The sequence below is a fragment of the Callorhinchus milii genome, unplaced genomic scaffold (genome assembly GCF_018977255.1).
Source record: "Callorhinchus milii isolate IMCB2004 unplaced genomic scaffold, IMCB_Cmil_1.0 Scaffold2, whole genome shotgun sequence".
Taxonomy (NCBI): Eukaryota; Metazoa; Chordata; class Chondrichthyes; order Chimaeriformes; family Callorhinchidae; genus Callorhinchus; species Callorhinchus milii.
In genome coordinates this window covers 6,452,257-6,705,951 of record NW_024704743.1, presented here as the reverse complement: position 1 = coordinate 6,705,951, position 253,695 = coordinate 6,452,257, and the positions used below count along the sequence as shown (strand labels likewise).

Genomic DNA, 253,695 nt, shown 5'->3' with positions numbered 1-253,695 from the left:
GTGACCCTTTCATGCCTACCCTTGCCCAATTCCACTGGCTCCCCATCCCTCAGAGGATAGAGTTCAAAATCCTCATCCTCACCTTCAAGGCCCTCCATGGCCTTGATTCTTCCTACCACTGCTAACCCTATATCAAGCTGTCCATTCACCAGGCTCCAGCCTGCTCCATGTCCCCCACCAAGACTACCCCAATATCGGCGGTCGGGGTTTCAGCTTCTCTGCCCCCACCCTTCAGAATTCCATCCCCCAGTCCCTTCATCTTGCTCCCTCCCTTGCCTTCTTCAAAGTATGTCTGAAGACCCTGCTCTTCGACTGCGCATTCGGCCACCCTCCTATCCCTACTTTCCCTGCCCTCCACTCCCGCTGGCCCCAAACCCCTGCTCGGGTCCATTCCCTGACTGTCCAGCACCTGGGGATACATTAGAATACATTAGACTATACAGCACAGAAACAGGCCATTCGGCCCAACTAGTCTAGCCGGTGTTTATGCTCCACATGAGCCTCTCCTGCCCTTCCTCAACTAAGCCTTCAAGCATAACCTTCTAATGTCCTCCCAAACTGAAAGGCGCTTTACAAATTTAATTTGTTGTTATTGTTCTGTTTATGTGTTCGCTATTCTTTGCAACAATTTCTATGTTCAGTCTCTCCCCATTTCTTTGCTGGCCTGCTGTGCCTGAATACTTCATTGCCATCTCAAAGGAAAATGTATTTGATAGATCTTCTTCACAACAGATTCACGATAGTGAAATGGTCAAGATTCACACTCAAATCCTTCACCCATTCTACCTTTGGAAATGGACATCCATTCTTTATCTAGGCAAGTTTCCTTATATACATGTTTACTTACACAATATATATTATGATAAATGCTTGTAATCAAACAATTTTTGATTTTTGATCCAGCCCCTTCACCGTCTTGTGCGGCTTTCCTGAGGGCTCTGTTCTTGGTCCCCTCCTCTTCAATATCTACATGCTCCCTCATGGTGAAATAATCCGCAGACATAGGGTCAACATCCACATCCACATGTGTGCGGATGACACCCAACTCTATCTCTCTACCTTCACCCTCGACTCCAGGGACCCTACTATTCTGACTGAATGTCTGTCAGGCATCAAATCCTGGATAAGAGCTAACTTTCTCCAGTTGAATATCAATAAGATGGAGGTTCTCCTGATTGGCTCCTGTCAGCACCTCCACACCTCAGGCACTGGCAGCATCTCCATCCATTTATGCACACTCCACCTCACCGAGCCAGTCCAGAACCTTGGCATCTTGTTTGATCCTCAACTGTCCTTTCTGTCCCAAATCTATGCCATGACCCCCTCTGCTTCCCCCCCCCTCCGCAACACTCTCTGGCTTCGCCACTGGCTCTCACCTCTGGCCGCTGAAACCCTCATTCAAGCTTTTATTACACCTAGGCTTGCCTATGCCAACGCCCTGCTTGTCGATCTTCCAAACTCTTCCCACCACAAGAACTCTGCAGCTTGTGTCCTCTCCCGAACCAGTCTTTGTGACCCTTTCATGCCTACCCTTGCCCAATTCCACTGGCTCCCCATCCCCCAGAGGATAGAGTTCAAAATCCTCATCCTCACCTTCAAGGCCCTCCATGGCCTTGATTCTTCCTACCACTGCTAACCCTATATCAAGCTGTCCATTCACCAGGCTCCAGCCTGCTCCATGTCCCCCACCAAGACTACCCCAATATCGGCGGTCGGGGTTTCAGCTTCTCTGCCCCCACCCTTCAGAATTCCATCCCCCAGTCCCTTCATCTTGCTCCCTCCCTTGCCTTCTTCAAAGTATGTCTGAAGACCCTGCTCTTCGACTGCGCATTCGGCCACCCTCCTATCCCTACTTTCCCTGCCCTCCACTCCCGCTGGCCCCAAACCCCTGCTCGGGTCCATTCCCTGACTGTCCAGCACCTGGGGATACATTAGAATACATTAGACTATACAGCACAGAAACAGGCCATTCGGCCCAACTAGTCTAGCCGGTGTTTATGCTCCACATGAGCCTCTCCTGCCCTTCCTCAACTAAGCCTTCAAGCATAACCTTCTAATGTCCTCCCAAACTGAAAGGCGCTTTACAAATTTAATTTGTTGTTATTGTTCTGTTTATGTGTTCGCTATTCTTTGCAACAATTTCTATGTTCAGTCTCTCCCCATTTCTTTGCTGGCCTGCTGTGCCTGAATACTTCATTGCCATCTCAAAGGAAAATGTATTTGATAGATCTTCTTCACAACAGATTCACGATAGTGAAATGGTCAAGATTCACACTCAAATCCTTCACCCATTCTACCTTTGGAAATGGACATCCATTCTTTATCTAGGCAAGTTTCCTTATATACATGTTTACTTACACAATATATATTATGATAAATGCTTGTAATCAAACAATGAGCCCATGAAGGAAAACAAAATTACTAAGTGATGGTGAACTGCAAAACCCATATTGACCACAGACATTTGGAAGTTTATTAGGGGCAGAGGGCACAGATTCTTCAATTAAGACTTTTCAGGGATGCTAAGTAACTAGAGAAAGCAGGAATAGCCATCCCAACAGCTTTGCTGAAAGTGTATACCTTTTCTGCCAGTGTAATTTTACACTCTAGTGAATCTACCACATTACAAGTTTACACTGGCAGCAGAGATTCTGAACTTCCAGTGATATTTTTAAAGTAGATTTTCCTAGCAATTCATATACTGCAAATGTTTGCAATACGTTTTTAAAAATTAAATTTTCAATCGTCTTTTTAGAGCCATTCACCTACAAAATACATAGTCACTACAGTTTACAGTAAAATCATGTGATGACCTTTGAGAAGTTCTCCCAATGTGAAAAGCATTATACCAAGTGCAGTGATTATTATTTTTATTATTATCTTGGCCAAATTCTGAATTCTGAAAGAATTTAATGGAGATGTAAATGGTTATGTAATAATTTTTAGAAACAGTTTAATTATGTTGTGTGCCTCCTTTCTTTAAAACTGGTTTGGATTTGAAAATGAAGACAATTCTCTTCCTTTTCTTATATTTAAAACAAATATTAAGAATATTAGATCACCAATTTGCTGTAACACAAAGTACTATGATATGGGTTTCATGCTCACATTTTCTACTGAGTTAGTTGTGAATTCACTCTTGCTGCCAGTGTTAGAATTGCCATGGTGACCAATACCTTTGTCAAAAGAGAAATGGAAAATTGGAGAGCAACTACTGCCTCCTAGTGGGCAGCTGAAGATAAACATTCCAGAAGTCTTGATGTATATATGGATTTTCAAAAGGCGTTTGATAAAGTGCCACATAATACACTTGTTAGCAAAATTGAAGCCCAGGGTATTAAAGGGACAGTGGCAGCATGGCTACATAATTGGCTGGGAGACAGACAGCAGAGAGTAGTGGTGAACAGTTGATTTTCTGACTGGAGGGAAGTATACAGTGGTATCCCCCAGGGGATTTTGGACCAATTTATTTAGGACCAATCCTCTTTTAATCCATATAAATAACCTGGACCTGGGTATAGGGAGCACAATTTCCAAGTTTGCAGATGATACAAAGCTAGAAAATGTAGGAAACGGTGAGGAGGATTGTAGCAGAATGCAGGAAGACTTGGACAGACTGGTTAAATGGGCAGACACGCGGCAGATGAAATTTAATACGGAGAAATGTAAAGTGATGCATTTTGGGAGGAAGAATGAGGAGAGGCAATATAAGCTGATGGTAGAATCTTAAAGGGGGCGAAGGAACAGAGAGACCTGTGGGTTCATATAAGCAAATCTTTGAAGGTGGCAGGACAGGCAGATAAAGCTGTTTTTAAAAAAAAGCATATGGGATCCTTGGCTTTATAAATAGGGACATAGAATACAAAAGTAAAGAAGTTATGGTGAACCTTTATAAAACACTGGATAGGCCTCAGCGAGAGACTGTGTTCAGTTCTGGGCACTACACTTTAGGAAGGATATCAAGACCTTGGAGAGGGTGCAAAGGAGATTTACCAGAATGGTACCAGGAATGAGGGACTTGAGTTATGGGAAGAGACGAGAGAAGCTAGAATTGTTCTCCTTGGAGCAGAGAATGTTAAGGGGAGATTTAATAAAGGTGTTAAAAATTATGATGGGATTTGATAAGAGTGAACAGGGAGAAACTGTTTCCACTGGTAGGTGGGTCAGTAACCTGAGGGTACAGATTTAAGATAGTTGTCAAAAGAACCAGATCGGAGATGGAGACATTTTTTTATACAGTGAGTTATTCGGATCTGGAATGCACTGCCTAAAAGGGTGGTTGAAGCAGATTCGATAACAACTTTCAAGAGAGAAGTGGATAGATATTTGGGGAGGACAAATTTTCAAGGCTATGGGGAGAGAACGGGGGAGTAGGACCTATTTGGACAGCTCTTTCAAAGAGTCAACATGGGCACGATGGGCAGAATATTTGAACTGCGGTTCCATTCGGTACTGTCAATACTTGACTGGAAAAGTAAATCCAGCACAATACTTCAGAATGCACCAAAATTGAAGACAAGAAAACATAGGCTTAGAGTTTTGAAGGCATTTTCAGGACAGATACCAGGAATTCTTTCCTTATCCAGAGGGTAATTAATGACTGGAACAGGGTGCCATGAAATGTGGTCGAGTTCAGGACAATGAATTTATTTTTAAAAAAGTTTGATGCTGTGATAGAAGGACAGAGGAATGGGTATTCTGGAAGGATGAGATTAGATGAGCCTCTTCTGAACAAATTTTGGGATCTTGTGGATTAGAATAATGTATGTCTCTTACATAATAAATAGACTCTTCCCTGTTATCTGTTAAGTAAATGTAATATGCAGGGCAGCATTGCTTAATATATTAATTAATCCACATTGAATCCAAATGACTTTGCCCATCCATTTATTTGGGTCCCTTTGAATGCTGTCAATCTCCACATTGCTTGGTGTCATCAGCAACTTTAATATTTTTGCTGGAAGAAAGAAATTAATTTCTATAGCAGCTTATCATATTAACAAATAGATTCAGCTTTTTTGGCATGGGTATTAACTGTTTTTGTAAGCCTACTTGCACAGCAAGGTCCCATAAACAGCCATAAAGTGAATGATCAATCTATCTAGAAGTGGAATTGACAGGACACAGGGTGAAACTCAGTTCTCTTTTTGAACAGTGCAATGGGATTTTTAATGTCCATCTGAACAAGCAATTGTGACCTCAGGGCCAAATTCAGAACTCACCCCAGAACTGCCTCTTCTATCTTGTTTAGGAGTAGTGCAAACAAACAACAGCTGAAATTGCTCAGAGTGAGGTAAGAGCCTTGCTTGACATTGATGTATTTTATGGAATCATAACCAATTTAAGTACCTTTGTCCCATGTCTATGTTGACCTTGCTCCACTATTTTAACAAGTGAGTTATAGTTTTTGGTAGCAGTAAATTTTTAATTTACCACATCATATATATTTTTTGGATCTGTTAAAATGTGATTGCACAAATAAATTAAATCTTCAATAGACATGACTTTGGTATTTATCTGGTTCATCATATGATATGTGTTATAATTTGTATTTAACAATACTGAAACTATCCAACTTAGCTTCCTTTATTGCCTCCTCTGCACTGGTACTGACAGATCAACCTCCCCAGTTTCTCTCTTCAATTCATGGTGCCTTGCAGAACCATAACATTCTCAACCTCAATTCTGCTTTAAACCTTCAACTGGGCTCTGACTATTTGCTTTCCTGCATCTTCCCAATATTGGCACTCATGAACCTAACCACCAAAACCAAGTCATGAGACTGTTACATGTTTAGTTTATGGTCATGCAGCCTGCACTACAGCTGGAATCTCACTGTCATAATGACAGAGAATATGAAGCGATTTAGAATTAAAGTGGCACGCAGTACTTACTGTTACACTGAGCTCTAAAATCATGGCATATTGAGGATAATTTATGCTTTGTTTCTATTTTAAGACTAGATAAGGAATTCCGTATAATAAGAACGATCAGGAAGTCATTTAGTGCAATGGAATTCTTTAATCAAAATGGTTTAGATTGTTGCGTGTTTACCAGGAGCTGGCAATAGTATTTTTAAATGATCAAAGTAAGTCAATTCCTAAGTGATGATACAATGACTCGAATGTGCACTAGGATGATTTCTATACCAAGAAACAGGGCACTGATGATCCAGATGGAATTTTTGGATGTACAACTTGCAGTTTATGATCAGCATCTGTGAAGTGCTTTGAGACGTCTCAACGATGTGATAGGAGCTATATTAAATGCAAGGATTATTATTATTATTCATTATTATTTAAAGGAGCTCAATTCTTATGTAATATAGATGTACAAAGAAAAGTAGTACTAGATATAAACATTTTCCAGTACAGAAACATTGTTCTGATTAGTCAAAGTAGGAGAAAGTGCTGGAATAATATAATAATCCTTGGATTTGATATAGCGCCTTATCACTTCTTCGAGACGTCTCAAAGCGCTTCACAGAATATATTGTAAAATTAATTGACTATATTTTGTGGGCGAAATACGGCAGCCAATTGGGCACAACAGTGTCCCACAGTCCTGTAGCATATCCATTAGTCCAGTATATATTTTAATTATATTATTATTACTATAATTAAATAAACAAATTATTATTTTTTAAATTTTTTTTTGAAGGGATTATTCCCCCCGAAAAGCAATCCACCAATCGACTAGCAATCTATTTCCTAATTACTGCTAGGTGTGGATTAAGGAAGCTTGCCTTAGGTTTCGCCCCGCCCGAGAATCAAACCCAGGTCTTCTCATTTGCGAGGCGAGTGCTCTAACCAATATGCTACAGGGTTCCACAGTCCTGTAGTATATCCATTAGTCCAGTATATATTTTAATTATATTATTACTATAATTAAAAATATAATTAAAAGTCTAATGTGTGGTACAGTGATATCTTTTTGACTTTGCTTAGGCTGACATCTGTCTTCTCTAAGCAGAATTTTACTAATGGATAATTTTTTAATTAAATTAATTCCAATATGGTAGCCCTTCTCTATTTATATAACTTAAATCGCTGCGTTACCTCTTTTCGATCCAAATGCCAAGTAAATGAGGCAGACCCAAATTTCCTGCAAGACATTACTCAGTTGTCAAGCAGGAAGAATATTTGCTGTGGGTCACTGTCAGTTTCCCATTGGTAAGAATGGGTAATTGAAACCTGATGGTGAAAGCTAATTTGAATATCACTCAATAGTAACTAGTCATGACGATGATTGGAGAACAGGTTAATTTTCTTCAATCCTTAAATACACATTGCTCCCAGAGTGTGTACTATCACAGCAACAAATTGAATACATAAATATACAGCAATTTGCATTTATATAGTGTTCTTCACATAGGATAGTGTCTCAGAACACTTCACTGTGTGGGTTGATACTAATCAAGGGAGAAGAGGGAGGGGAGATGATTATAGATGTGATTGAAGAGGCAGGCTTTAAGAGGGGTTTAAAGACAGCAAGAAAGGGGGCAAAATGGAGGGATAGAGGCAAGGAGTTTCAGAGGTGAGAAACATAATAATAATAATCCTTGCATTTGATATAGCGCTTTTCACGTCTGCTAGATGTCCCAAAGCGCTTCACAGAATATACTGTAAAGTGAATTGACTATATTTGTGGGCGAACACGGCAGCCAATTGCGCACAGCAATAATAATAATAATAATAATCCTTGCATTTGATATAGCGCTTTTCACGTCGGAAGGATGTCCCAAAGCGCTTCACAGAACACACTGTAAAGTGAATTGACTGTATATTTGTGGGCGAACGCGGCAGCCAATTGCGCACAGCAATGTCCCACAAACAGTCGTAGATTGAAAATGACCAATTTATTTTTGTTTTCTTGTTTTGGAGGGATTATTATGAGCCTTCATAGTGACTGAAGGCTCAACCATTAATGGTGGAGCGGAGGGGAAAGGACATGGGCAGCAGACCTCTGTTAGCTAAGTAGAGGGAGCAAGCAGAGGAGTGGAGTACGCATTTTGGATTAACCTTACCTTGTGGATGGTGGAACTATACTCTTCCTCAGGTACCATGCAGTCAAATGAACAATAATTCACAAAACATCTCTCTCTCTATATATATATATATATTTGAAAAAAACTTTAGAAATAGCTGACGTTCTCCCAAAATGAAATGTAATTTATTGTGGTTGTTGTATGCCATATTTAAAACTATAGAAATGTACTGTACTTAGAGCTGCCAAGCTTAAATTTTCTATGTTTATGAAGTAGATTATTGCTTGAATGTTTGGTCCATTAAAACAATTCTCATTCAGTTAGTTCCTCCCTCTTCCAAGTCTTGTGCTGTCTGAAATATTAGCCAAATACAGTAGTCTGCTCCAAGGCCTTTTCTGCTCTGTAACCAGTTTTTAATACGTGTTCAAGAAAAGTTGGCTCAGGGCATTCACTTTCCAATTTGTCTTCACTTGCCTGTGGGATAGTGCCTAGCCTCCATTTGGCACCTTATTCTAATGAGAATGTAAGAAATTTTGAGAGCAGGAAAAGACCATTAGTTTCAACCTGCCTGTCTTCTTCTGCCTGATGGCTCAGCTAGTAAAGCCACTGCCTGAAATACAATTGAGCCTTACAGACCTTAAGGTCCGAGATTCAATTTTCAGTTTATGCTAAGACAGATGATATTAGACAGGCAACATCAGTAATACCGTTAATCAATAGTTGACATCATTAACTATTGGCTAAGCCTCTTTGTGTTTGTGCATGGGCTGCTGTTCTGGATCTAAGCTCCCCATCTCTCTGCCTTTAATTTTTGTTGACATTTTTACTTTCTTCCCCTCTTTCTTTGTCTTATTTTCCACTCTCCTTAATTTTGGAAATTTCCATTTATTTTCCAGTAGAAATCTAACGTGTTCCACAACCCGCGTCCTCTGCTTGACTGGCACCAGCCTTCTGCATGCCACTCATGCCCTCCGTTCCATGATTGGTGGCTGTACTTTCAGGCACTACTCCCCAAAACTCTGGAATATTTTTCCTCTATCCCTCTATCTTGCCACTTTCTTCCCCACCTTCAGGTTGCACCTGAAGACATTCCTATTTGATCCTGCCTACAGTCACCTCCCCTCCCACCGGCATTGTGCTCCACCACTGTCAAGTGTTCTGGGACACTACCCTGCATGAGGGGTGCTATATAAATGCAAGTTGTTGTTGTTCTGACCATCATTCATCCCTAATTAAATTAATTTCCTCCGACCTCTGTTGTTTTGGGATGTTGATGGTAAAAACGGCATGCCACATTTGACAAAAGGATTTGGAGAAATCAACATTTACATTCACCATGTATATTTTGAAGCAAGCATAGAAAAACAGCTTGCTTCAAAAAGTTGATTAGCTGGAAGACTTTCTGTCTGCAATTAGGATGTTTTGGTATGTAAATGTTGGGGTCCACAGCCCAATTGGACTATAAATGAACCTATGTTATAGTGAAACGGGTTATAATTGAATACTGCTATATTTTGTACTTGTCTCTCAGGGGAAAATATTCCTCTTCTTAGTAAATTTTCTGGCTTTGGCAAGCTAGTGGATTTTATTCTCTGCTGGAATAATAGGAATAACGAATGAAATGATGGAAAAATTATGACAGTGTCCTGTAGCTCAGTGGTTAGAGTACTTGCCTCGCAAGTGACAGATCTGGGTTCAATTCATGGCAGGGCAAAATTATGGGCAAGTTTCCTTAGTCCACATGCCTAATAATAATCCCTCAAGAAAAAAACCAATAATAAATTGGTCACTTCAATCCACGACTGTTTGTGGAACACTGCTGTGCGCAAACGGCTGCCACTTTTCACCCACAAATAAACGGTCAATTCACTTTACAGTATAATCTGTGAAGTGCTTTGAGATATCTAGAAGATGTGATAAGGCGCTATCTCAAATGCAAGGATTATTATTATTATAAAGGCACTAAAGGAGAGCAAGGCACTCGGACTGGATCAAGTGCTTATATGAAATTAACTATTTTTGGTAGGTATGTTTGGGGATTCATTGGAAACAGGAGTAGTGCCTGAAGATTGGAGAAAGAACATAATGGCAATGTATAATGAAGGACAAAGAGATAACCTAAGAAACTACAAGCCAATGAACACATTTATTGTAGAGAAACCAGTGAGGGCAACCTGAACCAAGGAAATTTGAGTTTTAAACTTATCCTTTCCAGTTAATATCACTCAAGCTCCACTCACTCACATCACTTACCTCCAACTGGTAGAACCATCACTCAATGGATAGAAATGCATGTCCGAATTGCAGGCAGGAGATGTTGACACTGCTCTCACATATTTGATGCTGTGAGCTGTTCTAGTCACTGGAAAGATTGCATGAATTCCCTGGTGCTTGCCCCTGCCATCCACCTCGTGAAGGCTCAAATTTTCACATGTCAGTGGTCAAATAACGAACTAGTGATTATCCTCCTTCAAAAGAAAGTGAGAGGGTCTCCTTAGAGTTGAGCTGCCTCCAAGGTAATGTGCTTGGCAACAGAATATTGGAATCGAATCAATCCTCTGGCAGGCTCAGTTGTCCAATTAATGAGACATGTGGGTCTGTAGTACTCCAGGGCGCTGTTGAGGAAAGGCCAGCCAACCTGTTTCAGCAGCAGATCTTGGAGTGGCAGACCAGACTTTGGGAGCAGGGATTATTTCCACTTAGCTACTATTAATGTGCAAGCCAAAGCCCTACCAGGTAGGGTAGTCCTAGGTCGCCAAGCAGCGGAAAGCTTGCCAGACAGTGCTCTCGATGGTAAGCTCTGCGATTTTAGATGGCTGAACTCCAGAAGTACCCGAATGCACAGTCTGGGTGCCCCAAACCTTGGTTTTCACCAATCTCTGTCTAATAAGTTTCTAGAATTAGATATGCATCCCTCCAGGTTGACCAACAATTACAACAGCTACTTGAATTTTGCCCTTCACTCACGGTCGCGTCTCAGAGCGCTGAAACTGAACAATCATCTGTTTTATGACCTGCCGTAGCAATACAACCATCTCCTTCTGATTGTTTGTGGCCATATTCCTATCCCGACCTTTTCCCTTACTGTATTTTACTTCCTATCAAAGAGATTCAGTGCTGATTCAACATTATTTTCCTCAGTTACACTTAATCCCTCCCTAATGAACAATGCCACTCAACCCCTGCCTTTCTTTTTCTGGCCTTTTTGAAACATTCAAATCCCTGTAGGTTACTTCCCTAAGCTGTATCAGTTAGTTAAAATACATGGAATATACGTTTGGTCTCAAAGTGAGCAACACAGAGAAGTATTTTGGAATGGAGGGTGACATTTATAATAATTATGGATTACCATACAGTATTTTATTTAACTCTACCAAAAGAAAACAAGTGAAGCATAACAGTTTGCACTAGCAATTAAAAATCCTTCTAGTTCAAGTTCAATACCTCTGTCATTTTGACATTAGTTTGGGAAAAAGCAAAATATTAGCTTGAAGAATTTTTGGGCGTTATAAATTTCCGGTGAACAGTGGGGTGACTGGAATTGTCAACAGACCACATTGAAAAGGATTATGTAACATAACTGAAAAGACCTTGGAAACATATTCTTGGTGCCAAGATGAAAATTATACTTTTCTAAATATAAGTCCAACATAAAAAGACTTGCAGCTCAATTAAAAAAAAGTTGTCTTGAGGTGGTGTCAGTCTATTTACCATTGAGTGTGAGAAATTGTAAAACTGTGGAGGATAACTTTAACTCTTCCTCACCAGATTTTTTCATATTTCTTTTTCACCCTCATCGGTGCCATGTAATAAAGGATGATTATTTTTACCCAATTCTCTGCCTGAATTGCTCGATACAGAAGTTACCTGGTGGTGCACCAGGTGATCGAGGAGAACCGTCTCTCAATTTCTCCCCACCCTTTCCAGTGAAGATGAGCCTCTCATTTCCTTGGTGTCTCCCCAGGCAACGTAGCCGAGTCCACGTTCTTTCAAGGTGATATGTACAGTAAAAAAAAATGAATGGGTAGACTTCGAGTATAAATTTGACGATCCAAAAATAATGCAGTTTAGTTCAAAGAAATTCGAAACATATCCTCTACAGCAATCTCAGTCGAGCAGTTAATGATCTAGGCAGATCTACAGTACTCCAAAGGCATTGTTGATGACAAATGTGGCTAGACAGCCGCGCTTGGAGGAGCAAAACAGTCATGGATGGCAGGAGCCAAAGCCCCAGTGAGTGGTCCTAGCTGGGCAAGTGGCAGGAAGCTTGTCAGACAGTGCTCACAATGGACAGTGCTATGAAGTTTTTTGCTGGTTAAATTCCAGCAGTATCCTTTATGCATACTCTGGGGTCCTTAGCTCTTACCAACGCATACATGAGGGAGAAGGGAAATAGAGAGGTATAGGAGCGCAGAGTAGAAGGCTTCTGTTGAGTGTTCAAGCCTGAATTGCGCTATATAAATTCAAGTTGTGGGTACGTTCGTTTTGGCCCAGAAAATACAGGGTCAATCCGCTTTCCGGTGAATCCTGTGAAGCACTTTGAGACGTTCTCAACCACGTGATAAGGCAGCTAAATCAAATGCAAGGATGTGTAGAGTGTAGAGTGTCAACAACAACAACTTGGATTTATATAGCGCCCTCCACGCTGAATGGTGTCTCAGAGCGCTTCACAGTAACGGATCCCCGGGCCGAGCCGGAGGGGGGGGGGTAAGGTGACCAAAGGCGCTGTCGAAATGAAAGGTCTTCAGCAGAGACCTGAAAATGGGAAGGGAGGGGGCGAGGCGAAGGGGGTGAGGAAGGGCGTTCCGGAGACTCGGGAGGTAGTGGCTGAAGGCACGGCCTCCGAAGGTGGAGCGGAGGACTCGGGGGACGAGGAGGAGGCCAGACCCGGAGGAACGAAGGCGACCGGGCACTGCTTTGAAGAGAGAGGAGGTCAGAGAGGTTGAGGGGTGGTGGGGGGGGGGGGGGGTGCAGAGGAGTGGAGGGACTTGAGTACAAGGGTGAGGATCTTTCGAATCGATCCTCTCTCTGGGGACGGGCAGCCGGCGCAGTCTGGCGAGGACCGGGGCGATCGGGGTGCGCGCGGGGTGGGTGGGCGGGGGGGGGGGGGAAGTGGGTGTGCGAATGGCCGGTCCGTTTTTCCCCGTACCACCCGTAAACCCGCACCCCGACGCTTTTTCAACGGGCGGCGGGAGAGCGCGGGCGGGCGGGCGGGCGGCCGGGACACTGTGGGTGGCAGACGGCAAAAACAAGATGCGCAGCCGGGTTTGGAGACTCCTCAGCCTTGGTGAAGGGTGGGGGGGGGGTGGGGTGGGGGTTGGGGGGGGTGGGGGGTTTGGGGTGGGGGGGGGGTTGGGGGGTGTAGGGTGGGGTTCAGACACGTGTCAGTCACCAAAAAAAAAAACCCAACCCAACCACCCAACAGCGAGCTGGAGTCCGCTCAGGGAAAGAGCGGCGAGGGAACTCGCTGGGGCTCCTTCTGCCCCGGACCGGTCACTTGTGCCGGTCGCCTCCCCTCACCGCTGGGGGACCGCGCCGGCCCAGGGCCGAGGCGCGAGGCGTTTGAAACGGTAACCTAAGCAACCGAGGGGGCTGGCCGTTGGGGCGCAGGCGCAGGCGCGCGTCTCCCTGGGCAACCGGTCACAACCCGCCGTGGAGTCTGGGCCGCCCGTCGCCTCGGAGCTCGGAGAGAGTAACGGTAAAAGGGCTTGTGATGAATGCACCGAGTAACACAGCCGGTGGGGGTGGGGAGGGGGGAGGGGGTGGGGGCTCCTGCGCCCCGCGCCGGGCGCCACCTCACAACGACGCGTCTCTTGTCAGAGGGGGTTTGATGGGGGGGGTGGGGGGGTGGAGAGGGGGGGGGGAGCTGGCAGCTTACCCAGCCGCGGCCTCGCCTCACTCGTTGGCACTCGCCGCCACTGCCACCCGCGCTCCCTGCCACCCGCTCTCTGTCACCCGCTCTCTGTCACCCGCTCCCTGCCACCCGTTCTCTGTCACCCGCTCTCTGTCACCCGCTCCCTGCCACCCGCTCCCTCCCTGCCACCCGCTCCCTCCCTGCCACCCGCTCCCTGCCACCCGCTCCCTCCCTGCCACCCGCTCCCTGCCACCCGCGCTCCCTGCCACCCGCTCCCTGCCACCCGCTCCCTGCCACCCGCTCTCTGCCACCCGCTCCCTGCCACCCGCTCCCTGCCACCCGCTCCCTCCCTGCCACCCGCTCCCTGCCACCCGCTCCCTGCCACCCGCTCCCTACCACCCGCTCCCTCCCTGCCACCCGCTCCCTGCCACCCGCTCCCTGCCACCGCTCCCTCCCTGCCACCCGCTCCCTGCCACCCGCTCTCTGTCACCCGCTCTCTGTCACCCGCTCCCTGCCACCCGCTCCCTGCCACCCGCTCCCTCCCTGCCACACGCTCCCTGCCACCCGCTCCCTGCCACCCGCTCCCTGCCACCCGCTCTCTGCCACCCGCTCTCTGCCACCCGCTCCCTGCCACCCGCTCTCTGCCACCCGCTCCCTGCCACCCGCTCCCTGCCACCCGCTCTCTGCTACCCGCGCCCTGCCGCCCACTCCTTGCCACCCATTCCCTGCCACTGCTACCCGCTCCCTGCCACCCATTCCTTGCCACCCATCCCCTGCCACTGCTACTCGCTCCCTGCCACCCGCTTTCTGTCACCCGATCCCTGCCACCCACTCCTTGCCACCCATCCCCTGCCACTGCTACCTGCTCCCTGCCACCCATTCCCTGCCAACCACTCCCTGCCACTGCCACCCATTCCCTGCCACCCACTCCCTGCCACTGCCACCCATTCCCTGCCACCCACTCCCTGCCACCCGCTCGCTGCCACCCGCTCCTGGAACCACCGAGATCTGTTTCACTGGTATCCAGTCCCTGTGCCACTGGTGCCGCGGTCTATGTTCCTGATCTTTGCTGTCTGTGCCAACCCGTGTACACCAGTAGCAGCAGCTTCCTGTGCACCACTGGCACCCCAGTCACTACCACCAGCTCCTTTCACCATTGGGAGGCCCTTTGCCACTGGGAGGAGCTCTGCTGCAGCACTGGCACTGCTCCCTAGGCATCACTGGCCCTCTGCTCCTAGTACTAGGGGCCGTGCTCCCTGTGCCACTAGCATCCGCTTCCTAAGCTACGAGAACCCACTCCGCTGCGCTCTGGCATTTGCTTCCTACCCCACTGGTACCCACTCTCTTTACAGCTTTACCATCCTTCCTGCGTCTGTGGATTCCACTCCCTGTACCATTGGCACTGTACCTGTTCCTTGTGTCACTAGCACTCACTGCCTATACTCTAGTACTTGCTGCACTGTGCAACTGGCACAATCCAACACAAAAAGCATCTGTGCCAGGGGGCCTTTCCTCCTAATGCCACAGACCCCTTCTCCGTGCGCCACAGGCTGCTTATCCCCATGCCCCCAGCCTCTTCTCCTTGTGCCATCAGCCACTGCTTCCTGCATCGCTGTTTCCTGAAACCCTGATCCCTGCTGTCTGTGCCACTGGCCCCAATGTCACTAGCCCCTGCTCCCTTCAACACTGGCACCTGCTCCCTGCAACACTATTCCCTGTGGCTGTGCCACTGACCATCCTTTCGACACCAGTGGCACCCGCTTCCAGCGCTACTTGTGTCCATTCCCTGCACCACTGGTTCCTTGTGTCACCAGCACCCACTCCCTATGCCCTTGGACTTGCTCCACCGCACCTTCTCCCTACATCTCTGGCCCTTGCTCCCTGCACATCCTGCACAACCAGCATCTGTGTCAGAGGCCTCTCTTTCCAGCGCCACTAATTCCTGCCCCCTGCACCATTGGCCCCTGCCATCTATGCCCCTATCTGCTGCTCCAAGCACCACTTGCCCCTCTCCCACTGGCCCAGCTCCCTGCACGACTGGTACCCAGTCCATATAACAATGGTCCCTGTATCCCTACACCACTGGCACCTGCTCCCTGCACCTCTGGCCTTTGCTCCCTACACAATCCTGCACAATTATAACCTGTGCCAGAAGCTTCTCCTCTCATTGGCACCAGACCCTGCTCTCTGTACTACTGGCCTATCCCCCTTGCCCTACTGGGCCCTGTTCCGTTACTACTGTCCCTTGCTCCCTGCGCCACTTGCCCTTGTTCCTCTGGCCCCTGCTCCTCTGGCCCCCATGTCCTGCACCAATGGCTCTTGTCCACTGCACTATTGGTCCCTGCGCCACTGGGCCCTGATGGCTGCACCACTGACCTCTGCTCACTGTGCCACACCGTTGTTCCCTGCACCACTGGTCCTTCCTCCATGCACCACGAGTACTTAACTTCCTGCGAGATTAAGTTCAAAACGCCTCTTTATTGAGAACATTTTTTTCCTTCTCTGCACATATTAGGGGTTTTAAACAGGTTAAGGTTCTCAGATTTATTATTTATTTATTATTTTGATGGTTTATGGGAAGGGATGTGAGATTATGCCATGCCTCTCTTCAAAGGAGAATTGAAATGTCAGAGTGTTAATTAAAGGAAAATAATTAAGTTGGAGATTTTGAGCTCTCATTTAATAGCTGAAACATTTTCACTGGAAAATAGAAGAGGTTAAGCTGCATAATATGATGAAAGATGTAGATTTAAACTCACACTCATACTTTCTACTGCGAAGAGTTGAGTAATGCATGAACGTTTCCTTAGGGCAGTCAAGTATCTCTACGCATATAGAAACCTACCACAATGCTTTAGAGTCTCCAAATAAAACTATTGAGAGTTCAACATGTGTATGGTATGGAGTGGGTACTCTCTTCTCAGAGGAATAAATCTGGGAAATTTAGGTGTAGAACGACAAGAGCCAAGGGTTTGGGATCCAAAATATGGATCAGGTATACTCTTGGCGTTTAATCATGCAGCCTAATAATGCAGAAAACCCGTAAACTCTGCTTGCCCAGTTAAGACCACCATATTCTTTAGGAATATTTGGCTTGTAGGGTTATTGGGAGCCAAGTGAAAGATTCAAAACTCCCAATGACTGGTCTTTTCCGAATCCTACTGATGAGCTAAGCTGACTGATCTGCCATCAACACTGTTCCCTTGAGTCCTGTAGAAGATGAACTTGATTTCAATCTTCCATTTGCAGGTGTGCATTTTGGAGCTAACTCAGCTCCAAAGAGACTCTGCCAAGGATGAGAATCATTGCCAGAAGAAAAAAGAGGGAGGTAGATAATTTATTTTACACACAGAAGGATGATAGTCTGGATTGCTATATTACAGTGTCTGCTGAAATTGAGTTAATTGTAGTGTCTTTCAGGGAATTGGATAAATACTTGCTGAAAATGAATGTTAAGAGTTTTGGAGAAGGAGGATTTTTACAGTATATACTTTTCATATTACTCTTAGAGAGGGGAATGGGTAAGATTTGTTTTATTATTCAACGTAGTTATCTATGATGTGTCAGTCTTGCTCAGTTGGTAGAATTATTGTCTCTGAGTCAGAAGGTTGTGGGTTCAAGCCCCACATCGAGACTTGGAACTCATATAATCTAAACTGATACTCAAATGTAGCATTGTTGAGGTGCCAGCCTTCGGATGAGATGTTAAACCAAGACCTTGGATGTTTGTTCAAGTGGATGTTAAATTTGCTCACAAAACACAGTCACTCCACTGCACTGTATATCCTGTGATGAACTTTGGGACGTCCTCCTGACATGAAAGGCACTATACCAAATGCAAGGATTATTTCTATTATATATTGTATGGCATTGAGGAGGATGCACTGATTGTATGTGTCAGGTATTGCTGGCAGAATTGTTGTACTTCTGTTTGCAGACAATATTATGCTGCTGACAGGCACAATTTGTGCGCTGCACTCACCATCTTGAACTCGGTTACTCTCTGGCGCATGATGGTGAATGCCCTCAAACGTAGAATCAAGGTTCGAGAGGAGATTTGAAGGGTATTGATTTGAAGATATAAGGTGCATCAGTCCCAAATGTCGATTCTGTTTGTATCTCGGGGTTGTGATGAACACCCAATTTTTTCTTGGATACTGTCCTTCAGCACTGTGCTACAAAGGGCGAAGGGCACTCTGGTCTTTCTTGGCTCTCTGAAGGACAGCAAGGTTCCATTGCAGGTTAATCAGGATGGAATTATAGAGAGTGGGGGCGGAAAGGCCGAACCTGCTTTACCTGCCAGTGGTGGAGCAAGTAAAGTAGATGACATAAAGCAGGGGCTGGTGCTCGCTAAGTGAAAGGAGCAGCCAAATTAGTAGGGTTTGAGGAGATCTGACAGGTTAGCAGCTGCTGCTGCTGCTCAAGTTTTGCAGAAGCGGAAACATTGCATAATGGGTAAGAATGTGTGTCCAAACTATGGGCTGGAAGATGGTGGCAATGCTCTCGTGCATTTCACTTTGAGCAACGCTGCTCACCAGGAAGTTCCCCTGACCAAAACAAAATGCTTCAGTTGTTTCATTTTAGGAGATTACTAGGACTTAAAATTTGTAAACCAAAAAGCAATAAGTATCTGATTTATGTGGGGCTGCACAGCAGGTGGGAAGGTAGTCAGAACCTCCTGACAACCCCCCCCCCCCACCCACACATACACATCTTTGCAATCTATTTTGAGGGACTCCCATGATGACACACTACTCCTTTCACTGGAACAGAGAAGGATACCAACTGAATTGATTCTTCTGCTCCACCCAAATTTCCAAATTAATGTCATTATGTTGGATTTCTGAAATGGGGCCACATAAATGGAAGGTAAGACAGGATCGATGGGTTCACTAAGTTTGGTGTCAATTATCAAATGGTAAGAATTTATCAATGTCTCTCAACAAAGTAATACCAATTTAACTCCTGTGTATTTTAGAAAAGGAGGGCAAACCATAACAATTATTAGAGCATTAGGAAGGTAGTAAGTTGGGTTGAGGGACAGGTCTAAATAACTCAACTTAATCTTGAATCTATCGCAAAGCTTAAAAATCGTAAATTTTGAATTAAAGGAAAAAAATTGTCAGCAACTTGTTATGTTTTCCTATAATCACAGTAATATCTTTCACACATAGGTACTGCGGCTCTGTTTGGTCACTTACGAACATGGGAACAGCTTTAACACGAGCGGCTCGATGGACATCTGCTGGCTCGGGACTTGGCAAATTAGAATTTACTCCTTTGAATGAATCTCTGCTGAACAACATTATTGAATTTGTAGAGAATTTGAACTCCAGACATCCACAGGAAGCGTCCTACATATTTAAACAACCTCTTCAATGGAAAACAACATTGAAAAGGAACAATTTTGGATCAGATTATACTTTTGAGTAAGTTATAGAACGGCTTGTTTTGTGCTTAGTATTTAATATGTATCACAAAAAGATTAATGTTGGAATTATACTGTTGGGAGCAAGCTGCTTCAGTTATTTTTTAACATAGAGCAGGAAGCCAAATTCATATTTGTCACTCTGCAACTAAGGGGTGACATTTGTCGCATTTCGTAATGGCTGGCTGCTATCTTGATTTGTTTTCTGTGAAGCTGTGCTCCAATCTGCCACAATCAAGATAAATTTCAATCAAAAAAATGGAGGAATCAACTTGAATTTCTTGATCTGTAGTATTCAAAAGACATTATTTGACCTGAAAATGAGTTTCAGAGTAGGTTTCCCTTGTATCTTACTCTTTTTACCATTCGACCATGGGTTTGAGAAGAAAATTCTGTTTTTAGTAATGCATGATAACATGTTAGGAAATGCCTCAAATTTCCTCCCAATACTTCCTGTTCTATAACACATTCAATTGGAGCCCGAAAAAATACAAACACTCAATTTTGATGTTCTGCACACACATGCTTCGGAATATGTGCAAAACACTAAAATCAGATGTTTATTTTTAGCATTAGTTTAATAATATTAAACTTTAACATTATTTTAAGAAAGCAAGCCCAATGAGATTCATACTTTACACATTTATATATACTGCATGGTTGGAAATCGTATTGTTCCTGAAACCCGGCTCCTGTAAGATATGTGTTATCTATTTATTATTAGTGGTGAATCACTGCCAAGAGTATAGAAATAGTGGATTAAATTTGGGGGCTGATTTATAGAAACGTACATGCAAAGAATATATTATGTGAACATTTTTTTAGCAGAGAAAATAAATGAAGTGCAAATAAAGAGTTAATATAAGTAGAATAGGAGTAATAACCTAATGAAAATTACAAGAATATATATGAATATTACAAATTCATATTGAACCTGCTTCTTTGGAATTTGAACCTCTTAAGTACTAGAATCCTGCTTGTAGCTCTTTGCTGAGCTCTTTCCAATACTATTCTTCAATGTCCTCTCAATATTGGGATGCCCCAAACTGCACAACATATTTCTAATGTAGCTTAATTAATTTTCTAAACATATTAGAATAACTTATTCCACTTCTGGAGAATGGTTTCTCGCTCAGATTGATTAAAAACTGATTTACTTCCTTTTTGTAACTTAATGTCATTTTTTATTTTTGAATTCTAACTGCCAGAATAATGGAGAATAGTTTTTTAACATTTTATTTTTAAAATTATATTTAGGCCATCATTATCTGGGAAAGAAGTGTGAATTCTATGTTCCCCAGCCCCGTTCAAGATTTTTCCTAATTAGCACAGTGTGGCTATATATTTTAATCAGAATAACTTGTGGCATTTTATATTTTAATTCATGCTAGAAGCGAGAGATGTAAGGAGCTGCAAAGAAGATTGCTGAGGCTGAGACATTATAATAATAATACTGATCGTTGCATTTGGTATAGCGCCTTATCACGTCTTTGAGATGTCCTGAGCTGCAAGTGATTAAATATGTCCCCCCCAAAAAATAGCTACTTATACTCGACCATTTATTGCAAACAAAACTTATGATATTTATAACGAACGTGAACATTTAATGATTTGTTTTGCCAATAGCCACATTTTGTAAATTGTTTTGTTCACGATAAATAATATGACATTCAGGAGTAAAGTAAATCAAGAAATACCTCACAAATATTCAAAATAATTCATCATCAGAGAGCAATCTTCAGCGCTGATAAAAAATTCAGCAACTATAATAATAATAATTACAAGATCCTCTAAATCTGTCAATAAATAATATGAATAGCAGGTACCCTAGAATAGGCCTTTATAGAGCTCTTAGTCACTTTCACCAAGGAAGCTTTAAATTTGTATACAATCTTGTAAAAGCCCATAATAAATTAATGTTTAAAATTGTTTTATTAATTTTTTGTTTTAATTTACAGTGGAGCTACAGTGAAATCAAAAGAAATTAAGAATCGAGTTGCATTGTTGTCATTTTCTATCTCCACTGAAATCATTAAAGTGCACACATTTGCTCAGCTGAACAAACTGCTGGCTCTAGCTGGGAATGGTAAACTAAAAGAAACACGGGCTTGTCTTGAAGGTCAGTTTCATTCAATAGCTTTGCTTTAGTAAAAGATATTCAGTTGCCAAGTTTTTTATGTTTTCATGATTTAGCTGGATGATCATTATATATTTTTAACGTAATTAAAGCTACGGACTCCCAGTTTAGGAACACTTCATTAAAATGAGTTTCTGAGAAGGCTTAATGCTAAATCTAGTGCAAATTTAAAATTTTGAGAATGATTATCTTACTTCTATTAAGACCAATAGGACAGTAGGATTTAAAAAGTGCTCTACCTTGTATCACTGTTGTGTAGTCCCCAGCTTTGAGACTAAGACTGCTTGAAGATTTTAGCGTTACTGATGTTTCATATCGTGGAGAATTGTGTTTTGTCTGCTTCCTAGGTACGAGTGAAACAGATTGATTTACTCCTATTTGCAATTTTAAAAAATGTTTTTTTTCACTTCAGGAAATAGAGATCCAATAGTAAATATACTTGGCCCAGGCTTTGCTACAGTGGAAGAAGAAGACACAGCCATGCTGCGTTTGCTGGAAAAGGTCAAGACAAACACTGATGACATTAATACAGAGATTGCAATGAAGTTACTTATTCTCCTTAATCAACTGGACTTGCAACTTCTGAATAATTCTTTAAAAGTAATGTCAAAGTAAGTTTTCAGTATTATTCTTACTTTTGAAATGGTGGTAATTGTAACCATTTTGTGTATTTTCAAATGAAATTTCATCATAGGGAAACTGTTTTAGGTGATGTATTAATTATAATTGACTAACTAAGCCAGAATCTAGTAAAGCAAGGGTGAACTGATCCTACAGATAGGAATAAAGGCACTGTGTTCGTCATTCAAAAGAGAGTAAAATAATTTCCCTAAACATGGGGATGAAGTGGGAGGGATTGTAACTTTAGGACACTTTTACCATTTTTCTTTGCCTAGATAAATTTTTATCATTTCACATAAACATTCCTTGCATGTGTTTTCTACCAACAAAATAATTTGCAAGTCATGAATTTGGAGGAAAAATGTAAGATATATTTTGTTAAAACACATACTAAATTCCATTGATTTTTTATTGTGGTGCAAACTTAATGAATTAATCAAGATAAGAATCCTGAATCACTTTATTTTAATTTTTGTTGTAAGTATCTGTGGTTTAATTGGTGTCTTGCTTTTCGATCGTGCTTACGGTCATCTCCTCCCTCCAGCTCGGTGTCAGGCTCCACCACTGTTAAGTGCTCCGAGACGCGCTATATAAATGCAAGTTGTTGTTACTGCTGCTAATTGATTGTTCTACAATGTAATGCATGCTATCTATGTCTTGGCTGTGAAATCCAATCATATTGTGTATATCCCTCTATTTTGTCATGACAAAAACAAATTGTCATGCTCACATGATTGTTGTCAGCCTTGTTCACTTGGTTGCACTTACCCCTCTCTCTGAGTCAGAAGGTTGTAGATTCAAGACCCATACTAATCAACGTCTTCTCTCCTGTGGGTCTGAACTCCTCAACCTCCCCGGGCTCTCCCTCAGACTCTCCGAACCCATGCGCAACTTAGGAATCGGGTTCGATCCCCAGCTTTCCTTCCTACCCCACATCCATTTCCTGGCTAGGACCGCTTTGTCCACCTCCGTCACATTGCCTGACTCGGTCCAAACCTCACAACCAACACAGCTGAAACCTTCATCCACGCCTTCGTCACTTCCCGGCTGGACTATTCCAATGCCCTCCTCGTTGATCTCTCCAACTCCATCATACACAAAATCCAATTGATTAAACACTCTGCCGCCTGAACACTCACCCGCACGACTGGCTCCCAATCACCGAACGAATCGATTTCAAGCTCCTCTCACTCGATTTCAGATCCTTTCATGCCCTCACAACTCCCTACCTATCCGACCTTCTTACCCCCCCATTCTCCGCTCAGCTGGCTCTGGCCTCCTGATTGTCCCTTGTGCCCTTCGTTTTACCATTGGTGGCCGTGCCTTCAGCCACTGCTCCCGAAACCCTGGAATTCTCTCCCTCAATCCCTCTGCCTTGCCCTCTCCCTCCCCACCTTCAAATCTTGCCTAAAGACCATCCTTTTTGATTGTGCTTACGGTTATCTCCCACCTCGTTCTCCCCATGGCTCGGTGACTTCACTATGAAGCGCTCCGGGACGCTGCCCTGCTTGAAGGGCGCTATATAAATGCAAGTTGTTGTTGTGTAACCTACTGGGAAGTTCAAATTGGACTGAAAGGATTGCTCTGAAAAGAGTCAGCAGAGACACCATAAGCCTATCCTTTAAATCTCTCCATGGTTTTGTCCCATCCTACCTCTGCAACTTCCTCAACTCTACCAACCTGGCTGCTTCCTCCACTCAGTGGGCCTGGCCTGCTTCACATCACTCACCTTGCCATCTACTTATCTACCCCTACTCTCACCCTGTTTCTCGCCTCCTTCAAGGTCTGTCTCAAGCCTTCCTTTTTGAGTGCGCATTTGACCACTGTCCCTCGACCCCACCCCCAGTTCTGGTGCAAACCTACACTGTCCAGTGCCTTGGGATCCTGACTTGAAATGTAAGTTGTATTGTTCTGTGTCCCTTGGAATGTCCTGACATGAAAGGCGCTGTACGAATGTAATTTGTTGTTGTCCCCTATGAGTTTCTCCCATTATTGTTCTACTTTCTTGTATATTTGTTTGTCTCTAGTCTCCAGTATATACGTGAATAGACCTGCATCTTCTGTGTGTGTGTGTCTGATTATCTGTTTGTGGCTCCCTATCCCCAATCTGATTGAAGTCAAAAGTCTTGTTAAATACATGGCCTCACTCCACCCTTCCTCTGTGACCTTGTGCAACCCTACTTCCTCCCCTCAGCAAGACTTTTGTCATGTAACCCGCTTGCATCATTGGGAAGGCCTTCAAACCTTCTCACCTCACTCTCCGGAAACCATCTTTCTCCTCCCTCCCTTCCCATTCTCAGCTTTTTTCCCCTCGCATAGAAATTTACAACTCAGAGGGGGCTATTCAGCCCATCGAATCTCCACTGACTCTCAGAGCTGGCATTCATTTCAATCCCACTGGCCTGCTTTGTCCTCCCCCTCAAGCCTCTATCTTTCATATATCTGTCTGCTTCCCTCTTAACACCCACAAGGGACTCTGTCTTTACCACCTACTTAGCAGGGCTTTCCACATCCCAACAACTCTCTGAGTGAAAACAAATATTCCTAAACTCTACTTTCACTCTTCGTGATTATCTTATAACTATGTCCCTTGATGATAGAACCCCTACCAGTGGAAATAGTTCCTCCCAATTTACCTTGCAAAAGTCCTCATAAATTTGTACACCTCAATTAGGTCCCCTCTCAACAAATGTAAATTCTTTGTTGGTGTTCACCATTTCTCCCAGTGTCCTTTTGTCAATACCACCTCTTTCTGATCAATCTAGTTATTGAGCCCAATCCACTCTTTTGTTCACTGCCAGTCTAACTCCTTTTCTGTGGAAAGAATGTGTATGCAGGTCAAAATTGCAGCATGTGATATAACCCAACAACAACAACAAATAATAATAATAATAATAATAATAATAATAATAATCCTTGCATTTGATATAGCGCTTTTCACATCTTCTAGACGTCTCAAAGCACTTCACAGAACATGCTGTAAAGAGAATTGACCGTATATTTATTGGCGAAACGCGGCAGCCAATTGCGCACAGCAGCGTCCCACAGACAGTCGTGAATTGAAAATGACCAATTTATTATTGTTTTGTTTTTTGAAGGGATTATTATTGGGCGTGTGGAGTAAGGAAACCTGACCAAGGTTTTGCCCTGCCTGGAATTGAACCCAGGTTGTCTCACTTGCAAGACGAGTGCTCTAACCACTGAGCTACAGGAACAAATGACATTTGTTTAGCGCCTTTCACGCCAGGAGGATGTCTTGAGGTGCTGGATGATGAGGGATCTGCACCTGAGCTGCTGGTTGGGATTAGGAGGGGTTGAGGGCGGGGAGGTTAGGGGTAGGAAGGTGATCAAAGGCATGGTCGAAGAGGAGGGTCTTGAGATGGGTCTTATAGGAGGCAAGGAAGGGGCAAGGTGGAGGGACTGTGGGATGGAGTTCCAGAGGGTGGGGGCAAAGAGGCTGAAGGCACAACTACTAGTGGTGAAGTGGGGAAGGTGGGGGACGTGAAGCACGCCGGAGCCCACTGAGTGGAGGGAGCAGATAGGTTGGTAGGGGGTTAGAAGGTCACAGAGGTAGGGAGGAGCGATCATGGAGTGCTTTTAGGGTGAGGACCAGGATCTCGAATTTGAGTGATGGGGAGCCACTGGAGTCAGGTGAGGATGGAAGTGATAGGGTCGCGGAGCCTGGTGTGGCAGAGGACACAGGCTGCAGAGTTCTGAATGATCTGCAGTCGGTGGAGGGAGGAGTTGGGGAGGCCGACAAGCAGGGAGTTTGCATAGTTGAGCCTGGATGTGATGAACACGTGGATGGAGGGTCTCGGCGGCCTGGAGTAAGAGACATTGACGGAGCTGGGCAATGTTGCGGAGGTGGGGAAAAATGAAGCTGGTCATGAGACGGATATGGGCTATGAAGGACAGTTGAGGGTCGAACAGGACACCGAGGTTCCATATTGGCTCTGTGAGGTGTAGAGTGCATCCATGAAGGGTGACTGTCAGCGCCAGAAGTATAGAGGTGCTGATGGGAGCCAAGCAGGAGGGCCTTGGTCTTGTCTTCAACCATTTACAATTATTACATGAATGAAAAATGTGGGAAAAACAGTCAATAATTATCATGAGGGAGTGGTTATTATAATAATAATCCTTGCCTTTGATATAAACCCTTATCATTTTGCTGAGACATCTCAAAGTGCTACTGTAAAGTGGTTTAAGTGTATATTTTGGGGACAAAACATGGCAGCATTGCAATGTCCCATAAAAAGCCATGGAGTGAGTGACCAATTTTATTTTGGAGGGATTGGCCAAGACACTGGAACTCCCTTCTCATTTCGAATAGGGATCTTTAACACCCACCTGAACAGGCAGATGGGACTTCAGTTTAGCGTCTCATCTGAAAGACGTGTATCAGTCTGATACCAATGATATTGAAAACTTTTGACTGCATTTTTGATAGTTAACATTAATTCAGTATCACTGATGATTTTGCCTCATTTCTGTATGAAGCTTGGTTCAATTCGTCTCGCTCTTGCCTCTGAGTCAGATGATAATGGGTTCAAGACATAAGTTCATCATTTAGGTTGTTCCTCCAATGTATTGCTGGGAAATACTGCAATATTGAAGATGTTGTTCTTTGGATGAGATGTTAGACAGAGGACCCATTTGTCTGTTCAGGTTGATGTTAAAAAGATCCCTTGACACTTTTGTTTGAAAAGTTAGGTTGTTTTTTCCCAGTGTCTTGGACAACGATCTGTGCTTGCCCATTAAAAGTAGTCACTGCACTTGACAGTAATTACTTGTGACTTATCAACATGCTTTTTTATTACTGTACTGTTCATTTGAATGTGTGCCTCTAACAACCTGATAAAACAAATTGTAAAATAATATATTGGTTTTGTAAACCACCACAGGCATCACTTGGGAAAATAGGATTTTAATTCTAGTTTAGCAAGTTGTTTTTGCTTTGTACTTGTGCACAAGCTGGAGGTAGGTGCATTTTGATCTTTAAGGAAGGGTGACAGTATTTATCTTTATTTTCATAGTGCTTACTAACAGGACAGGGAATATGACTGAACTGTCTCCCCTTGATGGAGAGAGAATCTATTGAACTGTCACAAGAAATATAAAATCTGAAACTATTTTAAAAATCTCTTTACAACAACAACAACAACAATTTGCACTTATATAGCCCCCTTTACATGGGGTAGCATCCCGGAGCGCTTGACAGTGGCGGAGTCTGACAGTGAGCCAGAGCGAGAGGGAGGGGCGAGGTGACTATAAGCATGATCAAAAAGGAAGGTCTTTAGGCAGGCTTTGAAGGTGGGGAGGAAGGGGGTAAGGCAAAAGGATTGAAGGATAGAGTTCCAGAGTTTCGGGCCGTAATGACTGAAGGCATGGCTACTGATGGTGGATCAGAGGGGATGAGGGACAAATAGGAGGCTGGAGCCAGCCGAGCGGTGACAGTGGGTGGGAGAGTTGGGGGTAAGCAGGTCGGATAGGTAGAGAGGTGCGAGGGCATGAAAGGATTTGAAAACGGGGAATTGGATCTTGAAATTGATGCATTTGGTAATTGGGAGCCAGTGGAGCCTGGCAAGGACTGGTGTGATGGGGTACGGAGTTTTGTGTGGTTGTGTATCTGGGTGGCGGAGTTTTGAACTAATTAGATTTTGTCTATGGTGGAGCTGGGGAGGCCAGCAAGGAGGGCATTGGCATAGTCCAGCCAGGAAGTGACGAAGGTGTGGACGAGGGTTTCAGCTGCATTGCTTGTGAGATACAGATAGAGACGGGTAATGTGGCAGAGGTGGAAAAAGCGGTCCTGGTCAGGGAACAGATGTGGGATAGAAAGAAAGAAAAGCTGGGGGGCGAATCTGACCCGGGTTTGGTCAGTCTAAGAGAAAGCCTGGGGAGGTTGAGGAGTTAAGACCTGCAGGGGAGAAGATGGGAGCCAAAGATTATGGCTTCTGTCTTGCCGACATTTAGCTGCAGGAAGAGAAGCGTGTCATCCGTATACATGTGGAAGTTGACCCCATGTCTGCGGATGACATCACCGAGAGGGAGCATGTAGATGAGAAAAAGTACCTTAGGGGGCCAAGGATGGAGCTTTGCGATACACCACAGGTGACTGGGCGGGGGAGGGAGGAAAAACCATTTGCCGAGATGTATTGTTGGCAGTTTGTTAAGTAGGACTCAAGCCATGCAAGTGCGGTCCCACTAAGGCGGATGAGGGAGGAGAGGTGGTGGAGGAGGATGGCATGATCGACTGTGTCGAATGCGGCAGACTGATCAAGGAGAATGAGGAGGCAGAGTGAGAGTATGTAATTTGTTACTTTTGACGAGTGCTATCTCTGTGCTGTGGGAAGGGCGAAAACTGGACAAGAGGGTTTTGAGTAGGAAGTGGAGGGAGAGGTGTGAGTGAAGTTGATTTGCAACGACAAGTTCCATAACTTTGGCCAGGAAGGGCAGGTTTGAAATGGGTCTGAAGTTTGTGAGGTTGGAAGGTTCGAGGGTGGGTTTTTTAACAAAGAGGACTGATGATGGTGTTTTTGAGGGGGAGTGGGACAGTGCCTGAGGAGAGGGTCTGGTTGATTGTGTCAGACAGCAGTGGGCAGAGGAGGGGGTGTTGAGTGTCCAGAAGCGGGGTGGGAAGGGGGTCGAGGCAGCAGATGATGGACTTCATCAGGGTGATGTTGGACGAAAGCAAGGAGGGAGAGATGGGTGCAAAGGAGTGTAGGGTAGCGGCTGTGGTAGGTGGAGAGGGTGATGAAGGAGATATAGCAAGGAGGTGGTAGGCGACATTGGGGCGGAGGAGGATGAGGCAGCCAGACGGATGTTATCTATCTTAGAGATAAAAAAAGTCCTGGACCTCTTCGCACTTGACATCAAAAGTGAGGATCAAAGGTGCTTGAGAGGGGGCTTGCACAAGATGATGGGTAGTGGAATGTTTCTTTAAATATAGAAACAGAAATTTTCAGCACAGAACAAGGCAATTCAGCTCTTCTTGTTCTTTACGTGATTGACGTGCTTTTTAAAAAAATAAATTTGAAATATATTACTGTAAATATCATGCAATGTGTAGTAAATATCATGGAGTGGAATCCTGTACCTTAGTGGTTAGATCACTTACTTTGCAAGCAAAAGGAAATGGGTTTGATTCCTGGCAAGGTGAAACGCTGGGCAAGTTTCCTTACTCCATACTCCTCTGTATACCTAGCAGTAAGTAGTCGATTGGCGGATCGCTTTTCCGGGGTAATAATTCCTACAAAATAAATAATTTGATCACTCAATCCACAATTGTTTGTGGGACACTTCTGTGCACAATTGACTGCCGCTTTTTGCCTACAAAATATAGTCAATTCATTTTACAGTATAATAATAATAATAATCCTTGCATTTGATATAGCACTTTTCACGTCGGGAGGACGTCCCAAAGCGCTTCACAGAACACACTGTAAAGTGAATTGACTGTATTTTTTGTGGGCGAACGCGGCAGCCAATTGCGCACAGCAATGTCCCACAAGCAGTCGCAGATTGAAAATGACCAATTTATTATTGTTTTTGGTTTTGGAGGGATTATTATTAGGCGTGTATATTCTGTGAAGCGCTTTGAGGATTATTATATTTAACTTCAGGAGACTATGTGAACAGTCTGCATATTTAGGTTCTGGCACAGCTTGCGAAGCTGTGGCAGAATCATATTTTACAGACCTTACTAATATCTGGCTTCTTCAACTAGCTGATATACTTGCTTTTCCAGATGATGTTGAGGGAATATAATTTTTTAAGGAGATTGCTTATTGGTTATGATTCCATGCATGGAAAACAAGAACTGGAATGAATAAAAGAATGTTAAAATTAAAGAGAAGCAATTTGAATAATTTTAGAGGTCTTTTTAACTTCCTTTTAGAGAAGTACGTCTAAGCCCTTCAGCTGTAAAGCGTGATGTGGAACTGCTTAAATCTTTCTCTGGTGAAGACAAGAAGACTGTTTTAATATCTATCAACTACACATCAGGTATTAACATTGAGAATCATCATGCAATGGATGCGTTGTGCACTCAGTAATAAAATTAATTACCAAGGAGCATCACCTAACTTATGATTGTGACAGTTATATCTGAATTTGATTTTCCTACAGATTATGAATTTTCCAATGGCTGTAGAGCTCCACCTTGGAGACAGGTTCATGGGGATATCTGCTACTTGATAATTGTCCCTCATGACACTGAACCCCTGTTCGTCACCTGTAGCACAGCTGGAATTTTCTTAAATGGGGTAAGGAACAATTGAAGTAAGGTTGATTTTTTGATTTTTTTCATAATTCACCCATTTTATTTATTAATTACTGTTTGTATTTTACATTTAAAAAATCAGTTCATTATAATATGAATTTTGNTTTTTTTAGGGTATAATTAAGAAAACTAAAGAAATAGACTATGAAAGAAAAAGTGAGATTTTCAAGGATCTAGTTTCATTTTTAACAGGAAAATCTGCCAAATTTGTGGAAAATCTTGCTCAAGCTCATCAGGTAAAACTTGTTAAATAGTTTTGATTACACTTAAAAAGACCATTTCTGATTTGTATTATGGTACCACAGTTTAATTTAATTCAGAGTTCTCAAGATTTGCAGAATTACAGTATTAATGGGGCAAAAGCGAGTATTTGGAGTTGAGGTGCAGATCAGCCATGATCTGATGGAATGGCGGAACAGGCTTGAGGGGCTGATTGACCTACTCCAGTTCCTATGTTAATCCAGAAGCAAATTGCTGTGGCAGTTTTTCTTTTGTTTTGAAGAAATAAATAATCCTCAAGAAACTACAAATCGTGAAAAGGGTATAAACGCTATATTTATCATGTGGGGTAATAGATATTTTTATTCCCAATCCGTATTAAGTGGTCATTGTTCGAGTGAGAGAAAAAGAATCAGCCAGGGTTACTGCTCCTGATCACTATGCAGTACCTCCTGCTATAAAGTGATTGTGTGCGGATGTTGGTTAAAGACAGGATTGAACGCAGATGTGTTGCTTCCTGCAGTCAATTAGCTCTCTGATATCAGTGGGGGCTTGCATATAGGAAAATACTCATTGGTATCATGCCCCAGCATGATTTAGTTCCTTCAGGAGAGGAGGGAAGAAAATTAGAGGGTGCGAAGTCTAAACATAATCGTCAAATAAAATAAGCAATTTCAATTACATTACTCCATATAATAAACTATTGATATCCCTGTTCACTTTTTTTTACTGATGCAGAATAATTGGACACACATGGTTCTGTTAATTGGTCACATTCGCTTGCTGTAATTTATTTTAAGAGGTTACTTTTAGCAACGTGATTTGTCCAATAATTTGTTACGTATTATCAGAATTTATGTATGGCCATTGTGAATGGCACACTGAGTTAGACATTGTTCTTTATCCTCTTGACCTTGGTTTGAGTACACTTCAGAGTGATGGGATGAAAATCTCTTCTATCTGTTGACTAGTTTAAAGGTCTGTATAAGATATATTTGGATAGAAAGTATTTTCTATTTTGTTGTCTATAAATATCTAAAGTAAAATGAGTTCGGCCAGTGACAGTCCAATTCCTGGTGGCTGTAGCGGTGCAGCTGGTGTGGGAAGTGATAAATGTCATATTGGTGCCACAGGAGGTATTCTGAGTTTGAAGCTAAAACATATGGGGTAGAATGGAGCACACGTCACTCTGTATTCAACTATACCCAACACTTGAATGCTTGTTGCCAACTTTTGATGCCTGTAATGAGAAAATACTCAATTTTCTAACATTCCTTACTTTAAAGGGCACAGATTTATAAAAATGGAAAAGAAAATAACTAATTGAGAGTTTCAAATCAAGCTGAATTATAAAAGGCTAAGTTGTATTACTTTGCAAAGTAATACATTTTATATTGGCTAATAGATTTGTTTGTTTTTCCACAGAAATCTTACACTTGAAAACTTGGTGATTTTGCAATGTTGAGAGAGGATGGAACTGTGATTAAAGCATATATGATCTTACCAGTTTTGTCTCCCTATTGCTTCAAATAAGCATAGATAAAATGTGAGATATAAGTGACTAACAAATTCATATCATAATCTGGTTGAGGGATAGCTAAACTTTGAGGGTAAATTAAAAATTGACTGGTATAATCTGTTGCTAATGTTAAATATTTTTGTCCTTTTAAATCCACCCCCACCCCAGAATTTCTCCACTCGCCCTTCCTTTTCTGGAGTCACAGATTATGGAGGAATATGCTCCTTTTATTTTGATGCCATTCATAACGTTGCCCACCTTGCTATTCTTCATGTCTGAGCCTGAATAATGGTTGTTCGTTGGGTGTTTACTGTTGAAGGGATTCAAATTGAACTCAACTTTTTACTTTTATAGTTCCATCAGAGGTCACTGAATAGCTATCAAAAGTGGGACTAGCCAGAGGATGCTAAACCAATGATAGCAATCTTACTGTTGCCTGGCTCTATTGACTAATTACAGATCATGAATCGAGCTAAGGATCATCCTAATCTCTATGTTTTAGTACCTCACTATGTGGTGCATTTACCTTCTCAGCCATCAAAGAAATATACAGGGCTAGATTTACTTATTGCAGTTGATCTGATTAATACCTTATTCTGGTATTTGATTAGAACTACTATGACTTACTTCAATCCTCTTTTGCTCAGTAATCTGTTATTAGGCTAGAATATTTTCCTTTACTCAATTTGTTTAATTAAAATGTTTATCTATCTGTCCAAGGACACTATCGCTGTCTGAACAATATAAATACACTTTACCAGACATTCATAAATGTTTCTCCTTATCAGACAAATGGGGATCCAACTGTTTGTTAATGTTAGCAAAAATGTAGAGATGTGCCAACAGACGCTGAATGTTGAGAGATGATGCCAACAAGTGGTGAATTTTCCATACGGTATAGTTTTACACAAGGTATATTTACTCCAAGAAACTGAACAGTTACCAAAAAGGAGAGAATAACGGGTAATTTAGATCGGTAGGATATTGTGAAAGATCATTAAGGAGGAACTCAGGCATCAAAGAAAGCAAATTAAAAATGATTTAATTCCAGGTAAGATTTAGTGTTAGTGAACAAAACAAAGGGGAATATTTCAAAGTATCACCACAGAATAAGTAAGTGAGTTAGTGTAGAAGAATTTTCTCTTAAAGAGAATGAGTTTAGCAGCCATTGATGAATGAGAGACTGAATTTGGGACACAGAACACAAAGACAATGAATTAATTACTATAGTGTCTATAGCAGTTACTACTCGAGGCAGCAGGACTATTGTACAACAGAGGAGCAGTATGATGAGGGTGAGACTCACCAGGAAAGCTGTGACTAACAGGTGCGACCTGGTCCACAACGACTGGCATGGAGCGTTTACCACTAGAACTGTATTATCTCTGGCAGAGAAGGTCCCCAATGATCATCGGAGCAGATAGTACGTTTTCAGTTCCAATACATATAAATTAATGTGGGTACTGCATTGTGCTGTTGTTTTATTCTCACATATCTGCAGTATTGTCATTACAATGCACAATGAATCATAGAAACATAGAAATTTACAGCGCTGAAGGAGGGGAACTGTAACTGAAGGTGCGGACAAAGAAGAAGGTCTTGGAATTGGCTTTGAAAGAGTTGTGGGAGGGAGCTAGTCAATGGAATGCAGTTTGAGAGTGGGGGCAGATAGGCTCCAAACTTGACCTCTGATGGTGAGGTGGGGGATATGAAGCAGACTTCACTGAGCAAAGAGAGCAACGGGTTGGTAGGATTTATATTTTTTATATCTATACTGGTTATAATTGGCCTATTAAAACTGGTTAGGCCTCAGCTAAAGTACTGTGTTCTGGGCACCACATTTTAGGAAGGATGTCAAGGCCTTGGAAAGGGTGCAAAGGAGATTTACCAGCATAATACCGGGAATGAGGCACTTGAGTTATGTGGAGAGATGAGAGAAGATTGTTCTCCTAGGAGCATAGAAGGTTAAGGGGGGGATTTAATAGAGGTGTTCAAAATTATGATGGGATTTGATAAGAGTGAATATGGAGAAACTGTTTCCACTGGCAGGTTGGTCAGTAGGCCAATTCCAAGACCTTCTTTGACCGCACCTTCAGTTACTGTTCCCCTTCCCAGAGGACACAGATTTAAGATAGTTGTTCGAAGAACCAGAGTGGCGATGAGGAGTAATTTTTTCACATAGCGAATTGTTGGATCCTGAATGCACTTCCTGAAAGAGGGGTGAGAATCAATAACAACTTTCAAGAGAGAAGTTGATAGATATTTGGGGAGGACAAACTTTTAAAGCTATAGGGAGAGAGCGGGGGAGTAAGATTAATTTGGATAGCTCTCTCAAAGAGCCGGCACGGGCACGTTGGGCCGAATGGCCTTCTTCTGTACTTTATAATTTTATAATTCTATTTTCTTTTGTATAATAGAATTGACCCATATGCATCTGTGTGAACATATTTGTTCTTGGAGCATATATTTCAGTTGATATGAAGCTGGTACATACCATTAATGTTTTCCTTTAAATCCACGGTTCACATTCCCCAATATTTTCCAAGGCTTCCCTCCAGAACAAATCCACTATTGTTTCAGATTTGGGAATCTATCTCTTTTGCTCTTTGAAACATTCTGTTATCAACCAATTTTTCGTTGAACAAAGTAGCAATAGTAATTGAGACGCTGTGATTTTGCAAATGAATTCTTTTGGTCAGCCGGATATCTGACACATCCAGAAACCCATCACTGTGCTTAGGAGTATTCAAACCAAACTGAGAATTCCATGCATCCCACCTAAACATGGAAATTTCAGAGATCTTTATTGGAATGGAATGCGCACTACTTCCCTGGTTACCTAATTCTGTAAAATATTTGCTCACATTGACAAGAGCCAGGTCTTGGAGACCACGGATTGTGTGTTGAGATACTGTTATAGTCCAACCAGCTAAAACCACATAGATTGCCATTGAGAGCATTGTCTGTCAAGGTTTTGCTGCTGCTTATCCAGCTAGGACCACACTACCCGTTAGGACTTTGGCTTCCAGGGTTAATGAGATCTGAGTGGGAAGAGTCCTTGCCCCCAGTGACTGGTCTGCCCTTCCAAGTCCTACCAATGAACCAGGCTGGACTGTCAACAGCAGTGCCCTGGAATATTGTGGATCCGCCTGGCTCAAGAACCTGATCACTGAGACTGCCAAAGAGGTTGGACTTGATTGTGATATTCTGTTGCCAAATATGTCACCTTGGAGCCAGTTCTGCTCCACGAAAACACCACTTACCTTGCCCCTCTCCCCATGGAGGATCATCACGAGTTGGTGATTTGACGTCTGACCAGCGTGGGTTTGAGTTTGCTAGGTGGATGGCAGGTAATAGGAAGTCCTTGTGAGCTCAGCTCAGCATGAAATGTGTGAGAGCATTGCCACAATCTTGCTGACCAGAGCTCAAACACACATCCCTTCCCATTGAGTGATGCTTCCACCAGTTAGAGTGGAGCTTGAGCAGCCGCTGCTTACCTCTGCAACCAGTGAAGGTGGATTCCAAGCTGTGGATGTTCGAACATGTGTTAACTAACTCAGGCTCCAGGTAGTGCCTTCCAGCAATTGTGGCCCCAAGCCCCAGAGTTTCATCAGCTATCAGACGGACATCTGCCTTCAGTGTGGTGGAAGGAACTTTACAGGACAGCAGGCACTTAATGTTCTCTAGCACCAGCTGTCTAATCCAGATCCTCGTGAAAAATATTTCATGTTGTCCATTACCTCTTCAGTCATAGCTTGTTTCATTTATATTACTGGAATTTCAGTACAGGTTTACAAACCACTTAAATTTTTTAGCTTTCCATAATTTTCAGGCAAATTCAATTTTTTTTTATCATGCAGTTTCTACCGGACCTTCTTTAACTGGCACTTCCTGACAGGTGTCCAATCACATTTGTGGGGGTAGGGGGAGTGGGGCAGTTTTTTCCATCCAAATTATGCTTTCATCCCTTCATCATTATGCTCACAAGTATTTATGAATCTCGTTTACAGATCAGCTTTCTGAATTTGCCATTTGTCCATTTTCTCTATTCCATTTACACTTGATGGCCTTAAATTTGCTTAAAAATCAGTCCACATGTTCTGTAACCACAAAAAATAGTTCCAACTAACAGCTCGTAACCAACTCATAACTAGATTTTCACCAAACTTGATTTCCTCTCAATATCTCTGTGTTCCATAAAAGATGGGCATTATGGATTGTGTGTATTTATAGGCAACCTTGTATGTTAGCGATGTGTTAGTACTTTTAGTACAGTTTGACAACGTGTTAGTCTAATGGAATTTTCTCATTAATGGGCTCAGTTTAGCAGACCATTCAACATTTAGCATGTTGAATGGTCCCAGATGTGTAAGTTATGGTTACTCATTCAATACCTTTCGATTAAGAAGCCAAAGCAAAACCTACAACATTGTATCATAGAATATTACAGCACAGAAAGAGGCCATTCGGCCCATCGTATCTGTCAGCTCTTTGAAAGAGCTACCCAATCAGTCCCACTCCCCTGCTCTTTTCCCATACCTCGGCAAAACTTTTCTTTTTCAAGTACCTATCTAATTCCCTTTGGAAAGTTGTGATTGAATCTGTTACCACTACCCTTTCAGGCAGTGCATTCCACACTGTTAACAACACTGTGTAAAAAAAATTACACAGTTACATACAACTCTGGTTCTTTTGCCAATTATCTTGAATCTATGTGGCCTGGTTACTGACCCACCGGCCAGTGGAAACAGTTTCCCCCCATCTACTCTATCAAAACCCCTCATAATTTTGAACGTCGCTATTAAATCTCCCCTTAACCTTCTCTGCTCTAAGGGGAACAATCCCAGCTTCTCCAGTATCTCCACTTAACTAAAGTCCCTCATCACTGGTACCATTCTGGTAAATCTCCTCTGCACCCTCTCCAAGGCCTTGATATCTTTCCTAAAATGCTGTGCCCAGAATTGGACACAATACTCCAGCTGAGGCCTAATCAATGATTTATAAAGGTTCAGCTGAACTTTCTTGCTTTTGTACTCTATGGAGTACGTGGAGTCCTGTAGCTCAGTGGGTAGAGCACTCGCTTTGCAAGCGATAGACCTGAGTTCAATTCCAGGCAGGTCAGGGCGAAACCTTGGGCAAGTTTCCTTACTCCACACGCCTAATAATAATCTCTCCAAAACAAAACAATAATAAATTGGTCATTTTCAATCTACGACTGTTTGTGGGACATTGCTGTGCGCAATTGGCTGCCGCGTTCGCCCACAAATATACAGTCAATTCACTTTACAGTGTGGTCTGTGAAGCGCTTTGGGATGTCCTCCCGACGTGAAAAGCGCTATATCAAATGCAAGGATTAAATTATTATGCCTCTATTTATAAAGCCAAGGATCCCATATGCTTTTTTAAAAGCTCTATCTGTCCTACCACCTACAAAGACCTGTGTATGTTAACCCCCAGGTCTCTTTGCTCTTGTATCCCCTTTTAAACGGTACCATTTATTGTATATTACCTCTCTTCATTCTTCCTCCCAAAATACATCACCTCACACTTCTCTGCAATAAACTTCATCTGCATGTGTCTGCCCATATCACTATTCTGTCCATATTCTCCTGCCATCCACGGTTTACCACGTTCTCAAGTTTTGTGTCATCTTTAAAATTTTGCTCTTTATATCCAAGTCATTCACATATATCAAAAAGTGTAGTGGACCTAATACCGACCCCTGGGGGGACACCATTGTATACTATCCTCCAGTCTGAAAAACAACCATTCACCACTACTCTCTGCTTTCTGTCTCCCAGCTAATTTTGTATCCATGTAATCAGGATTCACGTTTAGTGGAGTCCTGTAGTGTATTGGTTAGAGTACTCGCCTCACAAGCAAGAGGTTTGATTCCCAGGCAGGGCGAAACGTCGGGCAAGTTTCCTTACTCCACACACGTCTGTATAACTAGCAGTAAGTAGGAGTCGGTTATTAGTCGATTGGTGGATCGCTTTTGAATCCCTTCAAAAGAAAAGCCTTTCTGCCTCCACCCTTTAGAACTCCATTCCACAGTCCTTTCATCTTGCTCCCTCCCTTGCCTCCTTCAAGGCCCATCTCAAGCCCCTCTTTGACCTCACCTTCAGTCATCCTCCTACCTCCACCCTCCCTACCCTCCTACCCCCAACCTCCCTCCACCCCTCTTGGTCCCAACTCCTAGCTCGGATGCAAACCCTTGACTGTCCAGCACCTTGGGATGTCCCGATGTGAAATGTAATTTATTTTTATTGTTGAATCCAGCATCCTGGCCTTAGCCACCTTTTATGACAACCTATTGTCAATTGCTCTCTGGATAAAGAAATGCTTATTGGTGTCCATCATGAAGTCCTTGTGGAGTCTTGTAGCTCAGTGGTTAGAGCACTTGCAAGCAAGCAAGCGAGAGACCTGGGTTCGCCAAGGCGAAACCTTGGGCAAGTTTCCTTACTCCACCGCCTGATAATAATCCTTCAAAAAAAAATAATAAAATTGGTCACTTCAATCCACAACTGTTTGTGGGACACTGCTGTGCGCAATTGGCTGTCCCGTTTTGCCCACAAATATACAGTCAATTCACTTTATAGTCTATTCTGTGAAGCGCTTTGAGACATCTAGAAGACGTGAAAAAGCACTATATCAAATGTAAGGATTATTATTATTATTAGTATGAAATTGCCCTTTGCAACTGTAAACCTCTGTCCCTTTTTTTACTAGCTGGGACATCTTACCAGTTAGTGCTTTGGATTTCCTTTTTACCAGGAATTCAGTGAGAAGAAACCCAGCCCTGATTGATTGGTTTTCTCTTCCAAGTCCTCCAACAAGTCAGCAGCAGCAGTGCCATGTTGTGCTGTGAAAGTGCCTGGCTCAGGAATTGGACAGCCGGTAATACTACAGAGAATCGACTCAATTCCAATTTTCCATTGTCATGCATATCACCTTGAAAGTAATGGCCCTGAAGCCAGCTTACCTCCTTGCTAGCAACCCCAGTTCTATCCAAAAATCATTTCATATCCTTACCAGGAATAAGCATTGCTTGCCTTCACCACTATTCCTCATTCTTTCCTACAAATTCCCACTACTGGGACCTTTTCCAGCTTCACTCCCTTGCTTACTCTCTTCGTTCAACTTAACTCAGGTTTGCAGCATGTTCCTCTCAGGGGACTGGGCCAAAGTGGCCTTTATATAAGGGTGGCCTCTGAGTAAGGGTTCATTGGTATATAAACGCACACCGGAGGGGCTGTTCCAGGGTAGTTGTCGACAGAGGGCGGTTGCTGAATGGAGATGGTAATTTGAACGGCAATTGTTTTCATTCCTGAGTAAACAAAGATATTCAGATGTTTATGATATTCTTTGTTAGTATTTTATACTATAAGATTTGTAAAAAGGAATTTCTGTTTGAACATGGAGTCTTGAACAATGAGATTCTGTTCAAAGTATATTTCCTATTTGCATCACTGAATAACATGTCCGTAACTAAGACTAAAAGATGTTATCAATAATGATAGGTTGCAGATGGACTAGCTCCCAGCCCAATAGGATAAGAGTTTATAAATTTTAAATTATTTCCAAGTTAAACAGTTATTCTGTCTTCAGTTCGCATGATGTAGCTCAAGGCAATTGAAATTATGGATTTCTTTGTACAAGAAACATATCTGTATAAGTCAAGATCTCACAGCATGGTCTGAATTTACTGAATATTTTCAGTAAATAGACCTGAGGGATATGCTTGAGTTTGTTTCTCAGAATTTAGAACAAGATGAATTTGTGTTAATCTTTAAACATTGATGTGGGAAATTACTTGCAAATGTATGGTTTTGATAATTTGAGGTTTTAGGCAAAGTTTCTAAAAAGAAATATCAGCTACTTTTAGTGTGTATATATTAATGTAATCCCATAGCACTTCATACAAATTATTTAGCATTGATTTCAGTTTAAACATGGGATTGATTACATCAATTGGGTAAATTTAGCACACTGACAATCTGCATGGATAATGGTATTTCCCATTATAAGTGCAGAAGCATAACGCCATGGAGTGCTTTGAAAGAGAGGATTTTGAACTCTCTCCTCTGGAGAATAGGGAGCCAGTGGAGGCGGGTGAGATTGAGGGTGATAGGTTCACCAAACTTGGTGCAGGAGATGACATGACCTGCAGAGTTCTGAATAATCTGCAACTTGTGGAGGGAAGAGTTGGAAAGCCCAGCGAGCAGGCAGTTGGCGTAGTCAAGCCAGGACGTGATGAAAGCGTGGTTCAGGGTCTCGGTGTCCTGCGGTGATAAGCAGTGGCGGAGGCGGGCAATGTTGTGAAGATGGGGAAAGGCGAATGGGTCACTGCATGAATGTGGGGTTTGAAGGATAGCTGAGGATCGAAAGGACCCTGAGATTTTGCATTGGCTCAGTGAGATGAAAAGTGCAGTCATGAATAGTGATAACGTCAGTGGCTGCGATGAGGAGGTGCGGCCCGGAGCCAAGCAAGCAGGATGGCCTCTGTCTTGCCAACATTGAGCTGGATAAAGTTGGCTCTCATCCAGGATTTGATGTCTGACAGACAATTAGCCAGGGCACCAAGCTAAGTGAACCTGGAGTGGAGGGTGGAGGGGGTGGCGAGTTAGAGTTGGGTGACATCCGCATACAAGTGGAAATTGACCCCTTGGCTGCGGATGAGATCACTGAGCGGGAGCATGTGTAGATTGAGGAGAAGGGGACCGAGGAGCCCTGAGGGACTCTACACATGACAGTGCGGGAACTAGAGTAGAACCCATTGGACACAAAGAGCAGACAGTGGGAAAGGTAGGATTGGAACCAGGTAAGGACAGAACCATTGAGGTGGAAGTGAGCTCCATCAGTGGACGAACTTTCAGACGTTTTTTCCCCTCTCTCTGAATCTCCATTCCTCTCTTGCCACCTTCCTCCCTACCTTCAATAATACCCTTCAATAATTGTGGAGTCTTGTAGTGTATTGGTTAGAGCACTCGCCTCGCAAGTAAGAGGACCCGGGTTCAATTCCAGGGCAGAGTGAAACTTTGGGTAAGTTGGAACCCGGTTGTTATTCAATTGGCAGATAGCTTTCCAGGAGTAATAACTCCTAAAAAAATAAGATTGTGGGACACTGCTGTGCTCAATTGGCTGCTGTATTTTGCCCACAAAATATACGGTCAATTCACTTTACAGTATATTCTCTGAAGCACTTTGAGACATCTTGACGAAGTGATAAGGTGCAATATCAAATGCCAAGGATTATCATTATTATTATTATTATTATTATTACCCACCTTAAGACTTATCTCTGACCATGCCATCCAAAACCTGGGGCCCTCGACCAGATGGCTTCTTGAAATAGTTTTGTGGTCAGCTAGGTGTCTGACACGTGCCCATTGGTATAGTTAAAAGTATCTGAACCAGACTGAGAATTCTATTACACATGGAAATTTCCCTGTGTCTGGAATGGATTTGATACTCTCTTCTGGGAGGGACACCCTCTGTTTACCTAATTCTAGAGTGCAGGTTGAGGAGAGGCCAGGTTTGGGAGTTCCAGAATATTCATTGGACCACCGATAGTGTTCAACTAGCAAAAACTACATAGCTTGCAATTGAGACAACTGTTTCCCGCTACTTGTTCAGCTAGGACCATCCTACCCGCTAGGGCTTTGGCTTGTAGGATTAACTGAAGCCAAATGGGTTAGAATCCCTGCTCCTCATGACTGCTGTGTTCCTCCAAGTCCCACCGATGGGCCACCTGGCTGGTCTGTCATCAACAGTATTTTTGAGTACAGTGGACTCACTTGACTCAGGAACTGGACTACTGAGAATGTCACAAAGGGTTGACTTGATTCCGACATTCTGTTGCCATGCATGTCATTTTGGAGCAAACAAAGCTCCAAGGAAACCTTGCTTACCTTCCTCTCAAACCAGTTGGCAACAAGTTGGTCACTTTATATCCCAAAAGCACAGATTTTTGCGCTCACTAAATGGATACCAGGTAACCTGCAAACTTCCTGGCAAGCAACGCAGCTCAGCATGAAAAATGCCTAGTCGCATTGCCACCATCCTCCTGCCCACAGCTCACATACACATCCTATTCCATTGAGCAATGATTCCACCAGTTGGGGGTGCGGAGCTTGAGCAGTATCTGCTTATCTTTGCATACCAATCAAGGTGGATTCATTTCCATTAAAACTATAGCCCTTAATTATTTTAACAAGCCTCTTATACATCCACCATCTTATCAAAAGATTTCTGAAAATCTATACATACTACATCACAAGCATTATTTTTATCGATCCGCATGCCAAATAAAAATTATAAAGTGTTTATTTTACCTCAGCCAAAACAACCATGGGGGGAGGAGCGCGAGGCAGATGGGTAGAGGGATGGAATTACAGGATTAGAAGCATAGTAGTTTATAAAGTAACAACATAGTAGTTTATAAAGTACATCTCTAAAATTTCTAGAAGAGCATTGCAAGAAGCTAAAGGAGGACATAATCAGATTAGTAGATTGGACAGATAGATGGCAGATGATTTTGATTTAGAAAAATGTGAGATTATATATTTTGGGAGGAATAGGTATAGCTCATATATGCTAAATGTTATCATTTTAAATAGCAGAAGTAAGACAACAGAGATCTAGGGGTTAAACGTATCTTTGAAGGTAGGATAGGGCTGATGGAATCATAGGTTTTATAAATAGCAGCGTGGAAAATAAAACCAAAGAGGTTTTGAATTGTTATTTGGACCACAATTGAATATGATGTTAGGTTTGGTTGCCCCACTTTAGAAAGGATGTCTTAGAGAAGTTAGAGAGAACAGAGAGGGTTAATAAGAGACCAGATATAGGTCTTCAATATAATGAGGGATTTAGATAGAGTGGAGAGGGAAAAATTATTTTCGCTCATGACTGGAGGGCATCAATTTGAGATGGTTTGCAGGGGAGGAAATGGGGAGCTTCGGGGGATTTGTTTTGCTAGAGTTGTTAGGAGTGTTGGTTGGTGAGTCATTGACTGGAGGGCATCAATTTAAGATAGCTTGAAAACAGCAAATAAGGAGGCCAGGAGAATTTGTTTCATTCACAAAGTGGTTAGGGTATGGAATGCACTGCTGGGAGCAGCAGTTGAAGCAGAATCCATATTAGCTATCACAATGGAATTGAATAGATTTTGCAAAAAGGAGTAAATGACAGGGTTTGGGAAAAGTGCAGGAAAATGGGATTGAAAGGATTCCTCTTTAAAAGAGCCAGCACAGACATGATGGGCTGAATGGCTTTATGTGCTTTAAATTTCTATGGTTTTAGGATGTGGAATGCCCTGCCAGATTGCTCTTTCATTTCTGTCCTGGCTCTTTCAACAACAATAACAACAACAAGATTACATTTGTGTAGCGCCTTTCACGTCGGGAGGACATCCCAAGGCGCTGGACAGTGTACAGCATTTCAGACCCGAGCTGGGGTCGGGGGGGAGAAGGGAGAGGAAGGGGGGTGACCAATGGCATGGTAGAAGAGGAGGGTCTTGAGGCGGGACTTGAAGAAGGCTAAGGAAGGGGTGAAGTGGAGTGATTGAGGTTGGGGGCAGAGTGGCTGAAGGCTCTCCCGCCAGTGGTGGGGCGGGTGGGTCGGGGGATGTGTAGCAGGCCGGAGCCGGCTGAGCGGAGGGAGCGGGCGGGTTGGTAGGGGGTTAGGAGGTCGCAGAAGTAGGGTGGGGCGAGGCCATGGAGGGCTTTGTATGTGAGGATCAGGCTCTTGAACTGGATCCTCTGAAGGATAGGCAGCCAATGGAGTCGGGCGAGAATGGGGGAGGTGGAGTCACGGAGTTTGGTACGGGAGAGGACACATTTCAGTCCCATTTATTAGCCTTTTCCCCGTAGCCCTTCCTAGATATCTATCTAGTTCCCTATTGATAGCTAATTAGATCCTTCCTTGACCATCACATCTGGCAGAGCATTTCACATCCTAACGACTCTGGTAAACGTTTACATTTCTACTGACATCTCTTTTGAGTAAATAGAAAGGAAACTGTCTTTTAACAATTCCAAATTTAAGTTTCTTTTGTGGATATTCTGTAAAACGTCCGAGAGCTGGTTTTAACCAAAGCTATTTAATTGGTGCCTTGCTATAATGCACTTTGACTGGTCCAAATAACCAACCTGGCCCATGCCAACCCCTGGCATTAACATTTGCATTGGGCACAAATCCTTAATTATTCAATGCATGAAGAGTGACTACAAAAACTAAAGGGCCTTTAATAATATGATGGAGAACGCAGGTTTGTGGCTGGCTTTTTGTTCTTAGGCTATTTTGTGACCAAGACCCCAAATCTCTGACAAAAGATCAGAAAGTAAATCACCAACTGCAAAACAAGATAATAATAATGATCCTTGCATTTGATATAGCGCCTTATCATATCTTTGAGATATCTCAAAGTGCTTCACAGAATATACTGTAAAGTGTAGTGACTGTATATTTTGCCGTCGAAATGTGGTAGCCAATTGCGCACAGCAGTCCCACAAACAGTCGTGGATTGGAAATCTTCTGAATTGTTTTGCTGATTTTGTATTGAGTGTCATTGAGATTTTGTAATTTCATTAACAGAACAGAAGTTGCTATTAATGCAGCAACTTGCTGTTTGTGAATATTGCATAACGCCGCTGTGATATAATTGTTCTGGTTATTCCGTATTTCCATTCCTCAAAGACCAGTAGAGGGCTATCTTGTCTATTTCTTCCATCTTTGTTAAAAATTTACAAATGATCTATGGGTGCTACAGTACCCCACATCCGGTCCCTGACCAGGAACACCTTCCTCCACCTCCGCCACATTGCCTCCAATCCCCTCCAAAACAGCCCTGGTCAAAGTCACTAATGACCGTACCTTACCCCAGACACAGCCAAAACACTCATCCACGGGTTCGTCACCTCTCGCCTTGATTATTCAGGTGCCCTCCTCCCCAGTCTCCCCAGCTCCACCACGCCACAAAATCCAGCTGATCCAAAACTCCACTGCCCACATACTTACCCATACTAAACTTCTTTCTCTCTTGCCATTCCCTCTTTGAACCCCTCCAATCCCCTCCAAAACAGCCCTGGTCAAAGTCACTAATGATATTCTTAACATCTGTGATCAGGGCTCCCTCTGCCTCCTTGTCCTTCTCGACCTCTCTGCTGCCTTCGACACTGTCGACCACTCCATCCTCATACACCGCCTCTCCGCTTTACTCAATCTTCACGGATCTGCCCTTGCCTGATTTGATTCCTGTCTCTCTCAATGTCTCCACTTCCTTGCCTCTAACGGTTTCTCCTCCAGCCCCTGCACTGTCACATCTGGCGTCCCCCAGGGCTCTGTCCTTGGTCCTCTCCTCTTTAATATCTACATGCTCCCCCTTGGTGACATCATCCGCAGACATGGGGGTCAACTTCCACATGTATGCGGATGACACCCAACTCTATCTTTCTGCCTCCACCCTCAACTCCAGGTCCAGTGCTGTCCTGACAGACTGCCTGTCGGACATCAAGTCCTGGATGTGGGCAAATTTCCTACAGTTGAATGTGAATAAGACTGAGGCCCTCCTGATTGGCTCGAGCCAGTGCCTCAGCACCTCAAGCTCTGGTAACATCAACCTCCATGGTTGCACACTACAACTCACCAGCCAGTCAGGAACCGAGGTGTCTTGTTCGACCCTCAACTGTCTTTTCTCCCCCACATTCAAGTCATGACCCGCTCTGCCTTCCCTCACCTCCGTAACATCGCACAACCCTGCCACTACCTCACCCCTCAGGCCGCTGAAACTCTTGTTTATGCTTCATCACCTCCAGGCTCGACTATGCAAACTCCCTGCTTGTCAGCCTTCCCAACTCCTCCCTCCACAGGCTGCAGATAATCCAGAACTCTGCAGCCTGTGTCCTCTCCTGCACCAAACTCCGTGACCCCATCTCTCCACTCTCGCCCGACTCTATTAGCTCCCTATCCTTCAGAGATCCAGTTCAAGATCCTGGTCCTCACATACAAAGTCCTCCGTGGCCTCGCCCCACCCTACCTCTGTGACCTCGTAACCCCCAACCAACCCGCCCATCCCCTCCACTCAGCCGGTTCCACGTCCCCCGACCCACCCGCCCCACCATTGGCGGGAGAGCCTTCAGCCACTGCCCCCAATTCCATTCCCCAGTCACTCCGCCTCGCCCCCTCCTTAACCTCCTTCAAGTCCCACCTCAAGACCCTTCTCTTCGACCATGCCATCGGCCACCCCCCTTCCCCTCCCCTCCACTCCCTTACCCGCCCAACCCCAACTCGGGTCTGAAATGCTGTACTATGTCCAGCGCCTTGGGACGTTCTCCCGCCATGAAAGTCACTTTACAAATGTAATCTTGTTGTTGCTGTTGTTGTTGACCGTACCTTACCCCAGACACAGCCAAAACACTTATCCATGCATTCGTCACCTCGGCTTGACTATTCAGGTGCCCTCCTCCCCGGTCTCCCCAGCTCCACCACGCCACAAAATCCAGCTGATCCAAAACTCCACTGCCCACATACTTACCCGTATTAAACTTCATACTGCCATCACACCAGTTCCAGCTTGGCTCCCTATCGCTGAATGGATTGATTTCAAGATCCTCACACTCGTCTTCAAATCCCTTCATGCCCTGGCACCTCCCTACCTCTCCGACCTGTTTACTTCCCAACCCACTGTGCGCCACTGGCTCCAGTCTTCTGCATGTCCCTTGTGCCCTCCGTTCCACCATCGGACGCACCTGAGGATCTTTCTCTTCCACGGTACCTAACCCTAACCTCCCCCCGGCTCCAACAGTTTGAAGTGCTCTGGGATGCTACCCAGTGTGAACAATGCAAATTATTATTGTGGAGCACTTCTCGTAAGGACTACATCCTATAATTCAAATTTATTCCCTAAATTTTCCCCCAAATTGACAGATGTAGCATATTCATTAAAATCAAGAATATAATCAATGTATTCCCAGTACGGATAATGGTAGCCATACACGCTATTTGTAAGAAGTAATAATTATCATTGTATAATAATAATAATGATCCTTGCATTTGATATAGCGCTTTTCACGTCGGGAGGACGTCCCAAAGCGCTTCACAGAACTCACTGTAAAGTGAATTGACTGTATATTTGTGGGCGAACGCAGCAGCCAATTGCGCACAGCAATGTCCCACAAACAGTCGTAGATTGAAAATGACCAATTTATTATTGANTTTTTTTTGGAGGGATTATTATTAGGCTCTGTGTGGAGTAAGGAAACTTGCCCAAGGTTTCGCCCTCTGCCTGGAATTGAACTCAGGTCTCTCGCTTGCAAAGCGAGTGCTCTAACCACTGAGCTACAGGACTCCACGGTATGTAGGTATCTAGGATTGCTTTACCTGTTAGACCATTGGTTTGCTGGAGTGAAAACAAGTCTGCATCTCTACATTTCACTGAAAAATAAGGCAGGCTTGTTAACCATCAACAAATGGCAATGGGTTAGCTTGAGTTTTATCAGGAGATACTTTTGTTGATATTAGCAGAAACCTTGTCCCTATGCAGACAGTGTATACACCGTTGTGGAAGTTTATTTCTTGAGGTGTAGCCAACTACCTGACCGCATAGCAACACTATTATGCGATTGATGTATTTCCCAGAGTATTGGCTTGGTGAACTATGTTCACATGCAAGTAAGAGCAGTCAGTATAACAGTCATTGGGGATTCTATTCCCTTAAAAAGGTGTTGTTGGGATGTGGAATACCCTGCCAAATAAGGTAGTAAAGCCGAGCCAATTGTGGGTTTCAAGAGGGAAGTAGACATGTAGATGGAGGTTAGAGACTTGAAGGGTATGGCGATGGGGCAGGGCAAATGGGATTGAAAGAAAGGCTTGCTCTGACAGCTAATGCAGACTTTCTGATAAAGAAAGAAACCACCTAAACACATGGATATCTGTGCATATTTCAGTGGGCTGACTGCAGGTGCTGTATATCAAAAAAAGGCAGTAAAACCACATGAATTTTGCATATAAAATTAACCCATTGTTTTGGTTAACTTTCCAAATTAGGACATCTTAATCATATCATTGCTCACCTCTGCAAAACATAAGAACATAAGAATTGGTTAGACAAAAGTAGACCAAAGTCCATCAAGTTCGTCTTCCACCACCCTGGCAGTCATATGCACATGTCATGTCCCAAACTATATATCTCAAGATATTATTGCTTAAAAGAAATCTTATCTAATTTGCTTTTGAAAGAATCAATACTTTCTGCTTCCACCGTCTACCTAGGAAGCCTGTTCCATATATTTCTTTCTCGCTCACTGAAATAGTGTTTCCGCAGAATTCGTTTTGAATTTACGTCCCTTCAATCGCAGACCATATCATGGCCTTACATTATCCAGTCCCAGTCCAATCCTAAAAAACCCTATCATCTCAACCTTCCCTTTCCCAGCGTGAATAACCCCAGTTTACTTAATCGCTCCTCGTAATCCAATCCCACCATCCTCTCAATAATTCTGGTTGCCCTCTTCTGTATTCTCTCCATCACTGCAATATCCTTTCTGTACATCAGCGACCAGAACTGCACACAGTATTTCAAGTACGGTCTCTCCAATGATTTACAAAGTGACATGATTACCCCCCTATTTCAGCTCAACATTGTTTTTTTAATTACAACCCAGCATCTAGTTTGCCTTACAAAAAGCTGTTCAGATATTACTTAAATGGAGTTGATGGACTGCATCTTAAACTGTGGCTCAGTTAGTAAAACAGAAAGAAATTCAAAAATGTGTCCTCTTTGTGCAAGCAATTTTTTACAAATTGCCTTGCAACAGGACCCAATAATTTTCATATGGCTCTTACCTGTCTGTGTCTCATTGTGTCACACACCTTTGCAGACTATGGCATGGCGCATTTGTGCTAAATTAAAAAAAAAGTTTTAAGAATGTCGTTGCAGTCTGAAATTCCATAATGTATAGAGAGTGTAAGTGGAAAAATGCTGATTTTTTGGGCGGATACTGTCAGATGCAAGCATTATTCCTAAAAGGATATCTAAAGATGATAATAAACACTATAAAGAAGCCAATCATAATGACGAATGGGGCAGCAGGAGTATTAGCATTAAGCAGTGTTCAAGGGGTTGCTTCGGTTAGTTAAGCACAGCAACAGAATCAAGGGGCAGGAGAGAAGATTGGTATTCTCATTACTTTAGAGAATGTCCCTCAATGGCAAGTAATACACAATCACAAAAGAATAATAAGGTGTAAAATATCCAGTCACACCACTTTACAGTATATCCTGTGAAGCACATTGGGACGTCTCGACAACGTGTTCCATATCAGATTCAAGGATTATAATTATTATTAGGATTTGCGGACCTAATCATAATAATCCTTATATTTGACATAGTGCCTTATCACATCTTTGAGGCATCTGAAAGCGCTTCACAAAATATACTGTAAAATGAATTGACTGTATATTATTGTGCGCTGATGCATAATGTATGTGTCATTGTCTTGTACGTTTATATACACGTATCTCAATTGATTATTACATCATAATGAAGAGCAACAGTTTTGTTCACAGATAGTAAGACCAGAGTAGTCTATTGTTTCAGCCGGGTTTAAGTTGCATATTGCATTGACACTTGTGGAGGGCACAATATTGCCCCAGGGCAGCATAATAATGTAAGTACGATCCTTCAGCTCGTGCTTATTTGAAGGGTTTTGCAGAAGCTAACATATATGTTGACTGTATTCCTTAAATTCCTGTGCAATATCACTGGGTTGAATTTTATAGAGAATTACATTTTGTAAAAGTGCTCATTTCCAATTTGTTTATTGGTTTGGGCTCAAGATGTGAACTTGAGATGTGAAAGACGAGAAATATTCTCATTTGCTCTTCAAAACTCTCAATCTTGTCCTTGTTATGTGGATGGAGAAAGACCACTTCACTTCAGCCTCTCTGTTGGTTGAGAGAATCCCTGTGCTTAAAAATGCCATTTGAGTTCAGCAGAAGAGGAAAACAACTGAATTGTCAGTTTCCTCTTCTGCTGGACTCAAATTCTGTCTTGCGGATAACAAATGGGTCAAGACCTCACTGTATGAAAATCCAAGATGGTTCCACAATACTGAGAAGATAAAGAGATGGACATTTGAAGGAAGGGGAGTGAAGTATCATGAGAAATGTATTATGAAATCCATCAAATTTGACCTGACTATGCACAGCATTTGCTATCACCCATGCTAGGAAATGTTTTGATATATAATTATATATCCCTTGTGTCAGCCTGGTGCAGTGTCAGCTGGGTGCAGTGGTAGCACTCTCGCCTCTGAGTCAGAAGATTGTGGGTTCAAGCTCCACGTCAAGACTTAGAATCACATAGTCTAAGATGACACACCAATACAGTGCTGGGGGAATGTTGCATTGTTGGAGGTGCCATCCTTGGGATGAGATGTTAAACCGGAGTACCATCTGCCTGTTTAGATAAAGATCTGTTAAAGATTTGATGGCTATATTTAAAAAGAGAAGGGAGTTTCTCCCAGTGTCCTGGCCAACAAATCCCCCCAAATAAAAAATTGGTCACTCACCTCATGCCTCCATGCAAACTGCTGTGCACAAACTGGCTGCCTCACTTTGCCCACGAATTAGTCAATCCATTTACACTATATCCTATGAAGCACTTTGAGATGGTTTGATGATGAGATGTGGTGCTTTATCAATGATTATTATTTTTATTATGTGATCCTTCCAAGCATTAACCTCAATTTTGATTGTTCATTTTATTGGTAGTAATTTTGTTGTGTTATCTTATTGTAGGACAAAAATAATTGCCATTTTTTGTAATATAAAAAGAAATGTCAACAATGTTTGTCTGAATTACACAAGTTTAACTTGTAAATTTTTTATTTGAGTTTTCAGCAACCATCTTGAGATGCATCTAACTTCAAATTGCTTGGTTAAATCCCTTACAAGTTTAAAATGTGCTTCAAGCGCCATGTATTCTATCCTTTATCCCATATCCTTTCCAGTGACCAGGCCTACTGTTTTATGACGTATCAGAGTGGGAATCTTATTACCAATTCAGCATAAGTTTTCAATGTAAGCAATTTGTTCAGATCAAATAATCTCATTGCAGTTGTTCTGATCATCAGCAAGACATTCAGTGACTACCTCCACCTGGTGGGGTTTCAGTTGATAGGGGTTCAAGCAGAATTATAATAATAATAATAATCCTTGCATTTGATATAGTGTCTTATCCCGTCTTTGAGATGTCTCAAAGTGCTTCACAGGATATACTGTTAAGTGAATTGACTGTTTATTTTGTGGGCAAAGCTCATCAGCTAATTGCGCACAGCAGTGTCTCACAAATAGTTGTGATTTGAGTAACTAAATTATTATTTATTTATTTACTTTTTGAAGGGATTATTACCCCCAGAAAAGTGATCTGCCAATCGACTAATCACAGATTGATAATCAAAACCAGTGGTTATATGACTGTGCTCTCCCTCTGCCCCTTTGTCACACGCAAAGTAGAAAAGCAGTCTTTATATAAGAAAAACACACATGCCAGCCAATACTGGAATCATATTCTAGCAATGGGAAGGGAGAGTCTAGATTAGAAATTCCATCCTAGGTAAACCTCTCCTTAACATTCATTAAAATGGAGTTTAAAACTAAATGCTCTCTTTAAAAAAGGCTTTCTGTGATCATTGTCCTTTTAATTGCTAAATATTATTGGAACATAGGAGCAATCTAGTCTGCATTGTGCCTACTCCAATATTTTATTAGTCTTTTTGCAAAGTGCTACAAACAGCTGATTGTCAAATGTTATGCTGACAGGACAATTTTGAGTGTCTTTCACCAAATGCACTTGACCATTTCATAGCTGACCCAAAGTAAACATTTTTTCGTAAGCTCACAGAGAACTTCTGAAGCTAACAGGTCAATACTAATTTCAGACTTTTACATTGTGCAAGAAGAAAATACAAAAGACGTACTTCAAGAATGTGCTACATGAACATGAGAAAGAAGTAATGGTTATTGATGACCCCCCCAAATCAGGAAGAAGATGAGCCCGGTCATGAATTTTTCATAAAATGCTCTCTCTAATTGAATCATAGAATCTTACAGAGCAGAAGGTGGCCAATCGGCCCATTGTGCTTGTGCTGGTTCTTTGACAGAGTTGTCCAACTAGTCCCATTTGCCCACTCTTACCCATAGCCTTGTGTTGAACTTTTGAAGCACAAAATTAAGTGAAAAATGTATTGATGGTGTAAGAATTTACTTGATTTTGTAAAGAAAATGTGCTAGTTTCAATAGATTCTGATTTAATTTTAATGGAATATTTATTTTAAATTTCTCTTTTAGAATTTTCCATTTCAGAAGGAAACTCCAATTAATCACAAGAGCTCACAAATTATCAATTTGAATGGTGACTACCCTGAAAGATTAATTGATCAGCAGGNAAAAAAAGCTTACACTTCAAGAGAATCAATCCCCCAAATAGGACAGCTAGCTCAGAGCAAGAAATCAGATGCCTTTCAACATCCGTAAGTGACCTATATTGGAATGTTAATATTGGAATATTGCAACAATTCAATAATATTTACTATCTTATGAACTGTTTTCTTTTTCAAATAAATGCAATTTGGAGAAAACGTAACAAATCTGACTTGCTGGTAAGCTAAATAAAATGGAAAATTAATAGACAGGTAATGAAAACCAAGAGCCTAACACTCACACTAATTGGGACTGGCTCCATTGTGTACAAGGAAAAAGTGTGGATAATTGGTCACGACGCGAAATACAAATTGATTACGGTTTTAACCAATACAATCTTCCATCAGGTGTATTACGTTCACTGTACTACCAAATTCTGAAGCCCTTCTCTCTGTCTCTCTCTCTCTCTGCTATTCCCTCTGTCTTTGACTCCAGAATCATAGAATTATACAGCACAGAAGGAGGCCACTCAGCCCATCGTGTCTGTGCCGGCTGTTTGAAAAGAGCTATCGAATTCAACCCCACTCCCCCGCTCTGTCCCCATAGCCCTGCAAACGTGTCCTCCCCAAATAATTATCTACTTAACTTGTTGTTCTTAACTTCATTTCCTGGGCAGGAAGTAACGTCAAGGCAGGCATCTTGACCATGTGCCTCCTTACATAATAATTCCTCCAAAACAGCAATAAATTGGTAATTTTCAATTCACGACTGTTTGTGGCACACTACTGTGCGTAATTTGCTGCCGCGTTTCGCCCACAAATATACAACAACAACAAGATTACATTTGTATAGCACCTTTCATGTCGGGAGGACGTCCCAAGGCGCTGGACAGAGTACAGCATTTCAGACCTGAGCTGGGGTTGGGGGGGGTAAGGGAGGGGAGTGGAAGGGGGGTGGCTGATGGCATGGTCGAAGAGGACGGTCTTGAAGCGGGATTTGAAGGAGGCTAAGGAGGGAGCGAGGTGGAGTGACTCGGGGATGGAATTCCAGAGGTTGAGGGACGGTCAATTCACTTTACAACATATTCTGTGAAGTGCTTTGAGATGTCTAGAAGACATGAAAAGCGCTATATCAAATGCAACGTTTATTATTATTATTACTTCTCTCTTAAAAGCTGTTATTGAATCGGCTTCCATCACCCTTTCAGGCAATGCATTCCAGATCCGAACAACTTGCTGTGTGAACAAAAATTCTCCTCACCTCCCCTCTGTTTCTTTTAACAACTATTTTAAATCGGTGCCCTTGGGTTACCGACCCGCCCGCCAGTGGAAATGGTTTCTCTTTGTTCACCCTGTCGAATCCCCTCAAAATGACTTATAAATATTTAGCAGAACTTCCTTGCTTTTGTACTCTATGCCTCTATTTATAAAGCCAAGGATCCCATATGCTTTACAGATCTATTAACCTGTCCTGCCGCCATCATATACCTGTGCATGTGAACCCCCAGGTCTCTCTGCACTTGAACTCCCTTTAAAACTGTACCATTTATAGTCCTCCATAGGCTGTAGATCATCCAGAATTCTGCAGCCTGTGTCCTCTCCCACACCAGGCTCCGTCACCCTATTGCCCCCATCCACACCCAACTGGTTTCCCATCACACAGAGGATACGGTTCAAGATCCTGGTCATCACCTTCAAAGCCCTCCATGGGCTTGCTCCCCCCTACCTCTGCAACCTCCTAACCCCCTATCGTCCTGCTCGCTCCTTCCGCTCAACAGGCTCTGGCCTGCTTCACGTCCTCCGCGTTGCCCCTCCCACCCACCATCGGTGGGCGGCCTTCTGCCACTCTGCTCCTACCCTCTGAAACTCCATCCCGCAATCCCTCTGCCTCGCCCTCTCCCTTGCCTTCTTCAAGACCCATCTCAAGACCCTCCTCTTTGTCCATGCTTTCGATCACCCTGCTTCCCCCCTACCCTCCACCCTCCCCAATTCCGACGCCCAGCTTGGGTCCGAAACTTTGACTATCCAGTGCCTTGGGACGTCCTCCCATCGTAAAAGGTGCTATACAAATGTAATTTTGTTGTTGTTGTTGTATATTGCCTCTCCTTATTCTTCCTCCCAAAATGCATCACCTCATTGTGTCATTGCAAACTTGAAAATTTCCTCTTTATACCAAGATGAGGGTAGTGAAGTTGATGTAGTGTATATGAACTTTCAGAACGTGTTTGATAAGGTGCCACATAATAGACTAGTTAGCAAAATTGAAGCCCATGGGATAAAAGGGACAGTGGCAGCATGGATACAAAATTAGTTGGGAGACAGAAAACAGAGGGTAGTGGTGAATAGTTGTTTTTCAGACTGGAGGACCTAATGCTGACCCTTGGGAGACACTACTGTATACTTCCCTCCAGTATGAAAAACAAATATTCACCACCACCCTCTGTTTTCTGTCTCCCAGCCAATTTCATATACACGCTGCCACTGTGTCTTCATCAATGTACAAGCTACCTTCCATTCACTTCTTTACCTTGTCCACTTTGTTGGCCTCCAATCACGTAATCAACTAATTTATAAGAGGAGAATTATCTCATCTGCCTCAGAGAGCTTCTGCTTTTTGCAATTGCTGCCACCAGTCTTCATTCTCCTTGCTGCATTGTTATTAATCTTTCACTGAAGAAGAGATAATCACTCGTCCTCTATTCCAATGCTCCTTACTGCATTAATGATATCTTGGAAGCCTTTGCCCCTCGTGGAAACGTCTTATAATGAAACAAACAAATACCAAGACCCTTTAATGATGCAGCCAAATTTACTACCAACTTTACTTCCAATACATGTGAAATGCACATTATCTTTGTATTCCTCTTGTGTTTTTTTTTAACATTTTCTTTGCTCCAAAAACATCCTCTGGGTGGCACTGATTGCATTCTGCATTGGTGAGTTTGCTGTGTTGCCAAGCTACCGTCAGGTTTTGGGCCTAACATTGTAACCAAGACCACCAGAGTTCTTCAGTTCCGTTACATTCTCCTCCAACACTACATGGGATTCGTGGCTGAAATTTGCCTTTCTTTAGGAAGTCCTTTTTTCATCTCCTTGTCCAGACATGATTGCAATAACGATTCTCTTTCAAATTAGCGTCAATATGTTCCAGATACACACAGGGCCCAATAGTCACCATATTGTGTTTGGTGAAACTCTTGTTTCAATTCTGAGACCTGCTTCCCATTGGCTATACTGGGAACATATAACTTTGAACCTGGCAGAAACTTTACAGTCATGTTAAGGAATTTTATACCTTGGCTTACTTGAATAGTGGTGAAGCGGCTGAAGAATCAGTGTGGATAATTGTATATAAGATGATCAAAAGCAACTAAATTTACAATTACTGTGGCCATACCCCTTTACTCCATCAGCCCTACTTTATGGCTAATACAATTGTCCTCCTCGTACATTTAACTCACTCTTTGGATCTTTCTGCTAAAGGGAGTTTTTTGTTCAGTGCATCAAGTTTGAATATAAAGTCTTATGTCCTGAAAGGTTTGGTATTTACATATAAGGTAATACTGAATCACAATCTTAAGATATATAAAGAATGCTAAAAAGAAAATGATGTTAGATTGCTTGAGGTACCTGAAGGAGACAGTTTAGCTTCTTGAAAATAGCTGAGGTTTAGGAGTAGAATGCAGAATCCTTATACAATATGTCTGCTATTAATATGGAGTGTGCCAGCTCAGGAAATGATGAAGGAAATTCAATCACAAGAATACTAACTGGGAATATCATGGGGAAATATTGATAACAGCTCTTAAGTGGGCAAGACGTCAAAATAATATGAGCAATTACATTGCATACAGGAAGCAATGACAGAGAGAGAAATTCTAATTGTGTCAGGAATAGTGGTGAAGTGACTGAAGAATCAGTGTGGATAATTGTATCTAAGATGATCATTTTTTTCTGGATAGTTGATTATATTCCTTTTAAAAAGTAGTAGTTTTCCAAAATTAAACATCTTAAAAAGAAGCACCAGGGCCTAATTTGTTGTATTCACAAAATGGATGGGAAATTGTGCTTTGATCCTCAACCTGAGAGGTCAGATAAGTGTAGGTGATATCTCAAAGCTGCCAATGTAAGAAAATATCACAGAACAAAATAACATCTTTCTACACCTTTCCGTTTTGTTCAGAAGCCTACTTTTTCAGACTTTAGCACAAATCACCAACTCTAATCTAATCTCTCTGGCTGCTACAGGAGGCTCAAATAACCACTTCCTGCCTCTTTTGTGTATAACACAAATTACACCTCATTGTGTAAGTTGAAAAAAGTTATAGTATAACAACCAATAGTCTGGGGCAAATTTTACTTAACAAATTACAATTGTAGCCTGAGTGAGTTTTGAGTGAAAACCCAAAAATGCTAGGTCTCAAGTGAAATGTGTCAAGAAATCAAAGTGTTCCTGTTCAGAATGCCAAAAATTGATCTAAGCATCACCTTAGTGAACAGTGAAACCTGTAACTGCTTTGATTATTTGTTCTGTAATTTGTTAGAGTTAATGTTACATATTTATACGTATATTCAAATCTAATGATTTTTTTTTTGAAAAGACCAAATCTACAAATGAAGGGTCAGAGCAATACCAAGATGAAGCAGGATAAAGGAAGTGAGGGGACCAAGACAATTGAACATTTGAGAAAAAGGTCAAGTTTACATGGATCACTATTTATTAGAAAGTATTCAGCAAACAAATCGTGAGTATTAACTTTTAAATCAATAGTTCTAACTTTCAGCTTCTAAATCTTAATTGTGTTTCTGTTTAATCGGCAGTAGAGGCTGAAAATAGATTGATGCAAGTACCTCAAATCTGTGCAATACCGTTTATTGTAATGTATCAATATGGCATATCTATTTTAACATTAAATAATAATCTACAGATACGATTAGTATACTGATAGTGACCAATTTACATGTTTATTTGTTTTTGGACCAATATATTGTTGTAGCACTTCTATTGGATGGTCCGAAGAGTTAAGTGAAACTTCTTCAGAGAGTGATGAAGAGGAAGAACAAATTGATAGATCTCATGAATCCAACACTGATTTGCCTTCTGAGTACTGGCAGATGCAGAAGTTGGTTAAATACCTCAAGGTAAGGACATGTCCAGAGTTTCTTCATTGTTAAACCCATTTCTCAGATCTTCAGTTTCTTTTTTGTGTTAAGTACTGATATTTCCATCAAAACCTGATAATTACAAGTTTATCGGACAACGCTCCCATATTAGGTGTCAGCCTGGCTTAGCTGACAGCTCGCACTGACGACTCTGAGTCACAAGATTGTGGATTCAAGCCCCACATTCAGACTTTGACATCACAGCTTCATTCTGCAGGTGAACTCACAGTTCAGTCTTCCAACACAAGGCTGGCACTCTAACGCAGTGCTGGGGTTGTACTGCATTGTTGCAAGTGCTGTTCTTTAGATAAGTTTAAATTGAAGTACCCTGTCTGCCTGTTCAGATGCAACACAATTTTACAATGCAATTTACACGTATACACTTATCAGTAACTTCTGATGGAACTATAAAAGTCAAGTTAAATTTTGAATCCCTTCAACAGTAAACAGTCTACAAATAACCATTATTCAGGTACACACGTGAAGAATAGCAACTTGGACAAAGTAATGAACAACATCACAATAAAATAATAATATTCCTCCATAAATTTGTGACTCCAAGTGAGTCTTTTATGTCAGGAAGGCATCTCAAACTACTTGACAATGCCAGCACGGCACCCAAGCTTTGGGTGGAAGCCAAAGGGGTGGGCAGGGGAAAGATGACTGAAAGCGCGATCTAGAATAACCTCTCTAGATCAAATAATAATTTGATATAGCACCAGTAGCTGAGTGTTCTGGAAGAAAGAGATCAAATAGACAAAAAGGGCCTGAAGCTCAATTATCTGAAGCTCACTTATGACCTTGTGAAGTGGAAGTGATACAAAATATATGCAACAATGCATGTGCAGTTGATAGCTGACCACCAGAAATGATTAAGAATTGATCAACAACTCGTATTTGTTTATTCTTGATGCGCTTAATATCCACATAGCCTATAATGTATTACAGTTAAGAATATACCATTATGGAAATGAATCTGACAAGTATCAATAAATGTCCAATTCAAATCAAGACAAAATTTAAATCAAGACATATGAATTAAAACTTATTTTCCCGTAATTATTAACTGAAATTATTTAGCGTTCAGTACAACAATACACCATCGCAGGAAAATAATCTGGTATTTGAATTACACAATATACTCATATAACAACATATGTTTTAGTAACAGAAATTGAGTTCAGTTTTAAGAATGTGAGCATGAAGCACTTTGTTTCTTTAAGTTAACAAAAGTTTAAAGCTATGCCTTTGTGCTCTAGGAATATGTATCATGCAGTATGTCACCACTAAAGTCATTTCTGCTGCATATGTTGCACACCTGCATAATAATCGTTTAATGTAAAATATTTAGGGTTGTAGTTTCTTGGTGCCTGAATAGAGTCAAGATCTGGTTAACCACAAGACGTTTGTTTTACAAGCAAAATGCCAATTGCCTAATTCGGCAATATCACTTGTAATTGGCAAGAAAATTAATAGTTTTCAAAGAAATTCAGAGATTATGTGTTGATTAGGTAAAACTATTTTAATGCAGATTCAGTGAACTAATGAGCATGCTATATTTACTGAATAACAAGACAGGCAGTCAGAACTCCTGGAGCTGAACAGCTGGGGAGCACAGCAGCTAAATAAAATATTACAAAAAACAGGTTTGCAGCAATGATGTGGTCTGCAGATGTTTGCAAAGACTTTCTGGAAGGATACCAAAAGCCTGGTCTCTGGTTTGTTTTAGAATTCAACAGGGAATAATTATAGTCTTTATCAGATTGAAAAATCTGACCATAATATGAAAACAAAGATTTTCTTTTAATTTGAGACCGAATATATTCAGGCTTTGAAATGTACTTGTGTGCTCTTCTTTTGATGTGGGTCAAAGATTTCTACATGCAGTGTCCAGAACCAATACTATAGTTATTTACTAATGTTTATTTAGTTATATTTATTTATTAATTACTGTTATGGCGAATGGATAATAATAATAATCCTTGCATTTGATTTAGTGCCTTATCAAGTCTTCGAGACATCTCAAAGCACTTCACAGAATATACTGTCAAATGAATTGTCTACATATTTTGTGGGTGAACCACGGCAGCCAATTAAATGCTTTTGGTATACGTACACAGCCCTCCATTCATCACATGTTTCTAATGTTTTATTTGATTTGCAGTATCCCAACAAATTACAAATACATTGCAGTTAAACATGTACAAAGAGTATACCATTTACTCCCTTGTCTCATTTCTGGTTCCTGTCTGATGATGTATATTGTGTTGTGCAGAGCATGGGAACCTGTCCTTTAAAACTGTGTTGTGAAAATGACAACATTCTCATAATTATCACTGGTGATTGTCATCACATTTTTATCACATTGTTGTGCTTAACTGGTTGATAACCAATTAACCTCAATTTTGTGAAAACAGTTTGACACACAGCCATTTGTGGCAGCCATTGAACTGGCCTGAACATTTCATTCAGTTGTGTAATTTACGTATAAATGTCAATTTCACTGTACAATGGTAAGTTTTTATTTCAACATAGTTCGGATACAAGAAGGAGAACATTTTTTAGAGTAACATATTTGGAACAATTAAGAAAAGTTCAAAACAGCAAAGACTGTAGGAGTATCGGTAAAATAGGATGACAAGAAAGGTTGAAATGGAGAGAAGATGAAGGCTACAGTTGAGGCTCGGATCACCTATCAAATGACAAGCAATTTTTTGTATTGACACAATAATTTGTTATAGCACCCGTAAAATTGATATGTCTCGAAGCACTTCACAAAATTCCTGGCTAGTATACTTGTAGATTTTGTTCAGGAATGTTACAAAAGCTCCCCAAGCTATAGGATTAGTATTTAATTCTAAGTCAATACAATACAATACAAATTTACAATTATAAAGCGCCTTTCACATTGGGAAGATGTCCCAAGGCATCGCACAGTTTAAGGTTTGCATCGGAGCTGGGTGTGGAGGGAGAGGAAGGTGGCCAAAAGAGTAGTCAAAGAGAAAGATCTTGAGGTGGACCTTGAAGGAGATGAGGGGAGGGGAAAGTCAAAAGAACTCTGGGATGGAGTTCCAGAGAGTGCGGGCAGATATGCTGAAAGCCTGATCGCTGATGGTAGGGCGGTGAGCATGAAGAAGGCTGCTGAGCGGAGGGAGCAACTGGGTTGGTAGGGTTTGAGGAGGTCATGGAGGCACGGTGGAGCAAGACCATTGAGGGATTTAAAGGTTTGAAGGAATGGCTTTGTATTTTTAATATTTTCTTCAATAATAATAATGAGAAGAATCCTTGCGTTTGATATAGAGGTAGAGGTGATTCAAATTTAAAAAAGGGATAAAACATTTGCATAAATAGGTCTGTTTGTTATATAAATGCAATTTGTTGTTGTTGTTTTCACTGGTTAGGGCTGATTTTCATAGGTCCCTCTTCCCTTACCTCCATCATCTCAAAAATAAAGCCCACCACCTGCTCCCTCAACCCCATCCCCACCCCTCTCCTTAGCTCGCATCTCTACCTCCTGGCCCTTCTTTTAACCGACATCATCAACTTCTCCTTATCCACTGGCACTGTTCCCACCCCCCTAAAAACAACTGTCATTACCTCCATTCTCAAAAAAATTTCCCTAAACCCATCACTACTCTCCAGCTATTGCCCCATCTCACACCTCCCTTTCTTCTCCAAGGCACTGGAACGAGTCGTCGCATCCCAGCTTCACTCTTTCCTCTCCTGTCATTCCTTCTACGAACCTCTTTAATTTGGTTTCCGTGCTGCCCACAGTTTGTCAGCCTCCCCAACTCCTCCCTCCACAGGCTGCAGATCATCTAGAACTCTGCAGGCCATGTCCTCTCCCGCACCAGGCTCTGTGACCCTATCACACCACATCCTTGCCCGCATCTCAATGTAACGTGTTGTTGTTGGTTGGGGAGTCCGTAATCAGGGGACACATGTATAACAGTGGAGTCCTGTAGCTTAGTGGTTAGGGCCCTCCCTCGCAAGCAAGAGGACCTGGATTCTATTCCCAGCAGGCGAAACGTTGGGCAAATTTCCTTACTCCACCCGCCTCTGTTCACCTAGCAGTAAGTAGGAACCCGGTTGTTATCGTCAATTGGCAGATCACTTTTCCAGGGGTAATAATCCCCTCAAAAAAATATGTAAAATAATAATTTGGTCACTCAATCCATGACTGTTTGTGGGACACTGCTGTGCGCAATTGGTTGCCGCATTTTGCCCACAAAATATACAGTCAATTCACTTTACAGTATATTCTGTCAAACACTTTGAGACGCGATAAGGCACTGTATCAAATGCGAGGATTATTATTTTTATAACATGGTGAATACGGAATCTAAAAGAGAATTTAGCAAGAACTACTTTATACAGAGGTTAGTGAGATTGTGGAACATGCTGCCTGAAGCGATGATTGAATCAGATAGTGTAGATGCATTCAAGAGGAAGCTAGAACTTCACATGTGGAAGAGGGGATTGGAAGGGTAGGGGAGGGAGTACGGCATGGGGTCTTAAATATACACCTGAACAGGTAGACAGGACCTCAACCAAAGGACATTGTCTCAAATAATGCAGCACACCCCAGTACTGCACCTGTGTGTCCACCTGAATCAGCCTGACATAGAAATTATTTAACATCTGAATGCCTATATCAGTGGTGGCCAACCCATAGCCCGCGGGCCGGAAGTGGCCATCAAGAAGTTGCTCCCCGAAAATTCAAACTAGTCTAGGTAATATGTGTGGTGGTGTGTTTCCAGGTTTTTCTGGATTGAATATTTGTGATTTATAGCCTGTAATTTATTATGCAATAGTACAGGGAGATTATTCAATAGCTACTCAATAACATCTTTATTTTGTTGATACAAGACAATATTAGTCACAGTGGTTTTATAACTACAAAATGTATCAGCAATTTTTTTTTAACATGTACTACTGGTTTGTGGAAAGAACAGCAGATATGTGAACATTTAAATGGTGATGTAATGTTCCCTTGTTTTCATAATTTGGTGTTGAGAAATCAAGATTGACATTTTTAGCATATTTATTGTTGACTAAAACTTTCTCAGTATATACTAACAGGTGAAAACAAATTTGACTCTTGTCAATTTAAGTCACACCATTTGCCAAATGGATATCTTTCATGCTTCTACGCAGTTAAATCCAAAGAGGATATTTATCTTAGCAGTTCTTGGGCTGTATGCCTTTGGCCAGGTTTCTCAACACCTTTTTCATTTATTTACCTTTGTATGTCTTTGCCCAGTTATGACATTGAATATATATGTGTAAAAATTTGCACAAGCATCATATTAATGCAAATTCCAATTTCTTGTTCTTAAAAGAATGCATAGTTTGACCATTTTCATTTTGTATGTACTTGCTTATGGATGAAAGTATCATATCTTCACACTGATGTATGATTTTTCATATGTGAATATTGTGCAGTAGACAAAAGTTCAGGCTGAGTCTTCAGAGGAAGTATTCTAGACTGTGTTACCTAGTCATCCAGGAATTTTGGATGAAAGGATTCAAACATCTGTAGTAATACAAAACCTACATTAGTGTGTGGAAAAACCTGTTTGATAGTATAGCATTTGGTCAGTCATTTATTTGATAAATAAATTACAGATTTCATTAACGGATCGAACTTTTGAAATTTGTAGTCTGACATGAGGTGAATATGAATGTTGAGATGTTTAAGATTCTTAAAATCCCTCCAGCAAGTGAAATGGAGCCTGGTTGGAAATATTTTCCCAGAATTAGTCATGGTGTAATTTAGAGACCAATAGGCTTATTTTAGTACAGTTAAGCCTACTTGTATGCATCTCACATGTATGCAAATTCCAGATTTATGAGTTTTTTTTCCATGTCACAAATCCTTTATATGAATGTTAGTGTGAAGTAGATTAGGAGCACAGGAAAATTCACAGCAAAATTTGGCTCAAAATGTCCATCGCTTTTTTTTAATTATCTCAACTTCATCTGAATACCAATCTCTCATTTTTTTCTTTCTCCAAACTTCTTATGAAAATATTTATACCAATTGTTTCAATAGCTTTCTCTATTTTATTTCATAACTTTATTATCATATATGTTCATGGCAAAATAATTAGAATAAATTGGTTTTCTATAGATCAAAAATTTAGGCTGTTTAAGTGTGAGATTACAAGGCTTAAAAGCAAAAAGCAACATCTTCCCTTGCTTGTTAATTTGGAGCAGAATCCCGAGTATCATTGATTTNAAAAAAAATTTCAACATTATTTAATTTGATCTAGGTTGTGACAATTTAAATACATGAATTGGGTTCTGTAGCCCTCCATGATACCCCAGAAATATCTATGGTTATACTAGGGAGTAAATGTGTAGATGTATTGGGAAGAGTAGGGGAGGGAGTCTTAATGGTGAAACAGGAGAAAATGAAGATAAAGTATAACAAATTACAATAGATGAAATGCTGTACATTGTTTTAAGTTGGATCAGACTAAACATTCCCCTACAAAATACAGTCAATGCACTTTACAGTAAATCCTGTGAAATGCTTTGAAATGTACTCTTATCGCAAAAGACATGATATTAAATGTAAGGTTTACTATTATTATTGTTATTGGTTTAATCCTTGACTAATCAGAATACGAATCTATATACAACACAATGGGATGGGGTGGATTGTTAACGTCCAGAGGCAAAGTAAATAATATTAACAAAGATATTAAAAACAAAGACAGAAGTCGGTGGGAACACTCAGCATGTCAGGCAGCATCTATGGAGAAAGGAAAGTGAGTGAACGTTTTGGGTCCATGACCTTTCGTCAGAACCCTTCGAGGACCCAAAATGTTGACTCACTTTCCTTCCTCCATAGATGCTGCCTGACCGGCTGAGCGTTCCCAGCTACTTCTGTTTTTGTTTCATATTTCCAGCATTTGCAGTATTTTGCGTTTTGTTAACAAAGATATTAGTTTTTCAAAGAATTCTCTGTTGTAGGAAGGCTATCATAAAGTATCAAATAAGCTGAACACAGTGCATAGGAATGTAGGAAAACAGAAACCGGAGGAGGCCATTTCAGTTCATCAAACCTATTCGATCAGTTTATCAAATGCAAGGATCATTATTATTAGATGTTTTAATCCCAGTGTCGTGCCATTTGATCAGCAGTGCTCTGAAATATTGAGGACCACAAAGGCCTAGCTCCAGAATTCCTCTACCAATGGATTTGTCCACTTTACAGAAATATAACCCCAGACTACCCAGGCTCTTATTATGGTTAAGGCCCTTTAGCCTAAGTGTTAATCCAGTGAACCATAACTGGACACCTTCCAGGTCTATTACAGTATGTGGAGTCCTGTAGCTCAGTGGTTAGAGCACTCGCCTTGCAAGCGAGAGACCTGGGTTCAATTCCTGGCAGGGCAAAACTTTGGCAAGTTTCCCTACTCCACACGCCTGATAATAATCCCTCAAGAAAAAAAACAATAATAAATTGGTCTCTTCAATCCATGATTGTTTGTGGGACTCTGCTGTGCGCAATTGACTGCCATGTTTCACCCACAAATATATAGTCAATTCACTTTACAGATTATTCTGTGAAGCGCTTTGAGACGTCTAGAAGTCGTGAAAAGCGCGACAGCAAATGCAAGAATTATTATTTATTATATATCCTTCTTAACATTGGATGTTCAAAACTGAACACAATATGCCAATTGAGGTCTGAACTGGAGCAGCACATCCGTTTATATTCCACTCTTCCTATAATAAATCCCAGCATCTCATTGACAATTTTCTGCATGGATCTACGGACTTAACCCACCCTTGAACTATTTGCTCATCTACCCTGCTAGGGCTTCCTAATTTAGGTTGGATCATAATTAACTCATTATAATATTGACTACTATGATTTAGGTATGAAGGTGCTCATTTGATTTATTATTACTTTGAACAAGTGCCAATTTTTAGCAGCAAGAATGTCATTCCAATGTTTCTTACAAAAACACAATTCAAGTGGGCCGAGACATTTTGTGTTCTTAAAGGTAGTCACAGCCACAGTTTTATGATGATTGTGTTGTAAGATATAGGCTCCTTCAATTTGTTAAAGCACACTTAATACATCTTGCAGTTTATGAAATTCCACAAACTATGGGTGTTCAATATCAGCAATGTAACTGCTGGAGCACAATTTGTGCTCGTTACTGCATTTATTAAAACTGAATGCAGAGAGTGAAGTTAAAAATATATATCAAATGAATATTACGCATAAAGATTGAAAGCTGTCTATGGAACACCAGTAGCTGTAGAAGTGATCAGAACTGGATCCATTTATGTTGTGTGTTCAAGAATCAGTCCTTCATCATATTGATTTCAGGCAGGGCTGCATGCTATCTGATATGAACACAAAGAACACTTTTGGGGCATTTGGAACACATCCATAGGAGACAAACCTTTCCAATTGGCTTTATGAGAATTCACTCATTTATTAAGGACCTGGGAAATTCATCAATTAATCAGACAATCTGGTGAATAGAAGGACAAGAGACGACGATCAAGACTCACCTGTAACTGCAGAGGTTCTTGTCTGACTGCCTGACTTTGCTATTCAGTGAACATCTGCAAGATGGTTTGCAGTAGTGATATGCAAAGCTCTAGACCAATTACAATAATAAAGGATCATAATGAACTCATTATAATATTGACTACTATGATTTAGGTATGAAGGTGCTCATTTGATTTATTATTACTTTGAACAAGTGCCAATTTTTAGCAGCAAGAATGTCATTCCAATGTTTCTTACAAAAACACAATTCAAGTGGGCCGAGACATTTTGTGTTCTTAAAGGTAGTCACAGCCACAGTTTTATGATGATTGTGTTGTAAGATATAGGCTCCTTCAATTTGTTAAAGCACACTTAATACATCTTGCAGTTTATGAAATTTCACAAACCATGGGTGTTCAATATCAGCAATGTAACTGCTGGAGCACAATTTGTGCTCGTTACTGCATTTATTAAAACTAAATGCAGAGAGTGAAATTAAAACTATATATCAAAAGAATATTGCGCATAAAGATTGAAAGCTGTCTATGGAACACCAGTAGCTGTAGAAGTGATCAGAACTGTAGAAGTGATCAGAAAAAATATAGCTTTTTATTCGACACTATTTCAGTATGTCACAGATGTACCATAGATCTACAAAAGGAAACCGGGATAAAAGAAAGAAGGAACGAAAGAAACAGAGAGAGAGAGAAATAAAGGAAGATTCCTACTTGATATACAACAACAAATTTACATTTATATAGGGCCTTTCAGGCCGGGAAGATGTCCCAAGGCACTGGAAAGTCCAGGGCTTGTACTACCCAAGCTAGGGGTGGGAGCCGAGGAGGGTGGAGGGGGTGAAAGGTCATCAACAACAACAACAACAACAAGATTCCATTTATAAAGCGCCTTTCACGTCAGGAGGACGTCCCAAGGCGCTGCACAGTTGGGTCATGACCCGAGCAGGGGGGAAATGGTCAGGGTGAGGGGAGGGAAGGGAGGGAGAGAGGAGGGGGGAAATGGTCAGGGTGAGGGGAGGGAAGGGAGGGAGCGAGGAGGGGGAAGAGAGTCGAGAGGGGAGCTGAAGGCACGGTCAAAGAGAAAGGTTTTGAGACCGGCCTTGAAGGAGGAAAGGGAGGAAGCGGCGAAGGCACTGGGGGATGGAGTTCCAGAGCCTGGGGGCTGAGAGGCTGAAGGCCCGACCACCGATGGTAGGGCGGTCATGGTCAAAGAGAAAGATCTTGAGGTGGACGTTGAAGGAGGCAAGGAAAGGGGTGAGTCATAGGGACTGCTGGATAGAGTTCCAGAAAGTGGGGGCAGATAAACTGAAAGCCTGACCAATGGTGGGGCAAGTAGGGCGGGGGACATGAAGCAGGCTCACCGAGCGGAAGAGGTGGAGTTAGTATGTAGGTAAGGTTACAGAGTAGGGTGGGGTTTCATAGTGAAGCTGTTTGAGGGATTGGTGGGTGGTAATATGTACATTTCAAAAGCAGCTGCGTTCGATGCCAATGAAAAATCATTTTAATATACCGAACCGTTGAAATGTCTCCTAGCTGCTTCATATTAATTACTATCAAGTAATGTAGTGACTGTTTTTGTAGGCAAACTGGGCAGCTGTTTTGCACACAGTAATGTCTCACAATCAGCCACACGGTGTGTGACCAATTAATCAGGATTATTGGCTAGGACACTGGGAGAAATTTTCTTCTCTTTTTGAATAGTATCCTGGGACCTCTCTTTTTGAATAGTATCCTGGGACCTTTAATATCCACCTGAAGAATAGGCAGATGGAACTTTGATTTAACATCTCATCTGAAAGATTGCACCTTAGACAATACAGCATTCCTCCAATGCTGCACTGGACTTCAACTTAGGCTTTGAGCTCATAAATGAGGATGTATAATAATAATACGGTAAGATATATGTATATTGTTAAAATATGATATGAATTTACTTTAGAACAGCAACAGTTGCATAGATGAGCGTTTCTTGTTCCAGAGTCAAGCAGAATAAATGGCAGTTCACGTGCCTATGCGCTCTTTTGGGCTTCATTCTTCCTGTGCTTAGCATATGTCTGTTGGCTTCATTCAGCTCTTCAGCTTTCAATCATGTGCACAGAATATTCAAAATGAAAGCAGTACTTACTTGTACTCTATAGTGTAGTCAAAACAAAATACTATAAGAAAATGGAAAAGCTGCACTGATTTACCTGCACTGAGAATCATTGATTCAGACCATAACTATTTTAGAGGTTGGAGTGGTAGCAACCCTGAGCCAACTCACTCACTGCCAAGTTACACGGAGTCCTGTAGCTTAGAGCACTCGCCTTGCAATCGAGAGGACCTGGGTTCGATTCCTGGCAAGGCGAAATGTTGGGCAAGTTTTCTTACTCCACATGCCAAAAATAATTTGGTCACTCAATCCACGACTGTTCGTGGGACACTGCTGTGTGCAATTGGTTGGTACGTTTCGCCCACAAAATATACAGTCAATTCATTTTGAGACATCTCAAAGACATGATAAGATGTGATACGCAAGGATTATTATATTATTTATCATTATATCAACCTTTGTGTTAGCCTTTGCTTATGTGGCTCCACCAACATTTTTAAATCATTCACCTATCAAACTAAACTATAGGTCATAAATGTGTGAATAGGGCACAAAAGCATTAATGTGGTTAGAGCTCTCGCCTCGCAAGCGAGAGGACCTGGATTCGATCCCCAGGCAGGGCGAAACGTTGGTCAAGTTTCTTTACTCCACACGCTTTTGTTTACCTTGCAGTAAGAAGGACCCTGGTTGTCCGTTGATTGCCGATCGCTTTTCTGGGAGTAATAATCCTTTAAAGAAAATATGTATAAATAAATAAAATAATAATAATTCGGTCACTTAAACCCGACTGTTTGTGGGACACTCCTGTGCGCAATTGTCTGCCATGTTTCACCCACAAAATATACAGTCAATTCACTTTACAGTATAATCTGTGAAGCGTTTTGAGACATCTAGAAGACGTGATATATCAAATGCAAGGATGATTATTATGAAATCTAGTGAAGCACACATCTAGCTTGAAGGTATTTGTTTGCATAGGTATAAACCAACATTAAATTATAATAATAATAAATATAATATGATTGTAATAATCAGATTATGTGTATCATAATATGGTTTTCTTGTCAAAACGATTGTGGCTAGTTAAATGAGGACAATTAGATTAATATGAGAAAGAGAGTTTTTTGTTAAATTGTTCCTGAGGGAAAAATCCATTATTAGATAATGATATTTATCTGTATTAGTTATTATGTTTCCTTAATTACATAAACATTAGGAATTGATATAACATAATTAATCAATTTGAGGGGAGTTTGGCTCAGTCAACATCTAGATATCCGTATTGAAGTTAAATAATAGGGATTGTGAACTTTAGGAAGTAAAAGTATGCAGTTACTCAGATTTTGAATTGTAGAAAGGTACTATTTATGATTAAGAGCTAACCAAAAATCACTACACACTGAATAATAATAATAATCCTTGCATTTGATATTAGCGCCTTATCACGTCTTTGAGATATTAATTTATAGTGACAAGCTAGTAGCTGCAGCTTCTGATTTTTAGTCTCCATTTGAATCAACAACTTACATTCATATAGCGCCTTTCATGCTGGGGAGGGAGCATCTCAGAGCACTAAAACACGAAATTTCCTAAAACAGTGATGAATTTCCAAGATATTAATTCACATTTATGCCTACAGTTGAGGCATATATCACATATTCTTGTTCATCTGTATGTTCGTATGTATGTAAAATTGTTGCTACTCTGACTCTCTAATTCCCTTTAAAGAATTTATACTCTGCTTCAACCCGTTTGTGACAGATAGTTCCAACCATCTCTACAAAAAAAACTTTCTGATATCTTTTTTCTCTTTAATTCTTTTGTTACTCTTTACCATTATTAACATTTAAGACCTGTATCAGGTCCCACCTTAACCTTCTCAGCTCTAGTGAAAAAACAAATTCCTCAAGTGTCTTAACTGAAACTCTTCATCCTGGATATCATCTCCATGATTGCTTTGAAAACTTTGCATTCTTATGTGAAATTCTAACTGTGATAACTTCAGGGTAAGATCTGGAATATTTATATGTGTATCAATACTAATATTATTTCTATTCTTATTCATTTTGGATTTCTGCAAGTAATTTTATGTGCTATATCCATTGCTTTCTTAAAAATTAAATTTTCTGGTTAACAAGAATTCAGATGGGCAGAACCCTTGTTTTTGTTTCACAAATCATGTTTTAATGTTCTCATAGCTATAAATTAGTCATATATTTGAAAGTGAGACTGACATTTTCAATGGAATAAACAGAAAAGGTTAGAGGTTAGTGTCCATGTCTGGTAAGTCCTTCAACCTGCTTCAGTTCAAACATTTTACCATAAAGACAGGCAGATATCATTCAAGAACCATATGTAGCCTAATTTTGAGAATTTATCTTAAAGAAAATATAATGTAGAATTTGACTCGGAAGATTCATGATTTCCTCATACTTTTCTGCATTTGTAATGTAAAACAAAATAAAATTTATGAGCACATTCAGTAATCTGCATTTAGAATATTGCCAAATCCAGCTGGTAGTAAATGTCTTGAACACGAATGCTTTAGTTTTATTAATACAAAAATTCTGATGGGAAACGTATGCCACTTTTATATTTTGGAAGTGGTGTAATACCATTTCCAACAGCACAGTGAATGGGAGGGAAAGCCTGATTCATATTTTCCACTCTTGTTTACTCTTGCTAGGGTTTGAGAAGAGCTCCACACTTCCTCAACTGAGCTCTGCGAACTTTGTTTGGCTGCAAACAAGACACATTTAATCTGAGCCGCAGAGTGTGACAAACATTGCTAATTGAATACCCAAGAGCTTTTAACAGAACGGCTGTCATTGGAGACATAATTTGTCCAAACTACAAATATTAATAGGAGAGGATTGAAATTGATTTATTTCTGATTTTTCTATTTTTATGGTTTTGGAGACTTTAGGGGTTATTGTTCCCCCATTCAGATAGAATGGCAGGTGTCAGTCTAACTCAAGTGGGTGATTCTCTTGCCTCCAAGCTCCAAAATTGTGGGTTTCAGCTCCTCGTTGGGACTTTGTACTCACATTCCAGGCTTCTGGTCAACAATCCCCAGATAAAATTGGTCATTCATTTCATGACTGTTTGTGAAACATTGCTGTGCACAACTTGGATGCCGTGTTTCCCTTCAAAATACAGTAACTATACAATCCTGCGAAGTGGTTTGATGTGAAAGGCGCTACATCAAATGCAAGGATTATTATTTGAATAGGGAGATTATTGGTCATTCACTTCATCATTGTTTGTGGGAAAATATTATGTGCACATTGACTGCTGAATTTGCCTACAAATCCAGTCAAATATATATCAAATGTATTATTGAGTTTGTTAGTGAATTGCATCATTTGAAAAGCAGCTTGATGCAGTGATGGTAGGGTAGGTGTTCTGGAGGGATGAGATTGGATGGTCTTCGTCATCCAGACCAATCTTGTAATCTTGTGCACAATTTCATTTGCAAGCCAGAAGCTACAATTAACACAGAGACATCCAGTTTGTGAATTTTAGACCCCAATTTGGGTATTCACTGGACTTGTATCATACCCATCAGAGGCTCGTGGTTTCTTCAGAAAGGAACAGGTTAGCTGCCCTTCTCATCCAGAATGTGAAGGGCAGCTTGTGGCTTTGTATGAGATCACAATGTCTTCAGGTTAAAGGAAAACCCACCTACCTTGCGTTCAACCTAAAGCCGTATGAAGCCTCATGATGAGACTGAAAATATATGGGTAAATCTTGGATTTTATCCAGAATGTGTATTCCTGCTCTAAGATCTATGTAAGGAGAGTGCATAAAAATTGTGCACAAGATTACATCCCAACTTGTAAGGCAACACTGCCCATTGTTAACCACTCTATTCGATTTATTCATCAACGAAGTGTTGGATGGCACTGAGGAGGACAGACTTAGTGTATCTGTTTCAGACCTCTCTGACAGGATTGGGGCGCTTCTGTTTGTGGACAATATTGTGCTACTGGAGGACTCACCTGGGGACCTTTTGAGCTGCACCTGCCATCTTCAACACTTGGCCACCCAGAAGGATATAATAGTGGGTCCCCCAAATGTTGAATAATGGTTCTGCACAGCTCAAGAGAAGACATTGAAAGCATTGATTGGAAGATACAAGGGGCATTAGTCCCAATTGTTGATTGTTATCAGTACCTGATTGTTATCAAAACCTCAGGTAAGTTTCCTTTCTCCACACGCCTCTGTTTACCTAGCAGTAAGTAATATAATAATAATAATAATCCTTGCATTTGAAATAGCGTTTTTCACGTCGGGAGGACGTCCCAAAGCGCTTCACAGAACACACTGTAAAGTGAATTGACTGTATATTTGTGGGCGAACGCGGCAGCCAATTGCGCACAGCAATGTCCCACAGACATTGTGGGATTGTAGATTGAAAATGACCAATTTATTATTGTTTTTGGTTTTGGAGGGATTACAGGCAGAGAGCCCCAAGGTCACAGAAGCAACTTTTGGTGTCAACTAAAAAGGATTGAAGTCGTGAATAAATGGAAAAAGTATAACTGCTGCTGTTGGTCTGGGCAGTCAGCTAGAGAAGAACATTGTGAAGGACGAATAAAGTAGCTATTTTAGCCATTTTTTCTAGATGTAGGTTGTGAATGTGTAAGCACGAAGGAAGAACAAAATCTTCTAAAATAACCTAAGAAAGTTTATTCAAAAAAATCAAAATCTAAAAGGAGAACATTGGGAAAACAAATTGTAACGGACACAAGTAGTAGCAAGGATATTTGGGGTATATCCAAAACAGGTCAAGTACTGAATACAAATGGCCTCTTAAGAGTGGCTGAGGTGAGACTGTGGGGAGAAGAGCAACATATTTATGTTAAGATTTTAGTATAGAAAATACGGTTAGTGTTTCAATCAGCTGTTTGGAGGAGTGGAATAGGCATTAATGTCTTAGAGAAAATCGAGGTATGAAGTGTTGATTGATAAACTCAAGTACTGTACTTCTAGCGTGGGTCCACAGGGAACCCAAGATGTAAGCAAGGCTGCACTAAATCAAAGGGTGCTAAAATGTGGTTTCCATATACAGTACATCCAAATTGTATTGTAAAAATTTCATTGCAATTGTTGACCAATCATTGTTTGAATGTGATCGCTACACTCTGAAAAAGTAATTTTCTGACTATTGTTACATTTATTGACCATGGTAGGTCAGTGCATTTTATTCTCCTCCATTTGATAAACTACCTATATTTGTGGTGTAACTTATAGTTTATAAAAGGAACATTAATCCATTGGACGTTTAGTCAGCAAATCATACTGTTCAGAATTTTAAGAGTCAAAGAGTCTAAAAAGATACATATGTAAAAACATATGTGCCCATAGAAAAAAAAACTTTAATTTTTATAGAGCCTTATCATATACCACAGGAATTCAATGCGTCACATAAAATGCTTTCATTCTTGATCTGCAAACAGCACTAAAAATATTGCTATCTTTGGGGTATCACTTATGTGTTCAAAACTGTGGTAGATCCACACAACACCGGGGTAGCTATCCAGAACTTACTTGCTAATAACTACTTTATTTGAGGAAATATGCAGGAGTTAATCAACATAAAATATTTTTTTGGTCAGCTGGGTGTCTGACACATATGAAAACCCATCACCATGCTTAAGAGGTTCCAAACCAAACGGAGATTTCCATGCATCCCACCTACACATGGAAATCCCAGAGATAGATTGTTGAAATGCACTTTCTCCCTGGAAGGACGCATCCTGCTTACCTAATTTTGGTAAGGGTGAGAGAGAAAAGATGGGGAACTATAGACCAGTTCGTCTGATATCGGTGGTAGGGAAAATTCTAGAATCCTTAATTAAGGATGTTGTAGTGGGATACTTAGAGGACCACAATATGATTAGACAGAGTCAACATGGCTTTACAAAAGGGAAGTCATGCTTAACAAATCTTTTAGATTTTTTTGAGGACATATCAAGTAGATTAGATAGGGGAGAATCAGTGGATGTAGTGTATTTAGATTTCCAAAAGGCATTCGATAAGGTGCCGCATAAAAGATTGATCCACAAGATTAGGGCCCATGGAATTAAGGGGAATATATCAGCATGGATTGAAGAATGGCTAACGGGAAGAAAACAAGGAGTAGGGATAAACGGGTCCTTCTCAGATTGGCAGGATGTGACTAGTGGAGTACCACAAGGATCAGTGCTTGGGCCTCAACTATTTACAATCTACATCAACGAGGATGAGGACATCGAACTTAATATATCCAAATTCATGGATGACACTTAACTAGGAGGGAGAGTACCTAGGTGGATGACTTCACACTTCCCTACATTATACTTCATCTGCCACCTATTTGCCCACTTACCTAGCCTATCTATATCTCGTTACATTTTTTTAATGTCATCCTCGGTGGTGGCAAAAACAGTAGCACAGATTATTTTTTAGAAGGGGAGAGACTAGATAGTGTTAGCGTTCAGAAGGACTTGAGTGTCCTTGTACACCAGTCACGAAAAGTTAGTTTGCAGGTACAGCAAGCGATTAGGAAGGCTAACGGTATGTTGTCATTTGTTACAAAGGGGTTAGAATACAAGAGTATTATTATTATTATTATTATTATTAAAATTAGGGGTAAGCCCTTTCGCACTGAGGTGAGAAAAAACTTCTTCACTCAAAGGATAGTGAGTTTATGGAATTCTCTACCCCAAAGGCCTGTAGATGCTCAGTCCTTGAACATATTCAAGACTGAAATTGATAGATGTCTTGTGGATAAGGGATAAAGGGCTATCGGGATAAGGCAGGTAGGTGAAGTTAGAATAGACCAGCCATGATCTTATTGAATGGCGGGGCAGGCTAGAGGGGCCGAATGGCCTACTCCTGCTTCTAATTCTTATGTTCTTAGGTTGCCAAAAGCCAAGGCTTGGGGACCCCAGATATGCGTTGGGGTATCTGCTGGAGTTTAACCTGCTAAAACCGCATAACTTGCCATTGATATTGCAGTCCGGCAAGCTTTCTTGCTGCTTGCACAGCTAGGACCACTCTACCTGTTATGGCTTTGGCTTGTAGGGTTGTGCGTTCACGAACTCGGACTCCAGGGAACACCTTCCAGCAGCTGTTGCTCCAGAGTTTTCTCATCAGCTATCTAAATGGGCTGAGTTGGATGAGGGCTGGCTCAATTCTGACATTATTTTGCCAGGCATATATATCACCGTGGAGCCAGTTCAGCTCCAAGGAGACCCCGCTTAACTCTCTCCCTCCCCATGGAGGATAATCACTAGTTGGCCGTTCGACATTCGACAATCGTGGGTTTGAGCCCTCACTAGGTGGATGGTAGGTACAAGGAACTCCCTGCAAGCTGTATGGTGGGTAACGCAGCACAGCATGAAATGCATGAGAGCATTGCGACCATCTTCCTGTCCGCAGCTCGGGTACAGATCCCTTCTCATAGAGCGAGTTTGAGTTTCGGAGTTTAAGCAGCAGCTGCTTGTCTCTCTGCAGGCCAATCAAGGTGGATTCTTGACGCTGGACGTACGAACGTGTGTTCACGAACTCGGACTCCAGGGAACACCTTCCAGCAGCTGTTGCTCCAAGCCTCAGAGTTTCCTCATTAGTTATCTTGACGGGCATCTGCCTTCAGTGTGGTGGGAGGACCTTTACAGGACAGCTTGTGACATGCTAGCCACCTTGATGTTCTTGTAGTCCCAGTGCAATGCCACGTACCAGGCTTACGAAGATTTTATTTCTGATGTTTTAACTCATCTGCATGATCTGTGCTCGTCTTGCTTTAACTGTACAAACTGCACTGCCCTCCAAACTACAAATTATTCTCAGTGAATGTGTTAATCACTGAAATGGCACAGATCATTTTATGAATTTCTATCTTAACATCTTTTTACAGTAGTGTGTAGAAAGAAAAATCTTTTATTTGCAAAGTGGCTTACATTGTAGTTGAATCTGCACATAATTTTAGGCCATAAAATATGATTGCTCGGGTGCCAGAAGAATTTATTTTTGTCTAAATTATCAGATTTTAAAGTCCCTAATAATCTCATGTAAGTTTTTCTTTAATTTCACATGGGGTAGAAACTGGATGCTTCTTGGAGTGATGTTGTTTGACTGGTTAATAAGATCATTAAAGGCAACAACCATTTGTGGTACCAACAATCATGTTAACCCATCAAATGTTTGTTTCTAAAGATATGAATTACATTTTATTGTGGTTTATTTCAAAACTCTCATAGATTGATCTTCACACATGATTTAAAAAATGAATTGGCACAAAATATAATTTTCGTTTAAATTTTCACCACAAATACTGAGCCCTAAATCCCTTTATAACTTGCTCAATAATATCCCTCAATTTATAAATATTGTGCGGGCAGCCAAATGGTTGCAGTGTTGCTGAACCCTGTTTAAATTACACCAAGAAAGGGTCACATCTGGATTTGAATTCAGTTATAGGGAAGCAAAGGAGTTGCTTCAGAATTTGGAATACGTCAGTTGATCATATTAATATATTTGATAACAATAGGACCTGCTATTTCAGCCACCTGCTTTGAATCCCTAAAGGTACAAATCTACATTGTTGTTGAAAAGAAATAGTATTTATTTTGCTGAACCTACATAAGTTATAAGTCAAAGCTAATAAAAATTCTCAGCATAGAGTAGAAAATGTTTGGCTTTGCAGATATGAAAAGGGTGATATTGTACAATGGAAACATTCAGCAATTTTAAATATATTAAAATACCATTATGATTATGTATATCATCAATATACAAATCCAAAACAGTTTTTTATCTCAAAAAGTTGCTTTGATTGGATACCGTACCTATTTAAAACTACTTAAGAAATCTGTGTTACCGATGTTGAGAAACGCATGCTAACAGAGGTTTAGAATATTTATCTTTTTCAAAATTTTGTGATTGAATACGTAGGTTCAAAATGAATAATTGTCACTTGGAAAGTTTTAATTTGTTTACTAAGGTGTTTGAACATAAGAGTGTGCTATAAAGTTATTTTTGATGTGTCTAATTTTGTTGTCAATACTAATTTCAGGGTGGTAACCAAACGGCTACCATTATTGCATTGTGTTCGATGAGGGATTTCAACTTGACTAATGAAACATGCCAATTAGCCATCCGAGATGTGGGTGGCTTAGAGGTTCTGATTAATCTATTGGACACAGATGAAACTAAATGCAAGGTGAGACAAATTGTTCATTGGTAATATTTGCAACATTATTATTGTGGTAACTCAGTTTCATTCATTAGATGCTTATTCCTCACTAATGTCTACTTGCAGGTAATACTTTACACTTAATGGTGTTACTTTTTATTTAGATATCATTCAGAGATGCATATACTTTACCTTTCTGTACATTATAAAGAAACTTGATCTGCTTTCATTGTTCTATTGCTCTTCGACAAAAGTTGGCTGATAAAGTAGTTCTCTAACCTTAGAGGATATCACCACCAAGTACCATGTCTAACTTGTATTAGGAATATGCATGTTAACTTTTATAGTTAACTTAAACTGATATTCTGTGAATTATCATGCCATGAGGTAAGGTGAGATTTTGACATTTGGAGGGTGAGCATCAAACAGCGACTGAGCCAGTGATGGGACGCCATTTCCAATAATGTGGTATCATAGGTGACATATGTACCACATTTGGTTCAAAGCTCTTGACAAAAAGTAGTATTGGACATTTAGCCGGAAAATGAATAATTTAAAGTTGTTGACTAAGGCACGATCAAAGAGATTTTTCTTGAGGAGATATAACAAATTAAATTGGTTTTAGAAGAGAGTTCCACAGGACAGGTGCATTGATTGTGACTGAAGACTCAGCCGTCAATAGTGGAACAAAGTGAGGAGAGAGTGAAATAAACAAGATTCAGGAGAGTGGAGGGTACAATATTGTGAAAGGACCTGAAACATTTTTTTGATATAGAATTATTTGAAATAGACCTGCTGGTGTTACTGGGAACACCATAATATTGCTTTTTGTAACCTCGCCAGATCAGCATTTTCTACCATCTCATGTGTGGGTGGGAGGATGTTTTTATTGACCAGTGAACATTCATTCTCAATGTCCCAGTACCAACTTTATTTTCAATCTGCTACAAGAGGGATCTATTATTAGAGGTCCAAGTGATCCATCTAGATCAACCAATTTTTCCTTTAACAGCCAAGCAATGGAATGGTTATTAGCTACATATCTATTTCTTGTGATGAACATTTAACAGTCTCCAGATAAACTTCCATTAACAAATCTTCTAGTACACAATGTATGCTGTCTTGTAACATTGGCTTAATTTAAGTTTTAGGTGAGGCTTTAGCATGGTTCCTGCGGGAACGGTTTAATTTATGTCTTCTCAAAAGGGAATAGAGTGGAAGCCGCTTTAGCCGGATGTCGGGTAAATCGAACAAAATGCCCGATACTGATTCATGTGTATTCTTACTTGTTTTAAATATGCTTGTTAATTCAGTCATTGATCTGGTAAATCCGACAACAACAACAACAACAACAAGATTACATTTATAGAGCGCCTTTCACGTCGGGAGAATGTCCCAAGGCGCTGAACAGTCAGGTGTCGGGGCCCGAGCATGGGGGAGCGGTGGAGTAGGGGTGAGGGAAGACAGAGAGGTGGGAGGGAGACCAAAGGCATGGTCGAAGAGAAGGATCTTGAGACCGGCCTTGAAGGAGGCGAGGGAAGAAGCGAGGCAAAGGGACTGTGGGATGGAGTTCCCGAGTGTGGGGGCAGAGAGGCTGAAAGCCCGGCCACCGATGGTAGGGCGGGTTGGGCGGGAAACATGGAGCAGGTCGGAGCCCGCTGAACAGAGGGAGCGGGCACGTTGGTATGGAGTCAGCAGGTCAAAGAGGTAGGAGGGGGCAAGGCCATGGATGGCCTCGAAAGTGAGGACGAGAATCTTGAATTCGATCCTCTGAGGGATGGGGAGCCAGTGGAGTCGGGCGAGGGTGGGAGTGATGGAGTCACGGAGCCTGGTGTGCGAGAGTACAAGAGCTGCAGAGTTTTGGATGATCTGCAACTTGTGAAGGAAGAGTTGGGAAGGCCGATGAGGAGGGAGTTCCCGTAATCGAGCCTTGATGTGATGAAAACGTAGGTGAGGGATTCGACAGCTTGAGGGGTGAGGCAGTGGCGGAGTCTGGCAATGTTTCGGAGGTGGTGGGGAGAAAGGATAGTTCAGGGTCAAACAAATCACCCAGGTTCCTGACTGGCTTAGTGAGGTTGAGTGTGCAGCCGTGGAGGCTGATGCTGCCAGCACCTGAGGTGCGGAGGCACTGGCGCGAACCAATCAGGAGGGCCTCAGTCTTGCTGATATTGAGTTGGAGGAAGTTGTCCCTTGTCCAGAACTTGATGTCGGACAGGCAGTCGGGCAGGACGCCAGTAGTCCTGGAGTTCAGGGTGAAGGCAGAGAGGTAGAGTTGGGTGACATCCGCAAACATGTGGAAATTTACCCCATGTCTGCGGATAATGTCACCAAGGGGGAGCATGTAGAGGGTGAAGAGGAGGGGACCGAGGACAGAGCCCTGAGGAACACCGCACGAGACAGTGCGGGGCTGAAGAAGAAGCCGTTTGCTGCGACGAATTGGAGGCAGTGTGAAAGGTAGGACCTGAACCAGTCAAGGACAGAATCTTGAAGATTGAGGTGGGAGGAGAGGCGGTGGAGGAGGATTGAGTGGTCCACGATGTCAAAGGCAATGGAGAGGTTGAGGAGAACGAGGAGGCAGAAGGAGTCCTGGTCACACATGGTCAGGATGTTGTTTGTGACCTTGACCAGAGCAGTTTCCATTCTGTGGACAGCACAGAAACCCGATTGGAAGGATTCATAGAGGGAGTGGGAGGAAAGGAAAGAGCGAAGCTGGGAGGCAATGGCTCTCTCAAGGACCTTGGATAGGAAAGGGAGATTTGAGATGGGCCAGTAGCTGGATAGCTGTGATGGGTCAAAGGAAGATTTCTTCAAGGTGGGGTAATAATGACTGTTTTGAGGGGGGATAGAACAGTGTCAGGGAGAGGTTGATGATGTCGGCAAGTAGTGGGACATGAAGGTGGAGCTGGGATTTAAGGAGAAGGGTGGGGATGGGGTCCAGGGAGCAGGTGGTGGGCTTCATGGAGAATATGGTGGAGAAGACAGAGAAGGAGGTGACAGGTTCAAAGGTCTGGAAGGAGGGATGGGTAATTGTCGGAGTGTGGGGTGGGGGTAGGGAGGGGTTAGAAGTTGGGAGGGCAGTGGCAGCTGAGTGGATTCCCTCGATTTTGGACTCAAGGAAGTCCAGGATTTTCTCGCAGTGAGAGTCTGAGGAAAGAATCTGCAAGGCATGGCGGGGAGGGTGGAGGAACCGGTTGGTGATGGAGAACAGGAACCTGGGGATGCCCTTCGCTTCCAGGTTAACCTGGAATAGAAAGGTGATTTGGCCCAGGCGAGAACGGAGCGGTAGGTTTTGATGAGGTCCAGCCAGATGTGCTTGTGGACCGTGAGGCCAGATTTGAGCCAAGTGAGTTCTGCAGCCCACACCTGGCCCTTGAACGAGCGGAGGTGGCTGGTGAACCAGGGTGAGGATTGGGAATAGGAGGAAGTTCGGGAGGTGAGGGGGGCAAGGGCATTGAGTGTGGTGGAAAGGGTACTGTGGAGAAGAGTAAACAGAGCTGGTGGGTTTGTGTGAGAGGTGGGCCAGAGGGGGAGGAGTTCAGTGAAATCCAGGGCAGCGGAGAGGGACTGCGGGGAGATCTTCTTCCACAGGTGGTAGAAGATGGTGGTAGGTTTGGAGGCAGTGTGGAGAGGGATATGGGAGTTGAGGGAAATGAAATGGTGGTCAGAGATTACCTTGTCAGTGATGGGGATATCTGAAACGCTGAGGCCCCGGGTGATCACCAGGTCGAGCGGGTGGCCGTGAACATGGGTAGCAGAGTGGATGTGGAAGAGGTTGAGAGAGGGGAGGAGAGAGGAGAAGTCTGAGGAGGTGGAGCAGGAGGGGGTGAAGTGGAGGTTGAAGTCGCCTAGGATGATGAGGCGGTCGGAGCAGAGGCAGAGGGAAGCAAGGAGGATGGAGATGTCAGAGATGAAGGTGGGGGAGGATTTTGGGGGGTTGGTAAAGTAGGAGAATTTTTAGAGAGAGGTGGGAGGGATGGCAGAGGGTAAGGTGTTCGAAAGAGGTGAATGAGCCGGTGGAGTAGGGGGTTAGGGCAAGTGACGCTCTGGATATGAGGGCCACCCCTTCGCGGTTGGGGCGTGGGGCATGGTGGTAGGCGTAGCCTGGTGGTGTGGCCTCAGTGAGGAGGAAGGTGTCACCTGAGGTGATCCAGGTTTCCGTGAGGGCCATAATGTCAATGTTCTCATTGAGGATGAGTTCATTGATGGCCAGGGTCTTGTTGCAGATGGAGCTGACGTTTTGAAGGCCAATGCGAAGTGGACAGTTGGCAGGGGATGTGTGGGATGGGCGGGAGTAGTGGATTGGTTGGCAGGGAGGGTGGGGATGTGGATGAGGGAGGAGAAGTTAGCCCCCGGGGTCTGGGTCCGGGGTGGCTTGCGGCGGTAGTCGGGAATGGGGCAGTCGGTGTTGGACAGCCAACACCAAGTGCCACGATGAGCCAGACGAAGGATTCCCAGACTGGAACAGAGGGAGGCAGTGGGGGGGGGGTCAAGCAGGAATAGGAGGCGGGGAGGGCGGAGAGAGAGCAGGACAGAGCGGGAGAGTTGCAGGGAGGGGGGCATTTTGAGGGAGGGCCAGCTCGGGTCGGGGGAGGCAGCCAGGATTCGCACGCTGGGGCGAGAGGTGGCAGATTAGTGGGACATTGTCAGCCTGCAGGAGCCTGTGGGGGCTAGAGGTGGTGCAGAGGGGGGAGGGCACTCATGGTGGTTAGCAATGAACAGCCTGCAGGGGAACGACAGGGGAGACAGACAGACAGAGGATGGGAGAGAGGAAGACACTGGTACAAGTTAAACTGTAAGACAAAATGCCACACTGGTTGCTCCTGAATCTACTCACTCGCGACTTCTGTGTCTTAAGCGGCTCTAGGATGGAGATGGGAGGAGTCAAACTATGATTGATTGACAGAAGACTCCGGCCATTCACAAGCGGCTGCAAGCTGTTAACCAGTGAGGGGGGGAGAGGAATTGTGAAGAAACAATGGAGGGAATCGGAGGAGTCAAATAGCAAGTGATTGGCAGGAGCTACTTGTGAATGGAGTGGTCCAGGCTGTCAATCACCTCGGAGTCTCCGCTAATTGGTTTCCTTCCCATCCAAGCGGAACGGCAGTGGGAAGGAGCAGACACCATCACTGCTTCCCTGCTGGGCGAGAAGAGGAAAAGGAAATTCGGTTAACCTCAGACGCTGCTTAAATCAGACAAAAAGGCCACCCCCAATGTGCCCGGCTTAAGCCCGGCTTAAGGCTTATATATACTGTATATATTTAAAATATTGTTTAGGAAATGGACTTTGAAATAAATTTTGCTGTGTGCTCCTTTAATCTCTTCTTTGAATACAAATGAAGTACTTCATAAATGTCTGTACCCTTTTTGCAAACCAGCATTGGAATTTTTTTTTATTTGGATGACATTCTGGCAATATCAATACTCAATATATCTGTTTAAATAATGAATATTATAGTTCTCTGGGGTTCCTGAACTTTAAAATGAACTTCTCAGTGCTCCGAGTCACTAACCTGGATGAAGGCTGCTATATATGGGACTGAAATGGTTGCTCTTGAGGATGCCAGCACAGGTATGATAGGCTGAATGGCTTTCTTCTGTGCCGCAAATTTCTATGGTTCTATAAATGCAAATAGTTGTTTTCTGTTTCACATTAGATTGGTTCTTTAAAAATCCTAAAAGAAATTAGTCAAAATCCACAAATCCAGCGTTGCATGGCTGATCTGGGTGGTTTGCAGACAATGGTGAAAATCCTGGACTCCCCCAATAAAGATCTACAGTGTTTGGCAGCAGAAACAATTGCTAATGTAGCCAAGTTCAAAAGAGCAAGGCAAACTGTCAGACGTTTTGATGGCATTAAACGACTGGTAAGTAAAAATTATTAGAATATTTATTCAATTCTTAATCAAGTTAATAGTATGGCATATTAATTAGGATATCCAAGGTAGTTCTAGTAACAGTAAATATTTTCAACAGGAGTGGGATCATCATCCATCTAACCTACCTAAAATTCCTATGATGTGTTATTTTTAAATATAATAACCCAAATCATTATAGTTCATACGAAATTGTCTAGTTCTTTCTGAAAGCTTTTGTAATTTATTTTACCATTACCTGTACTGGTAGTCTTTTTCGCATGGCTCTCATCATTTCAATAAATTGGTGCAATTCCTATTCTCATTTGTTGCTCTTATTTTGAAGATACAGTAAGAATGACTGCTGATTTTCTTCTATACATTTTGCCTTTTTGTTACTATTCAAAGGAACTGCTATTGTAAATACATGCTTTACTACTCTGATACAATATACTGTAGTTGGATGGGGTTGTATCATATTGGGGTCTAATGCCCTCTGGTCATTTTCTGGACTCAGAAGTTTAGGAAATTGCAATTAGGCAATGTGCAAATATCACAAGAGTCACCCTTTGATATTGTGATATTCAGAAACCAAAGTTGTAATTAACACTCCTCATCCCATTTATGAATAAGACAGACAAATTAAACCTTAACAATACATGGTAAGGTGTATGGTATGTTAAGTTGGCAGTAAATCTTGTGATGTGAATTTTTAAGTGTTTTTAAAATTGTCAAATATTGTCATTTTCAGGTCGGCCTTTTGGATTGTGTTCCAATGCATTCGACTAATCTAACCCCAGAACAGAACAAAACCATTGAAGTGGCACGTTGTGGTGCTCTAGCTCTCTGGAGCTGCAGTAAAAGTAAAAGAAATAAGGAGGCTATTCGTAAAGCTGGCGGGATTCCTCTGCTGGCATGTCTCCTGAAGTCACGTCATGAAAACATGCTTATCCCAGTTGTAGGCACTTTGCAGGAATGTGCATCAGAGGTAATACAAATTAAACAATAATATAATATACAATATTCTTTGAGATAAATTTGGATAAACATACATGTTTTTGATTTTATACCTTTTATTAAATGCACTAAGAATCTAAACAAAATGACCTTTTTGCAGAATATGTAATTAAAAATTCACACATCAAATGTTAAGGCACACTAGTTGCTTAGCAAACTTTATATTTTGTCTTTATAATAGGATTTTACATTCTAAACATGCATTGAGTGATTGTGTTCAGTGGGTGATAGACTCCTTCAAATAGATTCCTTTAAAGTTTCCAGTAAAAACATAGTGATAGTTATAAAACATTTATTAGTTAAAGCCCAGTAGTTTTCTGCTGTTCATCAAATTTATCGAGTTTGACAGTAAATATGTATAATGTATTAATTCCATTATAAGACACATGCCACTAATATTAATACTTTATTCGCTGGTGGAAAAAAAACTTTTGAGGCCTGAAAAGCCCTTTCTTTGACTTTTAGGCTCAGGATTTTATTTTATGATTAAACATCAGACATGAATATTCCAATAAAATCCACTATACTATTATCAATACTGTGCTTCTTTGTATAATTCTACATTTTTTTTTCAGGGAGTTTATTCCAAACATGCTAATGTGAAGCTAATATCTGTGTAACAGAGTGATATAGTTTTGTGTTGTCAATTAGACTATTCATTGTTATCCTACTATTGTAGTTACATTTAAGGGGATTGTAAAATGACATCAGCCAGGTGAGGGAACTTTAGGCCTGGCATGTAAATATTCCAGTAAAGTTTAAGTTTAAGTCATTGTATAACAGTACTGTGTAACACCTTTCTATTAATTGTTTCCTATTTGTTTTTGTAGGCAAGCTACAGAGAGGCCATTGGAGCAGAGCAAATGATTCAATACCTGGTTAAAAATCTTTCCAGTGAAAATGAAGAGCTTCAAATGCATTGTGCTCGTGCTATTTTCAAGGTACAAATATAAAATTACTTGTGCCAATTCGAGTCAATTTTGCAATATTACTTAACAGGATTTCTTAATTACTAAATCAACAAAAGCAGAAACTCATCATCCTGCTTAAGAGTATCCAAACTAGACATAGTTGCACACATGTATGCCATCTACACATCAAAATGACCATGTGTTTGGAAGAGAATGTGCTCTCTCACCCAGGAAGGACACATCTACTTACTTAATCAAGGGTGCAAGTTGGCAAGACCCCTGTTTATGTTCTTCTTTGTTTATGTTCTTAGTGTGCAGTGGATAAAGAAACCCGTGATACTGTAAGGATAAAAAATGGACTGGAACCGCTGGTCAAACTTTTTGGGAAAACTGACAATAAGCCGTTGTTAGCAGCAGCCACTGGAGCAGTGTGGAAATGTTCTATTAGCATGGAAAATGTAAAAAGGTACTGATTGACTGATGCGGAGTGAAATTTAGATGCCAATGTGATTTTATTGTGTACAAAAACCACAAAAATTACCTCTTACCTAACCTGTGTGTTATTTTAGAATTAGATTGGTTCAATTAACATTGAGAAATATTTAGGGAAAATGTATTGATCTTTCTACAGTATCAATGTTTTCAAAATGTGTCACTGGACAACCCCATTATAAAGGCATCAAGGTGGAAAGTGACTCAAGTGTCCTTTGGACATGTGGTTACTGGAAATCCTATACACTTCTGGCTTCTGGAGTGGACTGACCAATTTATTAAGCATGTGTGCAGATTACAGGAAGTTGGCTGGCCAGCCATGACCATTCTTGCAAGCATTCTACGGCTTGAAGCACTTCCAAGAGTGGTGATCTGTGCATAATAATAATCCTTGCATTTGATATAGTGCCTTATCACGCCTTCGCGATATCTCAAAGCGCCAAACAGAATATAAATTGACTATGTTTTGTGGGCAAAATGCAGCAGCCAATTGCGCACAGCAGTGTCCCACAAGCAGTCGTGGATTGAGTGACCAAATTATTATTATTACTATTTTTTTGGAAGGGATTATTACTCCCAGAAAAGCGATCCACCAATTGATTAACAACCGTGTTCCTACTTACTGCTAAGTAAGGAAACTTGCCCAGGAATCAAACCCAGGTACTCACGCTTGTGCGGAGAGTGCTCTAACCACTAAACACAGGCCTCCTGCAAATGCACAGGAACCCTCCAGTTAGTACTAGAAGCTTTTAGTGGCCTTAATGACAACCCGATGACCTGGAAGTGAGGCCAGTGACCATTTTTTTGTGGATCCAACGGTTATTTTTTCATGGACCCATATCCTGTATATGGTTCATTGCAGCTATCGCACATGAACATACGTATTAATGTAGCGTCTTAATTCGGACTATTGCTAAATCAATAATATTCTTAAAATATTGTTGATGAAAATACTGGTGATGAATGAGAGGAACAATGTACCAGTCATATTGAATGTTCTCCAAACTGGGTCAACAATCCATGATAATGCTGCAAGAGCTTAGCATCTATTTGGGGAGTATGTTTAAGATGGTAGTGTATTCATACTGTGTAAATCGAATGGCAATTTTTTGGAGAAGAAAAGATCTTCGTAGCACTGAGTTAATTGGAGATATTTGAATGCAGCTAATTGGCATGTGTGTTTGTACACTTCACATTCCATTGATGTAGTCAGACTGTGTGCACCACATTGTTAGTGTAGGCTCGGGAGGATCCATGGTGTTGAGGAAGATCCTGCAAAACACTGCAGGTCACAAAGACGTCCAAGAGCAGTACAAACAAAGACAGATTTTACAACTCCACAATTGTTCAAATGTGAAGGTCAGCCTCCCCCTCCCTTTATGTGGAAAGTTGTATTCTTATCTGTGCCATTCCATGTCTGGAATACAGATGTAGGGCAGATAAACTGCGGAATCATACAACGATAAAATTATACAGCACAGAAGTAGGCCATTCGGCCCACCGTGTCTGTGCTGTCTCTTTGAAAAGAGCTACCTAAATCAATCCCACTCCCCCGCGCTCTCCCCGTAGCCCTGCAAACTTGTCCTCCCCAAATAATTATCTACTTCTCTCTTAAAAGTTGTTATCGAATCTGCTTCCACCGCTCTTTCAAGCAATGCATTCCAGATCCAAACAACTAGGTGTGTGAAAATATTTCTCTTCACCTTTCCTCTGTTTCTTTTAACAACTACTTTAAATTGGTGTCCTCAGGTTACCAACCACCCGCCAGTGGATATAGTTTCTCTTTGTTCACCCTATCGAATCCCCTCATAATTTTGAAAACTTCTATTAAGTCTCCTCTTAACCTTCTCTGCTCCAAGGAGAATAATCCTTGCATATGGAGTTCAGGGATCCTCCATAATCTTAGGATGTGGAGTTTGGGGACTTGGAGAAATCTCCAAATAGAGAAATCTCTATTTAACCCCTTGACCAATTAAGCATTTTCCCCAAATAATTTCCACTTGCAATTAATATTTATTTGAACTTTAGAGATTTATTCACAGTCCCTCCATGGTCTTGCTCCTCCCTAACTCTGCGATCTACTAAAACCTTTCCAACCCACTGCCTCCACTTGGCTGCACTGGTCTGCTCCATATCTCACACCCTGCCCACCTCACCATCAGTGGATCGGACCTTCAGTCTTTCTGCCCCACCCTCTGGAACTCCATCCCGGAGTCACCTCACCCCCTCCCTTGTCTCCTTTAAGGCCCATCTCAAGATCCTCCTCTTTGACCATGCCTTTGGCCACCTCCCACCCCCACCTCACTTGCCCGTCAACCCTCCTAATCCCAACCGCCAGCTTCAGTGCAAACTCTTGACTATTGTCCAGCGTCTTGGGTCATCCTCCCAACGTGAAAGGAGCTATGGAAATGTAATTTGTTGTTGTTGTTCATTCAGTAGATCTATTCAGTTTGTGAGGCATTCAGTTTGTGAAGAGGACCTCAACATTTGTCACTTGCTTTTTCATTACAGCATTTTGCTAAACACATTAGTGTCGTTCACACTTAACACACCATTCACACTGCGCTTTTCAATTTTAAACTACTGTCACATCACGCCATTCACCTGTCAGTCTTACTGTCGCCTTCTTCAAGTTTGCTTTGCTCCCAAATCAGCAAATTTACACACTTTCCTCCAATGTCAAAGTCCAGATATGGAAAGTCAGGGAACCCCTAGTGCAGGCCCCTAACATTCTATGCATCTACTAATACCGAATATAAAATCTGTTGTGTTCCCTTTATCTGTATTTTATAGCTATCTTGATTATAACATAACACTAAGGTTGTAGTTCTAACTCGTTCACCCTTGACAAATATTAATGTTTTTCCAGTCAGTAATACCTTGACATTTTTGTTTGACATATTGAGTATTTTTCAGACTACTGTGTTACTTTTGTGGTATTGTTTGGAACCAAGCTTTTCCATGATTATTAAATTGTCTAGTGGGAATTGATCTGGCTTCTGTAACTAAAGTCTGGTTGTTACTGTTTTAATGGTACACATGCTTGTGGTTACATTACAATTGATTAATTGAACATCAACATGTGAACCAGTACATTATGAAAAATTGCATTTTGTACATTCTTTCCAACTCATTAAAAAGAAAACCATTATGCAAGTAAAAATTCCATGAAATGACCACTTTCCATATGACAAATGAAATGTTGCTTCCTACATTATTTTTACATTTCACAAGAAGCAATTTTAAACTCTTACCTTAAATTTCAGATACTAAAATCAAACAGGATCACAAACCAACTGCTTTTCTTCTCTTATTTTTTTCCTGGGCTTACTGTATCTGATGTAGGATTTTATTTGTTTTATGAATGTTAAATATAATATAATCTTTTGCAGAAGAGAAAAGTGACTTTCAGTGCCATCAATTCTCTTAAAAATATAATTAAGCTAAACAGGAAACACTTTCTTGCTCAATTGTCTTATTTTTGTATAATCCTGTACACAACCTTATTACATTGTTGAGCCACCTGAAAGTGCTTCACAGAATTTTAGTGTAAAATTTTAGTGATTGTGTATTTTATAGGGGAACTGTATCTGGGGATTATTTTCCAGGACACTGCTCTTTTTGAATAGTGCTATAGGATCCTAATGTTCAACTAAAGGCAACTTTTCCACACAACCTAGTTACAACTTTTCAGCAGCTGGCTGACAAATTCCACCTCTTTCTTGGGGCGAGGAACAGAACCAAAGAATGTTGGCTTGCATAAGGTCTTACGTACAAAGAAAAAGTCTTATATACAACATAGAGGAAATACCAGACAGCACCAGGCATACATTTCTTAAAGGAACATGTTTCCGTTCATAGGACGGTGACAATATCCTATTTATAAGTGGAGATTTAAGTTCCTTCAAAAAGGAAACAGTACTTTATGTATATAATCTAACAAGCCTTCGGCTGGACTGATCGGGAGATACCTGACAGATGTGCAAGATGTTCACTGAATTCTGCCTTCTGCATAATTTGGCCAAGGACTATATGATCAACTTGCATTTTAAGGAACAAAGAAAAGTTTGGCAATAGAAGACAGAAAGTAACAGCCTGTTTATTTATAAAGGGCAGGATGGAAGTCTTACTTTATCTTGATATCATTTGTGGAGGTAATACGGTATAGGCTTGATCGTCATCAGTCTAAATTGTGTTTGGCTATGAAGAATCTTAAAGTCAAATTTGTTTTTAGGGTGTCTTCTAAAATGAAGCAATTCGTACTAGTGTCAAATATTGCACCTTTAAACACTGCCTGATTAATGCCTGAAATGGTCAGCGCTCTGAAAGTAACCTCAAACATATAATCCAAACACAATTGTGACCTTATGCACTGGGAATTAATTACTTCTGAAGTACTGACTGCAAGATTAATCTAACATGATGTGAACATATGACATTGCCTATTTTAATCTATATTTAAATCATTTGGCTGTCATTCTGGTCCAAATTTCTCTGTAGAGCACTGAAATTGCAAATATTTTCCACTCTCTTGTCTTGCTTGCATGAGATGAATTCGGTGTGTCTTGCCACAAAGGAGCCAAATGACAATTGTGCTGGGTTTTCATATCATTTCCAAATAGTTAATAGTTAGTTAAGTTCGTTGTTGGTAGACCCTAGTGGAAGGGCAATGGAGATTGCCACCAAAGTTTTTTGGAAAGTTTTTTGAATAGCAAGTCATCTTGTAATCCTTATCAATATGTGAAGATATGTATTCATGTAATTAATATAGAATAAGCTAAATATAGACAGCTGAGAGTTGGCTTCAATCACTGCTGATGTAAGTATAAAAGTATTGTGTCTAATTCTGGACATCACATTTCAGGAAGCATATCAAGGCCTTGGAGAGGATGCAGAAGAGATTCACCAGAATGGTACCAGGGATGAGGGACATCAGTTATATGGAAAGACTAGAGAAACGGGGATTAGCTGAGAAGCTCCTTAGAGCAGAGAAGGTCAAGGGGAGATTTAATAGAGATGTTAAAAAATTTGAGGGGGTTTGAAAGAGTAGATACGGAGAAACTGTTTCCATTGGCAAGTGGGTCAGTAACCAGGATACATAGATTCAAGATAATTGGCAAAAAAAGAGGGGAGATGAGGAGAAATGTGTTTACACAGTGAATTGTTACGGTCCGGAATGCACTGCCTGGTGGAAAAATAGATTCAATAACAAATTTCAAAAGGGAATTGGATAGGTTCTTGAAGAGGAAAAATTTGCAAGGATATGGGGAAAGGGCAGAGGAGTGGGACTGATTGGGTAGCTCTTCCAAAGAGCACGATGGGCTGAATGGCCTCCTTCTGTGCTATAATATTCTATGATTCTACAATAAATATAACTGCTTAAACTTTTCAAATATTCCAATAAAATATTTTTATGTAAATTCATCACTTTTGCTTACAGGTTTCAAGAATTAAAAGCCATAGAAACTTTGGTTAGTCTGCTGATTGATCAGCCCGAGGAAGTTCTTGTCAATGTGGTGGGAGCACTGGGAGAATGTGCTCAGGTGGCGATTAATCGCAGTACTATCAGAAATTGTAGAGGCATGGATCCATTGATCAATCTTCTAAGTGGAACTAATGAAGCTTTGCTTGTCAATGTCACAAGAGCAGTGGGAGCTTGTGCAGTTGATCCTGAAAATATGGCGTAAGTACTTTTTCTGCGTATTGTAGGAAAATAATAGAATGATTGTAATATAAGATATTTATTGTACTTTTATCTCTGTGCAGCCACATCGAAATTCTATATACTTTTAACATAGTTGACTAATGCATTATTTAACTTAGTGAGTTAGAAATCCCAACTGTACATATACAACGAGTATATATTTGCATTTATTTCTTCTTCTGGAGTCCTATAGCTCAGTGGTTAGAGCACTCGCCTTGCAAGCGAGACACCTGGGTTCAATTCCAGGCAGGGAGAAACCTTGGGCACGTTTCCTTACTCCACACGTCTAATAATAATCCCTCCAAAACAAAACAATAATAACTTGGTCATTTTCAATCCATGACTGTTTGTGGGACACTGCTGTGCGCAATTGGCTGCCGTGTTTCGCCCACGAATATACGGTCAATTCACTTTACAGCTTATTCTGTGAAGCGCTTTGAGACGTCTAGAAGACATGAAAACCGCTATATCAATGCAAGGATGATTATTATTATTATTGCCAATTGTTTACACCTCATCTTAATCTCCTCTCCTCTCGTTTGATTCCTTTTTTCCTTCTACTGGAGGTAGGCTGTAGAGCCATCACTCACCAATCACAGTTTCATGTGCACCTGTCAATTAATAAAGATGGGCATTAATAATAATCCTTACATTTGATATAGTGGCTTTCACGTCAGAAGTCTGAAAGAGTTTCACACAATATATTGTGTGTTTTGTAGGCAAATAATTCATATATGAGCTATTACAGTGTGTGACAGCAAACTAAGCACCCATGAAGGGACAGCACAGCTGAACCTAACATTGTCCTCACTCCCAGATTTTACATACACATTATATATACATTATATATTATAGATTTATATACAGATTCTACATACACATGCATATATACATACACGTGCTTTTGAGGGGAGGGTAACTGTATAATGATCAGGATCCTCTTTTTAACTAGGGAGCCAAGGCCATTTGTAACCATTTTCAGGTGAACCGTGTGAGATCAACTAATTAGGTACAGACCAAAATTGGGGCCCTCCTGGTCTTATATGGTTCATCTACTTATTAAATGAAGTCACAGATTCATTGGGATAGTCAAACGTTTCTATCTTAAAACAAAAAAAATTATCGTGCTTGTGCCCATTATTAAATAGCTCAGTGACAGAATCCTGTCATATGTAATAGTGAATAAAATAATGCTACTTTTTAAAAGTTAATAGATCTTTTAGTTTTATGCTCTCCTGAAATGTAATATTTATACTCTTTTTTTGAGAAAAGAACACTATACGGTATCTGACTATTGAAATGGTTTCATACTTTGTTCTTTATCAATTTATGTTTGTGTGTGCGCATTTTATTTAAAAAATACTAAGGTTCCACTACATATTCCATTTATTGTGTCAGCCTGCCTCAGTTGGTAGCACTCTCACCTCTGAATCAAAAGCTTGTGGGTTCAACCCCCACATTGAGACTTGGAATTCATATAATCCATGCTGGCAGTCAATTGCAGTGCTGTTATGTGCTACATTATCGGAGGTGCCATCCTTCGGATGATACATTAAACCAAGATCCCATTCGCCTGCCTAAGTGAACGTTAAAGATCCTATGGCACTGTTCTAAGGGCGTTTCTCCTTAAGCCTTGACTAACAATTCCCCAAATAAAATTAGTCACTCACTCCATGGATGTTTGTGCGACATTACTGTGCGCAAATTGCCAGGTTCACTGACAAAATGCACACAGTGGCATCAGTTGACAGTATCTCTTGTGAAGTGCTTGGAGACATCCAGCGATGTGATAAGGTTACATATTATAAATACAAGGATCATTATTAGTAGATGCATTATAATGCGTCTTATCTTCCCAATCAACCTCAGTTGCCTCATTAATCCAAATACTAATTATATAACAATATACAAAGACTTGTACTCTATGGGGCAGTTGAAGATGGGTAGGTCAATGTGAAGTATCAGACTGCACCTTGATTCTTTTAGTTTGGTATTATTTTCAATTCTGCAGTACATGTGAACTGTACTATTTCTGTTGAATTATGGTTTGACGTACTCATTCAGATATGAAGTACTTTAAAGAACTTTTGATCACTTTGTGTATTTTTGAATTCATGTTGAAATGCAAATTTGCATTGTTCTGTTGGAGAAACTGACTAATACATCAAAACATTTAAGTAATTCAATCCTATATTTGAATTGTTTTCAAGTGCAGAAGAGAAGGTTAGAGGTGTACACTTGTGTACATATTTGTTTTAGGTGGCTATCCTCAACACAGTTGGGTGGAATGGAAAAAAACTACATGGAATTACATAGAGTGTTACGTCACAGGAACAGGCCATATTCCACACAAGCCTCACCCTTCCTATTCTCTTCTCCTGTATTCCATTATTCCCTTCACCCTCCAAAGGGAAATGGAAATCTAGAAGGCCATTCAGATCAACATTTTGTCATAAACATCGCAACATACTGAAAAGGATATAGTAGATCCCCATAATGATGTTTTGATAAATATTAACCAAAGCTTTTGGGGGTGTCTTAGACTCTGATATTTACGTACCAAACACTGAGCTCATTCTGCATGCATTATGCATCAAATCACATTGTCAGTTTTCACAATGCTTCATCAAATAATGGCACATTTTGGAGAGCAGTAACACGAGAAGCTTCTGGCTAGCTGCACGCATGCGGAGCAACAATATCTTGCATTTGTATAGCAATCTTCACATGGGGTAGGTCGCCTCTCAGCTCACTTTTACAATGACATAATGACATCACTGATCATGTCAGTATTGCTGTCATGATCCATAAACACTGAACGTTGATTCTTTACGCCCTGTTACAAGGCTGGTTTCAATTTTACGGATCCCAATTACTGCCTTTGATGGTTTGTACTAGAGGTGTATTACAGTTCAGCTGGCTGGTCCCATCAAACTGTTACTTCCAACAGACCGTGTCCAATTTGGATTGTTATAAACTCACCCAGCATAGTCTCCTACAGGATATGAAAATTGACCATTAAAACTTCCAAGAAAATATTCAAACCTGGCTGCTTAAATTCAACAGATGACATGTTCCAAACAGAATTGAGACAATAATGTTCCTCATTCTGCAATTATACTACACTAGTCATGGTAAACAGCTGCCAAACGTTCAGTGTAAATCAGGATTGAGCCAGTATATCCCACCTGGAGCAGGCAGTTTCAAGGATAGTTTGATTCACACCACTGCAATGTGTCTTCATTCGGACCAAATCCACGTCGGCTCCACTCTCCACTGGGGTTGCTTTAATGTTATTAAAGAACAGGTAGTTTGACCAGTTCTTTAATAAGATTTTTNAAAAACTGACACCCAATTTCAGAGGTCTGCACTGAGCTGCACATAGAATATGCAAAGCGCTAGGTCACATGTTAGCGTTTAACAGTCTGTTGAAGGGGCAATCTGGGGCAATCTGTTCCATATTCATCTACTGTTGGAAGTGGCTTTGCTTTGCTTGCAACAGTGTACATTTGCTCATCAGTGTGTTTTGTATTTTTAATCCCTTCATTAACAAAATATTTGTTAAAAATTATTTGCAAAGCAGTCAAGCACCATAAGATGAATTTTACTTCAATAATAATAAAAGTCATTTTGGGCCAGATTCTTTCGAGTTCAATTAAATAAGTGTAATTTCATACTTACAAAATAATTTTGAAGCATTGCGTTCCTTAACTATATTCACTGACTTATACATTGTCCAGATTACCTTTCTACATGTGGTATAATTCTTGATATTACAGAAATTTTGTTTGTTGCTTCCATGATTAATTTACAATAAAAATATATATTCTGGCCAGATTTGCTGGATACGTTAGAGTAGAATTCTTCTCTGCAGATCGACATTAATAGAAGGATTAGAATTAATTCAGTTGAGCATAGCAATGCCGATTTTAATTTTGGATAGGTCACAGGGAGTTAGCATCAAATTTTCAACAGAAAGTGAATATCATTTATTTTATTGAAAAACTATTATAGATGAAGGAAATGTCCTGGGTGGTAATTTTGAAAATATTCCTTTCATCTCAAGGAGAAAATAATATAGTTATGAATACAGTTATCAACCTGTCCGCTCCCTCCGCTCAGCAGGCTCTGGCCTCCTTCATGTCCCCCACCCGGCCTGCCTCACCATCAGTGTTCGGGCCTTCAGCTTCCCTGCCTCCATCCTTTGGAACTCCATCCCCCAGTCTGTTGGTCTTGCTCCCTCCCTTGCCTGTTTCAAAGCACGTTTCACGACTCTCCTCTTCGACCGTGCATTGGGTTACCCTCCTACCCCAGCCTTCCCTGCCCTCCACATCCCGAGCCCAACCCCCAGTTCAGGTGCAAATTTTTGACTGTCCAGCGCCTTGGGATGTCCTCTCCACATGAAAGGTGCTTTACAAATGTAATTTGTTTTGGTTGTTGAATATTATTTATTACTGATAATAAAATGTCCTAAATTGTCAAGCATCATGGATACCATTTTTAAGTCACTTGGAAGTTGTTTTTCTGTGTTTGTTAAAACAACAACTACTTGCATTTATATAGTCCCCTTCAGAATAGCATCTTGGAACAGGGCACAATGTCAGGGTTGGTCAGACACTGAGCGAGGGAGAAATGGGGAGGTGACCTTAGGCGTGGTCGAAGAGTTAAATCTTAGTAGGATTTAAAGATAGAAAAAAGGGGTGAAACGGAAGGATTGAGGCAGGAAGTTCCAGAGGTTATGGGCATATAGCCTCTAGGCATGACCACCGATGGTGGTACAGAAAGATAAAAGGATATGCAGCAGGCCTGTTTCCACTGAGGGAAGAGGGTGGACAGTGGAGTGGTATATGAGCAGGATTTTCCAAAATTTTGCATGCTTTTTACTTTTAAACTAAATGATGAAGTGGAATTTCAGGGTTGGTACTGCTCACAGCCTTGAACAGCTCTACTTGTTTCAGTGAAGCCCATATGGTGCTTACCAACTCTGAGGCCACATCGGAAGTTTATGTTGCAGACAATTTGAAAAGAATGTAGATAATTCTAACCTCATTACTTTCCACTGCAATTTTTGTTCAGCTGCATATATACTTGAAGGAGTTAAGAATGCACAGCAATGGAAAATACTGTAAATTCTTTTCATTCATCAGAAATGTGAAAATGGTTGGCAGCTGCATTCCTAAAAACTATTCTTATATAATGCAGTAATATCATACGTTAATATTTGGTACTGCATAAAAATGAGATAGGAATTGAGGTGTGGGTTTGATAAACTAATATGAACCATCAAAATTATAAATATAATAAGGAGAGAAGTGCAAAGAGCCAAACCTATTTTGAGTGCTACAAATTACAAATTTAATAAAATTATAGTATACCATGAAACATAATTACTATCTGTCTGTAAGGGTAGCAATTTTGCATTATTCTAAATTCCTTTTTTTAAACATGCAGTAACGTCTGACAGGACTGTTGATTTTTTTCTTGGACCCTTCTCTAAAGAAACGTATCATTTTCAAGCTGTGGGATAAAATTCTAAGAAGATGAAGTTTAATACATCTGGAATGATACTTTTGGATGTCTTGAAAGAAACATTTTAAAGTTTTGCCTCAAGGGAATTTAAAAGAAATAGTTCTTGACATAAAAAACTGGGTCAACTCGAGGAGGTAGTATGAGGTGCATAAATATTAGTACCAGCTTCGGGATAGACTCGATAAAGTATTCATGTTTTTTTTTCTAGTTTTTAAAAAATATCATGTTTTCTTGTGGCATTAGTTCATAGAAGATTTTGAACTTATTCTATAACTACTACTTTTAAATCCTACGAAGGACCACACCAGAGGAAATGGTGCCCAAAACAACTATTATTCTCTTTTTTGAATGTTGATCAGTCTGAAGATCATGTCTGAATTTATAAATACAGTATAATTTTACTATTAAAATTTATACATTTCTAAGATTTACTTGTAGAATGGAATCATTGTGTTTGATATATAGCCTACAACATAAAAATGTCCCTAAGCACTTTGCAGGTAATTCCTGTTAAGTGAACTCATTGTTTGTTTGTAGGCAACCATTTCACATGCAAGGTCGTCCAGGCGGCCACAAATTGAACGACCAATTTCCCGAGCGAGATTGAGACCTTGGGCCAAGCTGTATGTCTTGATCCTGTTTGGGGAAATAGAGTTTTCTGTGATGTGGGAGCATACATACAATAAAATATACATGTATATAGCTCCTTTCCCCTCGGGAGGATGTCTCAAAGTACAGCTCTATGCTCTTTACCGGTTCCTGCAAAGAAAACAAAAAACTTACCAAATTGACCAGGTGCTTCAATTTCAAATCAAATCAAGTATCCCAGCAAAAGTCAGAAAAGTAAAATGATTGTAGAAAAATTGGGAGCAACTCTGCTACAACTCTGCTACAAGTGGTTACTTTGTGTATTGCACTATATTTGCTATGAATCGTCTTACTTTTGTTTTCACATTAAACACTGCAAAGTGTGGCGATAATTAGAGCCAGTGTTATTTTAATCCAGCGGTAATTAAAGAATAACATAATATTTACTCCATAGATATAAAATTAAGTTAAGAAGTTTAGAACATATCTTCACACAAAGGTTTGTGAGTATATGGAACGCACAGTCGAGAAGAACATTGATTCAGAAATAATTGGGATGTTCAAAAGGAAGATGTTACTCAACTCTATCTCTCACTATTCTGTCTTTGCTCTCTGGAACTCCATCTTGGAGTGCCGCTGCTTTACCCCTCCATCTTCATCTTCAAAACCTGCCTAAAGGCCTATCTATTTTAACAGGCTTTTTACCATCTTTCAACTCCCTTCCTTGGCTCCCATCCCAACCCTTCCTAGCGCAGGTACCCAATTGTGTGAAGAGCTTTGATGACCTCCTGATGTAACAGGTGTACTGTATATAAATTGTTGTGAAGAGATATAGAAAAAAGGGATGGGAAAAGTGGTGAAATCCCATCCTTACCCATAAAAAGCTTAACTTACCCAACACTCCCATTGTTACCAGTCCCCACTGCCTCCTGTCTCTCAGCAGATTTATTTCAAGATCCTCATTCTCAGCTACAAATCCCTGCATGACCTTACCCTCCCTAACTCTGTGAATGTCTCCAGCTTCACTTCTCCACTCAGCAAAATCTGGTCAACTTGTTCCTTGTATGACACTTAGCAGTCAAGCCTTCATCCATTATGTCCTTATACTCTGGAACTACCTGACAAAATCATTCCACGTGGCCCTCTATCTGTCTTTGAAAGCCTCCTGAAAACCCACTTCTTTGATCTTGCCTACAATGAACTCCTCCTGTATAAGTGCTTTGAACTTTATCCTATGTAAATTATGCCATGTAATGCAAGTTGTTGGTGATAATAAGAGATCTGCTATTGTTTTCAAATAATTTCTTGAATTTCTTTGGGCCCATAATGAAAATATGGAATGCTCTCGTGCTCCTAATAGGCATAATCGTTAACATTTATTCTTCTATTGAAATTTTCCAAAGTGTCAATTTAAGTTCCAAAAAATACTTGGCTTGGTTCAACCCTAACTGTAACTATTTTCAGTTAGCCCTGAAAATAGTTAATCATTTTGACATTTGATACAAATATAAGTAGTTGTTCAAAAGTATTAAACTGTAGATTGAAAGCAAATTCCATATCTTGGTCAAAAATGCTTATTGAATCACACTGAAGATTGCTAGCATTGTTTACCAATGAGATGGACATAGAATCATACAACTTTACAGCACAGAAGGAAGTCATTTAACCCATCGAGTCTGCACCAGCTCTCACAGCAAGGTGTTCATTCAGTCCCACTGCCTTGCATAACCCTTCAAGACTCTATCCTTCACATACCTACTTCCTTTTGAAACCCACTATGGACTCTGCCTCCACCACCTTACTTGGTGGGGCATTCCTCATCCCAACAACTGTCTGAGTGAAAAACTTTGCCTGAGCTCTCCTTTCACTCGTGTTCGCCCACTTAATACAGTCACACCACTTTACAATATATCCTGTATATATTTGTCCCATATAGAAATGGGACAAATCGCAACAGAGCAGCAAGTATATATTTATATATACATATATATAAGTATATATATATAGCAAGTATATAAAAATATATATTTTTAATTCTCCGATATTATCTCATACTGTGTCAATTGTCAATACAAACCCTCTAGTTGTAAGAGTAGGACACTGTGGGCCAAAGACTCCTTCATGATTACACTTAAATCTGCTTGGTGATATGCCAACAGGAGGTGTGATTCAGGCAGTGTGACCCGGTTATTATCAGCTTTTTCGTTTTCCTGAAATTGAATATTGCACTTCCAACTACAGAGAACTGCTGTAACTTACCCAAACAAAATCAAGCAATCTGGAGTGACATACAGTGCTGTGACTCAAACCCACAGCCTTCAGACTTAGCAATCAGTTCGTTGATAATCAATGCAACAATAATGTTTTGATGTGAGGAACACAATTTCAAACCATTTTTCAAAAGCACCTAACAGCTTCTTGTAATCATAGCTAATCATTCCATTAAGGTTCTCAAAAATCATCAAATTTGATGTATGGAAACCACCAGAACCTTCTTATTGTAAATCAACATAATATAACAAATCCAGAATTTTTCGTGATGGAATTTGATCCAGACCACAGATTTGTTCCTGTAATTTAGGCGGTGATTTAGAGAATTACAGATGTAAAACTAAACTATAAATAAAGTTCAGTCTAAACTCAGTGTTTGGAGGTTTTAAAATGACATATTGCATAAAGTGTCAAAAAAATGAAAATTGTCCCAAAATTGATCATTCAAAACTTATCAACTAATGCCAATGATAATTTTCAATATGTATGGGAACCAAACATTGATTGTTTTCTTGATAATTAACACCACTAACACCACTGTTTGCTTCAAAGGTCTGTTTGCCAAATGCAAAATGTATTAAGAAATATGAAAGACAAAGTGGGGGAAATGGAATTTAGAGATGTCATGATCTAATAAAATAGATTTAATTAGCCAGTTGGCCTACTCATATTGCATTGCTCTTATGTGGCTATTTATCAAATTCCTTCTGAAATTTGAGGTACAGTTTGACAAACATATATGGTCTATAACAAAATTAAGGGGTCCAACTGCAATTACTGCACCACGATTGCTAATAAAACACCCACTACTTTTGTTACAGGAAAGAGAATTGCATTAAGTTCATGCATCTCAAATGTGTTGAGTTTCTCCACCATTTTTGCTATGCCAGTCAAGAAGCTGAATAAACAAATGAGACAGGAAAGACACAATTGTGTGTCTTTCTAGCTTGTGAAACGTGTCATGAATACATTTGCAACTGATCGGTTTTCTCAGACCTCAATGACCTCACTGTTTCCCATACAATCTCTGTCAGAAACAAACATGAATCAAGGGATTATTCATAACTTGAAGTATGACTACAGGAAGAAAGTGAAGTCATTTGGTAAAACCAGTGTAGGCAGTAAATATATAGACTGGTGCAAACAAGAAAAGCCATTTGTGGATCTGGAGTATGTGGTTCAATTTGTGTGAATTAATTTAAATCCAATGCTATTGCAAAGTACATTATAATGGTTGGGTTTTATCGTCACTGTGGGTGAAAAACAACAGAAATTAGTGTAGCCGTGAATGAGACTAAGCCTGTGGCTGTCATGAGTTTGGAGCAGCTCTACAAGTCTATTGACATTGGTGGTAGGGAAGAATGTTTTGGTGAAGACACAAATGAGGAGATTCTTTCAAACATTTGTCTTACTGTACGGTCTGAGAGAACATTCAGTGCAGTTACAACTGTAGAGCATGACCTAAAATGCAACTCAAGCCATTAACATCCAAAGCAGAGACACTAAGGGCACTGTCCACATTAGGAAGACATCTGGAAGATTGTGGAGAAATGGAATCTAGTGTATGGAAGATTTTTGCCATCTGGAAAATGTAGTGATGTTCAGTTTCTTATGCACCATTAAACAAAGATAACTGATTTTATGATCCGTACACTTTGGACTGCTGGACTGTTGGGCATTACAAACACTGCTCTACTGTATAATCTGGTCATTTATTTTGTCACAGATGTTCAGTGTAGAGGCACCTCACACTAAAGTATATGCTTTCATTCATATACCGAGACTGTACATTTGATTAACCAATATTATAAGACTGTTAGAAACAGATCCTTATGATCTTTATGAGATTAAGTGATTTTGAACATACTGTATCAGTATGAAATAATGTTTCTAATGTAAATACTTATAATTGCTTATAATTATGTAATTAATCATACAAGATAGAGTCTAATATTCATGTTAACAAATTTGAAGCTTTGGTAGGTGGTTACCCTCAAATGGCTTTGATTATAAATGAGTCAATTTCTCACCAACAATTATATGAGCAGCTGAAGTTCTAAAACTAATTTGTACAGTTAATAGATTCATATTCATAGAACTAGGGAAAATACGTGCACTATTCTTAAACTCCACTTTAGATATACAAAATACTGCAGTGTTACTTCATTCTAATAACAAATCTCCCAGTACAGTAAAAAGAAAATGTTGAAGATCCACTGCAGGCCAAACAACATCTGAAAGAGGAAAATAAATAATGTTTGGGATATTATTCTCTTCTATTACAATCTGTAAAGCACGTTGAGACATTCATTACCTACCCTTCATCCGAACTGAAACAATGAGCCAAGGGAGCTAGATGTAGGATAGAGGAAGGCACTTTAAAAATTAAAATATTAAGTTTCAAAAATGACTAATACCCTAATGGAGCACTAAAAAATGGTGACTTTGACTAATCTCCTTATGGGAGAAGTAAAGGGAGGACCTCTTGGATCTGATCTAAGGTGGCACTAAGATGATATGATTGGCAACGGAATGTCGCTCTGCGGCGATCTTAGTATTATGGTTCCTGAGCCACGTGGGTACACAATATTCCAGGGCACTGTTGATGACAGACCAGCCAGCCTGGCTTATCGGCAGCACACGGAGGGGCAGAACTTTGTAAAACTCAGTGAAAAAGGGTCATTGGAAGCAGGAATATTCCACACTAAGGCAAAGCCCTGATGGCAAGAGAGTGGGAAGCTTTCTAGGCAGTGCTTTCAATGGCAAACTATGCAGTTTAGTTAGTTTAACTCCAGTAATAATACCCCAATGCAAACTCCAGAGTACCCAAATCTTAGCTCTTGCCAACCAGCCTAATACTCTATGGAATTGGTAAACAGGGTGCATCCCTCCAGGGAGAGAATGAATATTCGATTCCAGAAACAGGGATTTTCCATGTATCAGTGTTGGTGGTGAAGCTTAAACCACAGTGAGGAAAAAATAATTTGCATTAATAATGTTTGACTTCAAATTATGATTCCCCAGGATGTCTAGGTGGATGGAAAGCAATTGTTATCATCTACTAATGACTAAATATTAAATATGATATAGATGCCATATTGTTTTTCTTTTCAAAGCATTAGGTTTTCATTTAAACTTGGAGATGGAGGGTGGACCACTGTAGTAGATAAGGAGTTCAGGCCTATTGATCAACAGGGTCAGATGGGAAAGGTTACAAGGTTAAGATTACAAAAAACAAGAGAGATTCATATGAATAAGGCCCTTTAGCCCACTTAATCTCATCCTTCCAGAAAACTCACCCTAACAGCCCTACCATTACAGCATCAACCAGTTTTGTAAAATGAGTTTGGCATCCTAGCCTCAACCACCCTCCAGATTAGGTGCGAAATCAGGAAGCATTTTGTCATGCGGAGTCTAGTGGAAATCTAGATCTCTCTCCCGCAAAAGGTTGTGGACACTGGATCCATTTAAATTTTCAAGATTGAGGTGGATAGATTTTTGTTAGGTAAGGGTATCAAAGGATATGGGTCAATGATAGGTAATTGGAGTTGAGGTACAGATCAGCTATGAATAGAATGGCGTAACAGGCTCGAAGGATTGACTGGCCTACTCCTGTTCCTGTCTTCCTAACCTGTTCCAGTGATTAATTGCCCTCCAAGTAATGAGTTACTTCCTGATATCTATCCTGAAATTGCCCTTCACAACTCTAAAACAGGTCCTCTTGTTCTGCTGTCTCAGTATATCTGAAAATATTGTTCTGAGTTTGCTTTCTGAATCCTATTTAAAATCTTATTTTAATGCCTGTGTTTATTTTATCCTTAAAATTCAAATGTTTTCAATCACAGGATAATTGAAACTCTTGATGGAGTTCGGTTGTTATGGTCTTTACTCAAAAAACCTAATCCAGATATTCAAGCAAGTGCAGCCTGGGCTATCTGTCCTTGTATTGAAAATGCCAAGGTAAGTCCACGTTTCTAGCAGTATTCTTCAACACATATATTTGCATGTGTCTGTATGTGTAAAAGGGGGAAATTAGTCTGAACACAACTGTGTCACTATGTAATGAAAAGAACACTATTGATAGAAGATATTGAATTGTGATCTCTCTGCACTAGCATGTGGTAGGCTAGACGTTTTAAACAATACAAACTAGAAAGTGCTTTCCTTCTTATTTTAATGCAAGAATGTGATTTTACCTGCAGTGACGTTTTGTTAGTAATTCCAGATGTGTTTTATTTATAAGCGTAAACAGTTACTTTGAATGTGTTTTGAGATTTATTCAAGTAAAGAACTTTTGCTTGTCAACAACAACATCTTGCATTTGTATAGTGCCCTTCGTGCCGGATGGCGTCTCAGGAAACTTGTCACGAGTGTTTGAGGCAATAACCATTTCTCATGCTGAATAAGTGCTGAAGCATTGAAACTGTGTATTGCCAAAGACATAGGAAAAACTATTATATTACTTTCTAGCAATTAAACATTTTATTTTCTAGTAGCTGAGAGGCTGTTAAATGTAAGAAGTTGCTATTTGGGTGTCAACCTGGCTCAGTTAGAAGCACTCCTGTCTCTGAGTCAGAAGGTTGTGAGTTCGGTCCCATTTACTGTCTAGGATGACACTGCAGTGCAGTGCTGGAGGAGTGCTTGATTATTGGAGGTGCCTATTCAAATGGCAAATAATTCCAATGCTTTTAACATCAGTGTTAATATATGTCTTGGAGTTAACAAGCTACAGACTAAATCTTGTTGGAATGTTAGCTACATTCACTTAAATTCAGGTTCAAAAAATCAATTTCTTTGCTTATGGGGGTCAATCTCCACATTAAATGTAGAAATAGAAGTTTCTAATTCAAATTATAGGAAAAGATGCTTTAATTTGATTTTTTTTAACACAATTTGGGGTAAACATTGCCCGGATTCGCCACTATCTCACACCGCAGGCCGCTGAAACCCTCATACACACATTCATAACATCGAAGCTTGACTATGCAAACTCCTTGCTTGTTGATCTCCCCAACTCTTCCCTCCATAGGCTGCAGATCATCCAGAACTCTGCAGCCTGTGTCCTCTCGCGCACCAGGCTCCGTGACCCTATCACCCCCTCCTCCCCCGACTCCACTGGCTTCCCATCACATAGAGGATACAGTTCAAGATCCTGGTCCTCACCTTCAAAGCACTCCATGGCCTTGCTTCCCCCTATCTCTGCGACCTCCTAAACCCCACCATCCTGCCAGCTCCCTCCGCGGCCTCCGGCCTGCTTCTTGTCCCCCACCTCATCCATCCAACCATTGGGGGGCGGGCATTCTGCCACTCTGCCCCCACCCTCTGGAACTCCATCCCGCAGTCCTTCTGCCTCACCCTCTCCCTTGCCTCCTTCAAGACCCATCTCGAGACCCTCCTCTTCGACCGTGCTTTCGACCACCCTGCTTCCCCCACATTCTCCACCCTTCCCAATCCCGACCCCCGGCTCAAGTCCGAAACACTGACTGTCCAGTGCCTTGGGACGTCCTCCCGACATGAAAGGCGCTTTACAAATGTAATTTTGTTGTTGTTGTTGTATATATGTTGACCAAGTTGACAATTTTCTAGTCCCATTTGTTTTATTGAAGCTCTCCAACAAAATTAATACTCTACTAGTTCATTGGTCTCTGTGTGTCATTGGTCTCTTTGTGTCATGGATTATTATTATTGTGTGTGTGTCTTTCTCTCTCGGTCTGTGTGTGTGTGTCTCTCTTGGTCTTTGTCTCTCTCTCGGTCTTTGTGTGGGTGTCTCTGTGTGTGTGTATAAGTCTCTCGGTCTCTTTCTCTCTGTCTCTCATCTCTATTTTTCTCTTGGTCTTTCTATGCTTCCCCTCTCTCGGTCTCTGTGCATTTTGTGGGCGAAACATTATACACTTTTCTTTACTGTTTTCAGCGGTAAGTAGAAACCCTCTTGTTAGTTGATTGGCGGATCGCTTTCTGGGAGTAATATCCCTCCAAAATAATAATAATAAACAATAATTTGGTCTCTCAATCCATGACTCTTTGTGGGATACTGATGTGCGCAATTGGCTGCCACATTTCGGCCACAAAAACACAGTCACTGCGCTATAGATTGTATTCTGTGAAGTGCTTTGGGACGTCTCAACAACGTGATAAGGTGCTATATCAAATGCAAGTATTATTATTATTGTATTTATTGGATTGGAAAACTGCAGGATATTTCCAAACTAAAGGAGATAAAGCCATTTTAAATACACATATTTTAACAGAGTTTAATGATTGTGATTGCTGAGAGATATCTCAGAGGGGATTTGATACAGGTGAATAAAAATATTAAATGGGATTGAAAATGGAAATGCAGAACAATACTTTAGGATGCACGAACGCAGTCGAACAAGAGAACATAGATTTGGAGTTACAAAGGGCAATTTCCAGACAGACACAAGGAAGTTTTTCTTTACCTAGAGGATAATTAATAATAATAATAAATTAAATGTAATTTTTTTGGGGGGGAGAATTTTGATAAATTTCACATTTGTCTACAAAATACAGTCACTACACTTTACAATAAATTCTGTGAAGTGCTTTTAGGAGTCCTCCTGATGTGAAAGGCTCTTTATCAAATGTAGGGATTATTGTTATTAATTATTATTATTATTATCAGTTCCCAGTCTGGCCTCACACTTGACTGAGAACATGTTGGATTTCAAGGGGTGTCAGTGCTGACCTTCTCAGACCTGGAGCTGATAATTCCTGGTGTCAGGATGCCACTTATTTGGCTCAGTGGAGTCCTGTAGTTCAGGTGGAGTCCTGTAACTCAGTGGTTAGAGCACTCACTTTCCAAGTGAGAGACCTGAGTTCAATTCCAGGCAGAGGGTGAAACCTTGGGCAAGTTTCCTTACTCCACACGCCTAATAATAATCCCTCCAAAAAAAAATCAATAATAAATTGGTCATTTTCAATCCATGACTGTTTGTGGGACACTGCTGTGCGCAATTAGCTGCCACGTTCGCCCACAAATATACAGTCAATTCACTTTACAGTATATTCTGTGAAGCTCTTTGGGACGTCTAGAAGATGTATCAAATGCAAGGATTATTATTATTATTATTATTATTATTTAGAGAAAGCTCCAAGCTTTTTTAGTGATCGAAGCAAATGTCGGACTTGGTTATGTTATAATTATGAGTTAACTTGGGAGTTGCAGATCCCCTACATCCCAACAGGGAATAATAATCCCTTCAAAAAAAATAATTTGGTCACTCAATCCACGACTGTTTGTGGGACACTGCTGTGTGCAATTGGCTGCCGTGTTTTGCCCACGAATATACAGTCAATTCACTTACAGTATATTCGGTGAAGCTCTTTGAGATGTCTCGAAGATGTAATAAGGCGCTATATCAAATGCAAGGGATTTTTTTATTACGAAAAACGACTGGAAAAGGTGCCAGGAAGGATGGATGAGGCCAGGACACTGACCAGTAACAGCAACCTTACGATTTTATGACAGGTATTCAGCCAATAAACTGTGTTAAAAGTATGTTTTTTAATATAATTTACAAGATGTTGGAAGATCATTTTAGTAAGAATGAAGTAGAGTGAAAATGTGCTTCACAGTAAATAATACTTGGATATTTGGACTTGGTAAAAGTGGTTATTTTCACTTCTCTTCCCCCAATATTTACACAGCAGATAAGTTATTTTTTAAAAGCATATTTGTGAAAAAAAAATTCTGTTGGTGATTTTATTAAAATTTAAAGAATGTTGCCTCAGTGCTGTGCAGGGGATATTCGTATTCAGATTAGGAATCACTTGTTGTAATTTGAATTTAAAAATTATGTAAAGCTTGCTTTTCTCACGTTCGTCCACAAAAACACACAGTCACTTTACTTTACAATATATCCTGTGAAGCACTTTGACATGTTCTCCTGACATAAAAGGCGCTATAATAAGGATTATTAGTAGTATTATTAAAGATAGTATGAAAACAACATTTTGTACTGAAAACAGATGTTAGCGAGACTCAATTAATAATATAAAACACTTAAATTTAGGTTAAAAAACAAAATCAATCTTTTTCTTTATGGATCAATCTCAACATTGGATGTAGAAATAGAAGTTTTTAATTCAAATTACAGGAAAATTTTGGAGTAATGTAGATTGAAACATACATTATATTTGTTGTTTCTTTAAGAAACTGCTTGTCTTTTGGTAATATTTCTGCACGTTACTTGTGTATTGGCAATACTGCTGTCACCATCAAATTATTTTCAACTTGTTCCTGTTGGGATGCATTTATGTCTACTATTTATTTGAGAATGTCCAGAAATGAAGTATGCATGTTGGACTGAGACAAAAACTTGCAAGACTTATTTTGCTCACATCCTATAATTATTGTAATTCTCCATTTATGGAAATTGCTTGTAGTATTACTTCAATGCCATGTATTTACACTTGTTTCCAAGTTCGTGTCTTGCATTCTTAAAAAGCATACATATGAGCCTTGATTAACCTTTTCCTGCACTTCTTGAATCTTGTGGTTAGGCTGTGCGTGTCTATTATCACCAACTTGTCACAAACCCACTTTGCATGGTAATACCTACATCTGGGAACACTTTGTCATGCTGGTTATACTGTGTAATTTTATTGTAATTTTCTGATTCATCAGCATATGTTCAATATTATGAGATGAGGAAATAAACAGCAAGTTACTTTTTGTACAGAATTGGGTTGCATTTCCCTTTTAGGANTTTTTTTTAAATGATGGGTCCCTTAAGATTTTCATTTTCAGCCAACTAGATAGTTGACACATATAGCTCAAGGCTATGTTACAGTTATCAGCAAAACAGTATTTTTGGCTTGAACATCACTATGTACCGTAAACAGAACATGTAGTGAATATTGTCACATTAGACCAATGCTTCTGCAGGGCTGCCATTGAAATTTGCTTGGGACCAGATGCTCTGGACAAATGCCCGTTCAGAGAAAATCATATTTACTTTTGAGTTGCAACAAGAGAAGTTTTTCCAGACTTAGTCTCCTTTTCTGAAGTGCTGGAGACGCCAGTCTAACACTGGTCCCTAGTGTTTTGGCATGACTAGGCATGCGAGTGATGGGTAGGAGTGTAGAAAAACTTGGATTTTCACCTCCCCTGTCAAGGTTTGGCAGCCCCTCTGCCAAATGTTGACCTCCAATGTGGAAATTTGCCCTGGAACACGGATGTGGTTCATCTGTCTGATGGAGCATTTTGTTTTCATTGGTTTTGTTATGTCCAAGGTTATCTGTCTGATCATTTGTGAGTCAATGTTGTTCAACATGCCCAGGATTAGATCAAGGTTGATTGGTAGGAATGTAATTTCTAATTAATTGGTGACGGAGATTAACTCTGCAATCAAATTCCTTGCGTTAAAAGACTAAAATGGAACACTTAGTTGTTTACAGTTTGATGATTTTATTATTGGTGTTATTTGTCGTTTTTATTTGATTTTTGTTAAGTAAAGAAACATTAAATAATTTATTCTTCCAGAATTCATCACAGACCTATTACAATATTCTCTGCAGCATCCCTGATTTAATTTACAGTCTTAATTTCCTTTCCAAAAATGTTTTTCAATTTGTTTATCCAATACCATCCATAAGCAGGTTTATAAGAAATAATCAAGCTTTAACATTGAGACATAATAATAATAATAATAATAATAATAATAATAATAATCCTTGCATTTGATATAGCGCTTTTCACGTCGGGAGGACGTCTCAAAGCGCTTCACAGAATAGACTGTAAAGTGAATTGACTGTATATTTGTGGGCGAACGCGGCAGCCAATTGCGCACAGCAATGTCCCACAAACAGTCGTAGATTGAAAATGACCAATTTATTATTGTTTTATTTTGGAGGGATTATTATTACCCAAACTGTCACATGTATCAATGCTGTTGGGCTCTGTATGAAGCAGAGACTGGATGCTGGTATTTGGGAAGAAAGGAAATCAAATAGCCAATGAGCCATGATGAAGGAATAGATGGATGGAAATATCCTTTTTTTGGTCACCTACATGGGAGGACAAATTTGCAAGACTATGAGGAGAGAGCTAGGGAATGGGATTAACTCGGACAGCTCTTTCAAAGAGCCGGCACAGCCACGATGTGCCGAATGGCCTTCTTCTGTACTGTATCATTCTGATTCTACATGACTCTTCCTTCTTTTCTTAGAATCATAGAATTTCAAAGTAATATAGCACAAAAGCATGCTGTTTAACCCATCAAGTCTGCAATGTTTTTCTCCACATGAACTACCTAATCGTTGCCCACTCTCCTGGCTCACTCTCCATATCTGTTAATATATTTTATAAAGCAAGTGTATTAACTGCTTGACATATTGTTTCCTTTTTTTCAAACATCATTCTGTGATAAGTTTTCTTTTGGTCAGCTGGGTGTCTGACACATGCAGAAACCCATCAACATGCTTAAGAGTGTCTAAACCAAACAGAGTTTCACGTATCCCAACAATACATGGAAATTACAGGGAATGGAATGCACACTCTTTCTGTGTATATTCTGATCACCTAATGCCATAAATTATTAGGCACAGGTTGGCAAAAGCCAAGGCTTGGGGACCCCAGAGCATGTGTTTGGGTATTGCTGGAGTCTAACCAGCTGAAACGGCATAACACTAGAGTGGGCATTCCATTCCAACTATCTATCCTGGAATTCCATGTATTGTTGGGATGCATAAAACTCTGGCAAGCTTTCCCACTGCTTGTCCAACTAGGACCAACTATCTGGACAAGTTGGGGCTTTGGCTTGCTGGATTTAATGGGAGCTAAGTCAGTCCCTGGCCCCAGTATAACACATAGCTTATACATACACTTATGTACACCATAACTTATACTTATGGTGTACTTAACTTAAACAACAAAATAAGTTACATTTATATAACACCATTCACACAGGGTAACGTCTCATAGTGCTTAACAATGGCAAAGCCTGACAACGAGCCGGGGTGAGGAGGAGGTGACTGAGAGCAGTGTCGAAGTGGAAGGTCTTCCAGTGTAATCTGAAAATGTGGAAGGAGGGGGCATGTCGGAGGGAATGAGGAAGAGAGTTCCAAAGTTTTGGACTGGGGACAAGCAGGAGGCTGGAGCCAGCCAAGCGGAGGCAGCAGGTAGTGGAATGTGGAATAAGCATATTGTAGAGGTAGGGAGGTCCAGGGCATGAAGTGTGATAAGTGTGAGGATCTTGAAGATGATCTGTTCTATGATAGGGAGTCAGTGGAGCTTGGCAACAACTGGTGTGATGGGGATACAAAGTTTAGAGTAGATTAGTATCCAGCGGAGTTCTGAATTAGTTGGATTTTGTGGATAGAGAGCTGAGGAGACTGGCGAGGAGGGCATTGGAACAGTTGAGGCGGGAGATGATGAAAACATGGATGAGCTGCATTGCGGGTGAGGTACGGTCAGCGCCAGGCAATGTGACGGAGATGGAGAAAGAGGTCCTGGTCAGAAACTGGGTGTGGAGTAGGAAGAACAGATGGGGTCGAGCCTGACACCTTTGCTACCACAGGTTCAGTAAATCTTAGGGAAAGGCCAGGGAGATTGAGGAGGTCAGAGTCGCAGGACATGTTGATGGGAGCCAAGGAGTATGACTTTTATATTATCAACATTCAGCTGCAGGAAGTTTTAATAAACGAGTTTTAACAAATAAACTCACAGCTGCTCCCTCTGGTGTAGGTTATCCCGGCCATACTTGTCCGAATTAATTTTGGTGCCCCCCATGAATCATCATGTCCATTTAATATGACAATCCCGAGCCCTTTCGAATAGAATGCAACTTTATACATTATAAGCCAATGATGAAATAAATAAGGTGACTCATTCATATTTTAACATAACATGTAGGAGCAGGAGTAGGCCATTCGACCCTTCGAGCCTGCCCTGCCATTCAATCATGGCTGATCTTCTAATCTAACTCCAGCTAATAACCTAACCCTGCCTTATCCCCATATCCCTTAATCCCTTTTGCAATAAGAAATCTATCTCAGTCTTGAAGATAGATAGATTTTGCATGGGAAGTGGCCAGAATATTGACAGCATGATATTTTTTGTCAGCTGGGTGTTTGACACAGAATTCCATGCATCCCACCTACACAGGGACACTCCAGAGATAGATTGTATCTTACCTGGAGGAATGTATCCTGCTTAACTAATACTTGAAATTGTTAGCTTGGGGACCCCAGGTATGCGTTGGGGTACTGCTGGAGTCAAACCAGCTAAAACCACATATCTTGCCATTAATATCACTTGCTGCTTGTTCAGCTATGGTTAAAATGATCTGATTAGGATGATTCGCTGCTCCCACTGACTGGTTTGCCCTCCCAAGTCCTTTATAAAATATTGGTTAGGCCTCAGCTAGAGACTGTGTTCAGTTCTGGGCACCAAGGCCTTGGAGAGGGTGCAAAGGAGATTTACCAGGATGGTACCGGGAATGAGGGACTTCATTTATGAGGAGAGGCTAGAGAAGCTAGGATTATTCTCCTTGGAGCAGAGAAGGTGAGATTTAATAAAGGTGTTAAAAATTATGAGGGAATTTGATAGGGTGAACAGGGAGAACCTATTTCCCCTGGCAGGTGTGTCGGTAACCAGAGGACATAGATTTAAAATAGTTACCAAAAGAACCAGAGGGGAGGTGAGGAGAAATGTTTTCACACAGCGAGTTGTTTGGATCTGGAATGCACTGCCTGATAGGGTGGTGGAAGCTGATTTGATAACAACTTTCAAAGGAGAAGTAGATAGATATTTGGGAGGGCACATTTGCAGGATTATGGGGAGAGAACAGGGGAGTGGAATTAACTTGGATAACTCCTTCAAAGAGCCGGCACGGACATAATGTGCCGAATGGCTTCCTTCTGTGCTGATTGATTCTATGATGAGCCAGTATGATGATATAAGCCAGTCGATCACTGCTCATGTCCAACTATTGTGCTGAAATTGGAATAAAGCCAGTAATTTACCCCATAAGAACAAAACAAAGTCCCATCAAGAAAAAAACATTATATGATCTTTCTGGCATCCTACTTTCAAATTACAGCAAGCCTTTCTAACTCAGATTTTCTAAGACAGCTATTATGTGAAACAAACTGACACCCATGGACTGTACTCCAGTGCCATTTGATGAGTTTCCAGGAGGACAGAAAAATAACTTACTTTGTTGTTCCATGAATAAATAAGGAATGTATCTTCTACCAGCACCACCTCCTCAAGCAATGTAACATGGTCACTCTGCTGTAAATCATTCAGGCAGTCATTGATTGGCTGGATATAATACAGTCAAATGCAGAACAATAGTATTCCTTGAAGTAATTTGCCCAGAACATTGGATGCTCCTGTGGTTTCTTTTTTAGAGAGGGAATTACAACTGCAAGGCTTTTCAGCTTTTTATTTCTCTCCAGGCTATATAAAATATTTTTCCATTGCCATAGCCCATCTATGAGTACATGACTTACAACACATGTCCATCACAGTTTGAGAGTTTACCAAAGTTATAGACTTCAAGAACCAAATTCTTAGAATTTCTCAAGGTTTTGATTTTGACACCAATAAATTATTTGGAGACAAAGTGAAACCTGATTTTTATTAATGTCTGTTTTTTGGAAAGCTCTGGTATTTGTATCACTCCCAACACATTTTTTGCACTCTCTACATCATAGTATCCTTTTAATACTAACCTGTCGCTCTCTGAATCAACATTTGGCTGATGTGAACAATGTAACAGCCAATCCTAAATCGATCACTGAATGGGTAAATCAACAGGAAATAAAATGGGGTCACGCAGAAGTAGATCTATTTGCAGGTGTGAACAATAGCTAATCCAAGGATCAGAGCCAGATTAGTATTGATACTCAATAATAATTTTAATATTTGATATAGCACCTTATTGTGTCATTGAGACATCTCAAAGTGTTTCTATTTCAATTTAATTTTAAAAAAATCAAAGGTCTGTCATTCTCATGGGAACACAAGTTCGTATAACTATTCTCTCTCTATACTTTCATTTTGAGAGTATTGCAAAAATCAACATTGCTTCCTCTGATGCATTTTTAGCCTTGTATGTTCAGGGAGTTATTCTTCACCAATAGACTATTGGCACATTTCCACTATCCCCAAAATAACTATCTTTTCATCTTAGAGGGTCACATTTTCTTTCTGAATCCAGTGGGTTTCCCTTTGATAGCTTGACTAAAGAAAGAGAAACCAAATTTCTCAGTGCCAAATTTGACAGTGCTGTATAGGTTTTATGCCTTTGAGTCTCTCCAGAACCTCAGCCTTACCTATGTTGAAATCCTGGACTTCAAACAATGTTTTTGAGATGTTATGGGATGTAGTCTTTAGTGTGGTATATCAGTACTACCTTCTTTTTGTCACTCCTAATATTATCAAAAGTGACAAGTTGCTCCTCCTACTGTAGCTTAGTTGTCTGGAGCAAACCCCAAATGTTAGTCTGGCTCTTTTCTCATCGAGTACATCTAAACAGAAATTTCATACCATGATTGCTCCTGCAATGCTGGCTCAACTACCTCAACTTCCCATGTTTCCTATAGCTCCTTGTGCGACAGCCTGGCTCTGTTGGTAGCAGCTTCACCTCTGAGGTTGTGAAGTTCAGGTCCTGCGTTGGGACTTTTAACTTTCATAGTCATTGTTGAATGAATCTCCAGCACCTGGACTTCATACTACATCTTTCTTTCAAAGTCTCTTCTTAAAACAAACCTCTTGGGGAAAGGTTTCTTTACGGTCAATTTGTCATTAGAACATTTCACTACTCTAAATTGTGAAATCCTGTAGCATATTGGTTAGAGCACTCGCCTTGCAAGTGAAAAGATCTGGGTTTGATTCCCAAGCAGGGCGAAACCTTAGCCAAGTTTCATTACTCCACACGCCTCTATTTGCCTAGAGGTAAGTAGGAATACAGTTGTTAGTAGATTGGTGCATTGCTTTCTGGGGGTAATAATCCTTTCAAAAAAATAATAATTTGGTGATTCAATCCACAACTGTTTGTGGAACATTTCTGTGGCAATTGGCTGGCATGTTTCACCGCAAAATATACAGCCAATTCACTTTCTAGTATATTCTGTGAAACGCTTTGGGATATCTCAACTATGTGATGAGGAGCTATATCAATTGCAAGGATTTTTCTTCTTCTTAAATGTTTGCAATCTCATTTTGACCCTTTATACTCTTGTGAACTTTTGTCTCTTGCATGGTAATGTTCTCTTGGTAGCACTGTTTCAGCTTAGAGTCAGGAGTTACCCGGCACTGAAACTGATCAGGCATACCTGATATTCTCAGATCTTATTCTCCTTTGGTTTTTGATTTCCATCTATACCAGGAAATTACCATCCCCTCGTTTAGGTTTTGAATTTAGGTTCCCTTGGTGGATGCAAAAATGGCATATCTAATTGTGCAGAAAGAATAAAAGAAAGTCTGTAAAATAGGCAATTATTCATGGCTTATGTGGGACATGTGTATATGGTTCAACCTTTTTTCCCCACTGAGATTTGACAAAATTGCGAGTTGTATATTCTATATTCTGTGTTGCTGTCATGGTAAGAAATCTTTGATTAAGGCTAAGGATCATTCCACCAGATCTACATCAATGTTAAAGGCGGAACGCAAAAGGTTAATAAGAACAGCATGTACAAGGCTGCTACTTGGAAGAACTCTATGTTTTATACCACACATTATTATTTGCAGTCAAGGTGACCTACAATTTGGCAGCCCTATCCTGTCTGAAAGTGATTGTTTTACTTCTGCCTTCCCTTTCCTCCCAGGAATTACTGATCAGATTCTTCCAGTATGTGGAAGATATTTCAATGCAAAATGATTGCTTAGCTCATTTGCCGTCTTCTTCTTTCTTTGAATTGAAGCATAATCTACCTTACAAGATCCTTTCCAACTAGCTTATGTTTTATATTATATATAAAAAAGTTCTTATTTAACTCATGGGTTGTCCTGTATAGGCAGATGTCTGTTGAATAGCTGATGAAGAAACTCTAGGGCTTGAGATGACAACTGTTAAAAGGTGTTGCCTGGTTCATGAACATACACTCATATATCCAGATCTTGGTTAAAAACCTTGATTGATTGTATGTCAAGAGGTAAATAGCTGCTACTGAAGCTCTACACTTCCAGTTAGAGGAACACCAATCAATGGAGTAGGGTGTGAGCAGGATGGTGGCAGTGCTCTCACTCATTTCATGCTAAGTTGTGCTTCTTAGAAAGAGTATCTGTATTGTACCTGCATTCTGCCTTGAAAGGGCTCAAACTTCCACTTGTCCATGCCAAATGGTCAACCAGTGACTATTCTCTTTGAAGGGGAGACAAGCAGGATCATCTTGGGTATGAGCTTGCTCCAAGATGACATGCTTAGTATTGGAATTGAATAGATCATCTGTGGCAGTCATAGTCGTCCAGTTCCTAAGCCAGCTATGGTTTTCCAAGCCACTGGTGATGACAGATCATTCAGCCTAATTCATCCGTAGCACTTGGAGAGCCAAACCAATCTCTGGTGCCAGGGATTCTTCCCATTTGACTCCTGGTAACACTGCAAGCCAAACCTCTTATGGTTAGAGTGGTCCTGGCTAGACAAGCAGCGGGGAGTTTGCCAAACAGTGTTCCCAGTGGCAAGCAGCATAGAAATTTACAGCATGGAAACAGGATATTTGGCCCATCATGTGTGTGCTGTCTCCCCCAAGAGCAATCATTTTAGTCCCATTATGCACAATATGAATCAAATAGCCTTCTTTCATGAAAGATAAGCAGTGCGCCGGAGTACAGTGGACCTGCCTGGCTCAGGAACTGGACTACCAAGATTGACTTGAAGGGTTGACTGGATTCCAACATTCCGTTTCCAAGTCCAAGGGTCCAAGGGTATCCCACTTATCCCCACCCCCCATAATATCTTAACCCCCACCCCCACATAATGTCTTATCACGTCGCCGAGACGTCTCAGGAAGCTTCACAGGATGTACTATAAAGTATAGGGTCTGTGTATTTTGTAGGCAATTGCCGCAGCCAATTTGTGCACAGAAATGTCCCAGAAAAAAACATAAAGTAAATGACCAATTTTATCTAGGGGATTGTTGGCAATGACACTGGGAGAAACTCCCTTCTCTTTTTGAATAATGCCATGGAATCTTTAACATTCACCTGAATAGGCAGATGGGCCCTTATTTAACTTCTCATCTGAAGGACGGCACCTCCATCTATGGGGCACACTCCCAGCATTGCTTTGGAATATTAGTATATTATCAGCTTTCTGTATGCTTTAGTATGTGTCAGTATGGGTTAAATTGATAGCATCTTACCTGTTTCAGCAGGTTGTGAGTTCAAGTCCCATTGTAGGTCCTGGCTAGGTCCTGCTATAAAAATATAAATTCTTCCAATGAACAATTTCAAAGAGTAGCATAGAAGCAGATAAGCTTCAAAACTGTTAAATATCTGCTTTGAATGTCAGTATCTATCAATTATATGACTAATTGTGTCATAGCGTTTACATAATGGTTAAAGTAGTGTTTCACATTTCCATTAGCAAACACAAGACTATAATTATCAATAACTACAAGTAATTTTTAAGGATAAAGACCCACAAAAAGATTGAATTACATAATACTGTAGGTTTATTGTTATAAAGATCACATCTTCCACTGTTATGTCTACATTTGATTTCAGACTGTTCCATTCTTATTGGCCGATGGACATTAATCTGTTGTCTGCATGTTTTATACTTGATTATTCCCAGACATGAAATAGCTCAACCGCTTCTGTCAATTCAATTTTGTGCAGAGTACTTTTCTCTTCTTTTTGAAACTGTTTTTCTTCATTTAAATCCAAATGAATAAAGCCTGATAAAATGCTAACGAATAATATAGCAATGTGATCAATACACCTTTAGGAATATGTAGGACTTTAGGACTGCTTGTATTCTTTTATAAGTGTTAAACTCCCAGTGTTTAACAAACGTTGCTCCCTTTACAAAAGGCTGGTGACATGATTGATAAGAAGTGTAGGTACTCAAACATTCACAGAAACAAATTTGTAGCAATTCTTCCTATTTCCACTCCCCATCCCCCGTCAAATAAAAATGTTTGTGAAAAATGATGATTGAGGTACTTAAGACCTTGCTAAAGAACATTCTCAAGAAATATAGATACATTTGCCCAGCAAAGAAAACATGTTTAAAGGCTTAATAGTATCTTTCAGGTGAAGTCTGGAAACTGTTCTTAACAAGGTCCAGATCTGAGAGGTCACTGTAGATTTATAAATTGAGAAGAGTTCAATACATTTATTGGTTAGGCAATGTTCAATCACATTAAAGTGAATTGACTGTATATTTTGTGGGCGAAATGCGGCAGCCAATTGCAAACAGCAGTGTCCCACAAACAGTCATGGATTAATGTGATCAATTTATTACTATTAATTTTTGAAAGAAATGATTAGCCCTGGAAAACAGAGGCGTGTGGAGTCAGGAAACTTGCCCAACATTTCGCCCTGCCAGGAATCGAACCCAGGTCTCTCGCTTGCGAGGCGAGTGCTCTAACCACTGAGCTACAGTACTCCTGTATATCCATCAGGATTTCTGCGCCATCAAAAAGCTTCCTTAATAAGCCAGACAGGCATCAATAATATCTTGCATCACTCCAAACCTGCTCATAAAATTTTTCTTTCCCTTCATGACGATTCCTCAATTTAATATAGTACCTGGCACCAGCCTTCCATACTGAGGTGCTACAGTGATATGTAGATAGAACTTTTATTTTTATAGTGCCTTCTCACATTGAAAGGCACTTTACAATAGTTACTGTCAAATATAGGGTTTGTAGACAAATATGGCAGCCGTTTTGTATGCAACAAGGCCCACAAACAACCATGAGTTAAATTACTAATTAATTTGGAGGATTGTTGACCAGTACATTGGGAAAGAAAACTTTAGCATTCATCTGAAATAAGATATATCTCTGATCGTGATCTCAACATGGGGCTTGAGAGGTTAGGACTATTCCCATTGAAACAGTGAAGTCTGCCATGATAAGATATGGTATAGGTATTTGAAATAATGAAAGGATTTGAAAGAATTCATCATGTAAACTACCTGTTGGTAGGGCACTTGAGGACAAGAAGACATGAATTCAAGATTATGACTCGGGTAGCAGTAAAACACCTTGTAAATTATCCTTTTAAAATATTTATGTCGTTTCCTTTTGAAAGCTAATATGGATCCTGCCTCTGCCACCATACACAACAGGTAAAACAAATTCTCCTAATCCCTGCCTTTTCTCCCTTGCTTATTATTTTTAATTGATGTCCTCTAGTCACTCACTCACTGACTTGGAAATGATGTATCCCTATTTATATAAATTCCCTTGTAATGTTAAAAATCTCCATCCTCCTTGGCTCCCAACAACATTTCCTCACTTCCGACTCTGATGTCTTCAACCTATATGGACTTTCTCTCAAACTCACCAAATTCCTGGGCCTATCCATCGTTCGGCGCCTGCCCAAGACTGCTTTCCTCTAGCTCCATCATATTGCCCACCTCTGACCCTATCTCACACAATATGCCATTGAAACTCTTATCCATGCTTTTTTCATCACCTGCCTTGATTTCTCAAACGCACGCCTCACTGATTAACCTAGTACCACTATCCACAAGGTCCAGCTAATAATAAAAACATAGCGTCAACAACAAAATCTATGATGCCTGTATCCTCACCTGTTTCAAACACTGAACATCCATCACCTCAATCCTCACTAGTTTGGACTGGCTCCAAACAAATCAATTTCAAGAGTAGGATCCTCGTAACAGATCCCTTCACAGCCTAGCACCTCCCTACATCTCTCACCTGCTTGTATCCCACTCCTCAGCCTGGCCCTGTGCTCGGGTAACATCTACAGGCAGGACTGCTGCGTGTTCCCAACCTCTCTGAACCACCTCATATCAGACTTAAACTCATAGAATCTAAGCTGACACTCCAGTGCAGTGTTGGGAGTGTGTTTCATTGTTGGAGATTTAAACTAAGGTCCCGATGCCTGTTCAGGTAGATTTTAAAGATTCCATGGCACTATACGAAAAGAGAAATGATTTTCTCCTGGCATCCTGGCCAACAATGCCTCAAATAAAATGGGTCATTCATTTAATAACTGTTTGTGGTACATTACTCTGTGCATTTCGGCTGCCGTGTTCACTTGTAAATCACTCCATTTCACAGTAAATCCTACAAAGCAATTTGAGATATTCTCCTGATGTGAAAGGTGCTATACCAAATGTAAGGATATTATGATTATTTATGATGAACTTTTTTTTTACAGGCCTCTTATACAGTTATTGCATCAACATCACCAACTTGCATTTATATAGTGCCCTTCACATGGGGTAGCTTCTCCGATCGCTTACAAAGAAGTCTTTCAGATTTGTCAAGCAAGACCTGCCTCTAACAAATCTATGCTAGCTGTTTTTAATCAACTTATGTTTTTATAAGTGATTACAATATAAAACTATGGGTCCACTGATGATAGTCTGCATTCTGTTGTGGACCAACTAATAATTTGTTGGTTATTATTTCTTTACTGAGAGGATAAGTAAAGATTGGACAGGTTGCCAAGAAAGATAGTTGAGGCCAGCACACTGAACTCGTGTAAAAAACAGCCTGATGCTGTGATGGGTAATAATAATAATAATAACAATAATAGTAAGCTAGCCTATAGAGTGAGTATTCTGGAAGGATTAGTTCTAATTCGCCAAAGGATCTTCTTCATCGAATCCAATCTTGTGATCTTGTTGAAAATGAAAGTGCCATATTTTGAGACAGTGGTGACTAAAACAGTTGTGCCATTGAGCACCTCTTTCCCCGTTACTGGTATGTTGTTATTCCTGGTGGCTGAAGCACTAGCGGTAGCCTAGGTTTTTCAGGCTTTAACAGACATGTGCTGTAACAAACATAAAGATTTCATCATTTATGTAACACTACAATGTGTTCTACTAAAACTTTGACTTGCATTTCACTGACCAGGTGCTACCAAACGAATTGTACCAGAAGCAGGAAAAAGGACTGGGAGCAAAGTTGCCTGATACTCAGCTGCAGTTCCCAGCCTTTGCTACTATTCTGTGTGGAACGTATAACATCATTGCATATGTAACGCTTCAATGTCACTGGAAAGGCAAGTTGGAAAAGAACAAGAGTTTGAAATGCAATGTTAGGGGCTGCGCAATGACCAGTGCTCAAGTAGCAGTACCACCAGAATAGTCGTCTTCTGTGCTGTAAAAAAATTCCACCTTTGTGTTGTTAATTGTACAACAGGTGGCACAACTTAAACCCAGTATAGCAGAGCTGACGAGCCACCTCAACTGTGACTTCTTACACTTTAATCAAAACAAAACAAAACAAAAAAAGTCTGATTGATGGGGTGACAACCCTACCTCCTCATAAGTCTCAATATACGAATGACCCAAAATCCATCAGAACCTTGGCATCCAGAAAGTCTTGAAATTACTATAGGAACATTCACCTATAAAATACATAGTCACTAAATCCTGTGAAACGTTTTGAGACTTCTTTAAGATACGATAAGGCATTATACTACATGTAAGGAATATTATTATTTAATAATTTCACAATTTTCTAGTAAATGTAGATGTTTAATGATATTGGTATCTTTCTTGTATCTTTTTTAATTTCTAAATTAGAAATCCTTAAAGAGGTGGACATGTTGCTCAGATGGGGTAGGAAAGCGAGTGAGGTTCAGCAAGAAGAGAATTGCTTTTAAGTGCATCTGAGATGTGGCTTCCTAACATGCTGTGTCCCCACATAGATGATCATTACACCTTAGGTTACATTGTTGATAGATGTACACAGTTTTGATTTCAACAAGTGTGCTTTCTGCCCTAACTATGAATCCAGATAACTTCTCAGAAATGGCTAAATTAACTAGCTGTGTCTGCAGATATGTGTTGCATAATTTAAAAAGAAATATTATATGTTAAAGATGTTAGCAAGTGCCTGGAAATTAAAGTTACAATTTTATTAATCTTCCAATTATATGCAAAAAGCTTCAATTGCTTCCCTCATATACACATAATTTATGACTACACAAAAAAAACTATGACAAACCTTGAAATTGGAAAAAATACATCTAAAAATAGCTAACTAAAACTTCCGGTCTACGCAAAATAACTGAATATTACAAAAATAAATGGTTTCGCCACTGGATCTTACTGGAGATGAAGGTGTTTCAATTATCATGTGGTTCTTGAGAAGTTGTTTCTTTTTCAAGGGAGCTAATAGATAGAGGTCTTCAAGATTATTTACAATAGGGAAACTAGTAACTGCCTTTCCTCTCAGGATGCTGAGACCTTAATTCATGCATTTATCACGTCTAGGCTTGATTTCTCCCACGCTCTGCTTGCTGGATTACCCAACTCTGCTCCCCATATCCACATTCATACTAAACTCCGTACCCCATCACTCTAGTTCTTGCCAGGCTCCACTGGCTCCCAAGCCTAGAACAGATCGATTTCAAGATCCTCACACTTGCATACTTCATACTCTGGCATCCCCTACCTCTACAATCTGCTTACACCACACTCCTGTAACTATCCCTTTTGCTCAGCTTGCTCCAGCCTCCTGCTGCTCTACCACTATGGGGGCCATGCTTTCAGCCACTACAACCCGAGACTCTTGAACTCTCTGCCTCAATCATTCCACCTTGTTCTCCCACACCTGAAGACCTTTTTCTTCAACTGTGCCTTTAGTTAGTTCCTGTCTCCCCCTGGTTCAGTGTCAAGCTCCATCAATGTTAAGTGATCCAAGAAATGACTCTGCATGACTCTGTCAGCCTGGCTCAGTGGTAGCATTCTCGCCTCTGAGTCAGAAGGTTGTGGCCTCAAGCCCCACATAGGGATTTGGAATCACGTAGCCTAAATTGACACTCCAATGCAATGCTGGGGGTGCGCTACATTGTGGGAGGTGCCATCCTTCAGATGAGATGTTAAACCGAGGTCCCATCTGCCTGGATTTTATAGATCCCATAGCCTGGCTAACAAATCCCCCAAATAAAATGGTCACTTACTCCATGGCTGTTTGTGGGACATTGCTGTGCATAAACTGGCTGCCATATTTCACCCACAAAATACAGTCAATCCACTTAACAGTCTCAAAGCATTTCCTTATTACATTATCAGAATGTAATAAGGCGTAATATCAAATTGCAAGGATTATTATTATTATGATTATTATATAAATGCAAGTTGTTGAAGTGCAAGCTTTGAAGCGCTTTGAGACATCTCAAAAACATGATAAGGCACTAAATTAAATTGCAAGGATTATTATTTTATAAATGCAAATTGTTGTTGTTGAGGTACACGATCACAAAAGAGATTTGGGTAAAGAAAGCCCTTCAATCTAATTTCTCTCATCCTTCCAGAATACCCACCCTCCGATCACAACGTCAAACTGTCTCTTAAATGAATCCAGTGTTTTGGCCTCAAACGCCTTTCCTCTGGACTTGTTAATTACCTTTTGTGCAAAGGAATACTTCCTGAGGTCTGTCCTAAACCTGCCCTTTTCTGAGCTGAATCAGTGCCCACTCGTTCTGCTGCCCTGGCATATCTGAAAGTATTGCTCTGGGACTATTTGCTAAACCCCATTAATCCCATGCTTTGTAAGATCTACTCTGACACATCTCTTTTGAAACCTAAGAGTTCATCGAGTCTAAGTGATGAAGACCACAAATTTAAAACATCACAAAAATAGTTAAAGGGAAGGTTAGAACATACTTCTTTACACAGAGGGTGGTAGAAACGTGGAATCTATGCCATCAACCTTTCTTGAACTCAATACCAAATCCTTAAATTAAATGAAGAGAATCAGATGAATAATTCTCCTGACAATCCCCCTGGGCTAATAATCCCCCATATAAGATTGGTCATTCACTTCATGGCTGTTTGTGGGACATTGCTGTCCGGAAATTGGCTGCCATGTTTGCCTATACAATGCACAATCACTGCAATTTAAAATAAAATCCTGCAAAGAGTTTTAATAAGTCTCAATGACATGATAAGATGCTATATCCAATGCAAGGAATATTTCATAAATCCCGAAAATGTAAAAGGGTTTTTAAAGGAGCGAGTGTAGGATTTGACTGGATGATTTATGTGGAGGCCAAATACCCAGTTTATGTGCTATAACATTCTATAATTATATTGGGGTAGATATTTTATGTGTGTCTATATTTCAGCTATTTTCTTAGCATTTTAGATTGTACAACATTTAGAAAATTCTTAAATACAGACTTAATTTTGAAGTGGTTTTCTGCAAGTTCTTTTAAGAACTACAGAAAACAGGCTTCAAAGCTAAGTCAACAATTTGCCAAATTCTGCAAGCTCTGTAATGCTAAAAAAATAGAGTAAATCAAGACCTACATGAAATTTCTTCCCCGATGATTTCAGAATTGTACAATGTCAGCAGCTAATAGCCATTAATTATACACAAAATAATAAGAGTATATCAACAGAACACAAACTGGGCGACGCATACATAACATCTTGAATGAAGAAGATGATGAGAACAGGCTGTAGCATTTAGTCAAAAGTAAATCCCCATTTGACAGTATTCTGTGATGGAGCCAAAGAGAAAAGATCCTAAAATGTTTAACATACTCAGTGGGAGCATAGAAAGTAGACCTGGAACAGGTAGGCAATATGAGGTCAAGAATCCAAATGCTTCTGGTCAGTCAAAGGACTTGCATATTTACACACACAAGTCTCTCTGATTCACTACTTCATGTGAAATCTTATCTTTTTTAGTGTATTTTCTTTCCCTCATTTTACTATCAAAATGTACTATTTGACATTTTTCAATTTCACACGTTGAGTTAAGCCAGTATTACTGTCCATCAATGATATGCCATGATCTGCAAGATGATGGATTGAACGGCAACAGCAGATGGTTTGGGGTCCAATTTGGACGTCATTTGAAATATTGTCGGCTGCAGAAATTCCAACAATATAATAATTGAATATTTTTACATTTTTATTAATGTGGAAATAATCCTGAATGTATTTTGAGCTTGCCACATTCTTGATAGTTTTATAACATTGCCATGGTTATATTTACATATTATTGCTTGCATAGTAATGAATGAAAGAATAACAGTAATGAGAAATTACCTTTTAGTTACAATCATGTATTTAACCTTAAGCATTAGGACCTGCTTGAAGAATTGTGAAGTCCTCAAATTATTATGGTATGAGGATGTAATAGAACATTTTTATGATGGTTAAAATATTGCATGAAATAGAGCACACATTTAGAATCTTTCTATCTTGAAAATTTGTTTTATATGGGCTATGAAAAGCTTACCCCAGTCTTGCAAACTGGAGTTAAGTACTGTGGTGATGTCGAGTGCCAGAACATGACGGTCAGTTGATGGAACTTTAATATCAATCTCAGCAATCAATTTGGAGTTAGGATAATTTAAATGGATAATTAAGTTTGACATTGTTTGAAAAGTACAGAAACAATTACTTAAACTGTATTTACAATGCACACTCTCTGCACAATTTATAAGACTGAAGAACTGGAAAGAGCTGAGCACACTATTATTCCGTATATAAGCCAGAGGCATCTGATAGTTTTTACTACAACAGTTTACATAACTGACATGTGGTTTTGCTTAGTATTTCCAATGCAGCTTCCCTTCAAAATTCTATTAGTTGAGGAATGAAAATTGTTGTATATTGAATTGTTCTACTTTCCTACACCTATAATATGGTGTAAAATACTGCACTGTGTAACCAGATTCCTTCATAAGGAATCCCATCAAGCCTTGGAATTCTGCTTTGGAAATGGATTACCAGAATTATACAGAACATTACTGCATAGAAACAGGCCATTTGGCCTAACTAGTCCATGCTGATGTATATATTCCACATGAGCCTCCACCCTTCTTTATCTCTTCTACAATACCCCTCTATTCCTTGCTCCCTTACGTGTGCATTGTTTCCTCATAAATACATTGATTGACGTTGTTTGCTTCAACCACAGCCTCTGACAGTGAGTTACATATTCTCACCATCTCCCGTATAAAGTTTCTCCTAAACTACCTGTTAGATCTGTTACTGGCCTTCTTGTTTTGGGCTCACCAACAAGTGGAAACAGCCTATTATTGTCCACCTTATTGAATGTTTTCATAATCTGTGCACCTCATTCAGGTCCCCTCTCAATTGTTTCATCTACAGACAGAAAAGGTATAACTTGTCCATTTTTTCTCGATAGCTCACTCATCTTGGAAGCAAATAATGCCTCACATCTTGTACAACCTCCTGCCCCCTGGTACAACCGGCATCTCCGTTCCCTCACGTCACAGGAACATGCTAACTAAAACATGCTAACATGTGGATTAAATCTGGTCTCACGGTTCACTGCCAGATAAGGCTGAACAATACTAAACCCTATCTCTCCACCTTGGCCTCAGCCAAATTGTCCTTCTACTCCAGGATCATGCTGGGGGACCATGCCAACCCTAGGCAACTCTTCTCCACTACAAACCAACTCTTTCACTCGCCTTCTCATTCCTCATCCATGCTCTCCTCCATTTCAAAATGAGCGAAAGTGATGAACTTCCTTGAGTCGAAAATCCCACTGCTGCCTCTGCTTCTGCCTCTCCCACCCACTCCTTCGTTCATGCTTTTGACCCTAGTCAGGCTTTCATCCATTTTACAGAAGTCGCTGGGAACACTCATCTTGTCAGGCAGCATCTATGGAGAAAGGAAAGTGAGTCAGCGTTTCGGGTCCACGACCCTTCGTCAGAACTGGGGCATGTTGGGAGGGAGAGGCTTTTAATGGTTAACAGAGAGGGGGGAGGCCAGGCAAGGGCAAGGGGCTCCTTTGTCTTCCTTACCCTGTCTCTCCCCTCTCTGTTAGCCTTTAAAAGCCTCTCCCAACTTTCCCCAGTTCTGACGAAGGATCATGGGCCTGAAACTTTGACTTGCTTTCCTTTCTCCATAGATGCTGCCTGACCTGCTGAGTGTTCGAAGCCACATCTCTTTTTGTTTCAGATTTCCAACATCTGCAGTATTTTGCGTTTTGTTTCATCCATTCTACACCCATTCTTTGAAACTCCATCTCGGAATCCCTCCGACTCATTCCTTCCCTCTTCTCATTTAAGGTACGCTCCTGTTTGACCACCCCTTTCAGTCACCTTTCCCCTCCCCACCCTCTTCAGCTTTCCACCTCCAGGTCAGAAGCCCAGCCAGCAGTATTAACTGCTTTGAAACATCTTCCCAATGTGAAAGCTGCTATATAAATGTAAACTGTAGTGTAAATCATATTGATTCCATGGTAAATTGTAGAAAATCTATGGTGCCTTCTCTATAATGCTACGATATCCTGCCTGTAATATTGCATTGGAGCAATGTGCCTGCAGGTCAGAGTGATGTAATTCCAGGTTACTGAAAGAAGTCTGCATTTATATGGCTTAATAAGAAATCCTGTAGAAATGCCACATTTCAGACTCCATGATCTCCAGGACTTAGTACTTAAACAGCCATTTTATATTATGAATGTAAATAAAGCACACATTGTAAATGTGTCTTTTTTTGTCTTTATTCCACCTGAGAAAACAAAATTTAATGTTGCAGAAATCTGCCTTGGTCCCACAGAATAAGTGATTTGTTGACAGTTCAGTAGATTTTATTTAATCGGTTCTGAACTCTGCAAATCTCCAGTTTTCAGCACACACTCCACTTGTACATTTATTTTCATGCTTGGCGGTTTTACTGTGGAATTTGTAGAGAAAAATGTTTGTTCTAAATCTCCCTCTTACCCACCCACAAATTCTGCTATTCATTCCATCATCAATGGCACTTCTACCTCTGCCTGGTTTCTGTTAGCTTTATGGGTATTTCACTAATAATTTGTTTCACATTTTTCCATTGCAATAATATAGTACGCTGAAGTACATTTTTGAAATTTTACATGTTTACAACAACAACTTGCTTTTATAAGCACTCCAAGACACTGTCTGGCGTGAAGGGCACTATATAAATGCAAGCTGTTGTTGTTCATGCGTGTAGTGTCTCAGAACGCTTAGATTGTATTGTACAGTACTAATCTATCTTTAAATCCCACCTAAAAAACATACCTCTATAGCTGCACATAGATCACCTTCCTTCTCCCTTTCTCTCCCCTTTCTTGCTCAGTGTCCCACCCTAGCCTTGTGAAGCACTCTGAAATCCGAGACATTAACAACAACAACAATCATATGTTCTGGTGTTTTGTGTTATACAAGTCAGCTTGGCTGATTTGGTATCACTCTTGCCTTTGGGTCAGAAGCTTGTGGTTCATTTTCCATTTTGGGAGTTGACATTCATAGTCTTGCTTCTCACAAATATAGAGGTACCACATTGTCAGAGGTGCTATCTGCTATCATCAGGAATGAGTTTTTTGGGGGGAATTGGCTGCACCCACTTCTTAATGGATATTTAGGGTATGTTTGCATTGATGTGCTGGAATTTCAGTGATAAGGTAGGTCTGAAATGCTTTTGATAATGCAGCACCAACGCTGTGGACATTTCTACCCAGCAGTTCAATTTTTAAGACATCTATTTGGGATACCGGATCCTTTTATATTATTTTTTAGTAGGTAGATATAACAAAAACAACTTACGTTTATATAGCGTCCTTCACACGGAGTAGAATCTTGGAGCACTTAACATTACATTGAGAAGTGAAATACGATGATATGTGGTGGTTAATAATATAATCTATTTTGTAGAGGGGATCACAATTTAACATCAATTTAATTTCTTCTTCCCTGTCACACTGTACAATAAATGCACTGTGGCAAATAGAAGGAGCCGAACAAATAATATTTATTTTTGGCAAAATATATCTGTACCATATTGATTCCTAAATGTTACAAGGTTTCATATAGTAAAGATTTTGGTGAACACTAGAAACTTTCATGAGAGGTACACAGATGTAAATTATATTACCAGAGATTTTTACGTTTATGCTGACTTTTCGCTAGCCTCCTCCCCATCATTCTAAGAACATGCATAAATCAATCATATTTTGTACACTATGTAAATAATCATTTATTTGCTAATAGTGTGCTATACAGAACTAAGTGGTGACTACCTAGGTGAATGTAAATCCCAAATAAAATGTAGCAAAAATTGTTTATTTTACACTAAGTAATATGGAATAAAGATTAATAAATCAAATCTCATGACTTTTCATGTAGAACATGTTAACAATGTAGAAGGTCGTACAAAGGACAGGTCATCAAAATTAAGCAATGGTCTGATTTTGACGAGTATTTTCGTTTAAATACATCAAAATAAAAAGACAGAACAGTCATAAAAATTACCAATGTCATAAAAGTTGCCAGTACTTATCCACTTATTCATAAGATAGGAAGTGCAGAGGTGTACAAGTTTACATCCCAATCCTGACTCGGATTCAAAGTTGACTGTTTGTGGTAGGGCTTGCCAAATCTACATGGAGCACTTTATGTTGGGGAGGGGGATTAAAGTTCAAGAGGACCAGTTCCATCATACAGAGAAGCACTTTCTGGTTGATGATTATAGGAGCAGCTTTAATGGCAGCCATTGAGAAACTGCAGATTGCCTTACTGAAGCTGAAAGCAGAAGTGGTGACGGCTGAAAGCAGGGGGGCTGTAACAGAAAATAATGAGGTTTACAAGAAATGTAAATATACTCATTTATTACCACAAAATATTGTGTCATGACATATTTATATATTAGTAACTAAATATGCTGGTGCTTTATCCAACGTTTTAAATATTTAAGCATAAATGTGACCTTACAAGTTATCAAGTGAAAGGTAAGCTTTACCTTCTGCTCACTTACTTAATTCCACATGTAGCTTTAGTGGTGATTTCCCAGAGTAATTTGTCAAAATCTAAAAGATCAACAATTTGCGATTGAATGGAATTTATTTGGTTTGAGCAATTGTGCCTGTTGAACAGATATGTATTCTTTGCTTCTTAATGGTCTGGAACATGTATTTATGTTGCTTCAGGCTTAAAAACTCTAGCCGTTTACACTTTGTTTTAATATTAAAATGATACTATTTATATCAGGACTTTCATGGGTTTACCAGGAATTTGAAAGTGTGCCAAGATTACACTGTTATGAAACATATACATATTATATATAATACTAATAAGTTACTGGATCACAATAGCCCTCTGGGGGCTTATGACCTTGTCCTGAGGATTTATAACAACGTTTTGGGCTAAAAAAAACAGTAATGCAACTACCTTTGCCTGAATACATTTCATTCTTTTTCGACTGAAAAATAAAAATCTTTGACTTTAACATTGTGGTATTTTTTACTGTGACATCCTGATTCTATTACTTTTTTTCTTATTATTCAAAGTGAGTGGATAAAGGGCACACTGATATAAGTATACATAAATTTGTTTTACAAGAAAAAATAGAGGATTATAATATAAATATATGGTGATGTAAATTTTACATAAAACAGTAGCTGATGTGTATCACCATAAATGGACCAGATCATGTACATTCTCAAATATTTGTAATCAAATTAAATGTAGTTTTACAGTGGACATACAAATGTAAAAACACTTGTGGGGAAAGGAAGTATGTAATGTACTTTTGAGAAAACTATTAGAAAATAGAATAAATGTTCTGTGTGGCTGAACATACCTTTAAACGATCCACCCCATGAGCTCAAAATCCAATACACAACTTACAGAAAAAATGTAGCTCAACATTTTCTTAAGAATTTGCTGATGCTGTTGTGTTAGAATCGTTTCATGGAAACTATAGTAACAGAAAATGTTGTTCTTGGAGTAGATTCTCAGAGTTATAATACTCCTTGTCACATTAGGAGCTATCTGAAACCGATACTGAGAAATTTGAGAGTTATCCCACATGAAATTTAGAATTAAAGGGGTTACAAGTGCAGTGTTTTTTAACTTGTTCCTTGTGTTAATTAGCATAACGAATGAGCATTAAGGAACACTATTTTATTCCTTAAGTAGCACTGGTGTAAATCTCCCATTCACCTTCTTCAAACCTGATATAATAATAATAATAATCCTTGCAATTGATAGAGCGCCTTATCATGTCTTCTAGACGTCTCAAAGCACTTCAAAGAATATAAGAATGAGTTAACTGTATATTTTATCGGAGAATCGTGGCAGCCAATTACGCACAGCAGTGTTCCACAAACAGTCGTGGATTGAGTTACCAAATTGTTATTTTTTTAAGGAATTATTACCCCCGGAAAAGTGATCTGCCAATTGACTAACAATCAGGTTCCTACTTAATGCTCGGTAAACAAAGGTGGGTGGAGTAAGGAAACTTGCCTAACGTTTCACCCTGCCTGGGAATCGAACCCAGGTCCTCTCGCTTGCGAGGCGAGTGCTCTAACCACTGATTTGCAAGATTCCTATATAGTCAGTTTCCTGGTGTAAACAATGGCTTTAACTCAAAGGAAGGACTTTTAGTTTAGGATTCCCTCAGACAGTGTCATTACACTGCAAAGACCCTTTCCCATTAAATTTAAATGTAATAAGTAATGTGTTCTGGCCAATATCCCTTTGGAATCTAATTCACCCCCAAAATATTCTAATTAATTTGATACCTATCTCATTATTTGTGGAAGGATTTAACTGCCATGTTTGCATACTTTTCAACATTCTATATAAATACAAGTTTATTATTTATCATTATGTATTTATTTACATATCATTACCCCATTTATCTGATTGTATCATTAATATAGGTTATTTCTGCCTTGTCATTCAGGTGTATGCTACTCCTGCTAATATGTTACTCAAATGTGGAGACTTCCTCCCAGTTATACATTCCCTCTTCATCTATATTTACCTCTAAATTCAAAGGAACTGGCTGCTCATTTCATTGTCATTTATAGGACATTGCTGGCTGGCACATTTGTCTCCATATTAACAATCACTTCATTTCTAATTTATCTTATTTTGTAAAGCGCTTTAAATGAAAGGAGCAATGTAAATGCTGTTGTTGCTTCCTGTTGTTTGCAACAGCTCTCTGTTGTTTCAGGCTATTCTCATGGGAGCTGATGAAGGGTTCTATGCACAACAATGCTGATTGCTGCTTTTGATTTCCAGAATATTTTGTTTATTATTTTTTATTGCAGTTTCCACTTAAAATAAAGTAGCTCAGACTCTCAATGAGATTTATAGCTCACAAGATTGGTGTTGACGAAAGAGGCCCTTCTCATCCTTCCAGAACTACCCTACTCCCCCTTCCCCCCCCCCAATAACATCAAACTACATTTACGTTTTAAATGAGTGCTCTGGCCTTAACTACCCTTCCTGGCAAAGTCAACATTCCACCATTCGCATTGCTGCAAGTAACACTTTATCCTATTTACTTTTGTAGGAAGCTGGAGAAATGGTTCGATCCTTTGTTGGTGGTCTGGAATTGATTGTTAACTTGCTGAAATCCAACAACACAGAGGTACTCGCCAGTGTTTGTGCAGCTTTAGCCAAAATAGCCATGGATGAGGAAAATCTAGCGGTTATAACTGATCATGGAGTTGTCCCAATGTTGTCAAATCTGGCAAGCACAGTAAGTAATCTCAGTGTCATATTAATTGTGCAAATGTACAAAATAATTGATCATAAAAAAAATCATAAATTGATAATTATCACTAAAAGTAAAAATAGTTTGTTTCCAAAGGATTCTGAAAATGTGTACTGATTACCACAAATAGCTGTTCAAGTTGAGTGCATAACAATATTTAAACAGGAATCGGATAAGTGTGTAAGGAAAAGTAATACTAAAGCTTATGGAAAAGAGCAGGATAATGGAATTGGAGTTGATAGCTTCAGTGCAGAAGTTAGTACCAGTACCAGAATAGGCTAAAAGGCTTCATTCTGTGCTGTAATGGTTTGATTCCATTAAACTAGATCTTTGTTTCATTTTATAGTCCAAGACACCGTTTCAAGTTTCAGTGAATAACTAACTTATTCATACTGCAAATTATATACCTTATAAAACATTGATTCAAGATTCTGTGGTATCCCAAACCATTGTTTTTTTTAAATCCATTTATAAACACCTGATCAATTGTGGAATTAATTACACTAATGTGTTGATAAAAGCAGTAATATATTTTATAAATGAAAGCATGTATTTTTACAAATTTTAAATAAAAGTAATGGACAACAACAACTTGTATTTATATAGCACCCTTCATGTGGGGTAGGCCTCATAGCACTTAATGAAGTGGGGAAATAAACATTATTCATTATGTAAAAAAAATGAAGAAAAGATGAACAAAACCTGCCTAACTATTTTTAAAAATCTGAAAGCATTTCTTCACTTAATTATTATCATGTTAATTATAACTTTTTGGAGCATATAGTATACATACTAGAATAAAAACTAGAATATGCTGTTTATTATCCCAATGGGGAATGTAATGTGCTGCGCTTGTTTTGCCCTTCCAACAGACAAATGATAAGCTCTGCCACCACTTGGCAGACGCCATTGCTTGCTGTTGCACATGGGGTAACAACAGGATCGCTTTTGGAGAAGCAGGGGCTGTGGCCCCACTGGTTCGATATTTGAAATCAAAGGATCCTTTGGTGCATCGTGCTACAGCACAAGCTCTGTATCACCTCTCATTTAATCCTGACAACTGCATCACTATGCATGAGAATGGAGTGGTTAAGGTCAGTTTCAAAATTCCAAGTTACAGGTGATTATAATATCAATTTTACTGGCACTGTCACAGTTTTGTATATTAAAAGAGTTACAGCAAGCTACATTACAAGTAAGGGGTGAAGCTATCCTGGTCAGCACGTTATTACCGACATGTCTTCCTGTTTGTTGTGCATGCAAATAGCGGGAAATGAGATCAGCTGCAATCTGATGACCTGGAATTGGTCACGTTGGTGGAAAAGTTGGCCAGCGTGTTGGAAGCGAACTAGCCAGCTGCATGTATCTGCAGTGATTGAGATCCATAGTACAACGTGTTGTAACAAAATTCATGCTATGAAGAAGCGTCTTATAAAAACACGGTACTGTATTTAGTCTATAATGCCCCAAATTGTCTTGCGGACGCAAATTCAATATTATGTATAAATCTTTGTAGTCTTCTTTCAAAACATTCTTGTGGGCCTTAACAATAGTTGAGCCAACAAGTATCGCTCAATCTTCAAAATCCCTACTTCCAGTGATTTCTAATTAGTATAGGTATTTGGCTTCACAAATATATGATTTCTGACACTTGGGTCCTAATATGCAGCTGTTTCTAATAAGATTCATTGATAAGGAAACCAAGAGAGGACTCCATCTGATAATAGGAAGTTTGCTAAGCACTCCACACTGATTCACATGGACGCTCCACCGAACATTAGATTACATCACATGAGAGTGGAATTCACCAAAGTCTTCCAGGTTCTGTATTAAGGAATCCTGTTAGAAATCACTGAATATTAGACCTCATTGTAAATATTAGGTAATTTTCTTTGTCCAATAAAGAATTCACTGATTCCAAAATTCTGTACGTCTTATCTAGCAAGCGTTTTCTGGTAAGTATATTTCCACATCAAAATGAATCTATCTGATCACATGCTTTATATTGTAAGAATGTTACAATAGTGTGACACTTTAATAGCTGTGAATCCCATGCATTGATCATGTAAGCACACATTCCTGAAAGTGGACATTAGCTATGCTCTTCTGTTTTCCCAAGAGGGACACATCCCCACTAGTGACCAGATGAGAACTGATAGAAATGTATCACACATCTGTTGAGCCTCCAGCATGAGACTGAAATCATGAATCATGGAGATGCCCATTGAGTGCATTGACAATGGGAAGACATATTTAGTGATACCATAATGCCATAATCACATATCCAATCACATTACTGTATGTTACACCACNAAAAAAAATGCATGTGTAATCATGTGGTAACTATCTTCTTCTATCTATCTCTCTATCTATTTACCTACCTACCTACCTATCTATCTTAATAAAAACAAAATATCTGTCAGTGTGTCTGACAATAATGTTTATTTCTTGGCAGCCCGTTCAGTAGTGGATCAATTCCCAACCATTGTTAAAATTTATATGCAACAGAATTATTTTTGTATTCTAGCTGCTAGCACAGCTTTTTAAGTTTTTTTTTAGTTGTATCAATTATTTTTATGTTACTATTATGCAAAAAAGCATGAAATTCTCACATTCTCCAGCTTCAATTTAAGACTAGGGCTCAGGCTAAATCTATTTCCCTGTCAATGTTTTGGAACTGATTTTCCCTCATATATGTGGGAAGGTAAAGTGCCATTACAGCTTGGCTGCATTGTATTTAAAGGAAATACTGCCTAAGTCTTCTCGAAATGCATCTTATTCTTAAGGCATCTGAATCTTTATCCTTCTACTGGGCACCCTCTGTTACCTCAATCAAATGCCCATTATTCAAGTGCATCTTAAAATGAGTGTTACTCAGAATCTGAACCCATCCTGAATAACCTCATGTTCACAAATGAGCATCCTCAAGCAAGAATCACTAATTAATGTGCAGGAACACAACACTGGTTTGTTTTTTTACTCTCTGACTTATAGGTGCTAAAGCCAATTGTAGTATTCTACAATTGGCTTTAGCAATTGTAGAATACTACAATCAACTCGCTCAGCTCAGACCATGCTACGAACATTTAATTTTGATCATTCGTGTAAGTAAATTAAACTTATTCTTTATCTTTTTTGAAAGACATGAACAAAACTTACACAACACAAAGCTCTGGTCTAATGAAAGACACTGGTCATGGCTATTGAGTTACAGGAAAGGCCTTTTTATGATTGATAGCAAATTTGAAACCAGGATGTGGCATAAATCAAAAAAGTTATAAAGGTATCAAGTCAAGTTCAAAAACTCACTAAATACAACTTAAGCCCAGAGGCTGAAAATGCAGAACGGCAGAAAATAAAGGATGCTGTGTTGCTCAGTGGAGGCAAGTGAATGTGACTGATGCTGACAACTGTAGATGACCATATGAGGTTATTCTGTACATAAAGTGCAGGAAGGTAGAAGTCAAATGGATCTTAAATAGAAAAGAGAAGAAGGTGATGTCCCTAGTGATATGCTGACTTTAGTCCACATATTTAGGATAAGGAAAATAAAAATTCTCCACTCCATTAGTGTTCCCATAAATGACAACGTTTCTGTATGTCACATTTTCTTTTTTTCCCCTTTTTTATGTATTTTTCCTATGTCTGTCTGTCTGTCTGTCTGTCTGTTAAAACATTCTGTGTGCATCAAGAGAAAATTATGGAAGGGAATAAACTGTTTCCATACTTCTCTTTCGCTCTTCTTCCTCCAGGTGTCAGCCTGGCTCAGTCAGAAACACTCAGTTCTTAGTCAGAAATTTATGGGCTCAATTTCCATGTCAGGATTTCGAGCTCACAGGTTTCATTGACCCTCCAATGCAGTGCTAGAAGTGCACTGGATTGTGAGAGGTGCTGTCCTTTGAATGAGACATTAATCCGAGGTCCCATTTGCCTGTTCAGGTGGATGTTAAAGATCCCATTCCATGCCATATAAAATTGGTCATTCACTTCTTGGTTGTTTGTGGGACATTTCTGTGTGCAAATAGGCTGTGGCATTTGCCCACGAAAGTCACGACACTTTCCAGTAAGATCTGATGAAGTACTTTGAAATGTCTTGACGATCTGTTAACACCACATAAAATCCAAGAATTATATTTTGGTTACAAGTTCCTCTATGTGTGCGTGAAAGGTTGTTTTTGAAATTTGTGACATGCTTTTTATATTTCTATTTGCTTCTCATCGCTGTCTTTTTTAAAAAATTTTGACTTTTTCTTTTTGCGGTTTCTGTGTTTTGTTATTTCTATTTTTTATAGTTTTGTTTTCACTTTTCTGATCTGTTGCTGTTAATACCCTGACTGTGATCGCTGTCTTCATTTTTCTTGCAATTCACATAAGTCAAGTTATGGGATATGTAATGCACTTGGAACAAAATTGTGCCTGAAATTTCTGGGGGGAAAATTGCACAATAGCAACATTTATTTGCAGTTTTAAAATTCAATGAGATCAAAATAAATTTGTTAATTTGGGAAATTTTCAGGTTGTAACGTGCCAACTATCTTAATGTTCTTGAGGTCCATATTTAATGCCACATAGCAGGCATACTCAGCAACAGCTGGTTAATCCAGGTCCTCATGTGAGAGACCTTAGTAAATAGATGTGCCCGCTGTGAAAGCCGACTCCGTTTCCTGGGCGCTTAGCGACAGGTCAGCGTAGGCCGGATCCGTCCCTCCCTGTAGCCTCTTCTCGTGTTTGCCACAAATCCACATCAATGTTTGATCCTGGATATATTCCTTTGAGATTGTTTTTATGTATTGTACAATGGAGTATCGTTTGAACTATTTCACATCAAGATTCCTGAATATCAGTACCTTGTGTGATTGAGTCAAAACACAGTTCCAGAACCGTAGAACAATAGAAGTTTACAGCACAGAAGAAGGTTAAGAACAATGTTTTAAATCTCATTTACTTTCCCTTTTCCCTATACCCCTGTAGTTTACTTCTTTATAAATATTTTTCTAGTTCCGTTTTGAAATCATAACATAATATAACATGTAGGAGCAGGAGTAAGCCATTCGGCCCTTCGAGCCTGTCCCGCCAGTCAATCATGGCTGATCTTCTAATCTAACTCCAGCTAATAACCTGACCCTGCCTTATCCCCATATCCCTTAATCCCTTTTGCAATAAGAAATCTATCTATCTCAGTCTTGAATATGTTCAAGGACAACAGCCCTTTGGGGTAGCGAGTTCCATACATTCACCACCCTTTGAGTGAAGAAGTTCTTCCTCAACTCAGTGCAAAAGGGCTGGTCTCTGATTTTAAGGTTGTGACCCCTGGTTTTACTTTCTCCAACCAGGGGAAACAATCTCCCACTATCTAATCTATCATACCCTTTGATGATCTTATAGATTTCTATAAGTTCCCCTCTAATTCTTCTATATTCTAGAGAATATAGGCCCAAATTGGTCAGCCTATCCTCGTAACTCAACCCCTTCATCCCTGGTACTAACCTAGTAAATCTACGCTGCACCCCTTCCAAGGCAAGTACATCCTTCCTTAAATGAGGAGACCAAAACTGGACACAGTATTCCAGGTGTGGTCTCACCAGGGCCCTATACAGTTGCAGCAAGACTTCCCTACTCTTATACTCTATTCCTTTCATATTGAATAACATACCGTTCGCCTTTCTAATTGCTGCTGCACCTGCAGACTAACTTTCTGTGATTGGTGTGCAAGGACACCCAAGTCCCTCTGGACGCTAACACATTCCAACCTCTCCCCTTCAAAAAAATAACCCACTCTACTGTTTTTGCTACCTAGGTGGATGACTTCGCACTTCCCTACATTATACTTCATCTGCCACCTATCTGCCCAATCACCTAACCTATCTATATCGCGCTGCATTTTTTTAATGTCGTCCTCTGTGTTGACAGTTCCTCCTAGTTTTGTGTCATCCGCGAATTTAGATATATTAACTTCGATGTCCTCATCTAGATCGTTGATGTAGATGGTAAATAGCTGAGGCCCAAGGACTGATCCTTGTGGCACTCCACTAGTCACATCCCGCCAATCTGAAAAGGACCCATTTATCCCTACTCTTTGTTTCCTACCCGTTAACCGTTCCCCAATCCAAGTTAATATGCTCCCCCCAATTCCATTTTGGACTAACCTTTTAAGCGGAACCATATCGAATGCCTTCTGGAAGTCCAAATAGACCATATCCACTGATTCACCCTTATCTAGTTTACTGGAAATATCCTCAAAAAACTCTATGAGATTTGTCAAACATGACTTCCCTTTTGTAAAGCCATGTTGACTTGGCCTAATTATATTGTGCCCCTCTAAATACCGCACTACCACATCCTTAATCAACAATTCTAAAATTTTTCCTATCACTGATGTGAGACTAACTGGCCTATAGTTACCCATCTTTTCCTTTCCACCTATTTTAAATAGTGGTGTGACATTTGCGATCTTCCAATCCATTGGGATTGTTCCAAAATCCAAGGAATTTTGGAAGATCAGCCTCCACTATCTCATAAGCTACCTCTTTTAAAACCCTGGCATGCAAGCCAGGGGATTTGTCACTTTTTAGTGCTAACAGTTTCCCTAGCACCAATTCTCTACTAATGAAAATTTCCCTAAGTTGCTCCCTGTCCTTATCCCCTTGGTGCATCTCTATTGTTGGCAGACTTGTTGTGTCTTCTAGGGTGAAGACAGATGCAGAGTACCCAATTAGGGACTCTGCCACGTCCTTGTCCCCCATTACAACTTCTCCCGTCTCTGACTGATGTGGATCTACATTTACCCTCACTAGCCTATTCCTCTTAATATATTTGTAAAAACTTTTACAATCATACTTTATGTTCCTAGCTAGCTTACCCTCAAACTCCTTTTTCTCGCTCTTAATGAGTTTTTTAGTTTTATTGTGCTTGTTTCTAAAACTCTTCCAATCTTCAGATTTGCCGCTTTTCTTAGCAGTTTTATAAGCCTTTTCTTTTAATTTGATGCTTTTCCTAACTGGTCTAGTTAGCCACGGATGAATAGCTTTCCCTGTGGTACTTTTATCCCTCTCTAACTTAATGCAGAATTCAATCATATTGTGATCACTCTGCCCCAGAGGATTCTTAATACCTATACTGCCAACTAGCCCAGTTTCGTTACACAAAACAAAATCTAGGATGACCTGTCTCCTAGTTGGTTCCTCAGCATGCTGCTCTAGAAAGTTATCTCTCATACACTCAATGAACTCTTCTTCTGACCTACTTTTGCCGATTTGGTTTTCCAAATCTATGCGGAGATTGAAATCACCCACGATTAACTTTACCTTTCCTACATGCTTCACTGATTTCTTGATTGATACCCTGTGCTATATTGTGATCGCTGTCTGTAAACCACTCCCATAAATTTTTTCTTCCCTTTATTATTTTTTATTTCTACCCATATTGTCTTGACCTCCTGGTCATCGGATTTCAGATCCTTCCTCTCCACTGCTTTTATTTCATCCCTAATTAACAGGGCTACCTCCCCACCTCTTTTCCCACAGTGCCTATCTTTCCTGTAAACTGAGAACCCTGGAATATTTAACTCCCACCCTAGATCTCCTTGTAACCATGTTTCAGTGATGGCTACTAGATCGTACCCATATGTGTCTATCTGTGCTTTTAATTCATCAGTTTTATTCCAAATGCTTCGCGCATTCAGATATAACATTTTTAATTTCCTACGATTTCCTCTTCTCTCTGATTCCTACTTTGCCAAGCTTCTTACCCTTAGTTAAAGTGAATATGGATTCTGTCTCAACCACCCACCGCTCTCTGCAGGGCATTCCATAGCATTCTACTCTGTGTGAGAAAATTTGTCCTAATCTTCCCATTTGCTCAGGAGCTGTATCAAAACCCCTCATAATTTTAAATACCTCTAATCAGATCAGCCCTCAATCTTTTTTGTTTCTAATGGGAAAATGTCCCATTACCTCCAGTCTCTGCTCACTGGCCAAACCACTCACCCACTATATCATGGCCTCTGAACTCTTCTGTTGCTTTGACGTCTTTCCTAAATTGAGGTGACCAAAATTGGACACAATATTCTAACTGCCGTCTAACTAATGATTTCTATGAGTTTAGCAGTACCTCTTTGGATTTACATTCTATATCCATATTTTTAAACCTCGGATTTCATTTGCTTTCTTGACAGTTTTGTCCACATTTAAGGTTTTGTGTATGTTAACCCCTCTGTTCTTCCACTCCTTTTACCACCTCACATATACTTGATCTATTATTCTTTCTTACAAAATGCATGACCTCATATTTGTCTGTATTAAGTTTCATTCACCATCTTCTGCCCAGTTCAACTAATTTGTCTATGTCCCCCTGAAGTTACTTAAAATCTTCTTTACTGTTAGCTACACTCCCTATTTTTGTGTAATCTGTTTACATAAATGGAGAAAAGCAGTGGTCCTAACTCAGATCCCTGGGGGAAACCACTCTTTATACCTTTCCATTGTGAATAACAATCCTGTACTTCCACCCTTTGCTGCCTATCTGTTAACCAACTTTCTATCCATACTGCTACCTTTCCATTAATACAATACGCCCTGTTTTTTTAACAAGCCTCTGATGTTGCTCCTTATCAAAAGCTTTCTGAAAATCCATAGATACTACATCCACATTATTTCATCAAAGAACTCTATATTCCATTTGTCAAGCAAGACTTGCCTATTTGGGAAGGAATCCCATTTAATTTACTCAAATTTGTCATTGTTAAATTTCATAAAGAATGCCACAGATTGTTAACATGATATTTTGGTTACTTTGACAAATGTGTTATGTTTTTGGACCATTCTAAGTAGAAACAGGTTAATGTAATGTACCTTCTTATCAATTTGACAGTAAATTACCATGTCCAAAGACATATTCCCTCAAGAAGTAAAGCAAACACAACATAAGCAATGCACTTTGACATTTTTCTAATTTTAACATCTCTGCCACTTGAGGTGGGTCAGGATCTAAAGAATTCCATGATCCAAGATTGGACCTAGTTTGCTGAATGAACAGTTGTGTCAATTATCTCATTTGAAGTCCAAATAAAGCATTAGCAAGTGTCCACAGCATAGGGCTCAAAACAATATCAGAGATCACAGGATCTCTGTTTCAGAAAATCCTTTAAATGATCAATTGTTAGGTGTTAACCACTCAATAGGATAATAGAGCACATTGAGCTTTTCGATATTTAGGCATGAGTATAGCTATTTTTTCTTTGAAGATATTAAATAAGTATGTAGATTTTAGGGGGGGTGTCTGTGACATATCTATGAGATGTACACAAGGTGACAGGCATCTTTGACCAGAAAGCTCAGGAATTCCCTTACTACCCTTAATAGAACTGGGTTTTATAATAATAATAATCCTTGCATTTTCATGTCTTCTAGACATCTCAAAGCGCTTCACAGAATATTCTGTAAAGTGAATTGACTGTATATTTGTGGCAGCCAATTGCTCTCAGCAGTGTCCCACAAACAGTCATGGATTGAGTGACCAAATTATTCTTGTTTCTTTTTTTGAAGGATTATTATTCTTGGAAAAAGCGATTCGCCAATCGACTAACAACCGGGTTCCTACTTACTGCTAGGTAAACAGAGGCGTGTGGAGTAAGGAAACTTGCCCAACATTTCATCCTGCCAGGAATAGGACCCAGGTCTCTCGCTTGCGAGGCGAGTGCTCTAACCACCGAGCTCCAGGACTTAACATGGATAAAAGCGCCACATCAATGTCAAAAATGCTTTAGGCTTTAATTACTAACAGAACAATTTTCATGACTCTGAAAGACTTTCTGCACTGTATTTTTAAGACCAGATCTGTTCAGAGATTCGGGCATCCAATTAGCATTACTGAACAATGACAGAAATGGAGTAAAAAGGGTTAGGTAAAGAATTTGTTACGGTAAGACAACAGTGGTAAAGGGGCATTAGTGCAAAAATAGAGAACACAACAAAATTAACAGAAGAGGGGCATTCTCCTTTTAAATATTTTTAATGCCTTAATTGCTCCTATGTATTGTTTGATTGTAATTTTTTTTAATATGTGTTTTCTTTTAGTCATAATAAAGGAGGGTCTTCTAACTCACTTACTTGAGCTCTGACGAAGGTTCTTACTAAAACATTAACTATATTCTTCAAGTATTTTTTATTTAGATTTCTAGATTGTCCTATTTCAATTGTTTATAATTGGAACTCGACAATGTAAGTTCAGCTGGAAGGGTTGCTATAATAATAATAATTCTTGCATTTGATATAACCCTTTATCATAATTTCGAGACGTCTTAATATAATGGAATAAATGATACTGTAGTCCTCAGATTTTAACAAGATACTTATTTTTTACTAAATTAAAATGAAATGTTTATTTCACTAAATTATACACCTCTGAAATAATGAAATAAATTGTTTTACTTTTGTCCACACAGAAAAAACGAATTGCAATGGTGCTTGATTGTAGAATCTTACTTATTTTGCCTGCAAAATGCATAGTCACTACACTTCACAGTAAATCATGTTAAGCATTTTGGGACATTCTCCCAATGTGAAAGGTGCTATATCAAATGGAAAGACTATTATGATTAGCATTATTAATTGAACGTGATATTTTTGTTCATATGTTGGTAATTATTAAAGCCATTTCAAACAATTACTCATTCATGGGTTAAGATCATGCTAAACTTAAAAGTGATTAGGCGACTTTCTCTACTCTTGGCAGCTGTTCTGTACAGAGCAGCTTCTATGAACCAGACATTGTGAACACGGATACACTGTAAGAAGATTAATTATTAGCTAGTTTTTTGACGTGTATGCTTGGTATCTCACAGTATATCGATATGCTCCATTATTGTCTCTCTGTCTGAAAGCTACACATGCTGCTTTTTACTGTAGATTGCTAGGCTATTGGTGATTGTTTGTTAAAATCATAAATCCTTGAAGATAGTTTTTGCTTGCCCTTTGGTATTAAAGACTCCCTTTCATTAGACAAGTTCCATGCAGGAATTGGTGTAAATTACAAAATAAGGAAATATAATTATTTGTGATTCCCACTGAAGCTATTCCAAAATGACCATTGCCAAAATGAGTGTAACTAAAACAGATTATGCACTTCAATGTGAAGAAGTGAAGTTATGCAGCTATGCATAATGCAATTTGTTGAAATGTTCAGAAAACTGACTGATGTTTTTTTTCATCTGATGATTTTTTAATTAGCGTCACTGTTTATGTCCTGATTTTAATTTTGCCTTCTAATTTCTCTTGGTTGTAATTTTTACGAGTTTTCTTTTGCTGTACTTTGCCACTACAGTACTTCCTTTTAGAAGCTTGGCATGAGGCAGCCCCTACTGTTTCAGCTGTGTATGCTGGCTCCAGGGTTTAGGCTGGAGGTGCAGAGTGTAGTGTTGGCATTCTGACAGTGTTGCAGACTGCCCTTGCTGTAAATTAATAGTTAATTTGACAGCATGAAAAGAAAGAAAGGAGTAATGAGAGTAGTATTCCTGTCAGAAAGTTCTCAGACAGCATAATACTTTTTGGCAGCAAACAGCACAGTGCTCCAGCTCCTCAGAGTCAAAATTTTGAGAGACGGGAGGCTCTGGAAACCAAAGCACCCTACCTGTGCATGTTGTTTATATAAGAATGGAGTACTGAAGATGAATAGCTGGTTTTAATGTACGCCACTTGTTTGAAAGTTTGATTTGAGGACTGTCAGGTGTGGAGTTTTTCACTTTAGATTGGGTGCTGGTGAACAGGAAGCAGAAGCCTGCTGTCTTTACACTTAACGCCACAACACCTCTGTGTAAGTTGGAATCTACATGCATGAGCAGTGCGCTGCTTGTTGTCCCAGTGCCAAAAGGAGAGCATGTTTAAGGCTCTTTCTGGAGGTCAAGAAGCCTTGGAATCTCAAAGCTAGACCACTGCCTGAAGTTAATTTTTAAAAACGAGTGTTAAGTTATCATGTTACTGAACCTGAAATTCCTAACAAAGTGCTGCATTATAGTCTCACAAATCCCAGCTGGGAGAGAGTATTGGTGAGAGGCTCCCTTATCTTTGCCTTGACTGTGCTTCTGGAGACCTTTAATTTGGCTGTGTTTGAATAACAGGCACTAAGGCTGGCATAAAGCTGCTCTTGGCACTCCCCAAGTGTCATTCAGTCACACAAAAAAGAGCTTGTCCCAGTTAGCTATGTGTTTGCTAAGACTGTACAGCAGCAGCAATGAATCTGAGGTTTTTTTGTTGGTAACTAACTGTTCTAAACCAACATCGTTTAAGATGATTTACAAAATAGAGAAAACATTTTTTTTGCAGAAACATTTTCAGTGAAAAAATTATAAGTTACTGAGTTATGATCATCTACGGAAAAGGTTTGTTGTCCAGGTTAACTAAATTGTTCCAGAGTGCCAGAACAGCAAAGAATTTGACTGTGTTCATATGCAACAGTTCCATCTTTTATCTGTTTTCTTTTCTGTATTTATCTTGCTCTATAAAATGCAGGGAATGTCTTTTCCTTCCGATTTGGCATTCAGCAAAACCACATGACTGTACAGAGCAGCCTCTCACAATTGTGCAGTCCAGCATGTTTCCACCAGTGGGACTGTCTAGGTACAGTGAGCATCATTGCTAACAAGAATTACAGGAACATTTTAAGAATGCCCGAGAAAAAAAAGAAGAGATGATTGCTTTGAATATCAAACTTCAAAACAGTTTTGGTTTCATATTAATACAAGTACATATGATAGCAAATCTTTCTTTAGAAGTTAGGCATTCTACTTAACCAGTCTATTGCTGTACATTTAAAATAAAGATATTTGTTGGATGGTTGTTTAAGCCTTTTATATAGAGGAAGTAAAAGAATAAATATGCTACTTTTAAATTGGCATACCTGCCTCCTTTTTGTTAGAAAGTTCCAGCTTTTTCCAGGTTTTCATATGCCATTCATTGTCTGTCACCCAATCATACTTTCCACATGTCCAGATAGTTTGTTATTCATTTCCCCAATAATCTGCTTCTGAATATCAGGCAACTTTATCCCAGACTTTTTGTCCCACTTCAGCTACTGTTATTTAGGTAGAGGGAGGCCAGTAAACCACTTCAAGTTTTCTGCATATTTCAACCACATACATTAGACACAATGACTATATGTGTGTGAATGTCTTTGCATATGTAGCAGGATAATGTTATACTGAGGTGGCCACTGTGAAGAAGAAAGCATCTTTCTGCAGAAGTTGTGTAGCTACCAGTGTCTCAAAGTTGTCTGCTTTCTTTTCATTTTGCGTTATCCAAAACCTCTCACTCTAATTAAAAGGTTTTGTTTTTCTTAATTGATCGTATTTCTTCAGAACTGTTTTTCAGTTAATTCAACGGTGGGTGTGTGAATGGGTTGAGATTGTAGAAGAGTCATTTCCAGCACAGTTTAACTCCAGCCTGTCCTGGACCCTCAAGTGCCAGTGCTACTATATGGGAGACAACAACAACAAATTACATTTACATAGAGCATTTTAGGTCAGGAGGACATCCCAAGGAACTGGACAGTCAAGGGGTTTGCACCCAAGCTGAAGGTTGGAATCAGGAGGGGTGGAGGGCAAGGGGCTGGGAGTTGGAGGATGCTGAAGGCACGGTCAAAAGGGAAGGTTTTGAGATGGGTCTTGAAATAGTCAAGGGAGGGGGCGAGTGAAGGGGCTCCAGAATGGAGTTCCAGAGGGCGAGGGCAGAAAGGCTGAAGGCCCGACCACCGATGGTGGGACAGACAGGCCAGAGTACAACGGGAGAGAGAGTACACAAGGCCCTTCTTGACTTAATTCTAGTCAATGACACAGACGCTACTCAGGGAGAGAAATACTTGAACCACTAGGTGACAGTGATCATAGCTCAGTAAAATTTAATTTGACTTGGAAACCGACACAACCACACAGCCAAACTGGAGTGTCCAACTTTAGATTAGCAAACTGTATGTGGGCTGAGCTAAGTGACACAGAATGGAGTCATTACTCAAAAACAAATCAGATGAGGATAAATGGATATCCTATAAAAACATTATGCAGACTTGCAGGATAAGTAATACTGAAGTCCAGTTGGGCAAATTAAACATAAAGGCTCAAAATGGATCCAAGAAAAATACAAAAGGAGATTAAGAAAAAATAGATTTACAAAACTTCTAGGAAGAAAGGAAAGGGCGTCCATAAGGCTGAATACCAGACTGTTACAGAATAGGGAAAAAAGAGATTGGGGCAGCCAAGGGAGAACTGGAAAGGGACGTGTAGCAAATGTAAAACATCATGCGAAATTATTCTTTCTATATTATAACAGTAAGAGCTAGGTTAGGGCAGACATTAAACCTCTAAAGGTGATTAAAGAAAAAACCTGAGAAAGCGAACATAAACAACTACTACCTTGTGGTTTCTATGGGGAGGACAATCAAAACCTGACTCTTAACATCCAGAAAACATCCAGCTTGTTTGAGCTCTAGGTCTTTCGCATACGTGAGGCTTAGTTTCCAGAATGGCTCACTGGACTGAAAACCAACAAATCCCCCTGGACAGATGAACATACACCAGATACTTAGAGAGACCAGGCTTGAGATTTGTGAAGCACAGATAGGCCTCCTGTCAGGCATCCTCGTGCATTTTAGACCCAACAATGTGACCAGAAATCCTAAGGATAGGTTCTTGGAGTATTAATGACCTTCCACCAACACCAGCTATTCTGTGATGCCAATTCCCATTCTTGTTAGGGTTGATATACTCCAGACCTGCACAGGGACTAATAATCAACTTGTGTTTGCAGAAATGCTTATCTTAGTGGTGATTCTGAGGCTGCCTTCACATTCGCTAACAGGAAACATACCACATTGCTACATTGAGGAATATCGTACCTAACATGTTCTTGTGTAGTTAAATTTATAATTACAGCGCCTTGACCACTTTACTCCAGTAGCATTAATTTATTAGAATTTCAACCCATTACATTTTCTCTACCTATTCCTAACTTCAAATATGATTTTTAATCATTCTAATTTTTACTTGTAACTTCTAACATCTGTCCATTTTGGAAAATGTGAATCATATTTTTTTACAAAGTGATTTTGTTGGCTCCGAATACCTGACATATCGCTAACTGACTGGGTTGCATTGCTGTTACGACTGGGGGAGGGGGTGGGGGGGGCGGGGGGTGCGGGTGAAAAACGTGACTTACCACATTTTTTTATCCCTGGGTCAAAATATGGCAGGAATTTTGCATCCAAAGTAGAACTGGAAGCTGCAAGTGAACTAACCTGTTTGCGACCTTTGAGACCCTTCAGCACTAATGGGAAAATGGAATTCTGACAGCAATTCAAACTCTATAAATGTTGTTATTAAACAAGCAAATGTAATGAGTAACTTTAAAGCAGAATAATTTATATATTATTCAGTGTCATGTTCTGACTTCGCCCAATCCCACCAAAATGTATCCCTTTCCACTAGTTGAATTCAAATTTGAACTAATGTGGCAGTGATGGGGGGAAAAAGCTAATCACAATGGTATGAGGAAGCAACCATCTCCTTGGCAGACTGGAGGGAAACTTTAGCAAACAAGGATCTTGAGCAACAATGGAAGATTTTTAAGCATCAGACAGAAAAGATGCAGGAGAAATATTTTCCATGAAGAAGTAGTAGGATGCCACGGATGAATAAGAAGGTGAAGACAAACTGCAGCTAAGGAAAAAAACATTTGAAAATTGCAGGAATACATGATGGCGAGGAAAATTGGAGTGAATACAACAAACACAAAATCTGCCGTTTAATTTTTGAAAGGCAAAATTGAGGTCATCCTAGCTGTACATTCATCAACACCCGGGATAAGTAAAGACTGCTTTATTCCCTGAAAACTATGATTTAAGATTGCCCTCTCCCCGCCCCCCGACTTTGGCTTCTTCAAGCTTCTCATAGTCAATTTTGGCAGCTTTTCATCTTTTACTGACTTAGCAAGATTTAATATTAAAGTTTTATTTTTAAACATATTTTTAGGTTAGTAAATAAGCATGAAATTTATATTCTCATACTTTCCTGGTGTACAATAAAGATCCAATTACATTACTCAGAAAGAGAAGGGAATTTCTCTTTTCGAGTAACATTATCGGTGTTACTCAACAATCCCCCAGAAAATATTGGTCAATTACTTCCTGTGGGATATTGGATGTGGGCAAAGTGGTTGCCACATTTACCTACATAGTCATTATACTTCACAGTAAATCCTGTGAAATGTTTTGAGATGTCTTGACAATGGGAATGGGGTTATATCAAATGGCAGCATTATTTTCACTACTACCAGAGACAGGAATAATTTTGGGCCCCAATCTTCATTATCCTCACCATGGATTTTTCCGATCCATGGTGAGGATAATGAAGAGATTAGGGAATTGAAATTATTCCTGGCATTGGGAACAGTGATCATTGCAAAAATTGACATTTTGAATTCCAAAAGGACAGAAGTTATCTTAGTTGAGAGTTGGTGCCAAATCTAGGATAGGTTTATAATGACATTAAATGCCGACTTTTTTGTTCTCATAATCAATATCACCAGCTATAATTATCACGTTGTATCTTATATTTCTCCCCCGCATATATTTAAAGAAGTACACAAGGGTAAAGCAATTGTTTGATTATTCATTGATTCATTGTATTTTGTGCAGTATATTGTTTTACAATTCTGCTTTTGATGTTTTGAACTATATATGTTTCTACAAAGATTTATAAAATATAGTTGTGCTGTGATATGGCCGAAGTCGAAATAGGAAATAGACCTAAGGGTATTAACTGATTTGTCGCTCAACATGTCCAAATATTGTGAGACGTCAATAAACAAAGCAAGCAAAATTATGGTCTACATTGCCAAATCAGTTGAGTTTAGATACTAGAAGTCATGCTCATGCTGTATAGTGCTTTGGTTGGGCCACACTGAAGTATTGGGTGTAGTTTTGGATACTGCGACAAAACAACAACTTGCATTTACATAGCGGCCTTTACACAGAATAGGATAAGGAAACTAGTGCGATGGAGAGCAACTCGATGTTAGAGCGATAAGCAATGAAGCACAATTCAATAAGATGGGCTCTTCAGCCTTGCAAATGAGACATCTCAGAGGGACCTTCACTGGTATAGAATATGTTTAGCAGAATTGAGAAAGTTAGTATAAAATAATACCAAAAAACACCAAGGAAACAAGATTCAGATTCAGGGTATTGTATTCTGAAAGGATGTCATCAAATAGCCAGGAGGCCCCTTTACATTTTATATTTTACAGTTCAGTCCCGATGTTGGCTACTTGATTGGGTTTGTATACTGTGGACACACTTGAATGTATTCTCCAGCAGTCATAGAAATATCAGTCAGTGTTTTATTCTGACTACCTTGCATGTGCTGAATTTGGCACAAAGTTCTGTGTTTGGTCAGGAAAGGATATATTATATGAATGCTAACCACCCAATGGCCTTGTCAAAATAAAATTCAGAAACATTAAGAAAATCATCCATTACTTCACAATCAGAATCGATATCCTACTGTTCAGTTCATAGTGGCCTTATAGACAAAGGGATAACTGTGATACTCCACTTTAATTTTCCATTGTTAACTGAAATACTTCCTCTGAAGCAAGTTTCTTTCATCTCAGTAAGCAAAGACCATATGTGTACAGCTGTGACCTGTGGCTTAGGATTTCTGTGTGTAGCTTAAAGGGAGGGTCTATTTGAGCCTGGTGTCTGTATTCAATTTATGTTGTAATATTTGAGTCAGTGCATTCATATATTGTATTTCACATCAGTACTTGCTGCAGTGAAGATGAAATGATAACTGACTCATCAGTTAGCACTTAATAGCGTTTGTCTGACAGGCTTCAGTAGTTCAAAGCACATCTATAAGCTAGAATATTTACCATTGTAAGAATCCGTGGAAAAAGCACAAATGCCTTTTGTAGTTTTTACCCATGTGTCATCCACTTGTAAGAGAAATTACACAGGATTTTTTTTAGTGTAGTGACTGTCATATAGCTGATGTAAAATACATTCACAGTTCAGTTGAACTAGATCATTTATTTACATTCAAACTTCAGTACGTGTTTTTTTCTTTAGATTGTCATGCCAGTATGTTTGGATGTGATTTTTGTTCTTAAGAAAACGTGTGTTTATAGTGTAGAGTGAATATAAAAATGTTCAGGAAACAATAACCATTTTGTTACTTTTTAAGATACAAATAAATATACTGTTGCTGAGAAAGTAGTTATCATTTACCAAAATTATACCAAAAAGATATAATTGTGTGTTTGTGGAGAACAAGGAGGAATGGGTTAATTGTTCAGGGTTATGAAGGGCAAGATTAGATAGACATCAGGAAATATTTTAATTTATATGTTGAGTAATCAACAGCTGGAATGAGTTAACGGTAAAAAGAAGATTTAAGCCAGGGGGGTGGACACATTTAAGAAAAAGTTAGATACTGCAAGAAGGAAGACAGTCAGGTGAACTTCTGTAATCCTGTGATACCTAATAAAGAAATCACAGCATCAAGAGAAGAGTAAAACGCTTAACTTGCCTACATATTTGCCCATAAAACACCTTCACTGCAGATGTGATTTATGCTTTGGGACATACTCCTGATATGAAAGGCACTACATCAAATATAAAGATTATTATTATTATAGAGACATAATCTTTATACTTTATACTACACTAAAACATCCTGTGAAACTTTTTAAGATCTTTTGATGATATGATAAGGTTCAATAGAAATGCAAGATTTATTATAATTCAGACCTTTGTGGATGTCCCAACCTTGTCCATACTACTGCATATTTTCCATTCCAATTGCCTTCTTTGCTGTGATTTTCTATATAGTTTAACTTCACTGACATACGTACCTGCAAATTTAGATATCAACTGTTGCTAAGCTTAGACGCATATTATTTTTTTTTACGTGCAACAATGCAGTGTATAAAACCACATATCAAATATTTTAGAACATCTTCACAGAATATAGAGAGTAGAATGGTCGTTCTGGAAATGAAGTAAGATCAAGTGGCCAGAAAGGCCTTCATGATCCAAACGTGTGGAATATTACAGGTCAACTTTTCTCTCAAACAGTGGCCTTTCTTTCTTTCTTTCTTTCTTTCTTTCTTTCTTTCTTTCTTTCTTTCTTTCTTTCTTTCTTTCTTTCTTTCTTTCTTTCTTTCTTTCTTTCTTTCTTTCTTTCTTTCTTTCTTGCTTGCTTGCTTGCTTGCTTGCTTGCTTGCTTGCTTGCTTGCTTGCTTGCTTGCTTGCTTGCTTGCTTGCTTGCTTTTTCTTTCTTTCTTTTTACATAAGAACATAAGAAACGCTAGACAAAAAAAAAGACCAGGTTCCATTTGGGTTGCCTTCCACCTTCCTTCCGGTCGCATGTAGGAGTCCTGTAGCTCAGTGGTTAGAGCACTCGCTTTGCAAGTGAGAGACCTGAGTTCAATTCCAGGCAGGGCGAAACCTTGGGCAAGTTTCCTTACTCCACACAGAGCCTAATAATAATCCCTCCAAAACCAAAAACAATAATAAATTGGTCATTTTCAATCTACGACTGTTTGTGGGACATTGCTGTGCGCAATTGGCTGCCGCGTTCGCCCACAAATATACAGTCAATTCACTTTACAGTGTGTTCTGTGAAGCGCTTTGGGACGTCCTCCCGACGTGAAAAGCGCTATATCAAATGCAAGGATTATTATTATTATTATGTATGTATGTGTGTGTGTGTGTGTGTGTGTGTGTATGTATGTATGTTCTGAACTACCTTTGTACTATATCCCATAATGTTATTTCCTAAGAGTAAAATGTTTAACTTACCTACATATTATTTGCCTCATATTTTTAATAATTCTTTGCAAATCAAACAGATATTTTCCTTTATTTTGTACCTTGGCAACAACTGTGTATGACATTTTTCTGTCAGCTCGACTAAAATATTCTTAAACAACTATATCTTCCTGACCATCTGCTTACTTTTTATCCGTCACTTACTTATACTGTCCAATGGGTTTAGTTTCCTTAATCTTCCAACTTCTTTCTCTTGTTTTGATTGACTGCTGCTGCCTTGTGCCAGACATCTTGCATAACAACATGTAACCTACTGGCTCATGCTGAGAAGGTGTCAATGTCTCACTGGAAATTGCTTTACCCGAGCACTAACTTCTTAATATCCCCATGTTGATCTGCAATTACACACCACCTGTGCAGTGAGTGACCTTCTCACCTTTATTTCTTGAACCAAGTATTTCCTGGCAGTAACCTGTTTGCCGGACAAACATCCATCAAGGGCTCCACTTCACTGTATCTTGTGATACAGTATCAAAAGCCATGGAAGCTCAAAATGCCTTCACAGTCTGATCATCATGTATTTACTAGTTTGATCAAATGCATTCCACTGGTTTTGTACGAGGATGGATAGCAGTACACAGCAAAATAATGGTCATTATTGTTGACAGTTGTGTGCGCAAATCTTTCATATGATCAATGAGAATTTTGGCATGTATTAATTTAACATAAATCATCTCAGACAAACAAATAGTTGTTAAATATTGGAGCAAGGATTAATAATAATAATAATCCTTTGTTTGACATAGGACCTTGTCACATTGTTGATACATCTCAAAGCACTTCACAGAATATACTGAATTGATTGTATATCTTGTGGACGAAACACGGCAGCCAATTGCGATTAGCAGCGTCCCACAAACCGTCATGGATTGAGTGATCAAATTATTATTATTATATATCTTTTGAGGGATTATTATCCCCAGTTAGCAATCCACCAATCGACTAACAACAACAGCTTGCATTTATACAGCGTCCTTCACGCGGAGTTGAGTCCCAGAACGCTTCAACAACCGGGTTCCTCCTTAATGCTAGGTAAACAAGAGACATGTGGAGTAAGGAAACATGCCTAAGGTTTTGCCTTGCCTGGAAATCCTGCGAGGCAAGTGCTCTAACCAATATGCTACAGGACTTCCACTGATGACTTATATCGTTGATCACAATGTTACTGTATTGTAGTGTGTTTGATGAGTAGGAAAGAATTTCCATTTGCGTAACATCATATCTCATTGAAATGCCTCAAAACATTTCACGTGCAATTACTGTGAAACTAAAAGAGACAGGCCTTTGTGCCAGCAAGGTCCCCCAAAATGCCGTAAGGTGAATAACCGATTTATCTGTAGGATCGTTGTCCTGGACATCAGGAAAAACTCCATTCCGTTTTGAATAGTGCCATGGGATCTTTTTATATCTACTTGAAGAGGCAGACAGAGCCTAGTTTAACTCCTCGTCTGAAAATTATATCTTTGATGATGAAGTTCTACTCACACAGAACTGTTAGACTTTTCATTTTAAAATGTCCCACGTGGTGATTCCTATTTGTGGTAATTATTCCACCACATATATTTGCTTATTCACCACGTATACTTACTTATGACAGAGAGAATATTCCCCAAATACAACATACAGTTCTTACCTATTGTGTTCTCAGACTGACTTATTGATATAAGTAACACTAACAAAGAACCTAATATGTATTATGGATTTTTGACTCAATGGCCGAAATTCAGAAAATGTCTACATTTGTAAGTGAGGAAACAAAACAGCTGAAGCGTTCATGACAGTTCTGGGGGTATCATTGGGTCGCAGTACGCATGAGCACAGAAAGCCAGCCCTCAAGCTGTTCTTGCTAACATCATCTAATCCACTTGTGCTATTTTCTCAACAAATTAATTTTGCCAGCCTCACGATGCACAACCACAATATACACAGTCAATCCACTTAACATATATCCGGTGAAGCACTTTGAGATGGCTCGACAATGTGATATCAAATGCAAGGATTTTTATTATTTATTATTACTAACAGGATTTTCAGGCTTCAATGTTACAAAATGTCAGGATTCATTGCCATCTGCTTTATAAGTGAGCCAGTGTTACATCAAAGGATGTTATATCAGCGTTCCCCTGTATAAAGTAAGAATTTACTAATCAGATATCATAAATCATGAGAATAACATCCAAATATGGATATTTTTTATATTAAATTCTAAATAAGCTGCACCACTTATTTGTTCAATATATAAACTATATATACTTTGATGTCATTAAAATAACATTTCTAATGAGTTAAACTGGTGAGTCACTAAAGTGTAGAGACTACTGGTGGCTGTACACCTTTGTTATATGTTTTGATGGTGGCTACACACATGGCTTCTGGCCTTTTGGATGAGATCTTAAACCAAGGTCACATCTGCTTGTCCAGGTGGACTTTAAAGATCCCATGGCACTATTTGAAAAGAGAAGATGTCGTGGTGCCTCGCCAACAATTCCTCAAATAAAATTGGTCACTCCCTCCATGGCTGTTTGTGGGACATTGCTGTGTGAAAATTGGCTGTGCCCTCCCACATCACTTCACAGTGTATCCTGTAATGTATTATTATTTTTATCGGAGTCTTCTGTACTCCAAATGGTCTTGACTCATGTATGGAAAATATTAGCAACATACCATAGAGGTGTTATTTCATACTCAAGACAATTTCCTATTTGCAGACATTGAAGGACAGATAATGTCATATAATACATTCATAAGTGGTAGAAATAAAAGGAACTGAATGGTTAAAATCGAATCAGAAATTCTGGTAATAAAAACAGGTCCATCAGCATCTGAAAGGGAAGTATAGGGTAACATTTCAGGTTAGGCTTTTCATAAGAAATTGAATCTTGGATTGAGTTGGGTTGGAGTAAAATAAAAAACATTTTTTAGATAGGAGTTACAAATTTAAAACATTAACTGCACACATGATTAATTTGCACATTTTCAAGTGCAGGGACAAGGAATTAAAATGATTTACATGATACAAAGATATTCTAGGATAGGCGTGAAATATGCAATGGTGATGCCCTTTTTATACTTTTACAAACAGATTATATCGATTACAGCAGTGCAGACCTAACGTGAACCCCGATGTATACAGCATGCTCTGAATCCTCACTGGAATCGAAGAGAACACTGTGTATGCACCAAATAATCACATGCGCAGAGTTTCACAAAACAGCGGTGATCGTTAGTTGGCCTCGCTCAGGGCGTATGGGCCGCATGACAACTTATAACATATGTGTTTAAAAGTTCTTTGGAATTGGCTGCATTACAAAACCAGATTTATACTACAGCCATGGCATCGGTTCAATTCCTGAAACCAACTGACGTGAAAACGGCAATGAATCAACATTAACTACGCTGTATAAATCAGAGAACTCAAAATCATAGTCATGCTCAACGTTTGGCAGACAACATCTTGAAAGGAAGGGCATGACGAAGGGTGTAGTTGCATCTATCCTCCACTGAATCGTTGGAGGATCAACTCACAATGGCCTTCATCACCCCTCCACACTCGACGACAAAATGTTGGGTTACATTATTTCTTGCATTGAGAGCGCTCTTACTGACTATTACCCAGACTGGTGAATGAATAATTTACCTATTGCTTGTATTCGTGATATCAATGAATTATTTCTTAACCATTTTCCTAGTTCTTTTGTTGGTTGACGCAGTGTTCAGTTTTTCAACCTCCTTTCCAATATAATTTCAGTATTAATTAGTTTCAGCTACAATTTTAAGTTTCACGTACTTGTGAACCTTTCCATGAAATGTGTTACAGTCCAGCAACACATTTTGAAGCATCTGTTATTCTCCTGCATGTTTTGGGCCTCCTTCCTCTACATACATCCATTTAAGAGCTTCATGTGCCAAAACAATTGTAAGAGCAGAAACATTTTAAAGACTTCACAGTCATGCCAGACACACTTCTCGTGTAAACATAAGCATAATCACAAGGATGTGACTTTAACTTTTGCTTCCTTCATCCCAAGTGTGCAGTACAAGCACACTATGAACAGTTTGATTATCCATATTGATAGTGAAGTAATCATCTTTCTTTCTCTATTATTTCTTCAACTATTTCAATTTATGGATGTGAACAATATTTGTTAAAAGTTTTAGACATGGGACAGCAGGGTTACCAATTAACCTAGAGAAATGTATCCACTCTCCTAATGGCCCGAGTTCTCAATGTAACTTGGTTGTGGAGAGGGTCTCAGATTTGATGGTGAAAATCGTTGACTTTAAAATGGTCTCCACAAATCTTTCATTGGATTTCCATATTGGACATTGACTTTATATCTTTAACCTTGCTAAATCTGGTGTATTATTATAAGTTAGCAGATTGTTGCAAATGTGATTTCCATGATCTTTATGAGCCTCATGTTTGTTGTAGTGTAACTCTCATTTTGTAAAAGGAACCTTGGTATCTGTTTCTTGGTCCTAATACTTTCTTTAGTAATTTCCATTCAAACATTTTTGGATTTCACATTAACTAAGAATTATTATTGTATTGAATTGGTGGACTCAGAGAAACTTAACCCAGTAACTACTTGGAGGAATTTACAAGGTTACAAAAGAGATGCATAATGGAGAAGGCCTTGATACTTCCTTCCAGAATGCCCACCGTCCTGCTATTAAGCTGTTTTTTGAAATGAGTCTCTTTATCCCATTGGACAATTCTGCATTGAAATTTTAAAGACAAAGATAAATCACTTGCCAAACTGTGTTCCAAATTGGATTGAGAAACAAATATCTGCCATCATATCAAAAACATTGTTGCAAAATAATAGCTTGAGCTTCCTTAAACAAAAGACAACAAAAAACAATCTGTGGCTGGATTATAATAACAATAATCCTTCCATTTGATATAGTGCCTTTCACATTGGGAGGACGTCTCAAAGCATTCAAAGGATTTCTCTGTAAAGTGTATTTTCTGTAGCCAATTTGCACTCAGCAATGTCTCACAGCCGGAAAGAGAATGCCCAGTTTTATCTAGGGGATTGTTGGACAGCATACTGGGAGAAATTCCCTTCTCCTTTTGAATAGCGCCACAGGAACTTTAAAGTCGACCAGAACAGACATATAGGTCCTTGGGTTAACATCTTATTCAAAGGAAAGAACTTCCAGCAACACATCCCTCCTCCAACACTGTATTGGAGTACTTGTCTAGATTGTGATCTCACAGTCCCGACGTGGGAATTGAACCTACAACCTTCTGACTCAGGAGTGCTACTAACTGAGCTGGGCTGACACCTAAACACTCTGTGGACAAGATCCACATCCACGTGAATGTTTATGAAATGTTCACTCCCATGCTTTTTGATGCTTCCGATAAAACATCTCAATCACAAAATGATTTGTATTTGCATTTTTGTTTGTATACAAAATACAGTCACTACATTTTACAGTATATCCTGTGAAGTGCTATGAGGCATCTGGTATAAAAGATGCTAAACAAATTCAAGAATGAGACAATATAGTACATATATTGTATTCTCAAGGAAATAGCAATTTTTTTTCCTTAAGAGCAGGTATGATAATGATTTATTTTTGCAAATCTCCAGTATTATGTATCTTTATCCCTTTTCTATTATGACCCAATTTTTCTATGTCTTCTGTTTCTTGTATTCTCTTTCCTTATTTCTTTGTCCCTACATGTCACCAATTCTCNTTTTTTACCTGACGTTTTACCATTCACAGCTGCTGTTGGGCTTGATGGATTCCACAGATGAAGCTCTACAGGAAGCAGCGGCCGGTTGTATCTCAAACATTCGAAGGCTTGCCCTGGCTAATGAGAAGGCCCGATACAAATGAAAACAGTGCACATTCCACGTTTTATTTCTCAGGAGCGATTACCTGAGCAGGTACAATAAAAGAAAGATTTACTGAGTACTGCTGCTGGACGCACATGAAAGACATTCTGTGTAAACTAAAATAAACCAGATGTTTAATGGAAATACAAAAGCCGCTTCTGATTTCCTAAAAATCTCAGAGTCGAGTTAATTCTGGAATCGTTCTACAGCAATATTAAAATAAAATAAAATAAATATAAAATAAATGCATGTCCTTTGATTTTTTTTATGTTTAAGATTTTGATTGATTGAAATTCAAAAAAAATTGTTAGCAGCTCCCTCTTAAAGGCTGATCTGCAAACCTGTTTACACCAATAGATCTGATTTTATTGAAACACAAGCCGTCATTTCCTTTGTTGTGTGTAGCTATGTAGTAATTTGAAGCTGAGTTATCCAATTCCTTTAATACAAAAGCAATATAATCATGCTGTTGCAAGCCTTTCTTCTGTTTCATAAGTTGTAATCCACAGGAGAAGTTGAATACAGAAGCAACAATTTCACATCTGGTATTGCGTTACTGAAACTGAGAACTCCAAACAGCTGCAGGATTCACTGCTCAGCAAACAGTTAGTGCATCAAATCCAACCCTGCAAGATTGTTTTTTAACATTACATGAGTCTGGCTGCCAACATGCTAACTAAATTCTTCTTAATTATGTCTGCAATCTTTGCATGTTGAAAAACATCAGGTGCCAGTTACTGGAAAATAGATTTTCCAAATTATTGCAGTACAGTGGAATTGTGATAGCTTTTAAAATGGTAACAAAACTTGATATGTAATCTGGAATTTACTTTATTGTGGATACTTTTGCAATATCAGAAAGGTATGAAGGTTCTGAAGGCGTTAGTGAGTGACTTGTGACAAGTTTCCCATTGCAATTTGCTTAGTTTAAGCTTCCTCAGTATTTTGTGGTGCCACATTTCCTCCTCCAGTCAGAGGGGAGATATAGCCTTCTCATCTGCCATCATCATTGCTCTGTGATCAGCTGTCAGAGATGTGAACCAGGTTTAGATCTGCAAGTTCTTCTTTTTCCCATTGCCAAGATGGACCACTCTGTTCCTATAAAGTATTTTTTATTTCTTGAGACTCAGCCAGGAATTGGTTTAATTCACCCATTGAGAGCAAGTACTTTTAAACAACGATAGTTGAGGCTGGGGCTCAAACATGTGCCCTGTCAATGGGAGGCTATTGCATTGCCAAAGCTGCCAAGCTACCAGACTGCAGTCATTTTATTGAATTGTCTGGCGCTAACTAAATAAAAACGCTCTTATTGGGGTGTGCCCATATGAACAGAACATGTTTCAAATAATTATATTAAGTATGTTCCAATTAGTAAAACAGAGCTTGGAATGGGGAACCTAATAGACAGCTTGTTCGATGTAAAATTTAAGTTACATTTTGGACTTCCATTGCCTCTAATTATACATTTGTATTTCTGAACAAAATATCTTTCTGTCTGTGGCCATTAAAATTGCTGTGAACAACTGTAAAACAAATTCTTTGTATTTAACCACTGTGCGCTTTCCTTTTCTGTACGGTTGCAGTGAAACTCTACAGTTGATGCATGTGGTTTGTGACATAATACTGGGGGTTTGATTTATGACTTACTAGCAAAACTACCACATCTAACATTAAATTGGAAGAATATTGTTCTTTGGCTGCCTTTGTAAAATGAATGATTTTGATGTAGATAGTCCTGTATTTCTAATATGTCATTAAAGATTCCAGATTAGGTATAAAACTTGCATCCTAATTCAATTCTTAATTATGTTGTACATGATGTTTCAGACTCTGCACATTCATTTTAAATTCAGTGCCAGTTATTCAGAAAACTATGGTTTTAACTGCAATACATTCATGCAAATCTGTTATAATTACAAGCAAAATCTATTTATAATAATAATCCTTGCATTTGATATAACACCTTATCACGTCTTCTAGACATCTCAAAGCGCTTCACAGAATATACTGTAAAGTGAATTGACTGTATATTTGTGGGCGAAACTCTGCAGCTAATTGCGCAAACAGTCATGGATTGAAGTGACCAATTTATTATTATTATTATTTTTGGAAGGAATTATTTTCCCCGGAAAAGCGATTCACCAATCGACTAACAACTGGGTTCCTACTTACTGCTAGGTAAACAGAGGCATGTGGAGTAAGGAAACTTGCCCAACATTTTGCCCTGCCGGGAATCAAACCCAGGTCTCGCTTGCGAGGCGAAAAGAAAATTAGCAAAGAATTTTTAAGGAACTTATCTAGACTCGATTTGTTTCTGACACAGTCATTCGTATCATGTAACACTTTTTGTCTTCTGACTCACGACACAAACAAGATACTGTACTATGATCTTGTTCTATGTACAAGATCCTTATGATCTTTCTAATAGGCAACGAAAGTATAATTATCTGCATGGTTTGAAAAATGTATAATTTTTAAGTTATGCTGGCTAAAAGAGTGGTGCGGAGAGCAGGAATTCCAATTCATGGGCCACTGGCACGAGTATTGGGGAAGATGGGAGCTTTTCCAAAGGAATGGGCTCCACCTAGCCAGGACAAATGTCAAGGACAAATGTCCTGGCTACGCGAATAAATAGGGAGGTAGAAAGGGCTTCAAACTACTAAGGGGGGGAGGTAAAAACATAGTAAAGTATAGTCCACCACAGTTAAACTTGAGATCAACAAAAGCAAGAGAGCAGATTAACAAGGGAGAAGAGCAAAGTGTGTCAAGCAGGGAAAGGAAGTACAGTGATAGAGTGCTGGTGAATAGGGTTAATAGCCGGAAGTCAGAATTAAGGGCACTATATCTGAATGCACGAAGCATTCGTAACAAGATAGATGAATTAGTTGCACAAATAGAGACAAACCGGTATGATCTAGTAGCCATCACCGAGACAGGGTGATCAGGGATGGGAACTGAATATTCCTGGGTACGTGGTATATAGGAAAGATAGGCGATGTGGTAAACGAGGAGGGGGAGTGGCCCTGCTAATAAAGGATGGGATAAAAACAGTAGAGAGGAAAGATTTTAAATCTGAAAAGCAAGATGTAGAGTCAGTATGGGTAGAGATACGTAACTTCAAGGGGCAGAAAACTATAGTGGGAGTAGTTTATAGACCCCCAAACAGTGGTCAAAGTATCGCTCAAGGTATAAATCAAGAGATTAGTGGAGCATGTAGCAAAGGAAAGACACTAATTGTGGGTGATTTTAACCTGCACATAGACTGGGACAACCAAATTGGGAAAGGTAACATAGAAGAGGAGTTTATAGAATGTATTAGAGATAATTTTCTAGATCAATATGCTGAGGAGCCGACCAGGGAACAAGCCATATTAGACCTTGTTTTGTGTAATGAAACAGGGCTGATCAGCAAACTGGAACTTAAGGCTCCTCTAGGGCAAAGCGATCATAATATGATGGAATTTAGCGTTAAGTTAGAGAGGGAAGTAGTTAAGTCTGAAGCAAAAGTCTTCAATTTAAATCGAGCCAACTTTGCTGGTATGAGAGAGGATTTAGCCAGAATAAACTGGGAGACTAAACTTAAAGATTTGACGGTAGACCAGCAATGGCAGACATTCAAGGAGATAGTGCAAAATTCCCAACGAGCACATATTCCTTTGAGGAATAAGAATGCCATGGGAAAGGTGGTGCAGCCATGGCTAACTAGAGCAGTTAGGGAAAGTATCAAATCAAAAGAAAAAGCCTATAAAACAGCGAAGATGAGTAGTAAACCCGAGGATTGGGAGAACTTTAGGGAACAACAGAGGAGGACCAAAAAATTGATCAAGAGGGAGAAAATAGATTACGAGGGCAAACTAGCAAAGAACATAAAAACAGACTCCAAGAGTTTTTACAAATATATAAAGAGGAAAAGGCTAGCGAGGGTGAATGTGGGTCCATTACAGGCAGAGACCGGAGGAATTATAATAGGGGACAAAGACATGGCAGAGTCATTAAACAAGTATTTTTCTACAGTCTTCACCGTAGAAGACACTGGAAACATACCAAAAATAGAGGACCAAGAAGACAATGTTAGCGAGCAACTTAGGGAGATTAACATTAGTAAAGAGATGGTTCTAGGTAAATTGTCGGGTCTTAAAACCGATAAATCCCCTGGACCGGATGGCCTGCATCCGAGAGTTTTAAAGGAGGTGGCTACTGAGATAGTGGATGGCATGTCTATAATCTTCCAAAAGTCTGTGGATACTGGAAAAGTTCCCATTGATTGGAAGATTGCAAACGTAACTCCACTATTTAAGAAGGGTGGGAGAGAAAATAGGGAAAACTATAGACCAGTTAGTTTGACGTCAGTTGTAGGGAAAATTCTTGAGTCCTTAATAAAAGACGTAGTTATGGGATACCTGGAAGACCATAAAAAGATTAGGCAGAGTCAACATGGCTTTACAAAAGGGAAGTCATGCTTGACTAACCTTTTAGAATTTTTTGAGGATGTATCCAGCAGGTTGGATAAGGGGGAACCAGTAGATGTGGTATATTTGGATTTTAGGAAGGCATTTGACAAGGTGCCACACAAAAGGCTGTTACTCAAGATCAAGGCCCACGGGATTAATGGGAAAATATTAACATGGATAGAAGAGTGGCTATCGGGTAGAAAGCAGAGAGTAGTGATAAACGGATCATTCTCGAATTGGCAGGATGTAACTAGTGGAGTGCCACAAGGATCAGTGCTTGGGCCTCAGCTATTTACCATTTACATCAATGATCTGGACGAGGACATTGAATGTAATGTGTCTAAATTCGCGGATGATACTAAACTAGGTAGCAGAGTGAGCTCTCAGGATGATGCAAAAAGATTGCAACAAGATATAGATAGGCGGGGAGTGGGCAAGTAGGTGGCAGATGGAATTCAATGTTAGCAAGTGTGAAATTATTCACCTTGGTAGCAAGAATAAAAGAACAGATTATTTTCTGGAAGGGGAGAAGTTAGATAGTGTTAGTATTCAAAGGGATTTGGGTGTCCTTGTACACCAGTCCCAAAAAGTTAGTTTGCAGGTGCAGCAAGCAACTAAGAAGGCGAACGGCATGTTAGCGTTCATTTCGAAAGGTTTAGAATATAAGAGTAGGGAAGTCTTGCTGCAACTGTATAGGGCTTTGGTGAGACCGCACCGAGAGTATTGTGTGCAGTTTTGGTCTCCTTATTTAAAAAAGGACATACTTGCCCTAGAGGGGGTGCAGCGTAGATTCACTCGGTTAGTTCCTGGGATGAGGGGACTGACCTATGAGGATAGGCTGAACAAGCTGAATAAACTAGTGCTGTATTCTCAAGAGTACAGAAGAATTAGGGGGGATCTTATTGAAACATATAAGATTCTTAAAGGGTTGGATAAAGTAGACACTGAGGGTCTGTTTCCACTGGTGGGAGAATCTATAACCAGGGGTCACAGACTTAAAATTAAGGGTCAGCCTTTTAGAACAGAGTTGAGGAAACATTTCTTCACTCAGAGGGTAGTATGTATGGAATTCACTACCCAGAAGGCTGTAGATGCACAGTTCTTGAACATCTTCAAGGCTGAGACTGATAGATTCTTGAAAAATAGAGGGATTATGGGGATATGGGGATAGGGCAGGTAATCAGAGTTAGGTGAGAAGATCAGCCATGATCTTATTGAATGGCGGGGCAGGCACGAAGGGCCGAATGGCCTACTCCTGCTCCTAATTCTTATGTTCTTATGAATAGTATAATGGTATTTTGCAAATTCAATTTGTATTGATTTTTAATATCAGTACATAAGATAATAATGCAAAGTGAATTAAAAGTATATTTCTCCAACTATGGATAGCAAGCAGCAGGATAATAAAATATCAAAAGTCAGCAACGATCTGTGTACACCGTGAAGTACAGTAACACAATATGTTACTAATTTGTGCATACCTTCAGACTACTGCTGAAATAATACCTTCCTACCCCACCATCCACCAGAACACTATTCTCCTTCCATCCACTCTACTCAAGTAGAGTGGAACTCCATCTCGCAGTTCCGCCGTCTCGCCCCCTCCCATGCCACCTTCAAGACTCATCTCAAGACTCATCTCCTCTTCGACTGTGCTTTTGATCTTCCTGCTTCCTCTGCTGCCTCCACTCTCCCTGACCACAACCCCAGCTCGGGTCTGAAACTCTGTCTGTCCAGCGCCTTGGGATGTCCTCCCAACGTGAAAAGCGCTATACAAATGTAATTTTGTTGTTGTTGTTGTATGCAGCAACCACAGCCCATATCTTTTACATTTCAGCCCTGACCGTTACCAAGACAGACAGACCTCCCCCAATTTACATCAGGGTCATTTGCTCTTTCACACAAAACAAGAAGAAACCATTCAGCTCACCACAAACCACAAATGGTTTCTTCTTCTGTCATTGATGAAGGAAATGCTCTCCAACCTTTCTCCCTGACACAAAAGCAAAGACAAATCAGACAAAGTTCCAAAATACCTCAATCTTACAACCTATGTTAGACATCTGAGATCATTTACCTTCATGACATTTCCTTGGAGTATTGCATGCATTTCTGGTTGCCAGACACTGGGGGCAAACATTCTTTCCGTTCCTGTTAACCCTGCAAACCAAAGCTGTAATGGGTATGGTGGTCCTATGTGGATGACAGTGTTGGTCATCGTGACATCAGGGGCTCAAGAAACATTTAATTTCATTAAAGAAATGGCTTATTTCTTAATAGAAGGAAGGTAGAGTGAGTATTGTAAGCAACTTCAGGGGTACATGGACACATAAATGAAATTTACTGAAGATTAGTGAGAGCTTATACATTTTGGGTGGAAGAATAAGGAGAGCAAGTTTTTGTTAGATGGTAACATTTTAAAAGGAGTAGAAGTTCAGAGTTACCAAGAGGTTAACATACATAAGTCTTTCAAAGTGGGAAGGTAGGTGGACAAAACTGTCAAGACAACAAATGGAACCCTAGCTTTTATAAACAGGGGGATAGAACATAAAACCATATGAGAAATGTTAAACTTATATGAAGCATTAATTAGACATTGAGAATCTTGTGTCCAGTTTTGGTCACCCCACTTTAGGAAGAACAACAACAACAAAATTACATCTGTAAAGCACCTTTCAGTTCGGGGGACATCCCAAGCACTGAACAGGTAGGGATCAGCATCTGAGAGTGGGGAGGGCAGGGTTGGGTTGAGGCAGGGCAGAGAGGTAGGAGGGCGGCTGAAGATACTATCAAAAGGGAAGGTCTTGAGTCGTGCCTTGAAGGAGGCAAGGGAGGGAGCAAGAACATCAAGTTAGTAGAAGGGCTGCAGAGGAGATTTATTAGGATGATACCTGGGATACAGTATATAGTTTGGGACATGACATGTCAAGCAACTGCCAGGATGGTGGAAGGTGAACTAGATGGACCTTGGTCTTCTTCTGCCTAACAACAACAACAACAAGATTCCATTTATTGAGCGCCTTTCACGTCGGGAGGACGTCCCAAGGCGCTGTACAGTTGGGTCAGGACCCGAGCAGGGGGGAAATGGTCAGGGTGAGGGGAGGGAAGGGAGGGAGCGAGGAGGGGGTAGAGAGTCGAGAGGGGAGCTGAAGGCACGGTCAAAGAGAAAGGTCTTGAGACCAGCCTTGAAGGAGGAAAGGGAGGAAGCAAGGCGAAGGCACTGGGGGATAGAGTTCCAGAGCCTAGGGGCTGAAGGCCCGGCCACCGATGGTAGGGCGGTTGGGGCGGGGGATGTGGAGCAGACCGGAGCCAGAGGAACGGAGGGTACGGGCAGGTAGGTAGGGTGATAGTAGGTCAGAGAGGTAGGAGGGATTCTTAGGTTCCTATGAGTGGTTTGGCCTATGAACAAAGACTGGATGAACTGGGACATATTCTGTTGGCATAAAGAAGGTTCAGAGTTGACCCAATAGAGGACTTTAAAGGGGTTATGAGGGGTTTTGATAGAGTCAGAAGGCAGAAGTTATGTCCACTGGAGTCAATACTAGAGGGCATCAATTTTTGTACGTAAGCAAATGAAGAGGTTAGGAGAAATCTTTGGAATATCTTGCTGAGAGCGATGGTTGAGGCAGAATCCATATTAGCTGATGTGTCATTCTACCCAAACCTCTCGTTTAATCCTAAATCTCATCTGAGAGATAATTTTGTTCTCATATCCTCTAGTTCTGGACTTACATGTTAACCTGTTTGCATTTCCATTATCTGTTTCTCTGGGCATTTCAGAAATCTGCATTATGACACTCATTTATTTTTCCAATAAAATCAAGATTTTTTTAATCAAACTGGTTTTGGTATTCCTATTGACTCTATGTATATACTGAATATGAATATTCAAAAACATTATAATTTGTCTTTAAAAAGAAGCTTTTTGCATAATTCATACTTCCCTAAGTCTTTTCTATGTACTTTCCAATTTGTTTTCCCTCCCCCAAAACCTTTTTTTGTTGCCTTTCATCATAGGTCTGTCAGTCCAGATTGTAGTTGCATTATTGCTACCGGTGTCTTTGAAGTAATATGAAGTGAAGCAATTAATATCCTGAAATTCTGCACTAAATTCTATTCTTTCATCACACACAGAAAGGAAGTATTGCATATCTGTGCGCGTGTGATTTATTGTCTTGTGCACTTGGCAAAGAGCATTCTGGATTAAAATCATCAGGTCTGTCTGAATTACTGCCTTGGGAATTCTCTCTGCCCATGTCTCATAAAATAGCCTGTGGAATAGGTGCCAACTTTTGACACCCTGACAGTCCCGTATTTGCTAATTTTATCTACATTTGCCTGAATTGTAGTCTTGGCAACAAAATTGTTAGAAAGGATTTATAAGTACTGAATCCTGCAGGTAATGTATGTCACATTAATCTGTGTGAAACTATCTACTGATGTACTGCTGCAAGATTCTGGATTAGAAACGTCAAGGGATTTCATATTTAGAAATTCTTTATAAATCCACTTGCCAATATCAAATTTTAGAGGCCTATGAGGGGCCCATAATTCCATTTAGTTTTACCCTGTAAGCCTATTTGGCATTACATTTTAATTGTGGAAAATTCTTAAATTCAGACTTCATTTGGCAGCTAGGAATTTTTAGGATCTGTGTTAAACTAGCTTCCAAGTTAAGTCAGAATTTGGGAGTTTTCACAATTTCAGGTGGTTTTAAAATGTGAGAAAGAAAGGGCCTTACAGACTAAGACTGGGTGGAATTCCAGGTCTGCAGGTGTGAAGAAGGTTGGAATGTTAAGAGATTAATGGGGGAAATATTAACATGCAGAAGGCCTGTGGGTGGTCATAGCCACAGTCAAAGAAGTAAGTGGCTTTTGAAGATAGAGCGGGGCCGAGAAGGAGGAGTTGAGGGAAGAAGGGCCAGAGGGTGGGGGTGGTGGCTGAAGGCTTGTCTGCACATCTCCATCACTTCTGGATACTCTTAAGTATGGCAATGTTTATTTGTGTGTCAGAAACCTAAGTAAAAAAAATAGCTAAGGCAGAAAATGCCTCTAATCTATTTACATCTGACACTGCCATGGTGGTATTACAAAATCTTTCTTTATCAAGATTACTAATATCAGGTTTGACCTGGAGTAAATTACTTACTTTTCTGTTTTGAAGAAAAGCAGAAGTGATGGGGGCATGGCAGACTCAAGTTTGCTTAGGTAAGGCAGAAAAATAAGGCTGGAGAAGATCACATCGTAGGGAGGTGTGAGGCAATGACAGGATTTGGAGGTGAGGGTGAGATACACTGGGAGCAGGGAGCCAGTGGAGACTGGGGAATGAGGGGTAAATGGCATACAACATTTCATGCAGGAGCGGATGCAGCCGTTAGAGTTTAGATTGGATAAGTTAGATCTCGTGGGTGGTGGAGCTGAGGAGGCCAAGTACAGTGTTTTGCTCAAATTCCTGTTAATTTTTTTCTGTGTGAAAAAGGAAGAAAATGTTCAATTTATCTTATTAGAGCCCATTACAGAAGAATTCCGTGCAACATTATGCAGCTGAGAAAACAGAAAAGTGAGTAATTTACTCCAGGTCAAACCTGATCTTAGTAATCTTGATGAAGAGAGATGTTTTAATACCACCATGGTAGTGAGAGATGTAAATAGATTAGAAGCATTTTCTGGCTAATGGATTTCCTTGAGTCCAAAGTCGAGGGGATCTGCTCTGCCGCTTCCAGCCCCGCAGTTATCTTTCAAACCCCACTTTCGTGCTGTGACCCATTCTGTCTTTCCACACCTCTGCAACATTGCCCGCCTCTGCCCCTGCCTCTCACTGCAGCCAACCGAGACCCTGATCCACGCTTCCACTGCGTCCTGGCTTGACTACTGCAACTGCCTGCTCACTGGACTGCTCACTACTCACTCAACTCTTCCCTCCACAAGCTGCAGATTATTCAGAACTCTGCAGCTGTGTCCTCTCCCTCACTAGGCTCTGGGAACCTATCACCCCCGTTCTTGCCCAGCTTCACTGGCTCCCCATTTCCCCAATCGAGTACTAAATCTTCCTTTTTACCTTCAAGGCCCTCCACTTTCTTGCTCCCCCCTAGCTCTCCGACCTCATAACCACATATCAGCCAGTTCTGAATGTTGATGGGAGTCAGAGACAAGAGAAAAAGGCTCTGGCGAGAATCAAATAACTGGTTTTGATTTTGCTAACTTTTAGCTGGAGGTAAGATAGGGGTAAAGAAGGACAATGTGGTGGAAGTGGAGGAAGGCAGTTCTGGTCAGGGACTGGATGTGGGGTTGGAAGGGTAACTGAAGATCGAACCCAATGCCAAGTTTGCATACAGGTTTGGTAAGTCTTGAGGAATAGACAGAGAAGGTTAATCTACGTCTTGTACCTTTTAGAAATATGAAGACCAATATTATGATCCATATTAATTTTCATTTAAAATAGATTATTAATTGAAATATATTTTAATTGTTTTATTTGGAATAATTATTAATATTTATAATAATTCATTTATACTATTGTGGCACTACTGTACTCCCTTTTCAATGCCTCCTTTTTTGGAGAAACATATATTTCAAACACCTTCTTGGCAGTGACACAGATGTGAACATGTTAGTCTTCTGAGGCCTGTCTTGAAAATTCTGTAAATTCTTAGGCACAGTCCTGCATCTGCATGTCATATACCAAATATTTTGGATATATGCCATCCATATGCATATAATACACCAAAGAAAAATTGAGACCCAGACCCCAATTACTATCTTGTTAGGGAGGTCTGTAGGTACTCCTAACCACAATAAAGCTCATTGAAAACTTTAAGGTCAACTTCAATAAAATAAAATTCCTGCTTAAGATCAACTTGTAATCCATATACAAAACCATTTTTCTTCCCAGAAATGTATTTTAATGCAAAATTTCAAATGTGTAATGTGGAACTCTAAATCAGCTGAAATTACTTTACCGACAGTGTAAGTTCTATGATATGTAAGATTCAATTGTCTATCCTTCTCCCTATATCATAATGCCCAGACAATGTCTTTAACATATGGCTTTGAAGCCCCTTTAGGGAGTGAGGTAAATGGCCATTTATTTATCTCTAGCATGTGTTACACATATGTATTTATAAACCCGTTAACTAAACTTAGCTTAGAACAATTGGTAGTGCATGGCATCCTGTTGGCACAGTACAAGTATACTGTGTCACAGAATGCTCGACAATGGTTTAGAAAATAAAAACATAAGAATTTCTAGATGAAAGAAGACCAAGGCCCATCCAGTTCTACTTCCACCATCCTGGTCACCAAGCAGTAAGTAAGAGCCCCACTGTTAGCTGATTGACGGATCGCTTTTTCGGGGGTAATAATGCCTTCAAAAAAGATGTGCTCACTCAATCCACGACTGTTTGCTGTATGCAATTGGTTGCCGTGTTTCGCCAACAAAATATACAGTTAGTTCACTTTACAGTATATTCTGTGAAGCACGTTGAGACGTCTCGAAGATGTGATAAGGCGCCATATCAATTGCAAGGATTATTATTATTATATTATTAAAGTTCCCCATTAGAGGAATTGAAGCTGATCTTAGGCAGTCCATGCAGCAGAAGTAACACTTTCTAGGGAGAGGCAGAAAATTGGAACACAAATCGTACAATGCCACTGTTGTGTGCTTTCCAGCATGTTGCTCAATAAAAGCAGTTGCAGAATCTGAGGCTTTGGAGGAGAAGAGGGATGAAAGAAAGATGATGGAGCGTTGGATGAATGACTCCATGAGCAAGCTTACTGGAGATTCTCCATTGTGAATCGTACCAATTCTATATTCTTCATTTTGGCAGTGATCCTATTGGGTTAATACAACAACAACAGGAGGGGGAGGGGGGATGTTGCCATAAGTATGATCAAAAAGGAAGGTCTTTAAGTGGGATTTGATGGTGGGGAGGGAGGGGGCAAGGTGGAAGGATGGTGGGAAAGAGTTCCAGCGCTTCAGGGCGTAGTGACTGAAAGCTCGGCCGCCGATGGTGGAGCAGAGGCGAGGGACAAACAGGAGGCTGAAACCGGACAAGTGGAGTCAGCGGGTGGTGGAGTGGGGGATGAGCAAGTCGAAAAGGTGGATAGGTGCGAGAGCATGAAGGGATTTGGAAATGACAGAGAGGATTTTGAAGTCGATCTGTTTGGAAATTGGCTGCCAGTGGAGTCTGGCAAGAATGACAGAATATAGACATCGGATTCTAAAGATATCACATCACAGCAAAGAAAGACGAGCACAGTGAAACTGCTTAATAATAATAATAATCCTTGCATTTGATATAGCACTTTTCACGTCTTCGAGACGTCTCAAAGCGCTTCACAGAAGACTGTAAAGTGAATTGAATGTATATATGTGGGCAAAATGAGGCAGCCAATTGCGCGCAGCAGTGTCCCAAAAACAGTCGTGGATTGAAATGACCAATTTTTTTTTTGAGGGTTTATTATCAGGCGTGTGGAGTAAGGAAACTTGCCCAAAGTTTCACCCTGCTGGGAATTGAACCCAGGTCTCTCGCTTGCAAAGCGATTGCTCGAACCACTGAGCTCCAGGTCTACACTGTAGATTAAATGGTGATATAATAAATTTATGAATAAGCACAAAGATAACAAAACAAAGATCTTTTCAGAATATTAACTCTGGGTTTCCAGCCATAACTGTCAAGAACTTTGGTATGTCTTCCCGATTTAAAAGTCACGAAATGTCAATTGTATATTATTGTATTTTGTTATCTGTTTTGTTTCAGTAAAACTAATTACCAAAACTTACTTCAATGTCATCATGCTCTTTAGCTTTGCTTTACAGTTAAATACAAATTGAGAATAACAGACGTAAATACTTTTTTTTTTAAAACTTAACAAAATGGCAGTTATATTCTCCTAGCTTCATCAATTGGTTCCTGAGCCAGGCAAGTCTACAGCACTCCAACTGTTATATACTGTTAATGATAGATCAGCTAATCAGACCAGTCACTCGGGGCATGGATTCTTCCCACTCAACTCCTGTTAACCTACAAAATAAAGGCCTAATTGGTAGGGTGGTCCTATCCTGACAAGCCACAAAAAGCTTGCCAGACAGTGCTTGCAATGGCAAGCTATGTGGTTTTAGTTGGTTCAACTCCAGCAGTAATCCACACAAAGCCTTGGTTCTTGCCAAAATACTTTCCAAAATAAGGTAAGCAGGGTGAGTCCCTCTGGGGAGAAAATGTGCACTCTATTTCCAGGCAAATGAAAATGTCCATGCATAGGTGACATACATATGTTGAACTCTGTCTGGTTTGAATACTCCTAATCATGGTGTTGGGTTTCTGTATTTTTCAGACAAACAACTGACCCCAAAAATGTACAATTGTCATTGATATTTGTTTCAATCTCTCCTTCACATGTCATTTCGTTGCCAAGATAATGAGTTGGCAACCTGCTCTAAGATCTCTACTAGAAATCCACTCTTCAACTAACAACTTGCATTATATATAGCACCCCCTCATGCAATGTAGAGTCCCAGAGCACTTAAACGCTAGAGGTACCCAAACATCCAAATTTTCCTTTGTGCCCTGTAGTGAAGGATATAGCCTCTTGCTGTGTGTGACTGCGTGCAACTTAATTGGAATTAGCAAATTACCACATGAGCCAACACTACACTCTTGTTGAGGAACTGGAGCAATTTTTAAAAATTCTTTACATAATGACTTGTAAGAATATGGAATGCATTGCTTCAGAAGACATTGAATGCAGAGTTAATTGAAGCACTCAGGAGCAAGATACTCAAATTCTTTGTAAGTATTGGGGTAAATGGAAAAATAAAAGTGGAGAAATGGAATTAAAAAGAGCCGACAATAATCCTTGCATTTGATCACGTCATTGAGACGTCTCAAAGCACTTCACAGAATATACTGTAAAGTGAATTAACGTGACAGCCAATTGCACACAGCACTGTCCAACAAACAGTCGTGGATTAAGTGACCAAATTATTATTTTTTTGAGAGATTATTAACCCCAGAAAAAGGTGATCCGCCAATCGACTAACCATCGAGTTCTTACTGACTGCTTGGTGAGGAAACTTGCCTAAGGTTTCGCCCTGCCTAGGAATCAAATCTGGGTCCTCTTGCCTGTGAGGCGAGAGCTCTAACCAATACTCTACAGGATTCAATAGACATAATACTGAAGCAGACTCAATGAGCTGAATGACCTATTCCTTTGTTCCTTGTTTAATGTAAGCAAGAACTTGTGTCTAACCACTGATCTGCACAGCAAGATTCTGTTTTCAATTCAGAAATTATATACTAGCACTAAGCTTATTTATGATTAATGGGTGCTGTAGGAATTCACATTACTGACGTTTTCTATTAGTTCAAACAGATGTTGAGCACTGCATTAATAATTTCAGAGATTAAACAATTGTTCTATTTCCAATGTTGGCTCAATCACAGAGGAGAGTCTTGCGACAGGTCTTGAAGGAGGCAAGGGAGGGGGCAAGGCGGAGGGATGGAGTTCCAGAGGGTGGAACAATCACAAAAAGGTTATCAGTGGATATAAATATTAATTATATGAATGTGCTTTCAGCCACTACATCCCGAAACTCTGGAACACTTTTCCTCAATCCTGCCACATTGCGCCCTTTTTCATATTTCACATTCACATTTCGCATTCCCCTTTTTCATGTCCTGCATGAAAACCTTCCTCTTTGACCGTGCTTACGCCCAACTCATCCCCACAGACACTACCCTGCGTAGAAGGCACTATATAAATGCAAATTGTTGTTGTTATATGGGATATCTTAGATTATATTTATATATAATATTGTAATTTACAATGAATATATACATACTAATATTATAACATGGGACATGGGACTAGGAATAGAATCTAGAATAAGCATTTGTATGGCGTATAAACACCAGCAATACTGGGTGGACCAAATGACCTGTTTCTGAACTGTATAGGTTATGTATCTATATAAAAAAAACTGTTTTGCAACCTTTTCCAGTGCATTTTCCTGCTGTATGAGCACATTTGGCTTAGAAGCACTGATAGTCGTTTTGTGATTGTTTTCTTCAAAGCTTCGAACTGCACAAGACTGCTCTATAAACCATTTCAGTTTATTATTGTTACTGCCTGATTTCTTTCTTAATGATTACCATGAACAAATTTCCCCTATAATTGTAGCAGTATTTATTACATTGCTTGTCTTTATTAAGCCTCAAAGATTTGGCAGCTGCAGTTGGTTTCAGACTGGCTCAGTAGTAGCACTCTATTGCCTCCGAGTCAGAAGGTTGTGGGTTCAAGCCCCACATCTGGACTTTGTATTCACATAAGTCTAGGCTGACACTTCAGTGCAGTATTGGAGAGCATTGCCATCCTTTGGATAAGAGTGCCATCCTTTGGATAAGATGTTAAATTGAGGTCCCACCTGCCTGTTCAGGTGAATGCTAAAGTTTCTATGGCATTACTTAAAATGAGAATTGAGTTTCTCTCAGTTTCTCCCTGACCTACAATCCTCCAGATAAATCATCATTCACTTCATTGCTGTTTGTGGATCATTCCAGGGTGAAATGTGCCTGCCATGTTCACCTACTAATATATAGTCACAACACTTTACAGTAATTCCTGTGAAGCATTTAGAGACGCCTCAATGATGTGATAAGGTGTTATTTCAAATGTAAGGATTATATTCTTATATAACAGTATTTGTTAAAAACAGTCACCTCACCTGATCCCAATCCCAAGCTCCGGTACAAATCCTTGACCGTCCAGCACCAGCACTGTCCTCCTGACATGAAAGGCACTATACAAATGTAATTTCTCATTAGTACATAACAATCCTGATACACATATTTCTGGTCAAAACCATTATTGGGATTTAGTTTTTCAGGAACCTATGTAATAGTCAAACTGAATGAAGTGCTTATTTAAAACAAATCAAGATTAATTTGGATTGAAGTTCAGCCTAGTGCATTAACAGAGGTACTGCATCTTAGGAAATTCACAAGATTTGCAAAACTACGCAAGTACCCTTTATTTTAAGTCAGTTAATGATTTTGAACATATTTCACCCTGCTGTATCATGGCTGTAAAATTGACGAACGTTTAACATAACATAATGTTTATGATGCTATGAGGTACCAGAAAAATAAAATGGCATTATGGACACTTCAGGAGAAATGCATCGCTAATATATCACGCATATTATATCACGCACATCATTGACTATTATTTTGTAACCTATTCCAGTGCATTTTCCTGCTGTCTATTTTCCTTCAGTTAAACCACCCACAAATACATTATTCCACTTTACACTATTCCCTGTGAAGCTTTTTTTGAGACATCTCGATGAAGTGATAAGGCAGTGTATCAAATGCAAAGATTATTATTATTAATATTTACAACAACAACTTGTATTTATACAGCGCCCTTCACACTCTATAGCGTCCAGGAGCGCTTGACAGTGGCGGAGTATGACACTCAGCTGGGGGAGGTGACCATAGGCACGGTCGAAGAGGAAGGTCTTCAGGCGCAACCTGAAGATGGGAAAGGAGGGGTGAGGTGGGGGGATAGAGGAAGAGTGTTCCAGAGTTTCCGGACGTAGTGGCCGAAAACTTGTCAAGGCATCATAAAATTGCATGATCAGAAATAGTAAAAGGCCACAATCATGTATTGGGTGACAAAAAAGTCATGATATCATTACTATGTCTAATAAGTCTTAAAAAATTGTGATAATTATTAGTGATTATTATTAAAATAAATGGTATCACTACTTTTTGGTCACCCTGTATAATAGAAACCGGGTAGGGATGTGTTTCCATGTACTGTACAAATTCCACTGTTAAATTCATCAGCAAATATAAAATGAACTCTTGAGCTATGAGAGCTATCGTGTGTGTGGAAAAAAAAGTCGCTGGGAAGCATTCAGTCTTTTTACGGGAGTAAAGAAACATCGCCTTGAAATGCAGCATCTTGAGTTTTAACCGTCACACAAATCTGATCTTAAATGGATCCTTTAGGTTAGGTTATAAGAACCACAGGCTGCGTCTGTCAGTACTTCAAGCGTTTTAAGTGGATTTTCCCGTCTGCCTTTTGCTTAACAGTCAGGAAGCACTCCCAGGGCATGTTCTCATTATAAACAATTGTAACACGATACATCTCCTACGCATGGGCTCTGGGACAGAAACAATAGGACTCTTATATTAGTTGGAACCTGCAGTTTTCCCCACAATATTACAACACTATAGTTTACCAAACTGATAGTCATTATTTTGTCAAAATGTCAGATACATGCTTGCCATAATCAAAAACAGGAGATGGCGAGGGTATTTTTTTTTGTTGTTGTTGCATGAAAACAGAATGTGGGCAATAAAGTAGAAAGTCCAGTTCCGATAACTCTATCTAATAATTCACATCTAAATGCTGTAATGGATCTCATTACACGTGTTTTCTTCTCTTTAACCCGGCGCTTTGAGGAAAGGCCATCCATTGCACGTCGATAAAGCGCTCGATCTGCAAAACATAAAACTTCTCCAGTGTGTATAAATGAATACCAGGTTACCGTGTCAGGAGCTCTCGTTTTCCGGATTATAAGCCACTCCAGGTAACTTTTCGTAGAATAAATCTATCTAACAGTTATATAACCCAAATCACTAAACTGTGATGTTTATTAGCTGAACTCAGTCCAGATGTGTGGGAATCAGGACATCCAACTCAGGAGTGTGTGTGTGTGTGTGTGTGTGAGAGAGAGAGAGAGAGAGAGGGGCAAAGTGGGGTGTATTGAATGTTGTGTAAAAGGGGATGGGGTGGGGGGGGGATCGTGTGGTGGTGGTGGGGGGAATTGTGTGGTGGGGGGGTTGGAGGGGAGGGTTTGGGTGTTAATGCGTTGCCTTTGCAGTTGAGTTTCAATCCATTTCCCTTTTAAAAAGCTGCGACGATGTGAATTTGTCTCATTTTCAGGATCTGCAATAAATCTGAACGGTTTCTGATCTGTCTGATGGTGGGGGGGGGGGGGGGCTTTGGGGGGGGTGTGGGTGGGGGGTGTGGAGGAGGGGGTGGGGGCTGGTGGGCTATTTGGGGGCAGGAATCGTCCCATGTTGCAGGCAAAACAACAACAAAAAGAAAAGGGGGTCTGAAAGTGAAACAGATTGGGGAGGGGGGGGGGTTGGGGGTGTGGGGGGTATTCCTCCCACGAATCTTTACCCAAACTTACCCCCCCCCAAATCGTTCCAACTAATGGCTTCCCCTCCCACCCCAACCCCCCAACCCGTCCCCACCCCAACCCCCCAACCCTAACCCCCCAACCCCAAACCCCCCCCACACCCCCACCCCCACCCCCAAACCCCCACCCCCCAACCGATCGCTCTCACTTGACACCTCTGGAAGGAGATTGTGGCTGAAACTCTGAAAGAAAACCGTTCACGTTTGCGATTCGTAAAATAACGAACAGAGCAAAATAGCGGAGTGTTGGTGAGGGGTGTGGCGGGGGGGGGGGGGTGTGGGGGGTCTCTGAACATCAGGATAAACGGTTGAACTCATTAAAAGCCTTTACCAGAGATGATTCCCTCTGATCCCCAGTGGTTGACACCGAAACGAACCATTCGTTTATCCTTCAACTCTTTGCAAAGAATTGTCCTGAAATTCTTTGCGAAGAATTTGCAAAGAGGAGAGAGAGAGAGAGAGAGAGAAGAAGAAAAAATTCGGCCAATGTTAAAAAAAAACACAACGTGGAATTTGGGGGAATTTAAAGGGAAAAGTGCAAACTCCACTCACCCCCAAAAAAATTATTTCGCGACCAAAAACAAAAAATCAATCAATCAATCAATGAAACAAATGTGCAAAAAGGTTTTTGCCCGAAACAAAAAAAACACCACCACCACCGAATAAATTAAAATACAATACAATACAATAAAATAACCTTTAAAATAATCACCTAATTCGAGACACTGTCCTGAAAGCATCGTATTCCTACAAAGGTCAATGCAGATAAAAATTGCGACTGATCCATACTTTTTAGCAGTGCAAACAGATATATATATATATATATGTATAAAGTATTTTTTCCTAAATGTTTATAATAAGCGGGTGATGTAGAATAATAATTGATGCCCAATCTCTCCTGTGAGCCTCAGGGGCGATAAGGTGTGCAATGCAGTCACTTCACAGGAGAGAGCAGGAGATCTTTTGATGTTGCAAACTTGGAGTCAACTGAAATAATGTGTAGCTTTTGAAATAATATTTGGAGTGTTTCCTATCACCTGCAACGTGTGTGTGTGTGTGTGTGTGGATGGGAGTTGGTGGGGAGGGAGACAGTGGAGGCATTCATTTTCCATTCATTTACATACCATGTTGTGGCTTTCCTGACATAATCGTGATTAATCTCTACTGAGTTACACTTTGTAGGCACTGTCACACACACACTCTGATACTACAATGGTAATAATAATGATAATAATAATCCTGGCATTTGATACAGCGCCTGATCGCATCTTCAAGACGTCTCAAAGCGCTTCACAGCAATGTACTGTAAAGTGAATTGACTTTATTTTATTGGCGAAAGAATTGAAGTAGTTAATCTGCAATTTTTTTGGGGGGTGGGTGGGGTGGGGTCGGGGGGGGGGGGGAGAATTTTGATAAACTTCATATTCGCCTACAAAATACACAGTCGTTACACTTTGCAGTAAATCCTGTGAAGCGCTTTCAGGCGTCGTCCTGATGTGAAAGGCTCCACACCAAATGTAGGGATTATTATTATTATTATTATTATTATTATTCTCAGTTCCCAGTATGGCCTCACACTTGACTGAGAACAAGTTGGATTTCAAGGGGTGTCAGGGCTGACTTCCTCAGACCTGGAGCTGGCAATTCCTGGTGTCTGGATGCCATTTATTTAGAGAAAGCTCCGAACTTCTTTAGTGATCGGAGCAAACTTTACAATTATGAGTTAACTTGGGAGTTCCAGATCCCTCCATCCCAACAGGGAATAATAATAACCCCTTCAAAAAAAACCCCAATGATATCTCAATCCAGGCCTGTTTGCGGGACGCTGCTGGGCGCCATTGGCTGCCACGTTTCGCCCCCAAAATACACAGCCAATTCACTTTACAATATATCCTGTGAAGCGCTTTGAGACGTCTCAACGCCGCGATAAGGCACTCCAAGCAAATGCAAGGATTATTTATTCCTCTAATTGTCCTTCCAGAGATACCGTGTTTTTTTTTCATGTTACAAACGCAGAAATATGAATATTTATTTCCCTAATTCTCAAACGAGTGCAGTAATCCGCACATCTGATAATCTCCCGACAGATCAATCATTTCCACACTGTGTCTCTGGCTATCATCAGCCGAAATTCATCGCATAAAAGAAGCATCTCACCTGACATTGACACTCAGCCCTGGTGCTTTCCCCTCAGATCGACTCTACTGTCTATTCTGGTTCACACCGTACAGTTCAGATGAACCTTTTTTTTATATGGAAAATGCCTAAAAGCTGCGTTCGTCCCCAAAAGGAGTTGACGAGTTGGCTCAATCCCTCTGGTTTACAGTCAGTGCATTTAACAGCCTCAGCAAAGGAACCGACGCAACAGATTGATCTTCTAATTCGTGGTTTAGTCAACTATTATCCTTCCTTTTGACCCACTATTTTCTGATGTCTGGTGTATAAGATACTGGGAGACTAATTACAAATCTGGATGCGGAGCAACAAAGCGAACGAACTGTGTGTGTGTGTGTGTGTGTGTGTGACACAGGGCTGTTTTATACAACACCCCACCTCGCAATTATAATTACATCTGGAGTGTGTTTCCACCACAACCCCTCGTAGCTTTTTCACTAAATAAAGTGCTCGCTTGACATAAGGATCTGTGCAAGTCGGCCCCAACTCTTGAACTGATTAAAACCCGTTAGTTATTTTGCAAATGGAAACAAATCAAAGGAATATTTGCCAGAAACAGGAGAGGTCTGTCTGGCGCAGGTCGAACATCCACTGTAGCGATTGATTTCAAACATATATATATATGTATATATATACATATATGTCCCAAATTGTACTTTTAAAACAACACATTTTATTTTATTCTCCTTCCAAATGACAGTTATTCTATTTGGGGAACACGTTGCATCTCACATCGAAGCTCCTAAAAGTGGTGATTGAATTATTTGACTGTTTTCCTTCCCCCCCTCACCCCCTCCCCACCCCCTCCCCACCATAGTCTTTCTTCACCATTCGTTGCAATTTATGAGCTCAGAGGATGTGTGTTGTGTTTTTTTCTTTCGCTAATCAAACATTTTCGGGGGTTTGCTGTGTGCATTTCTCGGCTGAACGTTTCCCAAACAAGAATTGGTAAAGGGCACAGTGGTTTGCAATCGCTTTTCGATCGCTGCTGATTATAATTAGCTCTGAGAACGTGCAAAAACGCGCCGAGGATTTCGAATCGTGAACGTAATCCAAGTGCAAAAACGTGGGAAAATCCCAATTTATCTCTGGGGAACGGAAAACGGACCAGAAATTGACCAACGGGTAAGATAAGAATTGCACAAATAATTGCAAGTCCCAATGCAACCCCCCACCCCCCACCCCCACCCCAACGCACCCCCTCTGTGAACGCAGAGACACCCACACGTCCATTGGTGGTGATTGATGTCTGCGAGCGGTTGAGGAGCAAAGCAAAAATGTACCTTTTTTCTTTAAAAAAAAGCAAAGCAAAAAAAATACGTCTGATGTTACGAGCAGAAAACATGCAGAATTACTGAAAATCTGAATAAGTGGGGCAGAACTTTCACCATTCAGCAATTGAAGGGGTGGAGTGTGGGGGGGAGTGGGGGGGGAAATCATAACGTGCCACTAAATAAAAAACTTTAGCAAACGGTGGCTTTTTGTGGTTGTGTTGTTGTTGTCAGGATTGAGAGAGAGGGAGAGAGAGAGGGAGAGAGAGAACAGGACTCCTGTGTCAGGGGAACAGGCACAGCTCTGGTGCTGACGGACGCCCGTCCCGGGAACTTGTGTAACGCACTCAGACTATGTTCGCAGACTCGGCGGCGCAGCTGCGAAACATGAGCGGCGCTGCGTATCCAGGTTCCGGGGTCCGGGGGGTGACTGAGAGGCAGAGCGCCGGTGCGGTGCGTGTGGGTTCACATCAGTCTCTGACTGACAGGTCTGTGCGATGGGGAGGCGACTGCACACAGGAGCCGGACCGCTGCTCCCTCTCACCGCCATCCCTCACTGACCGGGAGCCCTCCAAAACCACACACACACCGCACACACACAGGTAAAATGCAGCCAATCTCCAACGAACTAACCGGTGGGTGTGCGAAATCTTTACTAAAGTACAGTCTCTCTCTCTCTCTCTCTCTCTGCTCTCTTTCTCTCTGTGTCTCCTCTCTCTCACTCACTCACTCTCTCTCTCTCTCTCTCTGCTCTGTCTCTCTCTCTCTCGTCAACAAAAAAATGCCATCGTGTTCCTAGTGCACACATACACACTCACACACACACACACTCACACACACTCTCACACACGCACAGACACACACACACACTCTCTCTCTCTGATCATGTTAGAGATGAAGGGGCTGCAGAGACTTTTGACAGTGTTGTATGGTGATGTGGAGAGAGGGTGTGTGTTGGTTATGTGTTGGTGTGTTGTGTGTATGTGTGCGTGTGTGTGTTTTAGTGTTGGTGTGTTGTGTGTGTGTGTTGTGTGTGTGTGTTGTGTGTTAGTGTGTTGTGTGTATGTGTGTGTGTGTGTTGTGTGTGTGTTGGTGTGTGTTTTGTGTTGGTGTGTTGTGTGTGTGTTGTGTGTGTTGGTATGTATTGTGTGTTGGTGTGTTGTGTGTGTTGTGTGTGTTGGTATGTGTTGTGTGTTGGTATGTGTTGTGTGTTGGTATGTGTTGTGTGTTTGGTATGTGTTGTGTGTTGGTATGTGTTGTGTGTTGGTATGTGTTGTGTGTTGGTATGTGTTGTGTGTTGGTATGTGTTGTGTGTTGGTATGTGTTGTGTGTTGGTATGTTGTGTGTGTGTTGTGTGTGTTGGTGTGTGTTGTGTGTGTTGGTATGTGTTGTGTGTTGGTATGTGTTGTGTGTTGGTATGTGTTGTGTGTTGGTATGTGTTGTGTGTTGGTATGTGTTGTGTGTTGGTATGTGTTGTGTGTTGGTATGTGTTGTGTGTTGTGTGTGTGCAACAGAGTCGATATCAAGTGGGTTGAATGGCAATGGATGTGGTTTTCAGGCAAATCTGTGACGTGTGGGTGGTCAATAAAGGTACTTGTGGTCAAAGGATGAGGGGTGTTGTGTGTGTGTGTGTGGTGTGTGGGGTGGGGGGGGGGGGTGTGGGGGGGGGTGTGGGGTGCAAACAGTGGCAGGAAGAGCAAAGATGTTTGTTGGCCACTTGTTTACTGTTTCCTGACAGATCGTCTTGATTCCGGTCCTCCTGGGGATTTGCGGTGTGAAGGTTATCGCCTCAGATCTGTTTGAGCAGTTTACAACTTCATCAGTGGGGAAGGGGAGGGGAGGGGGGGGGGGGGGGGGAGGTGGTGATGGGGGGGGAGGGGGGCAGAAAATGGTTGTTTTAAACATCTCCACCGACATCTATTTGGTCTGTCGGTGGGTTGGGGGGCGAACATGTCGATATTATGAGCCACACTCAGCCCTGGACTGTCACCGACTGTGCAAAGTCGTGCCTTTTAATGAAAGAGTTTGGCTTTCAAAAATGTGTGTGTTGTGAGTGTCCGCGTGTGTGTTGTTTGTGTGTGTCTGTGTGTGTTGTGTGTCTGTGTGTCTGTGTGTGTTGTGAGTGTGTGTGTTGTGTTTGTGTGTGTTGTGAGTGTGTGTGTTGTGAGTGTGCGTGTGTGCAGGTGTGTGTCGGTGTGTATGTTGTGTGTGTGTTGTGTGTGTCTGTGTGTCTGTGTGTGTTGTGAGTGTGTGTGTGTGTGTGTAGGTGTGTGTCGGTGTGCATGTTGTGTGTCTGTGTGTGTCGGTGTGCATGTTGTGTGCGTGTGTGTGTAGGTGTGTGTCGGTGTGCATGTTGTGTGTGTGTGTGTAGGTGTGTGTCGGTGTGCATGTTGTGTGTGTGTAGGTGTGTGTCGGTGTGTATGTTGTGTGTGTGTGTGTGTAGGTGTGTGTCGGTGTGCATGTTGTGTGCATGTTGTGTATGTGTGTGCACACGTCGTAACTGTTGGTCAAGTACTTTCCCGTACATTCAAGGCACGAAGGTTTAGCGAAGGGTGTCAGGTAAGAGAGGAGGAACAGCAGACAGACAGGTCCCCCCCCCCCCCCCCCACCAGCAGCAGCAGCAGCAACACACGAGGCTTTTATTTGATTTAGTAAACAGACAGAGGTTTCAGACACAGACAGGTTCAGGGAATTCTGTAACACTGTCTGGACTCTGTTTCCCCGAAGTGTTCACAGACAAAACAAAGTGAATCGCAATCCGCAGGACAGATCCTGGTAAATACTGTGAACTCTCCCGTCCTGTCCCCCCCCCACTGCCCCCCCACTGTCCCCCCCCCCCACTGCCCCCCCCCCCACTGCCCCCCCCACTGTCCCCCCCACTGTCCCCCCCCCACTGTCCCCCCACTGTCCCCCCCACTGTCCCCCACATTTACAGCAGTTTTATTTATGTACTTTGCGCGTTTGTGTGCGACATTTCTCAGGTCTTCTGATGTGGTTACACTCGGAGCTGCTGAACTGTTCCCACTGATATTTTTTTACATACATTGGAATCGGAATGCATATGAACAACTTTGTTCTAACGAAGAAGGGTTTGGTCATCAAAAACAAATGCATTTCTGCTAATTCAGGCGCGAGGTCTGTCCAAGTCCAGATGTGTTTGCAGAACATTTCCGAGGAGTTGGAGGTGAATTGCAAACTTTCTGCGGATGTTAAATACACAAAAGGGAACAAATTTGCTGTTGTAAATCTATATAAATCAATAGATATGATGTGATATATATATTAGATATAATCCTTGCGATCATAGAAAACAATATAAAAGAGAATGTTTGTGAGTACGAAGAAAATAATATAAACGATTAAGACCTGAACTATTTCTTGCAGATGATGTCCTGGTTTTATTGCTTTGATTTCTCGCTCGTTCCATGTGTGTGAGATTGAGTTCTGATGGTGATCAGCAGAAGGTGTGCGAATGTCAACGGTTAATGCTCCCAGAATACAGTCTATATATACATATATATTTACATCGTTATATATCTTGAAATGCAAGGATTATTATTATCATTATTATTATTATTATTTTGGAAATATCGGTTTCCCTGGTCTCAGTGGCAAAGAGGAAAGAAAGAGAGATCCGCCGATGTTTTACTGAAAATACTGACTTAAATACTTTAGTCCCAGCAGCTGGAAACCTTGACCTATATTTAGTGACATACAATCCGTCGCAGTAAAAACTATTTCTCTCTTTCGAAACCTTACGAACGGCGCATATTTGCGGCCGGTAAACGAGGTGGGGGTTTTTTTTTAGGGGGAAAAAAAAACACACAAATCTGTTTTTTTTTTGGGGGGGTGGGGAGGGGGGGGGAGGGGGGGGGGGGGGCAGTGAAAGTGAGTGACAACGTTCCTGCACTGCGGCTGAACAAAGTGCGGAGCGTGTGGTCCGCGGGTCGCTGTTCCCTGGGATGATGTTCTGGTCGGTTTTCGCTCCCGTTCACATGCGAATCGGCGCTGTTTCGATTGTTGTTATGTTGTAGTGAAAAGTCTGTCTGTCACCCTTTTCCTTCCTCAGTGCAAACCAGAGGCGATCTCACTCACTCACTCACTCACTCCCTCACTCACTCACTCTCTCTCTCTCTCTCTCTCTCACTCCCCCACCCACCCTCTCCCCCACCCTCTCCCCCACCCACTCCCCCAAAACAACCCACTGCAGTGGCATTTGGAAGGTGGCAGCTCAGAGGAAGATGAACACCATCGTGTTTAACAAATTCACCAGCCAAGTCCTCTTCGAGGAGAAGGCGAGCGAGGTGGAGAGGAGCAGCAGGACCTACATGGAGGTGATGGAAGAACAACACCAGGAGCTGCTCATTCCGGACAGTCCTTCCAGCAAAAGCCAACGGAGTCTGAGGCAGAGGAGATCAGGGTACGATTGCACTCCTCTCTTTATTTCCTTTTCACTATTTATTCATGGCTCCTCATCGCCTGACCTGAGCGATGGGACTGGAGGGAAACGTGACCAGACGTCCACACGGCTGATCCACTGGTACAATTCACACATTTAATGTCCCTCTCCCTCTCGCTCTCTCTCTCGCTCTCACTCCTCCTCCCACTCCACTCGTACATTTGTTTGGGCAACATTCAATTTGAAATCGCATTTTTTTGCTGTACTTACTTTGTTAGATATATATATATATATATGCATTATATATATATATATATATACTTACACTATATTTTATATTAAACTAATTTCATCGATCAGTTTCGTACGTCCAGATCAGGAGATGAGAACAACAACTTGCATTTGTAATGATAATAATAATTATTATTTAGACAGTGCCCTTCACACACGGGGTTGCGTCCCGGAGCTTCTGCACCCCCCCCCCCCCCCCCCCCCCCACACACACACACACACCCTCTACATATTTTGCATTTGCAATAAGTTTTACAACTTTTAATTTTAATTGCAACAGCGAATCCAACATATTATTGTTTAAATGTGGAGATGGGGCTGGGGGGCTGGGGGCTGGGGGGCTGGGGGGCTGGGGGATGGGGGCTGGGGGGCTGGGGGGCTGGAGCTGGGGGATGGGGGCTGGGGATGGGGGTTGGGGCTGGGGATGGGGGTTGGGGACTGGGGATGGGTTTGTGCCTCTGAAAGCCTGAAGTAACTGTAACAACCTTTTAGATATTAATTCATTAGACATTCAACATAAAGACTTAATATCACACAACGATTGGTATCCGATGCTCCTCAGTGCAGCACTTTAAACAATTACCGTGTGTATGTGTTTGTGTGTTTAAACCATATAATAATATAATACAATACTTAATACACTCGAGTTGATCATTGTCGAACAGCATTCTGGAAAGTCTCTTTCCTTCAGCGGGTGAGTGAGTGAGTGAGTGAGTGAGTGAGTGAGTGAGTGTCTGATGACATGAGCAGCAAAGTAAGATTTTAGGACATTTTGACTCTCTGCATTTTTCGAGGTCAAGAGATTCTTTTATCAAAAATCGCAATTTTTTTTGAAAAAAAAAGAAAACCCACTAAAACATTTATTTCTCTGCCTTTCTCCTGTTTCCCCCTGAACGTTCAGTTAGTCTCGTAAACTGAGCTGCTGGTCAAGCAGACTGGATCTTTTTTTAATTTTATTTTTGTTTTGTGCAAAAAAAATGAATCCTGGATTGTCCAACAATCGGCCCAAATTGAACAAAAATGACACATTCTTCAACTCCAGTTGATTCGGCTTTCACTCTGCACTAAAATATCCCGATCACCTTAAATGCATTCCCAATACATTGTTTTCCATCGGTGTGTCTCCACGTGTGGCTTTAGATCATTAAAATTAAAACTATGCAAACGTTTCCCGTGTGTTTCACAGCAATACAGTGCAGTCTGTCAGTTCGACCAATTTATTTTTGCTGCGGATTCTGTGTTTGCACGTTTTTACACACACATCTATATTATTTTTAAATTGTAACAGCGACTCAAACCTTTTATTGTTTAAATGCCAAGTGAGAAAACCTGAAATACGTACACCGTAACGAATCCCAATAGATTTCTGTTCGATCTGGTTATCAGATGAATTGTAATTTATATTAACTGCAGACGTTTGCAGTGAGAAGGAAGCCAGACTTCCACTAATTCAGCCACAAACAAGACTGCAAAAGGTTGCCAATGACTTGGAGGATTTAGATGCAAACAGCAAAGATCCGCGATGAAAATGCACCGGGGTCATGGATTGCGAAAAGTTTAGCGATTCTGCGGTGGTTTAAGCAAAATGTACGAGAGGGACTGTTCCTGAAAACATGAGTCAGAAAAGCATTCACTGGGGTCAGAAAACAAGTGTCTGCAACAGAGACTTTCCCCAGCGGGACACTGACACCTGGCGGCCACGGGCTGCATGTGCACCGAGAGACAACACGCACACAGCACTGTACCTCACTCACAAGTTGCTATAATAATAATAATAATAATAATAATAATCCTTGCATTTGAAATAGCGCTTTTCACGTCGGGAGGACGTCCCAAAGCGCTTCACAGAACACACTGTAAAGTGAATTGACTGTGTATTTGTGGGCGAACGCGGCAGCCAATTGCGCACAGCAGTGTCCCCACAAATAGACGTGGATTGAAAATGACCACTTTTATTATTGTTTTTGGTTTTGGAGGGATTATTATTAGGTTGTGTGGAGGAAGGAAACTTGCCCAAGATACACCACGAAACAAGCAGTTGCAATACAAAGGCACAGTCAGACACCGAGAGAGATACCCGGTTTGTACGTGGACACAGAAATCTATAAATACTTGCTGTTGTGCCCGCAGCCGGGCTAAACAATATCTGCCCACAGATCTGCACATCGAGACACATCAAGACCTTGAAAAATAGCACAGTTGTGCATCAAAGTATATCGCTTCAGACCAATCTTGAATCCGTTATTATTCGCCCCCAAATATATACAGTCAATTCACTTTACAGTATATTCAGTGAAGTGCATTGAGACACCTCGAAGACTTGATGAGGTGTTGTATTGAATGGAAGGATTATTATTATATTCTGTAGTGCATTCCACCCATTTGTTCCGAAAATACTTTATCAAGCTAATTGAAGAATGACAACTGTTTTATTGTTCCGGCTATTCTATTTCCTTTATTGTTATTACTATTATTATTGGTATGTGGATGGTGTTTGAAAAGCAGCACGCTTTAAGTTACATTTATAACCGCAACCGCTGAAAGTACTATTCGATCTCAGACTGATAAGTAATGTAATAGCTACAGTGAATGCGAGTTGCTATCTTCCCTTAAAATAAATACAATTTTTAATGTCAGTTAAAACCCAGAACTTTAATTTGCCTAAGTCTAGATGTTCGGTGCTTGTTGACACCTTGCAGTGCATGCTGTCTAGGTCTAACTGCTTGCTGGCATGTGTGGATTTCCTGGTGGGAATCTGTAGTCCAGGGTAGAAACAAATGCAGATGTTATATAGTATTCCAATGCAGATGTTACATTCTTTGTGATGATCTCCTTTCATGTGATCTTGCGCATGGAATTGCATGAGATACAGTACAAAATAGCCACTGCATAGAATTCACCATGGACAGATAGTCATTTTCTCTGTGCACACATTATTCCTCATGTTTGTTGGTCCACACATTACAGTACAGTGTGTGTGTGTGCCTTACCTTGATGAACTCCTGTTATAATGAAATTTCTGCAGTTCTCGGCAGGGCGGTGGGAAGGTGAGACACAAGCGACAGGCTCTCCAGGACATGGCTCGCCCTCTGAAGCAATGGCTTTACAAACACCGCGACAATCCCTATCCAACCAAGACCGAAAAAATCCTCCTGGCGCTTGGATCCCAGATGACCCTGGTGCAAGTAAGGCAGTTTTTTCCCCTTATCCTATCCAATTGCAAATCTACACTTCTCTGGAGAGAAGTCTGTGTGCTTTACTTATTACATTCTACCAACAAGTAACGGTGGTGTTTAGATTCATTGACCCAATGAATTCAGGTAAAAGTAAATGTGTATTCTGACCAATCCTTTACATTCAGTGCGTTGAGTGAATGGTATTTTTGGTGATCTTTTCATATCATGAAGGGAAACAATGCCAGATGTGGTTCAGTTACCCCACCACAACCTGAAGGTCACATCCTGAGGGAATGCTAACTCCACATCCTCTGTAGCTTATAAAACACTGAGGTACAGTATAGCTATTTGGCAATTCAGTGGTATTACTGCTGTGTGCAATTGGCTGCCGCGTTTCACCCACAAAATATACAGTCAATTCACTTTACAGTACGTTCTGTGAAGCGCTTTGAGATGTCTAGAAGACATGAAAAACGCTATATCAAATGTAAGGATTATTATTATTTTATGTTCAACCCGCATGATGTTTACATTGTGTTTGAGTTATGTTTGCATGATGTGGTCAGCGACACAAACATTCAACACACAAGAAAAAATACTAAAAGGTTTATTTTCACTATTCCAAGAAGCAATTTCTTCTGAATACTGGGTTGACATTTAAAGCTTGATTCATGGCTACACTTTTAAATCCTAGTTGAATATTTCCTTTTTAAGAAAAGCTTCAAAAATATTGGCACACAGTCTCCGGAATAGAAGCAAGTAATACAAGTTGTGTCTAAATCAGACTATTCAGTTTTAGGAGTTAAGGTTTAACAAATTGACTTTTTTTTAAACACTTGCAAATTATACAGAATGCAAATAAACAGTATTGTTACATGGTGCCACGAAGAGAGAGAGGACTATACTTTTTTATATTAAAAATAAATTTACTGCTAAGAGGGTTAAACTGAATGAATTTGAGTGAAGTATTCAAGCGAGTTCGCAGAGTTTTCTCGTGTTACAATCTGATGTTGATTTAACACAGAACGATCATATTGTCAGTCAATTGTCATTAAATGTGGTTTGACGGAAAATTAGGAGAAAAAAATATACGCAATGAAATGTCTGCTTAATACAAAATGTCGGATATTTCCTTAATTGCTTTATTTTCCGATACTCGTTCATCTACTGAGTACAATATGAGCAGTCGGCAGTTAACAAGGTCATTATTTAAAACAAAATAATGACAATTTGTGTTTAATCATAAGTAACTATTTCTAATGAGATACATCTGTTGACTTTTTGAACTACATCTTAACATTATAAGATTCAATGGCAACAACACTACATGCAAAAAATAAATATAAAAAAATATATTTCTGAAGAACATATGTTATACAAGCATACAAAAAGGCAAATTAAAACAGGCTAAATTAATTTAATCTCAGTTTGTGCTAAATATTGAATATTGAATTAGATACAATATTGAATTTCAATAAAAAGACATGTTCAGCTATTTTTAAAACTTTGCCAGGCAAATTGATTTTAACATTTGTTATTATTGGTTTTAATTGAATTATTATTGATAGCGGTACGAGTGCAACTCCATAGTAAATTCATATTAAACATTCCAATGTGCTTTATTAAGCACTCGAGATGCTGTCCTCATGAAGGGCATTACATAAATGCAAGCTGTTGTTGATATATTATTTTCCTGTGGAATAGCCAACAGCCACCTTTACTAGAAGATTAAACCAGTTAAGCCTTCAAAACAAATTCATAGCTCACAAAACAAAATTTAGACTCCTCGTTGGCACTTTTATTCATGTAATTTAGAATTACTGTAAATAGTTGAGGGTTAATGTTTGGATATGTTTCTTCTGATTTGGACCTTATTTTTCTGTAAGCAGTTACTGGGGCTTTCTCGTCTTTGCTGTAACCACAAAGGTATTATTTTATAAAACACTCCTTTAGGTTTGCTTTAAGATAATGTTCTACACAGAGTTACATAGAGTGATACATTAGACCATTCGGCCCTACTGGACCATGCTGACGTTTATACTGCACACAAGCCCCTACCCCTCCTATTCCCCTCTCCTATACCCTTCTATTCCTTCTCCCTCATGTGCGCATCAAGTTTCGTCTTAAATACATTGATACTTTTTGCTGCAACCACAGTTTCCGGCAGCGTGTTCCACAATCTCATCACCTTCTGCATGAAGAAGTTCCTCCTAAATTCCCTTTTATTACTATCACTGCATTTCTTATACTTACGCCCCTTTGTTTTGGAGCTATCTGCTCAATTTTGAATTTATTAGTCTTCTCGATCTGATAAGGGATTGTTTCTATTCAGTGAGAAGAAGCTCTGTGCCTCCTGCACGGTGGTCTGTCTCTTTAACTAACCTCTTATTCTAGTAAAGTTAGTTCAGTGAGTTACACTTACTGCTGGGCATTCAGAAGCTTCCAGTCTATTTCTCTTACCCGCCGCTAGCCACGCTACAGCCACTTGGGGTGACTGGCGAGGCAAGTGACAATCAAGTTGAAATTTTTAAACATTTCCTGCCCCTGGATCAAGGTTGATCAATCAGAAACATCAAATATTTAATCTTCATTATGAGGACCGGGTGATATTATCTATTCATTTATACTGATGTTTTTGTATATGTACATAGACAGAAATATACATACCTTTTTACATGAGACGCTTTAGTGGAATCTGATGATACTTGACTTTCTGCTTTTCTCTTTAAATGACAAAATAGATTCCATTAAATCACTTTTACAATCCAACTCATCATTCCTCTTCAAATGTCTCAGCCCCATGCTTTCAACATATTACCTTTACTGCTTAAAACTTTAAAATCATTGTGAGTGTACAAGCTGGCTTGCTCCATACTGGTGTCTGGATTGTACAGTACTGTACAAATTCCATTTGAATATATTTTATTCCACCTCATCATAGCAAAACGTCTGCAGCTACTGACTGAATAACACAGTCAATGCCTTGTTTTTTTTAGTGTTACCCTGCTATATTTGACCTTAGTGGGGAACAAAAAACATTATCCTCTTTGCTAATTTGTGGTTTAAATAAATTTATTTAAATTAATTTGTTTAATAATCCCACCAAAACAAAAAAAAATAAAATTGGTCATTTTCAATCCATGACCGTTTGTGGGACACTGCTGTGCGCAATTGGCTGCCACGTTTCGCCCACAAACATGCGGTCAATTCACTTTACAGCATATTCTATGAAGCACTTTGAGACACCTAGAAGATGTGAAAAGCCCTATATCAAATGCAAGGATTATTATTATTATTATTATTATTATTATTAACACCAGTATACTGCGTTTGAATAGGTGTAGACATTAAAGAGTACACGCAAAGAGTAATATTTTTCATTATAACATTCAGGCCATTTGGAGGCAAGATTAGATTCACTTATTGTTAGATTTATGTTTATAATAGGCTTGGATTACCGAATTGTGTGATATACGATACAAACCACCACATAGCAATTACTTTTAAGATTTTCATAGCAAACAATCCAGTCATATGTGAACTATAAATGGTACCTGTGTCTAATAGATGTTTTCTGACATAAATTATGAGGTCAATAAAATCTGAGCCCTAATTTAGTCCAGGTTTTATTTTTATAATTTTTTATTATTTTGTGCCCTAAACTGCTGTGAGGTATTTATTTATAAATAACCCAAATCTCTTGGTGACATTCGATTAAAACAAAGCTGTATATATGTGATATTTTGTGTTTGGAAAATGATTCAGTCCACCATGCTTCTTCCAACTCTTGAAATCTTAGTCCATCAACAATGTTTAATTTAATTTAATTTAATTTCCGGTCAATTTTTAAAAGATGATTATAACACTGAGATTAAGTAATAATAATAATTATTATTATTGCATTTGATATAGGGCTTTTCACGTCTTCTAGATTAAATAACATTAACAGACAAGTCTAGAGTTTCTCGAGTGTGTCAATTGCTTAAACTCGGGGCTTCCTCCAGCTGGCAGGACAGCTGTGCTGTTTAGACAGTGCTTGCTGCTGGCTACATGTCTTCTGATCCCTTTGCGACCACAATCAGCATGAAGCCTTCTCTGCCACGTTCTACTTCATTATCTGCACAGAGAGCACAAAGGCAATTCTGGTTTCAAGGAGCAGCCAAGTTAGTCTCCTCAGTGCAACATATGGTGGCCTGCAAATCCTACTTCATTCCATCTACTTATTTAACCCTTTCACACTGTGAACGGAAAAAAAAAAAAAACGGCACTAATATCAAACGGGCCACAAATCATTCAAAAAATACTGTTCCGTTTCCAAATTTCGGAGTTTTTAAAGATGAAAGGTTTTCCTTCAAATAATCGATGCAATATTTTCTGAAATCAGGTTATTGCACTGGACATGCATTCTGTTCATTATCAATAATCAATCACTTAAATTAAGGAAAACAAGTATTGCAACTAAAATGAATGTCTTTACTATGTGAAGTATTGATTTTCTTTGGTGGTAATCACAGAAAATTCCACCCCTGTCAACGTCTGTTGATATCTAACAATAATAATATTTGATACAGCCCTTATCACATCACTGTGCTTCACAGGGCTATAATATTATTTATTGTTATATAATTATAATAATTATTATAATAATATTATTATTATTTATTATTCACAGGGTTAATTGTAGAGTGTAGTAACTCTGTATTTTTATAGGCAAACACAGCAGCCAATTTGCATACAGTGATGTCCCACAATGAATGACCACATTTATCTGGTTGGGATGTTCCATTATCAAATCCTGATAAACAGCAAGTTCATTGGAGGCTATGGCCAGTTTCAAGACCAAACAACATCACAAATACATTGGGGGTTGGTGGGGGGAGAGGGCTGGGTGGTTAGATACTGACGGAGACATTTACAGGAGTGACATTTTCTGTCATGTGATAACCTCACCAATGAGGTTATCACATCACAGGTTAATTTTAGAATCTCACCCCAGGAATTCAAACATTTAGTAACAGTTAGAACGTGTGCCATATATTTAAAAAATGCGTAAACATTCACAAACTACTGTAGTGAGGGGTTTTCTCTCCAGCTCGGCGTCAAATTCTGTTACTGTTAAGCACTCCAAGACATTATCTGCATGAAGGGTGCTACATAAATGCAAGTTTTTTTTGTTACGTCGCTGTTTAATACTGTCTGTAATAAAAACAAACCCGTACAATTGGTTTGTACAAATGTTTACACTTGGAATAATTGATATTTAAATAACACCTAATTTCACGCATTTTAAATGAATTCTTACTAACTGTCTTATTATTATTATTATTTGTGGATAAAATTGCTTCCAGTTAGTATTTTTGGAGTAATTATAACAGACATTTCTTGAACAAAAGACTCCTTATTATGGTGTTATTTAGCATACGTGTATATATATATAATATATATATTTCAAAACACATATCTTATGTTTTTCCATTAGGTATCTAACTGGTTTGCAAATGCAAGACGTCGCTTGAAGAATACTGTTAGACAACCAGATTTGAGCTGGGCATTGCGAATAAAATTATATAACAAGTATGTGCAGGGCAACGCTGAACGACTGAGTATTAGCAGTGATGACTCGTGTTCTGAAGGTATGACANTTTTTTTAATATGACATATTTATCGTGGATTAAGTTTTGTCTTTAACTGGCATTGCATTACCACAAAACATTCTGTTATCTCTAGCGATACCCCTCAACCTGCTGTTCAGTAACAATCCATACCAAAAAATGGACAGCATGATTAGGGAATATCTACAGCAAGATATAAGCACAGATAACATTTTGATGAATATAGAAGTCTTCCTGTTCTTTGTTGATAGCTGCTATATAGCTATAATGTACAGCTTAACCATGGAATTTTACAGCCTGACGACGACCATTCAACCCATTGTGTATGTGCCGGCTCCAAGGAGAAGCAATCCATTCAATCCCATTTACCTTTTCCCCATAACCGTGCTCCTACAAATTATTTATTTTTAGATGTCTATCTAGTTACCTCTTGAAAGCTAAAATGGATCCTGGCAGGCATTCCACATCCTAAAATCCCCTATGTGAAAGCATTCCTCCTAATCTCCTCCTTTGCTCCTTCACCAATTATCACTTATTATCGCTTTACAATAAGCAAAAATTCTGACTGTATAACACTGAACAAAATGATAGTAAAATTACAACCCGGCTATTTCTACTCATTGTTGGATACCTAAAATACAAAGCAAGATGGCTTAATATCTAGTTTGTTGATGGTGCGACTTAAAGTGTATTTAATTCACATTTAAATATGTATTACAGTAATATTATATCAAGATATCTTTCCTTTCGAAATGAAATCCGGAAAAAAAACATAAGGCATTAACCACATAAACTCCCAAGATGACAACATTTGAGTTAATGATATTCCAGACTGAAGTTTAGTCACAAAAAGGTCAGTTTTGGTAGCAAACAAAGTTTAAAGGGGAGTTACAACACCGATACTGACAAATTGTTCATTGTAGCGAAGGGGATACGGGGGGGAAAAAAAATATTTTATCAACTGGCTGCCTGACATCTTTTGGAAAACCATCGCTGTGCTTAAGAATATCCACACCAGATTGAGAGTTCCACATGTGTATGCCACAAAAGAAATGTGCCTGTGTCTGGAAGGGAATGCTCACTCTCTCTAGAGGGATGCATGCTGTTAGCTAACTGGAGAGTATTAGACATAAGTTGGAAGGTTGAACCAGGTAACTATTGGAATGTTGGAAGAAGGTTTGGCGGACTTGGTTTTACACAAAAGGTGAATAAGTTGTAGAGTAAGTTCCGAGGAAAAGGTGGGAAGAAGCTGATATAAATGGTTTAAAAATGCAACAAGATGTGTTCCTGAAGAGAGAACGAATTAAGAGATGTGTTGGGACTGCAGGAAAATAGGATTGGGCACCAAAAAGGATGGTGTATTTGGCTCATTGAACTTACTCCACACCTCAAGTAAGTAGGAACCTGGTTGTTCGTCCATTGGCAAAAATAAAAATAAAAATAAATAAAAAATTGGTCGCTCAATCCGCGACTGTTTGTGGGACACTGCTGTGTGCAAATGGCTGACACGTTTTTCCCACAGTCAATTAACTGTACAATATACTCTGTGAAGCTCTTTGAGATGCCTCAGGCGCAATATCGAATGCAAGGATTATTATTATTATTTTCATGTTCCTAAAAATTTTATATTCTTGTGTTTCAACTACTATTACTGCCATGTACAGACATAACCAGATTGTGGGGAATCATTGTAAATCTGGACTTCTCTCAGTGAAATGTGATTAAGCCGAATGATGGGTTGAGTAATGTGTGCCACAGTTGTGGCTATGGATTTAAACTACAGATTTATTGCATTTTCTCCTGCCATTTTTTTATTATCGTCATCTCAAAGTAATATATCAGGCAGTTTATAAAAACATTTTATTTTTCTGGGTAATAATAAAGAAGTGCAGTTGAGGCCTATGGCAGCATATTTTGTGCCAAGAATTATGAAAGTAATTGGGAGCGATATTTAATGACCGAAGTGTTGTTGACACAATGTCACTTACTAGAGACGAGTTGCAATACTTCATTGACTGTAAGAGCAGCATTATTTTCATTGCAAAACAGGAAATGCTTTCATCATTCTTACCAGACTTTAGTTTTTGTGACATTTATGAGTTACCGTATATATTTTATTGTCCACTGATGTAATTCATTGCAGACTATTTGCTCCTATCATCAGTAATCAGGCAGTAGAAAGTTTGGTTTTAAACAGATAAGGGTTCTTTGGTCTATTGCATTTAGCGTTTTAACAACCCAAGGGAAAAATAGGGCTGCAAGTCAAAGCCCTAATGAGTAGGGTAGTCCTTGCTGGACAAGTGGATGAAGCTTGCCAGGCAATGCTCTCAGTGGAAAGCTATGCAGTTTCAGCTGGTTAAATTCCCAACAATACCCTCTGGGGTCCCCAAGCCTTGGCTGTTGCCAACTTGTACCGAATACTCTCCAGAATTAAGCGAATAAGGTGTGTCCCTCCAGGCAGAGTTTTCATTCCATTCCAGACAAAAGGAAATTCCCATGTGTAGATGGCATACATATGTAGAACTTTGAATCCAGTTTGGAGACTTTTAAGCATGGGGATGGGTTTCCTCAAGTGTCAGACACCTGGCAGACCAAGGAACAGTTACAAAGCGATCCTTTTGCTACAGATACACTAAGTTTGTGACCTGGAGCGTAACAGGTGATTTTCCTTTACAAAAAATGTAATTATTGCATCACAATTTAAATAATAATCCTTGCATTTTGATATAGCGCCTTATCATGTCTTTGAAACATCTCAAAACGCTTCAAAGAATATACTGTAAAGTAAATAATTGTATATTTTGTAGACGAATGAGGCAGCTAATTGCACACAGCAGTGTCCCACAATCAGTCGTGGATTGAGTGACCAAAATGTTTGTTTATGTATTTTTGAAGGAATTATTACCCCTGGAAAAGCGATCCGCCGATCAACTAAAAACTTCCCACTTACTGCTAGGTAAACAGAGCGTGTGGAGTAAGGAGACTTGCTGATGGTTTCGCCCTGCTCGGGAATTGAACTCGGATCATCTCGCTTGCGAGGCGAGTGCTCTAACCACTAAGCTACAGGACTCCATGGACTGAACTGTTTGAAAAATGTTACAGTCAGCATATACTCTACATCATTTGAATTGCACATGACAAACAACTGTACTACATATATTTTAAAAGTCCAAAAGGAATGATTCATAATAGGTATTGCATTAAACTTCAGAAACATGCCAAAAGTTACTTTTGAATTTAAAAAATTTAACAAAATTTACTTTCTATTGATCGAATGGAGCAATGACTAGGCAGTAACCATTGAAGTGCTCAGATGACATGATAATGATAATAAAAATAATAATCAGGGTCCGCCACTGTTAAGCGCTCTTAGACACTATATATGGAGAGCACTATATAAGTGCAAGTTGTTGTTGTTGTGTCATGGAATCTTTAATGTGTACCTGAACAGGTAGATGAGACCAAAGTTTAACATCTCATCTGAGAGGCGTAAGCTCCAACAATGCCAAACACCCCCCATTGCTGTATTGGTCACAGCATGGGTCTTAAACCCTCAACCTTCTAACTCAGACTCAAGAATGCTAACAACTGAGGCGGGCTGACACACAACATGGAAATTCACAATGATAACTTACAAGAAGGAAATCTGCCTGGAACTCACTGTTTTATTAGTAAGGGCATGGAGTTGCTAGGGACAGTTTTATTATATTTAATTCCATTTTATCTACTGATTTTTTGCCAGCAATGAATGTCATGGTTGGTGTGTGTGGGCCAGATACTCAATGCAGTTGATGTGCTTTGATGTCCTCACTGAATGATTCACTTTGAAGCATGCTTTCCGAGGTTTTTTAAGTATTAATTAAATACTGAGGAAAACTGAGTTCCAACGTCTGAGTGACTTTAAGAAATGTTTTAAAAATGTGCACAATATTAAATGTTAAGATGATGATATTAAGCCTCAGAAATTAAAATAACATGACTGGAGCAGTGAAAGACAAAATGCCTCTTAAATGAGTCACCCATAAACAGAAGAGAGTAAAACAGATCAGGCTCAAAGTGGTGAGTTATCTTCAGCACTAAAATAGCAAGCGAATAAATTGCTGAAAAAGCTTGGCCACCTATCCGTCTTCATAGTTCTCTGGAGCTTTCTTTCAGTTTAAAACATCGAGGCCCTTAGATTGGTAATTGCAACCAAGTTACACTTGGACAAACGAGTAGCAAATGTGGTTAACATTCTGGTGAAGCGAATGGGGATTATCAAGAAAGATGATCTTATTTCTTACTTGTCACAACAACAAGTTCTGTCCAGCTTTTCTGTAGGTTTCGCAAAGTCTTGATGAAATATCATATCCCGTTGGCAGGCTGCAAAAGTAGAAAAAAATCTCTTGCTTCTGAAAATACAAAGGTACTATGTCCCATTGGATTAGATGAGGTGACTTAGATATGAGAGTCCACATTCTGCCATATAACAGAAGGGGGTTAGGCTGTTTATCTTCTAAAAGAAAATCATGATGGGAACGGCACCCTGAGAGTTGGCAGAAATACAAAAGCTGATGCAGCTTTAACATTCTGTCTATATTTAAAACGTCTGCAGAATACTCCTGTGGCAAAGCTTTACTCACGTTTTAGCTCTCTCTCTCTGTGGAGCTCTCCCCATGCAGTCACAATCTTTGACTCCGTTCTTTCTATGCAGAGTTCAAAACTTAGTGTTCACTCTTAACTGCTGCTCCAGGTTTGATAGAAAATCGATTTGGCCACTGGAAGACCTTAGGGCTTTCGTCCTCTTGTAGGCCATATTCTTCTGGGCCTTTCAGCCATCGCAAAGGTCAATTTCACAAGATATTTTGTTATATTGCAGTTGTGTATAGCTACACTCTCTTCATATGGCAGCTATTGTTATACAAAGCCTAATACAATTCCGTTAGTTTAAACTTGGGATAAAATATGTTTTCAAAGGGGGAACTGAGTAAGTATGTAAGAGAGTTCAGTAGACAAAAGTGGTGTGATAAACTTTGCTGCTGCTATTCCACACAGACAGTTTGATTGATACACAATGTTGAAGTGTAGCTACAGCAGCCCTTGTGTTCCTGCCAACTCTTATGTTGTTCCAATTGTAATCCTTTAGGGGACTGTCAGCCTGGCCATATCTCTACGATCTTATGGCAAAATTATTCTGGCTTGCAATGGGTCATGTCCAATTCAATGATCTTAATGGCTGTGCACTATATGCAGTGCAGGAGCAAGAAAATGTTTTTTTCACAATTATGTGGCAATTTAGTTAAATACGGTTTTGATTTACGTCTCTTTTAGTTCATGTGTTAGTCTATTGCTAGAAGCACAGGAGCATTTGAAAGTGATCATGCGCATGCAGGTAGAGACTGTTATTGAGCGAGCAGTATCACTAAACAGTAACCTTTACTTAATTTCCCCTATATGTCAACTGACCCAAATTGTTACCTTTTGAAGGAGAAATGAATGCTTTTTAGGTGACTTCTCGTCCAATCACATCTGGGTTTAATCCACCATTATTGGGTTTAATGCATATTTATTAGGGTGAATAGCAATTGAAAAGTGTATCTGCTCCCTCAAATGTATAGCCAAAATAGATGCAATGTTTCAATGAACAGAAAGCATAAGAAAAATGATTTCAGATGAGGATAGACTAGAAAACCTGTTTTAAATATCTTTTTTCAATTTCAGCTAAATGCATATTCAGGCCAATATGCTGTTTAGATTAGATCCATCTTCATTGAATATTCATGTAAAACCATTATTTATGCAGAATACAAAATGATGAGTTCTATCTACTGAACTTGGAGTTAACGCATTTTTCTACGTGTTTTTCCTGGAGTCTAAAGTACATCCGTGGCATAATTGATCCCAAGGCTCAAGTGCTGGGTTAAATATTTGAAAGTGAAATCTTTTATAACAAAATGTTCACATTTTACATGAGAAGTAAAACAATCCTGGCAGATTCCTGTTGATCTTAAATGCTTGGACATAGCTATCTAGGGAGTAAACATAAATTTGTTGGGATCCCAAGGATTAAAAGTAGATATGTTGGAACAGTCCCCTACATTGTAATTTTCTTCAAAAGCAAACAGATGGTAAAAGACTGTACAAAAGATATGGAAGAAATATCCGTGAACCTTTCTTAGACCATCATGAAACAAACCTGTTTTTTGCATCTGTAATAAGTGTATTATGTTTTATGAAAGCACTTTGTAAAACAATTCTAGCTATTTACCGACAAACTTGAAACAGAATCTGAAGAATAGGGTAAAGTTTATAACTTTTCAGAACCGTTGCTGGTGTTAAATTAATATGAATAACATGGCAGCAAATCCTTGTCAGAAAGGGATTCTTTCTTGGAATCCAGCATCCACCATCTTTCAATCTGAAGCGAGATGAATACTTGTATGTATTGTAGGCCCCAGAATGGCTTCTAAGATATTGTCTGGGTTGACAGGCCAACTTAATGCTTGGGGACACCTGCATTGTCAGAGCTGCTTTCATTCAGATGAGGTGTTAAACCGAGGCCCCATCTGCATGTTAAGGATCCTATGGTGTTCCACGAAAAGAGAAGGGAGCTTTGCCCGATGTTTTGGCCAACAATCTCCCTGATACAATTAGTCATTCACTTCATGCTGTGCTTAATTAGCTGCCGCGTTTCGCCCACAAAATATACAGTGAATTCACTTTACAGTATATTCTGTGAAGCGCTTTGAGACGTCTTAATGACATGATAAGGTGTTATATCAAATGCAAGGATTATTATTAATGTGGAACATACCTGTGTGCAAATTGGCTGCCTTGTTCACCTATAAAATACACAGTCATTCCACTTTCAGTAAATCCTGTGAAGCACATTCAGATGATTTGATGCCGTGACAAGCCACCATATCAAACACAAGGATAACACTGTTTATTTTCTATGGTTGATCTGTTGTGTGGAAACAGAAGCCATGTTTTCCCAGCCCCCCCAAATATTTTTTTTTATTTGTCGAGTGGGCTAGCTAGGCCAAAAAGAGATTTCACTCCTACTCAGCAGATCAATCATAGAAAATAAATATAAACCAATAAAAAAGATTGGAAGCGGCACCAGGGCCTAGTACTCACCTCTCTTCACAATAAAATTAAAGGTGACGAAAAACAAAAAGCAGAAGAAACGGATGAAAGGTGGGATTTAAAGACAGATAGAGAGGGAGTGAGGTGGAAGGATAGAGAGAGGCACGGAGTTCCAGAGGTGAAGGGTATAGTGACTGATGGCTCGGCCAACAATGGTGGCATGAATGAGGCGGAGGATAAGCCAGCAGGCTGTATGAGCCGAACAGAAGGGGTGCGCAGAGGAGCAGGGTATGAGCAGATCAGTGTGATACAAGCAGATCATCGGGTGTCTAATTTGCTGCGGAGTTTCTCCCACAGTCAATTCACTTACAGTATATTCTGTGAAGCGCTTTGGGACATCTTGAATATTTGTATTTTTGTATTTTCTTTTGTATTTTGTCTCTCAATGATGTGTTAAGACACTATATCAAATGCAAAGGTTATTATTATTATTTGACATTACTTTAATGTCAGCAATAGTTTTGAAGGGCTGCGAAATTCTGGTTTGAGAATCCTAAATTGGCAAAATCAGAAATAAAGCCAGAGAGTAAAATATTTCCCGCTTGACTTCTCCTCACTGACCATTTCCTTGCTGACCTTTTTCTCACTGACCTTTTGCTCACTGCCTGTTTAGCAGATGTGGCTCACTTGGGATTCGAGATCCGCCAGCTGTGAATCTTGCAATGCAAAATTTGCAAACCAGAAGTAACTATTTTGCGAGCATCAATTATTAAACCATATTGAGTGCCCTTCAAATCGTCCATACAAATTCATTACTACATCTAACTGCTTAAGGATAATAGTATCATAAGTTGAACTTGGTTTTAAACTGGGTGTAAATTGTTGTTAGTCCATTACATCATGTCAGCCTCAGTACATCTATGCACATAAGGATTGAACCATATGTTAAAATGAATGGAGAAGTGCAATTTATATCTCCCAAAATACCCAACTATTGGACTGTAAAAGAGTTTCTTATACTTTACCTTATAAATCATAGATGGAGAACACCCTCCGAGGAATCCTGCAGATGAGGAGGAATTCAACAAGCCAGTCCAGGCTGTAATTAAAAAGGAAAATCCAATTTTGAAGGCAGTGGGAAGGGCTGGCACTACCGTCAATGAAGATTATGTGTCTCCACCAAAATACAAGAGCAGCTTGCTGCATCGCTATCTGAATGACTCCTTAAGGCATGTCATGGCATCAAATGCAGCCATGAAAGCCACCGACAGGAAAAGAAACCATTCAGGATCCTTCAGCTCCAATGAATATGAAGAAGAGCTAGCATCACCATCTTCTTCTGAAACAGATGGAAACTTTGTGTACCGAACCGGTAAGGATTCCTTATTATAGATGGGTGTTTTCATGAGGATATAGCATTTCACTGAACAGTTAATAACCTTGAGCTTTATTTACAACCCAACAATATTTTAAGGAAGGGAGTGGGGAGGTGACCATACCCATGTTTGGTGCAAATTTCCTTAATGCTAATAGCCAGGACATTCCCCAAGCATTTCAGCGTAGTTTAGTCATTTCAGCACCAGATTTGGGACCAGAAATTCCTGGCTTCATAATCCTGATGGATCTATTCAGACTCGAACCTTTATTGTGTTTAACAATATGGAAATATATAAATAAATATATAAAAACTGTATATATTATAATATATAAATAGCTTATATGCAGTATATATGTGTATCCCACATATTATCGGAATGTGGGAGGGGAGGGAAGATAAAAAGAAAGAACTGCATTTTTATAGTATATTATGTCAAAATGTTTGAGATGACTGTCAATTGTATCGACTGCATTTGTAGCAAACTATTTGGCAGCTATTTTGTGCACAACACGATCTGCCAAATAGCCATGAGGTAAATGGCTAATTTTTATCTGGAGGATTGTTGGACACCACAAGAAACTCCCTTCTACTATTGAACAATGTTATGGTATCTTTAGACGAAACACTGCACAGAATTGCAGTGAATTGACAGCTCATGAAGAGTAAATAAGCTAAGGCATTGTTGATCCAGCCAGTCTGACTCCACAATGATTTGGAGGTATATACTTGTCCTTAAGCCTGCAAGGCAAAGCTCCAGCTGGGAAAGTACCAAGCTGTGAGGTTAACATTTCCAGTTACTCTCCTCTTATTTGTAGTATTTTGTGTGTGTGTCCGTATTTGCGGAAGATCACTTCAAGTATATTTTCAAGTGAAAAAGTGCATTCAGAGATGTTAACATCATCTTATGTTGTTTGTTTGTCTGCCCAGAGTTGTCACAAGACCCAAGAAATTGTTTTGCTTCATATACCACAGTGGTTTATGTGCCAAATCTGGTGATATTAGCTGTGAAAAAGATTTTCCTGGTGCAAGCCGTTCCTTAGCTGAGGACACGGCCACTGAAAAACATTTTTCCTGATGGATTATTGAAATACGTCTGATGTTGCTCCAGACAGTCTTCTGGAGTTATTTGTTTTAAAAATAAGAATATCACACTTATCCTTAGAAACCAGCCAAGGGGCAAAACCTGACATATTTTGGTGAATTTTCTGGCCAATGTTGAATGAGTCTAGAGTTAAAAAGGTATTCAAATTGTCAAGACTGACAGGTGAGAAAACTATGAAGGAAGCATTTGCAATAGGAAGTTACTGCCTGCAGGAAATGTTTTAGTTCTCTTAAAACAGGAGTTTTAGGGGGCAGATAAATGTTTTAATTCATGAACTCAGCCAGACAATATTTATGTTTCCAGGGCACTTGTGTTTCATTTTTAAATACTCGCATTCATCATGGTTTTAGAGTTTTAAGGCAAATTATAGTGTAACATTTCCTTCCAATAACACTACGTAGCTAAATTAATACTGAAACTGAAACCAATATTTGTTTCTAACTAAAATATCTGAGTAGTTAAATTGTGTATAAAATACGTGAGAACCAGATTTGTATTTGGGGTTGACTGAGAAGACTTTGAAGTGGTTTTGTGAATTTATTTCTAAAAAAAAGACTCATGAATCATTATTCTAACAAACCTTTATACTTAAGAATCGGATATTATACATTTAAGCAGTTAAATACTCAATGCAAAGCTTTTTGGAACACAGCAAAGCAGTTTGTGCATATTCATCTCATGGAAATTGCCAGAAATGCTAATTAATTGACAGTAAGAAATAATTGAACATCTGCCAATGACATTTTATCAGTGAAATGATAGAATGCCATCATTGAACTGTGACTACTGAAGAAAATAATCCCAATACTTCCATTTGATATAATGCATTTCATATCGGGAGGATGTTTCAAAATGCTTCATAGGATGTACTATAAAGTTTAATGACAATTCCTTGCCAATGTTGGCACCCTTACCTCAGGTTGCTGGGCTGACATTCCAGCAACTTCATGTTTAGCAACTTTGGCTAATTGGATTCCTTCATTACTGTCATGCATTGCCAAAATAACTATGTCAAACGGAATTTCAGCCCAAAAGTGTTCAGACAGATACAACACTGTATATTCACTTCAGTTCTATTAACCATTTCTGCATTTCTTCAGTTATTCCAACCAGTCGATGATGCTTCCAAAGTCCGACAAAACAAAAACATATTTGAAAATTAACAAAATGGAAGGAATGTACCATTAGATCAGAAGAATGCATTTATTTCTCCATGTATTGGTCCAAATATGTCAACGGAAAGGAACAACACCTTGTTCAAATAAAGAGTAAAATATATCCAAGCATAACGTGCAGATTGCATAATAGAGAAATAGGCAGGAGAATCGGAAAATCGAATAACTCTTTCAGAGAGCCAGGATGGGAGTCAAGGGCCAATGGCTGTAATTTCTATTGTTCTATGGTTACAATCTCAAAAAGGGCTTTCATGTGATAATAATAATAATCCATCTTCGAGACGTCTCAAAGCGCTTCACAGAATATACTGTAAAGTGAATTGACTATGTATTTTGGGGCAAAACACGACAGTCAATTGCGCACAGCAGCGTCCCACAAACAAGTTGTGGATTGTGTGAACAAGTTTTATTTTTAAGGAATTATTACCCGGAAAAGCAATCTGCCAAGTTCCTACTTATTGCTAGGTAAACCAAAGTGTGTGGAGTAAAGAAACCTGCCCAATGTTTTGCCATGTCTGGAATCAAACCCAGGTCTCTCGCTTGCTCTAACCACTCAGCTACAGGATTCCAGGTGGATGGGTATAAACTGCAAGAGTAAACGTTGAGAAGTTTCGCGCCATCAGAAAAAATAAGATAAGCACCTTGAAGACACTCCTGTGTATCAACATTCTGTATAATATGTGGAGTTTGAACGAGCTTTTCTTCACTGAAACTTCATTCATTTTTAGGTATTGTGGTGTTTTGCAGAGTTGATGCATGGCAATCTCACTGAAGGATTTAAGGATCTGATCTAATCCCAGTAAATTAGAGTGTTGATTTCTTATCGATTAACACAGAACATAATAGCCAAAAGCCAGTATATATCATTTCATATACTTTAGTACTTTAAACGGATAAAACAATAAGTAGCCTTTATCAAACACTGCATAACTGTGGATTACTGTGTTGAATAGAAATTATTAACACAGATTTTAATTATTCTCTTACAATCTAATGGCAAGTGAACATGCAAACAAAAAAACTGAAATGTAATAGCAATAATCCTTAGGGGTGGAGTCCTGTATCTTAGTGGTTAGACCTCCTGCCTGTCAAGCGAGAAGACCCGGGTTCGATTCCTGAGCAGGCAAGTTTTAGGCAAGTTTTTTTACTCCACATGGCTCTGCTTACCTAGCAGTAAGTTGAATCCAGTTGATAGTCGATTGATGGATCGCTTTCCGGAGGTAATAATNAAAAAATGTGGTGACTCAATCCATGACTATTTGAGGTACACTGGTGTGTGCAATTGGCTACCGCGTTACGCCCACAAAATACACTTTCAATCCACTTTATAATATAATCTTGAACTGCTTTGAGATGTCTCAGCAATGTCATAAGGCGATATATCAAATGCATGGATTATTATGATTATTATTATTATATAATGGCTTTCATGTTAGGGAGATGGCTCAAAAGGCTTCACATGAATTTACTGTAAAGTGTATTTTGTAGGTAAATGCAACAGCCAATTTATGTACCGAAATGTCTCAGAAACATCTTTGAAATTAATGAACAATTTTATCTGTGGGATAGTTGTCCAGGACACTAGGGAAAAAATTCCCTTTTCTTTTTGAATAGTGCACAAAATCTTTACCTTTACCTCCAACAATGCAGTGCTCCCCAGCATCATATTGGAGTGTCAGCCCAGACTGTGAGTTCAGAATCCTACAGTGGAGCGTGAACCCAGAATCTTCTGACTCAGAAGTGAGAGTGATACATGGAGAACCAGGCTGACACCAAATCTGGATCTTATGCTGCCAGAATTGCTTCGCCAACAAGGTACAGAGGCGAAATCAAAAGCGTTGCTTTTGTCAGCCTCAGTCCGTTTCAGTTGCATACTTGACAAACCTTTTTTTTTAGTTCCAAAACATCTCTTAACAAATTGCTGAATAACTTGCATTTGTTATTGAAAATCTCTTGAGAGGTTTGGAAAGGACTATTTCTTTGGCAGACTATGTCCTTGGTTTAAAAGTGGTTGGAACCCAGCATCCAACCCAATAAGTTTACCTTGGAGTCAGAGGATGATTTTCCTAACAACTTAAATAGTTACACATGCCAAAGATGTTTTTTAGAGAGACTACATAGCCCATTGGGAAGGTTCATTTCTTAAATGTATTTTATAAAGGAATGAATGTAGCCTAATCCTCAAACTTTTCATTTTCCATATCCAGTTGGATTTTGGCTTCTATTGAGAATAATTTTCCCTACTACTCCATTCTATTATATGGAGCCTGTATATTATTTTTATTGGTCAGATTACAGCTACATTCCCTTCCATCCACATCGTGACCATTGATAATCATCCTAGACAGTCAATCTGAGCATCTGAATACTCTTTCATTTTACTCTCAGCAGAATTTAGTTATACAACACTAAAAGTGTCTTTGAAAAATATCTGGAATATCCAAATCTCATGCTCTTCTGCTAATCTTCATGTTCCCATATCACCAGTAGTATACTGGATTCTTATTGTACTTTTTATGACTTGGTTTACATTCCCCAAATCACAATGTTTATTGGGCAGTGGATGTCCTCATGTGGGTTAATTTAGATTCATGAAGGTGGTTAACTTGACAGTTCATACTTATAAAATACAAATGCAATTTTTATGGGAGCTCCAAATATTTCAATTTAACATATCCTAAATTTCAGTAATTACTGTACTTAATTCAATGTTTATTATCATACAAGGTTGTGTTATTCCTCAAGAACATTAACATTCCTTTGGCAATATGGAAGCCACCCTTCACCATAGTTGAGTAAAAGGTGGCTAAGACATAACTGACACTGCATGCATGTTCAAATTTCAAGATGTATCTCCTTCCTTTTCCACCAAATGGGTTTTCTGGAGAAAATCAGTTGTATTAGGAAGCCACTCTTTTCCACTTTACCATTTCTATTTCTGTTCTTCCTTCATGTTTATACACTGTAGTTAGTGAAGTTAAGTCTCTCCATCTCACTTAAGATTCATTCTCACATTAGGTCAAAATTCCAGCTTCCAAGACCTAGTGAAAATACTTTTGCTGAATATTTTGAGCTCACTGTTCTGATTTACACACTGTAATGACTTGATCATAGGTCTTCAATTTGGTAATAAGAGGCCCAAATATTCTATTAATTGTTTAGATGTTTCACGCTCACTTTGATCCTTTAGCATCTCAAGAGAAATATAATGTTGAACTTACAAATCTGAAACACTCCATCTAGTTAAATGATTATTTGAATTTTAGAAGAAATCAGTACTATATCAACAGTTTCTTAACTTCTAATGTTGATCATCAAGGTTTCTTCTTTCTGTTCCTGTTGCCACATGGTTTATATCTTTAAATACTATCAGATAAAAAAGGTCAATGTATTGTCATCTCAGGAAAGATATGTGGTTTTGTCTGGATCTCTAGGCCAGTTCCTAGAGTGAAGAATTATTCATCACCCAATTCATCAGAGCCTAAAACCCCAGTAAAAATAATTCAGTGCCAATGGCTTCTCTGGAAGAAATCAATCTTAGTGAACACCTCTTTTTCATCCAAGTATTGAGTAGCTTACAATCTCTGTGGGAGACTTCAGTTTGGGACTCTTTGCCTCTTTAGTTAGTGCCAAAGTGAAGACATTTGTTTCACTGAGCACAGAATTTCTAACATTGTAGGTTCTATATCATGGTTTTAATAAATCATAAAATCTATGTCTGCCTGTTGCAAATGACCCTTGCTCAGTCACCAGCTTTCCAAGCAAGTAGAACTATATTAATTATTTTGTCACTTCACCAGGTCACCATACATTTAACAGGCTCCACTGACAGCTACTTCTTCACGTTGATGTTTATGATTAACATTTAAATAGACATTTTCTTTCTTGAAGGCATTGTTGAGTCAATTTCCTCATCTCTCCAAAGACTCTTTGAGATAGTCCATCCCTGCTTTACCTCTCACCTCCAGTCAGGAAGTTTGGAAGATCTGACTGCTTGGCTTCCCTCCCTCTTTCTTCCATTTTGTGCTGCCAGAAGCTAAAGCTTCTACCAAGCCAAGAGCTATGTGAGGTGGAAATGGATCTAAGGCATTTTCCTCTGTTGCCTTGGAAGTACCATGCATTTGTGTCGTGGTCCTGCCTTTACTGCAATTTGATCTTTCTCTCAGAGTTTTACGATTACAATCTTGCTGCCTATTTCTGAAACAATCTGGGTTAGATAAGGATGATTTAAACTTACTCCTTGTGAGGTCCATTTTCTTTGATCTCACTTGAATTTTTCTTACGCACCTTTTCCTCAGCCTCGCTTTGTCAGAGTCAAAATGCTGATGCCTGGCGACGTCATCTTTTATACCTCACCACTGGAGAGAGCAATTCCTCTCACACAATCCTGACATAATATGTGGCATATGCAGGTAAGACTGAACTTGAACTCGCAGTGATTTGCAATTGGTGATTAAATATGTTCCTTCATTTATAAATTCATGATAAATGGAATTTATTGCATATTCAAAAATCACCAGGTCACCAACTTGACATAGTTTAAACCAACGTTTCTAACTTTTGTCAAAGGCTACAATTCTAAGTAGAATGTGCTTCAAAAGATCACAAGAGATTTGGGTGAAGAAGGTTTCTTTGGCCCTTGATCTTCATCCTTCAAGAATCCCCATCTTAATGTCCTCCCATCAAGCTTTACGGTCAATTGGAAAGTGAACCTCAGGCATGTCCTTCCCAGAGTGAGAAGGTGGTGGGTTCAAACCCCCTGGACTTGGAATCACATTGTCTAAGATGGCACTCCAATCCAGGGTTGGGGGTGCATTGCATTGTTGGAGGTGCCATCCTTCGGATGAAACGTTAAAACAATTGAACGTTAAAGATCCCATGGCACTATTCAAAAAGCGAAGGCAGCTTCTCCCAGTGTCCTGGCTGACAATCTCACAAAATAAAAAAAATTGGCCCCTCGCATCATGATTGTTTATGGGACATTGCGGTGTACAAACGGGCTGCCGCATTTTTCCCACAAAATACATATTCAATCCATAGTAAATCATGTGAAGTGTTTTGACACGTCTCGACAACCTGATAAGTCACTATATCAAATCCAATATATCAAATTATTATCATGTTATGAATATGCTCTTAGCCTGGTTCAGTTGGTAGCACCTCTGAGTCAAAAGATTGAGGGTTCAAGCCCCATGTTGGAACTTGGAGCTCGCAATCTAGGCTGACACTCCAACGTTTTGCCTGGGGAGCACTGCATTGTTGAGATGCCATTCAGATAACAGATTAACCAGAGTTTCCGACTGCCTGTTCAGGTGGATGTTAAAGATATCACAAGAGAATTTGAAACACAAGAGAATTTCTCCCAGTATCCCGACAAACAATATCCCAGATAAAATTGATGTTTCACAGCATGGCTGTTTTGTAGGACATTGCTGTGTGGAAATTGGCTGCCATATTTGCATACAAAGTTCCCAGTCACTATACTTTGCAGGAAATCTAGTGAAATGCTTTGAGACGTCATCCTGAGCTGAAGGGCACTGTATCAAATTTAAGGGCTGTTATTATTACCACTGGTTTCAACTATATATTTATTCTTTCCAGATCTTTCCTGGAAAGAAATACAGTAATCCCAGCTTCTAAATTAAAACTGAATTTAAGAGTTTTTCAAAATTCTTCATAATCATAAATTTTAAGACTATGATTTAGGGAAAATAAACAAATAATAATAATACTTACATTTGATATAGTGCCTTTGATGTGGGAGAACATCGTAAAGCACATCACAGGATATGGTGTAAAGGGTAGTGACTGCATTTTGTGGGTGAATGTGGCAGCCAATTTGCACGCAGCAATGCGTCATTTACTTAACCACTGTGATGTCAAGTGGACTACTGCTACTCAGAAATACCACTTGCCTCTCACATCTGTAAGATTGTACAACACAAACCAAGTTTAAACCTCAGAAATACATCAATGTGAAAGGTTGAAATACTAACTGCTGAAGTGTTGGTATCCCTTCAACCGTCATTATTCTATGTAACAGGCAGATGGGGCCAGTTTTACAAATTTCTGACAAATTTTGTTTTCTGGTGTTAGGTGTTTTGGTGGGAAGTGACACTTGAACTAAAGTGCTATTTTACCACATCCATCTAGAAAGGAATGAATAATATATTTTCTACTATTCTGGGTCTCTGCGTACGGAATTGTTTTGATCACATGATTCACTGTTACAGAGTGGAGTGGCTCCAATGAGAGGAATGGTTTTGCTTTGAATGGTCTGGATGATAGGCCTGAAATACTCAGATCAGGAAGTGTTAGTATAACAACAGCTTCCATAAGTATAGCATCCTTCACATGGGATAACATCTTGGGGTGCTTCATAAAGAAACAGTTGAATTCCAGCAAGGGAGAAAGGAAACAGCAAATGGAGAGGGGGCTATAGGCACTGTTGAAGAGGGGGATTTAAACAACAACAACAAAATTACATTTGTACAGCGCCTTTCATGTCGGGAGGACGTCCCAAGGTGCTGAAAGACAGATACAACAACAACAACAACAAGATTCCATTTATAGAGCGCCTTTCACGTCGGGAGGACGTACCAAGGCGCTGTACAGTTGGGTCAAGACCCGACGAGGGAGGAAATGGTCAGGGGGAGGGAAAGGAGGGGGTAGAGAGTCGAGAGGGGAGCTGAAGGCACAGTCAAAGAGAAAGGTCTTGAGACCGGCCTTGAAGGAGGAAAGGGAGGAGGCGGCGAAGGCACTGGGGGATAGAGTTCCAGAGCCTCGGGGCTGAGAGGCTGAAGGCCCGGCCACCGATGGTAGGGCGGTTAGGGCGGACGATGTGGAGCAGACCGGAGCCAGAGGAACGGAGGGTACGGGCAGGTAGGTAGGGGGATAGTAGGTCGGAAAGGTAGGAGGGAGCAAGGCCGTGAATGCTCTTGTAGGTGAGGATGGGGATCTTGAAATCGATCCTCTGGGGGATGGGGAGCCAGTGCGGGCGAGCGAGGGTGGGAGTGATGTGGTCCCGAAGCCTGGTGCGGGACAGTACACGAGCTGCAGAGTTCTGAATGACCTGCAGCTTGTGGAGGGAGGTGCCGGGAAGGCCGGCGAGGAGAGAGTTCCCATAGTCCAGCCTTGAGGTGATAAAGGCGTGGACCAGAGTTTCAGCAGCGTGAGGGGTGAGGTAGTGCCGTAGTCTGGCGACATTCCGGAGGTGATGGAAGGCGGTGCCAGTTGTGGTGCGGATGTGGGGAAGAAAGGACAGCTCAGGGTCGAACAGAACGCCGAGGTTCCTGACTGGCTTTGAGAGGTGGAGAGTGCAGCCTTGGATGCTGATGGTGTCGGCGCCTGAGGTGCGGAGGCGCTGACGTGAGCCAATCAGGAGGGCCTCAGTTTTACACACGTTGAGCTGAAGAAAGTTGTCTCTCGTCCAGGACTCGATGTCGGACAGGCAGCTGTCAGGACATCGGTGGTCGTGGAGTTGAGGGTAGAGGAGGAAAGGTAGAGTTGGGTGTCATCCGCATACATGTGGAAATTTACCCCAAGTCTGCGGATGATGTCACCAAGGGGGAGCATGTAGAGGGTGAAGAGGAGGGGACCGAGGACAGAGCCTTGAGGGACACCGCATGAGACAGTGCGGGAGGTGGAGGAAAAACCATTCGTGGAAACAAAGTGAAGACGGTGGGAGAGGTACGACCTAAACCCCTCAAGGACAGGGCCTTGAAGGTTGAGGTGGGAGGACAAGCGGTGGAGGAGGATCCGTGGTCGATAGAGGTGATAGAGGTAGAGGTGGAGGGAGGAAGTTCCAGAGATTAGGGGCGTAGTAGCAGAAGCCTTACGATGGTGGTGCAGAGTGGTCAGGATATATGCAGCAAGCCCCAGTTAGCTGAGTAGAGAACAAAGAAGTGGAATTGGAGATCACAAAGATAGGGAGGTGCTATTCATGTAAAGATTATGGGTGAGGACTTTGATGTTGGGAGACAGAGAGAATTGCAGCCTGGCGAGGACTGGAGTGATGGAGTTTGGCACAGGTGAGGATCTGAGCAGAGTTTGGATTAGATACTTGCTTGTCGGCCTCCCCAACTCCTCCCTCCATAGTCTGCAGATCATCCAGAACTCTGCAGTCCATGTCCTCTACCGCACAGGCTCCTTGACCCTATCACCCCCATCCTCACCCGACTCCACTGGCTTCACATTACACAGAGGATACAGTTCAAGTTCCTGGTCCTCACCTTCAAAGCCCTACATGGTCTTGCTCCCCCTTACCTCTGCAACCTCCTAATCCCTACCAACCTTTCCACTCAGTGGGCTCCGGCCTGCTTTACGGCCCCCACCTCGCCCACCCCACCATTGGCGGGCAGGCCTTCAGTCACTCTGCCCCCACCCTCTGGAACTCCGTCGCGCAGTTCCTCCGCCTCGCCTCTTGCCTCCTTCAAGACCCGTCTAAAGACCCTCCTCTTCTTCCGTACCTTCGGTCACCCTCCTTCACCCCTTGCCCTCCACCGTCCCCAATCCCAAACCGCAGCTCGGGTCTGAAACATTGACTATCCAGCACCTTGGGAGGTCCTACTGATGTGAAAGGCGCTATACAAATGTAATGTTGGTGTTGTTATTTACTGGCCATACAATACAGTAGTATTATTTCCCTCCTCTTCAACCAGTGCTTAGAGCTTCAGGCTAACATTCAGTCTGGTCTCAAGTGTAATTTCCACATCAATGAACGAATCATCGTGTGTTCACTCAAGGGAAACTGGTTTTTGTGTGAGCAATAATGAATCACAAAACTGAAGGTAGCACTTACTCTGGAATTGATGTGGTCTGAATGTATTTATATTAAATAATGCTTGTGTGAGAGGATTTGGCTCCCCTCGGTTTCCCTTCTTTCCAATTGTCTATCATTCCACTTTAAAAAGAAGTTCCAAGATTGAATAGCTTGTCAAAAGCTAAGCTCCTTAGAGTATCAACAAATATTTGACAGATGGAAGGTTAAGGAGGAATTGGATTTTTCTCAGCATTTTTCAATAGGAAACTAAATGGTCTTTTGTTGAAGTGCTGTATGAATTTCAGTGGAATCCTGAATTGGAGCATTCCAATGCATTCTCCAGTTTTTCTTCGCCAAATCATGCATTAATTGTATATTCAATGTTAGGAATTCCCCTACTAGGCACTTTATTATATTTTCCCTTATTTGCTAAGGCTCCTTATTTTTATATTATTTGGCAACCATCCATGCCCCAGCAAGAGTCAAAGAGCCATTCAGAGGAAAAGAATAAAGCCAAGGGAGAACGTTTCTCCTTCTCTCGGAAAAAAATAATTCCTGATTAGCAACAGGAGGGGGGAATAGGAATGTCAACACAGTGGATTCACATGCTGGCATGTGAGAGCTTGTTAAAAGCAGCATCGAAGGCAACTGCAATGATGCTGGAAACTAATTAAACTGGGAAATCTACTGTTTATTTCTTTGTTGCTTGCTGCACAGAGGAGCGTTTAATAAAGGACTGAAAAGACATAAAGTCTACGAAGTGCAGTCTTGGCAGGGTGTACAGAGAATGTTGTATTAGGGAACAGCGTGTACTAAAATTGGAAGTGCAATTGTATTAGATGAGGAGGAGAGGGATAAAAAGGAGGTTCAGGGCTATATAATAACTCAAAGACTCTTAGCTCAAGACTATATCAAGAAGAGTATATTCCGTAACAGATGCTACTAAACAGACTTAATCGCTCATCGTGGCAGTGATCTCTAATGATGGAATATTGATACCAGATTAGGGTCATTGGATCACAGAACACTAAATAATAATAATAATAAACCTTGATACAGCTTCTTATCACTTCTTCAAGACATTTCAAAGCGTTTCACAGAATATACTGTAAAGTGAATTGATTGTATATTTTGTGGGTGAAACCTGGCAGCCAATTCCGCACGGCAGTGTCCCACAAACACAATGACCAATGCCAAAATATAGATAGAATGATAATATAAAAATGCTAAGCATAAGTCTGCAAGATTGACAGAATATATATATAATATATTGTAAGATATCAGGATTTGCATATTTATTCAGTAAAAAAAACAAAAGAAAAAATCTGAGGCATTTCAAAAGTCTATACTGAATACCATACATTTGTTCTTATTTTAGGTAATGCATAATGTGAGGAAATTGTGGAATATTTTATGGAAGTATAAAAATTGAACCTATCGATTCCTATTGTTAGAAGTTACTTTTTAAATTAAAATGCTTACCTTTTATTTTTAAATCAATTTATGGTCATATATGGGGAAGAAGTCTGAAATCTGCCTTCTCTACAGATGGATTTTGCTGATCTTGACAATCCCATTTTTTATATTTATATCAAATGCAAGAATTATTATTATTACTTTCAAAATCATAAACAAGCACCAAGCACTTTTGTGTTTATTATTGTTAAATAGCTACTATGTAGTTTACCAACATGATGCACTGATAAGTTTCACTGTAATTGTCCAGCTGGTTACTTTTGTTTGGATTTTAAATCATTGGGTTAAGGACATTTAAGTTTACATGATGAACCACTCAAGTTTAACTTTGATCTGCATTCTTATGGTCTTTTTTAAAAGTACTTTGAGACATTACCCTATTTAAAAGCCCGATTTTTGTTGTTAAAATAAATTCAAAGAAATAGAAGTAGAAAAAAATATCAACCTCAATAATAATAAGCCTTGCATTTGATACAGTGCCTTATTGCATCAAGGAGACATCCCAAAGGGCTTCACAGAAGATATTGTAAGGTAGATTGACTGTGTATTTTTTTGTGGTGAAACATGGCAACCATTGCACACAACAGTGTCCCACAAACAGTCATGGATTGAGTGACCAAACTATTGTTTTTTTGGAAAGATTATTATCCTCGGAAAGCAATCTGCCAATCAACTAAAAACGGGTTCTTACTGACTCCACAGATCGTGTGGAGTAAGGAAACTTGGGTAGTGTTCCACCACCTCTGGGAATCGAACCCGGATCCTCACGCTTGCGAGCCGAGCGATAACCACTATGCTATGAGGCTCCATGATGGGCAATGAATTGTAATTTTGCTTACAGACTTTCCACAGTAGTTGTATCCTAGTTTTGGCAAATATAATTTATTATATGCACCAATGAACTTTTTAATTGTTTCTTGCCAAGTAATTTGGTGCCTGACACTGTTTTCTCTGATTGATTAATTTTGCAAACTGTAGGCAGCAACTGGCTGCTCAGTGGAAAATGGAAACTTATCCAGTGCTCTATAATCAGGAAATTACATAGAAATACAGCAGCAGTATAGGTCACAACTATACATTACAATTAATCTATTGCTTAAAGACTATAAATGACCAGTGCGGGAAAGTCCCCAAGTACTTTTTATTAGTTTTGTTTTATTGTGCTTCCCACGTCAAGATCACATATGTTCTTTCTTCAGGTTTAGAAGAGGCCTTTTACTTTTCATTTCCATTAGCAGTGCTGCATGAACTTGAAACATTTCCAAATGTGTTGTTCTTTCCTAGTTTCTATGTGGCTTTGCACAGTATAATAATAATAATAATCCATGCATTTCATGTAGGGCCTTATCACGTCATCAAAACTTCTCAAAGCACTTCACTGAATTTTACTGTAAAGTATAATGACTTTGTATTTGTAGGTAAACAATTCTGAATCAGTAAGTATACTATGCGCTCTGTCCAACTGCATGGAGTCGGGACTAGGTAAACATTATGCAATTATATGGAGTATGCAATTATCCAAAGTTCATTCGTGACACCACCTCCCCTTCACTTTCTGCTCTACCTTTGCTGCCACTCTTTGCCCTACCTCTCTTTATAACTCCCCGTTTCCCCTCATTTGAGCACCTCACCCTGTACCATCACTCCACTCTCCCTCAAAATTCTCCTAGTCGTCCTTCCGACATGAAAGACGACGTACAAATGTAATTTTGTTGTTGCTATTGTTGTAGTCTTATCGGCCCCCTAAACCTCCTAGCTCCTTTACTCAAAGATATCTTTTGTCTCCTCTCATCCCTGTCCCTCTGCACTGAACACCTGTCATTATGGGCAACTTCAACCTTCACCTCAATTCCTCCTGCCCCATCTCCTCTGACTTCACTACCCTCCTCTCCACCCTAAACCTCACCCTCCATATTAATTCCCCGACCCACAACCATGGCCACCCCCTTGAACTTGTCATCACCCATGGCCTAGACATCTCTGGACAAGGCTATCTCTGACCACTTCTTCATCTCCCTCTTCTCCCGTATCCCCCTACCTTCCCCCAAGCCCTTCACCATCTTTTTCGCCCATGGAAAAAGCTTCCACCCGAGTCCTTCACAAATACCCTCTCACCCTCGGACCTTTTCTCCCTCTGGCCTTCCACCTGCAGCAAGCCGTGAAGTTGCTGAACAATCACTACTCCTCCACCTTTAATTCCCTTGTCCGCTTGAAATCCAGAACCATCTCCAAACCTACCTGCTCCCCCTGGTACAACAGTACACCCCCCGCTCCCTAAAATCCTAAACCCAGTTGCTCGAACGCAGATGGCTCAAAACTGGCCTCCCGGTTCACCGCTAGCTTCGAGCATTTTCACACCAACCACCGCTCCCTTTCGCAAGCCAAAACTGCCTTCTATTCACAGATCATTCTGGAAGCCCAAAACAACTTCAAAATCCTGTTCTCCACCATCCACCCCCTCCTCCGCACGCCCCATCAAGCATCCTCAATCTTAACATCAAATGCCAAGTGCGAAGCGGGCTTGGATTTCTTTATCTCCCAGATAGATAACATCCGCATGGCCGGCTTCTCCTCCTGCCCCATGACCCGTCCCCCCACACCGCGCCCCACCACACCCCATTCCCTCTCCATCACCCACTCCTCCTACCACGGGCCGCAACCTATACTCCTTTGCCCCATCTCCCCTTCCTTACTCTCATCCACCATCACCCAGATGAAACCCACCACCTGCTGCCTCAAACCCCTCCCCACCCACCTGCTGGTCACTCAACTTATGCCAACTGTTGGCAGTCACGATAAATCAGTCTCTCTCCTCAGGCTCAGTCCCACTTCCATTCAAAACAGCAGTCATCAGTCCCCTCCTTAAAAAAAAACTACTCTCGATCCCTTCAACCTTGCTCACAACCATCCCATTTTAACCCTGCCCTTCCTGACCAAAGTCCTGGAAAATGTTGTTGTAAACCAACTTTGCTCACACCTTGCCCTCTACTTCCTACTCGAACCCCTCCAGTCCGGTTTCTGCCTAACCCACAGCACAGAGCGCGCATCAAAATAACAAATGGCATCTTCTCTCTCTGCCTCCTTGTTCTCTTGGACCTCTCCACTGCAGTCAACACAGTCGACTACGCCATCTTCCTCCACTGTCTCTCCTCCCTCATCCACCTTAGTGAGACCGCACTTGCACGGTTCAAGTCCTACTTAACCAATCTCCAGCACTTCATCTTGACCAATGGTTTTTCCTCTTGCCCCCGCCTGGTCACCTCAAGGCTCCATTCTTGGTCCCCATCTTTTACTCATCTGCACACTCCCTCTCGGCAATGTCATTAACAGACATAAGGTCACCTTCCACATGTATGTGGATGATACACAGATCTACTTCTCCGCCAGCTGAGACTCCCAGTCCACTGATGTGCTGTCAGTTTGTTTGATGGACACCAAGGCCTGAATGAGCGCAAATTTCCTGCAGCTGAATGTCGGCTCTTTGGCTCCCATCGATATTTCTCTTCTGCAGGTCTGAACTCCTCAACCTCCCCAGGCTCTCCCTTAGACTCTCCGAATTTGTGTGTAACTTAAGTGTCAGGTTCAATCCCCAGCTATTCTTTCTACCCCACATCTGTTCCCTGATCAGGACCTCGTTTTTCCATCTCTGCCACATTGCCCGCTTCCGACCATACCTCACAACAAAAGCAGCTGAAAACCGCTTCCACGCCTTTGTCACTTCCTGGCTGGACTATTCCATTGCTTTCCTGGCTGGTCTCCCCAGCTCCACTATACACAAAATTCAATTAATTAAAAATTCCGCCGCCTGTTCACTCACCCGCACAAAACTCCGTACACCCATCACACCAGTCCTTGCCAGGCTCCACTGGCTCCCAATCACTGAACGGATCAACTTCAAGATCCTCTCACTCGTTTTCAAATCATTTCCCTCGTACCTCCTTGGTTATCCGATCTGCTTACCCTCCACTCCATCATCCACTGCCTCTGCTCGTCGGGCTCCAGCCTCCTATTTGTCTCTCGTGCCTTCTGTTCCACCATCGATGGCTGTGCCTTCAGCCACTACGCGCCAAAACTCTGGAAATCTCTCCCTCAATCTCTCCGCTTTGCTCCCTCCCTACCTTCAAATCCCACCTAAAGACCTTCTTTTATGATCGTGTTTACGGACACCTCCCCCTCTCCCTCCCCTCGGCTTGTTGTCAAGCGCTCCGGGACGATACCCCGCTTGAAGGGCACTGTATAATTGCAAGTTGTTGTTGTTGTTGTGAGCTAGCCAAGTCCCAAATTCAAGTGATAAAAGTGCCCCTGTGGGAAATTTCAGTGAGGATTGGATCAATCCAGGTTCCATTTAACCAAGCAAGTTAATTGGTGACGCTTAAATTTATTTTATTGGCAAAATGTCAAGACAGTAAAAGAGTTTGGAGAAAAAGCGGGAAATTGGGATCAGAGTTGAGGTGAGAAGGCACTTACAGGAGCCAAGCAGAACAGGAGAGCCTCAGTCTTGCTGTCACTTAGCTGGAGAAAATTATAGCTCACTTAACACTGTGAAGTGCTTTGAGTTGTCCTTCTGATGGGAAAGGTGCCTCAAATTGTATTGTATTGTACTAATGTATAATGGATATTGATGTCCTGTAGCCTAGGTGGATTCCGTTAATGTAGCGATTAGCAGGCTTGCCTCATAAGAGAGAGGACCTGGGTTTGAATCTCGGGCAGGTCGAAACCTAGGCAAGTTTCCTTAAAAAATGCAAATTGCTGTTACTCCACACGCTTCTGTTTATGTAGCAGTAAATCGGAACCCAGTTGTTAGTTGATTGGCAGATCGCTTTCCGGGGATAATAATCGCTCCAAGAAAATAATAATTTGGTCATTCAATCCATGACTGTTTTCTGGGACACTGTCGTTTGCAATTGCTTGCTGTGTTTCACCCACAAAATGTAGTTAATCCTTTTTACAATATATTCTGTAAAGCGCTTGGAGACGTCTCAATGACAGGGTAAGGCATTATTTCAGATGCAAAGATTCTTATTATTATTATTGTCAGTAAGAAAAGTAGTGGTTCTGGATTCAAGAGTAAAGGAAGGGAGATAGATGTGATCTATACATATGGATGATGTCACCATATAGATGATGAAAACAAGAGGACCGAGGATAGACCCCAGAGGAATGCCACAAGCGGCTGTGCATGAGGGTGAGGAGGAGAAACCATTATAAAAGATGGGAAGACACTGGGGTGACCGTAAGCACAGTCCGAGTGCATTGCAGAGGATTGACTTGATTCTGACATTCCGATGCCAAGCATATCCTTTTGGATCCAGCTCAGCTCAGAGGAGACCCCCTTAACTCCTCTCCAAGGAGGATTGTCACTACTTGGTCATTTGACACCTAACAAGTACAGGCTTGAACTCTCAATGAGAGCTATTACTGTCAAATTGGAGTGACATCTCAGCAGAAAAAAAGTCTGAGTTTAGTGAGCCAAGATATGCCCTTTCTTGCTGGTGTCATCTCTTAGGTTATTTTTATGCAAATAATCTTCTATTTTGCATCTAATATTTCTACTGAGAAGCACAGTCTGATTTTTCTGATCAGAAAAAGAGCCAAGGATTTGGTTTATAACTGACATGTTAATGTTAACTGAGAAGTAAGCATACTTCCACTTTCAAAATAAAAAATGAAGCATTGTTTCTGTTTCTGTATAACTCCTATTTATTTCTCAGTTAACAGTTCTGTCATTATCTTGTTTTACTATAAGTTTCGAAAATTGGTGTCTTTCTAACAGTATTTAGAAACCATACAAAGAATAAGATGGCACAGGCACGATGGGATGAATAACCTTCTTCTGTAGTGTAAAAAATTCTGTGATACGCTGTTGTGAAGGCATATTACAAATACACCGTCACTACGTTTCACAGTAAAATCCTGTGAAGCACTTTGAGGTGGCTTAATGACGTGATTAGGTGCTATATTTACATGCAAGGACTATTATCATTATATTTGGATGCAAATTTGCATGTAATAGTGCCATGAAATGAATGACCAATTATATCTGGAGGATTGCTGCCCAGGACTTTGGGAGAACTTCCCTACTCTTTTTGAATAAAATCCTGAGATCTTGAAAACTCGTGTGGAGTATAAACACCGGCATGGACTCGTTGGGTTGAGTCTTTGCAATCTGAACAGATGGGAGCTCAGTTTAAAATCTCATCCAACAATGTAGTGTTCTCCCAGCATTGGAGGTTCAGACTAGACCACAAGTTCGAAGTCACTAAGTCACACCTACTGAGCCAAGCTGACAACTGCCTGAGGTTACGGTTTGTAAGTGAAATTGATGCATCGACTAGTAATACAATTGAGACAAAAAAAAGCAAAGGTTCAGCCTAGCTATCAGCCAAGTCAGGGCTGGCCTTGGTTTCTTCAGCATGCAATGCTTGTTCGGAAAATTAGTCACTAATGGATGACTAACATCTCCAGTTCTGTAAGCGCTGGCAACCTACCGTTTTCTGAAATGTAAAGCAAATATAAGAAAGATCTTTGAAACTTAGTCCTACTAAGTTACATTTGAAACTGCGTTCTATGCATAAGCTATTCCTATACAGTACTATCATATACTACTACGTGGAGAACTGGAGTTTGTTACAATAAGCACATCTCAATACTAGAGCTGCATCATGCTCTTTGATCATATTGTCTGGGTTTAATTATTGTGCTATCTTGATTCAGGCAGTGTTTGGCTTTCATACCTAAAAAAATAAATAAAAAAAGGCTATCAATTAAATGTAGATGAAAGTGGATGTTTCAGAAATAAGTCTGCTCCAGATGACCGCTGTGACCGGCATCTACACTTGTGTGCTGGTAGGTTGCCTATTGCTGAAACATTCAACTAATAGGAAGAAGATGTCTCCTTTGAAAATCTCATGCAATTTTGTTCAGCTCTGTTTGAGAACATGTGCAGAACAAATCCCTTTTTCGGTCCATTTTTCATGGCTATGGCTTGCACTGGAAATCACTCCTAAGTACAAGCGTCACATTCTGCCCTTTGATAATATATCTGCCTGTAATTAATTATCAAATTGTGCTGACTCAATTGTGCAGTTTTTGGCTATTAATTAAAAGTAGATGAGATAGCCTGGAAAACACTGCTAACAGGCACAGCTTGAACTGTTAAATCCACATAATGTTTGGTTACGAAGAATGTAAACTATCTTTAACCTTTCAAAGAGGGCTTTTTTTAATTAAAAAGTCGGAACATCATTCTGAATTCTGCTAGGTTACAATCCCGCTAAAAGAGCACAAAATAATTTAAATGTTCCCAAATTACGACAACAGTTCTGTCAAAAAGGTTTCTAGGTACAATGTATTTGGCACATGGTTACGTGTGTCAGATCTGTCAGATCTAGATTAAAGTGGACACAGCTAAAACAGAGTACAGTGGGCGCAGCTGTGCAAACCTAAGGCAGATTGGAAAGCATTTGCTTCATGCCTGTGTTGCCTGACTGCTTAAACAGAAATAATGACTTTAGAATTGTTGTAACCTGGTTTCAGTTACATAGATTTTTGCATGTGTTTAATATTGGAATACCATGTTTTTCTTTTAAAAAAAAGTAGAGTCTGAAGTATTCGTGCTAATGTTACTGGACAATCAATTTCTGAAGTAGTTCAATATGACAGATTTTATATAGGGTCCATCCAATGCACCTTTTGAAACTTATCTTTTTTGCATGAGGGACTGTCACAGTAATAATCTTTGCATTTGATATAGCGCCTTATCACTTTGAGGAGTCGTCTCAAAGCGCTTCACAGAATATACAACAACAAAAATTACACTTGTATCGCGCTCTTCACACCAGAAAGACGTCTCAGTCTGGACAGTCAGGTTTTTTTTTGACTCGAGCTGGAAGTTGGGTCAGGAGGGTGGAGGCCGGGTGGGGGTGGGTGGGAGGCAGGCCGAAGGCACAGTCGAAGAGGAAGGTCTTTAGACGGGACTTGAAGGAGACAAAAGAGGGGGGTGAGGCGAGATAAAGTTCCAGACTGTGGGGGCAGAGATGCTGAATGCCCGACCGCTAATTGTGGGGCAGGAAGAGCGGGGACCTGAAGCAAGCCGGTGTCCACTGAGCGGAGGGAGTGGACAGGCTGATATGGGGTTAGGAGGTGGGGGAGGTATGGGGGAACAAGACCGTGGAGGACTTTGAAGGTGAGATCGAGGGTTTTGTACATACTCAATTCTCTGAGGGTTATAGAGCCAGTGAAGCCGGGCTTCATGTATTGTAAAGTGGATTGACTGTGTATTTTGTGGGCGAAACACGGCAAGCAATTTCGCACATCACAATGACAAAATTAGTATTCAAAGGCAAAACAGAGAAAAGATTATTTTTCAATAGGCTGTCCACGAAACAGTCGCATTTATGTACAGCTAGATATGATGAGCGTTAAATAAGCAGCAAGCTTAAAAATAAGCCTTCTTACATCTGGTTCCTATTTCATTCAGAAGTGAATTATCTTGTGGTAGAACCTGGCATTGTCAATTTCACTCTTGTATCATGTACAATATATACAATCCACTGAGCAGTACAGGTATTAGATTCAAAGGACTAATGCAAAAGTTGATTTCTTGTTCTCCTAGCTGGAATACTAATAGCAATGTGTGACCTTATTCTTCTTTCTACACATTCCCTCTCCTACCCCACTCAAAAAGTCCACTGAAACAAGGAAGTATGTTCTGAGTTAGTTTTGTAAGACTGAAAAAAATAACATACTTTTCTTTTGTTATCAGAAACATTGGAACAGGGGCCAAACAGATTTGTCAGGTTAGTGAATTTGAAGACCATTGTATCTGTTGCACTATCTTTGATTCATGTCCATCTTAGCTTACAGACAACAACAATTTACATTTATATATCACCCCTCACACAGGGTAGCTTCCCAGAGCACTTGGTAGTGGCGGAGCATGATGCCAACCTGGGGGGAAGGGGAGGTAACCGTAGGCACAGTCGAAGAGGAAGGTCTTCAGATGAGACGTGAAGATGGGAAAAGAGGGGACAAGGCAGAGAGATAGAGGAAGAGTGTTCCAGAGTTTCGGGGCGAGTGGCTGAAAGCCCAGCCACCGATGGTGGGATGGTGGATACGAGGGACAAGCAGGAGGCCGGAGCTGGTCGAGCAGAGGAGGCGGATATTGGGTTGGGTAGTAAGCAGGTTGGAGAGGTAGGGAGGTGCCAGAGCATGAAGAGCTTTGAAGAAGTGTGAGGATCTTGAAATCGAGACTAAAATGTTAGTCTTTATTTTGTTTTTTCCAGTGCTCCAAAGAAAAAGGAAACTTACAAAGACGAAACCTACTGGAAAGAAATTAATGCAGCCATGGCCTTGACAAATCTTGCACAAGCAAAGGGCAAACTCCAAGGAACAACCAGCTGTATCATTCAGAAGTCTTCGCATATTTCAGAAATTAAGACGTTGAAAATTTCACCGACTAATCAATTCTGAGAACGAAGATTGAATGATTTGGAGATTTACAAAGCAAAAAAAAAAACATTCCATAAATGAATAAAAATGCTGCAACCAAATACTGACCCCTGGCCCTGAGGCCAGTTTAGAACAAGACTTTTTTTAATCTAATCTTATGTTTATTAATATATTTAGGATTTTTCAGCAGTTTTTAAAATCTTTTGGGATTGCACATGTATTTCTGCTGTTGTTGGCCAGCTTATTTTTGTGCAAGAACTGACTGTAAATTGTAAGACAGTACAATTTCTATCAAAGTATTAACTTATTTTATATTACTCCAATTAATCATAGACACCTGCATCAATGTTGTTGTCGTGAGTACCTTGTAATATAAATAATGTATCGATAAGCTACGAGTTGCACACTGAAAGCATTTTTACAGCAATGAAATTGTACTTTTGAATAACGGATCAGTTCCATAGTGTAAAGCTCTTATTTGACAAATCAAAAATAGTCTACAACACAGGAATGTACATTGTGGTCTTGGAAAAAAAAAACATTGGTGTTGTTTTGGCATGACACTTTATTTTGACTCCAGTCACACTTTGTTGATGCTGTTTAGTCTCAGAGAACATGTGTTGAAAACACACAATGATTGGCACGGCATGCAGATATCAACTGTGATCTAATTAGAAACAGCTACCTTTTTGCACTCAGGATTCAAATGTGCTAAATTTATACTGAAAAGTTCCAGAGTTAAACCGCATTGAAATGATTGTTTGTCATTGGTGATAATATTCCATTTCCCACCTCACAAAATGAAAGAATACACAGTATTAGCTTTGATTAAACAGGTCTCTGAAATGAATTTCTTCTCCCCCTGTTTGACATTGTCTGCTAGAATAAAATACCGACTTGTAAAACTAAGCAATAAAGAAAAAAATGAACAAAGCAGATTAAGTGTACCCAGAGTACACGGAGTAAGTTTAAATGGTATGCTACTAAAGTCCTAAAAGTGTTTGTAACTTTCGAGAGACTTTAGGAGTCTGTAACATTCACATAATTTGGAAGAGTATCTACCAAACTAAAAAAAATCCTGGAATATCAAAGAAAGACTTTTATTTGTAAAACAAAATCTTGCTTTCAAACCAAAACTGTCCGATGTAATATTGAAGGACAACCCAGTGTAACTTCATTCCTGGCATGCTCTCCTATTTGTGCAATGAAAATAGTGTATTTTGAGATAGTCTTTGTAAATATTTTTATACTTTTTATGCAACCTGTTAAAATTGCATTTTGTAATATGCCATTTGCTGTAAAGCTGACATTGAATTATGTATTTCGACATGTACAAAAGAAAGCTGCTTTAAAAAGGCTTTGTATGTTAGTGTCATTTTTTAATATATCTTAAACCAAGCAAAATGATAGTTCCAAGATTATTTTTATTCTGTGTAGTCTTTTTCTGTATATGCTTTAATTACTCTGGTCTGTTCAGGAAGCAACTTATGACAATTAATTTTACAAACTTATAACTTATCGCTGTAATAAACAATGAAGTGCATGAAATTTATGGTTTCTGCTACATACGCAGCATGTTGCAGTTTTTGAAATTGTACATCACTACTAGGACTGTGTGAAGTAGTTTATAACAATAATTAGCAACAGCAATGTATGAGAAACACATAATGAATCACGCTTTCTCCTTCCATCATCCATGCACAATCTACCATATCATGGATGTTTCCCTATCTATTTAATCTCCTGAAACTTTCCTGATTGATAATCTTGATAAGCTCCAGACAAGCTATTTGTCCTGATACTTCCATTATTCAATGCTGACTTATCTTGTTGGCCTTATGGCAACTGATTAATCCCAGCAACGCAATTGTGTCCCTTAGGATATTAGATTATGTTCGTCTATAGTTACCTTTTTAACTATCCCTCAAACATGTATTTATTCAGCTATTTTTGAAAGGAATTAATCAATCTGACCAACTATTTTTATGAGAGGTCTGTTCCACATATCTATTACTCCGTGGGCAAAAAAATATTCTAAGCTTCAGCTTTTCCCGGGGCTTAACATCCAAGTCAAATCGGATGCTTATATCAAATTAAGGGGGCCGAGCCAGTGGATATAATTTACACGGAATTTAAGAAGGTATTTGATAAAGTCCCACATGTGAGACTGATAATGAAGATTAGAGGTCATGGTATTGATGGCAAATTCCTAGTTGAATTCAAAACTGGACTTAGCAATAGGAAGTAAAAGGTGATGAGAATTAGAATCATTCTGCCTAGGGGCAGTAAATAGCTAAATGCTGCAAAGGCCTGTTCTTTGTCCACATGTTTCACAGTATAATATATATAAATGATATGGAGGAAAGCAGTTTACATAATATAAAATTTATTGACGATAAGGTATTAGGATGGGTGAATAACACAACAAAATTACATTTGGAAAGCACCTTTCATGTCAGGAGGATGTCCCAGTGCATTGGACAATCAGTGTTTCAGACCCGAGCTGGGGTGTCCGGGATCGAGGTGGGTGGAGAAGGAGGGTGACCGAAGGCACGGTTGAAGAGGAGGGTCTTGAGACGGATCTTGAAGGAGGGAAGGGAGGGGGCGAGCTGGAGGGACTGTGGGATGGAGTTTCAGAGGGTGGAGGCAGAGTGGCAGAAGGCCCACCCACCATTGGAGCAGGCCGGAGTCCGCTGAGCGGAGGGAACGGGCAGGTTAGTAGGGAGATAGGTCGTAGAGGTAGGGGGGAGCAAGGCCATGGAGGGCTTTGAAGGTGAGGACCAGGATCTTGAACTGTATGCTCTGTATGATGAGAAGCCTATGGAGTCGGGCGAGGATGGGGGTGATAGAGTCACAGAACCTGGTGTAGGAGAGGACATGGGGTGCAGAGTTCTGGATGGTCTGCAGCCTATGGAGGGAGGAGTTGGGAAGGCCGACAAGCAGCAAGTTTGCGTAGTTGAGCCTGGATGTTATGAAGGGGTGTATAAGCGTCTCAGTGGCCTGTGGTGTGAGACAATGGCAGAGCCAGGTGATGTTGGCATGGATGTGGGACAGAAAGGATAACTGAGAGTCAAAAAGGACCCCAAGGTTCTGAACTGGCTTAGTAAGGTGGAGTGTGTATCCTTGGATGGTGATACTCTCAGTGCCTGAGGTGTGGAGGCGTTGATGTGAGCCAATCAGGAGAGCCTTATTCTTGCTGACACTGAACTGAAGTTAGCTCTCATCCAGAACTTGATGTCTAACAGACATTCTGTCAGGACAGCAGTGGTCCTGAAGTTGAGGGTGGAGGCAGAGAGATAGAGTTGGGTGTTATCCGCATACATGTGGAAGTTGACCCCATGTCTGCGGATGATGTCACCAAGGGGGAGCATATAGATATTGAAGAGGAGGGGACCAAGGACAGAGCCCTGAGGAACTCTGCACGAGATTGTGCGAGGGATGGAGGAGAAGCTGTTTGTGGAGATGAAGTGGAGACAGCGTAAGAGATAGGATCTGAACCATTCAAGGAAAGAACCATGAAGGTTGAGGTGAGAGAAGAAGTGGTGGAGGAGGAGAGTGGTCAACGGTATTGAAGGCAGCAGAGAGGTCAAGAAGGATGAGGAGGCAGAGGGCGCTCTGTTCACAGATGGATAAAATATCATTTGTCATTTTGACAAAAGCTGCTTCTGTGCTATGGGAGGGTTTTTTTAAGGCTAGGAGTGATGACGGCAGTTTTTAGAGGGGTGGGAACAGTGCCAGTGGACAGGGAGAGGGGGGGACAGCAATGAAGATGTGGAGGGAGGGATGAGTAGGGGCCAGGATGTGAGGGGGAAATGGGGCGGGGGTCAGAAAGGCAAAGGCAGCTGAACGGATTCCCGAAACTTTGGTTTTGAGGAAGTCCAGCATTTCCACACAGTTGGCGTTGGAGGAGACGATGGGCGAGGCATGAGAGGGTGGGCGGAGGAGCTGATTGGTGATGGAGGTCATGAATAACATGAGGAGGATAAATAGCACACTCCTCAGCATTGGGCTCCACCACTATTAAGCGATCCGAGATGCCATCCAGTGTGAAGGGCGCTATATAAATGCAAGTTGTTGTTGTAGTACACAAGACCTGAATTAAACCAGCAGATGGTTCATGGAATAGCAGGTCAATGTTCTTGCAGACAAATGTAAGGTAATGCACATTGTAACAGGAACAATACACTTGTAATTAGATTATAATAATTTTTGATTTTGCTCCTATTATGTCAAAATGTCTCAAAGAACTTTACAGTAAGTATAGTGATTGTACATTTGTACACAGCAATGTTCTAAAACACAAGTGCAAGGTGAATGATCAATTTATCTGGAGTATTGGATGCCAGGATACGAAGAGAAATGTGTTTTTAATTTCAAAAAGTGTCACAGATTCTTTAACATCCACTTGAATGGAAAACAGGATCTTGGTTTAATGTCTCATCCTAAGGACTGCGCCTCCAACAATGTCCCCATCGTCCAACACTACACTGGAGCGTTACTGTGAACCTGAGTTCAAAGTCCCTAATGTGGGCCTTGATATCAATAATCAGAGGTGAGAAAGAAAAGGATTTGTGTGTACAAATTGATAACTCATCGAAAGTTTCCATGCAATGCTGATGTTAACAAAGCGACTCAAATACACAATTTCACCTTCAGGACATTTCAGGGAGAAATTATTTCCACTGACTGGCAAGTCAGTGACTAGAGGCATCAACTTAAGATAGTTAAACAAGCAAACTAATGGTAAGGTTAACAGAATTTTTTTCACACCCTGAGTGTTCGGGATATGGAATGCCTTGCTGTGAGCATGGTTGAGGCAGAATCCATATCAGGCTTTAAGAGAGAACTAGACACATACCAATAATTAAACACTACAGGGGAATGGGGTAAATGGGAGTGAAAGGATTGTTCTTCAAATAGCCAGGACAGACATGATAGGCCAAATAGATCAACAACAACAATTTGTACTTATACAAGACCTTTCTCATAGGAGAACATCTCAAACTGCTTTACAGGTATGGAGTGAGAGTCGAGCTGGCGATGAAATGTGGCTGTAGGGGGGAGGGGCACAAACATGTCGAAAACATGCTTTTAGGTGGGGTTTGAAAGAGGGAGGGAGGGGGCAAGGTGAAGGGGGACTTTGGAATTCTCTGGAATACATTTTTTAGAGGCTTTGCTTTTGCATTCTTTTGGGGATCCGACCCTACTCCCTGGAACTCCATCCCAGAGTCATCTCGCCTCGCCACTTTCCTCAAGGTCCATCTCAAGACCTTCCTCTTTGACCACACCTTCAGTCATCTTTCTCCCCACTCCACCCTTTGGCTCCCACCCCTCCCAAATCTATCCCATAGCTCGGGTGCAAACCCTCAACTCTCCAACACCTGGGGATCTCCTCCCAACTGAAGGGCACAAAATAAATACAATGTTGGCAGAACCTTTCTCCCCAGGAAACAATGACTGGATTTAAGACCCCAATGGATTAGGTTTTGCTTGTAACTGAATCAAATATATTTCTTGTTTGTTTTTTATGTTCTTTCATCATTTATGTATCTTACTTCTAAAAACTCAGGGTATGCATATCCTTAGTATTCTTCTCTCAATGAAACCTAGTTGAGTTCTGTGAGCTTCTCCTCATAATTTGGAACTCTATATACAGGAATCATCATCATTTCTGCTGGTATTTTGTTGTTATTCATCACCATTTTTTTACGTATGATAACACATGTATCCAAAAGAATATATACATGTGTGAAGAGTAAAGGGATGGAAATTCCACCTGAGTGGAACATTTACTCTATTTTCTTTCAGAGAATCCACAATTTGGCAAAACATTGAAATCAGTCTTAAGTTTGAAACCTATTTCCTGCAGTCCTTAAAAGAACTTACAGAACTCACAGAGTCAATCTACACCTGGGTGAAATTTCTATCCCAAGGTGCCTGGATCAGATTCCTGCCACCATTCCTACCCAAAGCTTTTAACATTGATGACTACCTACTATTTAATATTGCTTGACATCCCACCTAAAGACCTTCCTTTTTGATCGTGCTTACGGTCACCTCCCCCCTCCCTCTCACTCCACCACTGTCAAGTGCTCCGGGACATTGCCCTGCATGAAGAGCACTATATAAATGCAAGTTGTTGTTGATATTGCTAACCTAGACTTCAACTGCCGCTATCAAATTTTCTGTTAATTCTCTGAGGCTTAACTTTATTTAAGGTGGAACTTTATTAAATGCTTTCTGAAAATTAAAATACAGTAAATAAATCTTCATCCATATGATTAGATACCTACTTGAAGGACACCAGGCTCTTTGTGAGTATGATCTTTTGTTTTTAGCTCTATAATGACGACTTTCTGTGCTTTCTCGGCTTTCATGAGAGTTGTTTGAATCCCAAATAAAACTCACAAGAATTTATGTTAATATCTTTTTAAGTCTATGCCAACTCCTCCAAATGCAATTCATGCTCTTTGTTTGTCCTCCGTATATATTTCAGTAACATCATACTAACTAAATATGTTAAATTTAATTGATCTAGAATTTCTGAGTTCATTTTCTCTTTTTTTGAACACTGGGGTAATGCTCTCTCAGTCCTCAAGCACAGTTTTAATGTTATGGACTCCCAAAGATATTAGTTATTTCCTTTTTCATTTATTTTCCAAGATTTCACCCTGATCCTCCCCAAACCTAGTCAAGCAAAATACCTGCACAACTAACCATCCCTAAATCTTTAATATTCAAATCTTACCTGTTTACATTCAATAGATGTCATTTAATTAATCTCCAAGGCCTTGGTTTCATGCAGTGCAAACCTAAACATTATGTGCAGTGATACTCTTGTAGTAAATTTCAATATTTAAATCATGCTTTAATAGGAAGTATAATAGTAATACTTAGATTTGATATAGCCCCTTAACAAGGCGTTGAGATATCTCAAAGCACTTCATAGAATATACTGTAAAAGTACAAACCTGGGCTTGTCAGATATCAAATGACCAAGTAATGATTATCCACCTTGGAGGGGAGGTAAGTGAGGTCTCCTTGGAGCTGAACTGGATCCAAGTAGAATCGAGTCAATCCTTTGTTTCCCACACATACCCACACTACCTGGCTCGGCGTCCGACTCACCCACTTTCAAATGCTCTGGGACGCTATCCACTTGAGGGGCGCAATATGAATGCAAGTTGTTATTGTGGTCCAGTTCCTGACCTGGTTCCGAAACCTGGGAACTTGCACATGGAAGATTTCATGTGTAGATGGAATACAGATGTGGAACTCTCAGTCTGGCTTACACACCCTTTTAAGAATGGTGATGTCAGACACCCAGGTGACCAAAATAAAGCTGACAGCAGAAAGCCCTGTGGCAGAGTGCATCTAGACTTCCAAAAGGCCTTTGCCAAAGTACCACACAAAAGATTCCTTTGAAACCAATGTTTATAGTTTCCAAGGTTAAGACACAGATGGGAATTAAAGGGAGGGGAATAGAGGCCAGTCAAAAAGGAACATAGATGAAAACGGAGGAAGATTTTGAGTTTGGTGCATCATTCGTCTGTGCTGAGAATCTGGCTGTCACTAGTATACAAAAGTGATTTAGATTCACAGACTTAGAGTAGCTAGATCACCCGTCACATACAATGCCCAAATAGTGTGAAGCATAACAACCCAAACCAAACACAATGCTGAGCTATATTGTCACATCTGGTTAGGCCACTCTTACAGTACCGAGTATAGTTTTGATATAGCGACAATAAGGGAACGCCCAGATCCTCCTGCAAAGAAATGCAATGAGGCTGATCCACTGTGTTAAAAGGATGAATTAAAATGAGCAACAAGACTAGCTAGTGCTCTTCAGCCATGAAAAGATAAATCTCAGAGGGAACCTTCTAGAGATATATCTCTCCTTGAGCCCCTCCAAACTAATTTCCACCCTGTCCACAGCACTGAGACTTTCTTGGTCAAAATCACCTTGACTTTTTCCATCTGTGACTTGGGCTTTCTTTACCTCCTTGTTCTTTATCTCTCTGCGGTTTTTGACACTATCGAATACTCTGTCCTTCTTCACTGTCTCTTCTCTACCATCTGTCCTCCCTGCTGCACCTCCATGGTTCTGTCCTTTCCAATTTTCACTCTTACCTATCTCAGTGTCTTCCTTTCGTCTCTTTTAATGGTTTCTCCTTCCCGCGCCCCATGCACAGCCGCTTGTGGTATTCCTCAGGGGTCTATCCTCGGTCCTCTCCTTTTCACCATCTATATGGTGATATCCACATGTATAGATCACAGCCAACTCTATCTCCCTTCCTTTACTCTTGAATCCAGGACCACTACTTTTCTTACTGACAATAATAATCTTCGCATTTGATAGAATGCCTTATCATGTCATTGAGATATCTCAAAGCGCTTTACAGAATATATTATAAAGTGGATTAACTATATTTTGTGGGCAAATGTGGCATCCAATTGCATATAGCAGTGTCCCACAAGCAGTCGTGGATTGAGTGAGAAAATTGTTTATTTATTTTTTGAAGGGATTATTACTCCCAGAAAGCAATCTGTCAATCAATTGACAACCGGATTCTTACTTACTGCTAGGTGAACAGACGCATAAGGAAACTTGCCTAAGGTTTCACCCTGCCCGGGAATCGAACCCTGATCCTCTCGTTGACAAGGTGAGTGCTTTAATCAATACACTACAAGTCTCCAAAGTCTTATTACAAATACAACTTGCATTTATATAGCGCTCTTCACGTAGGATAGCATCCTGGAGCACTTTTATTATGAAACAAACCAAGTATATTTATAATATCAATACTACACATCAATATATTTGTACGCAATCAAACCAATTCAGCAAATGAAATCCAGAATATGGCATAAAGTTTCAAAGTTCATTGTAAATTAAATGAGGGAGAGCTAAAGATGTAGGACTTATCATTTGCTTTCTGGATAGCCTAGAAGAAGGAGCCTTCACATATTCAAATGGGACAAGATTGGAGATGAATATGGAGAAATTCCATGTGGGCTTCACAATTTGGGGTGTTTTTCCATCTTCATTCTTCAGATGAAACAAAACAATTTATTGAAGCAGCTGTTGTGGTTTTTCTAAAGGGGCATTCAATAGATTTGCAGTGCAATAAGGTAAGTTAATCGTTACTGTCAGTTCCGCAAACTCAAACACCTTGTTATTTTTGGGTGAAAGCCAAAAATGTGGTCTGAATTCCTCCGTAAGGAGAAACAAATATCAGGAGTAATAAAGAGTATTTTGAAGAATCTTTATTGCATCCGCATACAGTGCTATGCCAAGTCTGCCTTTTCCAGATTGTTGCCAGTTATACCTTTACCTCATCCCCACCCTTGTTTGAGAATAGATTTTTCCAAAGTTCTTCTTGGCAACCTCTTTAGCCCACTCTACAGAAACTTCAAATGCTAAAGATCACTTCAGTCTGAGTTGTCTGCCTACAAATGCATTAACCACCTCCAATTCCCACCCTCTTCCAGTACCATTGATTCCCAGTACCTCAGAGAATTGATTTTGCAGCCTTTCTTGATTTCTTTTTGAAATCCTTCCACCGAATCACTGAGCAAACTATACAATCTTTTCTAACCCCAAATTCTAACCCCTACCTTCTGCTTTTCCAAATGTGGCTTACTGCTTGCTCTCCTCTTCCACCTTTCAACCATCAGTGGCTGAATCCAATTACCATGACCCAGCTTTAACAATTCTCTTCCTGAACCATTTTACCCTGTAACAAACAAACAAACAAATTGTATTTATCTTGAGCCTTTCAAGTCGGACTGATATCCCAACCCAAGGCACTGGATAGTCAAGGGTTTGCACCTGAACTGGGTGCTGGATTCAGGAGGGGTGGGGGCCAAAGGGATAGGGGTGAAAGGGGAAAGATGATCGAAGGCTTGGGTCAAAGAAAGAAAGGAAAAAAGAAAAGAAGGAAGGAAACTAAAACAAATGCAAACCTTTCTCGCGGAAATCAAAAGTCTACTAAAAACATTGAAAGTTGAGCTGAACTTATTTTTCGCAAACAATCACTGATAATTATCACATTGTGTACTGCATTTTCCACCCCTACGATTCCACTTATATTTTTCCTAGCAAGTCCAAAGTGCAATGTAGAGAAATCAAGGGACTTTGGAGTTTGCTCTGTCACATACTTGATGGTATTTGGCATTCTGCCCAGTACAATCCCCTACCCAATTCAACACATGGATGGCCCTATACTTGTAATTCATTACCATCCTCAGGAAAGGAAATTCAGGAACAAGTTTGCCACTTGACCTTCCACTTTGCATTCAGTTTGCGGCTACCATGAATCTGCTGTACATTAAGAGAAAGCGGAGAAGTAAATGTCAACGCTTTTCATCAGACACGTGAATTTCAGAAATGGAGAAAGAAAGTCTCAGTCACATAGGTATTGGAATGAATGGTGATTGACATGGTGGATGACCTGATTGGTCAACAGCCTGTACTGTAGATTTGGTGGGTGGAGGTCTCATAGCTAGTGGGTTATTGACATTGACAAGACATCTCAGTTAACTGGCTGAGATGGCATATAACTCACTGCTATCAGACTTCCATGAACACCCATCATGGAATACTTTTTATCCGCTTAAATTATTTAAATCATTTCCAGGTCTACAATACGCACAGCCAAGAAGACATTACTCACAAGCCCTCCTCTTGAAGCAATTTGGGCATTTTTAGAGCTATTCTGCTTCCCTCACAAATTCAAATATATTCTGTTATAACTAGCTAGGAAACATATCAACAGGGAGATGTTCATAAACCATAATTAAAAATTCATAATTTCTCTATTCACCCCTTTGGAAAAGATTTGACCAAATTAGTTTGATTTATTCAACAACATAGTTCAACAAACGGAATTAGGTAAGCAGGTTGCATCCCCCCAGGGAGAGAGTGTTCATTCCAACAACCTATCTCTGGGATTTCCATGTGTAGGTGGGATGCATGGAAATTTTAGTTTGATTTAGATACTCATGTGTCAGATACCGGCTGACCCAAAGAAAATATGATAAATACTGGAAATCCCTATATTCGTTGTATACCCTGGCGCACATTAAAAAGTGTTCACAGTCATATTCTAAAAATAATTCAATGACAACAGCCACTTGCATTTATATAAGATCACGCGGGATAGCATCTGGAGTGCTTGACAGTGGCGGAGCCTGACCCAGAGCCAGGGGGTGAAGGAGTGCGGAGGTGAACGTAAGCACAATCAAAAAGGAAGGTCTTTAGGCGAGCTTTGAAAACGGGGAGGGAGGGAGTTAAGTGGAGGGATTGAGGGAGAGACCTCCAGAGGTTTGGGGCGTAGTGGTTGAAAGCACGGCCACCATTGGTGGAGTGGAGGGGACGAGGGATAAACAGGAGGTCAGAGCCAGCCAAGTGGAGGCAGCAGGTGGGGGAGTGGGATGAGTGGGTGGGGGGGTTAGCAAATCAGATAGGTTTGCAATTCAAGGCAATCAGAGCTGCACTTGGTAAGACAGTATAATCTAGTCTGTCAAATTAACAAGAAAGTTTATATCATTATGTACTCAGACATTTGGCCCACCAGCCTATGTTCAGGGTATCAACAGACCTAGAAAATTCTGCAATTATTTTTATGTTGTGTAATATATATTTTTTATATCATCTTGTCAAAATGGAGATATTGGGAAGGCATGTTCTTCAGCCACCTCCTCCCCAGAACCCTGCCCCCCTTAGCTCAGGCTCTGCTTACAGTCAGCTGTGTAAAGCGCTTTGAAACATCACCCTGGTCTGGATGGCCCTATGTAAATGTAAATTGTTGTTCTGCCTCAGTGTGTTTTCCAATTTCTTTGTGATCATCTTCATAACATCTTATTTAGTTCTCCCATGAACAAGAGTTCTAATCAATTTGGATTTTCCAACTGACTTGCCTTTCATGAACAAGATCTGGGAAGGCCAACAATTAGGGAGTTAAAGTAGTCAAGCCTGGATGTAATTAATGCATGGGTCTTTGTGGCTTGAGGGGAGAAGCAGTTGTGGAGCCGAGCGATGTTGTGGAGATGGGGGAAAGCAGAGCGGGTCATGGCAGTAGAAAGGACAGTTGGGAGTCAAACGAGATGCCAAGGTTCCGGTCTGGCTCAGTGAGGTGGAATGTGCATCCATGGATGGTGATGCTGTCATGGCCTGAGGTGTGGAGGTGTTGACCGGAACCAATCAGGAGAGCTTTGGTCTTGTTGACATTCAACTACAGAAAATTAGCTCTCATCAGGACTTGATGTCTGACAGATGTTCCGTCAGGACAACAACAACAAAATTACATTGATAGAGCGACTTTCACATTGGGAGGATGACCCAAAGCAGTGGTCCTCGTGTTGAGGCAGAGAGACACAGTTGGGTGTCACCTGCATACATGTGGAAGTTGACCCTGTGTCTGTGGATGATGTACCAAGAGGGAGCATATACAAGTTGAATAAGAGTGAACCAAGGACAGAGCCTTGAGGAACGCTGCACGAGACAGTCCGGGAGCTGACAGAGAATCTGTTCATGGAGACAAAGTGAAGAGGGTGTGAAAGGAAGGATTTGAACCAGTGAAGGACAAGACAACAACAACAACAAAATTACATTTGTAGAGCGCCTTTGACATCGGGAGGATGTCCCAAAGTGCTGAACAGTCAGATGTCGGGGCCGGAGCGTGGGGGAGGGGTGGTGTTAGGGTGAGGGAAGGCAGAGAGGTGGGAGGGAGACCAAAGGTTCGGTCGAAGAGAAGGGTCTTGAGACCGGCCTTGAAGGAGGCGAGGGAGGAAGCGAGGCGAAGGGACCGTGGGATAGAGTTCCAGAGTGTGGGGGTAGGGAGGCTGAAAGCCTGACCACTGATGATAGGGCGGGTCGGGCGGGAGGCATGGAGCAGGCCGGAGCCTGATGAGCGGAGGGAGCGGGCAGGTTGGTAGGAAGTCAGCAGGTCAGAGAGGACCATGAAGGTGGAGGTGAGAGGAGAGGTGGCGAGAATGGTCGACAGTGTCAAAGGCAGAGAGAGGTCAAGGAGGGCGAGGAGAAAGAGGGAGCCCTGGTCATAGATGGACAAAATGTCATTTGTCCCTTTGACCAAGGCTGTTTCTGCCCACGGTGTCAGACCTCAGATGTATACTTCAGTGTGATTTTTTTTCTCTCCCAAACCAGAATGAATTGGCAAATTTAGGGGCAAATTTATTTAGCGAGCCCATGTCTAGCGGGGACTAATCAACACGATCTGAACTCATTTCACATGGCCACTTAATAGATGCAGGTAAATAAATTAATTTGGGTTGGATTTCATTGGTCTTTTGGAGGAAATGTACTATTTCCACCCAATGTACTATTATTTGGAAGGATAGTTCACTGCAGATAAAGTGTTGTTGTAAACTGCAGTTTTTATGTTCCTGTCTATCAATATAAAAGCTCATTTTGTGCCAGTGTTTTGATATACAGATTTATCTTCCAGTTCAGTGATAATTGATCATAATGTGCAGAGGTTACATTCCCCAGCATGAAACTGAAAAATGAGAGGCTGTTATGGTACCCATCCATATGCCAATATGTTTAATATTTTACTCAGTACAATTACGTCTAGTGCTCCTTCTTGCAAACCATTTTTATAATAGCCTGGCTACATTTCTGCTTGAAGAAGCCCAGTTGTTCCAATTTGCCAAACCTAATAGAGTGAGATGCTGAGATGAATGTATCCAGCATACAAGCAAAATATAAATTTCCAGCGACCCACCATACATACCTAGAGTCTGAAATAAACCAGATTACTTCCCTCTCATTTGATCACACATTTTAAATAACAGAATAAGGTGTGCCTGCAATCAAACTCTCCTTTCATTAGAGCTATTATTTTCTTACTAATCATTACAAGTAATGAAACCTGTCAGATGGCATGCTGAAGTAATTAGTAAATCACATCCTAAATTTAATTATAACCACAAAATGTAAAATAAAGAAAATTAAATGACTTGGACGCAGACATACACACATGGCTCCCACATGAACTACTCTTAATTAGATCTGGTATTTAAGGAGCTCACAGCAAAGTTATGAAAATTACTTTTCCGCAGGAAAAATGTATTCTCTTGTTTAAACAGAGCAACATGTGCAGTCACTTTCCATTATTATATTCTTCCTAAAGGGAATGGTTCAGAAATGAGATTGGAGAAACCTTTAGCTGAATTGATATTGTCCATAAAAGCTCAAGTGAACAGTTAAAATTTGGCCACATATAAGCATGGAAAAGGATGGTAAAGGCTACCTCCCAAAGGTGGCAGTTTTAATGGAACATAAATATTGACCACAATTGCAGACTATTATAGTTAACATTGATCCTGAAAAGTCGCTGAGCATTACGATAGCCCAAGGGCATATTTTACGAGGCCACTTCTGTAACCCTTTGGTTAATACTTTACCTATTATACTCTAATAGTTCAATCAATACTGTATTATCTTATTATGCCCTTAAACTTCCCTTAAGTTAACATTTCCCCAAGCTTTGTGATTTCTTCTCCTCATCCATTACTTGGTAAAAAGATTGTCTCAATAGATGCCAGTGAACATACATAGTGAAATAAGTTTCAAATTTTGCTTTTCAATCTGAGTATATAAAACTGAGCTCTCCTAATGTCCCATTTTCATTATATAGAGCTCAGTGTAAAACTCCCTTGAGGTAGTTACTATATCTAGCTGGTGATTTATTTGGACAGCACTTCTGAAGTTGGGATTGAACCTGAATTGTGGGAGTTGCTTTGAGGCTATCACTGCATCTACTGTTGTTAATGTCATAGCTTCAGAACACCTGAGGTTGGGATTGACTCTAAATTGTAGTCAAAGTAGGAGGAACAGATCATCTACTATATAATTAAATTGTTTTTTTCTTGCCAATTTCTTCCCTCCAAAAGAGGTTTGATTAGTTTTCCTTCAACTGGGGTGTGGTGTTCAGGAGATGACTGCCCTACTGGGTGATGAGTGTTTCCAGCCTATTTAACTGTTGGGCGGAGGGAGGATTACAGACAAGGAGACAATCATGAGTCACTTAAATTCTAACTCGTCCACAATGCAAGTTGTTGTTGCAGTTTTAGCCTGTAAGATTGGTTTATCCAAAATGTAAGACGAACTGCAGAAAATTCTTAAAATTTAGTCGTAATTTGGAAGTTGGTTTACTCCAGTTCTTAAAAAACATCAGCTTCTAAAATTAGGCTGAATTTAAGAATTTTCCATAATTTATAAATTTTAAGGCTTAAAGCTAAGAATATGTGAAATTTTTAGGCCTCTACAGCTGTTTATATCTGTGCACGTTCCAACAGGGGTTAGCAATCAAGAGCAGAAATCCTGGCTAACTTTCTTCACTCTAACCTGGGGAACAGAGACCAATTATAGTACCTTCTAACTCCCCAGACTGAGATCAATTAACTCAATATATGCCAGGATTAGCACCACTCAGGGAGCACAAAGCCATACAGATTGGATTCAAGTTATAGATTCAGCAATCTTAATTTAGCTCTGCCCAAATGGCTCAGCTACTTACTGAATAAGATCACTGAGCCATCCACGAGATGTTTAAATTCAACTGTTTTATTATGGTAACCCAAGGAGTGGTGCAATTTTTGTTTAAATGTTTGCTGGCCTCCAACCTACCCTGGAGACTGGGATATTTAAAAATGTCACTGGATTGCTTCAAAAGCACCAAGACACTACTTTGTACATTTGTAACTGAGAGGTAGATGTTGGCAGGATTATACAGCACTTTATATTAACGGATAAGAATGTGAAAGCAAATCCTAATGCTTAAGTGAGAATCTTTTCATAAACGATTTATTTCTAGATAACAATATGTTTTTTTATTTATACCTAGCAAAGCTAGCATGTCAGGAGGATTTGTTCTTTAGCACTAAGAATAATACATGTGCTCCATATTACACTGGATCCATAAATTCACTAATCAGACTGTAAGCAGACACCATTGTACTGAAGTGGTGCTAGATCAAATTTATCTCCCCAGTGTCTACCGTTGCAATACAGTAATGAAATGTGCTTCAACATTATCCTGACAAACCTGCGATTAATGAAAATTTATTGCATTCATAAAATGTATCACATTTACCTCCTTCCAAAATATTACACACGACTGGAGTTCTCCAACCCATTGATTCAACCGATTCAACCACTGTGCAATGCTTGGAGGTCAGCTGGGTTTATAGTCCACTTGAAACAAAACATTTAATGAAAATACAACAAATGGAGAATTTTTTAAAGAGTGCTTTTTTTCCCCCAAATATTTTAAAAAGATTTTGTACAGAGTCACTGAACAATGGTGAATTGTTTAAAATTTGCACTGGGAGTTAATATTTATATTCATTGGATCTTCTTGCTGCTTTAATCTTTGCAGAAAAAATTACTTTTTGCTCAATATTTTGATTCATTTTGTTCAAATCTGCACCGACATTCAGTCCTGAAAACCATAAAGACGTGTTTATGGAAACTTGCCAAAGGCACCAGCGGGAATATTAAAGCAAAACAATGGAGTGAAATAAGAGTCGATTGGTTCCCAATCCCTCCCATCCCACATTATAAACACAGAAACCGCTATCCTGGATACAGGGGAGAAGCGAGTTAGAATACTTTCTTTTTATCTCTGGGATGAAATTCTACCATCTACCTGATGGTTGTAAGGTTTCTGTGTGGAATTAACTTGGGCAGGAAACAACTATCTATAATTCAGCACTAAATGGCGATTTCCTTCAAAGTTGTATGAGGATGGTTGTCATTCTTTATCATTATATGATAGGTTGAGTCTGAGCCAAGACAACAAGAAGAAGATTACATTTGTATAACGTCTTTCACATCGGGAAGACGTCCCAAACAAACATAAGATCAGAGATCTAGAAATCTTATCTCACAGTTGATTGTGTTCAAGTTTGTCCTGCAGAGCGGAACTCCCGTAGCACAGTGGTTAGTGCACTCGCCTTGCAAGCAAGAGACCTGGGTTCAATTCCCGGCAGGGTGAAACGTTGGGCAAGTTTCCTTACTCCACACATCATGCCTCTTATTAGTAATAAGTAGGAACCTGCTTGTTAGTCGATTGGCGGATTGCTTTTCCAGGATAATAATTCCTTCAAAATAAATAATAATAATAATTTGGTCACTTCAATCCACAACTGTTTGTCCGACACTGCTGTGCGCAATTGGCTGCTGTGGTTCACTCACAAAACATACAGTCACTACATTGTATCCTGTGAAGCACTTTGAGACATCTCGAAGACGTGATAAGGTGCTATATTAAATGCAAGGATTATTGTTATTATTATTCTATTTTCAAGACTGCCCATCCTTGACCGCCTTGCTTTTTGAACATTAGACCTGATATGTATAAAATATATTTTTGGTGATGTCTTCATGATGTTATTACCTGTGTGACTGAATTATCCTTTGCAGCTACTGTATTGATTGACATTCCCTCCATGTTGAACTGCAGTGGAACCAATTTTAGTCCAGTATATTATGGATGAAGCAATTCAACTTTGAAATGGGTCTCTCCAGACAATGTCCAAGGTGATCATCAATTTATAGATACCTTGTTAGTGGTCCAATGACCTCCATGTCTACCTTCCCATTTGGTTTAGAACTCAGGTCCGGTGCACACTCTCATTGACCTCCCCACTCCATCTGTATGTTATGAAAGTTCTGCATGCTCTGTCATATACTGGTAGAGCTGCAGATGGCTCTGTACTCACAAGCCAAATTTTAATAATATTAAAAATTCTCTGTTCAAAGTTCCCTTAACTCTTGAATGATCCATGAGCTTTGATCAAACCTTAGAGGAAAAGATTTAAATAGAGCTTGGAGACATCAGCCCAGCATGATTTGTATTTATTTTACATATCCTTCAGGTGCTGTTAGGAGCAGAGAGGGCTCCAGTATGCTTCACGTTTTCTAAGGTCATTTTTAAACGGAACTTTTAGAGGAGAGTTGCTGCCAATATCACAGCTATTAACTACCATATACAGTCGTACAAATGCAGCAGAATTCAACCTTCTGACTCCCACTTTTCCATGAATCTGTTAGAATTCTGTTCTATACACGTTTTCCAGTAATCAGAGAAACTGTAAATTTAATGACTTGACAAACATTGGACCTTGAATAGTATTGGCAGGAAGACAAGTGAGACAAGTTACACTGACCTTTCACGTAACACATTGTCAGAAAGGACAAAAGAACATCTGATGTTAAAGAAAAGTAAAGTTAGGCAAAAATAATTGGCAGACATTTCAGGATGTTACTTTTTGAGAAGATAGGGAAAATGGCAATTTTGAATGTTGTAGTAAAGCCGGAATGATTGATAACCAACAATGGTGGAGATTTGGCTGTTTTATCAGCTTAGCTCCAGTGGGTGTACTCATGCCTTTAGGTCCAAAGGTTGTGGGACCAAACCCCATGTCAGAAATTAAGCTCCCTAATCCATCCTGACACTTCATTGCAGTCTTGTGCTAACACTGCTTTGTTGAAGATGCCATGCTTCAAATGAGACATTAAACCAAGGTCCTATTTGTTCTTCAGGTATTAAAGATGCCTTGACACTATTCAAAGAAAAACAATAGATGTCCTTGTAATGCGTTGGCCAACAATCCTTCAAATAAATTGTTCATTCACCTCATTGCTGTTTGTTGAATCTTACTGTGCTGCAGATAGCTGCAACTTTTGCCTACAAAAACAGTCACTGCACTTTACAGTAATTACTGTAAAGTGCTCTGAGACATTTTGGCAAATAAGGAATTCTTCTTTGTTTCTACTGTACATTGAAATGGGAGCTCAGTTATGATTTATTTGCTTTTATTTCAAAATAAAATTTGCTTTTTAGTTCAAAGCTTTGGATTAGTTTTGCAGAGACAAGAAAAGCCATCAGAGTTGAACAAAAAAAATCAAGCTTATAAATTTCAACACCCGGAAAAAATTAAATGGAAGTTTGATAAGAGGAACATTCTGAGATATATGTTAAAGGATTGGAAGGTTAGGAGAGCACTATGTGGAATAGGAGCTTATGTCTGGATTTAGAAGAATATATACAATGGTCAAGAAATAGAGGAATGACTTAATTTAGTAACAGAAACCTCAACAACCGTGGATCCCTCAAGCATATTGGTTAGAGCTCTCACCTTGCAAATGAAAGGACCCAAGTTTGATTGCCGGGTGGGGTGAAACCTTAGGGAAGTTTGCTTACTACACAAGTTTGCTTTACCAAACAGTAAGTAGGAACTCGGTTGTTAGTCGATTGACAATTGATTTTCCAGGGGTAATAATCCCTTAAAAAAATATATTTGGTCACTCAATCCCTGACTGCTTGCAGGGACACTTCTGTGCACAATTGGCTGCCGCGACTCGCCCACAAAATGCAGTGAATTCACTTTACAGTACTGCTTTGAGACATCTCAACAACATGATAAGGCGCTATATCAAATGCAAGGATTATTATTACTATTTCGAACCACATTCTGGAACAACTATTCCCATGGGTTCCCCTCCCCCCCAAACTTTGTTTTAAAAAAATTATATTAAAATTAACTTTTTAAAAACCCAATTGTTATTCCCAACTCAATTATTAATTGCACAGCCAATTTTACATATGTCCAATCAGAAACCCTTTTTCTCTAGCCAGATCTACTACATGTAATAGGATTTAATTTTACAGCCGAATCTACTATAGTTTTCCATTCCGCACTTACAGCATTTGAACTTTAGGTTGAAAGTTTTGACATATAAACAAGTATTGGCAATAAACTCTCCTCTTTCTGCTTTGCCTGGGCTGCAAAATGCAAGGAGGTTCCTTTAATAAAAACGTGTGCGTGATTTTTTCTGATTTGCTCAACAAAATCCTATGAATACCTCATGTCAAGATTATGACCCTTATGGACTATAGTTTATTAGATCTAGTGCCAAGTTTACAACCCGGAGCAATAAATCATTCTTTATATTGATTAGAGTAAATGTGCGCTCAGAACCCACAAGCCAGAAGACAACATACATAATTATCCTTCTCAGGCCATTGCTATGTGTGAGATTTATGAACACATGTTTCAGAGAGCTGTTGACCTCATCCAAACGCATAAGGCACTTATGAAAATGGTACAACATATTTTTGTGCATAAACATTAATAACATGAATGAAAACTCTGACATTCAGTGAAAGCAAAACATTGTGAGCATGCTCCAACAATGTTGGTGGAAAATTGTCTAGTGCGTGCAATTCTTCAGCTTTTAGAAGTACAGTAAAGCTGATTGAAAAAATCTGATCAAAGCAGGCCTTAGATGTCTACACTTCTCTTTCATAGTAAGTGCTCTTGTGTCTCCAGTGTAATGCTAAACATGAAATAGTTTAGCCTGAACATTACATAGTAGAGTTTCATGGATTAAAAACTGCTTGGTGCAAGATACACTTACGAACAAGGGAATTACATTAACAAGGGTTAAAGAGTGAAGTAAAGAACTAACTGCTGTGAGGTGAACTTTATACGGTGAAACAAGACAATGCTATTCAGGAAACAGTTTATTCATGTTTTACTGCCTACAGAAGATATGTCAGAGTTAAATCACCAAGTGACAAGAGCAAACAGCAATCTTTTTGGACAACTTATCCAATTTTATCACCATTTTTTCAATACAAACAGCAGGATGCAAAACAGATTCTAGTAGAATAGTTGCTTACTTTGGCTCAGAACTGGAAATCTCGATGGGCTCTATCTACATTGAAGGTCTGTGGAGCAGGTTTTGTTTCAGTTACTCAAAGTAATGTCGTAACTATAAATGAGTCTTATTCTTAAAAGTTACCTTGAAAAAATAAAAATAGTACATAGCATACTTAAATCATACTTAGCATTCACAATTTTCAAATATTTTAATTTAAAATGAATATGCACTGGTCAAAGTTGCAATTGAATCTCTTGTGATCTTTGGCACCAGGAGTTTCAAACAAATTACCAGAGTAATTGAATGATCCTATGGTTTAACTTGGGTGCCAGCTGAAAAGCAATGACCACAACAAATGACTAAAATCGATAAGACTGCCCATCAGCAAACAGTAAGGCAACGTCTCTTGAAAACACAGGTCAAAGTTGCAATTATCCTCATGGTGGGGTTAGGGAGGTGGGGGAGGGGGTAAAGCAGGGTTTCTTTGGAGCTGATGGCAGGAAGGTGACATGCTTGGCAATGAAATGTTAGAAGCAGTAATCCAGTTCCGAGCCAGGTCACTTTGCAGTACTCCAGGGCACTGCTGATGACGCCCCAACAGTGGAGTCCTGTAGCTCAGTGGTTAGAGCACTCGCTTTGCAAGTGAGAGACCTGAGTTCAATTCCAGGCAGAGGGCGAAACCTTGGGCAAGTTTCCTTACTCCACACAGAGCCTAATAATAATCCCTCCAAAACTAAAAACAATAATTAAATTGGTCATTTTCAATCTACGACTGTTTGTGGGACATTGCTGTGCGCAATTGGCTGCCGCGTTCGCCCACAAATATACAGTCAATTCACTTTACAGGGTGTTCTGTGAAGCGCTTTGGGACGTCCTCCCGACGTGAAAAGCGCTATATCAAATGCAAGGATTATTATTATTATTATTATTATTATTATTATAACCAGCGTGGTTCATTGGTATGGCTTGCAAGGGCAAACCAGTCACTGGGGATAGGAATTCTTCCCACTCAGCTCCCGTTTGCCTTCAAGCTAAAGCCCCAATGGGTATTGTGGTCCTAGCTGGACAAGCAGGGGGAAAGCTTTCCAGACAGTGCTTTCAAGCCCAAGCCATATAGTTTTAGCTGGTTAGACTCCAGCAGCGTACCAACACACACAATCTGAGGCTCCAAGCCTTTGCTCTTACCAGCCAACACCTAATACTCTCCGGAATTAGGTAAACAGGATGCATCCCTCCTGGAGAGTGAGCATTCCATTTCAATTAATTTACATGTACAGGTAGAATGCATGGAACTCTCAGTTTGGTTTGGATACTCTTAATAATAATCTTTGCATTTAATATAGCACCTTATCACATCTTCTCAAAGCACTTCACAGAATATACTGTAAAGTTAATTGACTGTATATTTTGTGGGCGAAGCCAGTGGCCAATTACGCACAGCAGTGTCCCACAAACAGTCGTGGATTGAGTGACCAATTTTTTTAATAGAAAGGAATGTTTGGATTTTTTCTCAGCAAAACATGAAAACATTTCAGGCAAAGTATCTAACCAAGAGTTTATGTGAGAAACTGCAACTGTGAATGAACACAGTATAAACCACAAAACTCACCAGTGAATTTTAGAAAATCAATGCACCATAAAATTATTATTACAGCCTTGTTAAGTGAAACAATTTCCAGTGAAAATGTGTTTCTCCTCACTCACAGTTCCAGGATTCACACATTTATTAGCTTTCAGAACCCAGGTTTAAGACATCATGGATGCTCGTCCACAATTTCCCTAGAGTTTTCAACAATCAGTGCTGTCCGGTGATAATCTATACTTGAGAAGGCAATCGAAATGTTCACGTTTATAACGGAGGCCTACCAACACGAACGTACTGTGCAGAAGAATGTGGATTTTACCTTGTGATTTCCCTCAGTGAGTCTCTGAGCTCAGCAATTTTATCATGATAAGAAGTGAGATTAAGCATGGTGTTGGACTTCTGCATGCATCAGACACTTGACTGACCAATAAAAAATGTTTCTGAAACATTTTTTGCCCAAGGTTTGAGTCCCATGGCTACCTGTTGTTTGAATCCACATCACATTAGGTGAGTTGGCCCCACAGGATACTTTGCCGAATTGGAAGTAAAGCAATGCTTTTTTTCCTTCAATGGGTGTTAGGAGATTGCCATTGCCTGGCTCAGCTTCATTGAATCTATTTATTTTTCATAGAAGGAAGATGTGTAATTCTCTGCCACAAACCATTGTTGAGGAAGAGTTCGGAAACTATTTTGAATAGCATTGGGATAGATTTTTGAAAAAGTGGAATGATAAAAGTACCGATCAGGAGTGTCAGATGAAATTAGGCAGCTCACGTGGAGAACAATACGAATGCAGACTTAGTGGGCCAAATGGTTAACCACTACAGCTCCTACAAACAAAACAAAAAGTGTTTAATTTTCCCTTTGTAGAATGCTATTGATTCAGAAGCAAGAACAGAATACTGAATTAACAGCTTCAGCAGCAGTTGCAGACCGGCAGATGAAAATGCAATTAGCTACCTCAAAGACAGCACCAGCAATGTGCTTGAACGACACCGAGGAAGAATACACGCCACAATATTTGAGTTAGCTCACAAGTCTAGATGCAATGTTTCCTGTGTTTCAAGGAGAATGAGTTGAAAATGGGATCATCGGTCATCTTTTTCAAGCAAGCAAATCACCAGTAGCTGGTTTTATTTTTATTTGTTTGCCTGCTCTTATCTACGTTTCACATGTTCATTGCCTCCTTGCCTTTGTCAAAGAGCCATGAGGTAGATGGTTGTGGTGAATCCAAAATGTAAGGAAACCTTCAATATCAACAGATGACTGAGCAGCATTGACAACCAATGTAGACAACCATGGACCAAACTGCTCTGCCCATCTGGCTTGAGGAAGGTGGTAGTCAGTACCAGGTAAGGTGAGAGAATAGACCTGAGGCGAGGAAAGCACTAATAACTATTGTGCCAACATGTCCTGTTAATCAAATTAATGGACTAAAACGATTATCACATTGTCAATGTATTTAAAATACATACTGGATACTAAAAAAATCCTAAAACAACCATTTAATAAATGGTTTAGAATGAGAGTAGAGAGTGAATTGATAATAATAAAATAGCTTCAATCTGTACTTCCTCCAAATCACTAAGATAATTTATGATGCCAAATTAAAGAAGATGACGGACTGAATGTGTTGATTTTAAAACTAATCTAATAAGAAAAAAAACATTCACTTTTGCAATCAAATCTGCCCTACTTTGCAGCTTCAGCAATTTCTTTTTTATTCCCAGATCCCTCAGATTTTTTCTAAAAGTACCAAGATTCCCCTGCCTTCTTGCAAGTGCAGATTCGGGGAGATTTTGATGGGAATTAAACTGGGCAAGACATAATGATGGCTTGGCAATTACAGACTCTAAGACACTAAGTGGTCTATTAGATTACATTTCATTTTGCTCTAAAGATCACATATGTGCAACATTTGAAACCCTTTCAAACATTCAAAAATTATTCTCCAGTTAAGGTATAATCCCTTTGCTCCCAACAACTCTGTCTTACTTCAAAAATAAAAGTGGTCTTGAAAACATCTATAGTAATATACATGCTTTCATTTCATTTTGTATAATAAGAAGCTATAAGGCCAGCAGAGCCATTGATCTGAAAGAACATATGGTTAATTCCAATCCACCCCACCCCTCCTCCCATGGGCTGTTTAGTAAATATTGCAATCTTCAGCAAACCATGTTAATTTAATAAGGAAAGCCAATTACTTTCCCATAAGGAAAGTGAAAGCAAATTACATCTGAACGTGAAATGTATTTGCTTTCTTTCCGGATTCAAAATGGAGCAATTTTAACAAAGGTTTACTTTATATATTCTTCACTGTATTGATGGTGCCAATGTTTTGTCTTTTTGTAAATATTGCCTTGGAATGGGTAACAGTATAGAATATAAAAATTAAATGCTCTGCACACTGGAATACAAAATAAACATTGCAATTATGCAACGGCTGTAATAATAGAATAATCAGCATAATTTGATAAGTTTTACTATAAAAGTTATGAATAATATTATAAGGAACGTGAAACAGCTCAAAATTCAATTTCTTTTTGCCATCCACACCCACATTAGGTGGCCCTAAAAACACTGGCACAGGCAAATCTAATATAAAGTGATACTATATTTCACCACTGCTGATTGGGGAGATCCGTTCACAGAGGGGAGGGTAATATAACTTACATGTGAAATATTGTTTAATTTAACTCACTTCAAACCTGAGACTGAACAATGTATGTGACAATTCAAGGAAAGTTTTTTTTTAAATATCGTTTTGTTTGCCAGAGTCCTTGGTATTTTTTACAAGGCAAACTTTTTCCATTGTGTTACTGAAACGTGTGCGTAACTTCTCTTCTTCCCTCTCATTCCATTCCACATCAGGATGTGGTTACGGATGAGACCTAAATCACAACACTGTATGCAAAAATATCTGACATTTTGGAATATTTGTGATTCTTTCCATACAATGAGAAATTCTTTTAACAGTTTATCTTCCCATTGGGCGGGTGGCAATTTCCGGGTTGAAATAATACATAGATTTAACTGCAAAATGCATTCCACCAGCTAAACCAGATTGCAAACGTGTCCCTTTGCTTTGTGAAAATGCCTGTGTATAAAGTCATTGTATTTTGTAAAAAAAAATTGTATTTTAAAATATTTAAATTGTGATGAATCAAGAAAAATAATGCAATGTCATTTTAAATGTGTGCAAGCATGTGGAATACGAGTAAAACAGGATAAAAAAACAGAAAGATCGCAGCATGATCTAAGTGGAACCAGCAGTCACCATGAAAATAAACCACCCAGATGCAAAATTTTGTCTAGCGTGAAAAATATTTACTTTGAAGATGTTTCTGCTTTTAAAAATATAGCACGGTTAGATGCACAACTCAAGCGCTTTGGGACGTCCTCCCGACGTGAAAAGCGCTATATCAAATGCAAGGATTATTATTATTATTATTATTATTACAATGTGGAATGGGGAAACAGTGTCCTGGAAGGGTATCCAGGTATGCAGGGTAATCCTGTGAAGAATGATCAGCAGTTTAAATGCAGCACTGGTGTTACAGAGCAATATACATATTATGGAGAATTTAGACAGATGCAGGAAATATGCTGCCAATTTTTTTTCAACAGCACCAGAACATCTTACATATCAGTTGCACGTTTCATTTATTATGCTTTCAAATTGTATGATTACGCTTTCCACACCTCTAAATGGAGAACACTTACAGGCAAACGAGCGCTTTCAACAACACATCTCAATGAATTTTCATCCAAAATGTGATCACGTTATTTTTGTGTGAAGTGTTAGTCGCATTTCTCTTCCCTTACTCCTTTGCGGATCACTTGCTCTCACACTATTCGGCTAGGAAAAGAAGGGCCAGTCTGACTCACTGACTTCTTTACTATTACAGTACTGTCTGTGTTCTGTATACCGTGTGTGTTCAGCCATACTAGACAGATGAGCAACTTTAATTTTTCTCTCTCTCTTCTCCCCCCAGTGGAACTCTGCAGCACTCCATCCACAAGCCTTAGAGGAGAACAGAAGAAACTTATCGTAATATTACATATAACCTCTGTGTCTTGCTTGACTCCCAACTGTCCTTCAAACCCCACATCTGTGTTCTTACCCTCTTAGATTTCACTCACGTTCCACCTCTTACTCGGCCGCCAAGACCCTCATCCAAATTTTGATCATGTCCATGCTTGACTACACAAAAGCCCTGCTCACAGGACTCCCCAGCTCTTACCTACACATGCTGTATACAATCCAGAACTCTACTGCTCTCTATATGCTCAAAGTCCCACCCTGTGGTTTAACCCACAACCTTCTCACTCAAGAGGTGAAGGTCCTAGCAACTAAATAGGGCTGATATACAATACAGATTCTCCTTTAAAAAAAACTTAAGTCAGGTTTGAAGAAAAAAACATTCATTCACTGAATCTCATTCTTAACTCTCACCATGGCATTTAATTGCATTTTGAATTAACCTAATGTGATTTTGCCTCCATTATCTTCCTTGACATATTATTATGAACATTTATCACTCTTTCAACTAAATACGTTTTCTCTAGCATCCGTTCTAAGTTTACTTTTCACTCATTTCCATGTATACTCTCTGCTCCTACTTTATTGACTGGAAAGATTATTATTATTTAGACTTAAGTGTCTCATAGGGTCTGTGCAAAATTTTAACCTAATTATTTTAATTGATTACAGGACAAATTTATGAATTGCTGTCAGCAGTGAATCCAGATCCAGTCGTGGGCTACTTATGAGTATCCAGAACTATCTCCCAAAGTAGTTTATAGGAGTGCGTGTGTGGGGAAGATTGGATCAATCCCTTCGGGCTATATATTCTGAAGAAAATGTCTAAACATCTTAGTTAATAGGACATGTTATTAATTTTAATAGTTCCCCCCTCCAGTGAGCCTCTTCATTTTGGCCTTTCTTTACTCCTGATGTCACCAAGCAGCTACACAGGAAATCTTGTGGATTGGCATCTCGCATTGGAAGCAGTTTAGCCAGAAACGTTTAGTCCAGGCTCATTGAAATCGGCTGATGGATACAGCTTGAAATGAGCATTCAGGGCAAGCACAGACAGTAATTTGGAGATTTCTATTGACCTACTTGTTGATGTCCCTCATTATTGGAGTCCTGTAGCTCAGCGATTAGAGCACTTGCCTTGCAAGAGAGACACCTGGATTCGATTCCCGGCCAGGCGAAATCTTGGGCAAGTTTCCTTACTCCACATGCGTAATAATAATCCCTCCAAAACAAAATAATAATAAATTGGTCATTTTCAATCCACGACTGTTTGTGGGACACTGCTGTGCGAAATTGGCTGCCGCGTTCGCCCACAAATATACGGTCAATTCATTTTACAGTCTATTCTATGAAGCGCTTTGAGACGTTGAGAAGACATGAAAAGCACTATATCAAATGCAACGATTATTATTATATTATTAACTTCAAGGAAGCTGACACCAACACAGAAAAAACAATTAAATAGAGAATCAAAAGATTAATAGAAAAAAGGAGATTTGAGAGCACTTCTCCAAAGGTAGCCATCTCTTTCACTTTAGTAGTCTTGCAGAATGTAACCTCGAAAAGACACTTGAAGGTTAGAATTCAATCAATAATGAGCTAATAGATGGCCGGGAAGCATAAAACAAATAAATGATAAATGAGGAAAATAAAGAGGCTAGGTTCTATTGCTAAGCCAGTTGAGTTTACATCCTTAGATGTTATTCTCAGACAGTATGGAGTTCTGGTCAGACCACACCTTGAATACTTTGATCACAACATAAGGGGGACCCTAGAGGTGGGTGCAGCAGTGAGCAACATGAATGATTCCCAGTGCTGGAGGAATGAGTTATATTTATGAACTGGGCCAATAGAAACCAGCTATAAATGGAGTTTCTGGCCCGTGGACCTCTCGCTGTTTACCCGACGTCACTGTGTGCGTCCAGGGCGGCTCTGGACGCGCAAGTAGGAAATGGGCTTCACTTGGGAGGCCCTGCTGTTGTGATTGCTGTCAGTCTGTCTGTGTGTGTGTGTGTGTGTGTGTGTGTCTCTCTCTCTATGTGTTTGTGAGTGTCTGTTCTATGTGTTTGTGTGTGTGTTTATGAGTGTTTCAGCGTGAATGTGTATGTTTCTCTCCCCGGTCTGTGCGTATGTATGTCGCGTTGTGTCTGAGTGTGTGTGTGTGTCACTCTGTGTGTGTGTGTCTCTCCCTGTGTCTCCGAGTGTGGGTGTGTGTCCCTGTGGATGCGTCTCTCTCACTCTATATGTGTTTGTGAGTGTCTGTGCAGGTGTCTCTTTCTCTCTATGTGTTTCACTTCTCCCTCCACGAGCCCCTCCAGTCTGGTTTCCACCTTCCCGTAGCACAGAGGCGGCGCTTGTCTAGGTCACAAACCATGTTCTCTCTCTCTGTGACCAAGGTTTCATCTGCCCCCTCATCCTCCTGGATCTCTCCACTGTGTTCGACACAGTCAACCACGCCAACCTCATCCATCGCTTCTTCTCCTTCATCCTCCTTAGTGGGGCCGCACTAGCTACCAAAAAAACCGTCTTCACTTTACATCCTCAAACGGCTTATTTTCCTGCCACCGCCCGGTCACCTGTGGTGTACCCCAGGGCTTCACCTTGGCTCCCTTGACTTCCTCATCTGCACGCTCCCTCTTGGCAATGTCATCCGCAGACACAGGGTAAACTTCCACATGTCTGCGGATGACATACAAATCTACTTCTCCAGCTGTGACTCCATGTCCACCGATGTTCTCTCTGCTTGTCTGGCAGACATCAGGGCCTGGATGAGCAAAAACGTCCTGCAGCTCAATGTCGACCAGAAGGAAGCAATCCTCATTGGCTCCTGTCATTGGATCTGACCTTCAACCTCACCGGCCTATCCCTCAGATTTACCAAACTAGTGTGCAGCTTAGGTCAGGTTCAACCCACAGCTGACCTTACTTCCCCACACCCGGTCCTTGACCAGGAACATCTTCCTCCACCTCCGCCACATTGCCCTCCTCCTTATCCCAGACGCAGCTGAAACACTCGTCCATGCGTTCGTCACCTCTCAACTCGACTTCTCAAATGCCCTCTTTGCCGGTCTCCCCAGCTCTACCATGCACAGGATCCAGCTGATCCAAAACTCCGCTGCCCGTATACACACCCGCAAAAAACTCCGCAGCCCCATCACACCAGTCCTTGCCAGACTTCACTG

At 40.2% G+C, this 253,695-nt stretch overlaps 2 protein-coding genes and 1 long non-coding RNA gene across 3 annotated transcripts; 2 read left to right on the top strand and 1 right to left on the bottom strand.

The window, feature by feature from the left end:
- The first annotated feature begins 13,639 nt into the window (after positions 1–13,639).
- Positions 13,640–158,428, top strand: odad2 (outer dynein arm docking complex subunit 2). The gene is made up of 21 exons (XM_042332036.1): positions 13,640–13,685; positions 17,091–17,169; positions 19,016–19,270; positions 21,228–21,388; positions 21,819–22,017; positions 29,922–30,028; positions 30,152–30,288; positions 30,419–30,541; positions 52,396–52,577; positions 57,068–57,211; positions 57,464–57,608; positions 77,321–77,467; positions 83,095–83,304; positions 84,044–84,280; positions 85,140–85,250; positions 85,532–85,686; positions 91,153–91,395; positions 103,650–103,764; positions 132,252–132,440; positions 133,328–133,549; positions 158,070–158,428. The coding sequence occupies exons 3-21, from the start codon at positions 19,047–19,049 to the stop codon at positions 158,181–158,183; spliced, it is 3,165 nt and encodes a 1,054-aa protein (XP_042187970.1). The 5' UTR covers positions 13,640–13,685; positions 17,091–17,169; positions 19,016–19,046; the 3' UTR covers positions 158,184–158,428.
- Positions 158,429–180,800: 22,372 nt separating this feature from the next.
- mkxa (mohawk homeobox a) lies at positions 180,801–224,204 on the top strand. Its single transcript, XM_042332133.1, has 7 exons — positions 180,801–180,897; positions 184,506–184,715; positions 188,011–188,170; positions 193,641–193,794; positions 201,881–202,213; positions 223,498–223,531; positions 224,018–224,204. The coding sequence occupies exons 2-7, from the start codon at positions 184,537–184,539 to the stop codon at positions 224,202–224,204; spliced, it is 1,047 nt and encodes a 348-aa protein (XP_042188067.1). The 5' UTR covers positions 180,801–180,897; positions 184,506–184,536.
- Positions 190,020–234,257, bottom strand: LOC121848118. The gene is made up of 4 exons (XR_006084853.1): positions 234,153–234,257; positions 233,805–233,923; positions 190,829–190,884; positions 190,020–190,073 (listed from the first exon to the last, which is right to left on the bottom strand). It is a non-coding gene; the product is annotated as an uncharacterized LOC121848118 (long non-coding RNA).
- Between the last annotated feature and the right edge of the window lie 19,438 nt (positions 234,258–253,695).

Bases quoted from the DNA above. Each gene is read 5' to 3' on its own strand.
- mkxa (XM_042332133.1), top strand. From the start codon at position 184,537: ATGAACACCATCGTGTTTAACAAATTCACCAGCCAAGTCCTCTTCGAG. The intron at 188,171-193,640 runs GTAAGGCAGTTT...TTTTTCCATTAG, and splicing joins CCCAGATGACCCTGGTGCAA to GTATCTAACTGGTTTGCAAA. The intron at 223,532-224,017 runs GTTAGTGAATTT...TGTTTTTTCCAG, and splicing joins GGGCCAAACAGATTTGTCAG to TGCTCCAAAGAAAAAGGAAA.